Source organism: Nymphaea colorata, chromosome 14 (genome assembly GCF_008831285.2).
Source record: "Nymphaea colorata isolate Beijing-Zhang1983 chromosome 14, ASM883128v2, whole genome shotgun sequence".
NCBI classification, from domain to species: Eukaryota; Viridiplantae; Streptophyta; class Magnoliopsida; order Nymphaeales; family Nymphaeaceae; genus Nymphaea; species Nymphaea colorata.
The window spans coordinates 12,340,293-12,577,093 of record NC_045151.1 but is presented as its reverse complement, the minus strand read 5'-3'; the positions used below and the strand labels follow the sequence as shown (position 1 = coordinate 12,577,093).

The 236,801-nt window shown below is 38.7% G+C and overlaps 9 protein-coding genes and 3 non-coding genes across 27 annotated transcripts; 6 read left to right on the top strand and 6 right to left on the bottom strand.

The window, feature by feature from the left end:
• Window positions 1-2,134: 2,134 nt before the first annotated feature.
• Window positions 2,135-14,506, bottom strand: LOC116267703 (uncharacterized). Of its 9 annotated transcripts, none has more exons than XR_007572048.1 (9): window positions 13,590-14,506; window positions 12,378-12,491; window positions 11,852-11,930; window positions 7,746-7,826; window positions 6,088-6,321; window positions 5,852-5,967; window positions 3,206-3,284; window positions 3,009-3,085; window positions 2,135-2,189 (listed from the first exon to the last, which is right to left on the bottom strand). XR_007572048.1 is itself a non-coding variant. In XM_050075211.1 (5 exons), the coding sequence occupies exons 1-2, from the start codon at window positions 14,347-14,349 to the stop codon at window positions 12,484-12,486; spliced, it is 768 nt and encodes a 255-aa protein (XP_049931168.1). In that variant the 5' UTR covers window positions 14,350-14,506; the 3' UTR covers window positions 2,149-2,189; window positions 3,009-3,085; window positions 11,852-11,930; window positions 12,378-12,483. The 9 variants fall into 9 exon arrangements, 4 of the variants coding, with proteins under 4 accessions (XP_049931168.1, XP_049931167.1, XP_031505430.1 ...); XR_007572047.1 differs by lacking the exon at window positions 2,135-2,189 and having other exon boundaries at window positions 2,405-3,085; window positions 6,088-6,150; window positions 6,276-6,321; XR_007572046.1 differs by lacking the exon at window positions 2,135-2,189 and having other exon boundaries at window positions 2,405-3,085.
• Window positions 7,204-42,201, top strand: LOC116267588 (peptidyl-prolyl cis-trans isomerase CYP59-like). Of its 3 annotated transcripts, none has more exons than XM_031649413.2 (14): window positions 28,232-28,754; window positions 30,781-30,885; window positions 31,179-31,296; window positions 32,625-32,675; window positions 32,776-32,867; window positions 32,959-33,058; window positions 33,787-33,906; window positions 34,011-34,088; window positions 34,256-34,350; window positions 34,442-34,497; window positions 35,953-35,993; window positions 39,125-39,227; window positions 40,912-41,044; window positions 41,116-42,201. In XM_031649413.2, the coding sequence occupies exons 1-14, from the start codon at window positions 28,657-28,659 to the stop codon at window positions 41,822-41,824; spliced, it is 1,899 nt and encodes a 632-aa protein (XP_031505273.1). In that variant the 5' UTR covers window positions 28,232-28,656; the 3' UTR covers window positions 41,825-42,201. The 3 variants fall into 3 exon arrangements, with proteins under 3 accessions (XP_049931166.1, XP_031505273.1, XP_031505274.1); XM_031649414.2 differs by having other exon boundaries at window positions 28,234-28,754; window positions 34,304-34,350; XM_050075209.1 differs by lacking the exons at window positions 28,232-28,754; window positions 30,781-30,885 and adding an exon at window positions 7,204-7,382.
• A 2,101-nt stretch (window positions 42,202-44,302) lies between these two features.
• On the bottom strand, window positions 44,303-95,104 carry LOC116267690 (membralin-like protein At1g60995). Of its 2 annotated transcripts, XM_031649555.2 has the most exons (15): window positions 94,403-95,104; window positions 91,762-91,824; window positions 88,481-88,903; window positions 88,031-88,112; window positions 75,467-75,528; window positions 51,271-51,365; window positions 50,201-50,280; window positions 49,717-49,764; window positions 49,096-49,179; window positions 47,068-47,184; window positions 46,825-46,910; window positions 46,642-46,748; window positions 46,450-46,541; window positions 45,668-45,744; window positions 44,303-45,077 (listed from the first exon to the last, which is right to left on the bottom strand). In XM_031649555.2, exons 1-15 carry the CDS (start codon window positions 94,565-94,567, stop codon window positions 44,595-44,597), a joined length of 2,064 nt encoding a protein of 687 aa, XP_031505415.1. In that variant the 5' UTR covers window positions 94,568-95,104; the 3' UTR covers window positions 44,303-44,594. The 2 variants fall into 2 exon arrangements, with proteins under 2 accessions (XP_031505415.1, XP_031505416.1); XM_031649556.2 differs by lacking the exon at window positions 49,717-49,764 and having other exon boundaries at window positions 94,403-95,102.
• Window positions 95,105-101,477: 6,373 nt separating this feature from the next.
• On the top strand, window positions 101,478-101,549 carry TRNAW-CCA (transfer RNA tryptophan (anticodon CCA)). Its single transcript has one exon. It is a non-coding gene; the product is annotated as a tRNA-Trp (tRNA).
• A 1,059-nt stretch (window positions 101,550-102,608) lies between these two features.
• TRNAW-CCA (transfer RNA tryptophan (anticodon CCA)) lies at window positions 102,609-102,680 on the top strand. The gene has a single exon. It is a non-coding gene; the product is annotated as a tRNA-Trp (tRNA).
• A 324-nt stretch (window positions 102,681-103,004) lies between these two features.
• On the bottom strand, window positions 103,005-103,077 carry TRNAF-GAA (transfer RNA phenylalanine (anticodon GAA)). The gene has a single exon. It is a non-coding gene; the product is annotated as a tRNA-Phe (tRNA).
• A 651-nt stretch (window positions 103,078-103,728) lies between these two features.
• Window positions 103,729-109,240, top strand: LOC116267455 (uncharacterized). The gene is made up of 4 exons (XM_031649185.2): window positions 103,729-103,971; window positions 104,944-105,133; window positions 107,954-108,142; window positions 108,348-109,240. The coding sequence occupies exons 1-4, from the start codon at window positions 103,811-103,813 to the stop codon at window positions 108,852-108,854; spliced, it is 1,047 nt and encodes a 348-aa protein (XP_031505045.1). The 5' UTR covers window positions 103,729-103,810; the 3' UTR covers window positions 108,855-109,240.
• Window positions 109,241-112,744: 3,504 nt separating this feature from the next.
• Window positions 112,745-118,154, top strand: LOC116267454 (acetylornithine aminotransferase, mitochondrial). The gene is made up of 3 exons (XM_031649184.2): window positions 112,745-113,855; window positions 116,037-116,471; window positions 117,414-118,154. Exons 1-3 carry the CDS (start codon window positions 113,415-113,417, stop codon window positions 117,951-117,953), a joined length of 1,416 nt encoding a protein of 471 aa, XP_031505044.1. The 5' UTR covers window positions 112,745-113,414; the 3' UTR covers window positions 117,954-118,154.
• A 3,277-nt stretch (window positions 118,155-121,431) lies between these two features.
• On the top strand, window positions 121,432-178,887 carry LOC116267614 (putative lipase C4A8.10). 5 transcript variants are annotated; one of them, XR_007572045.1, is made up of 12 exons: window positions 121,432-121,594; window positions 121,738-121,966; window positions 122,382-122,449; window positions 128,721-128,791; window positions 130,909-130,995; window positions 142,368-142,637; window positions 154,153-154,316; window positions 154,399-154,454; window positions 154,575-154,627; window positions 154,725-154,871; window positions 172,465-172,562; window positions 178,649-178,664. XR_007572045.1 is itself a non-coding variant. In XM_031649456.2 (12 exons), the coding sequence occupies exons 1-12, from the start codon at window positions 121,525-121,527 to the stop codon at window positions 178,718-178,720; spliced, it is 1,359 nt and encodes a 452-aa protein (XP_031505316.1). In that variant the 5' UTR covers window positions 121,435-121,524; the 3' UTR covers window positions 178,721-178,887. The 5 variants fall into 5 exon arrangements, 4 of the variants coding, with proteins under 4 accessions (XP_031505318.1, XP_031505316.1, XP_031505317.1 ...); XM_031649456.2 differs by having other exon boundaries at window positions 121,435-121,594; window positions 154,725-154,845; window positions 178,649-178,887; XM_031649458.2 differs by having other exon boundaries at window positions 121,432-121,966; window positions 154,725-154,845; window positions 178,649-178,887.
• Window positions 178,888-200,796: 21,909 nt separating this feature from the next.
• On the bottom strand, window positions 200,797-204,226 carry LOC116267668 (4-hydroxyphenylpyruvate dioxygenase). The gene is made up of 2 exons (XM_031649535.2): window positions 202,965-204,226; window positions 200,797-201,221 (listed from the first exon to the last, which is right to left on the bottom strand). The coding sequence occupies exons 1-2, from the start codon at window positions 204,056-204,058 to the stop codon at window positions 201,035-201,037; spliced, it is 1,281 nt and encodes a 426-aa protein (XP_031505395.1). The 5' UTR covers window positions 204,059-204,226; the 3' UTR covers window positions 200,797-201,034.
• A 4,138-nt stretch (window positions 204,227-208,364) lies between these two features.
• On the bottom strand, window positions 208,365-209,054 carry LOC116267487 (protein PELPK1-like). Its single transcript, XM_031649216.1, has one exon. The coding sequence runs from the start codon at window positions 209,052-209,054 to the stop codon at window positions 208,365-208,367; it is 690 nt and encodes a 229-aa protein (XP_031505076.1).
• Window positions 209,055-218,379: 9,325 nt separating this feature from the next.
• LOC116267726 (protein PELPK1-like) lies at window positions 218,380-219,294 on the bottom strand. Its single transcript, XM_031649598.2, has one exon. It carries the CDS (start codon window positions 219,202-219,204, stop codon window positions 218,698-218,700), a length of 507 nt encoding a protein of 168 aa, XP_031505458.1. The 5' UTR covers window positions 219,205-219,294; the 3' UTR covers window positions 218,380-218,697.
• Window positions 219,295-236,801: the final 17,507 nt, after the last annotated feature.

Here is a 236,801-nt window from a genome sequence, read left to right as displayed (position 1 = left end):
TCATTCTCCTCTACCAGACTCACTCTACATCACCAACCACCTTAGCTGCCACTGCCACACTCTCAGCCTCATTGTTAAATCCAAAATCCTGGGCAACCTTTTTTCCCAAACGATGCATGGCTTGTTAAGTGCTAAAACACAAAAATAATGGACATGCCATTATGCTTACAATTCCGAGAGGAAATTTTGTGCAGTTCAATATCACATACTTCCTGCTAAATATTCATTCTACCCATGAAGAGAATGACGACAGGAAAAGTTCTTTATCTGGGCAGAAGATCGTGCATTTGTCCTTTTGACAAAACATTAAAACTTGAATATGGTCCACATGCAAACTAAGTCAAGATCCAACTGGATAGATGGGAAGATCAAATACTTCAAAGACGAAGGTTAATAGAGTTCCCAGTCAAGACTAGAACAGCAAAGGTCTTTAACCACAGCCAGAACCACGGTTATATATTTCAAACCACATACTCATGGCTAAAAATGATACGAGTTCGGATGTGGCAACTGTGGCTAAAACGTTTTAAGACCACGGTGCACAGAGAGAGAGAGAGAGAGAGAGAAAAAAGAGAAAGAGAATAGAGAGCATTCCTTCACAAATGCAATAATTTGTTTAACTCAAATACTGTTGACACAGTAAAAATACATCCACAACTATTTTTCTAGTCAATATTGATCACTATCAACTGGTCTTGACAAACTAATGGATTCTCCCTCAACCTCTGCACCTGCAGCCAATGGAACTATCCAGTTCTTCTCATTGTCTTTCGACTTTGAAATCCCTCAGATTGGCCTATCTTAATCGAGGGGAAGCTGCTCAACCTAACGAAAGCAAATGGGTATTGAAGATGCTAGCCTGGGTACGCATGTAGATGGACACAAATCTGAAAAGTTTGACTGATTTGAATGAGGATAAAGTGAACCCATCAACTGCAACTTGAAGCTCCCTTCTGGCAACCACATATGCCTGGTCAATGAAACAAGATACCTTGGTAGTATTTAGAACCATAAAAAAGTATGAAATTTCAATAGAAATCTAATGTCATTTCCATGGTTTCTTTGTGTTTCTAAAATCATAGATTCTGTATGTGTCTGAGGGAATCATTATAGATACAAAAACTTACTGTTGTTCTAGTGGAACCAGTTTTCCTGGCTGTGGCTATGTTTCAAACATTGTCTCAAAGAAAATATGACAATGGGAAAAGTATATCAGTTCTAACATAATTACGAGAAAAACGAAAGGCCTTGTCTGGCAAAATTATTTGGAAGAAGCTTACCATCCTTTTAAGGTTGAAGTATGCTATGTATCACAGCATGGAATGCTTCTATTGATGTCTGCAAAGTATGCAAGGGCATCTCCTTTTAGTCGATTCAGTGGCTCTCAAGTTTGAAGGCTTGTCTGAATCAATTCCGGTTTTGCCACTTTCAAAGACGAAGGACCTGGTCGAAACAACCTGATTTTCAAAGGGATCTAGTGCTTCAAAGCATATGATTCTGTCACATAGATAGCCAAAGTCTGCACACATAAAATGGAGAAAGAAAGAAAAACTGATTCAAATCAATAAAATTAAAGATCTAAATTTAGCAATGACTTCAAACATGTTTTCATCTTATTATGGTTCATCCCAAAAATAGAAAACTTGGACAGTCGTCTGATAATGCATTTAAGGCCCCTTGAAATGTCTGACACAATTTTACTTTCCTTCTCCATCATCTAAGTGATTCCTCACCTTTTTCCCGAAATTTCAGCAGACTTTATTATGTTCATCTTCATCATGATTCAGATAGGTGGGATCCACAAGAAAAACCCACTTTCTAGTGACCATTTCATTCAGCCCATGCCCTAGACATGATTACAAATTACAGAAGAAAACAGGAAGAGAAAAAGCTTCCATACCCTAAGAACAGCCATTGTTTTGCCACACTCCTTCTATAGTTCTATGCATGCACTTGCTACTTCTTTCTCTTTTATGTGAAGATGTTCCATCATGTACTCAATGGTGGAGCCATAAAATTTTGGGTGAGGGGCACAAATTCAAAAACTCTCATTCTTTAAGGGAACTAGCACTTAGAAATGAGCAAATACATGACAACACCAATTTTGAAATAAATAAACTTGAAGGGCTAGTATGGGGAACAACCCACACCTGCCTACATGTGGCCCTGATACTGGATCAGCATGTACTCTGCAATGACAATTTTTTCACATTTCATATGCTGAATTAGGAAAAGAACAAATGAATCTTAACTTCATGGTCTACCACAGAAAACCGGTTGTTTTAGAAGTAGTATAAAACAAAGGACTCACAAAAAGAAGTAAATGTCTATTTCTATTTTTACAGAACTATCAATTATATATGGGTCTAAACATTCAGATAACTCTGGCCCACATAGTGAACACACATGAAGGTAAAAAGAGATTAGCTTCTATTATTCTTCTTCATAATAATTTTAGGCCTGCATTAATGGACTAGAGTATATCATACCGTCATCCATCTCTATATCAGAGAGAACATTATTTCAAAAAATGAGAACACCAAAAGATCTTCTACTTCGATCTTTAGCTCCTAACAACGAAAATAACAAAGAGATTTTCCTTTTCATGAACCAAGAAATTTTTGCATATCATGTGGCTTCAAAAGATAAAGTACCTTGCATGGCCTCACAAAAATGTGTACATGGAATCACTTCTTACGATATTTTGGGATTTTGAAATACCAAGAGAAGTTGCTAAAGGGCTGCGACCCTTCTTTTTTTTCACAAGAACATGGCCACCTAGAAAACTGACTTGCCAGTGTTTCTTAATTTGTTTGTATAAGACTAAAGCTGATTCATTTCATAAGCCAAATAAGATGAAATTTTGCATGAAAAAGAGATGCAACATAAAAGCCTGTGCATGCATGGAAAACAAGTAGAGTGAAACAGGGAATATAGAGATCCTTTTGAGGAGACAAGTAAAAGCTGACAACATATAGAGAAATGGTCATGAACAGCAGGACACAGACCTCTGGAGTGCCACCATCAAGGACGATGACGTCAAATTAAGATGAGCTCCCCTCTTGCACCCACCAGTCCACCAGCACTGCCACATTCATATAATAGGTAAAGCAAGAGATAAGAAAATTGAACTCTCTGCAGTAAAATTGCACAAGGCAAGTAAAAAATATTTCAAATGGTTGAGCAGTTAACTAAAACCCATTACCTTTAATAGCAGGTTTATATATAAGTCAATCATCAAAGTGAGTTTTTCTTCATTTTCATTGAGCTGATACAATATCCACCTGAAAGGAATTAAGGATTTTAAAAGCTAAAATGCCACCTCAGAACGTGTACGTCATCCTTAGAACAGGAAAAAAGTAGTATATAGAGAGAAAAAGAGGAACACGACAAAATGAGGTGTCTCTGAGGTTTCGAAGTACATTGCCTGGACACCACTGCCTAAAGCGATTTGTTACACAGGAAGACAATAAAAGTGGAATTAGAACTAGAAATCCAAAGTAAATAATCACAGCAGATCAACATAACAGGTTCTTAAACTTCGCATAGTAGAATCAGTCTAGATCCAAGATCATTTCAAAAAACCAGGGAACAAAACACTGCAAAAATTGTTACCTATAAGCAGGTCATTAAGAATAAACTCTTCGACAAAGAAACGAGTACTTATGCCAATAAAAAGAGAGAAAAAATCCGAAAGTGACTGAAGCAACTAACTACATTATGGATCAACAAACTCGAAACCAGGATAGCATATGGTTATTTCACTCAATTACTTATGATTTTATACCTTTCATATTCTTGATGGATGTTATCAAAGAATTATCAATAGTATAGCTAATTATGCATGTTCTTTCTGTGATCAACAATCTAATTATACGTGTACTTTTCTTGTGCTTTAGTTTTTTGAATGCTTAATCGCAACTGCTTCCCTTGCAAGCTCCATCAGCATTATCTAGTGTCTGCAGTACCCTTCCCACCCACCATCTGTGCCAGATTTATATAACAGGTAAAGCAGGAGGCAAGAAAATTGAACTCTCTACAGTACCAGTGTACATGGCATGTAAGAACAATTTAAATGGCTAAGCAATTACTTAGAAGCTACTGTCCTGAATAGCAAGTTTTTATTTAAATCAAACACAAAAGTACCTTTTTCTTCATTTTCATTCGGATGATATAGCATCCACTGAAAAGAATTAGGGCTGTTAAAAGTAAAAATGCCACCTTAAAAGTTGTACATCATTGTTAGAACAGGAAGAAGAAGTGTACAAGGGATATGAAAGAGGAACAAGACAAGATGAGGTGCCTCTGAGCAATGTTATCCGTATCGTACGATACGAACATGTATCGTACAATATGTATCGTCCGTATCAACAAAAACGATACGATACGAGTTATACGCACGACGACCCCTTTTTTGCGTCTTTTTTTTTTAAAACCTACGCTCCTCTCTCTCTCTTCTATTGTTTCTAAACACTGCAAGAGACGTGGCAGGGAGATATTTTCTCCATTTGCATCAAGATTTGCCGGTGAAGAAGCTCTTTATTTCTTGTTGTGGGGAGTCTCGGGACGGTGGGAAGCTTGGAGAAAGAGGGTTTTTTGCTAAAAAATAACTCATTTTTGTCGTTGAATCGTTCATTTCTCTTATTTCCTACATTTATTTGTATGTTTTTACTTGTTTTGTGAAGATATAATGTCGTATCCTGCATGGCAGTGGTGTACAAGGGTGAATCCCAAAGATAGGTTAAGAGTTAAGTGAAATTATTGTAAGCAAATCATATCAGGATTTTTCTTGATTTTTTCTGATTTTTACTTGTTTTTTCGGATTTCGTTTTGAAATTATTATGATTTTTGGAATTTTTTATGATTTTTAATATTTTTTAAAAATTAAAAAATTAATTTTACGATACGTTATGATACATTTACGATACGTTACGATGCGGCATATAGGTCGGCCCGACCGATACGCGATACGCTACTCCAGTGATAACATTGCCTCTGAGGTTCCGAAGTATGTTGTCTGGACACGATTGCCTAAAGCAATTTGTTACAAAGGAAGAGAGTAAAAATGAAATTAGAGCTACATATCTAAAATAAAATAACAACAGCAGGTTAACATAATAGTGCTTAATCTTTGCAGCATAGAATCGGTTTTAGATCCACGAAAATTTCAAAAACCAGAAAATGAAATACCGCAAAAACTGTAACATACAAGAAAGTCAATAAGAATAAAGCGTTCTAGTCATGAATTGAGCCCGATTTGGCTCAACTTGTTGTACATCCCTACATAGGACCGTGTAGATGCACTGTGGCAGGTCTGCTATATTTTAATGTACTAATGTACTTTTAAATCCTATATAACGTGTGGTTAAAATTGACCTGATTTTCTGTGTATCCAAAATTTTGGGCATGGGCAACCTCTACAAGGACACCTCAACTGCCACCAGGCTCACCACTCAGAGAGCATGATTTGTTAAGTGCTAGAACATAAAAATAATGGACATGTCATTATGCTTACAATTCCAAGAGGAAATTTTGTGCAGTTCAATATCACATACTTCCCGGTAAATATTCATTCTGCCCATGAAGAGAATGACGACAGGAAAAGTTCTTTATCTGGGTAGAAGATGGTGCATTTGTCCTTTTGACAACGCATTAAAATTTGAACATGGTCCATGGCCATCTAGAAAACCGACTTGCCAATGTTTCTTAATTTGTTTGTGTAAGACTAAAGCTGAGGACAGGCATCCTTTCATAAGCCAAATAAGATGAAATTTTTCATTAAAAAGAAATGCGCCATAAAAGCTTGTGCATGCATGGGAAACAAACGAGTGAAACAGGGGATTAGACAAACTATAAACAACTGGTCATGGACAGCAGGACCCAGACGTCTGGAGTGCCACCATCAAGGCTGATGACGTCAAATTAAGATGACCTCTGCAGCCTCTTGCTCCCACAAGTCCACCAGCACTGCCACATTTATATAATAGGTAAACCAGGATGTAAGAAAATTGAACTCTCTGCAGTAACATTGCACAAGGCATGTAAAAAATATTTCAAATGGTTGAGCAATTAACTAAAAATTATTACCTTGAATAGTAGGTTTATATATAAGTCAATAATCAAAGTGAGTTTCTTTCCATTTTCATTGAGCTGATACAATATCCACCTGAAAGGAATTAGGGATTTTAAAAGTAAAAGTGCCACCTCAAAACATGTACATCATCCTTAGAACAGGAAAAAAGAAGTATATAGAGAGAAAAAAAAGGAACACAGACAAAATGAGGTGTCTCTGAGGTTCCAAAGTACATTGCCTGCACAACACTGTATAAAGCAATGTGTTACACAGGAAGGCAATAAAAGCGGAATTAGAACTAGAAATCTAAAGTAAACAACCACAGCAGATCAACATAGCTGTTTTATGCGCTTCAAAGAATAGGTTAACCAAAAATTGAAAAAAAAACTGCAAAAAAACCAGCCTTGTTAAAGAAAAACACATTTTAAACACATTTTCTCACATTTTCTGGTGTTTTTTCACATTTTTATAACTGGATTCTTATTTTCGTACTTTACTCATTTTACTTTTAGATTTGTTTTCCAAATTTTGAAATTTGCTGAGATTTTCCCCAGACTTTAAACTTTACCATACCTGAGAAAAACCTCACTGTATAATGATATTTATGACCATGCATAGACTTGTTGATGTTAGTGAAATTGCTTCTTTAGGAACAGGCAAACACATAAGCATTTCAAATGATCAAAGTATAAATTGTTTTTACCAAATTATGCATTAGAAAAAAGGCCCTTCATTCCTTGGAGCATGAAAATTCTGTTTCTGGGATAAGGGCTACCAGTCATTAGAATGCATTTACATGTCGTGCAGATGGGTGTGAAACCGTTGTGGAACAATGAGGCAATATGTTAACTTTTGGGGACTGTTAGATGGTAAAGTAGTTCTTTAAAATATGGAACTCATCCAATATCTACATTTCTCATGTTTTTTAAATGTAATCCTGTTTTCCTGAAATGCAATTTTCCTGTATGCCATCATTTTTTGCAATTGTTGCTGCATTACAGGGAGCAAGCACGTCTTTTATGCATAGATCCAGAAATGCTAATCTTTTATGGAAGTGCCTAGGTTTCATATCTGTTCTCAAAAATTCTAGAAGTTCCAGTTACTTAGTTTTGTCAGAATATTGGAAGTTTTTGTAACAATAGTTAATGAAGGACCCAATGATCCTTTTCACCAGAATTTTTAACTTCTCGTCTGCTCAACACAGGATCAAATACTACAATAGTTGCCTTTTCCATACAGTCCATAAGTATTTTACTGCTCAAACTGGTGATCCATCAGGAAAAGGCACTGGAGGTGATTCCATTTACAAGTAAGGAAAAATAACTGAATTTTCGTTTACGTCTGGCTAATCTAGATGGGAAGATATCTCTGAATCATTTTAATATATATCAGGCTTTTGGACTCTGACCATTGAAAAACCATTGCAACTGACTCAGTACCAAAATTGACATGAGTAACCACTTGTAGGCATAGACTAAAAACTATATATGTTTATTGACGTGAAGTTGATTTCACGTCACCTAGCTGAAAGAAAACTTCTCTTTCGCATGGATTGGTTGGGTTTAGCTATATGTTTGATCATTCCACATTTGATCTGCATGGGAAACAAACGAGTGAAACAGGGGATATAGACAAACTATAAACAACTGGTAATGGACAGCAGGACCCAGACCTCTGGAATGCCACCATCAAGGCTGATGACGTCAAATTAAGATGAGCTCTGCAGCCTCTAGCACCCACCAGTCCACCAGCACTGCCACATTCATATAATAGATAAAGCAGGAGGTAAGACAATTGAACTCTCTGCAGTGACATTGCACAAGGCATGTAAAAAATATTTCAAATGGTTGAGCAATTAACTAAAACCCATTACCTTTAATAGCAGGTTTATATATAAGTCAATCATCAAAGTGAGTTTTTCTTCATTTTCATTGAGCTGATACAATATCCACCTGAAAGGAATTAAGGATTTTAAAAGCTAAAATGCCACCTCAGAACGTGTACATCATCCTTAGAACAGGAAAAAAGAAGTATATAGAGAGAAAAAAGAGGAACACGACAAAATGAGGTGTCTCTGAGGTTTCGAAGTACATTGCCTGGACACCACTGCCTAAAGCAATTTGTTACACAGGAAGGCAATAAAAGTGGAATTAGAACTAGAAATCTAAAGTAAATAACCACAACAGATCAACGTAGCAGATTAATTTTGCAGATTAGAATCAGTTCTTGATCCAAGAAAATTTCAAAAACCAGAGGAGGAATCACTGCAAAAACTGTTACCTAAAAGCAGGCCATTAAGAATAAACTGCTCCACAGAGAAACAAGCGCTTATGCCAATAAAAAGAAAGAAAAAAAAGGCAGAAAGTGACTGAAGCAGCAAACTATATTATGGATCAACAAACACGAAACTAGGATGGCATCTGTGATGCAGTAAGCTCAGGATCCTGCTGATTTGCCGTAAAGCGACTAAATTTACCATCCACCAGAGCAACTTCTGTCTTTTGAACTTCAATCTGCTGCAAAGGCATCTAGCGGACTAGCACAACAGCATCAATCTTGACACAAATAATGGGCAGCCAACATCAAAAATAGTACCACAACCGGTCATATAACAAACTAAAAAAGGAACTAAGAGGATTTCCTACCTACACGAAAATGAAACTCATGCTGCTCCTATCCATGTGCGAAGAAAAGTAATGACAGACCAACATTGCCATAAAATTTGCCTAAAACCAGAGGAAATTGAACCAGTTGCATCACGTTAAAACCATAAAAAGAAATCGAGCAATTGACGTGTGGAATGAACTTGGCTTATGAAATCAGATAAGGACACTTTATTCAAAATGAAATCACATTGACCGTTGATGTGGTTGATGTGATTTTGCACGTTTAGCTACAACATATTTTTTTCTTTTTCTGTTCTGTTTCCTGCAATTGCACTGCCTCTATATTCTTTTCACCTTTTGCACTACCTCCAATACTCTGCCTTTTTTTTTTCAGTTTTTCTTCTGTTTCTTCTACTGGTAAATATGGTTAGTTCATCTCAATTACTTATGATTTTTATAGTTTCTTTTATAACTTTCGTATTCCTGATCGATGTTAGGAAAGAATTATAAATAGTATAGCTAACATGTATGTTCTTTCTGTGATTTTCTTAAAGTCAAGCGTGTCCTTTCTTGTCTTTTTTTTTTTTGAATGCTTAATCAAAACTGATTCCCGGCAAACTCCATCAGCATTATGTGGTGTCTGCAGTACCCTTCCCAACTTCCATCTAGCCAATATTGGCATGCTATTGGTACAGGTAGCTAGTCCTTATACCTGTGGAACCAGGCTTTTTTTTTTTCATTTGTCAAGTAATGGTGAAATTCCATGAACCAAACAACACACCTACAGCTCTTTATTTGATCATAAAAGAATGATTTACAAAATGTGGGGAAAACCACAGGAGATACAACATGAGGACCTCTAGACAGAAATACTGCGGCAACCAAAACATATGCACACTAAAGAATGAGAAATGAATGTGAGACCCAAAAAATTTGAAAAAGGCACAGCCACCAAGAACTTGAGGAACTAACTGGTTTGACCATTATGCTTCAGGAGAAGAGGGGCGACAGGATGAGGGCACCTTCGAACGCGTCCATCTCCAAACTGTCAAGACCGTCGTTCCAGCTGAATGAGGGTGGTGGCGATGAAAGGAGAGCGTCAATTGATGGCGAGGGCGGTGGAGGCAAGCTGGATGAATCGAAAAAACTGCTGCAACTCCCAGAACCATAGAGGCTTGAGTGCACCGACTGCTGTTCTTCCACCATCGATTGGCCAAGGGACGAGTCCGGAAATCAGGTCTGCATCAATCTCGACACAAGTAATGAGGTCAACCAAGCAGATCAACATAGCTATTTTATGCGCTTCAAAAAATAGGTCACCCAAAATTCGAAAAAAAGACTGCAAAAAAACCTGCCTTGTTAAAGAAAAACACATTTTTTCGCATTTTCTGGCATTTTTTCACATTTTTATTAATGGATTCTTATTTTCGTATTTTACTCATTTTACTTTTTGATTTGTTTTCTAAATTCTTGAAATTTTCCGAGATTTTCCCTTGACTTTAAACTTTACTATACCTAAGAAAAACCTTGCTGTATAATGATATTTATGATGACGCATAGACTTGTTGATGTTAGTGAAATTGCTTATTTAGATAGAAGCAAACACATAAGCATTTCAAATGATCAAACTATAAATGGTTTTTACCAAATTATGCATTAGAAAAAAGGCCCTTCATTCCTTGTAGCATGCAAATTCTGTTTCTGGGATAAGGGCTACCAGTGATTTATGTCTGTGGGTTTGGCAACCCCGTACTCTGTTTGGGTCCAGTTTTGCAAGTAGACCTTTCTGTAATTCAGGTGCAGCAATAATCATGGTAACATGCATGGTATAGTTATATCAAGAATCCTGCATGTAGTGTTTGGTGTAAGTCAAAGTCAGTTAATCATTACACAGTTGTATTAGATAATGGAGACGGCCCATCAAGTTATGTTGAGTAGATAGCTCACAAACTTGAGACCAATTTGAAGTTTGATACCTAAGTACAGTACTTAGTAGATTTAGAGATAGATACTGAACTCCCTTTGAGAAGCTAAACTGCCTCCTATGGGGGCCTAAATTCTACGGTGTCATGTGAATGAGTCATTAGCTTGCATTTATATGTCGTGCAGATGGGTGTGGAACTGTTGTGGAACAATGAGGCAATATGTTAACTTTTGGGGACTTGTTAGATGGTAAAGTAGTTCTTTAAAATAGGGAGCTCATCCAATATCTACATTTCTCATGTTTTTTAAATGTAATCCTGTTTTCCTGAAATGCAATTTTACTATATGCCATCTTTTTTTACAATTGCTGCTGCATTACAGGGTGCAAGCACATCCTTTTACATCCAGAAATCCCATCTTTTCTAGAAGTTCCTAGGTTTCATATCAGTTCTCAAAAACTCTAGAAGTTCCAGTTACTTAGTTTTGTCAGAATATTAGAAGTTTTTGTAACAATAGTTAATGAAGGACCCAATGATCCTTTTCACCAGAATTTTTAACTTCTGGTCTGCTCAACACAGGATCAAATGCTACAATAGTTGCCTTTTCCATACAGTCCAGAAGGATTTTACTGCTCAAACTGGTGATCCATCAGGAAAAGGCACTGGAGGTGATTCCATTTACAAGGAAGGAAAAATATATGAATTTTCGTTTAAGTCTGGCTAATCTGGAAGGGAAGATATCTCTGAATCATTTTAATATATATCAGGCTTTTGGACTCTGACCATTGAAAAACCATTGCAACTGACTCGGTACCAAAATTGACATGACTAACCACTTGTACGCATAGGCTAAAAGCTATATATGTTTATTGCTGTGATGTTGATTTCACATCAGCTTCCTGAAAGAAAACTTCTCTCTTTCGCATGGATTGGTTGGGTTTAGCTATATGTTTGATCATTCCACATTTGATCTGCATGGGAAACAAACGAGTGAAACAGGGGATATAGACAAACTATAAACAACTGGTAATGGACAGCAGGACCCAGACCTCTGGAATGCCACCATCAAGGCTGATGACGTCAAATTAAGATGAGCTCTGCAGCCTCTAGCACCCACCAGTCCACCAGCATTGCCACATTCATATAATAGATAAAGCAGGAGGTAAGACAATTGAACTCTCTGCAGTGACATTGCACAAGGCATGTAAAAAATATTTCAAATGGTTGAGCAATTAACAAAAACCCATTACCTTTAATAGCAGGTTTATATATAAGTCAATCATCAAAGTGAGTTTTTCTTCATTTTCATTGAGCTGATACAATATCCACCTGAAAGGAATTAAGGATTTTAAAAGCTAAAATGCCACCTCAGAACGTGTACATCATCCTTAGAACAGGAAAAAAGAAGTATATAGAGAGAAAATTGGAACATGACAAAATGAGGTGTCTCTGAGGTTTCGAAGTACATTGCCTGGACACCACTGCCTAAAGCGATTTGTTACAAAGGAAGACAATAAAAGTGGAATTAGAACTAGAAATCTGAAGTAAATAACCACAACAGATCAACATAGCAGATTATTTTTGCAGATTAAAATCAGTTTTAGATTCCAGAAAAATTAAAAAACCAGAGGAGGAAACACTGCAAAAACTGTTACCTAAAAGCAGGCCATTAAGAATAAACTGCTCCACAGAGAAACGAGAACTTATCCCAATAAAAAGAGAGAAAAAAACGCAGAAAGTGACGAAAGCAGCTAACTATATAATGGATCAACAAACCCGAAGCTAGGATGGCATCTGTGACGCAGTAAGCTCAGGATCCTGCTGACTTGCTGTAAAGCAACTAAATTTACCATCCACCAGAGCAAGTTCTGTCTTTTGAACTTCAACCAGCTGCAAAGGCATCTAGCATCAATCTCGACACAAGTAATGAGCAGCCAACATGAAAAATAGTACCATAACTGGTCATGTAACAAACTAAAAAAGGAACTAAGAGGATTTCCTACATACACGAAAATGAAACTCATGCTGCTCCTATCCACGTGCAAAGAAAAGTAATGACAGACCAACATTGCCATAAAATTTGCCTAAAACCAGAGGAAATTGAACCAATAGCATCACGTTAAAACCATAAAAAGAAATCGAGCAATTGACTTGTGGAATGAACTTGGCTTATGAAATCAGATAAGGACACTTTATTCAAAATGAAATCACATTGACGTCCAATTTTTGTTGATGTGGTTGATGTGATTTTGCACGTTTAGCTACAACATATTTTTTTCTTTTTCTGTTCTGCTTCCTGCAATTGCACTGCCTCCATATTCTTTTCACCTTTTGCACTACCTCCAATACTCTGCCATTTTTTGTCCAGTTTTTCTTCTGTTTCTTCTACTGGTAAATATGGTTAGTTCATCTCAATTACTTATGATTTTTTATACCTTCCGCATTCGAGATCTATGTTACGGAAAAATTATCAATAGTATAGCTAATATGCATGTTCTTTGTGTGATTTTCTTAAAGTCAACCGTCTACTTTTCTTGTGCTTTTGTTTTTTTGAATGCTTAATCGAAACTGCTTCCCGGCCAACCCCATCAGCATTATCTAGCGTCTGCAGGACCCTTCCCAACTTCCATCTAGCCAATATTGGCATGCAATTGGTACTGGTAGCTAGTCATTATACCTGTGGAACAAGGCTCTTTTTTTTTTCATTTGTCAAGTAATGGTGAAATTCCACGAAGCGAACAACATACCTACAGCTCTTTATTTGATCATAAAAGAATGATTTACAAAATGTGGGGAAAACCACAGGAGATACAACATGAGGACCTCTAGACAGAAATACTTCGGCAACCAAAACATGTGCACACAAAAGAATGAGAAATGAATGTGAGACCAAAAAAATTTTAAAAAGGCACAGCCACCAAGAACTTGAGGATCTAACTGGTTTGACCATTATGCTTCAGGAGAAGAGGGGCGACAGGATGAGGGCACCTTCGAACTCGTCCATCTCCAAACTATCAAGACCGTCGTTCCAGCCGAATGACGGTGGTGGCGATGAAAGGAGAGCGTCAATCGATGGCGGTGGAGGCAAGCTGGAGGAATCGAAAAAACTGCTGCAACTCACAGAACCATAGAGGGTTGAGTCCACCGACTGCTGTTCTTCCACCATCGATTGGCCAAGGGACGAGTCCGGAAGAGGTGTCTCTGCCTTGTCCTTGCTCTGCATCTGCAGCCCCACCTCTTGCTCACCTTCTACCACGCAATTTGAGGATGATCCAAAATCGTAGCTGCCCGCATCAGAGAAACTAACGACGGCACCATGCAGCGATTCCAACGATTCCCACAAGTCATTTCCGCCCACTGATTGTGGGAGGCCGGTGCCACTGTTCTGCTCTGAAATCGATTTTGATTCCACCACTGATGGTCTTGTCTTCAGTGGTTGCGAACGAGTAGCTGTGATGGTGCGGGATGGTGCTCGCAGTCCCACCTCTTGCTCACAGTATTGCTGCATGACGGAGAATAGTTGCCTGTGTCCATCATCTCCTTCTTGATCGTCCGCAGGTGGAGGGTAGGAGAATGTAAAAGCATTCCCTGCTTCGCTAGCGAAGCAGACAATGCCGATGGTTGCGCCTGTGAGACAGCCGAGCTCTTGGGCCTTCTTGAAAAGGCCCTTTCTTCTATTGGAGAAGGTGACATGGCGCTTCCTTTGATCGGAGATGAATCCCATGCTAATCTTCCGCCTTCCCACCATCCTTCTTCTTCTTCTTCTTCCGATTTCTCAAAGGCCGCCGGTTGAAGTGGGGAGAGAGAGAGGGAATTCTTGGTTTTCTGCTGTAATCCAACTTAGCGATCGCTCTTTCTAACTGATGGTTTGCCCGCGTAAAGAAGAGAGGGAGTGCTTCCCTCCCTTTTTCTTCTGAACGGATACTTGACAACCGGCGTTGCAAAATTCTGTTTTAAAGATTTTGAAATTATGGTGTCTAAGAGAGGCCTGGGACATCGATAACAAATTCTTTCACGAGTTTTAATTTCAAATTTCTAAACTGATCACGGAAGAAGGTGAGTTTCTAAATATGGAGGAGATTTTTGGCGCTCTCCGCTAATACGTAATTGCTGGTATATCCCTGGCCCTAATTTTTTTCTTTTTTTTTTATTTTACAAAATGTATTGGATACTTTAAATTGATTTAAAAATAAAAATATATAAATATATCGTATCGAATATATATATATATATATATATAGGATCAAGATTAACCTAGTGAAGCGCTCCCCTTAGTAACTTGCAAGTTGTTGTTTCAAGTTGCAAATTAAATTGAATGCTTGGTGTATTAAAAAAAATGAATATCTTTTTCAAAAAATAATGTTTTTAGCCACCTCAATTTTGAGCAGATTTCCCACATAATGCTCCACACTTGTATCTTGTTTGTTATGCTTTTGTTGGGACGCCCGCCAGCTTCCTACTTACAAAGTTGCGGAACCTTTAGATGAAGCAAGGCCATTTACAATTGGCCAAGCTTTGCCACGTAAATTCAGAACAAAAATGACATGAGTTCACAGGATCAAGGGAAAAACTAAAAATGCTTAAAACGCCATATTTGCATATCAATTTTTTCGTAAGCATGAGATAAGAATTGTTACCAATAGTATTATTAGATCTGAAAAGAATATCACATAAATATTATTAAAAATACATTTAAAAACTATATTTTTGTCAAGTTGAATCAGTTCGACTTGATATGGATCCGGATTCAGGTCCATGTCCAACATGGCTCGAGCTCATTTTCCGAGCTTTTAACCGTGTTTGCTTGTCGCTGCAAACGGATTTATTGGGCAAGAATAAGATGCAGAGGATTTATCTCGAGAAAGAAGTTCACACAAACGGTCGACGCACTTTGTCTTTTCCTTCGGGTGAAGTAAAAAACGACTGTTGGTCGGGCTGATTAAACTGATATTCGAAAAAAAAAACTGCAAAATAACCTGGCTTGTTAAAAAAAAACACATTTTTTCACATTTTTTGGCATTTTTTTGCATTTTTTACTACTGGATTCTTATTTTAGTATTTTACTCATTTTACTTCTACATCTGTTTTCTAAATTTTTGGAATTTGCCAAGATTTTACCTAGACTTTATACTTTACTATACCTGAGAAAAACCTCCCTGTATAATGTTATTTATGACAATGGACAAACCTGTTGATGTTAGTGAAATTGCTTCTTTAGATAGAAGCAAACACATAAGTATTTCAAATGATCAAACTATGAATTGTTTTTACCAAATTATTCATTACAAAAAACGCCCTCCATTTCTTGGAGGAGCATGAAAATTCTGTTTCTGGGATAAGGGCTACCAGTGATTTATTTATGTGGGTTTGGCAAACCCGTACTGTGTTTGGGTCCAGTTTTGCAATTCCATTATGAGCTTTAATGGACCTGAAAGTAGACCTTTTTGTAAGTCAGATGCAGGAAGAAGCATAATAGCATGCATGTTTTAGTTATATCAAGAATCCTGCAATTGCCTTTTCCATACAGTCCAGAAGGATTTTACTGCTCAAACTGGTGATCCATCAGGAAAAGGCACTGGAGGTGATTCCATTTACAAGTAAGGAAAAACATCTGAATTTACGTTTAAGTTTGGCTAATCAGGAAGGGCAGATATCTCTGAATCTTTTTAATATGTATCAGGCTTTTGGAATCTGACCATTGAAAAACCATTGCAACTGGCTCAGTACCAAAAATTGACATGCGTAACCACTTATAGGCATAGGCTAGGAACTATAAATGTTTATGGATGCGAAGTTGATTTCACATCAGCTTGCTAAAAGAAAATTTCTCTCTTTCCATGGATTTATTGGGTTTAGCTGTATGTTTGATTATTCCATGTTTGATCTGCAGATTCCTTTATGGTGAACAAGCTCGACTTTTTTTGGTGATGAAATCCATCCTGGTTTAAAGCATTCCAAGAAAGGAACAGTTTCTATGGCAAGTGTTGGGGAAAGTCTCAATGCTTCTCAGGTCCTCTGATACCCGAATATTGGGCCCGAGCCCGAGTTTCGGGCCCGTCAGGTTGACCCAGCCCGATGCCCATCCCCTAGTCTCGCTCACCCTTCAAAGAGTGTAAAGTTGAATGGGCAACATGAAATTCGAAGCCTGGGAAGACCTTGTGGAGCCATTCAAGAGAAAATTTTGTGCAGTTCTTTTGTTTGATTCAAATATTGTTAACAGATAAAAATTACAATCACAGCAATTTTTCTAGTCAATATTGATCACTGATAAAGTGGACGTGACAATGTCCATGGATTTTAGAATGAATCCATGTCTTACCTCTTAATTTTTTAATAAACTGGCCTTGAAATGTCCATGAATTCAAACATTGTTATCACTGATCATTGGCAATGAATCTTGTTCTTCAATTTTAGAATGTCTTACCTCTTAATCATTGTCATGAATCTTTTTATATTCAGAAGGCAACAAACAATAGAATTTCTCTAACTACAACTAACGTTATATGCAGAGCTTGATTTTTTTTTTCTGCTCACATGCAAAAAACAGATTCGAATCAATGAAAATAAATATCTAAATGTAGGCATAACTTTGAACATGCTTTCATCTTATTATGGTTCATCCCATAAATAAAAAACTTTGGATAGTCTTCTGATAATGCATTTAAGGCCCCTTGAAATGTCTGACACAAATTTTCTTTCCTTCTCAGTCAACTAAGTGATTCCTCATCTTTTTCTCGAAATTTCAGCACAGAATTTGTTATGTTTATCATCATCATTTTTCAGATATGTGGGATTCCACAAGAAATGCTTAAATAATGTGAACATTGCTAACCTACTTGTAAATACTAATTTAGTACCAAACCATGCTTTAATTCTAGTGGCTTTCATAAAAAATGTAAGATATTAATATTTTACTATCAAAATTTTCATATAATAAGAATTGTTCATTTATTTTTGCTCTACCTCTTTTTTTTTTCCTCTCCTTCCCTCCTTGTTTTTGCCTCTCATCTTTAAATTTTTAATCATGCATGGAGCGCACACATGCACAGTAGTCTTCTTAACAGGACAACCAGGTGATCGTCCTTGCGTCTCTTTTTAGGAAGGAAAGCGTAGACCGCACAGGGTGTCTTCATAAAAAGACACCATTTTAATTTTAAGTAAATAGAAATTGTTAATTGTGTGTGTGCTAGTGTGTGTGTGTGTGTATATATATGTATGTATATATGTATCAAATCTTCGCTACACCTTCACCCATATCTTGGCCACACCCACACCCAATTGTTTTTGAAAAATTGCAGCACTGACACCTGCATTCCACACTTGCACCTATGTGACATATGTTGTAGTGGATGCAAATTGGACAAGTGATCCAAATTAGAGGCGATCTGTCTTTTGGTAATTGCATAGAAGAATGTCAATAGGGATTGAGACAGGAATTTTTCGTTGTAGGGGCTGAACTATACTTTTAAAGTTTTAACAGAGTTCGAAATATAGTTTTTCATAATTTTAATATAAGTTAAACTAAAATTTATATAATCAACACATAAATTTTTGAAATTTTAAAAATTTGAGGGGGGTGAGAAAATGTCTACATTGTTTTGGATCTAGATCAAGTTAGACCAAATCCATGGTATGTTTAAAGTGCTTTAAACGGTTAGGAATGTACATAAAGGCATGGATCAAGTCACATATTGCTCGGCTCTAGCTTGAATTGAGCTTTATGAGGTGAACTCAAGGCTCAACTTGGTAATCCGAGTCTGAGCTCGAGCTCGACTCGTTCAACTTGGTAATGAGTCTGAGCCTGAGCGAGCTCGGTAAACCGAGTCTAAGCTTAATTTTGACTTGTTTAAGCTTATGTCACTTTATTCATTTTTTTTCTTCAAATGAAAATGGAAACGATAAAACTTGGCTAGCTTGAGTGTTAATTCAAGCTTGGCTCGCTCGTGACAAGCTTACACGGCCAAGTTTGAGTTGAGCCCGAATTGGACATGGGTAACCTCTACATGGACACTTCACCTACCATCCGACTCACCACTCAGAGAGTATAAAGTTGAATGGCCGACATCAGCTTTGAAGCATGGGAATGAAAAGCTTTTTCTTTCTTGGATTCATGCTCCTCCGCCAGACTCACTCTACCATCACCAACCACCTTAGCTTCTACTGCCACACTCTCGGCCTCATTGCAAATCGCAAAATCCTAGGCAACCTTTTTTCCAAAACGATGCATGGCTTGTTGAGTGCAAGAACTAAAATAATGGACATGTCATTAAAATTTTGTGCAGTCCAATATCACATATTCCTGCTAAATATTCATTCTGCCCATGAAGAGAACTTTATCTGGGCAGAAGATGGTGGATTTGTCCTTTCGACAAACCATTACAACTTGAACATGGTCCATGGCCATCTAGAAAACCAACTTGCCAATGTTTCTTAATTTGTTTGTATAAGACTAAACCTGAGGACAGACATCCTTTCATAAGCAAAATAAGATGAAATTTTGCAGTAAAAAGAGATGCGTCATAAAAGATTGTGCATGCATGGGAAACAAACGAGTGAAACAGGGGACATAGGCAAACTATAAACAACTGGTCATGGACAGCAGGACCCAGACGTCTAGAGTGCCACCATCAAGGCTGATGACGTCAAATTAAGATGACCTCTGCACCCTCTTGCACCCACCAGTCCACCAGCACTGCCACATTCATATAAAAGGTAAAGCAGGAGGTAAGAAAATTGAACTCTCTGCAGTAACATTGCACAAGGCATGTAAAAAATATTTCAAATAGTTAAGCAATTAACTAGAAATTACTACCTTGAATAGCAGGTTTATATAGAAATCAATCATCAAAGTGAGTTTTTCTTCATTTTCATTGAGCTGATACAATATCCACCTGAAAAGAATTAAGGCTTTTAAAAGTAAAAATGCCACCTCAAAACATGTGCATCATCCTTAGAACTGGAAAAAAGAAGTGTATAGAGAGAAAAAGGAGGAACACGACAAAAGGAGGTGTTTCTGAGGTTCCGAAGTACATTGCCTGGACACCACTGCCTAAAGTGATTAGTTAGACAGGAAGGGAATAAAAGTGGAATTAGAACTAGAAATCCAAATTAAATAATCACTGCAGATCAACATAACAGGTACTTAAACTTTGCATAGTAGAATCAATTCTAGATCCAAGAAAATTTCAAAAACCAGGGACAAAACACTGCAAAAATTGTTACCTATAAGCAGGTCATTAAGAATAAACTGTTCGACAAAGAAACGAGCACTTATGCCAATAAAAAGAGAGAAAATATAAGAAAGTGACTGAAGCAACTAACTACATTATGGATCAACAAACTCAAAACTAGGATAGCATATGTGATGCAGTAATCTCATGATCCTGCTGACTTGCCATAAAGCGACTGAATTTACCATCCACCAGAGCAAGTTCTGTCTTTTGAGCCTGCTGCAAAGGCATCTAGCACAATAGCATCAAGCTCGACACAAGAAATGAGCACCTAACAGGAAAAAAGGTACCATAACCAGTTATTTAACAAGCTGCTCATTTCACCTTCTCGAGTATGCAGGAAATCCTCATAATTTCTTCATCTGGGCAGAAGATGGTGCATTTATCCTTTTGTGTTTGATAGAATATGTGTGCTCGATTTCCCACCCACCATCTGTGCCAGATTTATATAACAGGTAAAGCAGGAGGCAAGAAAATTGAACTCTCTACAGTACCAGTGTACATGAAATGTAAGAACATTTTAAATGGCTAAGAAACTAATTAGAAGCTACTATCCTGAATAGCATGTTTTTATTTAAATCAAACACAAAAGTGCCTTTTTCTACATTTTCATTTGGATGATATAGTATCCACTGAAGGGAATTAGGGCTATTAAAAGTAAAAATGCCACCTCAAAAGTTGTACATCATTGTCAGAACAGGAAAAAGAAGTGTACAAGGAATAAGAAAGAGGAACAAGACAAGATGAGGTGCCTATGAGGTTCCGAAGTACGTTGTCAGGACACAATTACCTAAAGTGATTTGTTACAAAGGAAGAGTATAAAAATGAAATTTTAACTACATATCTAAAAGAAAATAACAACAGCAGGTTAACATAATAGTACTTAATCTTTGCATAATAGAATCGGTTTTAGATCCAAGAAAATTTCAAAAACCAGAAAATGAAATACTGCAAAAACTGTAACATACAAGAAAGTCAATAAGATTAAAGCGTTCTAGTCATGAATTGAGCCCGATTTGGCTCAACTTGTTGTGCATCCCTACATAGGACCGTGTAGATGCACTGTGGCAGGTCTGTTATATTTTGCTATACTAATGTACTTTTAAATCCTATATAACGTGTGGTTAAAATTGACCTGCTTTTTTGTGTATCCAAAATTTTGGGCATGGGCAACCTCTACAAGGACACCTCAACTACCATCAGACTCACCACTCAGAGAGCATGATTTGTTAAGTGCTAAAACATAAAAATAATGGACATGTCATTATGCTTACAATTCCAAGAGGAAATTTTGTGCAGTCCAATATCACATATTCCTGCTAAATATTCATTCTGCCCATGAAGAGAATGACGACAGGAAAAGTTCTTTGTCTGGGCAGAAGATGGTGCATTTGTCCTTTCGACAAAGCATTACAACTTGAACATGGTCCATGGCCATCTAGAAAACCAACTTGCCAATGTTTCTTAATTTGTTTGTATAAGACTAAACCTGAGGACAGACATCCTTTCATAAGCAAAATAAGATGAAATTTTGCAATAAAAAGAGATGCGCCATAAAAGATTGTGCATGCATGGGAAACAAACGAGTGAAACAGGGGACATAGGCAAACTATAAACAACTGGTCATGGACAGCAGGACCCAGACGTCTAGAGTGCCACCATCAAGGCTGATGACGTCAAATTAAGATGACCTCTGCAGCCTCTTGCACCCACCAGTCCACCAGCACAGCCACATTCATATAATAGGTAAACCAGGATGTAAGAAAATTGAACTCTCTGCAGTAACATTGCGCAAGGCATGTAAAAAATATGTCAAATGGTTGAGCAATTAACTAGAAACTATTAACTTGAATAGCAGGTTTATATATAAGTCAATCATCAAAGAGTTTTTTTTCCATTTTCATTGAGCTGATACAATATCCACCTGAAAGGAATTAAGGACAATCATCAAAGAGTTTTTTTTCCATTTTCATTGAGCTGATACAATATCCACCTGAAAGGAATTAAGGATTTTAAAAGTAAAAATGCCACCTCAAAACATGTACATCATCCTTAGAACAGGAAAAAAGAAGTATATAGAGAGAAAAAAGAGGAACACGACAAAATGAGGTGTCTTCTGAGGTTCCCAAGTACATTGCCTGGACACCACTGCCTAAAGCGATTTGTTACACAGGAAGGGAATGAAAGTGAAATTAGAACAAGAAATCTAAAGTAAATAACCATAACAGATCAACATAGCAGGTACTCGATCTTTGCAGATTAGAATCAGTTCTAGATCCAAGAAAATTTCAAAAACCAGAGGAGGAAAAAGTGCAAAAACTGTTGCCTAAAAGCAGGCCATTAAGAATAAACTGTTCTACAGAGAAACGAGCTCTTATGCCAATAAAAAGAGAGAAAAAAAAAAACGTGGAAAATGACTGAAGCAGCTAACTATATTATGGATCAACAAGCTGGCAACTAGGTTGGCATCTGCCGTGCAGTAAGCTTATGATGCTGCTGACTTGCTGTAAAGCGACTAAATTTACCATCCACCAGAGCAAGTTCTGTCTTTTGAACTTCAATCTGCTGCAAAAGCATCTACCACAACAGCATCAATCTCGACACAGGTAGTGAAAAGCCAACATGAAAAAAAGTAACATAACTGGTCATATAAAAAACTAAAAAAGGAACTGAGAGGATTTCCTACCTACACGAAAATGAAACTCGTGCTGCTCCTATCCATGTGCGAAGAAAAATAATGACAGAACTACATTGCCATAAAATTTGCATAGAACAAAAGGAAATTGAACCAATAGCATCACGTTAAAACCATAAAAAGAAATCGAGCAACTAACGTGTGGAATGAACTTGGCTAATGAAATCAGATTAGGATACTTTATTCAAATTGAAATCAGATTGTCCTCCAATTTTCGCTGATGTGGTTGATGTGATTTTGCATTTTTCTATTTTCTGTCTAATTCTACTTCCTGCATTTGCACTGCCTCCATATTCTTTTCACCTTTGCACAGCCACCAATACTCCACCACTTTTTGCCCAGTTTTTCTTGTGTTTCTTCAACTGTTAAATATGATTTTATACCTTTCGTATTCCTGATCGATGTTAGGGAAGAATTATAAATAGTATAGCTAACATGTATGTTCTTTCTGTGATTTTCTTAAAGTCAAGCGTGTACTTTTCTTGTGTTTTTTCTTTTGAATGCTTAATCAAAACTGCTTGCCGGCAAACTCCATCAGCATTATCTGGTGTCTGCAGTACCCTTCCCAACTTCCATCTAGCCAATATTGGCATGCGATTGGTACTGGTAGCTAGTCATTATACCTGTGGAACCAGGCTTTTTTTTTTTTTCCATTTGTCAAGTAATGGTGAAATTCCATGAAGCAAACAACACACCTACAGCTCTTTATTTGATCATAAAAGAATGATTTACAAAATGTGGGGAAAACCACAGGAGATACAACATGAGGACCTCTAGACAGAAATACTTCGGCAACCAAAACATATGCACACAAAAGAATGAGAAATGAATGTGAGACCCAAAAAAATTGAAAAAGGCACAGCCATCAAGAACTTGAGGATCTAACTGGTTTGACCATTATGCTTCAGGAGAAGAGGGGCGACAGGATGAGGGCACCTTCGAACGTGTCCATCTCCAAACTGTCAAGACCGTCATTCCAGCCGAATGAGGGTGGTGGCGATGAAAGGAGAGCGTCAATCGATGGCGGTGGAGGCAAGCTGGAGGAATCGAAAAAACTGCTGCAACTCACAGAACCATAGAGGCTTGAGTCCACCGACTGCTGTTCTTCCACCATCGATTGGCCAAGGGACGAGTCCGGAAGAGGTGTTTCTGCCTTGTCCTTGCTCTGCATCTGCAGTCCCACCTCTTGCTCACCTTCAAACACGCAATTTGAAGATGATCCAAAATCGTAGCTGCCCAGATCAGAGAAACTTACACCGGCACCATGCAGCGATTCCAACGATGCCCACAAGTCATTTCCGCCCACTGACTGTGGGAGGCCGGTGCCACTGTTCTGCTCTGAAATCGATTTTGAATCCACCACTGATGGTCTTGTCTTCAGTGGTTGCGAACGAGTAGTTGTGATGGTGCGGGATGGTGCTCGCAGTCCCACCTCTTGCTCACAGTGTTGCTGCATGATGGAGAGTAGTTGCCGGTGTCCATCATCTCCTTCTTGGTCGTCGGCAGGTGGAGGGTAGGAGAATGTAAAAGCATTTCCTGCTTCGCTGAAGCAGACAATGCCGATGGTTGCGCCTGTGAGACAGCAGAGCTCTTGGGCCTTCTTGAAAAGGCCCTTCCTTCTCTTGGAGAAGGTCACATGGCGCCTCCTTTGATCGGAGATGAATCCCATGCTAATCTTCCGCCTTCCCACCATCCTTCTTCTTCTTCTTCTTCTTCCGATTTCTCAAAGGCCGCCGGTTGAAGTGGGGAGAGAGAGAGGGGATTCTTGGTTTTCTGCTGTAATCCAACTTAGCGATCGCTCTTTCTAAACTGATGGTTTGCCCGCGTAAAGAAGAGAGGGAGTGCTTCCCTCTCTTTTTCTTCTCAACGGATACTTGACAACCGGCGTGGCAAAATTCTGTTTTAACGATTTTGAAATTATGGTGTCTTAGAGAGAACAGGGACACCGACAACAAATTCTTTCACAAGTTTTAATTTCAAATTTCTAAACTGATCACGGAAGAAGGTGAGTTTCTAAATATGGAGGAGATTTTTGGTGCTCTCCGCTAATACGTAATTGCTGTAAATCCCTGGCCCTAATTTTTTTCATTTTTTTTAATTTTACAAAATGTATTGGATACTTTAAATTGATTTAAAAATAAAAATATATAAATATATCATATCGAGTTTATATAGGATCAAAATTAACCTAGTGAAGCGCTCCCCTTAGTAACTTGCAAGTTGTTGTTTCTAGTTGCAAATTAAATTAAATGCTTGCTGTATTAAAAAAATGAATATCTTTTCCAAAAAATAATGTTTTTAGCCACCTCAATTTTGAGCAGATTTCCCACATAATGCTCCACACTTGTATCTTGTATCTTGTTTGTTATGCTTTTGTTGGGACGCCCGCCAGCTTCCTACTTACAAAGTTCCCGAACCTTTAGATGAAGCAAGGCCATTTACAATTGGCCAAGCTTTGCCACATAAATTCAGAACAAAAATGACATGAGTTCAGAGGATCAAGGGAAAAACTAAAAATGCTTAAAAACGCCATATTTGCGTATCAATTTTTTTGTAAGCATGAGATAAGAATTGTTACCAATAGTATTATTAGATCTGAAAAGAATATCACATAAATATTATTAAAATTATATTTTTGTCAAGTTGAATCAGTTCGACTTGATATCGATCCGGATTCAGGTCCATGTCCAACATGGCTCGAGCTCAATTTTCTGAGCTTTCAATCGCGTTTGCTTGTTGCAGCAAACAGAGTTATCTCGAGAAAGAAGTTCACACAAACGGTCGACGCGCTTCGTCTTCTCCTTCCTCGCATCACTTGGCGCTCCTGTCCAGGGCGAAGAGAAAAACGACTGTTGGTCGGGCTGATCAAACTGAAATTCAAAAAAAAAAAAAACACTGCAAAATAACCTGGCTTGTTAAAGAAAAACACTGGCATTTTTTATTACTGGATTCTTATTTTAGTATTTTACTCATTTTACTTTTAGATATGTTTTTTGAAATTTGCTAAGATTTTACCTAGACTTTATACTTTACTATACTTGAGAAAAACCTCCCTGTATAATGTTATTTATGACAATGGATAAACCTGTTCATGTTAGTGAAATTGCTTCTTTAGATAGAAGCAAACACATAAGTATTTCAAATGATCAAAATATGAATTGGTTTTACCAAATTATTCATTACAAAAAACGCCCTCCATTTCTTGGAGGAGCATGAAAATTCTGTTTCTGGGATAAGGGCTACCGGTGATTTATGTCTGTGGGTTTGGCAAACCCGTACTGTGTTTGGGTCCAGTTTTGCAATTCCATTATGAGCTTTATGGACCTGAAAGTAGACCTTTCTGCAAGTCAGATGCAGCAAGAAGCATAATAGCATGCATGTTTTAGTTATATCAAGAATCCTGCACGTAGTGTTCGGTTGTATGTCAAAGTCAGTTAATCGTTATGGTACAGTTGTATTAGATAACGGAGAAGGCCCATCAAGTCATGTTGAGTAGATAGCTCACCAACCTTAGATCAATTTGAAGTTCGGCACCTAAGTCGGATACTAGATTTAGAGATAGATACTGAACTCCCTTTGAGAAGCTAAACTGCCTCCTATGGGGCCCTAAATTCTACGGTGTCATGTGAATGAGTCATTGGTTTGCATTTATATGTCATGCAGATGGGTGTGAAACTGTTGTGGAACAATGAGACAATATGTTAACTTTTGGGGATTTTTACATGGTAAAGTAGTTCTTTGCAATATGGAGTCCATCCAATATCTACATTTATCATGTCTTTTAAATGCAATCATGTTTTCCTGAAATGCATGCCGTCATTTTTTGCAATTACTGCTGCATGAAAGGGTGCAAGCACGTCTACAATGGTTGTCTTTTCCATACAATCTAAAAGGATTTTACTACTCAAACTGGTGATCCATCAGGAAAAGGCATTGGAGGTGATTCCATTTACAAGTAAGGAAAAATATCTGAATTTACGTTAAGTCTGGCTAATCTGAAAGGGTAGATATCTCTGAATCATTTTAATATGTATCAGGCTTTTGGAATCTGACCATTGAAAAACCATTGCAACTGGCTCAGTACCAAAATGGACAGGGCCAACTTTTTCCATATAAATTAAAAACAAAAATGACACGAGTCAAGAAGATCAAAAAGGAAAAAGTACAATACTTCAAACGCCACATTTGCGTATGACTTCTTATAAGCGTGAGATAAATAATTTATTACCAATAGTATTACTAGAAAATGTGAAAAGAACATTTATCAAAAAAGTAGCCTCTTGTACATTATTTCATTTGCACTATCGATATTTGTTGGTGTTCATATTTTAAAACCATATGTGATTGTAAATTCAATCTTACATACTAAAGAGTGTCTCAGACCACTTAAATCAGGGATAAAAGCCAGACCATCCTTTTAAAATATCTTAAATAAAATGTGAACATTGCTAACCTAATTGTAACTACTAATTTACTACAAACCATGCTTTAATTCTAGTGGCTGCTCCACGCTTGCAACTATGTAACATATGTTGTAGCGGATGCACATTGGACAAGTGATCCAAATTAGAGGTGATCTGTCTCTGCAGGAATTTTTCTTTGTAGGGGTAGAACCATGCTTTCATAATTTTAACCGGGGCCGAAATAAAATTTTTCATATTTTTAGTATAGGTTAAACTAAAATTTATAAAATTTACATGTAAATTGTTTGAAATTTTAAAAATTTGAGGGGGTGAGGAAATGTCTACTTGTTTTGGATAGTTCATGTTAGACCCAATCCCTGGTATGTTTAAAGTGTTTTAAAGGGTAGTGCTGCACACAAGCCGAGTCGAGCAAGCTCAAGCTCGACTCGACCTAACAAAATCGAGCTGAAACTTGATTCGTTTAACCTAACAAAATCGAGCATAACTTAGAGATCGCCCGCGTAAAGAAGAGAGGGAGTGCTTCCCTCTCTTTTTCTTCTCAACGGATAGTTGAGAACGGGCTTTGAAAAATTCTGTTTTAAAGATTTTGAAATTATGGTGTTTAAGAGAGGCCAGGGACATGGATAACAAATTCTTTCACGAGTTTAATTTCAGATTTCTAAACTGATCACGGAAGAAGTTGAGTACTTGAGTTTCAACATATGGAGATTTTTGGTGCTCTCCGCTAATACGTAATCACTGGTATATCTCTGGCCCTAATTTTTTCATTTTTAAATTTTACAAAATGAATTGGATACTTTAAATTGATTTAAAAATTAAAATATATAAATATATCATACCGAGTATATATATATATATATATAGGATCAAAATTAACCTAGTTAGGCGCTCCCCTTAGTTAGTTGCAAGTTGTTTTTTCAACTTGCAAACTAAATTAAATGCTTGGTGTGCTAAAAATGAATATCTTTTCGAAATAATGTTTTTAGCCAAGTTTTGCCACATAAATTCAGAAAGTTCACATGCTCAAGAGAAAAAATAAAACACTTAAAACGCCATATTTGCGTATAATTTTTTTTATAAGCGTGAGATAAGAATTTATTACCAGTAGTATTATTAGATCTGACAATAATATCATATAAGTATTAAAAATACAATTAAAAAATTAATAATAATATTTTTATCAAGTTGAATCAGTTCTACTTGATATTGATCCCGATTCAGGTCCAAGTCCAACCTGGCTCGAGCTCAATTTTCCGAGCTTTCATCCCGGCGGGCACCGGCTCGCTGTACAACCAAGTCTGGAACTGAAGCCGCATAAAGCTCGTCAGTCGTCCTCCGGCGCAACGGAAGAAAGCAAAGCATTTGTGCCTTTGTGGTCGTTGGCGTGGTAACAGGACTGTGCGTGTTCCGTCGTTCCCGCATTTGCTTCCCGCTGCAAACGGGCTTATTGGGCAAGAATAAGATACGGAGGATTTATCTCGAGAAGAGAAGTTCACACAGACGGTCGACGCGCTTCGTCTTTTCCTTCCTCGTGTCACTTGGCTCTCCTGTCCAGGCCAAAGAGGAAAGCGACTGTTGGTCCGCTGATCTGTATCGCCATAACGGGTCGAGGCGACCACCGAGAGGACGTGTACCCCTGCCCTAGCGCCTTTTGTTCCATAACAAACGGAAAGTGGAAGAAAAGAGGAATCGAGGAAGAAGGATAGATGTCGGTGCTGGTGGTGACGAGCTTGGGAGATATCGTTGTCGATCTGTTCACGGATCGCTGCCCTTTGACCACCAAGAACTTCCTCAAACTTTGCAAGTACTCACTCTTTCTCTCTCTATCTGGGTATCGTTATGCTCATGTGGGTTGTTGTTATTTTGATCTTCTTACTGAGGTTTGGAGGGGTGGGGGAAGAATGAACTCGATGACCATTATGTGTATATTAAGTTTTCAAATGTTTTGCTTTCATGCTCCAATCTCCAGCTTGTTTTTGAAGATGACTGATAACACTCCCGTCTCTACTACACTGATGCTGGGCGGGATGATGACTTAAGTTGCCTGGTTGAGCCATTCTTTTGCTTGAGGATGCCTTGTTACGCAAGACTCACTTTGTTTGCCCGACCTTGACGTTGTGGCCTCCTAGGTTGAGCACCATGAGTTTGAACTCCTAAACTTCTGTGCTCTTCCATGTGTTGACACCACAGAAGGTTGCTATCTACACAAGAGATCGTAAGTCCCACCTGCAAGATCAAGGTGTTGCCACTTGCTGGGTTGTGTTGTAGTTGGTCTTGGGGTCACCAAGTCATCACTTGATGAAGCTTGCTGGCTGCAAATATAAGTTCTCTAGAAAAAGTGGTTAAACATCTGTAATTGGAACTGTACTTTTAGATGTGCATCTTTAAGGTTGTGGATGAACTTGAAGATTTTGAACGGACAGGTGGTTAGACATTGGTTTCGTGGTCCATGGGAAAATCAGACAAAAGGAACTAAGGGTGGAACTGACTCCCATTGGAATAACAAGCTAGTATGAGCTTCGGAACTTCAAGATGGTGTTGGCCATGACCTAGACCCGTTGTCACATAAAACCCATTTGTTTATGCGCTTCAAAAAATAGGTCACTCGAAATTCAAGAAAAAAAAACTGAAAGAAAACCTGCCTTGTTAAAGAAAAACACATTTTAAACACATTTTTTTACATTTTCCGTTGTTTTTTCACATTTTTTATTACTGGATTCTTTTGTTCGTATTTTATTTACTTTTAAATTTGTTTTCTAAATTTTTGAAATTTGCTGAGATTTTTCCTAGACTTTAAACTTTACCATACCTGAGAAAAACCTCTCTGTATAATGATATCTATGACAATGCATAGACCTTTTTATGTTAGTGAAATTGCTTCTTTAGACAGAAGTAAACACATAAGTATTTCAAATGATCAAACTATGAATTGTTTTTACCAAATTATGCATTACAAAAAAGACCCTCCGTTCCTTGGAGCATGAAAATTCTGTTTCTGGGATAAGGGCTACCAGTGATTTATGTCTGTGGGTTTGGCAAACCCATACTCTGTTTGGGTCCAGTTTTGCAATTCCATTATGAGTTTTATGGACCTGAAAGTAGAACTTTCTGTAAGTCAGATGCAGCAAGAATCATAATAGCATGCATGTTATAGTTATATCAAGAATCCTGCATGTAGTGTTTGGTTGTAAGTGAAAGTCAGTTAATCGTCATGGTACAGTTGTATAAGATAATGGAGAAGGCCCATCAAGTCATGTTGAGTAGATAGCTCACAAGCCTAAGATCAATTTGAAGTTTGCTACCTAAGTAGGGCAATACATTTAGAGATAGATACTGAACTCCCTTTGAGAAGCTATAGTGCCTCCTATGGGGGCCTAAATTCTACGGTGTCATGTGAATGAGTCACTAGATTGCATTGATATGTCATGCAGATGGGTGTGAAACTATTGTGGAACAATGAGACAATATGTTATCTTTTGGGGACTTTTAGATGGTAAAGTAGTTCTTTGTAATAGGGAGCTCATCCAATATCTACATTTCTCATGTTTTTTTAAATGTAATCCTGTTTTCCTGAAATGCAATTTTACTGTATGCCATCATTTTTTTGCAATTGTTGCTGCATTACAGGGTGCAAGCACGTCTTTTACGCATAGATCCAGAAATGCTAATCTTTTCTGGAAGTTCCTAGGTTTCATATCAGTTCTCAAAAATTCTAGAAGTTCCAGTTACTTAGTTTTGTCAGAATATTGGAAGTTTTTGTAACAATAGTTAATGAAGGACCCAATGATCCTTTTCACCAGAATTTTTAACTTCTCGTCTGGTCAACGCAGGATCAAATACTACAATGGTTGCCTTTTCCACACAGTCCAGAAGGATTTTACTGCTCAAACTGGTGATCCATCAGGAAAAGGCACTGGAGGTGATTCCATTTACAAGTAAGGAAAAATATCTGAATTTTCGTTTAAGTCTGGCTAATCTGGAAGGGAAGATATCTCTGAAACATTTTAATATATATCAGGCTTTTGGACTCTGACCATTGAAAAACCAATGCAACTGGCTCTGTATCAAAATTGACATGAGTAACCACTTGTAGGCATAGGCTAGAAACTATGAATGTTTATTGATGTGAAGTTGATGTCACATCAGCTTGCTGAAAGAAAACTTCTCTCTTTCCCATGGATTGGTTGGGTTTAGCTGTATGTTTGATTATTCCACATTTGATCTGCAGATTCCTTTATGGTGAACAAGCTCGATTTTTTGGTGATGAAATTCATCCTGATTTAAAGCATTCCAAGAAAGGAACAGTTTCTATGGCAAGTGCTGGGGAAAATCTCAATGCTTCTCAGGTCTTCTGATTGTCCCTACGGATAATGTATTTTTGTTCCACTGGTGTATTAATGTTAATGTGTGGTCAGCATCTGTATGAATAATTAGATGTGGTTTAGCCTGGTGGCATTCTTCTTTCTACTGAATGGGCTTCCTATGTTGGGATAAATTGCCTTGACTTTCATTTGTTGTGCTCCTGTAAATGGACTTTTTGTTGATCCACCATTTGCTTTAAACATATCAATAGCCTTTTATGTATGCACAAACAAAATGATGTCATGCTGGCTCAATGTCAGTAAAGAACCTAAATACTTGATGTACAGTCTACGAAAAATTCCTTTGGGACCCACATGGCAGCCATTATATTCACTTTTGTTGTCTTCTGTTGCATTTCTCATATATCTAGTTGACATCTCCATTTTTTTTTCTCTCATTATTCCCACAGCAATTCCTCATTAGGTGAACTACTACTTGGACAGTGGGGCCCTTCTTTGATTGTGTGTGCAGATAATGTTACGAGTCTTACGACCTTCTATTTATTTGAGGGAGTTGGAAAGGACTTGACACTAACATTCCATTAACTGCACAATCCTGGAACTTGAATTTTTCAACAAGAGGATATATGATAATAGGACAATGCAGTTAGTGCTTTTGGAACATGCTTCTGATGACGACTTGAGTCTATCTGGCTGGAAATAGAGTGATGCCATTGTTAAAAGAAAAATGGGAGGCGTTACACCTCTTTAAGTCAATTTTCTTGATGTAAAGGCCAATCAATTGGAAATATGTTGAAGGGTTATGAATTGCTTGGTCTTAAGTGATACAGATCCGGCAAAATTGCTGCCATACCCGGCTCAGCATGCAAACATGTGGACATGGACACAGCGACACAATTGGAATGGCTTTTGAAAAAACATATTATTTTTTGAACTTTACTTATTAATTTGAAGTTTTGCATGTTATTTTTTCATATTAATTATCTAAAATGTATTTTTTAACTGTTTTGCCTCACCTGTTACGTATTAGTTTTGCATATTTTTTGTGAAAGTTTGCACATACATATATATACATGTATCTATACTTTGTTGTATGCCTATAGCCATAAATTTTAAAATTTCTATGTCCACACCCGCTCCTCCATGCCCATACCAGTATCCATGTGAATTAGCTCCCTCCTTGATTGATTATACTAGCTGGAGCTGGCTACCTCTTGTCCACTAAACTAATAATTTCTGACGTGGTCGGTGCTGCTAATTTCTGAGGACCATAAATAACAAGTAATAGTTTGTGAAATAGTGCTAATCCTGCTTTTCTTCTTTTATTGACTTGGTAATCCTTCTATATGCAGTTCTATTTTACATTGCGTGATAACCTTGACTACCTTGATGGAAAGCACACTGTAAGTTTTCTTAATGATCACGTTTATGATTCTCTTTTTTTGTTTTCTGTGATCTTCATTGTTTCTAACACTTATATTCCTGCTGGTTTGTTCTTTTCAGGTTTTTGGAGAAGTAGCAGAAGGTTTTGATACTTTGACAAGAATAAATGAGGCATTTGTTGATGAAAGCAGCAGGCCGTTCAAAAACATTCGGTTTGTTTTCATATTTTTTTTTATTCATGTGGATATTTTAAAGACTCTTTTCATGTATCTCTCTTGATTTTTGTTTCATTGTGGACAACAGAGTCAAACACACATATATACTGGATGACCCATTTGATGATCCTCCTCAGTTAGCTGAACTAATTCCTCAGGCCTCCCCCGAAGGGAAGCCTCCTGATGAGGTAAAGATCATATTGCTGAATTCAGCTAGTCTAGCACCTGGCGTAGTGTCGCTGTTGAAAATTCATGTTTCTAGAAGATCTTTGATCTGTTAGTGCAAGCGATTGCCTATATGCAATAGATGTCTTGTGACTTTCACTGGCTTTTCATGCATTTCTCTCGCAACTTAGGTCTTCAATATAGTTGTATGGTTAAGACATTGATCATAGTGTAAACTCATTGTGCAAAAGATGGATGGTACATTAGCATTGTGTAATGCACTATAGTGCCATTGCAGGCTTGCAGCAGCTCATGAAGTGCATGATCTAGAAAAGAGGTCAACTGGATGCACAAAGAGCAGAAGCTCAAATATCTCTTTCTCTTTCTTTTTTTTTTTTCTTTTGGAAATCATGTTATTTGAAAGACATTCTTTTTGTTGTTCTTGAGTTGCATGAAAAGTCATAATTTTCAACCAACTCGATTAAGCAAATATAAGTCCAAGCGACGAGGGTGTTGCTGCTGGCCAAGGAAAAAACATTGCCAAGACTTGTGAAGATTGGCTTTAATTCCCTTAGCAGGAGCTTGTTTCTTGCGGGCATAGGACACAGATGAAGCTTTCCTTGTATGTGATGTAATACCTGCTCGATAATAAAACTTACGAGTTATGAGTACTACTATGTCATATTACTTGTCTGCACTTCCTGAAGTTCTTGTATAGTAATTCATCCCTTTCTTGGACTGAGTATTACAGATTGATGATGTACGTCTAGAGGATGACTGGGTGCCTTTAGATGAGACAATGGACCCTGAACAGCTCGAGGAATCTATGCGTGAAAAGGAAGCTCATTCTCATGCAGTTGTCCTTGAAATGGTATGACTCAGATATTTGTGGATTCTGGCATAGTGAAAATCTTGTTCCTTTATTGCAAGGGGAAAGAAGCTGGAGATCTTGACGTTAGTTTGTAAACCTAACAGATAGGAGATATTCCTGATGCTGAAATAAAGCCCCCAGAAAATGTGTTGTTTGTCTGCAAACTTAACCCTGTTACACAAGTGAGTATAAAATTAGTTCACTCCAAGTTCTGTGTGTCTGATGTTCAGAAAGTTTGTGTTACATTTAGTGAAAATCGAAATTGTTGATACAATAGCATTATGGTCTGTGATGCTTTACATGATCAATCCCTTTTTTTTTGTTAGACCTCTGCTAGTTTTTTCTGCAGTTGAAGTTGAATACATACCTGTTTACAATTGAATATGGGAAACTGCAGGATGAGGATCTTGAGATTATCTTCTCGCGTTTTGGGAAAGTAACATCGTAAGTGCTGAATACAGATGAAATCTTCTGTTCTATCTGCTGAACCTATGCTTCCTATCCATTCACAACTTTGTGGTCATTCCCCATGCAGGGCTGACATAATCCGTGATTATAAAACTGGTGACAGCCTATGTTATGCTTTTATTGGTGAGTGTCATCTATAACGTGTTTAAACCAAGGTCCTCTTTATGGTAATCTAGTGCTGTTTTACATTTCAGTATATGTGTGTCTGGTCCTCGTTATAAACAGGAATCAGCTTGTTTATTTTTCACTGCTAGTCATGTTGATTTATGTGATATGGTATTTCTTGAAAACAATTAAGTGCCTTTTTGCCAAAGCCAGTCTATGTGCATCTTATTCTTTTGCAGCATAGACACATTCTCTCTCTCTCTATCTCTCTCCACATAGACATCTCTATTGGTCAAATAGATCTTTTAGCAGGCGGACCATCATGAATGTTTTCATGGTTTAGGCTTGTGAAAAATTGTTTAGAAATTTCATGAATTCAGTAGGCATCTCTCTCTCTCTCTTTCTCTCTCTCTCTCTCACACACACACACATTTATTGGTCAAACAGACAAGGATATAGTGTCGTACATCAGTGTTAAAGAATTTATGTGCATAACATGAAACAATTTGCTTATTGATAGAAGCAGACTCCGTCTGAAAAAATGCACTCACTATACCAGAATGTGTGGCCGTTTTAATTGCCTTTCACTGGGGCACATAATTCACCATCCATATCTAACTGATGGAATCCTGTTAAAGTCTAGTCTGTTGTTTAATCATAGTCAAAGGTGATGGTTCAAGACCCTAAGGACTAGTGGGGACTAGTTGATCTGACTTCTTCTAGTCGATTGACTATGGATGCATATGTTTGTATGGAAGTAAATACAGTGTACAAAGAATGCACATGCATATTATAGGTCAAGGATTAGTCAGCTGACCAATGACTGGGCTGTCTAATTAGCGAGTCTGGCAGACTAGTTGCTGTTTGAAGCACAAGTTGGTTAATAACCGACTCAACCAACTAGTCGGACTAGTCCACTAACTTGTCTAGGTTTCGAAGACTAAGTTATAGTCTTATAGATATGATATAAAACTTTAATTGTTGACATGATTGTACATTGAAATATCACATAATACATGGTGCATCATTTACCTTGGTTTAGCTGTTTAATTTTTTAATGTCTATGAGTCTGATTTGTCTACTCATGTGATGTTTGTAACAGCTATTGTTTTGCTAACTTAGTACTGACTAGATATTTGAACATTATCTAACCAGAAACTGCATATTGACTTGGTTGGTTTCTTTGATTTTTATTCCTCCCTTTTCTTGATTACTGAATATGGGCTTAAGAATCATATCATACTCTGTTTATCCCTGACCATACTTAAGTTTTTCTAAAAGAAAACTGTGTAAGAATATCTTCATGTCAATGTTTTGTCTTAATACCAGAACTCTGGTGAAAAGTCCACATGCCTGAGGTCTTTCATATTACCAATTGTATGTGGTGGAGCTTGTTGTTTTTCCCTTTTTTCTTTCTGAGTGCCTTCCAGCAACAATGCATATGTGAATGCCTGTGATTATGTATATTTGCAGAATTTGAAACTCAAGAGGCTTGTGAAGCTGCATATTTCAAGGTAAATTATTACGATCTTTAGTTACATTATGCTTAGGTTATTTGCCAAACACTACTTTCCTCTCTCTCTCTCTCTCTCTCTTCTGTTATTTGTGGTCATGTTGTCTAAAGACTGAAGGTGTAAAGCTTATTCTATATGTTAAAAGGCTGTTGAACTTTTCAACTTGGATTATGTTTTAATGTGTAAATGACAAGGAATGCTATTCTTGCTTGTGGACAAGAATGGGCCAAATAATGGATGGCAGCCATGGGTGTGAACCTTAGTTTACCAATTTAGTGTTGAGGATCACCACTAATAACACTAAAGTAGTGCAGCTTTCATGTATGCTTTTGCTTTGCATGGTAAATCCTGAGTACTAAACGGAAGTTGCAGCCCTTATACATGATATGCTTCCATGCACTGTGCATGCATGCTCATGGGAGACATGTTTCCTTTCGATATTCTTAGTTTCAGTCTTTGAGCAGGGCCCTTTTCTCCAGGTAAGAGATTTTCTTTTGTCTTCTTTAACCATTTTGTTGCCTATGACTAAGCTTGGGCATCGGGCTAGGCCACAGCTCGTAACTGCAGCCCAAGCTCGGCCCAACACCCGAAACCCAAGCTTGGGCCCGCCCCGGTTAACATAAAAAATATATTTATAAATATAAAATAATACATGAATATAATTAATCGTAATAAAATATATATCATAATATCATTATAAAAAATAAAAATAATATTAAAAAAACATATCGGGCCAAATTGGGCCCCATCGAGCCAGCCTGGGCCGCCCCGGTATGCTTTTTCCAGCCCGAACCTGGGTCCGATCGGGCTATGTACCCGGCCCGTTGCCCAGCCTTACCTATGACAAGGTTGACAAATGTAGGGATAGAAATAGAACAGGCCAAACCTGGCCTTAATTGGAGCCTGGCCCATTTAGTGAATATGGTTGCCAATTGTACTGCATTGTTTCAGCCTTTCAGGTCTTGTTAGGCCTAGCTTCTAGCATTTGGACTTGACACTCACCAACTGATCAACCAGGTAAAATCACGTTACTTCTGTGTAACCCTGGGCATATGTTAAAGGAAAACGATTTTGTAAACATAAATTTGTCCTGCCTACACAGATGTATCATTTATGCATTAAAATTGATATACAGCATGAAAGTTTTTAAGATTATAAAATGTGGTATTAAACTTGTTAAATTACAAAAAGCAATATCAAATCTGTTCACATGATGGATACAATACATTGATATATTTATAAGCTTAGTAACAGAATGATATATATAAAGAACTCATTGACTGGTTGAGTCGCTAGTATCACTTGAGTCAGGTGACTTTGCTGACTCTTTTTCTTTTCAAAATATTGGTTATGTCAAGACTTGGTTCTCAGGACAGAGCACAAGTCTTGTGGTGGCCATACTGTAAAATATTTACAATGGGGTCAGCGCCTCAGAGTCTAGCAATACTGATTTACATCTATAATATCAAAACATGCAAGATGTTGCTTTGAACCTGGTCTTATTAGGATTCAGAAAATGTTGAATGCTTGTTTTACCTGATACATGCAATATTGGAGATGGAACCGTTATTCAGTTAAATAAACTTTTGCACGACCACACATTCATCTTGCAATGGCATAAAATTAATCACAAACTTCCCCAGATTCCATCAACTGAGGGCAATATATTCAATCATCCAATAGTCATTATCTAAGAAATAATTCAAATAATTTGAGCAGTCCCTAACCAGACATGATTGCATTAGGCTCAGTATGGTAAAGCCTATTATGACAACTAAGATATTAGAAGCCAATATAAAGGGTCTTTCTTTGGAAGGTCAGGGGAGCAAGTCAAAAGGCATGGGATTTTCTCAGTGTTTAAAAACTCACTGAGTCAGCTTGTTGACTTCGGCTTAACTTGTCTCTCTACTGGGTCAACCCGTAGGGAGAGTTGTTCTTGTCCAAGACTCTGCATGACTCTGTCCGCAAGTCGGTTGACTCAGTGAGTTTCGTTGTCAACACAAGTGATGAGTAGTGTTAAACACAGCGGGTTGTGTTCAATGGCAGGATTGAAAAACAGAAAAGGAAAATGGCTTTATTGAAATACAGGGCTATATATGTATTACAAACCATCGGGTTTTGGTCTGTTTCACTTTCATCGATGCTCTGTTTCATCAGTGAGGTTTGAAAAATGAAAAACCCGCACCAGTCGTTGGCCATTACCTGTTGTAGCTGTCCGGAAACCACATTCCGGCAGCTGCACCTGCAGGAGTTGTGATTCCTGCAAGTTGTCAGTATCAACACGGAACCGATGTTTTTGAAGGTACTTCTTTTCTATTTCCTTGTTCCATCGTTTTTTCTTTTTTCTGATCATGTCACTGGCCATCTGACATCTGTCCACCTTTTTGGCATCTCTCTCTCTCTCTCTCTCATAGTACTTTCCCATCACTTGCTCTCTCTCTCTTTTCCAGCTCTCTCCTCTTCTTTCCGGGCAGTTTTTTGTTCTTTCCTTTGTTTTTCCTAAATGTGTTCTTCCTGTATTGGTGTGTTTAAATGTCATGAATGAACTTGATTTTTGTATGGCTGATTTTGTATGTTTACTATGGACCTATGGTGTGCTTATTCTATACCCATCATGATTTTTTATTATTGGTGTTCTGTAGTTGTTTGGGCAGTTTGACCGAATTAACATGGTTTTATATTGCAAAGAAATGTAAGTTATATTGTTATATACTTATATACTGTTTTTTTTTCTTTTAAAAGAAAATATTTATCAACACCCTGCCCAAGTCACAGAGTTGTCCAGCTGAGTCACAAGCCGAGAATGGAAGAGTCGAGTCCCGAGTCACTGCGTTTTACTACAATTTGTGCTTATGAAATAAGGGTGGACCTAAATTACTCTTCCAGCTTTCTGTAGATTGTTCTACTTAGTACAAAATGTTCCAGAGTTGAATGGCTGATAGTGTGAAAAAGGTCCTCCATCCCGAGAGTGCATTTGGTGTGGAATGTGGATTTTCTACATTCCCTGTTTACGATGCAATCTTGCTTCTACATTCCCTGTTTAAGTCCTTGTAAAAATTTAAATGTGCACTCATATGGCCTGTGTTGCTAGTCATTTTAGACACTTATTTTTAACTGTTTCGAGGCTGCAGATGGATAATGTCTTAATCGACGACAGAAGGATTCATGTTGATTTCAGCCAGAGTGTCTCTAAACTATGGAGGCAGTATAGACGTGGTGGAAAAAGGAGTGAAGGTGATAAATATTGGAACCCTTGCCTCACAGCATTGAGATTATGATTCAAAATTTATCATTTTCTGAACCTCCACCTTGCAATGTTTCCTCCTTATGCTGCATATTACCCGTTTTTATGCTCTTTTATTTTCATAATTCATATGCTTGAATTGAAGGATTTATATACCGTACCAGTTTTTTTCTCTAACTAATAGCAGTTTTGTTGTTTTGCTTGTAAAGTTGAAAACTCACAAATGAACTGGAAGTTGAAGAAAGTTGGACTAGATATGCTTCAGAAAGAAAAAATCACACGAAACTTTGTAAGAAATTATTTTAGAATGTGAATAGCGGCAGTTATAAATGAAATACTTCAGATGGCTGTTGATGTGATGCATTATCTGAAAAACCATCATGAATATAAATTGCAACTATGATGAGTTCTGTAGAGGTGTAAACAGAGAAGTTCCATGTTGTAGATGAATTTCCAATACTTCATGAACGATTGAGATATGTCAATCCTGTATGCAACCTGTTTTCCTTTATTATTATTTTTATATAAATAAAAAAAAATTCTTCTGCAATAATTCTGAATCATGATTTCCTGAATTTGAGGTAGTTCTTAAACACATTTCTCCTTGCAAAGGTGTTTACGTTATTTAGAGGAACTTTGTCTTAACAATATGTCCTCTCTCTCTCTCTCACACACACACACACACACGCACACACACTCACACACTCACGGCTGCAAGCTTTGCATTCACATCAGGAGTATAGCAATCTTACTGTACTAACATGTTGTTTGTCTAACATTTATAAATTGACAAAATGGTTTATAGCTCAAGTAGGAAGATGGTTTCAAACTGTAATGTCAAAAGATAGACTTTTCATAAGGATTGTTGCTTTGTGTTTACAAAATTTTTGCAATGTTGGTGTTGTTTGTGGTAATGGTGAGAATAAATGTCGTTGAAGTTGCATGAAAAAGAAATATTTTGGAATGAACCATCACGTCTCACCTAGTGCTTATGTAGCAGCATGTTTCGTAGTTCTGGGAGCATGGTACTAGACTGTGGAGATGAAACACATCAAGAGGTGAATGTTACATGCTGTTTGGCCTTTATGTGTGGATGTCCATCGGTTGCCAATATCTTGATTACTGATCCAAAACCGGATCCATTTAGTCAGATCTGGTAATGAATCCAAATCCTAATCAGACTAGGACTTGGTATGCAGTCTAGTTGACCAAATCTGAACCTGTCTGATACCCGATAAGGATGCAGCTCAATGATATGTAAGGTTCAGATCTTATCCCTGCTGCATATGGTTTTGCTTGCAAAAATTCAAGTCCAGATCCAAATGAGGAAGATCAGACACAGTTGAATCTGGTAAAAGTTGGATCAGCCTGGGTTTGAATTGTCTGCACCCCCATTATGGCCTATCCTGGTGTACCTTCTTGACTGAATAATGAAATTGACCTGCTGATAATTATTTGGGTACTTGTGAATCTGAATTTATTTTGTCATTGAATATGGATAGATCAGGGTTGCTTGGTCGACTTGAAAAATAGTTCCAGTAGCTTCGTTTGAAAACATCAATTTTAGTCTCTCAAGATTGGCGTACCGTTTTTATGTTGCGAGTTTTTTTATTTTTTTCACTGGAGAGACAAGTACACAAACATTTCTTTTCTAATTTGTACTTTTATCAATAGGTAAAGGCTGTTTCAAATGTGGTGCCATTGACCATTTTGCGAAGGACTGCACTGAGGGTTCAGGTAGCACACCAGCACCTCAAAAATATGTTCTAAAGGACAGCAACACACAGCGTGGGAATCAAACAAAAAGGCGAGTAATTTCTTATGTTCATGTGACAGTTTTGATTAACGTTGTGTTCACATGTGTGCTACTTTGTTCAGTTATGAGATGATCTTTGATGATGATGCTTTGGAAAGTGAGAAGCCACATGAGGCACGCCAAAGCGAGCAGAAGGCTAAAGGAAGCTCAGATAGAAGGAAGGAGGACAGGGCATCGGACCATATTGAAGATAGGATGGACCGACCTGTGACTGGACGCAGGCATAACAAGGATGATGTTGGTAGCCGTGAAAGCAGAGATGCCAGTAACCGAGGGAGTGATAGAGGCACCAGTCATGCTGCTAAAGCAGATGGAAGCCAAAGAGTCGGGGAATCTAGCAGATACAGCACAGAGAAGCATTCAGACAGGGAGCAAAAGAGGCTTGCTGACTACCACCATGATAGAACAGGGGATGGCAGAGATGGGAGGAATGGTAGGGAAGAAAGAAGATACCGCAATCATGAAGACCATGCACGTAGTCATGGCAGATACCATGACCACGATGAAGATAGAGCTCGGGATAGCGAGGGTCACAAGGAAGGAAGAGAGAAAGATGATGAAAGGAAAAGAAGTAGAGAAAGCAAACGTGGACTTGACAGGAGGGATGAAAATGATGACAGAAGTAGGAGAAGAGAAAACAGAGATCATAATCACGGCCAATATTATGATCGTGGTCAAGATGGTCGCCGTGAAAAAAATTATGATCGTCATTCAGATCGAAGGCAGCACTCTGACCAGGGCCATGGGGAAAAACGAAAAAGAGATGATTAAAGGTTCTTGGCTAGCAGTAAAAGTAGTTGTACACCCTTCTGAGCTGAGACCTTATAAATAGATAAATGGCAATTACTTTGATTGGTTGATCTTCCATGAAGGGGAAACAAGCTTTTTGTCTGCAATTGAAAAAGAAGACGTGACTCCTAGCTCCTTGTCCGATTCAGCAAACCAATATATTTTCTCGGCCATTGATTTTCCTTTTTTTCACTAAATTGTTGGTTGAAACTGCCAAAATTTTGAACGTATATCTGCCCTTGAGATGCATCTTTCTATGTTTTTTCCAAGTACATCTCGTTTGACCATATGAAGGACTTCTCTACAAGAATGTAGCGTCATAATGGAATCGGCAATGTATTTAAGTCGTTTTCTATCCACTTTTCTGTGTCTTCTGCTGAAGAGGCTGCCGTTACGCTACTCCCACTCGTTTCAGAACTCTTTCAATGATGACGAGGAACTTGCCTAAAATGTTGTAAACCCGGTCAGGAGTCGGCAACACCGCATTTTGATAATCATTTTCTCTATTTTCTTCGACATTGTGCGTATTGAATGTATTTTTACTCTATCATTATGTTGTCTTGTATCTTTCTTATATCTAGCATATCAAGTGCCACAGGTTTCTTGATCGTTCCTGGAGCGGTAACTGGATGCAGAAAAATATTCTTGATAAGCAATGCACTATACTGTTACTGTAATCACGTTGTTGAGCCATACAAAAAGCTGTCCAAATTATGAATATTAGCAGGATTTAATCTGCTTTCATTAGAAGAATTATCGAAACGAGTTTCATTGATTAAAAAATTGAATGGAAAATACGAACGTAACTACAGCCGCTGCAATGCAAAGCATCTTCAGCTGCCCCTCGCCAGAAGTTCTATTGTTAGCAACGCATGGCTGTAGCTCTCTTCACCCTTTACAGAGGCACCAACTTGAATCAGAATGAAAACAGGAGGTGGGCGGACGGCTATTTGAACCACCAACACAAGTGCAAATGCAGTGTGTCTATGTAACTGAGTCAACATTTTGAGCTCACCTTGACCTGCCCAAACCGCCAGGCTAGCCACTTCATTGGTCTTTCTTAAACCTTCATGGAATCAGTCTCATTTTGGGATTGGTTTTCCAACCTCTTTTTAATCTTTGTCTCATCAGTTTTCTTTTTCATTTGTAGTTTTCAGAACCATCTTCTTCACCTTAAAATTGCTGGATTGTATGGAGGGAAAGGAACCTGAAAGTCCAATCCTATTTTAGGACTGAGTCCAATCATTTCACACACACACAAGTCCAAACTGACTGGGTCCATTTTTGGGCCATTAGTCAAATGAGTTTAACCAAGCCTGCCCCGTCAACGAGCCGATCGAACTGGTTGCATTCCAGTGTCCAGCTTAGATGTAACCATCTTGCTTATGTTTCGATGGTGAGGCTCCATAATATACATTCTGAGAAGAGAAACAATTAAAAAAAGAAGCACTCAGCTCAAGCAGCCAAAAAGAATCTACAATTTTACAGGGCAAGAGTAAGAAATATTTTGCACGGGAAAGGGTACAAACTGGAGGAAATGGCAAGATTTGAAACAGTTCTTTATTTTTTTTGGCCTCCTCATTGATGAAAGGTATTTGAAACTCCTAATGGTTGTATGTTTCAATCCAGTGTTGTCGCTCAGAATCAGTAAGAGCTCATCTATATTAAAAAAGCTTCAAATTTATTTTCAGATCTCGACAATGAAATCCCGTGTAATCTCAATCCTGTTGTTGGTAGACAAGGACCAGTGCGAGTCCTCAAAGAGCTGCTGATGGAAAAAGCAGAAGATTGTAAAATTAATCTCTTGAAATATAAAATTATTGAAAAAGAAAATCATAATGGTTCATTTGTTATGCGACCTTTCCTCTTGCCTTTGTCTATGATCCACTTCTTATTTATGTTATAAATATTGGATGTAATAAATCAGAAACTTTCTTATAATTTTCCAAATTATGTTCGATGATTGATCTTAACCTACTTCCAAAATTTTGTTGAGTACCAGTTAACATCATGAATTATTCTTTACATTAGATTAAGAGCTTGATATGTTGAGGCTGAGAACTAGTGAAGATTTAGTTTGTAAACCCCGTATTTGTTCTTCCTTTTGCTATAAAAACTTGAGAAACTTACCAATTGATGATAATGATATGCTTTTCATAAGTCACTGATTTGCTGAAGTTATATATATATATATATATATATATATATATATATATATATATATATATATAAAGAGATTAAATTTTGGGGACGGTACACGTACAGTTTGCATTATATGAAAAGAGCAAGAATTATCAGATGTCTGGATGGCCCAACTTCCTAAATGTACTTTATCTTTCGACCGCACCTTGATGCTTCAAACTCTGGAATTTCCGCTGCCATCACCATCCAGCCGACAGTCCAGAAGCCAGCATATATTGATTCTTGAAAAAGAGAGAGAGAGAGAGAGAGAGAGAGAGAGAGAGGTAATTTAATATGATATAGACCGTCCGATAGCACGAGTATTACACAAGTATTCCTGATGTACAAAGGTGAAGATTCACTAGCCATTCCTTCAAACGTATTTTTATACATTTTGCATAAAATATACGTTTAGTACATCCAATGCAATCGTGTGATTAGCAAATGATACATTTACAGAAACTATTTTGCCTCTGTCATGTTTACATTTAACTCCATAATGGTTACAGAACCCCGATTACTGCATGTAGCCAGACAGAAAAAACACCCAGTACTACTTGCTTCTCTAACTTCAAAATCTTCTCCACCAAGAATTCTGAGGTGGTTGGTTGTTTTCTTGACCCCGAGGGGTTTGAGCATACGCCTGGCCCTGTTCTCTCATATCCCTGAACATGGAAAGGAAAGAGACTAGGCCATCGGATGAACCGCCACCCAAAGCCCACAATAGTAGTGAAGCAAACGAGTTTAAGGAGTTTGTGTTCTGAACGCTCTCCACTTGATTGCCAGATCCAAGGGGTTGCAAGAGAGGTCCTCCAGCGCCTTGGTTTTCTGCCGATGAACCATCTGCAGGATGTGCAACTTCTGCACCTGCAGCTGTCACTGTGTGCACATCTCCTGCATGCTGTGTTGCATGGTCAGTAGGAGGGCTTGGAGTTCTTGTATTTAATCTAGCGATGTGAAGTGTGGATGTGAGAATGGTAGATGACGTTATATGGACACCTCCCTGTTGTTGCAACTGCATTCGGTGTCTCATAAACCTCTGCAAAGCTGGCACCTGAAAAAAATATTCGAACTAATCTAGTTAGCAATATGCATCAGCTCTTCAGATAGAAAATCGTGTGGGCAGAATAAACAAGATCACCAGAAAAGAATAAACACCAAATAGATTGTGGGAAAAAAGGGGTAGGAAGTTCAAGCAGGGAAAGCAAGGTACTAGATCGTTCTTCATGGTTTTAAGCTGAATATCTCTGTTCCAAATTAAGAAACCCAAAATGAAAACAAAAATTGTACATAAAGTACTAAAACTTTTAAAGGACCTAAAATGCAATTGCTTCAATATTTTGTCTGGACTGCTTTTCAATAGATCCTGTCACCAGAAGGTCAAAAAATGTTCAAAATATGTCCCTTGTTGATGCATTTTAAATCTCCGATCATTCAAGGAAGAAAACAATCAAATTATGTCTTGTAAAAAAGGTGACTTCAAGCACCAGTTCCTCAATCAGAAGCTACAATTCCTGATTAACCAAGGAAAGACGCATGAGTTGAAGGTGAGTGTTCTCTCAAGACTGTGACATTTTCAGTTCCATCAGTAACCATTCTTGAGATATTTAATTTAAAATGCCCAACTAACACTGCACCCCTTACCTCAAATCGGTTCCAAAAGTATAGAACCAAATGCTGCATAAATGCTGCCGTCGTTGCAAATGCCAAATAAGAAAAACCTGCTCATACATAAAGAGGGAAAATGTATTAGATGACAACATAAGAAGTTTTGCAGAAAAACAATTTTTTGTACTTTGGAAGAAGACTGAAGGAAGAAAGTAGCTTGTTTATCATATTTTGACAACCTATGTCGCATATATATATATATATATATATATATATATATATATATATATATATATATATATATATATATATATATATATATATATATATATATATATGTTGTGCCAAAATGGCAGGGTATATACATGTCCATATCGTGTCCATGCACCCAAGTTATTGAAATTGCTCTATGCCCAAATCCAAACTTGCACCCTATACCTGCATCCATGGGACATAGTCGTCAACCGTACATACCTAGATGGAGAAAACTAAGCCTTTTCGTTTAAATTTTTGTTTCTTCTATTTTCAAATATATTTAATCAAGGTGGGGTTCTTTCAAAATCCCCAGTTTTAACCCTTCTTCATTTCCCCCTTTTTCTGTTGAACAGGATTGCTGCCCAAGCTCTTTTATGAGATCTGCTACCTAGACCTGCCTGGCACTTTTAATTATGTAGGTGATTGCTCGTTCATTTATCTGTGCTCTAAGTAGAATTTTAATGACAAAAAATCTGTGTACAAGACAACCCTCACAAACTTGAGAATAAATGATGCACCCTCAACAAAAGAGAATTGAAGGGAGCACAAGCAAGCATTCATACCATAGGCATATGAGAAAAAATATATGTGAAACACCAAGAAGTAGAGGAGGAAGAAGCGGGGAAAGTACTGCATGGATATTGGAGTGCGAACACTGCAAAACAAAAAGGCAGACTCAGTAAAGAAGTTCAAATGGCAATGGATGAGTGTGAGTGTCTCTCTGTGTGTGTTAGGGGGGGAGAGAGAGAAAGCACCTGATCATGGTAAATAACTCGCACAACCAAACAAGAGTTAAGACCATGAAAGCAAGCAATTGATCATCATAGAATTCGAAGAGGAAAAACAGGATTCCTATCATAATCTGCATCCATCAAAACCCAATCAATAAGCAGCAGCCGGAAATTTCATGTCCTGAGGTTGTAAGGCGATTTGCTTACCGGCACAAATACAAGAGACTCAATAACATGAACAAAGATCAGTTGGAAAGTGGGAAGTCGATGCCGTGCATGATGCTGAAGCTGTACTGCAAAATGTAATCACCAGATAGCTTCATCAGCAATAGCAGATGACCAGTGAAAATAACTTAGTAAATAAGGACAGCAAAAGAAAAGAATTCACATAAGAAGAAGAAAAAACACAAAAGATGTCAATAAAATGAGTCACTGGTTATCAAAGCAAACCTGTAAACTTCAGCATGCGTGACTGTGTTTCTCTGAGAGTGAATGACACCGACATTGTTGTCGTGAAGAAAACAAATAGTGACATTATAAGCACCCCACATTTTGCTACAAGATAATCTGCAGGGAGAAAACTCAGGTAATTTGGATATATTTGAGCAAAGATTGAAGCACCGACCTTATAGAGTCTAGTTTTTGAATCAAAGAGAGAGAGACTTTGAAATTTTAGATACCCAAATATGAGAGATGCTAACATCCATTTTTTTCTTTTAGATCTTTCAGTGCAACCAAACACCAGTAATTTTGCACAACTTGAAATACTGGAACTAAAGTTCTGAATGTAGGACCTTACAAACGAATCCTTTTATATTTGCACTCAAAGTCAGCCAGTGAGTTTTCTTGACGTGTGTTACTCTCCTATCTCTTTTATGCATGTATAAACATTAGGCAATCATAATGTTCAGTATTCTGCTATGATGATGTCGATGCTAGGCTTCAGCATTGTCAAAATGACCAAAATATCCCTCGTGTCATTCTGTGACACCATTTTTTTTTACTGATATTAGGCTTGTTGCACTATGTTTCCAGATTATTTGGGATTATAGGTAATTCAGATGGTCAAGTGAAAGGGTTAACTTTTGAATGAACAACCATGACTAGAGAAACTTTAAGAATTAAGAGACTATCAAGAAAAGGGGATACCTTACTTATTAAGCTTGAAGTTTCAGAGTAAGAAGAGGTATTGACACCTTAAGGATGAAGCTTAAGTTGATAGGTTACCCAGTGAAATAAAAATAGGAAGATGTGAGGGAGAGTCAAGGGTATCAAGTAGAAATATGACTGGCATTGTAACTTCCCTTTTCCCCAGTTTGAAGACATATAGACATCTCAATGAAGAAACTTGAATTGATAGGCTTGCTACCAAAACAAAAATAGGAAGATGCAAGAGAAAGTCAAGGAATCAAGCAGAAACAAGAGGAACACTACAACTTCCCCTTTTCGCCCAGTTTTGGATGACATATATGTATTCACTATCCTCACACACTTAAATTGATGCATTTCTCACTGTAATAAAAAAAAGGAAGATGGGAGAGATAGTCACAGATACCAAGTATAATATGTGTAACACTGTAACTTTCATTTTTCCCCTAGTTTTTGAAGACATATAGGCATCTTACTGAAGGAGCTTAAATAATAGGTTTCTACTGGAATAAAAATAGGAAGATGTATAGACAGTCAAGGGTATCAAGTAGATATATGAGTACCATTGTAATCTCCCTTTCCCTTCGGTGTTGGAAGTTGTATACACATCTTAATAAAGAAACTTAAATTGCAAGGTTTCTCACTGAAATAAAAAAATGGAATATGTAAAGGTTATCAATTAGAAATATGTGTAGTAACTTCCCATCCCCCCTATAAATGAGAAGAGAATATGGAAATACATCTATCTAGAAAAGAAAGACAAAATTTGAACTTGCAACTAAAATTCTTACCAAGGGAAACTTCATTAATCATTGTCACAGACATCATTCTTGGGTTTTAAATGGCAAGGGTTTTCGCAGATATAATACGAAAAAAAAAAATTCTTAGGAAAATCTCGGCAAATTTCAGAAAAAAATTTAAAGAAATTAAAAATAAAATGTGAAAATAAAAATCTGGTAAGAAAAAAAATGTAAAAAAAAAAACAAGAATCAGAAAACAAATAATTTTAATTTTCTTTGAAAACATGTTTTTTCCTGTTTTCTCAAATTTTTTTTAATGCTGTTTTCACATTTTAAAAAAAAAATGTGTTTTTGGTGGCACTGTTGTTAGTTCACTAAGCTTAGAACTGGCACATATTTCACCAATGACCAATGCAAAATAGAATTATCATCCATAGAAAGCTATAGTTAGTAATTAAATGTACCAAGCAAATCAAAGACAAATATATCTCAAGTTTGTCCCCTTCATCAGGATCCGAGCATATGTGTGTGTGTGTGTGTGTGAGAGAGAGAGAGAGAGAGAGAGAGAGAGAGAAAGAGAGAGAGAGACCTTCGAATTTAGCAACAACTTCAGCTGAATCGTGAGAATAGCTGAGATCATAAAATTCTTTAGTTTGAAAGTTGTATAAATAACCTGCAAAAAAAGAAACACCACAGAAACGTTAATTTGGAAGTGCTGCCAGAAATACCACACAGAATTATGCAGGTCACAAAAAAGAAAATAAGTAAAAAAAGATAAAAGAATAAAATAAAACACTGGTTAGGTTATTTTCTGCTAGTCATAAACATGGAAGAAAATTTGGAATGAAATAGAAACTATTCATGCAGGGAGCAAAATCATGTCATGCTACTTCATGCATCATACCAGAAATACATAAATCACAAAATTACACAGCACGCTACATGATGCAGCTTCATTCTACACAACTAGCCTTTTATAAGGTCTAGAAGATATTTTACATGTTTTTATTAAGACTGGCACCACAATTTAGGTGAAAGCAGAATACAGAATCAATTCAAGCAACAAAAACTGAAACTTGAAGCAGAACATTCTGTAGCCAGTGAAAAAAAATGAGCAATTTTCGCATTTAAACCAATGTTGATAACGGTATTGGTCAATGGTCATGTAAGACATGCATGTTTCTCTGTGTATATAAAGAGGACAACCTACTCTTCTCAGGGGCTCTGCCACTTCTTTCAAGAGTTGCATCTTGTTGATCTGTAACGTAGTGGAGCATGTCACTAGCATGACAGACCTTAATTAAAGCCACTGAACAGAGTAAAGAATAAAAACAACTTTCCTCCAAAATGGCAACCACTTGAGAATACACTTGGAAAATTCCAATTCCACGATCTTGAATGTGCAGACACTGGTTGCGCCACTAGTTAATGGTGGTACCAGTAGCGCGTATTCTTATGATTAACTAGTTGCTACAAGACTAATTGGTCTGCAGTGGGTTCAGCTTTTGATGACCAGAGCAGCTGTTTCCGTTCACTATTATTCTATGAGTATCTTAACCTTTTTTCTCCTGAAATACAAATCCAACCTTTCTCTTGGAAAAAATGAAACTGAATGCCTAATAAGCAATGGCCTAAGCTTCTTTGCATGATAATCTGAACCGCTTTTCATAGCATGCTGGCAAAACTTTTCTTACCTTGGCCAGGAGCACTTAAGAGGCTATTCATCAAGATTGTGTCATACCCAACAAAGCTGTTGATGAGAAGCTGTTGCCATCTGCAAACAAGAATTTCAGAGGATAAATATATAGCAGGTTCACAAACATGAATAGTGGATCAGACTACAGAATCATGCTTTAGAACATAAGTTTCAGAACTAAAATGAAACTAAATTGTGCAGATCTAAAGGACGTGGACAAACAAAAGTGCTTCTAGTTTTTCCATGCAATCTAAACATTTCCCCAGGAGATGGTATAAATACTCAAAGCAGTCCGCTAGCAAACATGGACTGGTGTTGCCCACTCTATCTGCTTGTTTCATCTCATATAATGTGTATCTACATCATATTAAAAAAAAAATTATAATGAGATCAGATTTTTCTTTTCTGCTTTATTCTCCCTGTTGCTAAGATGGAAAAACTAGAAGTAACCTTCCAAAATGATCAAAAACAGTTACAGAAAAAGTATTTATGACAAGTATAAGGAATTTGATATCTTCAATCTTGACTCTCTCTGTCCGTTTCTTTTACACCATATATTAAGTTGTAGCACTTTTTTTCTGCCAGGATCCTAGAGTCTAGTTTACCATGTCAGCTAGCATTAGATTCATGTCCTTCAAAAAACTCATTTTACCTAAAAATGAAACTGATTGGGCCATTGCTATAAAAAAGGTATCAGGTTCTTCTAGTTGTTATTAGGGAAATTGCCAGGATGATAACATAAGCATGAGCATGCATGTGACATACACACGCTCATATATCATTAACAAGTAATCCTACTCACAGAGCTCATCAACAATCCTATATTTCAAGAGCAAAATATGTTTTTACCAACAATACCCTGTCTTTGTATTTGGGAAGGCATATATTTAATCTGTCCGTGGATGAGTACCTAAGAAATAAAAATGTCGTGCAAGAAGACAGGAAGGGAAAACTTTCAAAGAAATGCAGATGCGCAAAAAGGTATATGAAATTTTCCAACATCAAACGTATATAACAAGTCACGGTATCTAATCTTATCACTATAACTGCTTCAAAAAACTAGCAAACCTGTTCCCAAAGCAAGAATTCTGTGCAGATATGCTGACATTGACAGTACGTACATTATGCCTGGATTTTGCTCCTTCAGGAAGCATAAAATAACCCTGTGTAACACAAATGCATTGAGAGGAATGCACAGGGACACATAACAAGAATGTCAGCAAGAAAAACAGCGTAAGAAAAGAACAGCATGCATTCAGCATGTAATTAGTTTTTGAACACTAATCTAAATTAAGAGCAAGGATCATGTTCAATTGGAGGATAGAATAGCTTCATGATGTTGAAAGAACAACCAGTTAAACGATCCAATCAAATTGCAGCTAATTGAAGTAGAAACCCAAAATTGTTGAATTGTAAATTAAGAATAAACAAGTAGACAAACCAAGAGATAAAGAACTGTTCATTCATGGAAAATAAGTCCAACATTTTTTGTTTCAACAATTTTGTTCCTTAGTTAAAAATCAATTTCCTAAATCTATTCAGTTATTTCAAACTGATCGAGGGGATGAGCTTACATCCAATGACTTCATATGTCACCTTCAAAACAATGGAGTAGGGAGAACAGTGCCTTACCCGCATACCCCTCAACAAATGAAATTGTTGACGAAAACATCACATGTTGTTGAGAGTGCAGTAAATATGATACATGACAACAATCTCCCCAACTTTTTATGGACAGAAGCTTTTCAGATTAACGATGAATAGGATGCTAATGCCCACATTATACACCTTGTAGCAGTCATGCCAACTACCATGATTTATGTCTATGTACAGTGTTGCAGCGGTGAAATAAGAAGGTCTGTCGTGAGATGTGGAGAGAGCGAGAGAGAGAGGGAGATAGAGAGAGAGGCAGCCGTATGGCTAAACCAAAAAAGTTATCATTACGTTAACCCTAATCTCCCTTATAAAAGAGATTAGGGTAGAAAAGAGATTTACAAAATAAATCAATGAGAAACAACGAAAATATTAAAGAGATCTTATAACTCTTTAATATTACGAAGAGCCTCCTAAAACATAAAACTTTTCTAATTCAACACTCCCCCTCAAGCTGGAGCATACATATTAAACATGCTCAGCTTGTCACAACATCTAGAGAAATCACCAATAGGAAGAGCTTTGGTGAAGATATCTGCAGCTTGATCTTCTGAAGGAACATGAATAGTGGCAATGGTTCCTGCTTGAACGAGATCCCGAATGTAATGGCAATCCACTTCAATATGTTTAGTTCTTTCATGGAAAACTGGATTGTTTGCAATGTGTGTGGCTGCTTGATTGTCACAATACATCTTCATGGGAAGTGGAATCGACACACTTAGGCTGGATAGCATAGATCTAGCCCAAGTCATTTCTGCTGCTGTTTGAGCCATAGCTCTGTATTCAGATTCTGCACTAGATCTTGACACCACACCTTGTTTTTTGCTTCTTCACGATATAAGATTGCCTCCCACAAATACACAAAATCCTGTGGTAGATTTTCTGTCATCTACTGAGCCAGCATAGTCAGCATCACTATAGGCTTCCACTTCCGGAGTCTTGCCTTTCGTGAACAAAAGGCCTTTGCCAGGAGACGATTTCAGATATTTAACCACCATCAGGGCAGCATCCCAATGAACTTTCTTTGGTTTTTCCATAAATTGACTTAGTTTTCCCACTGCAAAACTAATGTCTGGTCTTGTCACAGTAACATAGAGTAGTTTTCCAATAAGGGATCTGTAAGATCGAGAATCCACTAATTCTGTTTGGTCATCATGAAGATGTATACGTGGATTCATAGGTAAATTAGCCGGTTTAGCTCCTAGCATCCCTGTGTCCTGCAATAAATCAAGAACATACTTCCGTTGAGAGAGAACAACACCCTCCCTATTTGCTAGCAACTTCTATTCCCAAGAAGTATCGTAGAGGACCAAGATCTTTCGTCACAAAGTGTTTTTGAAGAAACAACTTTGCATCAGAAATTTCTTGATCAGAGTCACCTGTCAGGATAATATCATCAACATAAACCACGAGAACGGTTATACCTCTGGAAGCCTTCTTGATAAACAAAGAATGATCAAGAGGGGATCTCACAAAGCTACACTTTGAGACTACCTCAGAAAACTTGTGAAACCACGCACGAGGACTCTGTTTGAGTCCATAAATAGCTTTCTTCAGCTTGCACACTTTGCCACACTCCCCCTGTCGTTCAAATCCCGGTGGTTGTTGCATATAGACAGTCTCATCGAGATCACCATACAAAAATGCGTTTTTGACATTCAGTTGATACATGTGCCAGTCATGGTGGACAGCCACGGAAATGATAAGACGAATGGTTCCCAACCGAGCAACTGGAGAGAAGGTCTCAAAGAAATCCACACCGTAGGTCTGCGCGTGTAGCCCTTAGCAACCAACCGAGCTTTGTATCGTTCCATAGAACCATCAGAATTATATTTCACTGTGAATACCCACTTTGAGCCAACAATATCACAACGAGGAGGAGGATCAACAAGTTCCCAAGTGCCTCTCTGCACTAAGGCATCCATCTCATCTTGCATAGCCCGTCTCCATTGGGTGTCTAATAAAGCCTGTTGGTGACACGTAGGAACTGTATGAGCAGCCAGAGCTTGAATGAACTGTTGCATATTTTTACCAACACCATCAGTAGACACAAAATGAGATATAGGATGTAAAGTACATTGTCGCTTGCCTTTGCGAAGAGCAATAGGTAAGTCTTGACAGGGATCAGAATGAGTAGGGCTATGCACTTCAGATGTACTTACCTCCTGAGAAACGGTTGGCAAAGGATTATGAGAAGGGTCCTGTCGACGTGTGTAGACCAGCGGAGGATCACGAAACTTGGACACAACAGAAGAAGGAGATTCAAAAGGGAACGACTCCAAAGGAATAGGAGGAATAGGCAGTGGGTCTGGTGACTGTGGCATCTCAGTAGATATAGGAGTGAGGCTATAATAAGGTTGAGACTCAAAGAATGTGACATCCGCACTGATATACTCTTTTTTAGTCAAGGGATCAAAGCATTTGTAGCCTTTATGGTTTCTGGAGTAGCCAATGAAAATACATTTAATGGCTTGGGCCCCCAATTTGTCACGTGTGGGTCTAAGAATGTGAACAAAGCATGTGCAACCAAATACTTTGGGAGCTACTGGAAACAAGGGTCTTTGTGGGTGCACAAGTTTAATGGGGACCTGGTTATCAATGGAGGATGAGGGTAAACGATTGGTCAAGTAGCAAGCAGTAAGAATAGCATCTCCCCAAAAATATGCAGGTAGATTAGTATGAAGCATAAGGGAACACGCCACATTTAAAAGTTGGCGATGTTTTCGCTCAACTATTCCATTTTGTTGGGAGGTATGGGGACATGTAAACTGAGGAGAAATGTCATTATCTGAGTAAAACTTCATTAAGGTAGATGCCTTGAACTCAAGAGCATTATCAGTGCGAATGTTTTTAACAAGAATACCAAACTGGGTCTTTATTTCAATAATAAGGTTTTTGAGAGTACATACGACTTCAGACCTTTCCTTCAAAAGGAATACCCAAGTGACTCGAGAATAATCATCTACAATAACAAGGAAATAACGAAATCTTGACCTACTAGCAACTCTGCTAGGACCCCACACATCAACATGAAGAAGATCAAATAGTCCACAACTAGACGGACTAAGACTCGATGAATAACTACTACGAGTGTGTTTGCCAAGTTGACAGGCTTCACACTGGAACGACTCTGGTAATGAAAGATGTGGAAGAAGATGACGAAACTTGGAGACAGATGGATGACCAAGTCTGAGATGCCACTGGAAAGAGGAGGACAACGATGTGATCGATGATGCTGCAATACCCACGGGATCCGACAGGAAGTAGATGCCCCCTTTCTCATAGCCTCCACCAATCGTCTTCCCAGTTTGCAAGTCCTGAAATGAACATAAACCAGAGTCAAACGTAACACGACAATGTAAATCATTAATCAATTGTCCAACAGATAACAAATTTGTGGGAAACTTAGGAGCATATAACACATTTGGAATAGTCATAGACTGAAAAATCTTGATATCTCCATAACCCATAATAGGTGACCATCTACCATCTGCAAGTCTCACATGACGTATCTGAGGTAATGAGTGTAGCACAGTAAACATAGAAGGTTTACTACAAAAGTGCCTCGATGCCCCTGAATCAATAATCCAAGTAGTACCTGTATCATATGAGATAGTGTCAACAGACATAGCGCTGTCACTCATAACTGTGGAGGCCGACGGCTGAGTAGATCTGTGTGCTAGAAAGTCCTCATACTCTGACTTATTGATACTCACAGTCACTGTCTCAGGCTGAGAAGAAGATAAATACCCATCTACCACTGATGACGCTGCTTGGGCCGATCCAATAGAAGACTGTAAAGAGTTAGTCCCCACCTTCGATGTAACATTTCTTCCTAAGGGTGGCGCTGCGGTAGGACGACCATGTTTATCCCAACATCTGTCTTCCAAATGACCTATTTTCCCACAATAGGTGCACTGAAATCTCCCCCGACCCACAGCCCATGCCTCTTCCCCTAAATAAACCACGTCCACGACCTCCTGAGGCTGCCAGGGCAGAGGCATGGATATCACTAGAGGGTGAAGAGAGGGTCACAGCAAGACGACTGAGTCTATTGTAGGCTTCAGCTAGGTCAGGGATTTCTGCTCCAGTCAACATCTGAGCCTTTGCTACTGCATATTCAGAGGAGAGACCCTGTACGAACTTCGCAACCATAGACTGTTCACCATGGGTCTTATAGCATGTTGGACATGAAGGACGCAATGCTTTAAGTCGTTCAGAGATGGACTTAAGGGAAGCGAAGTACTGAGCAAGACTTTGGTTACCCTGTTGCAGATTAAGTAGTTCCTCCTCTACCTGCAATATCTTGCTAACATTCTTGTCATTTGAGTAAGTTTGTTTCAAGAAATCCCACATTTGCTTGGCCGAGGTGTAGTATGCAATAGTTGATGCAATTTGAGGTTGCACACTATTCATGATCCATGACATGACAATATTATTATCTCCCTTCCATGAACCATATTTTCCACTATTTTCAACAGGTTCGTTTTCCTCTATAACATGCTCCTTCTGATGTCCAATCACAGACATCATAAACACACGAGACCAAATCTCATAGTTAGATCCATCTAACTTTACAGTAGAACCATAAGAAAATGGATTTCCTCCACTTTTAACCTCATGAGAAAAATCAGATTTATTAATTTCAGCCATTGCAAGTCTGCCCACAAATGATCACCCACCAAGCAAGCGGAAAAAATGTATATATAAATCAATAGCGACTGCAACTGATCAACAATAGCATAAGTCCAATCACCACATGGCAACGTTAGATGCAAACCACTATTCCACACGATAGACTGCTGTCCAACAGTCCCACAATAAATACGTTTCAGCAATACAAATAGAAGACCAAAAGCACCAGCAATACAAGTAGAAGACTGCTGTCCAAGAACCCCACGATGGAGAAAATCCAGAAATCCGACGCCAAAAAAGAACCACACTGCTTGCAATGGCTTTAGCAACCAACAACGTATCTACTTGCATCTAACGCTGCTGTACCACAGTTTTATTTTCTACGAATCATGAATAGCAACGAAAGCATTCAACATAAACTATCGCAGACTCCCACCCAGCTGCGAAAAAAAATATATATGTAGATACCCATAGCTGGAGTCTATTCACGCAGATTTCATAGCGTGAATAGACTCCTCCACACGGGTCAGCTGCTGGAAAACAGTCAGCTCAACCCAATCGTGTCGTGTGTAGTAGGAGAAGGAGACGGAAGAGGGAGAAGGGAAGGAGACGGTGGGAAGTCGACAGCCCGAAGAGGAGAAGTCGACAGCCTGATTCACGTCGCCAGCCTGATTTACGCCTCAGAAACGTCGACAACAGATTTTTTTTTTTTTGTTTCTCACGTCGCAAGCCTGATTCACGCCTGCTCTGATACCATGTTGCAGCGGTGAAATAAGAAGGTCTGTCGTGAGATGTGGAGAGAGCGAGAGAGATAGGGAGATAGAGAGAGAGGCAGCCGTATGGCTAAACCAAAAAAGTTATCATTACGTTAACCCTAATCTCCCTTATAAAAGAGATTAGGGTAGAAAAGAGATTTACAAAATAAATCAATGAGAAACAACGAAAATATTAAAGAGATCTTATAACTCTTTAATATTACGAAGAGCCTCCTAAAACATAAAACTTTTCTAATTCAACATACAGATTGGCCGAACCTAGCAAAATAAGATTCAGGACAAATCCTTAAACTGCAATTTTGTAGGCTATGCTGATGAATATAAAAGGTACTAATGTTATGATCTGGTGAGCTAGATAACGTGCATGTACTGCACCATGTGGCATATGTGCGTGTATATATTGCATCTCTACCCAGTCCAAAAAAGACGGTTTAAAAGACCAGAAAAACAAGTAAAAGAAAAGATTAGAAGAAAGGCCAAAAGGTACTTCCCAAGGAAATTTAAGAACAAAGCTCCTTACCTAAATAAGGAAAAACACGTAAGAAAATATGACTAAAAAAACGTAATTATAAAAATAAACTTTGTTGCATAGTATGTAATGAAAATGCCCACCTTGAAAGTAATTGCCCAAAATTATTAAATGCCTATACAAAAGAAGCAATATTAATAAACACGACAAAACAAGAATTAATTAACATTGATGAATATGTCAATGAAACAAAATCAATTTACTCAATTGTTTCCGTAGAAGATTACGATAATAAACAACCGAGTTATGAAGAAAATTATCTTTAATAAATGAATTTACAAAATCTAATGAAACAATACTAAGTGAGTTTGTCCAATTATACCATTGAGATGATGAGTTTTGACCGTCTACATGAATGGAAATTTAAAGAAGGCAGTTTAAGCATGTTGAGAAAACTTACTGGTTTGCATTTGAGGTTTTCTGTATTTTGGAATTTTAGTATTAGGTAACTTTCTGAATTTTAAAGTTTTGTTGGACTCTTTATGTAAAGGGTTAAACATAACCCAAATTATTATTTAAAGGAAAGGGAGCAGCCGTAACAGGGAATAAGCTCCTTACTCTCTTTCCTCATGTTTTCTTCTTCTCCCTCTTCTCTACCTCTCTAAACAAACTTTCTGAATTTTAAAGTTTTGTTGGATTCTTTGTGTAAAGGGTTAAACATAACCCTAATTATTATTTAAAGGAAAGGGAGCAGCCGTAACAGGGAATAAGCTCCTTACTCTCTTTCCTCATGTTTTCTTCTTCTCCCTCTTCTCTACCTCTCTAAACAACATGGTATCAGAGTGTGTTCCTTCTTGGGACTGATTTGCTTCCCTTCATCCCCATCTCCACTCCTTTTTTCATACCCATCGTCTTCCCATTCTTCTACTCTACTTACTGTTTTGAGCACAACAGTTGGGTCGTGTTTTTTGGGCTCGATCTAGGGTTTTCTCAAAAAAAATTCAAAACCCTAGATCGATGCCTTGTTGAAGTTGATGTGGCTGTAGTATAGTTAAGTGGTCTTTAAGATGGTTGGACGTCTAAATACATCACTCAAGCCGTATGAATGGTTGGACGTCTAAATACATCACTCAAGCCGTATGATTTACGTTTCTATTGAGGCTGTAGTTTACAAGTCTGCCAGAGGAGCAAAGATATATTGGTCTGGTATGATTTTTTTTTTTTTAAGTTGATGTTGTCGGCCAGATCTGGTAAATTTTCTTTAAGTACCCTGCTGCTGGACCAAATTTCCTTATACCTGCATGATAGTTGGTGCTGATTACTCAAGAACATTGCAAAACTGTATATCAGTTTTCAGTTCATTGGATTCCTAGTATTTGACGTCCATCATTTTTCTTGTCAATCTGTGGTGGCTGCTTGGTAGAAGAGGACTTTATTTGCGATACAGCAGAAGCTTAATCTGTCGTGCAGAGTTTTCTCATCCATTATTCTACAATCTGTTGTGTGTTGATAGTCTACAAATATATATTTTTTCCATGTGGTGAAAGTATTGCTGTAGCAGTGGGTCTGTAGTGGGGCTGCAGAAACGACTGCAGGGATATTCTTCCTTGTTGGAAATTAATTTGATATTTTATTAGTCAATATTTAGTCTATTGTGGACTTTCATATTCTGCTATTTTCGAGGTTTTATCATGACTGCCAATAAATCTTTACAATATGATAGAATTGAACCTGGAAATCAGCAATCAGGGTGTTGAGTACAAAGCCTTTTCAAATCCCTTCTCTTTTGGATCTACTATCAAACTTGATGGAACCAACTACGATGTATGGGCTAGAACCTTCATGTTGTCAGTCGTTGGACATGGGAAGAAATCTATATTGGAGGAAGATGAACCAGTTGAAAAGATTGGTAAATACGCACGGTGGGAGGAAGAAAACAACATAATCAGTGCTTGACTTATAATAGCACTCAGCCCCACATTGCTGCAGGGCTTTGTTATTATAATATAGCTAAAGATATATGGAATTCTCTCTGGTAGACGTACTCTCAAGACAAGAACATCAACAAAATTTTACAGGTTTAGCAAGAATTGTTACAAAAGCAGCAAAGTGACATGGATTTAACTGAATACTTTACAAAGCTGAAGTTCACTTATAAAAAAATGAATTCCTTAAAACCGCCCTGTAAGCATTGTCTCAAATCTCACATAAAGCAAATGATTGTTGTTAAATTTCTTGTTGGACTATTATCAGATTATTCTGCAGCCAAGACTCAAATGCTTACATGATCAGGTTTTCCTTTCTTAATGAGGCCTTTAACAAGCTAAACAGATTGGTTGTTACTCTTCCTCCATCCTCAAACAACTCACAACTATCTGCTCTTGCCTCATTAGGAGGAGGACGAAGTGGACTATACTCTTCCCTGTTAAGAAATAAGATCTCATATTGATATTGTAACTAGGTTTTTAGCTTAGGTATTTTACATTTTATTTTCTTTTACATTTTATTTTATTTTTTTTTCTTTTACATTTTTTTTTCTTTTTATTTTATTTTATTTTTTTTTCTTTTTGCCCTCCTCATTCTAGCCATTGGAGGTTCCAATGGCTCACAAAAAAGCCGTTGGAACTCCCAACGGCTAGAACCACTCTTCTTTAGCCTCTTCTTCTTTCTTGTCTCTTGTATATATATTCTAGCAATCTCTTGTATTATGTATGTTGTTTTTCACAGCCATTGAGCATTCTTTCAATAAGATTAATATCTTTTCAAGTGGCCTTCGTGCCTTTTTATATCATATTTTTCTTTAGTGACTATTATAGTCACATTTATATGGTATCAGAGCCATTGGGCTGCATGTTGGAGAGTTTTAGAAGCTGTTTTTTTGTTGTTTATGCTACTGGACTGTTGAAGAAAAATTTCAGACGAGGCTATTGCGGTTGATCGTCATTTCTTGAAGATCTTCTTGCTGCTGCTCACCAACTGTTTGGTGAAATTTCTAGAAGGACTTCCTCTTTGTTTCTCTTGGAGATTGTTACTTAAAATCTTGCTCTTATGGAGGACTCCAAAGTCTCGATCGAAAGAGGAAGTTATCATGCTTCGTACAAGCTTGATGGAACCAACTACACTCTATGGGTAAAATGCTTGGAAATGCATATCAAAGGGAAATATTTATGGGGCTTCATAAGAGGTACGTCTACCCCTCCATCTCTCAAATTGACCAAAATTGAAAATGGAGTTGAGAAAGACTTGAATGAAGTAGAGAGACAAAATGCCATAGATGAATACTATAAAAATTTAGATGATTGGGAAGCCAAAAACTCTAGAATTAAAGAATGAATTTACGGAAGTATAGAACCTAGAATTGCCCAAAATCTCATGTATTATGAAAGAGCAAGTGAAGTTTGGGAATATCTCAAGGGAATGTTTACCCAAAAAGATATGGCCCGAAAATATCTCTTGATTCAAAAAGCCCAAAGTATCAAGCAAGGTGAGAATAATGTTAGAAATTATTTTATGGAAATCTCTAGTGTATGGAATGAGTTGGATCAACTTACTCCCAAACTAGGATTGGATTGTAAGTGTCATGAGATTAGAAGAGAAGAAATCGATGAATTTAGGTTTTTTCAATTTCTTCAAGGTCTACGACCCGAATTTGAACAAATTAGGTCAAGCCTACTTTCTTTAGCCTCTCCTCCACCCATTCATGAACTTCTTACGAAGTTAAGCGGTGAAGAAACTAGAATGAAATTATCTAAAGAACTGAATAGTGCTCTTATTTCCAAACAAGAAGAAAAAAAAGTTTTAGTCGCTTCTAGACCCAGGAACAACATCAAATCCTTTAGACATCCTCACTTTAAAAACCAAAATAGAGGGGAATTTAAGGTTGTTTGCCACTTTTGTCACGAACCGGGTCACATTAGACCTAGTTGTCCAAAGTTGAACAACATGAAAGACAACCACGAAACTATGGAGGAAATTTTTTCAAATGAGGAGCTTCATATCCTCAAGGAGGGCAACACAACCATGGAAGTGGAACTTCATATTCACAAGGTGGGCAATACAACAATAGACAATTTGACCAAAGGAAGGTTGCAAATGTTGCAAATGAAGGATGCGATCTTTCATCAATCTCCACAACATTGAATCAAATCATGTCGGTGCTTCAACCTATGATCAAAGAGTCGAATCCCGGAGCACTAGCAACAACGGCATCCACCTCCAACCCTCCCGGTATGTTTCCTTGGCTTTTAGATTCCGGTGCATCTTTTCATATGACACCAAATATATCAACTTTGACCAATTTTGAACAAGCAAGAACAGAATCCAACGTAGTTACCGCCGATGGAACATCTTCGAATGTTAAGGGGATTGGGGATTTTGAAAAGGAATTTGGAAAACAAAAGTTCTTTATTCCAAAAGTTAGTTATGTTCCTAGACTTAATCTTAACTTACTTTCCGTATCTCAAATTTCAGATCTTGGTTTTGACATTGTTTTCTCATCAAATAAATGTTTGGTAAAGGATCACCAAACCAGGAGATTGATTGAGGAAGGTTTTAGAAAAAGAGACCTTTACTACATGGACAATTTATGTATCCCCAAGGAAAAGTTTTGTCACTATGTGAAAAATGTGGATATCAATGTTTGGCATCAAATATTAGGTCATCCAAACATTAGAAAATTGTCTATGATGAGTCCTACCAAGGACGTTTGTATTGAGAATTTCAAATGTAATGATTGTATACATGGAAAAATGAAATCCTTATCTTTTGGACAAAGAAGTTTCTTTGCCTCTTTTCCTTTTGAGCTTGTTCATTTCGATGTGTGGGACTCTCACATATGTCAAAAGGAGGGTTATCATATTATGTGATATTTGTTGATGATTTCACTAGAAATTGTTGGATATATTTCTTAAGATACAAATCTGAGGTTTTTGACATGTTCAAGAATTTTCACAACTTAGTTCAAACACAGTTTAATGCTAAATTAAAAATTCTAAGGACTGATTCTGGAGGAGAATACATTTCAAATGAGTTCAAAAGATATTTAGAAAACTATGGAATAGTCCATCAAAAATCTTGTTCAAGAACACCTCAACAAAATGGACTTTCTGAAAGAAAACATAGGCATATAATTGAAACAACTAGAACTCTTCTTATTGCCAAAAATGTGCCTAAAAACTTTTGGACAGAAATAGCTCTAGCCTCTGTATATCTCATAAATAGAATGTCTTCAAAAGCTTTAAATAATACAACCCCTTTTGAAAAATTATTCAAATATGAACCTGATTTCAAAAGGCTTCGTGTTTTTTGCTGCAAATGTTTTGTTCTTAATGACAAAGCTGATAAACTAAGTTCAAAAGTTATTGAGTGTGTTTTTATTGGTTATTCTGAAACACAAAAAGGCTATAAATGTTATGACCCAGTCAAAGACAATATCATAGTTTCAAGAAATGTAAAGTTTTGTGAAGATGAAAATAGATTCAAAACTTGTGGAGAATCACAACACAACAATGCAAAAGTTATTGAGTGTGTTTTTATTGGTTATTCTGAAACACAAAAAGGCTATAAATGTTATGACTCAGTCAAAGACAATATCATAGTTTCAAGAAATGTAAAGTTTTGTGAAGACGAAAATAGATTCAAAACTTGTGGAGAATCACAACACAACAATGACTATTCCTTTTATTTAAGTATCTCTCTCAATGTGATGATGAAATGCATGATGTTGATGATAGTAACACTGATGATAATGATAGTGGAGTAGTCAAAAATATAATCACATATCATAGAAGAAAGCGGCAACATGATGTTGGTTTAGGAGAACATCATGAGACTATTGATCTCCAACCAACTCCACAAAGTGAAGAAAACCTTAGAAGATCCACTAGAAATGTAAGACAACCCAATAGGTTTCTGTCATATGAGACTTTTACCCCAACTCATAGAGCTAGAATTAATGTCATTCACTCTCATTTTGAACCTTCTACTTTTAATGAAGCCTCCAAATATATTGAGTGGAAGAATGCCATGTTAGAAGAATTAGATGCCTTGAGAAAAGCCCAAACTTGGGAAATACAAGACTTACCTATAGGAAAAAAGACTATTGGATGCAAGTGGGTTTACAAGGTGAAGACTAGAAGTGATGGATCTCTAGAAAGATATAAGGCGAGGCTTGTTGCAAAAGGTTATACACAAGAGTATGGCATTGACTATGAGGAAACTTTTGCCCCTGTAGTTAGAATGACTACTGTTAGGACTCTTATTGTTTTAGCATCCATTAAAAACTGGAACATCTATCAAATGAAAATTAAAAATGCCTTTTTAAATGAAGATCTTATGGAAGAAGTTTATATGGAAGTACCACCTGGTTTGTCTATTTCACAAGGAAAAGTTCTTAGACTTAAGAAGACTCTTTATGGCCTCAAACAAGCTCCTAAAGCTTGGTTTGACCGTTTTAACTCTGTTATTTCTGATTATGGATTTCATTCATGTTTAACTGACTCTGCCTTGTTTGTTAAGAATACTAGTGCAGGTATCATAATCCTCCTACTGTATGTTGACGACATGATCATTCCAAGTAACAATAAGGAAGGTATTAAAGAATGTAAGAGATTACTATACAAAACTTTTGAAATAAAAGATTTAGGTTTGTCTAACATATTTCTTGGGTATTGAGGTTGCATATTCTACTAGAAGATATTTTTTGTCCCAAACTAAGTTTGCTGCAGAGATCATTGCTAAATCAGGCATAACAGATGATAAGGACATAGAAACTCCTGAAGCAGTAGGAAACAAAATGAAGATTGATGATGGAGTTCCTCTTACCAATCTCACTCCTTACTGACAACTTGTGGGCTCCTTAATGTATCTTAGCATCACTCGGCTTGATATTGCTCATGCAGTTCATACTGTGAGTCAATTTCAACATGCTCCATCAACCGTTCATATGGGAGCAGTTCTTCGTATCATTAGATACATTAAGGAAACAATAAATAAGAGAGTATTTATGTCTTCTTCTTCCTCCTTAAACTTGATTGCTTATACTGATGCTGATTGGGGAGGAGATCCAAATAATAGACACTCAACTACTGGTTTTTGTGTTTTTATAGGGGAATCACTCATCTCATGGAAGTGCAAGAAACAACAGAAAGTCTCCTTATCCTCTATTGAAGCTGAATATCGAGCCATGGCTATTACAACTATGGAAATTGTCTGGCTTCATCAAATGCTTCTTGATATGGGAACAAGAATTGAAGAACCCACTGATTTGTGATGCGACAACAAGAGTTCTATCTACATTGCCAAGAATCAAACATTCCATAAACGAACAAAACATATAGAGATGGATTGTCACTATGTTCGTGAAGAATTTTTGAAGAAGACTATCAAGCTCCCATATGTCTCCTCCGAGTTCCAACTGGCTGACTTCTTCACCAAACCTCTATGTTCTCTTAGATTCAACTTTCTTTTAGATAAACTTTCGGTGATAGCACCGTAAGTTTAAGGGGGTATTAAGAAATAAGATCTCATATTGATATTGTAACTAGGTTTTTAGCTTAGGTATTTTACATTTTATTTTCTTTTACATTTTATTTTATTTTTCTTTTCTTTTACATTTTATTTTATTTTATTTTATTTTCTTTTCTTTTCTTTTTGCCCTCCTCATTCTAGCCGTTGGAACTCCCAACGGCTAGAACCACTCTCCTTTAGCCTCTTCTTCTTTCTTGTCTCTTATATATATATATTTTAGCAATCTCTTGTATTATGTATGCTGTTTTTCACAGCCATTGAGCATTCTTTCAATAAGATTAATATCTTTTCGAGTGGCCTTCGTGCCTTTTTATATAATATTATTCTTTAGTGACTAATATAGTCACATTTATATTCCCGTGGTAGAGAAAGAGGCCGAGGTCCAAGAGGACGTGTAAGACTTCAATGCACATATTGTGGTTGTCTTGGTCACTTAGAGGATAGGTGCTGGAACAAAGTGGGTAAACCCAACTCATCCACATCCTCAACTGTGACATCCGCATCCACTTCTACTCCGAACACACAGTCTATCAATATTGTTCCTAAAGTGAAACCCACAATTGCTTCTGTAGATGCTACACCTCTTAATCTAAGTCCAACGAACTTGATTTAATTATGGAGCATCGATCAAATACTACACCTTCTACCACATCGGCATCCACATCTATCACAAATTCAGCATATTCTACAGGTAGAACTTCTTCTAATGGTTGTTGGATAATTGATTCTGCAACATCTAAACACTTTTGTGGAGATACTAGTATTTCAAACCTGCAGAAATTCAATCCCTCATAGCATGTTCGATTGGCAGATGGAAGGCTATCTCCGATAGAAGGGCATAGAGATGTTCATCTCTCTCCATCTTTGCATGTTCATGATGCGCTATATATTCCTGAATTCCCAAAGAATTTGTTATCTATAAGGAAACTAACTAAAGAAATGAATTGCCGAGTTATTTTTGACCCAGGTACTTGTGTATTTTAGGACCTATCGACTGGGAGGAAGATTGGTGGAGGCCATGAGAGAGATGGAATCTACTTCTTGGATACATCTGTTAAGGAGGCGTCATTCTTAGTTGATTCATCTTCAACTGCGTTCCAATGGCATCTCAAACTGAGTCATCCATCCTTCCCTAAACTTTGGCTGTAATGTCTTCAGATTTTTTCTACAACTTCTATCGAGTGTGAAGCTTGTCAACTGGGCAAGCATAGTCGTACTTCATTTCCATTGAGTCAAAGTCAGTCTAGCCAAAATCTATTTGATTTAGTTCATGTTGATGTTTGAGGGCCTAGTCGGATTCCAAGTGGTTGTTGTTTTGATATTATCTGTCCATTGTTGATTATTCCTCTTGTGTCACTTGGGTTTTTTTTATGAAAGACAGAACAGAAGCTCCTTGTATCTTGAAATCTTTTATATTGAAAATAAAAACTCAATTTAGTTTTTGTATCAAGGTTGTTTGCACTGACAATGCTCTCGAGTTCAAATCTATTTCTCTACTTGAATTCTATAAATCCCATGGTACTGTGCCACATTTTACCTTCCTCACACATCACAACAAAATGGTGTAGTTGAAAGAAAACATCGCCATTTGTTGGATGTAGCCCGCACGATCATGATTCATTCTCATATGCCTTTCAAATTTTGGGGAGATGCAATCCTGACCGCATGTTACCTAATAAATGAATGTCATCCTCTTCCATAGACAACAAGATTCCAATTCAAAACCTCTACCCAATGTCATCCTCTTCCATAGACAACAAGATTCCAAATCAAAATCTTTACCCAAACAGGGCCTTGTTTTCTTTGCCTCCATGTATATTTGAATGCACATGTTTTGTACATAAACTTGGACCTAATCGAGATAAACTAGATGCGCAAGCAAGTAAATGTGTATTTGTGGGATACTCTAGAAATAAAAAAGGGTATCGACGTCTTGATCCTATATCTAATCGAGAGTTTGTCAATGCTGATGTAACCTTACTCGAGTCTTCTCCATTCTTTCCTGCAAGCCCCTCATATCCACAGTCTGAGATGCCCCCTTTTGTTCCACTTCCAATTCCTCCAATTCCACTTGAGTCCTTTCCTTTTTTTATCATCACCCACATGTCCCAATCCCTCCATTCCACAGTTTAAAGATCTTCTTCTCACATATTCAAGAAGGAATCCATCGTCTAATGACCCTGCACCATCTTGCTCCCGAGAGGTAAGTAGTTCTGAATTACATAACGTGCCTGAGTGTTCCCTTGATGCATCTCATCCTAATGAACTACCAATTGCACTGCGTAAAGGAATCAAACAATGCACAATTCATCATCTTTTTAAATTTGTTAGTACAACTCATTTGAGAGATCATATGTGCAAATTTATTGATGCCTTGTCAGCTACTTCTGTTCCTATTTCACATGAACAAGTTATTTTGGACTCTAAACGGTACCAAGCAATGAAGAAGGAGATGGATTCTCTCATATCTTGCCACACTTGGGATCTTGTTGAACCTCCTTCTGGGATAGATATTGTTGGCTCGAAATGGGTATTTACTATCAAGTCTAACTCAGATGATACCGTTGAGCGATACAAGGCACGATTGGTAGCAAAAAGGTACACATAGACATATGGTATTGACTTCTTTGAAACTTTCTCTCCTGTGGCATGTCTGGGTACTATACGACTTATTATATCTGTTGCAGTTCATTATAGATGGAATATGTACCAACTCGATGTTAAAAATGTTTTTCTATATGGGGATCTATCTGAAGTAGTTTATATGCAACAACCTCCGGGCTTTGAGAAACAGGGAGAGTGTACCAAGGTATGTTTGTTAAGGAAGGCTATATATGATTTGAAACAGAGTCCCAGAGCATGGTTTCAGAAGTTGTGTCCAAGTTTGAGTTTCATAGATCTCCTTTAGATCATGCATTGTTCATAAAAAGGACCTCAAGAGGTATGGTTGTTATGGTGATATATGTGGATGACATTATTTTAATTGGTGACAGTGAACAAGAAATACAAGACATGAAGAAGTATCTCCAACAACACTTTGTTACTAAAGATCTTGGCTCTCTACGTTACTTTTTGGGGATAGAAGTAACAAGAAGTACAGAAGGTCTAGTCATTTCCCAAAGAAAATATGTTCTTGATGTGCTACAAGAGATAGGTATGACTGGAACTAAACCGACATTTATTCCTATGATTTCTCGTATTCACTTATATGATGATAAATCTAAACTTGTTCATAGCAAATCATATTGGTCTCTGATTGGAAAGCTACTATATATAACCATATTAGACATAATATATCCTTTGCTGTGGGAAAACTAAGCCAGTTTATGGATAAGCCAAGAAATGCCCATAGGGATTCAACTATGCTATTATTGAAATTTCTAAAAGGTTTCCCTGAAAAGGGTCTATTATTCAGAAGTTCTTCACTTCAGATAGAAGCTTATTCTGATGCAGATTATGCAGGCTCTATAGATAACAGAAAGTCCACTACGGGATTCTATATCTTTGTTGGTGGTAACTTAGTCTCTTGGAGAAGTAAAAAGCAAGTTGTTGTTGCTCGGTCAAGTGCAGAGTGAGAATGCCGAGTCATGGCCCAAACTGCCACTGAAATCACCTGGGTGAGAGCCATGCTAGAAGGTCTTGGAATTCAGAGAATTGCCTATAAAAATGCAATGTGATAACAAAGCGACTACTTATATAGCAATTAATCTGGTTTTCCACGAACAAACCAAGCATATCGAAGTTGATTATCATTACATTAGAGACTTAGTTCAATCAGAAATTATTTCTACTGAATATATTGCTTCAGAAGATCAAACTGCAGATATATTTACCAAAGCTCTTCCTAAATCTGATTTCATGAAATGTTGTAACAAGCTGAGCATGATAGACATCTATGCTCCGGCTTGAGGGGGAGTGTTGAGAAAACTTATTGGTTTGGACTTTGGCATTTGAGGTTTTCTGTATTTTAGAATTTTATAATTAAGTAACTTTCTGAATTTTAAAGTTTTGTTGGACTCTTTATGTAAAGGGTTAAACATAACCCCAATTTTAAAGGAAAGGGAGCAGCCGTAACAGGGAATAAGCTCCTTGCTCTCTTTCCTGCTCATGTTTTCTTCTTCTCCCTCTTCTCTACCTCTCTAAACAACAAAGCACACACTTTTCTTGCTCAAGATGTCCCAGTATGGACAATAGGTGGCGATGTCGTTTTTGTTTTGCAGAGATCTGCAGACTTTGTTTAAAGGTTCTTGAACCACATCTGGATTTAGAAAATCCAGAAAAAGAAAATAGAAACCATGAAAATTAGAAGAATCTAGTTTAGAAAAATAGATTCTGACGGTTAGAAAAGTATTGTGATGAAATTGAAGAATTTAAAACAAAAATTGAAACCCACGTTGAAGAATTACAAACAAAAGTAACAAAAAGATGTCAAAATACAATCCCCTTCTACTTCTGCATTAAGGAATCAATCAGACAACAAGTATAATAGAATTCCAAAATACTAATTCAGGACAAGAATCCCACCAACTTCTAGTTAAATGCAAACTTACTATAGGAGAATCCGTAATAGATGTGCAAGCTTTAATTGACACAAGGTGTACAAATACCGTCATTGAAAAATCATTAATAAATCCAAAATATATTAAACAAATGAGTGAGCCAATCATGGCAGAAACCATGTCAAGCGCGAAACATCAATATAACGGATATGCCCCTAAAGAATTAGTTACTATACAATTCTGAACTATTCGAGAAACTCTAACCAAAGTTTCCCAAGGCCCAACATTATATGTCAAACCCTTTGACATAAAAAATATCTATTGTATTATTGGCCTATCCTTTCTTATAGGATGCCATGAAGGTGTTGTAATTTCAAAACTTGGTCTCCAACTTTTACAGGACCCCATGTCTTATTCGGTTCCTTTTATTCTAATCCTTATCCCCATCCGCCAGCTACTCTCAGCCTGCCCGACAAGCGTGGTGGACCCCTTTCACAAAAGGCTAAAAAGAAAAAGAGTCACAAGGACCATAGTGATTACAAATAATTGCATGTCCTGTTCCTGGACAATGCAAACAAAATCCAAAGCCAAACTTTCCTAGAAGAGCAATATATAACAACCTTTATCGACTATGAAACCAAATATTTGTTGCCTACATATGAAGGCTTAACAGAAATTGACACAGAAAACAGCTATCAAAAACCACAATAGCTTCTAGATAATAAAAGGATTATCAACCTCTTGGAACAAATAGGAATCAATTCCCGTTATTCAAATCTTGATGATATGATATCAACACTCTCCACGTTATAAATAATTGGTGAAGATCCCCAAAAACATTGGGATAAAAACAAAGTAGTCTGCAAATTGGACATAATAAACACAAACCTTCAGATTAAAAACAGCTAATATTAAACACTCCCTGGAAGAAGAAAAAGAGACATATCAATGAACTTTTACAAAGGTAATACGAAAAAGCAGCAGTCCTCACAGATTTGCTTTTATAGTCAACAAACACTCTGAACAAGTTAGGGGAAAAACAAGAATGGTCACAAATTATAGAAGATCAAATGACAACACCAGGGATGATGGATACAATATCCCTGATAAAGATGTCTTGATCCAAAAAATCGAAGTTAAAAAATACTTCTCAAAATTCGATTGCAAAAGCGGATTTTCGTAGGTAAAAATGGTAGAAGAATCCATTGAATGGACGGCCTTCACCTGTCCACAGGGACATTTGGAATAGGTCGTCATGCCCTTTGGACTAAAAAACGCTCCAAGTGTATTCCAAGAATCCAAAGAAAAATGGATACTGCTCTACAAAGCTGCAGAGATTTCTCAATTGTTTATATTGACGATATTCTTGTTTCTCAAAAACCAAACAAGAACATGTCCAACATCTGCAACAAATATTCCAGACCTTCAAAGAACAAGGAATTATCATTTCCAAAAGTAAAAATGGAGCTTTTAAAAACCCATACAAAATTCCTTGGAACAGAAATAGGCAATGGCTACATTAGCCTCCAACCCCACATTGTGGAAAAAATCATTAAAGATTTTCCTAACAAAATTGAAGACAAAAAAAATGCTACAACAATTTCTAAGCATATTAAATTACTCTAGACCCTATATTACACAACTCCATAGCCTAATATCAAGATTATATGCCAAGTTAAGGCCAAAAGGAGTTTTTTTCTTCAATCACAAGGATCTTGAACAAGTCAAAAAGATAAAAACCTTGGTAGCACAATTAAAACCTTTACGTTAAACCTTAAGCTCAAACTATTTAGGAATCCAAACCGATGGATCTGCCTTAGGCTGAAGAGCCATGCTGTTATCCAAACCAACTAAATATGATCCTAAAACTATAGAAGAAATCTGTAGATATGCTTCAGGAAAGTTCTTGGAAAAAGGACAAATATCATCACTTGATATAGAATTACTTGCCATTTCTGATGCATTAAAAGCTTTTGAATTATTTATTTTACGAAAACAATTCACAATCAGAACTGATTGTGAAGCTATTGTTAAGTTCCATGCACAGCTTCATGAAACATGAAAAAGGTCATCGGCCAAAGGATGGTTGAATTTTCAGGACAGTGTCTTGGCATATTCAACCCAGGTAACTTTTGAACATACTAAAGGCAAAGATAACACTATTGCTGATATTCTTTCCAAGCTCCTGACAATCCAAGATGGCTAAACTAGCAGAAGACTCATCAAAAGCCATTGACATGGTCGTGGCATATGGAAGGGAACAGCAGAGGCTTCTTGTTGAATTCCTTGATAGGCACATCGAGCTTACAAACAAGCTGGACGAGGCCATGGAATAACTTCAATCAATAGAAAGCAAATGGGTGACTCTGGAAAAAACTGGAGTACTAACAACCCAAAAAACCCAAACTTCGAAAGAAGATGGGAAAAAACAAATACAAGAGGCCGGGACCTCACAAAGTCATATTACTGCAGCACAGTTCCTAACAAAACCAGTCACCAAACAAAAATCTTCTGACATAAATACTATACCAGAAGCAAGCCATGAATATTTCACTACCCTTAGGGAATTATTTACCCTGCCAATAGACAGGCCAAATGAAAAATACCTAACTGAGCATACAGGCGTTTATCCTCGCCTAACTTGTCTACAGAGGTGCCATCCTGAAATTGTTAAAAAATTGTTTCGGTTTGGGTCACTTGCCCTCCTATACCTATCTCCTACCTTGGAAGAAATTACTTTGTTGCCACCAGAAATAGGAAAAGCCGTAAAACAATTCATAACAGGGAACTCGGGATTTACAGCCGAGTTCATTATTTTCTTTAGGTTCCATTCAGCTGCCCCTGGACCTTGTCATTCTTCCAGACACACACATCTATGGAAGGAAAAAGGAAATATTCATCTTATTCAAATAGGTCTGGCGAGCAAAGACTTTCAATTAACTTTTGATATCTCCCAAAGCCCTCCAGCTATTGAAGATCTAAAGAAATTCATCCATTACAAACGCGCCTTAGGCATGAAGGTACTGGTTAGCACTACTCGGGCACAAACAGAAAAAGGCATTCGGTGGCACCATGCTTCTACCAACAGATGCGTTATCATAAGCTCACGCAAAAAAAAGGACCCCATAGCTCTGGAAAAACTCCAAGCATTCATCAATAAGCTTGGGCACCAGGCTGGGCCTCCGCCTAGTACCCAGAGTCGAGCCAAGGCCCAGAAAAAAGGAACCCGGGCCCGGGTTGGCCCGATAAGCCCAAGTGGGCCCGATAATGAGTTTTTAAAATTTTTTATTAATTTTCATATATATTTATAATATTTTATTATGATTAATTATATTTATATAATTTTTTATTTAAAACTATATTTTTAAATTTAATCAGGCCGAGGCTCGGGCTCGGGTTTTCCGAGTTGGGCCGAGCCCGGGCCGAGCCCAGGCCTGGGTTTTGGATGTCAGGCTGGCCCGAGCCCGACTCATTATCGGGCTAGGCTGGGCCAGCCCGGCTCAATGCCCAAGCTTATTCATCAACAAACTTGATCAAGGAGGATTAAGGGAACGATCCAGAAATAGACAAAGTCTATTGCCAGCTAGCAAAGCATCCAGCAGGAACATGTCACATCTGTGGTAGGAAAACATCTCCTGAAGGAGCAAAGGATGGATTAAAAACCTTCCTAGTCCCCAAAGCCAGCAGAGGACGTGGACCCCACACGCATGCAAAGCACAATCTACGTCCTATCTACAAGAGGGATCTGATTCCTCACCAGACGATATGTCAATGTAAGACCAAAAAATGCAGCATTCCTATCGAAGCGGCTTAGGCCTTACACCTTCACTCACTACCGCACCATGCGAAAAAGCTGAGGATAGGGCCAAAAGCCACTAAGTCACGTATTGCTATCTTGCCTAACAGCTGGCATGCACCACCAGCGAAGGTTTGTCATGTTGCAATCATGTAACCAAAACAGGACAACAACTGTCCACCCATAGTGGCCACATGTCCTTATCCCACTTCGGAAAGGATCTACCAGCGCCCATAAAAGGTCGGACGCCTCTAAGGAAGGGGCATAGTGAAAAACAACAAAACAGAACCAGAGAGATAGTTTGAAAATCTCTGTATTCCCCCATGTCCGAGCAATGGACTTAGCCAAAGGCTAAGAAGAAAACCTCTCCTCGAGAGGGTGTAAGTTCTCTTTTGAAATAAAAAGCAGACTCCAAACATGGTAAGCTTTTGTTTTCTTTTCATGTTTTTCTTGCTTAGGACCTTTTCTTTTCTTCCCGCTGCTTCAATCTATTCATTTGTCCTCCACACGTTTTGTTCCGAAGTGCTAAGGGTAAGTACCGCTCTAGGCTTGTTGTGCTGCTTAAGGGAAAGAACCCACAACACAGTTAGTACTTAGTAGGACTAAAACATGGAGAAGACCAATAGGCGAGGGAATCATAAGAAAAGTGTCAAACAAACAAGTAAGATAGGAATCGCAAAACAGCAGCAGGTTTGGTATCAAAGCCAGGTTTCGATCCTGGGACCTATGGGTTATGGGCCCACCATGCTTCATATATATATATATATATACATATATATATATATATATATATATATATATATCCAAAACGTGAAGCTCCAAGTCTGCCGATACTAGCATAACAAACAAATGGTGCAGCCTTCGCCTTGATGAGATGACCAATGAAGTATAGAGCCAACCACTCAATAACCACCACTGAGGTGACAAGTCAAACCGTAGAGCTAGTTACCTCGTAATTAATTTGATTTTAGTTAATCAACATGGACAAACTTAAACCAACTATCCCAACTAGTCTTTTTAGGGCCTCGACGGAACCCAAGTCCAATTTCAAGTTGCGACAACCAAGGATGTTAAGGAAAATGTCACTTGGTTGGCTATCTTATACCACAAATCTATGGATGTGATTCATATGCCCAAAACCTAGAAAACGAATCATACCTTTCATGACTCAATTGGATATCACAGACATCTAAAAATCACTGATCCGAACTTTCAACTTATAGAATCTGATTTGCACATCAAACAACATTATCTTTTTTCCAATGTTCTCTGGTATGTAAAATTGATGTATATCGTTAGATTTGCCAAAAACTACTCTGGAAACATAGTACACCATCTAATATTTGTAAAAGAAGTACTAAAATATGCAATCTAAAATCTCACAAATGAGATCTTAGACACTTATACATCCTACTTTTGAAATCAAAATATGTCTATCTAAAATATATATTAAAAGGGTATATGGGCGGAGCCAAAATGATCAACCATACACTTATTGCCTCCGAATAGAGCCAAATATTGGTTGTCAAACCCTTTTAAAAAAATGCAAATGAGCTTTCAACATCGCAACAAGAAACAGGGTTTGTTTGTCAGATTTACCATATTGGACACCACAACCCAGATCTGAAAAATGGTGGTCCTAATATCTAATTTGTGCCATTGGTTAATGATATGCATATTCCAACAGCTACATATAAATACAAAAACAAATAACATGTGTTAAAACATAGAAATAAACTAACTACCTTTTCTGCAAAAAAAATATTATAGGAACTGGCCATTTTTCACCAACACAGACGAACGAACAATGCAACTAGAAGAGGCTCATATTATTTATTTTAAGATCCATATTTTGCAACAGTTATGGTAGAATAGTAATTCTAACATAAGCATCAATATGAGAAAGTACCTTTTCAACTGAATACAAATAAGTTGGTTCAAATGTCTTGCTTCGATTTTCAAGCCATTGCACTGCAGAAAGTTATACCAGCCAAATTAACCAAAAAGTGCAAAATGATAACATTAAGCATGGGTGAAACAATAGCATCACATCTTTTTAATTGCTAAGAAGAAATGCCTTGAGGAAATTAGATAAAAAAACATGCCTCCTTGGCTCTGAAATGCACATATGATGCTGGAACTAGGAATGGATACATTTAGGTAATGTTTTTGGCTATGTCACATGGGTACTCCTAAATGGCTGCCGCACCCATGTTGATGTTGGCGCTTCTCCGACACAACACATCCAGTTCGGTCAGCCGAACCAGGTTAAAACTGACCGTTTTAAATGTGCACATAATTAAGCCATCTCTAATACAAAAAGTTTATATGTAAATATAGATAAATAAGGCTACAAAACAAATAACTATGTGACGAATACATATATACACACACATACATATACATCATCGCTGCACCCACACCCGCACCTAAATGTTTTAAAAAATTGCCACATCTGCACCTGCCTCCCCACCCCACTTATGTGACTTAGGTTTTTGGAACTCCGATTTTTCTGGCCAAACAATGTTTGACTGAATCTGATTCCATGTAGTTAAATTATCGAAATCCAAACTGTAGGTATGTGATGTGGAGGAGCCTAAGAAGCGTTTGCATCTATATAACATAGATAAGCCAAAATAGGTGCTGCACCTGAATTGACACAACACAAGTGCAGGTACAGGTTTGCACATGGACAATGTGCATTCCAAGCAGCTGCCTGCAAGCACCATACTTGTCCTTAAATGACCCTCGCCTGGCTCGCATCAAAGGTGAATCATCTGCAGTCAAACTGAAACGAGGACTAAAATTGTCCACATTTCAATTAATAAAGGAATTAGAAAAGAAAAACAGAAGTTCGATAAAACACCTTTGCCTCGATCTGCCTGGCCGTCTCTCACCTCTCTCCTCTCTCTCATGCCTCAGAAAACCTGCTTCACTAGCGACTAGTTAGCTCCTCCCCATCCCGCTAGATGCTTTCTTTAGTGGGAGCCTCTGCCTGACTACTACTATCTCTGGTTAACTCCCCTCCCCAGTGAGCCTGAACCCCCTTTGGCTCAATCAAACCCTTTGTCTCACCTCCTTCCTCCCTCTTAGTGTCAGACCTCAACATTCTTTTACTTTGTATCAGCTTCCTCTTCCAACAATGGCCAACAGTGATATGTGTCATAACTGGAAACAAGTAACGACAACATCTGACCCACAAGTTGTCAATCAACCTTTCCCAACTTCCAGTATTGGTCACCAGCGTTAAGTGGCAACCATCTCTCTCTCTCTCTCTCTCTCTCTTGCATTCGTGCTCCCACCGCAATGTCAGCATATTGGTATCAGCATTGACATCTCTTAACCACAGTCTATGATACACGGGTGTAACTGAAAGAGCAATGCACCTGTGTCGAGTGCAGTCATTGCACCCGAGACCCTGTCGATCCATTTTTGGATTTGATCAAAGTTGAACCATTTTCATTTTGGTCCAAAATTTACGTTTTTACTTTTAATTAGTCATCATGTACATACACGGCAAATAGGGGAGCCTTCAGTCGACTGTGTAACACGTCAAAAGTTTACTCATGTATCTAAAATTATGAAGAATCTTAGATGACTTATAAAAAGAGTTGTTAAGTGGTTGACTGTTCTGGTTTCTAGCCTTTTTCGGATTGAAACCAAAACTGCTTGGGGGTTGATTCGAATCCATCGAACCAAGAGCCCGAGTCTAGTGTGAAAGTGGATTGACTCGTAACAGTGGTGTCAGAGCCAATTCAACCCTCGACGCTGGGGTCCCACATGCACGAAAGCGTATGCCTTAAGGGAAGGGAGGGGGATTGTAACACCTCAAAAAATTTAGTCTTATATCTAAGATTGTGAGGAATCTTAAGGAACTTATAAAAGAAATTGTTAAGTGGTTAGTTATCATGGCTTTTTCAGAATGAAACCGAAACTGCTAGGGGGCGGGATGGGATCCGTCAAATTATGAGCCCAAGCCCGGTGTGAAAGTGGGTCGGGTAGTTACTGACTGCCTCCTCCTGCACTAGGATTTGAGTTTCTCACTCGTCAGTGGTGGAGACTTGCGATTTCTTGCATTCCGGCACCTTTCCCATTAAGCAGTGGTCATCTTCATGAGAAGCTACCACTTGCGGTGAAAGGTAGTTGTCTCTGACTAATGGCAGACCTGTTTTTTCTTCTTTTTTTTAGCAAACCTTAAATTTTCAGGCAGATTTCATCCTCTTTTTGGCGACAGGTATATGCATTCAGCATTCTTCTGTTTTCATCATTATTCCAGACACATGCGGATTTGCCAAATTTTGCAGCATCTTTTTTAACTTTGTTGTGTTTTTTTCTCTCTTATCTGCCGAATTTTTTGCAGCCGCTTATGTATTTTATTGTTCCTTTTATTACCTTTATTATTACATATGAAATCATAATTTTTTGTCTCGTCAGTTCAGAGTTTCTTTTATCTCTGTATTAGTTCAGATTCTGGTTCTGTATATCAAGTTTTAATATTGTATTAGATTGAGTGACTGAATGTTCTGTCTAATCATTTTGATCAGATTCTGTTTCTTTGAGCAGATTTCTGCATTGGCTGTTTTTCTGATCAGATTCTACTTCGTCTGAGTGGGTTTTACAGACTTAATATATATGTATATAATATATATATATATATATATATATATTTGTGTGTGTGTGTGTGTACATATATATATTTAATATGAATGTCCGTGTCCCCGTAGCCGTGATTTTTAAACTTGGTTCACACCCATACCTGGACCTGCACCCATATCCAAACCTGTACCCATGTTGCATAGTCCACAGTGACCTAATGGTAGCTTCAAAATGCCTTTAACATATTTGTTTTAGCATATACGCAACGTGTTTTATAAAATGCAATTTGTTAATAGAGCATATGATTAAGGGAGCAAACAATGGGTGAGGTTGTAGATGCAGACACTGGTGAAAAGCATTTTAAAAAAACTAGAGTCCAGGACAAAATATACATACATACATACAATATCAACAAGAAGATTTTAAGCAAACAAAGACCTAATGAACACATACTCTTCAAAAAGTTGAGTGCGGTTCGGGTGTGCCAAAAAATAAATTGTTATTTTTTTTATTGAATGTTCATAAATCATAGGTTGTCAATTGCTAGTTAGCTTTATTATTTGTGAACAATTATACATATATATGTATACATGTGTGTGTGTGTGTGTGTGTATATATGTACACTCTCACCTCACCACACCTGCATGAGTTAGACAAACACACATTCATTATTTCTATTCATTAAATATAAATTCCTAAAAAACCAAAAAATACCCAAAGAATGAGTCTGCCGAATCCCACACCTGCATTCAACTATGTCAACACAAGTGTGGAGCCCTTCCCAGAGTGACTATGTGACATAGCATATAACTTATGACTTTCGCCACTTTAGCTTTAATTTTGTGAACATGTTTTAGCTTTTGTACATTGTTCTACATAATGCTTTAGACTTTTAGCATTAAATATAAGGTGTCTTATTAATATAACATGCCTCACAATCTATAAAACATGGGTGCACCTGAAAAGGCCGCACACCCATGTCAATACGGGTCAACATGTGTGAGTACAGCCTGGACATAGCAGCTCTAATTTTCGTATTTTTTTATTATATATTTTTTTTTACCTTTTGCGTACATTTTTAGTTTTTTTTTTGTTCAGTAATATATTTTTTTATGTATATAAGCAATGAAGTTATGTGTTTATTTAGCTAAAATCTTATTATATACATATAAGTATACATAAAAATATATATGTACGATTGTGTCACCATACCCAAGTTTTTGAAAATTGCTCCACAGCCATACCTGTACCAGCACCTGCTTGGCACCTGTACCTATGTGACATAGCTCATAATTTGTTCTTGCTTTAGCTTCAATCTGTTTGCCATGAACCTGCTTTAGCTGACACAAAATATTTTTATTTTTACCATTGTGGAGGTATGCATATTGTAGAAACACGAAAAACAGGAAAAAAGAATACGATGAACACGATGTAACGTGGAAAAACCCTCAGGCCTCAACAAGAGGGAAAAAACCACGGATGAGGAGGAACTGGTGCCCACTAGCAACCAGACTCTCTCTCTCTCTTAAGATTTCATTCACACACTCAAAATTAGGGTTACAATCTTTAAGTAAGGCCCAACAAGGGCTACACGATGGATCGGGTATGGATCCGGACCCGGTCCCAAGACCCATCTAACATGCTTCAACACTCCCCCTCAAGTTGGGCATACATGTCAAACATGCCCAACTTAGATACATTTCTCTCGAACGAAGTCGAAGATAGAGTTTTCGTCAGAACATCAGCGGTTTGGTCTTCAGACTTCATGTAAGGTAAGATTAACTCTTTAGCATCAATCCTTTCACGAATGAAGTGACGATCAATCTCAACATGCTTTGTTCTGTCGTGTAATACAGGGTTGTTGGCTAAGTTGATTATAGACTTCTTGTCACATTACATCTTCATAGGTCCTTCAATCTCTATTCTGATATCAGTCAACAATATTTCCAGCCATAGTAACTCTAACACTCCCATAGCAACAGCTATATACTCTGCCTCTGCACTAGATCAAGAACACACATCCTATCTCTTGCTCCTCCAGACGACAAGGTTTCCTCCCAAATAGACACAGTACCTTGTGGTAGACCGTCTAGTATCAGCACAACCTGCCCAGTCTGCATCGAAATACCCCTCGACAGTCTCTTGTTTCACATACAAGAGTCTCTTGCCAGGATTTCTCTTCAAATAGCACAATATCCTGTCCACAGCCTTCAAGTGTGCATCAGTAGGTGCATGCATGAATTGACTCAGTATATTCACCGTAAAAGTGATATCTGATCTCGTGAGGGTAAGATAAATCAACTTTCCAACCAGACGTTGATATCTTCCCTTAGCTTCTTCACAGAGCAGCTCAACATCTCTAAGGCTCAACTTGTGTCCAGTATCAAGTGGAGTAGAAGCGGGTCTACACCCCAGTTTACCAATCTCCTCCAATAGATCTAATGTGTATTTCTTTTGTTTTAGCATAAGACCAGTACTAGATCTAGCAATCTCAATACCAAGAAAATACCTCAGTTTTCCAATATCCTTGAGATCAAATTCAGCAGCCAGTAACACTTTTAACTTGATGATCTCATCCTCATCATCTCTTGTGACAATCATGTCATCCACATAGACAAGTAAAAGAGTGACCCTGCTCTCTTTTTTCTTCACAAATAGAGTCTGGTCTCCATTCCCTTGATTGTACCCATGATGTTGCATCACTCGTCTGAGTCGTTCGAACCATGCTCTGGGCGACTGTTTGAGGCCATAATAAGGTCTTTTTCAGCTTACAGCATTTCTCTGGTTCTTCATATCCTGGGGGCATACGCATATACACTTCTTATTCGAGATCACCATTGAGGAAAGCATTTTTAACATCGAGTTGGTACATCCTCCACTCTTCATCACAGCTAGGGACATAACAACTCTAACTGTCTTCATTTTCGCAACTGGAGCAAAAGTCTCCAAATAATCAATCCCATATTTTTTACTAAACCCCTTGGCCACAAGACGAGCTTTGTATCTTTCAACACTTTCATCTGGTTTGTACTTGATGTTATACACCCACTTGGATCCAACCAAGTGAGCCGCCTAAGGAATCATCACAACTTTCCATGTCATGTTTCTTCTCAAGGCTTCCATTTCTTCTTTCATAGCATCAGCCCACTTGGAATCACTTTGAGCTTCCGCAATGGTCCTGGGAATCACAACCAAAGAAAGAGAAGATACAAAACACTTGTAATCCTTGCTAAATCTAGAATAAGATACAAAATTACTAATCGGGTGTTGAGTACATGACCTGACACCCTTTCTCAGGGCAATGGGAAGTTCTTCATTTTCTTTTTCAACCCCATCTTGAGTCTTCAAGGTAGGACTTGGTTCATCCAGGGAAGGAATAGCATTGGGATTGGATGTAGACCTCGCACCACAAGTCACCTCCTCTGTCCGAGCACCCCGTCTAGAGTAGACCTGTCCAAACAAGTGATGACCTTCCTTCTCAGTTCCGGTGGAACACCCTTCCTCCTTCTTAGGCACATCAACAACTGTGAGAGGTTCCTCCTTCTCAGGCACATCAACAACTGCGATAGGTTCTTCTCTCTTGTAATCCAAAAAATATGTAAATTGAATTTCCTGACTCTGAGAATACTCTTTCCTAACCACAGACTTCTCCCCCTGAAGAGGATTCTCACAAAAGTGAGAGGCATGTTCCAAGAAGGTAACATCCCTTGTAACATAAACTCGACCAGTGGTAGGATCAAGACACCTATACCCTTTCCGAGTAGGAGAATACCCAACAAACACACATTTGATATCCCGGGGATCAAGTTTCTTAATATTGGGACTGTGATCATGAATAAAACACACACAACCAAAAACACGAGGGGGGAGAAGAAAAGGTTGACGACTTCCCGGAAGTAAAGAATGGGGAGTCCGACCATTCAGCACACAACTAGGCATGTAGTTGATGAGATACACACTAGTAAGAACTGCATCACCCCAATAATGTTTGGGAAGATTTCTCTGAAACAAAAGGGCCCTGGTGACATTAAGGAGCTGGCGATTCTTCCTCTCAGCCACCCCGTTTTGTGGGGGAGTATAACTGCAGGACGTCTCATGAACAATCCCCATTTTTCGAAGGAAATCCTCAACTGACTAACACATATACTCACGGGCATTATCCGACCGGAAGGTTTTAACAGTTCCACCATATTTAGTTTGCACAAGTAGAATGAAGGTCTCTATGATATGAGGTACCTCACTGCGATCTTTTAGCAAGTACACACATGTGGTTCTAGAGAAGTCATCAATAAAAGTGATAAAATATTAAAAACCTTGACGAGTATGAATTCCCGAAGGCCCCCACACATCCGAGTGAATCAAGGAAAAAACTTCATTAACACAACTAGTAGAAATAGGGTACGAAGCCCTCACATGTTTGGCAAACTGACATACATCACAGGAAATCATAGACAAATTCAAAGTGGAACACAAATCGGGAAACAACTGTTTCAAAATCCCAAAAGGTAAATGCCCAAGGCGTTCATGCCAATACAGGAAGGACTGACGACAATCTTCTCTTCTCTTCTCTTTTCTGACTTGTTGATCGCTGTCATAAGAGCCGTGGCTATGCGGATGAGAAGACGATATAAGCCATCAGACGCCAAACCAATCCCAATCCTCTTTCCTTTCACCAAGTCCTACAAAACACAACGATTTGCAGAAAAAAGGAGTTCACAATTCAGCTCTTTAGTAAGTTTACTAACTGACAAGAGATTTAAGGGAAGTTGAAGGACATGTAATGCTCCTCGCACATGAAATTTGTCCAACAAGGACAGACTCCCTTCTCCTACCACAGAGGTAGAGGAACCATCTGCGCGAGATACTCGTTCCCTTCCAGAAGACAACTTATACTTATGAAACAATTTAGGGTTACCCGTCATGTGGTGAGTAGCAACACTGTCAACAATCCATTCTCCCACACAAGAGTTACCTTTATCCCCTACAATGGCAAGAGCATGATTAACCTTTGTCTCATCTGATGCATCGACCTGATTGACATCGATCCGACCCAAATAAGCCCTCAGTTCACGAATCTATTCAGCAGAAATGGAGGCCTTTCCTCCACTAGATTTTGCCTCCTCAAACACAGTCGTCTTCCCATTAGAAGACCTCCCTTACCCTTCTTCTCTGGATGAAGATCCCAACAGAAATCCACAGTATGACCAGTCTTCTTGCAGTGAGTGCATCTACTAAGAGATCTAGTAGTACCTCCAGGACCACGACTAACAAGAGCAGATCTCTCATTATATGACATGAGATCCCTCTTTCCCCCAGTTGGCCTTCTCTGTTCTTCAGCTTCAACACGAGAGTACACATCTTCATACTCGACACTTCTTCTGAATTCAGAATCTGGCTTCTAACACCTTCAAACTCATCATTCAAACCAGCTAAAAAGAGGAACACCTTGTTTTCCCACTCTTTAGCTACATAACGCGTCTGATCTTGGGGACAGTTCCAAGTATCAACAGAATAATAGTCAACCTCCTCCCACTTGGCTTTCAAAGCCCCATAGTAATCTGCTACAGATAAGTTCCCTTGCCGAAGTCCATAGACATGCTTCATTAGTTGGTAAGTCCGGATAGCCTTTTTCTTCTGGCCATACATTTGCTTCAAAATCACTCACATGTCTCTTGCAATCTTCTTCCGAAGAATAAGGGGTTGAATATCAGCGAAAACAGAGTTGACAATCCAAGTTTTTACTTGATTATCCTCAAGAAACCAAGTATCCCACGCAACACTCGTCTCTACTGGTTCAGACTTTCTTCCATTCACATAAGCAATCCGACCGCGACCAGCAATCCCCATGGTGATAGCAGCAGACCACTGAAGATAGTTTTCTTTGGTTAGACGAATGGTAGTGACCTGAACCGGAACATTCTCAGTTCTATAAGCCCCAATTTCATTCTGATCAGTGTTGACGATCGACGAGGAAGAAGCAGACATAATTACAGACCAGCCCTACAAAGAGAACAAAAACAGTAGCAGCGAGCAGCGGCAGAAGAGCCCTGGCGACAGTAAAAAGAACACCGGCGACCACAAGATACACTGGTGGCAGGGAGTAGAACAAACTAGGAAGTGTCGGGCGATGGCGGGTAGCAGCGCCAGTGCCTGGGATGTCGGGAGGTCAAGCGACAGCAAACAGCAGCAGCGGAAGTGGCGATGTCGGGCAGAACGAAGTTGGATGCACAGACGACGCAGCAGAACCAACGACGCTGGACAGAGCAACATCAGGCGAGGGTAAGTACGACCACCGTCGTCGGGCGTCTGGCTGGAGCAGGAGGGCAGTGATCGCTCGAGGAAGATACTCTCACGGTGGACTTCGTCGAGCAGGAGACGTAGCGGCGCCGGAGGAGCAGAGGGCAGCGGCAGACACGGGCGACGCAGAGGGTCTCAGGCGATGCAGCCGGGCAGCGGCAGCAGCGAGTGATAAAAAGGTTAGGGTTGGAACTTCACGACCGCCAAAAATTTCCCAAACTCGTTGGCTCTGATACCATGTAGAAACACGAAAAACAGAAAAAATGAATACGATGAACACGATGTAACGTGGAAAAACCCTCAGGCCTCAACAAGAGGGAAAAAACCACGGATGAGGAGGAACTGGTGCCCACTAGCAACCAGACTCTCTCTCTCTCTTAAGATTTCATTCACACACTCAAAATTAGGGTTACAATCTTTAAGTAAGGCCCAACAAGGGCTACACGATGGATCGGGTATGGATCCGGACCCGGTCCCAAGACCCATCTAACATGCTTCAACACATGTTTAATGTGTTTTATAACTTTTATGATATAAGTTATAACTTGTTTTATTATATAATTTGTCTAATATCTAAGTTTATAACATGCATTATATATAATTTTTTTAATGGCTGTCTGTAAGCAATTTTATTATTATGTGAACATATATGTGTGTGTGTGTCTATATGTATATATATATGAGAGAGAGAGTGAACCATGACTCCATCGGTTATTTGTCAAATGGACAGCTGACTCATGCTGTCCATTTTTTTTATTTTTTATTCCCTCACATTCTCTCTCCCCCTCACTCCCAACCCGTCCTCCCCCCCCCCCCCCCCACCAACCCCAATTCCCTTCTCACCTTCAGCACCAGTGGCCGCCTCTCCCCTTCCTACTGCCTTATTTCTTTTAAGATAAGATGGGTGGAGTTTCCAACCCATCTTCCCTTAAAAGAGGAAGCAAACGAGTAGAGTTGGGGAAGGGGATGAAGTGGCCGCCGGTGGGACCACCGGGCCTCCCCCATTAAGACGAGGATTCGGCAGGCCCGCTGAACTCTGGGAATGGAACTGATGGCTGTCACTGTCGGTGGTGGTGGATCAACTTTGAACGAGAGGGAGGAATTGGGAAAGGGAAGAGAAAGGGAACGGAGAGAGGAACGCTTGAGGAGAGAGAGGTGAGAAAAAATAATAAAAAAAGAGACAAATGGGCAGCTTAAGGTCCGTCCGATCTAAAAAACGGAGTGCTCTGATCAGTTGTCCATTTGACAAACCAGTCATGGAGTCTCCCTCTCTCTCTCTTGCTCTATTATATATATATATATATATATATATATATATACATAGACACACATACACACAGACTAAATCTCCATGGTTGCACTCCTCACCCATGCTACAGAGTAACACCCATGTCAACACTTCCAACTTCAAGACATGGGTGTGCACTCCTCACACATATATCCAAGTCTCCACATCCAAGTTTCTTTAAATTGCTTCATACCCGTGGCAGCAAGAGCAACCATGTGATTTAGATCCCAAGCTTAGATGAGAAGAATGAGGCATATATCATAGCTATAAATCCTATTCTCGGGTTTTCAACCGAGAAGTTTTCTCATGTAATTTCTTCTTAGCAAAATGTGACACTTCAATAAAGATGGAAGTGTCATTGTTCAGCTGTATCCAACACCAAAACAGATATGCCTTGACACATGTGGGACATGCCATTTTCTGAACATGAAGTGTCAAAAAAACAGACATGCGTCTCACCCTTTTTCTCTTTTTTTTTTCCTTTTTCCTTTCCTTTCTTTTTTCCTCTTCCTTTTCAGTTAACCTCCCTATTTCAGCCCCACTGGCACCTCTATTCTTTCTCTCTCTTCCGTTTTAGAAGGACATCATCCTTTTCTCTTTTTTTTTTTCTTTGCAAATAAAGAGTTCATTTTTCTTTATAAAGATAGAGAGGAAGCTTTTAAAGGATGACCTTCTGGTTGTCCTTCAGCCTTCAGGGGTCTGTCCCTTCATCTTTTTCAAAAGACTATATGTTATTTTAACTACATTTCAAATTAACTAAACTAACCTTGACATAAAACATATATAAAAAGTTACAAATAAAGTTATTAAATAACTAATTGATTATATAACAGATTTTAGATGAATTTTTTTGTATAATTTTGTTATTTCTCTCTCTCTCTCTTTCTCTCGCTACATATATATATATATATATATATATATATATTCGTGTCCAAGTGCCTAATTTTTTAACGTATCCGACACTTGTACCCATGTCCAACACCGACACCCATATCTCTGTGTCCATACAACATAGCAGAGGAACATATACATATATATATATATATATATATATATATATATATATAAATTTGTGGATTTCAATCCTTTAGCCTCACACAGCACTGCATCGGGCAATGTGTTTAATCACACCTGCTTGTTGTATTGCATCGAGCAGCCTTGATTGGACAGAGCTCAAGATGGCCAGGGGATTTCAGCTCCTCCCTCTTTGTGTGTGTGTGTGTGTGAGTGTGTGTGTATCAATACAAATATACATAGAGAGAGAGAGAGAGGTATATGATCAAGGACAGTCTAAAAATTTACTTCCATACAGAATAACCTTAAGCTTTTTTCTTTATCCTTGTCATTCCATCCTTCTTCAATATGCATGCCTAACCATATATTAGGAACATGATATGTGGCATAAACATTTGAAGGCGAGCTAATGCTCACACGGTTGCCAATTGTGCAGAGGAAAGAATCTTTGCCTACTTTATGGTTCAAAAACTAGTGATCATTTCTTCTACTAATTTACTGGTAATTTGTCGAAGTAACTTTCACAGGGGGGACGTTGAAGCTGTTTCCAACAATTATACTGGGATACAGCATAGCATGATGCTTCTCCACCATTCACATTGGTTTCATAATATTTAAGGATGTACCATATACCTGTTTCAGAGATCGATTTCAGCATCTATTTTCTCCATCCCTCTCCAATCATATCATCACTTATTGCATATTAAGGCCGTTCTTAAACTTTCTTTACATTTTGTCTTCAAGCAACTGGGAATACTCAACAATCAAAGCATGGAACCCATTAGGGCGAACTTACGGTCGGATGAGGTTCACGTATGTTCAGCTTCAGTAAAATCACACATTCTTTTCACCATTTACATTCTCAGCCCTTAATCTTTTCAGCCCATAATTGCTCACTCCCATATTTCAAGTACAAAGTCCATGTTACAAACTTACATATTCTATTTTTTTCCTTAACAGCATCAGTGGTTCTCATTTGAGTCTATAACAAAGGAATTTGGTAACTATGATAAACCTAAAAAGACCCTGACAAGAGATGTAAAAAACAGCAGCCTCCCATGGAAACCTGCAAATTTCTTGGTCAGACCAAATATGCGGCTGACCATGTTACCACGTCATGTATAAAACAGGAACAGGGTCGTGCATGTATGCATGCACATGCGTACAGGTATGCATATGTTGATCCACAAGCACATTTTCTTTCACATGCACAACCAAGCAATGAAGTATTTTCCAAAAACATAAGAGACTGAATCAAAAAAACTTGGCACAAGATACCTATTAAGATATCAGGTCTTTTGAAGTGCAATGTACGAAACCATCTTGGAACATCCAGAAGCATCTTCCATTCAGCCTTTTTCTGTAAATCAAATATTAATTCTCAAAAACAGATGCTTATGTAATGGAAAGGTAACAACAGAATATCTTTGTGATGTTTTAAAGTCACAAATGCAATTGAATTAATAATTTCTATTATTAGAATTCCACATGAAACCATCATAGAACATGCAGAAGCATCTTCCGTTCAGCCATTTTCTGTAAATCAAATATTAATTCTCAAACACAGATATTTATATAGTGAAAACATAAAAACAGATTATTTACGTTGGTATTTAAGTCATAAATGTTTTTAGCTAATAGAAACAGCAGATAAATTTTTTATGTAATAGAAACAGGAAAAGAACTTGACTTCAAGCAATGGAAATGGGATTCACTCACGAAACTCACCCATAATTGATCAACGTTGATGCATATGTACTTTGTCTTTGTCCACAACGAAGAGCAATGCCCATGCCACTTCCTCCAAAAATGAATAACGGCAGCTCTAAATGACTCTTTTGGAGACATACCAACATGTGCAGCCTCTGGAATGACCTTCATTTCTGCCCCATCTGATAAGGACCTCGAACCACTACTGTCTGCTGCATTTTCGGTTTGTAGCTCAAAAACATCGTGCCTCCAAGACTTCAATAAGCCCTTACCCTTCCTAGCTCCTGCCCCAAGCCAACCTAGCCAAAATTTAGCCGATGAAGACATAAAACCACCTGTATCAACATCTAGAATCTGAAAATTGTCCATTGAACTTCGCTCAATATTGTCCCTTGGCGTGTCAGCATATGTTTTCTGGGACCATAATCCAGCACTTGTTATCTGCAGAAATCAATTGACGTTACATAAAATCCTTCCTTGACAATGCATGCATGTGCACACACAAATGCACAAAGACATAAAACCAGAAAACAGGAAAAATAGATAATGGACTTTTTTATAAATATCATGGACACCTATCTCACTCAAAACCAGCCTCCTAAGAGACGGATGCCATCTTAGAAAATAGATGGGAATCATCTCTACGAAGGCCCAAAATGAAGATTTGCTTGGTTTGCCTTCAAAATCTTGTTTATCTTTTAAATTTTTAATCATTATTTTGCACTTCCTCTAAGTTTCCCTTAAGAGGAATCTATTTTCCAAATATGAGACATGGCTGACTCTACATTACAACCAGATCTTAAAGCTGGTCCAGTCGAAGGAAGAGCCATGACTCTCCATGACCAGTTTAAAAACTAGAGCTCATCAGGGCTAAGTCCACAATTTTAAAGAGTGTTATGATTTTTAGAGTCACCTAAACAAAAATTGTTGGGACCAAGAATTTGTGAGAATGATAAAATCATGATTTACTCAAGGTGTCTGAATTTAGTTTTAGGAGACCCGCCCAATGCAAGAGCTCTTAAATTGTGAAGTCTTTTAAAGCAATTAAAATTATTCAAGGCAACTTCTATGCAATCATGATTTTAAGCTAATTATATGTCATTTGAAGACCTTCCAAAATAGGTATCCTCAATGGTTCAGTCAAGAAACAAGCAAAGAAAGTTTTTACATAAACCCGACAAAACTAAAAGTGTCGACCATGATTTTCTAATTAGGAATTCCAAAAGCCTCCCAAGATTTGACAAAAGCAAGAGATTACAAGATCTGCTATAGAAAGTCTTCATTAAACCCGGCTAAATGAAGGCACAAGAATCAAGATTGTGATTTTCACTCAAAAATTCAAAGTTTACATTTGGAAAAACAAGATTTTACAAGTTCAAGCATTCCCAAAATCATGAAACCAGATTTTGCAAAAAATCCAAAATCACAACTTTGGACCGCAACCTCAAAATCATGCCTTACAAAACTTTATAAGGTTGAGGTTATCTTCAAATTGTTCAGGGACTTATGAAAGCCACCCAAAAGTATTGAGATTCTCAACATCAACAAAACCTTAACAAAAGCTCATCTAGCCCATAAGCCTCAGAATAGGTTTAGACAAAACTAAAGTTTTACAAAAGAATAGAAAGTCTGTAAAGTCCAAGTCCATCTAAAAAAATGTGAAAATTTCACTATAATTTGGTAAAGCTCATGATGTTTTATTAAGAACCTCTAAAAAATTTTAAGTTTTTATGAAATTAAGAGATAAAACCCACTAGCAATCTTCCTAACAAGACTCACAACCATGGAGTCTCATAGTTGACCAAGAGATTTCAAATCCCTTTGCAAACAAGCATTTCAATTTTCCCTGGAGTCATGGTTCAAGTTTTCAAACCATTTCTCACAAGCCAAAGAATTATCCCTAGATAATTGGCCCATGATGCTCTACATCAAGAGTTAAATCTATGGGATGACCCCCACCTTAGATCTCGCTTTCCCTTTCGTTTAAGTCTCATGATGCAAAGAATGAGAGATCCAATTGAATGTGTTCTAGACAGGAGAAAGAGAAGCTTGAACACATACATATAAAATTTGCATACCATGCACGTGCACAGATACTTATGAAATGACACTTATGCACAATTCTTTAACGATTTATGGAGGACAATCCTAAGCTATATCTCTGGTCGAAGTCGTGGTATAGCAAAGTTTTGATCCCTTCTGAGATTCTAAAAGAATACACAGACCTCAACGATTTTAGCCAAGTGGTTTCCAAAGTTCAAACACACAATTTCCCAGCTTTTGATGTCAATTTCAAAAGCTAAGGCCGATCTCTTTTCTATAATTTTGACCAGTCAAAATTATTTTCAAGCTCTCTCTCTCTCAAAATCAAGATTACAAGCATTACCCGAAAGGCTTTTCATGAAATATTGATCAAGATCTTCCAATGAATTAAACCAAAAACCAAGCTTTTCTAGCATTGAATCCCACGACAAGTTGAAATTTGGTGAACATTTTGCCTTTGTAAAGTTGAGAATTATCAAAACTCTTAGGTTTGTGCCCAAAATCTTTCACATCAAATCCAAGTCTTAATAATCCCCAAGCTGCTTATTTGATCAAATCAAGTCTCCAAGTCAAAGTTAAATCAAGTTTCCAAATCAAAAATTAAATCAACTTTTCCAAGATCTAAACAAGCATATAGGATTTTCATAAAAGACAACTTCAATATTTGAGAAAGAGCTTAGTCCTTGGGCTGGTTACCCTCGATAAGGGCATCGGGAACAGCCAGACCTCATACCAACAGGCAGGTCCCTTTCTCAAGCACCAATTTGACTTCAAAAATAAAGCTTTTGCTCTACCAAAAATTTTGGATGCAAACACAACTCCAGGCTGAAGTCCTGTCAAGTTTATCAATGCTCTGCCCTAGCTCACTTTGAGAAACTTCTATCACTCTTTTGGCAGTAAAATTTCTTCAACTGAACCACAGCAGGTTTCATCAGAGGGAAAAACCAACTGAGCTTCATCATTAGTAATTTAGAACTGTGTACTCATAAAGCATCAATTAAATAAACCATTTCCAGTAATAATAGATCACCCTCCAGAGTTTCCAAATAGTCCTTGCAGGCTTGCAGATAGAGGAAGGCCTTTCAGCAAGGTCAGAATGTTCCTATCATGCAAGATTCTTTAATTAAATGAAAAATGGTATCAAAACCAAGCAGGGGATGAGCCAGTGGAATGCATTCCGAGTTGATCTAAACATGCCTATAAGGCAACATTAGTATACAAACTTAGAGGCAATAATTAGATGTCAATTAACTCACCTTAATCTGTACAAGATGTGCTTCTGTTATATCGCTTCCAGAGAATTCACTCGAGCAACCAGGCTACACAAGAACCATTAAAAAATATATACAAAATCAATTCATTAAAGGAGATAAGAGGTTGCAGCAAGATGGAAATAGTACAGGAAGCGCAAGAGACTACTTATGTGAGTACCAAATTTTTCCACAAACAAAAGTGTGATAAATTTATGGATAGAAGAGTCATATAGCAGGAAAATGAGCTGTTACTTGAAAATCAGCAGAAACTGGGGTACATGAAGATAAGCACTGGATGTCATAATCAGGAGATCCTAACACCTAACACTATCCAAAGTTGAAAAAGCAAACATTCACATCTTTTTGAATTTTATCAAAAAAAAAAAATGCAATATATCCATTCATCAAAATAAATTCCAAAGGTAACAACATGCCAAATAAAACATGTAGCATATGTTTCAAAAATTTTAAAATCTTGGTAAATACACAATATAAATGGGAAAGTTGTCTCTTTTATATTTCAGTAAAACTTTCAAAGATGTTAAATGTTGAAAACCACAGTCAGAAGTACTGTTCTTGGGTTTTCCACTAGCTTTCAAGGAACGTGAGGTTTATTTAGGGTATTATTTGGCAAATTTGTTTATCTTGGGAAATTCTCAAGGATTCAAAAAAATCAAAAACATGTATAGAATACAATATGAAATTTGAGGTTTTACTAATTTTTCTTACAAAGCATTGATAAAATTGAAAATAGTTATTAAAATGTTAAAACAAACCAAAAAAAAGTCAAAATATATTAAAATTTGGCCCTTTGAAAAAGAACTCATTTTATTGATATATCACAATAAATTACCTTTGTATTGTTCCATTTATTTTTGGCAATATTACCCCAACATTTTGAAAATATCGCTGATAACTGTGACAATGGTTTTGTGTAACACAGGGTGTGAAGTTTGGAAAACGAAGGATCTTTCTCCTTCTCCCCAAGAGGACCCCTCATCAGATATCTATGCCTTTTAGCTTGGTGCGATTTTGCTAGAATTTTTCATGGAAGAACTCACTTTCTGAACATATTTCTTGTGGAGAATATCACCAGTACAAGATTCATGATGATGATTTAGATTAACAAGATTCAAGTCTTGACAGCATGTGAATTTTCAGGCATTACAGTGAAAGATAAATAATCAGGTGAACTTCCATGACTTCCAACACCTATAAAGGATTCCTTTGCGCAAAAGGAGAAGAATAGTATCACCAACACAGAAAACTAAGAAGATGCCATCCTGATCTTTTATTTGTTGTGTGTGTGTGTGAGAGAGAGAGAGAGAGAGACAGACAGACAGACAGACAGACAGACAGAGCAATTTCTTTTCCTTAGATCTGTCTTTGTTCCATTGTTATTCTGATTTCTTGCAATGTCAAATTATATTGAATTATTCATACATGAAGCAGTGTGTCAGTATCACATCATACCATACCACACAATATGATGTATTGCAGACTCGCAGACGCCAGGCTGATACAGTTTTGTCATTTTGTGTTGTTAGGAAACAATTATTGGGTCATACAAATCCATATCAGTCAACAGAAAGATATGTCATAGACTCATATTGTAACATGAGTTGCATATTAATAATAAAATATTAGTTCTCTTGATGCCTAACTGTCTTATAGTAATGCACTCGTATGTTCAATTCAATTATTGATATGTTTTCCTTCTTTAAACTTTTTGGAGCCTTTTTATGTTTCCGACTTATTAGATGGACTGTAGAATATCAATCAGTATGTATGATGCGACTACACCAGCATCACTTGCCCTCGCAATACATTTCCCAGTGGCTTTTATAACATTGATCATTTGATATGGTGCGTGTACATATGTGCACTCACGCACATGCACATGCACAAAACACAAAGTATATACTGTATCGACATTTCATAAGTTTATGAAGTCCCTCATATTCAGGACCCTTACCAAAATTGAGGTTATGCACCTTATGTACTAAGAGTCTAAGATAATTCCAAGGTGGCAACATAGACAGCTAGACCCTTCAAACACACAGCTAGGCCCTTCAAACGCCACCAGGTAAGAAAAGTAACAGTACGCTTTTTTTACCTCGAAAAACAGAAGGCACTTTGAAGGGCTAAGCGGAAAAAGATTGCAACAAGAAGATTATTGAAAATCAAAGGCATAGCAGCATAAACTGACATTGAAGAATGAAATACTAGATACACTAAAGGCTTCAGGAATCTACACAAACACAACCACGCAATCAAGAACCCACTAACAGCTAATCGAAAAATGACAAGAGGCCAGCCAAGAAGTAGAAGAGTACAGGACTCCGTAAGGCACCTCAAAACGGCAACTTAATTACAAACATACTATACATGTGTCCAATTCCCCACTTGGTGCCACCACCAACACACAACCCACTAATAAAACAGGAACACTATGAACAATTCGTCACACCCACAATGAAATGATAAGTTGAAATATCCGTAGATACTGAAATTCAAAACCCAAAATACGAAATGAAGCGATTTGACCAGAAAAACTGGAAAACATAATCTGAAGAAACTACGCTATCAACAGTAGAACCAATTCATTCACAACTGGAAGCACAAGAGATTCTGAAAGACCAACCTGCGCGACGAAATTGGTGTGCATGACCACCAACAGGCAGAACAAGGCTATTGCAATGACAAGATAGGCATACTCCAACGCGGTCCTGATGCGAGGAGTAAGCAACTGCGACAGCATCCCGGACAGCCGAGCGTGGACGCGGAGGTACGTCTGCTCGGGGTCCATCTCCCCCTGCGGCCGCTCCGACACCCCAAGTTCTCCTCCCCAACGCAAACCAACACAGGCGGAATCCAATCCTTAACCAGAGAGAGAATAACGAGGGAAAGACAACCCCGCTAAGGAAAGCGAAGAAACGTGCGAAATCGGACGGAAAGACGGTGAGAAGATGTCGAGTTCTTCGGATTTACGAGTGGGAGGGTGAACGAAATCCTTCGCAATCTAGACGACGGGCACCGTGAATTGAAGGGGAAGGACGGAAAGTTAGTTCGAATTTTCCGGGAAATTCCTGGAATTTCTAGGTTTTGATTTCCCGTCCTTGGCATCCAGCGAGCATATCTCGACGACGCCACGAATGCGAATTTTTATCCTGTTCGCGGAGGTTTCTTCCCGTGCGAGAGAAGCTTATGTTCTCACGGTGGATCTCAAAAGATGATCGTCCGGACGCCTTTCCTCCGTCCGTAGTCCGAACCACCGAAATCAAGGTCCAATCAACCCACCCCCCCTTTCCGTTTCCTTGTATCCAAATTCAGCATTTCCTGTAGGTTCCAAGTACACACAGAATTTGCTTGAAGGAACGGAATGCGGAATATAGCTGGTCAAAGCAGGGGTCGTAGATGGTAACATTTTTGTTTGGATTCTGATGGGTTGGGTCCACTCACTCCTTCAAGTTGTGGATCGAAACCCTAAAAACAAAAACAAACAGAATCGAGGGAGGCCTTCAAACCTCTTCTGCCCACGCCACGATCTTTTAAAGTGCATTCTTTTTTCCTCCAGAGAAAAAAAAAATTATTTTGGCTATAAAGAGTATCTCTACCATTGGGAGTTTCAAAACACAACATTGGGGTGATCAATCTCATGTTGGAGTACTCTAATTAGGGGTAGGGATCAAGCTCCATTTCAATAAAAAAAAATTAATAAACATTTATATTATATAAATATAATATTTATACTTAAAAATGTATAAAAATATGATAAATATAATTATTATACTATAGATGTTATCTGGTTGAGTCTGACCAATTCGAGGCTTTATTTATGGCCGGGGTTTGGTAAGTATCCAAAAACCCGTCCGGTACGCGCCCCCAACAATGTAACAACATCTTCGAAAACATTCCAGCTAGATATTCGTGACTTGACCGCTTTTTAACAAGAGAATTCTAATAAAGGTCTTCCAACTCGAATAGTAACCTTTCCCCCCGCGCACATGATTCTTGCGTCCGCAAAACTAACTAAACCCAAAGGAACCAACTTTCGAATAACTTTAGGATTTAAGACAATTGGTTTGTCGACAGTTTTGCCCTTTGTTTTGTTCTCACCATGCCCCTTGTAAATGGTTGGATGGCATCAACTGAAGGACTCTCCACTTAAAGGCCAGACAGGAAATGAAAATTGAAATCTTTGCGCTTGTCATGGATTGAAGATCAAGCTACCAACTGAGAAGCTTCTAACAAGACTGAGTTCTTTGCTCATATTTATCTCATGATTTGTTTCTCATATTTACTTTTTGTATGTCCGGACATATATATATATATATTGTAACAATTCAAATCCAAAGAATCTTCATTGTTGACAGATAGTTAAGAAAATAAAAGCTGCCACTCACAAGAAATATAGTGACTTTTGCATTCAAAAGATATTCTATAAATCTATCGTCACACGAGATTTTTTTTTTTTTTTTGTGTTTCAATATACACTAATTTGGACGTCCTGACTGGGGCCTGATTGCGTCAGCCACACACACTCACGTCTGACACACCCCATTATTAATTTTAACACGTTTTGGGTCATTTTTCTACACCATACGTTGTGGATATAACTTCCACAAATAAAAAGTTAACAAATTCATTAAAAAAAAACTTTTTTTTTCACATGCGTCAATTCTAAGGCTTTACATGAAATTTACATTGTATATTGATTTCTAAAATTATTGTTATGAGAAATTGTTAAATCTCAACACGTTAGGTCATGGGGAAAAAAATCAGACCCTTTAATTTTTGGCTAAAAAATATTTTAAACAAAATAAAAACATCTTAATATGTTCATAAAAGCTAACTCGATATAAAACATGCTTTAATTTAAGTTGTTTGTACGAAAATGAGGATTTCTTCATGATCAAAATTTTGATGTTATATAGATTTGTTTATTATAAAAGTACAATAAAATTAAAAAAATGATTAACTTAATATATGTTTCTCTCCAACTTATTCTTAAGATCACATGTATAATTATGTGTAAGGTTAGATAAAAAAAACGAAACACTTCTATCGTTACATTTGTTTTTGTCTCTAACCCAGTGGTCTGAGACCTACCAATTACTCTTAATATTACGTAACAGTTCACGGACCTAGACCTAGCTTTATGATCAATTGAAAATTTGTTAATTATATGCTTAACGTTATATATATATATATATGTACGTTTCCACCCTTGTATGTAGAACAAAAAAGAAGCATGCATGACTTTTGTGCATTGGTCATCAAAGTTTTACAGCAGAACACAATAATACAGTTGTTTAATTAAAAAAAAAAATGTTAAAGAGTATATCTGGTCTCCCAAGATGTGCCTGTTTTCTAAAACCAATATCGATTCTCTATACTTCCAAAGAAGTGTGTGGCGAACTTGAAGCACTAGGATGAATGATCGTGAGTGCAGCTCCTATCATATTCGACTTGAAAAGCGTAACGAATGGTGGCAAAAATATATCTATGTAAGTTCGACGTCACCTCTACGTTTTGATCTTCGAGCTGTCGTATCTCCATTGAAGTGTTTTAATTGTATGATTTTAACAATATATTTCACATCTATCGGCATTTGTGCATGTGTGTGTTTCTGATTGGGCTGCTGCTGAGTTGATAAGAATATTTCCTCAGGAACAATCTTTTGCAACAGAATTATTGGGAGATAGTTTTCAAGGTGAAAGGCACAACCGGTAACGTCCTTTTCAAAGCTTGGCTCACTCTGTATATATGTAGCTGAAGAAAACTCTCTCTCCAATAATTCATCGAAATTAAATGGACTTAACTCGTTCATAAACTTTTAAGATTTGTCGGGCATAGCGTAATTGTGCAGTAAGGCGGTTAACACTTAAAAGGATTTGAGGTTTAACTTATGTGGTTGTTGTCACATTCTAGTATATTTTTCTAAGCTACAAAAGGTGGCAAGTGCGACACTTGAGTTAAATGATATACTGTAAGTGTATATAGGCACTGAAGGAATGCTAAACCCTAAAGGTATAAGGGTATAACCTCAGGAGTTTTATGTCGAAGGCGGTTTCCCTAAACATTAAAAAAAAAATCTTGAGATTTTCTTTAGCATGCAGTTTGCTGCTTGGGTGCGGTGTTACAAGCAGAACTGATAATCAATTAATTCATGTTGAAGCAGCTTCTTGATTTGATATTGTTTAATTAATCGTAAGTATATGTGGGTTTGGTTCATCACCAAGGGGGTTTGCACAATAGACAGAGCAGATGTTTGTAAGCAGCAAATTTTTATTTCAACTTTTTGTAGTGTTAACTCTCTATGTGACAAAAGGGGGTGACACCAATATATAAGTTCCGAAAATAGATCTAGTATCTTAAGGAGATGGGGGAAGGGTCGGGCTGGTTCTGAGTCAAACAATAAGATAAGATACCTCTCCTACTCACTCAAAGTTATGGGTTGGTTCATTCTCAACATGTGTAAATCAAGGCTTTAGGCCAATATAAGCTCAATAGGTGGATTGATTGCCTTAGGATTAGAATCTTCTTCTTCTTTTTCTTAATTCAAATCATTTACTAGCGGTATAGAAGAGTAAAATGTGGATCTTAACGTGGATCTAATTAAGTCCGATCTGTAATATCTTTGTTTTGACGGACCATGAATTCTAGTGTAGACCTTTTGCTATAACAACAAAAGCATGCCATGTGGGATCCATACATCTTTCCTGCATAATGATTCAAAACAGTTAAACAAGGGATAAAATAGCAGCAGAAAAAAAAAAAAAAAACTCCTCTGGTCACAAGCTGATGATCGTGGCAATTGATGACCGTGGTTATATAAAAGGAAAATGATGCCAATGGTGAAACGAAGGAGGTAGAAATTAGTGGCAGCAGATGGCGGCAGTGGTGAAGAGAAGATGATCGTATCTGCAGCTAGTAGTTGCAGAGGTGAGTGACGAACCTCATGCATGAAGGTGGCGTGATAGTAACCGTTAAGAGGCGCCGGGGAGACATGGCTGATGGAGGTGGAAGTAGAAATGAATGCATCAAAAAACTATATTATATCTGAAAACTTATAAATATCCACTTAATTTTATAAGATAATTTCCAAAACCCTTTCTTATAGACAAAAATCTAAACTGAATCTGATTGGATGTCATTTCTTACTCTGAATCCAATCTGAATTCTCAATAGAATGTCAAATTAAAGTTTATTGATATTTTATTTTTTATACGGATTTATTGACATCCCTACAAATGATAGGTCCTGAAATTTAGGGTTTATCAGTGATCCTCTTTACAACCATTTTTGTTATGTGCAAGCAACTCAGGCCCTCACCCCCAATCTGCTAGGTTCCCCTTCAACACATCTATGTAAGTCATCAAGGGAGCTTGCAAAGTTGCAGAGGCCTCAATGGAGGCAGCTTTCATGCATTCCAGTGTTTCCGCTAAGTGCATTACATCGTGCTCCTTCAAATTTTCCATCACCCTCAAGACATTTATGTTTTTCTCTTTTCCTCTATTAGGGAAAGGCAGCAACCTTCAAACAATAAAGATGGGCGATCGTGAAGGATCATGAAGATCATCACAACGGAGGATGTGGTAGCCTTAGAGGCGTAGCATAACTGGTTGGACTGGAAGACTGGTGGAAGTCTGATCGTTAGTTTGATTCTCGTGGGGTACTACTCCTATGGATTTTAATTGGTAGGTATGTGACATTTGGTTGACATATGTCATGTCTCCTACTTAAGTCTCAAAGCAGCCCTAAACCTCGAGAACATAAGGAAAAGAAGAGAGGCTTCGGCCTTTTCTAAGCACCCACACTCATTTGGATGTTGTGACCTCTCACACGTATACCTATGCATTGCATCAAGCTGCAGGTAGCGAGTTAGAGGATTTTAGTTTTTATATAATATATATAATGGTTAAATATCTGGAAAAATAAGAAATGACTGAAGAGGATGTTAATTTTAAGAGAAAAGAATGGATCTCTAAAAGAGAGGAAGATAAACATACAGGATACATTTATGGATGAGAGTTCTTTGTCGTAAAGATAACTGTAGCAATTACTTAACTGATTAGGGTGATAATTATGAGCTACAAACTGCTCAAACTGATCTGAGACCCATCGCATGGGTTTATGTTTCAAATACGTTCTGACGTCCGAGTCAAAGATATCTATATGCATGTCTTTGGCATTAATTATACTTATAGTAATGTCTCTTACAGAATCCTATATTTGGTTACTAATCAGATTCCACTTGTTTTAGTAATGTCTCTTACAGAATCCTATATTTGGTTACTAATCAGATTCCACTTGTTTTATGTTTTCCTTTGGCAATTGCATTCTCTGTGTTCCACCTTCACTACGTTACAATGAGGCGAGCTTGTTTGGATGACACCCTCATAAAAAACTGTTTTGAAAAAATCAATTTTGTGAAAAAACAGTTTTTTAATCATTTTCTTAATTGTGTATTTGGATGCCGCAACCAAAACTCTCATTTTTTTTTGTGTATGACTTGGGGGAAACGGACCAGGTTATTCAATCTCTTTCAGAAACCCAGGTTTTTGAATATATATTATATATATATATAACATCCCAAAAGGTGTTTTTGAGTGTCATTCAAGCACTACCTAAAGCTTTTTTTATATGACGTCATATGAGTACCTTGAAAAGGATTGGACCTAAAAATCTTACCATCCATCTTTTTCCTTTTTTCTGTGGCATATCCACTAAACAACATCCAACTTCCGGGTGAGCGAGAGGTATTAATCTCAAAACAAGAACAAAAAGACTGCCTTCACATGAAGGTTGATGATCGCTAAGGAAAAACAAGGCCTAGATGGGGTAAACAGATCTCGAAGATGGTAACCATTAGATAATTAAGAAGCTTGGTTGAGATCAATCATCAATGGCAGGTGATAGATTCTTCTCACATGTCCGCTAATCTAAAATATTCTTAAATAATGTTCATTACAAAGCATGTTTAAGATGCCAGCCACACTGATGTGTTGTATCTGTTCATCTGTGCCTCCTAATACATATATAAACACTTTCATATTGTAAGTTGCTATTTATGATATTATATATATATATATATATATATATTAACGAGGAAGTTCCGCATGCAGAGCCAGCAATTTGCACATTGGTGAAACAAATAAAAACTATTCAATAAGTTAATATTTGATCATAACTTATGGCACCCTGGAAATTGTTGTAAAACTAAAATATTTCGGGTGAGTCAGATGGTTATTCCATCATTCGGGCAAGAGCCGAAGACTCCATCTCCAGAGTTGCGACAGTATCAAGCGGTGACCTTGCACGTAAGAGCTACCGCCTTACACATAGCTGCTGGATTTTAAACTAAGGACATGGCTCTAAGGCTCTAGCCTGCCCGTTTCTGTTATGGCCCTGGAGGCCATGAAGCCCAAACTTTCGCAAGTAACTTCTTCCACCCTCTTCGGTTCCACTTACGTTGAAGATTTGAAAAAGGGTGTGACTACTATGTGGATCGTATGATCGTATCAGCCCTCACCGCAATGATTCAGAAGGATTTGAGTATCGACCGCGACGGGGCTAAATTAGGCCGTATGGAATGCGTCCAACATTTGAATTATCTGCTCATTTTCTATTATTTTGTGGGGGAGAATCTGACACGCAGTGTAGGTGGTTGGGAGAGCTGCTTTCTTTGTTTAAAGTGGCCTTGCTTTTCAACCGGATCCGTGGCGCAATGGTAGCGCGTCTGACTCCAGATCAGAAGGTTGCGTGTTCGATTCACGTCGGGTTCAAAACCCCGATCCGTTTGATCCGTATCATTTTTTTCCTTTTTGTTTCATTGTTACGAAGTGCATTCACAATTCACATCCTTATTAAAATCAATTTTTTTTTATGCTGTGTAAATGACATGATTGAAATACTTTTGATGTTTACTTAGAGAAAATGACTTTCAACATAAAACCCCGGGAGCCATATCTTAATGCTTTGGTTCTGATCTTCTTTGGGGCCTTGATAGATTTACACTACATCACATCTTTTAAATGAGATGTTGTGCTTGCCATTGTTTGCAGCATAAATGAATAACACACCTGAACTTGTTGACAAAAAGATTCAAACGAAAGTTGAGTATGAGCTGCCTTGCCAATTTGTTGCAATAATTATTGAAGGGAAAATCTTCTTTTCTTTTATATATATATATATATATATATATATATATATATATATATATATATATATAGTTCCGCTGGTGGCCCAAACCTTATTGAATTTTTGCTTTTTAATATGTTGATAAAACAAGTAACAGAGCACCTCTGGGCAAAAGCCAGCGAAAGGACAGCTTTGCTCGAACGTCCATCCACCATAGAAGGTTTTTGACCCATTTTCTTTTACTTCTTATATATGTATACATATGTATAAACTAAAGCCTCCGCCCATGATGCCTGCGCTTACTATCACCACTAACGATGGGGTTCGGTGCCCTTATCTGCCGCCACGGGTACTGCTTGCTCAGATGATAGGTCCAACAACTGCGAGTGAATCTAATTGGAGGATTGAGAGACTTGTGATATATATATTGGAGTTTTACGGTGTCAGGCGAACGACAAGCTCTCTGAATCTGGTCAAACTTTGTTTGGATTAGAAATTATAAAATAGGAAGAAAAAAATGTTTACAGCCTTTGGTAGGGCCGGCCTGGATGCAAACTAAGGCAAACACGCTACCCATTTGCAGCCACTCATTCTGGGGACACTGGCTGTATGATTTGAGTATCCTTCCCTCAATGCAAATCAAGGAGAAGCAAGAGCACTTTCGGCATTGTTCTTATAAATTAATTTGCTAGACAATTTCATCCGGATCCGTGGCGCAATGGTAGCGCGTCTGACTCCAGATCAGAAGGTTGCGTGTTCGATTCACGTCGGGTTCAAAGCCCCGATTCATTAGATCCATATCCCTTTTTTTTTTTTTTTTTTGATGCCTTGATACGTTTCGGTTTCCCTGTTTTATTTCGTGAACGATCCTTTTTTGTAATAAAAATCGGCCTCAGATACGGACAGATGCAAATCCTCTGTTTTAGCTCAGTGGACACGTTCCACCGCCCTAGCTAGAGTGGTGGCATTTAAAAAAGGATCTTTTGTCAACTTTTTGCAGCCATCAACGGAAATAAGTGACAAATTATTAACTTTCAGGAAGTTCATATAAAATGAAAAGGACGAGATTGTTGAGGAAAATATTTAAAAAATAGCAGATGTGCGGTGAGCGTGGATCGAACACGCGACCTTCAGATCTTCAGTCTGACGCTCTCCCAACTGAGCTATCCCCGCTGGATGAACTTTCGTCTTTCAAGCATTATATAAAAAAACAACCAAAAAACTTTACAACGTCCCGCGTCCTAATAAGTTCTGTCACTCGTTGTTCAGCAGTTCACGTTTTCATATTTATTTCATCGTGAATTACTTTTTGGTTCCTTTCGTCCAAAGAAAGAGGTCTGAATGCGATTCGGGCTATGAACGTGGTGGAGGTAATATTCATCTTATATTTTATACCAAATAAAATTGCCAAATGGATTTTGGATCCCGATAACTGTTCCATTCATCTACAAGTTTAGATCCACTCCACTAATCCCAGACGGGTTTGAACCCCAATCAACTATCAATAAGTAGAGATGGAAAGTTAGTAAAACTTTCAGATTTGAAAGCCACAGATTTTCCCTCCTATTTTTAATCTGACCATTTGAATCATGGATTTCATCATAAATCTTTTGCCATATCAGCAAAAATCAAATTCATATCAAATCTACGCATTTGAAATCTGAAGTAATCAAACGCCACCTTAAGATTTTGGAACTTTCTCGTGTCCGTCTGCTTGGAAAGAGTGAATATCTCACTCGGGTTAAAACTTAAAGCGTCGTTTTTGGTCCGGATAACGTTTATTTAATCGGGATGACCGATAGGATCAGGATGCGGTGCTCCGTTCATCCATCCATCCAATTCTGATGCATCCCCTCCACGCGATTTGAATTTGCGATAGGTATTCCTGCAATTATTGGCAAAGCGAATGGTTAAAACACACACACACTCTCTCTCTCTCATCGCTCGCTTTGACGACGCAGACAGGAAGACCCTATTTCGACGGATTCTCATCTCTCTTTCGATATCTCTGTCTCTGTGTCTCTCTCTAGAATCTTTCGGTTCGCCATCGATTAACCACAGCCCCAGGTGCTTTTCTTCTGCTATCGACTTCCTTTTTCGTTGATTTTTTGTTAATCGATCTCTTTTTAATCATTGGAACATCGGTTAAATAGACAACTTTTCGAGATTTGATAGCCATTTTTGGCCGTTTAATTCCTCTGTTGCTGATATGTGTCAGTCGTAGCGGTTTTATCGTCACTTCTTGATGATATCTTGAATTCCTGTTCTCTTTCGACGAAACGTCCTTATATCGTAATAGAATTCGTGCTTAATTTTTTTTTCCTAGATTACTTTGTGCCTTAGAGCTTGGGGATTCTACCAGTGTCATTTCTTAGCTCAGCATAGGGTGTGAGTGCATGTTTTCTTAGGTGTTCTTGATTGATAACTCTTGTTGCCCAATTGATTGTTGAGCTACTAGTGTTGCTTTCTTATTGTATTTATTAAAAATACATCATCTATTGCCCTTTGCATTTTGTTACCGTAATGTTCCGAAGGATCCTTTACATTTTAAATTTCTTTGCTACGCCATCAAGTTACGGATCTGCAGCGTGTTCTATTGATTATAACTTCTTGCATAACTTGAGTTTTTTGCGAACTTGTTGAATAGGTGTATATTGTTTTTCTTTATTATCTGTAGTTATTGGACTAAGTCATGTTTGCTTTTATAAATTTAAGAGAGAATATCTGCAATTAGAGATAAACAGATGCAGTTTTTGGTTGACCTTTTGTTCACGTTAATGGCATATACTATGGTTGCCTATCAAATTTTGAGTGTTTTGAAATTGTAGTTGTTGCTGTGATTTTTTTGTGAATTTCTCGAGAACAGAACAGACTCCAGGTGAAGAGTTTTTAGATGTTAAATTATAATTCTTGCATTTATTGAAGATGTGGTCATGTAGTCGGCTGGATTCGGCCGTCAAGGTTTCTTGAAAACAATAAAATTGTGGGTTCGCTGTGTTGGTCTGCCTTTGTCTGACATTCTTTTTGAGATTTTGGCAGAGAGAGCTCAGCTATGTTGACGACTGAGGAAAAGATCCAGAAAGGGCATCAGATGTATAGAGAAGGCAGACATTCTGAGGCTCTAGTGTTTTACACGCAAGCGCTGACTATGGCCAAGATCAAGGCACAAAAAATTGCGCTCCACAGCAATAGAGCCGCTTGCTATCTGAAATTACATGAATTCAAAAAGGTGCATTTCTGTTTTTCTCTCTTATGCAATTCTTTCTCCAGTTCAATTCACAATGGAACATGGGATATTAATTTCACTTTCATTTTTTATACTTTTTCGTTCAATAGTTTCTTATCCTTTACTTGCCGATAGCTTTCTTTGGTAAAATGATCAATAATCTACCACTCTCATGCTAGTTATCTGGCAAAAAGTTGTACTGAAAACAAAACGAATGTTGACAATTTCCAATAGCAGTAACCTTTTCCAGCTTACATCTTCAATATGGTTTATCTATTTCAAGTTTAAAATTTGAGTACATGCATGAACTATGAACTTAGCTGTCTGGCAAGTTTGAGATGATGAGTGCCTCTTCAATATGCTTTGGCTATTTAGACACATGCACGAAATATTAAGTTGTCTAATTGCCTAACAGGTTTGAGACGAGTGGCTCTTCTATATGTTTTATCCATTTAGGCCCATACATCAAATATCAACTTGTTTAACTGCCTGTAGAGACTAGTGATCTAGATGGTCAATTTGTCACCTTTCTATTCTGGGTTTGTCTGAGCCAAAATCAAATTTTCTGCTTTTCATGAGAAGTGGTACTAGGACCTCCACTGACCTGCCTGGCCCTAATAAAGAAAACAAGGTTGCTGTTAATACAGTGGTACTTTGCATTTCTTTTCTAGGTGTTCCTTGCTGAAATTTGAATTTTGTATCTAACTAGCAGGAAATTTTTCCAGAATTTGTGGTAATTTCTCAATTCGCTTATCCAAATTAAAGAACTAGATCACATGGATGTGGATGTCAAAAAGGGGATCGTGCTGATTGGTTTGGTACAACACAAGGACTGTAGTGATGCATATGCAAACACATATATAATAACATCCTTAACTTAAAGCTATAGAGAAATTTAATGACAGCGGTAACTGTGTCCATCATCTGTCTTACTCTTTCCTGTGTTTGAAAGAAAAGCCATATGCTATAGATGCATCAATCTGCAACATCTGGTTGCACCAATAAAATGCCATAGACATGTTTGGGTTTCTGGTAAATTGAGAATATGTGCTAACTGAGATATGTAAAGAAATAGTTTTAAGTTGTATTTTTCATCTGTTCATGCACTTGAACATTAGTTTGAAATGCACATAAAGATTTTTTAAGTGATCTATCCACACCTTTGGAACTAGATGCCATTTTGAGATCTTAAAATGATTTGTCGTACATCTACTTACTGATATCTAAAGTTGTGGTCAATGCATCCTTCATAAGGATGGTACATGCATGTGGCTGGGTTGATGGATCATCTGATCCAGTAGACTGCCATTCGAATGATATTCAGTCCCATAAATATGATGTGAACACTTTGTTTAAACATTAATATGTTTTCTTTTTTCCATAATGCAGAAAGTGTTGACATAGAGTTTAGTCGAAATACGACAATCAACTAAAATGTTTACAATTCAATGTTAGATGAGGCTGGATCGAATAAATGGAGCTTGTCACAAATGTTGTTACTATTGTCAATAAATTGTAGATGGGCCTGATCCCTTTGTTGATCAAAAGGGGTTTCGAGGAATCAGGACTAACAAATGCAAGATCTTTCCAGTTCTCACCAACATATCAGATGGCAGGAAAGAAATCCGTCGGTGTTTCCTGATGGGGTACGTTTCAGTGGTGGGATATTGCTCTTGGAGATACAGAAAATGTAATAAGAAAGTATTGTAGAAGCCTAAGTGTTCATGTATTTGCATCTGATAACCTCTACCGTTTATTTTCTTTACCAAAAGAGTTGTCTAATTACAAAACTACTAGGTTCATGCCGCTTCATTTACATTTCCCTTTGTTAATTAAGTTGTTTTCAACGTTTACCAGGTTTCACAAGAGCAAGGTTTGAAAAAAAAAAACGACTGAAATTTCTCATAAGATGCTTATTTTGTGCATTCTTATGTTGACAAAATATCATGCTCAAACAGATCGGTGCATCCAAGGAAACAATCAAACAGATTCGAGAAACAAGTAATAATATCATTAAATTATATATATATATATATATTTTAAAAGTTGGTTGCTTCTTTTGCATTGACATCCACTCTTTCTTTCGATAATTTCCATTGTCGACATTCGTTTCAATCAGAACATAGTGTTACTAGTTGATGTTTCTTTTTCATATTGACAGATTTCTTTTCAGGAAATTTTGCTTGAGATTATGTTCATGTTTTGCGTTTCATGTTCTCAATTGTACATGCACAAGTGAATTGTGTGCATGTGTGTGAGAAAGAGAGAGAGAGAGAGCTCATCTCCTATTATATTGTACTAATATCATATATCTGCAGTGTCCATTCCTGTATTCAGTCCATGTGCCATTGTGACATGGCTAGTTAAATTTCTATCTTGTTTTCTTTCATCTATGTGTGTTAATATTTGTGACTTTTCTGTCACTATAAGCTCAGGATCTTTTGTTTTAGAAACTGAGAATTTGTTGGGATGTTGCCAGACTAGGAAATCACTTTCTTCATCTAGTTGCTTAAGTGTACTTTTTATCGTGGTGGTTTTAGCATGTGGGAAGTTTTAAAGCCCATTTTTATGGATTTTATTTTTGCCAGACTGGGAAAACACTTTCTTGCTCTTAACTTCTCAAACATACTTTGTGTCTTGGTGGTTTTAGCATGGGACAAATTTAGCCCTTTAAGGCCTAACTGCTGGAGACTGTTTCATGCTAACCACGTTACTCTCAACCTTTTCCTACTTGTCATATGACCTGTATATGACTCCTTTCTATTTGTATTTCTTCTGTTTGCATTAAAGTTGTTTATTTTAGTAACATAGATGCTATGTTAGGCAGCTGAAGAATGTACTTCTGTGCTTGAGCTTGATCGGAAGCATACTGGTGCATTGATGCTACGTGCTCAGACATTGGTGACCATGAAAGAGTATCATTCAGCTCTGTTTGATGTCAGTAGGCTGATAGAGTTGAATCCTTCTTCTGATGCTTACCGTGATCTGGAAGCCCGGCTTAAGACACAACTGGTATGTTTATGACCTCCAGACACAATATTTGAAGCAAGTACAGCTAGTTGCAGACGTCATTAATTAATGTGTAAGCACAACTTGGGACAGTAAAATGCAACTATATTTCAATTGTAGCTGCTAAAAGTGAATTAATAATAACTTTCTGCGACATATATGTTCGCTTGCTATCATTTGATTTGGATTCAAAATTGTTTTGATGAAGTCTCTACCCCCGATACCTGAATCAGACGAAGAAGAGTCTGAAGAGGAGAAAGAAGAGCTGACAAGATCTGAATCAACGGCAGCACCAGTTACTTCTGACTTGGCGGCACCAGATACTAAGGAAGTGGATCACTTGGCTGCAGCACCAGATACTAAGGAAGTGGATCACTTGGCTGCAGCACCAGATACTAAGGAAGTGGATCACTTCGCTGCAGCACCAGATACTAAGGCGGTGGATCACTTGGCTGCAGCACCAGTTATTAAAGCAGTGGATCATAAAACAGAATCTACCAGCTCCAAGGAGCAGCTGAAAGACTCAGAAATGCCAATCCCCACATCCCATCCCACAGGCTGGGAAGCCATCCCAAAACCAAAAGGGCACTCAGGTCTGGACTACTCTCGGTGGGACCAAGTAGAAGATGGTTCAAGTGATGAGGATGATGATGAAGATTCTCAACCGCAGTACAGATTCCGTGTCAGAACTGTTGGAGTAAGACCTGTCAGGTGATGATAAACATATTGTCGCAGATTGTGGGTGGAACTTGGAAGCTGTCCAAACATTTGATGGATGGGGCCAAGGAAGAGAAATTGGCAGAATTATCATGTCCAAAATCATGGCGGACGAGTCTGTCGGGTCCACCAGCACTTTTCTCTGTGATTCTTGTTCTCCCAATTCCTGTTCTGAAGCTGTGGATGTTGACAACCCTGTAACTTCTGTAGATTGGCTTAATCTTGAGTATGGATAAATGGTTGGGTTGTGAGGAAGAAGAAATGGCCAGCCCTCTCCAAGACGGGAAGTGTATATTTGATATCAGTACCTGTAAAATGATTGTCAATCGGCTAGCGTTATTATTGATGATAATTAATAAAAATTTGGATATCTATTGATCTTTACCTTTTGGGCGTGAAAAATCTCTTAGAAGCTCTCTGTTTGAACCATCGTCAGTGTGGTTCATATTTTCGAAACATGCATCTTCATTTGGCTTAAAAAAACTAATGGAAAATTGGCAAGTTTTGTTTTGTAAAGAGAAGCCTTCAATTATTTTGGTGGGTTTTGGCTCAAGAGACGGCACACTCTCACTCACACACTTAGAAAACATGCATGCACACAAATACGCAGACATGCAAAGGATGCTGCAGATATGCAGCTTTGCATTTTAAATCTACTTTTAGTGAGCTAACGAACATGCTCGAGTTATCTAAAACCTACATTTAACTGCTTCTATTGTGTAATATGTGCCTTTATTCAAGGTGGCTAAATGTAAATTATCCAAACATGAGCTTGTTTTACTTATTTCTTCAAAGAATACGTTTCATGAGAATATTACTAGGTCTTAATTATGCAAGAAATGAACTTCTTGATAGTTTACTATCTAAATTTCCTATTTTAAATAAATCAATTGTTTTTCTCGCTCTTCCAAGATACCATGGAAACAAAAATGGCTCAGAAGAAGTCATATTTGAACTTAACTTTACAAATATGTAATGTTAGATACCTTTATGAAAATCATTAAAAGTTTTACCATTCCGAATGCCTTATATGGGGGCCAATATTATTTTACGAAAATTTTAAGTGACCATGGAACTTCTTTTAGTAAATGATATTTTATTTTCAATATTTGCTGCTGGTTGGTACAACTACAATACATGGGCACTCGTGTAGCCCTTGTACCTGAATTGCACTGGGCTTCAGACTGATATCGCATCATGTGGCACAAAGACGCCAGTTCTCATTGCTGATACATTCAGTAAATTTAAAAATATATATATTAAAAAATCTTTCTTTTTTCTTTTGTATGTTCTTTTCAGGTCATTGATTTTTTTTTTTTTGAAAAAGTTAGTCTGATTTTTATGCTGATTAGTCTCCTGTTAAAGGCTACCGCTGGTTTGCTGAGATATTCTATAAATAAATAAAAAAATATTTCTCCTTTATATGTTCTGTGAAAGATAATCAGTTGATGTCTGAATCTGATTCAACTTTTCTTAATCAGACGCAGTTCAGTTGGATATCCAATCCGAATTAGATTTTTAGACATCCCTAGATTTCAAGGCATTTTTTTTTCCTCAATGAGTCAGTCATACATATCCAAACAAGCTTTTGTCACGATATGCATAGGTATGTCAATAATTCTGATTTGAATTTGATGTCCAACCCAGCCACTTTAAGAAAATCATATGTGGACAAAAATTTAATATTCGATTAAAAGTCAGTATTTGAGTTTAAGAAATGATATCTGATCGGATTCATATTTAAGTAAATATTAAATTGAATTTGGATTTACTTTTACATAAATATCCTATATCTATTGTTCATACATTTTGAAAATTGTGTATGACATATTATCATGAGGTTTGGATTCTCTTTAAAAATTGAATTTGGATTCAGATGTGAACCAAGTTGGATTCATCTTGGATCTTGGATTGTGAATTCGGATGGACATATGATGCAAATTTTTTTCTTTGTTCGTATTTGAATTCAAATATATGAACATTCGAGAAAACGAATATGATAAAGACTATGGCTGGTTCAAACCAATCTGCTGACGTCCCTAGATATCCAAGTTAAGATAAGACGACAAATTTCAATTAGCGAATCTTCCGTAATAGGAACAGTAGACCATTGCATGCGCGCTTAATAAATCCAAAGGAACGACATGCTGAGCAGGACTCCATAATAAGTCTCTCCCCAGTGTTCAAGCGGGACCTCATTCTCACAATTTTTATTTTCTCAAAACTTTTCATGTTGGAGCTTCAATGTATAAATTTAAAAAAAAATGTTGTGTGGTAAAAAAATTACAAGTAACTATTTTAGTTTGCAAATACTGCATACACACGCGCTGATCAATGTTCATAAAACATTCAAAATACTTTTAAAAGGATAGTTTGCCCTTAATAAAAGAAAGCAAATACTTTTGAATAAAGGGGTTTTTCACAATCCAAATTAATGAAGTCTATGTTATGCAAACGAGGAACTAGGTATAATTTCTCAAATTTAAATTAGTTATCTACAAATAAATAGAAAATGCTATCCATAACTTCCCATCAATAAAGAAGTTGGTAGGTGAGAAGGTGACAAAAGGTAGGTGCCACTAGGAGCATTAGGTGTCGTGCACATAACACGGGCAGGGCTAAAACCAAACCCTTATTGTGCGCCCAATTGAGTGTCGATTAGGGCTGAGCATCGGGGTGGGTCGATCCAAATGGCCAGGTGACTGACTGCCAGGCCCTTGCCCAGCCCAATAACAGTTGAGCGGGTTCGAGCCTGAGGCCTACCAGGCACCACGCCAAACTCACTGCTAGGTGCCACGTATCCGATCCGACTCAAAAGTAATATAATTTTTTTTGAAAAAAAAAAAAAGTAAATAAAAGGTGCCTACTATGAGGCTTCTTTAAAATTTTTAAGGGTCAAAAAGAAGGAAATGGAGTACTGCCTTCTCATAGGAATGTTTATCCATTCCACTCTAAATGTCTTTTATCATTCTTTAACCGAAAGAGCTCTTGAATCATTGTTGAAGAGAGATGTTTAGGGAACGATTATAAAAGTGAGTGGGCTGAAGCACTTGTACCCAGTGAAACTACAATTAAAATTTTAAAAAGCCATTTGTTTCCTTATCGGCCCCATTATATCGGCCCAAGCCCAAGTTCTTTTGGGACTGAGTATAGAAAGCCGCCATGTCAACCTTTAGCATATAAACCACTTCATGCCACTTAAAGCGGCCAATTAGTTGTGTTATTTTAGAGTTGATGGGCCTTGCACACGAGTATGTATGAAAATTTTCCTGTTTTTTAAAAGGTAATCTTTGGCAGTTAATATGAATTATAGTTTATTACTAACCTAAATTTCGGATGAGCGAGAGGTTCATCTCTACCATCCAGAGTGAAGCTTGAAGGTGCTCTCATTCTTCTGTCTTTGGGGTCTTGAGCTGAATCAACACCGATAACAACAGTGCGCACCCTTTAAATTGAATGTTGTGTCCTATCAACTTAAGAGACAGGAGTATAGCACCCATCAAAATAGAATTAAAACCTACCTTCCTACATACTCTAAACCGATCAGCTATGTTATGCTTTTATTGCGAACTTTAGTTGAGTTGATTAGGTAATATAATTTTTATTTAAGTGTGATCTCTCAATATAAATAATAAAAGTTACCCATCTTTTTAATTGACTAGGAGAAACTTTTATATGTCTTTAACACTTTCTAAATGTCATTGCTAAATCATTCATGTAAATTTCAAATTCTTTCATATAGCATTAAGTTTCTTTTATTTAACCGCCATTTTAGTTGTTATTTTAGCAAACAAATCTCTTTGCATTTATTCATATTCAGTGATGGCCTGCGTTTGCCGATTCTTTACAAGTTGTAGAACTTACTTCACTTGACAGTCGTAAAAGTAAGTAGCATGTAATGCCCATAGAAAGGAATTTCTGATTGCCTCGAAGGATGCAGCGTCATCTTCAAACGGGAGATAGATTTTCGCAACGTTACCTAGAAAGTTTTTATTCCATTTCAGAAAGCTTCAAGATTTTTTGTCAGTCAGAGATTTGTGTCCACCATGTTTGAACGAAGAACCACTTTCTTTCTCACCAACCGGCGGCGAAGGCGAAGGTTTATCTCTCCCACTTGACTAAGAACGACATTTCTTTATCTCTCTTGCCCCTTCGCAGTTGCCTGCGTCTCTTTCTCGCATAAGCAAGCATCTGCTAATCTCTTCCTTGTTCCATCCATTGACAAGAAAGTGTTGCCTTTTTTCTTTTGGATACCTTCAATCTCCCAATATTCAAAGAGCTTGTTCTGCAAGAGAATTTTTCTTCAGCGTTTTAATCATTGGCTACCACAAGTGACGTTTTTTGTGGAAATCCCCTAGTGTTTGTACTTTTCCTGTTCGTCCCATTTACCTTCCGTCGTCAAACTCCAATTCATCGAGATAAGTTGGGCTTCCTAGCTATTTTTCTGTCTATATATCGATCAACGAAAGGAAAAAGTTCGTTGTCCTCGGCTGGAGTTGCAATTTCTCTCCGAGGAAGCCTTTACTCAGGTTGAAGTCTGAGGTGGGGTTGAGAAAAAATGGCGTCTTTCCATGCTGTGCTCAACAATTCGGTGGTTCTGGACCGATCGAACCTATTTAAGCTTGAGAAGTCCAATCGGATTCGTGGCGCAACCCTTCGATCTCCGAGTTCAGTTAGAGTGTTCGCTTCAATTTCTTCGGAGCTTCGAAAGGAAGCGCTTGAGAATGGGGCAGGAACGGGGATGGGTTTTGCTGACAGCAAAGAGGTGATAGAGGCGGAAGCGAAGGTTCTTGTGAGGTCGTATGCAAGACCCAACATGGTACTCACGAAGGGGAAGGGATGCAAATTGTATGATATGGAAGGGAAGGAATACTTGGATCTGACGTCCGGAATCGCGGTGAATTCTCTTGGGCATGGAGATCCTGATTGGGTGAAAGCCGTAACCGAACAAGCCAATACTCTTACTCACGTCAGCAATGCGTATTACTCGATTCCACAGGTAATCCGTGGAAGCTAAGGACCATTCCTTCTTCTTCTTCTTCTTCTTCTTCTTCCTTTAGCTATCTATCTTATTTTTGATTCGGTGAAATTGCTTTTTAGAGGGCCAACATTTTGCATTTGATGTGCACGTTTATGATTTGTACCTGCATTTACGTGCGTCATGAGTCCAGTATCTTGCATCTAGCGATGCTTGTCTGGAAATTAAGGCTGAGATTATTGTGCGTCGTCCTTGTGCTTCTCTGTTAAGCCATGCATGTATTCTGAAATAAAAAAGTTTGTATAGTATGCGCCTCATGTGGCTCTTTTGAGTCTATTTATATTAAGTCATTTCTTTTCCGAACTCAGTTGGAAGCAAACTTGACTGACCTTTTTGAAGAGATACGTGCAGGGAACCCCCCTAGTCCCACTTCCTGAAAAAAATCTTGAATGTTTGTAGATGGTTCGAGGACCATATACAACATATGCGAGACTAGCAACCACAGTCATGACATGCATAGTGCTGCGAAAAAACATTAGCTTGTTCATGGAAACTTAAAGATCTTCTAGGCCTTCTGTGTTACTAAGCTAAAAACTTTTAAGTTTAACCCAGCATGTGTTCTGATGCTAATTTGGATCTTCCAGTATCAACCACCATTACTTGATTTGATGAAGGAAGAAGGTTGAATTACTAATTCCTTCATCATAATTTTTTTTATATCAAAGAAAATGTAGACCAAAGCTGCTGAGTTTATTCAAGTTTGAGACCTTAGAAAAAGCAACGAGCAACAAAATTGCAATTAAGATTTTTGAGTTTTAGCTAAATTTCATGTGGAGATCTCAGAGCTAGCAGTAAACTAAGTCACATGGATACTGGTAGAGGTATGGGTAGGACACGACAATTTTAAAAATTGTGGACACAAGGACATGACAAAGTAGACATACACATATATATGTGTGTGCGAAATTCCGCAAAAAAATGAAAAGTCAAAACTGCCGTGTCCAAGTGTGTCGTTGTACCCATGCCGGCATGGATACAATAGCTGTTTAGCCATATCCACGTGACATGTAGTAAACGTAAACCTGTCACTTATATTGTTTACAAGATGTGAGTTGTTAAGTATCTAAAGAAAAAAGTGGGGCTAACTATGAACTCGGGGAGGAGTTTCATGTAGAAGCCTCCAGTCTCTTGACCTTATGAATATCTTTTTGCTCTACTGAATTTGATATTTCCTAAGCATTAATTTCAAGATTATTGAGCTCACTTCCTGGTGAACAAATTTTTTCAGGAACCATGTTCGGTTAGTAAGAGAATTCATTTCTCTTGAAATTACATCTTTACACTTTATAGGTCATTTCATCTTTCATTATTTTCCATTCAAGGATGCACTGACCACCCAGTTGCTTTAAGTAGTCATGGTTCCCTCACCATTAGCCATGGTTTGCCATATGTGAAGAGTTTTCTTCAGCCACAGTTATTTTAGTAACCACGGCTTCTAAAAGTATTTAAACTTTAGAGAGTTAAGGAGTTATTATTAGAAGAAACTCTATTTGGCAAATTTTAATACTATTTGTCACACCTAACTGCTAATGCCTTTTGAACTCACTAAGCATGTCCACCTTGTCATCTTCATTATTATTGTGATACTTGCATTTGAATGTATTTGTTCCACTGACCTCATGTTCCAAATTGCCAACATTTAAAATTTGAGTAGAGCATCATATTCTCCTTCTTCATCACTGTCTACAACTGCAATGTTGTGCGAATCTTGCTAGATGTCAAGCTTGAACAATAAAATTTATATGGTGCAAATGAAATACTTGGAAACAATTAGAGGCAATTGCTGGAGAGCACTACATGGAGAAAGTTCTCCAATAAAGAGTAGGCAACTATTTTAGCAGGACATATGGCATGACAATGAACATAGCAAAATGAATACACTTTCTTTCTTATGATTATTATTATTCATTTCTGGCTTCCATGCTTGGTTTTGATCTTACACATTGCTGCTAGAAATGTTTTAAGGAAACATTGTACATCAATGAAGCTGTAATTTGACACTTAGATCACTTGAAAGGTTTTACAATCGGGTTTTGAATACCTATAATTTATGCAGGAACTGTTTGGTTTTAAGATTAGTCTTTCTATCTGTGCAACCTCTATTCATCCTAGTGGTTCACATGCTTTGATTTTGAGTTACAGGTTAAGCTCGCAAATGCTCTCGTAGAGTCTTCCTTTGCAGATCGTGTCTTCTTTTCCAATTCAGGGACTGAGGCAAATGAAGCAGCTATAAAATTTTCAAGGAAATTTCAAAGATACTCAAAACCTGATGAGCCTAACCCTGCCACTGAATTCATTACCTTCACAAACAGCTTCCATGGAAGAACAATGGGGGCCCTTGCTTTGACAAGCAAAGATCACTATAGGAACCCCTTTCAACCAGTCATGCCTGGAGCAACTTTTATTGAGTATGGGAACATAGAAGCAGCAAGGAATGCCATTCAAGCTGGAAAAACTGCAGCAGTGTTTGTGGAACCTATCCAAGGTGAAGGTGGGATACATAGCGCCACAAAAGAGTTTTTGGAGTCACTTAGGAGTGCTTGTGATGATTCTGGTGCACTTTTGGTCTTTGATGAGGTATGCTGTTCAATGAATTGTAGATTAGTAATAAGGCAGAACTGTTGGAGTCACTTCTTGTTTCCTTCTTCGTGTGGGATTTACTTTTTTTAATTGTTCTGAGGTTTGTTTCCTTGTGCCACACAATGCTGCTCTTTTCTGGTCTGGCATATTCCAGGCAGAACCAAAGTAGATCTGTAGATGGTGACCTAAACCAGTTTCAAGTATTCTGTTTCTAGTTGCTAGTTATCTATAGTTTCACAGGCCCATTTTCGTCTTTCTGTAGCCCACCGTTAAAATTTTGAAGATTATGGTTTCATTCCTTGAGTAAGGTTTAAAGTTCAACACCTTTTCTTAAGAACAAAACAATAGGAGGGTTTTTTAGAAACGTATGGTTACCTAAGGATTTGTATACTGAAGTAACTAGAACAAGGTGATGATAAATATGCACTTCTCCAATTGGTGAGCCTGGGACTTCAAAAACTTGGTGAGGTTTCCCTGGTCACTTGGAAAATCATAAATGCCCTATGTATTGAAATGAGTTTTCTTTTACTGTTGGAAAGAAGATATATCAGAACAATACAAGCAAGCAGATGCTGGAAGTAGAATAAACTCATAAAGGGCACAAGTCAATATTAACATGATTTGGTCAGATGGAACTCATGGAATTTCAAACATGGCCATCTTTAATCCTATGCCCTTCTTACTCTCTTTATATCCTTCCTTTAGTTCATAGTTGTGTTAGCATCCTATTTAATCTTGTCCCCGGGTAGCTGAAGTTGCGTTCTCGAACATGATCTGGCCTTTGAAATGCCTTGAAGAAAATTCTAATTCATGTTTCTCAATAATGTATAGCTAGGGCACATGTGCTTGTAGTACTAGCAAGCTTTTGTTATGAAACGACAATGCATTCGAGATTGTGATCTGAAGCAGCCATATAAGTACATTTCACAATTTTTTCAGGTGCAATGTGGACTGGGTCGAACAGGATTTCTTTGGGCACACGAGGCATTTGGTGTGAAGCCAGACATCATGACACTAGCTAAGCCTCTTGCTGGAGGTTTACCCATAGGTGTTGTTCTGGTCACAGATAGAGTGGCAGCTGCAATCAATCCTGGAGACCATGGCAGTACTTTTGCTGGTGGGCCTTTGGTTTGCAATGCGGCCCTTGCTGTACTTAATAAGATCAGGAACCCTAGTTTCCTTGCTAGTGTCTCTAGGAAAGGCGAGTATTTGAAAGATTTGTTAGTTCAGCATCTGGGGAAGAACAAGCATGTAAAGGAAGTTCGTGGTGTCGGGCTAATAATAGGTATTGAATTAGATGTTTCTGCTTCTCCACTAGTAGATGCCTGCCGAGATGCAGGGCTTCTGGTCTTGACTGCAGGAAAAGGCAATGTTGTTCGAATTGTACCACCGTTGGTGATAACTGAGACCGAACTAGAGAAGGCTGTCGAGATTTTGTCAAATTGCTTTCCTGTTTTAGATAATGCAGATTCAAACTGAATGCCGTCGGACTAGTCTCTGACTTTGTAATGGCTTATTGCTAAACAGGGCATTGTCATGCATTTTGTTTCAATCTACTTGTGTATCATTTATTTCTTGCTTGTTCAATTTTGGACACCCATTTGTAAGTTGTAACCGATCCTTGAAAGGGACTGAAGTGCTTCTTGAAATAAAGAATCAAACGAAGCACCGGTTGTTGTTTGTTTCTGTTCAACAGAAAGCAGTATTAGTTCTTGGGATGCTGCTATGATGCTCTCGTTAGGTATATAGGGTTTTGCCGGTGTGTTTGAATAGAGAGATGGAATGTCTTGAACTAAAAACTCAATTTTTAAGCGCCGTTGCACCCATGATATCTTGGGACATGATGATCCCCTGTCACAGGCTGGGCTTTATGGGACGGGATTCAATCAGGTCTTCAAGGCTTGGTGAAAGGACAGACATTTGTTTATTCAACTTTTCAATAAATTTTCTTATATATTTATTTGTAATAATTTTTTTAATAGCGAGATATCGAAGTTTTGTTTGAAAAGATCTGTTAAGATATTTATTTTATTTTTAAAATAAATATAAAAAACATGTAAAACTTAATTAAAATACAAGAATATTTTAAAGTATATAAGCATAATTAAAAGTTGATGCAACACGAGAACAGACAATGACTGCCATGCAAGTTCAAGTGAAACAACACGAGAAAGCATCTTCTTCGTCTCTTCCTCAAAAGGTGAGCTCCTTTTCCTCAACATCATAGTTGCAGAATGGGCGCGAAGGTGGCAGTTTTAAATCTCATTGTACGCAAGGGGCTATGCTCCCCACCTTTTCAATTAACAAAAGTGAAATTTATAAGCAGCAAAAAGAACATGCACAACATCAAGAAATAAATTGAATGTAGTAAAACATTCTGTCAAAGAAAAAAATACAAAAGCTTATAGAGTAGTGACCACAGAAAACAATGAAAAAATAAAAAACTTGAGGGCATTTAGATGATACCCTAAAAAAAACTTGGTTTTGTGAAAACACAATTTTAGCAGTTCTTGAAACCCAATTTATATGTTTAAATGACAAAGCAAAACTATGTTTTCATTTTTTGAATGTAGGCTTTTGTTTGGATGACAAAAATGAGACTTTAAGGGCGTATGTAAAAGCCGACGTCACATTGTGGCGATTACACTGCCGTTAATACACAACAACAAACATGCACTTCCATGAAAAGTAACTGCGCAAATGAAATTCTGTCATAACAAGATAATAAAAGTCTCCTGGGCATCAAACTTAGATCAAAGCAATAGAGCAGTTTCCTGGACATTACAACTATGTGAAACCGTGAAGCGATTCACTGGAGCTTGCAGTCCAAAACAGTAACACTTTTGGGATAGGTTAAGATGGAACCCAAAAGTATTCTAGTCTTCGTCTTTAGATGAAAATACAAAGGCCATTAGTGATTCCATCTTCTCCAAATCTCTCCCATCACTAGAGCTGCACATGAGCCAAGTCCAGCAAGGCTTCGATCGAAATCGAGTCGATCACTATAGAGCACGCTTGAGCTCGACTCAACAATACAGCAACGATCTCAAGTTCGAGTCACTTAACTTGTTTAATTCATTTATGTTAACTTAATCTATCTCGTTTCTTTTAGCTCGTTAACTGGTTTCCTCTAATTAATTCAATTATAAGCAACCATCTAACAGGAAATTCGAAAAAAAAAGAATGCACATATTTGGTATCCAAATATCACCTAAAACAAAACTTAGCAACAGAAAACCGCTCAGTCAAGCCGCACCTGAACCGAAACGAGTTTAAACAAGTTGAGTTCTTACAACTCAAACTTTCATTTAGTATTTTGAACATGAACCTAAACTCGAGCTCGATTCATTTATGAGCGAATTGTAGTCAAGCCCAACTCATTGTGCAGCCCTACCTACCATTGTGCTTCTAAACCGTGAATCGTCGAAGCCCTTCCTTGAAAGGATTTGGCAAGACAAGGAATGTCTACTAGAAGAAGGGAATAAAGTAGAAGCCAAGAAAAATATACTTGTTATGATGAATTCTTGAGCACAAGGAGACAAGACCAATACACAAATATTTTCAGGTAGCTGAACTATAATTGAGCATGTCTAGATTTAAATTCTGGTTCAGCTCAGATCTTATTCAGAGTTAACCACTTTATTCAGACTTTCAAAAGAATCATTTTTAAAGAAGTGGATTTTTCACAATGACTGTAATAAATCACAACAGATTAAAGCATGTTCTTAATGAGTTAACTCTAATACCTGGATGGAGAATACTATGCCATTCCAGCAGAGTAACTAATGAGTCATAACAGGTTTTGGATTTGAATTTTGATGTGGTCTCAACAAAAGCGTAGGCAAACACTATCTTAGCAAGTTCACCATTTTACTGTCCTTAAAACTTTGTTCTTCTCTAAAGTTTTCCTCCACGAGCTTACCAAAGAACCTTAATCTTTAAAAGAGAGAAGGGGGACCCCCGAGCAGACAAAGCCTTTCTTTTTCCCCCTTACCGGTTGAGTCCAAGGCTACTTTGGGACTTACATGAGGAGCATAACACCCATCAGCTAAGCATTCACTTACCTTTTATATTGTAGGGAAGTAGTGCCTATGGAAATCACACTGACAACTGACCTTTTACTGCTCTACCAGTCTGATCAATTATGCTATACGAGCTTCAAATAAGGAGTACATTCATTTCACAAATAAACATACACAATAAGTCAACTAAGAATTAGCAGTCCATCAAACAGTTACAAGTAAAACAAGCACCGATGTATATGAAGGAAAGTATTTTCTATGATCCCAAGAGAACAAAGAACAGAAGCATGTTCCCCAGGCAAGAGCAAGCAAACGACAAGCCACAGTCCATGCCCTAGCCCACTATCCTAAATTTCTCTATTAGTTCTCCAAAGTTGAGAAAATATGTACCAGCAAGGTAAAAAAACAATAAAATAGAAAGAATATCTCAATAGGTGCCTTATTAAACAAATCAACAAGAAAAATAAAGCACGTTTAACTAAGAACTTTCTTGAGAAAAGAAGCATTCAAAAAGCTTTAGTTCTCATGACAGCTCCAACTCCATACAGGGTGAATCCTCAAACTCTAAGGTAACATTCCAAAAACAGAAAGAGCATGTACACTTGTTTGTGCTTGCTTTGGATAGAAGCATATGGACACAGACCGTAAGAACCCAACATTTAATGTTCCTGAATCCACATTTTTTAGATTTAAATTCCGAGGGGGTAGGGCTGAACGGGTATAATTGTGAGTACAAATATATAGAAAAACGAGGGTAAAATCGTGATTTCATATTTCAACGGGTTTTTTTTTTAAATTTCAATAGGTTTATTGGGAAGGGCAAGATTGTCCGCAGCCGAGAGAGCTTGGTTAGTGGGTTCAACCGTTCAATTTCTGTAATTCGTATAGCACACTATACGTGGCATCAGTTGGGGTCCTTTGGATTCGGTAGTGTCTGGGGACCATGAGTGTTGACTGTTGCTTTGTTCACAGCCCAGTTTCGGTATCAAGTCCTCAACCTTCTTATTTGACGGCGGCAGCACCTTCCGATGCACTTCAATCCTCTCAACGGCGACTACGCACGTGAAACCAGGAGGGGGGAGAAAATCGAGCACCATGGTAACAGCCTTTGGTTGTTCATCAGAAAAGAAATATCTGCATCACCATTAACTCCACCGAAGATCACACTAACTACCACCGTCTCTCTCTCTCTCTCTCTCTCTCTCTCTCTCTCTCGGTTGCATCGCATGATCACGTTGAAGTTCGTCTTTCCGACGACCAATATTTCTACTACAATTTCGCGGAAAGGAACATGGCGTGTTTCAGCCTGGGTCTGCAGAAGATGAGTTGCTTCAAGAATCAGCATCAGGAGAAGGCAAAAGGGCGCGATCTCGTCGTCCAGTCTGCCGATGGTGGAGAGGACATCCTGGACGCAGCCTCCGCTTCGACGGCGAAGCACCTTGTCGTTATGGTCAATGGCCTCGTTGGGAGGTGGATTATGATCCTTTCACCTTCTTCTTTATTTCTGCTTACTCTTGTTCACTTTTTGTCTCTCTACCTTGATTGATTCTTCTTGATCTGTTTTGCCTTTAAATATTGGCTCGAGATGTGGTTGATGGGCAAGTTCATGGTTGTCCAATTAAGGAATCGGGAATGGTTTCTGCCATTCTATTGACGTTATGGCTTATCATATGGTCGTGACAATTAAGTCCGTTGATTTGCTTTTACAATGCTGTTTGGTTTGTTTCAGAAAAATTCGCAGTCTGCTAACTAAAGTTACTGCTTAGGGAATTGGTTATAAAAATGAAGCCCATGAACATCGGTATCATAAAAAACGGGACCTGTCTATGTGCTCCGCGGTGAAGCTTTTTATACTTACTCTAGGTTTTTTCCCTTCATGATCTAGTGCTGAAGATTGGACGTTTGCTGCTGATCAATTTGTGAAGAAGTTTCCTGATAAAGTAATTGTACACCGTAAGTGCCTTTCCTTGTTTAGTTTGAAAAATTTTCTGCTCTGTGACAAAATATACCTTGCACTTTAGTATATCATAACCAATGATCCATTCTTGCAAGGGATTGAACTTCCTTATCTATCAGTTCAATAAAGCCATTTCAGGAATGTTTTCTAGTTTACGTTGTTCTTGAGTGACGTTTGGTGCAACCTTACTTGTCTTTCTCTATCAATTTTTTATGGGCTGTTGGATGTTGAGAGGATTTGGAAGTTCATACCTTTTACTGGACAGATGAGAAATTCAATCTATCAGCACCGACTAATACAGATGGACTCTTGATGCATCCACCCTATAACTACATCGGGACCACAACCTTGGGCAGACCAAGGGCTGCCTGGGATCTCACACTGCACACAGATCCTTTCATTCTCATGCACCCACAAGTTTTTTTGGGGGTCACAACAGTTGCCCCACCCTTTATTCCCTACTTGATCCTCTACTGCACCAATAGGCCAGGTAGACCCACCTTATTGGAGCATTTCATACTTGCCCTGCTACCCTGCGATTTGGGGCAAGGTACATGCCCATGCAATTTGGCCAGAGATCCTGGCCACCATCCTTCCTTATCCAAGTTGCCTTGATGAGCTACTTGCCTATCCATGATTAATTTTTTTCCTTTCTAATTTGCTTTGATTACCTTCCTTCTTGTATATGCCTTTAAGCCTGTAAAATGGCTGTAAAGTCAAGAAAATAAAGATAAATGTTGGCAATAATGTCAACAAAATAAAACTCAAGAACTGAATGAAAAATTGTATAACTATTTCAAGGAATGTCTGAAAGAAGCTTGCAAAGATATGAAACTGTTAAAATAGTAGTTGTATTGTACATACTAAGTGTATTTTAATTAATTACATATATATATGTTTGTATATACTTTCAGATATATATATATATATATATATATATATATATATATATATATATATATATATATATATATAAATAGTGACCCATTGTCACAAAAAACGTGTGTGGGTATTATACGGTGAGGAATTTCTCTGGTATAATACGGCAAAGTTGTATATCTCGGAAAAATCTCGGTGAATTTTAAAAAAATTTAAAATATTTAATAAATCTTGAAAATAATAATACAAATATGAAAAAACGCAAAAAAAATGTGTATTATATGCTTTTTTTTTTTGCATTATTTAAAAAAACGCGTTCTTTTCACGTTTTATACGGCTGACTTGTTTTTCACATTTTATACGCATTTTTTTTAGAATAAAACGTGTTTTCTGTGACAATGTGATAATCTATCTGAATGTGTTTTGGTCTTGCATAACATGTATGATTGCTAGTAATGTAGTTAATACTTAATACTCTTGTTCTCACAACACAACTTCAATGGTGAACTTAAACTTATGCCCATTGATGTGATTTTTGCATAAAATACATTTAAAATTGGTTATGCATTATAAAACAATTGAGAGTTACTCATCCCCCACAAACTTCCTTAACTGATTGATGCATTTTTCTATAGAATACAGTTTAAATGGTCTAAGCATTGTAAAACCATTGAGAGTCACAAATCCCAAAAAAATTCCTTAAATTTCACAAAGTGATTAGCAAGGGTCAATGCCATAGGGAACAGGGTCAAGTGTAGTAAATCCACATGCTTAAATCCAACTTTGTTAATTGAAACTGAGTTATCAAACACAGAATGATACCATTGCATCATTGAACACTCAAATCAAAGAGCCCAACCGTACCAAAATCAGTCTAAAGTCTAAACAAAAGAAAATTCTAATGAATCAAGCCCAAGAACTTCAAACTCAATGTCTTCTCAAATACTTCTCAAACATTTCTTGAACTCAATATCTTCCGAAACGTAGCCTGAAACCAATCATGTATTGTTCATCCTAGAAGCTTTGTGAAAACTATTTCTCTTGGTTAGTCTCATAAAAACTAGAAAACAGTAAAAATGCTCATGGGCATTGCCGACTTGAAATTCTGTCAAATAATTCCACCACAACAGTGCCAAGACCTGATACTCCATACAAGAATTTACAAAAATTCTCTTGCATCCGAAAGGTTAATGCTAACATTTCACAAAATTCACTAAAATCAAAGGTTCTGATTACAAGGGATGCTCACCACAGTCTCAAATACTCTCTTTTGAGATAAAGGAGTAGGGGGCCTTATTAATTTCCTCATTGGGGTCAATCTACATCTCTTTCTCATTAAGACCATGAAAATCAATCTACTTGTTGGAGTGATGAATGCATAACACTTCATGTTTGACATATTGCATTTTCGTATAAATTTGAAGTTTAATCAACATTTACTTAGGCAATTGGACACAAATAAGGGCCTTGAGATTTGTCATTCTGATTTCCCATTACTTTTTCAAAGTAAATAAGCTAAGACAAGCCTTAGTCCTAGGTTTGGTTATCTTCACTAAAGGCATTGGGAACAACTAACTTCGTATCAAGATGATGGGCCATATCACCTAAACTTCACATCTTAATAAATGGAGGCAAGCTTCTTTTTTTTTTTTAAGTTTTCAAACAATTGAAAAAGCTCCTTGAAGTGCAGGATTTTCTCTCAAAAATCTCTTGTAGGTCCTTTGGCTCCAACCAACAATTAAATTGAACACACATATTTTCACTATGTTGTTTAGTGACCTTGTGATGCTTAGTCTTTTATTCTTTGCATATATTTTGTATTTCATAATACTCTTGGTTTTCTCCAATCCCTGCAAATATGTTTTTTCATTCTAGTTGCTTGCCTAAGCCAAAAAGTTAGGATGGTTGTTTCTCTCCTAGGCATTGTATGTATTTGTGTGTATGTGTAAGTGAGATAAAATTCAGTCTCAAAGGTGCAATATATGTTTCTATTCCTTCTATTCGATTAGTGATTTTATATGTGAAACTTGAGGAACCTTAGATACATAGGTTTCAACTTATCAACTTATCATTGTGTCGTTCTATGCGCAATCAGTGAACTTTGTGATTGATATCAATATTTTGTCTTTTATTACATTTTTCATTTCAATTGTTGAGCTTATTTGCATCCACTCTTTTTTTCTCTTGTGTTTTGTTTATTTTTTATTCTCCTATCTTTCCCGTCTTTTTTTCCTCTCCTCTCTTTCCTCCCCCATTTTATTTAATAAAACTTTAAATTCTGTATGAGATTAAGGTAATCTTGATAAAATAAAGTTTAAATATAGATAAATAAAATTACTTATATATATATATATATGCTCCTATCTTTCCCATCTTTTTTTCCTCTTCTCTCTTTCCTCCCCCCATTTTATTTAATAAAACTTTAAATTCTGTATGAGATTAAGGTAATCTTGATAAAATAAAGTTTAAATATAGATAAATAAAATTACTTATATATATATGACCTCGCCCCATCCACGCCCGCACTTATTTTTTTTGGAAAATTGCCACATCCGCACCCGCACCCTGCACCCTGCACCCATGTGCAATAGCTCATAAGAACTATCTGATTCATTGTGATAGGCACGGTTGAGAGAAAAATAATGAGAAAAAAGTGTAAACTTAATATTAGACGATGAGAACACCATCACCTTTTTCTCCTTGCTTTTCTCTTAACCATCCATCACGATGGATCAAACAGCTCTCATGAGTGAGTCAGGTGATATATATATATATATATATATATTGATTCAGTCCTACCAGATGCTGGATGTTGCTGTAGCCTGTATGGCTAAAATTTTAAAATTGATCGCTAAAAGATTGCACTACATTTGCATTAGTGAAGGTTTAAAGTGTGTCAGCATTATGGTTGTTTTAGTGACGATTTATGGTCCTTTTTAGTGACAAATTTTTAAGTGTTTAACCATTCGGCACCTATCTAGCATCTGGCAGCGTTAACTTTTCCTATATATATATATATACATATATATGTATATATATATATATGTTCATGACACCTGCACTTAAAGGTTTTTTTAAGAAATGTTGCACATGCACATGCACCTGCACCTGCACTCTGTAACTATGTGACATGAATTCTTTTATAAAGATTGTTCAAAATTCATAATGGTACCGAAAATAATTTTAAAATGTACTGAATAATGATTCTATAATAAAACTACTCAGTAAAGCTGATCAATGACCAAAATAATGCATTGGATGTGATCTATAGGTTATTTAACAAGTAAACACGAATCCTGTCTTGAATCTATCTATGCCATTGAAACAAGTCAAATTATATCTTTTAGCATGAGAGAACAAAAAATAAAAGCTTATCTTAGGAATAAGCCATCAGTTAAGCTAAGTAAAACGCTTGGTTCAGAGCCTAGTATTGAGTGTAGCTGTAACACCTAGGCAGAGGGTGATAGCTCATAGGAATAGATCTATGCTTCACATTCTGCTTCATTATTGATCTTGCATTGCTGAAAAGATTTCCTCATAGGCTTTTATGATTTTATCAAAGAAAAATGCTTAGCCACCAGTCAGGAACCCTTTTGGTCATCCAATCAATGCTTTTGGCCTTGTAGTGAATCATGCTTCTGACTTGTTGGATGATCTACTTCAAATAATGCCAAATCATCCACCAAGAACAGACCAGAAACCTCAGGATTCTTTGCTGAGAATTTCAATGTCAAATACAGCCAAGTGAACTCAACTAAAATTTTTTAATTGTCCGCTGTTCCAATCAGAAATTATTGTCACGTTAAGAAAACTAAAATAGAATCTGCAGTAGATCCAAAAGTGCTCTGGGTTTACTAATTCTTGATTTAACAGCGTCTCTAAAATAAAAATAACTGTGAATTTCCTTCTTACATGAATTCAGTCTGTAGGTATCAGAATGATAAAAAGAACTACTCTCATTGCCAGATCTGACACTGGTTGCAGAAAGATAGGATGAGCCATTGATTGAAAAACATGATATTCATCCCTGATCATTCTCACAGGCACTCCAACAAGAGAAGGGGACACACCATTCGCTGCCTTGTTTTCTATGTCAACCTCCTTCAACACAACAAACTTTGGCATTTTATTTTCAAACCGAGAAAATGGTGCTGACCCATGGACACTTTTATTTGGGTAATGCACCTGTGTCAAACACTGCCTAGTACATGTGTGGCTCCAATATGGCTTGGAGACAGTTGAATGTGCTTGGGCAGCAATGCACCCATGTTTTTTTTTTTCCTCAAATTGGACCAATTCAAATCTGACTAATTCTACTCTTGTTCAGAAGGTACTTTTTTAGAACGATCTTGGTTGATCAGTTTAAAGTTATAGTATTTGTCTAGTGGATTGAAACTTCCGTAGTTTTATCATTATATGATTTTTGATATTTCACTATTGTTTGGAAACTTGTTGTAGCTCCGAAATGTGAGGAATGAGGATCTCAGTTCAATTGAATGCACTACCTTAGTGATTAGCAATTACTAACAGCGAACTAGCAACCTTTTTTTTATATATAGTTGTCTTAACTGTGTCTTAATGATTATTCTTTGTCAACTTCATTTGCATTCAATGCAGCTAAATATGTCTTTACACACACTCGGACAAATTTTTGCACACAAGATTTTTTGAAATCACACTGCATCCACTTCACAACTGCATCTGCACTCATGTGACATAGACTATGGCCTTGCAGTTGGAAGAACTAAAGAGCCTTAGGGTCTTTTGCAAAAGAAATCCTTAAAAATTTATGTTTCTATTGGTTTTTCCCAATGCAGAATTTTAAATCCTCAAACTTACCACCTTTGAATGTGCAACCATTACCTGAGTTTGCGCCTTTCATGGTCACGTTAGGTTGGGCACAACTTTTATGAGAAGAGGTTTAAACTTCATATGCAAGCCTGTCTGTAGTGGGTTAAGTAACCAACTTGTTGGTTACTGTGCTTATTGTTCCCCAGTAGTTGAACGATCATGAAGGCTGCATAGGTGAGGTCAAGAGCGAGAAGCCATGGGGTCCATAGAGCTGCTTCTCCTAGAATTTATGATTTTGGTTTTTGACTTCTATTGCTGTATGACTAATTTCATCTATTTTACTGTTATATTTTTGCTTTTTACTTTCTGTGAAAAAAGCTTGTAGATTTGCTAAACCAGGCTTTGTTGTTTTTTAAATTTAGTTATCTTCTTTGTTATATGCATCTCTACTTGTCTAAAAGGAGGTTGTGGGAAGATATAAGGACATGTGTGTGTGGTAGATGATTCACTCAATTGTATCTTTATTTTTCTAATTACTCCATGCATGCTAATGCTCCAACCTATTATATTGATTTGATTCTTTGGATGTTATGGTAGGTAGTAAATCGAATCATTCAAGATTGACATTTGATGGTGTTGACAAGATGGGCGAGAGGCTAGCTAAAGAGGTAGATGTATATGGAGACATATTATCATTTTGGTCTGTGAACCGAAGTTTTGCACTCTCCTTGACATAAAATTCATTCTTCCTCCTTTTTGATTTGCAATGCATAATTAGCTTCAAGCACTTCAAAGTGCAACAACCCAATTTTCTAGACTATTTATTTTGGGTATAGCAAGAGAAACACCTGAAGCTGTTACAGCTAAACAAACCAAATCTCACCTTGACACATTAGTAAAGTCAGAATTTACATCTCTTTTACAAAAAATAAATGAAAGCAAACATAGCTTCATAAATTCGAAAGACTAATTATGATAATGAGGAGGTTTATATGTCTTCACATGGTTTCCTGGCTTGGAAACTGCCAAAACACTATCATTCGTCTCTTTGACGTGCATGAGTCTCTTTTCTACTTTTCTTCCATAATCAATTCAGTTAGAGCCTCATTTATAGTGGGTACAGTCGATCTATGCAGGAGAGAAGTTCTAACAATGTCAAAGTCAGTTCTTATCCCCATAAGAAAAACATAAAATTTGTCTTCTTGGATTTGTCATGAGAATCTCTGAACTTTGGCTCAAAAATAGAGAGTTGATCCCATAATTGAGAAAACTCAGCATAATATTCTTTTACTGATTTGTCACCTTGCTGAAATTTCGAAATTTTGACTTGAATGTTCCATTTATGAGCCACATCCTTCATGGCATGTGTCTTTTTAAAAAATCCCATGCTTGATTAGCCAAGTCAAATTTAGCTAATTGAGTACTAACAGAAATATCAACACTTTTAAGCAATCAAGACATTACTTTATGGTGATTTGTCCTCCATTGCTTCCACTTTTTATCAAAATTTTTAACAGCCTTATCTTTTTCTGCTCCTTCCAATGCCGTTGTCTTTCCATCAATAATTTTAGTAAGACTAAACATGGGTTCTATTTCAGATCTATCTATGTAGCCCCATAAACTTTTTCTTCCTATATGATGCTTCATAGTTGATGCCCATGTGACGTAATTTGTAGGAGTAAGCTTGAGGAAAGGTTGAAGAGAGAGGTACTCCTTTTCTTCCATTCTTACAAGAAAAAGAAATACTCTAGAGACCAGCAAAGGTGAGGCTTACGGCAGTCAACAAGAATATATTTCTTTAAGAGAAGCAGGTAGCCTGACATTCAGCAGTATGCAAGGAGAAACTCTTCCATAGGAACAGCAGCAACGTTGAATATTATTGAAATTTGAGAGATCCCATACATACGACTGCTAGAATGGAAGATAATCAGCCAAAAAAGACGTCAGTTGGCTTGATCAAGTGATGAACAGCACCCAGTTCCGAGAAAAACTCCAGCAGGACTGACCTCCAACTTGGTTATCAGCTGGAAGCTTCAAAACCCAGCTCTCACACAAAGCCTAGCTGTGATACCATGTGAACAAACCATAAATCTCTCTCACTGCTCACAATACTTGTCACACCTCAACCTTTTGACCCTCGAACAAATTTTTTTTTTTCTAAACATAAAGCATTGAGGTGCGACTACACAACAATTCAAAAAGGAAGGAGCTATGTCATTCGAAACAATGGGGCAATTTTCATTTATATAACAGTTTCAATTCATACGAAATCACATCTATGTGTATGACAAAAATGCCCCAATCCACAACTTTGATGCATAACACAAATAAGACCTCAAAGATACCAAACCATGACGCCCCGACACTATCAAAGACCCAAAACCTTCCCAGTAGGATGTGAGTGAAGCCATCTGATCAACCTGCTGCCCCGGGTCCGCCAAAACCTGAAAAAGGAAACAACTGCATGGCAACAAGCCAGGAAAATTCCAAACCCTCTTAGGCAGGGTTCAAATATGAGAACAATCATAAAAACAATCTATCATCATGTCGTGTTAGGGCGTAGTAGTCGGATCATTTACCAAGAAGGCTCATCACATATACCACGACATGTAAAGGCCATTCAATGGCCACGATAACACAATCTTAATTCATATGCAAGACATGCATAAACATACCATTCTCATTCACTTCATTCACATGCACATCATTCACATACATTTCATTCATATACTTTTCATTTTCATTAACTTCAGTGAATTGACAGTTCCTGTGGGTGCAAACACAGGCACGTGCACACCGCAGGCGGCCTTCAATCGAGAGACAACCCACGTGGTGGCCCAGAACAGTATGGATCCATTCACCCGCTGCAGCGGTAGAGCACTCATCCATGGGTGTGTGAATTCCAAGGAGAGATACTGTCACACCCCGACCTTTTGACACTCAAAACATTTTTTTTTTCTAAACATAAAGCATCGATGTGCGACTACTCAACAATTCAAAAGTGAAGGAGCCATGCCATTCAAAATAATGGGGCGAACTTTCATTTATGTAATCATTTCAATTCATACAAAATCACATCTATGTATGACAAAAATGCCCCAAACTGTATAATTGATGCCTAACAAAAATAAGACATCAATAAAACCAAAATAAGACGAGCCGGCACTACAAAAGACACATCCTAAAACCTTCCTAGTAAGACGTGAGTGAAGCCATCTGCTCAACCTGCTGCCCCTGGTCCACCAAACCTGAAAAAGAAAACAACTGAAGGCTTAGCTTTCGCAGTATGGCAACAAGCCAGGACAATACCAAACCCTCTTAGGTAGGGCTCAAAAAAAAGAACAAACATCAAGATCATCCATCATCATGTCGTATCAGGGCATGACACGTAAAAGCCACTCAATGGCCACAGTAACTAACTTTCAAATCACATGCAAGGCATGCTTAAACATTTCACTTGCATTTATAACCACAACGATCACATGCATCTCAATCACGTACAATCAATCATATACAATACATTTTCATTAACTTCAGTATATTAACAGTTCCTGTGGGTGCAACACAGGCACGTGCACACCGCGGGCGGCCTACAGCCGAGAGACAACCCCCGTGGTGGCCCAGAACAATATGGATCCATTTCACCCGCTGCAGCAGTAGAGCACTCGTCCATGGATGTGTGAAGTCCAAGGAGAGATACTCAGCCTTCCCGAGGACACCCAGGTTGGGAAGGCGGGAGCCCAACGCTCCAAGCACAACACACAACAGAACCCTGGGGCCTTGCACCGCCTACGCTCCGAACAGGCGAGACCAGTGGCAAAAGCGGGACGTCTCCCAAACACATAGCCACATCCCACTGACCTCTTATCTCTTATTCATTCATTCTCATGAGGTTGATGCACTTCACGAGTGCACCTACACCTCCAATTGCCTCCACACGAGGTTTACACATAACAATAACAATCATAGCTAGCCATCATACAATACGGGTACGACTACCCTCCAATTCCATTATTTGCATCATTGCCCGCAACAATGTGTATGCAACAGAACAAAACATTCACATCATTCATCATATCAATCACATCTTCAAAAACTTAGCCAAACCACAGAGAGTAGTCTCGATCTGTGATTGGCTCGTAGCTGTCCTATGCAATTATCATTCTAGGATGCTTTCTAATGCACAATTGGGGTCGAGGAGACACTCGACTCGATACCCCGCCTCATCTGTCCTAAACAGTTATCAATTCTAGCATGCACATGCAAATGCGTAACATTTTCAAAACAAACTTCTCATAGTCTTTCCAAAACAATTCATATCATATATCAAAACATCTACATGCATACATACATTCATTCACTAAACAGTCAATCAATTGCATCACAATCCTAGGATCCCACGACCCTAGGAATACACATTCATACATTTGCCCCAGGCAGGGATTTGCCTGGAATGCTGCCTGTAGAAACACAAAGCGGAAGAAGAGAAAGGAAAACAAACACAGGATTTACGTGGAAAACCTCAGAACGAGGTGAAAAACCACGGGGAAGCTCTAACCTAGGGGCAAAACCGCAACCCTAGGAGAAAGAAATCTTAATTCACTTAATCAACAATTACAATAAGTGATTAGAATAAAAGAGGGAGGAAGAGAGACCCGTCTAGGGGACCGAGCCTGTCCTCGGTTCTCGCGCCCATGGGTACCGGGTCCATATCCAGACCCGGTTCCCTATTACACGGTATTCTAACACTCCCCCTCAAGCTTGGCATACATGTCAAACATGCCAAGCTTGCTAACATTCTTTTCAAGTTGAGATGTACATAAGGCTTTAGTTAGAACATCTGCAATTTGATCTTCAGACTTCATATAAGGAAGAATCAACTCCTTTGAATCTATGCGCTCCCGTATGAAGTGGCGATCTATCTCCACATGTTTGGTTTTGTCATGCAAGACGGGATTATTTGCCAGGTTAATCGCAGACTTATTGTCACAATACATTTTCATCTTCTCTTCAATTTCAATTCCAATATCTGCTAGAAGAATCTTTAGCTATAACATCTCTGTAACCCCCATAGCAACAACCCTGTATTCAGCCTCAGCACTGGATCTAGAACAGACCTCCTGCCTTTTACTCCTCCATACCACCAGGTTTCCCCCTAGAAAGATGCAGTACCCTGTGGTAGACCTTCTGGTATCCGTGCAACCATCCCAATCGGCGTCAGAGTATCCTTCAATATTAAGTTTGTCCTGCCGTGTATACAGTAACCCTTTACCTGGGTTATTCTTCAGGTACCCCAACACTCTTTCTGCACTCTTCCAGTGACAATTAGTAGGAGCATGCATAAACTGACTCAACACATTTACAGCATAAGTAATATCAGGGCAAGTAAGAGTAAGATAAATAAGCTTACCAACCAGCCTTTGATACCGTCATTTTCCTTCCTCATCCAGGATGTTACCAGTTTTGATACTTATCTTTGTACCTGACTCCATTGGAGTTAGAAAGGGCCTGCATCCCAGTTTACCTGTCTCTTTCAGGAGGTCCAGAGTGTACTTACTTTGGCTCATAAGAAGCCCTGTCTTTGATCGAGCAATCTCTATTCCCAGAAAGTACCTTAATTTTCCCAGATCTTTAAGGTCAAATTCAACAGCTAACCTCTCCTTCATCTTCCTTTTCTCTTCTTCATCATCACCTGTGACAATCATATCATCAACATACACAAGAAGAATGCTCACCAGGCCACTTCTCTGCTCAATGAACAGGGTATGATCACCATTTCTTTGTTTGTACCCATTTGTCTTCATTACCACCCTCAGTCTTTTAAACCATGCTCTAGGGGACTGCTTCAGGCCGTACAGGGCCTTCTTGAGATGACAGCATTTTCCACTTTGAGCATATCTGGGAGGCATGCTCATATAGACCTCCTCCTCTAGATGGCCGTTCAAGAAGGCGTTCTTGACATCAAGCTGGTCCATGCCCCACTTCTTTTGCACTGCAAGTGCCAAAATGACCTTCACAGTCTTCAGTTTTGCAACAGGAGCAAAGGTTTCAAGATAGTCAATTCCGTATTTTTGGCTGAACCCCTTTGCAAACAGACGAGCTTTATACTGTTCCACAGTGCCATCAGGTTTATACTTCACACTAAACACCCACTTGGAACCAACTAAGTGAGTTCCCTTGGGAATATCGACCACTTCCCAAGTGTTGTTCTTTGCCAAGGCACCCATCTCCTCTGTCATAGCCTGTAGCCATTTAGGATCCTCTCTAGCATCTTCCACACACCTGAGAATCACAGACATAGACAGAGTGGTAATAAAGCATTTGTATTCTTTACTGAGTTTTGAATATGAGACAAATCTCTGAATAGGGTGAGAAGTACATGACCTGGTCCCCTTGCGCAGGGCTATGGGAAGCTCTTCATTCATTGGACTTGGTTCATTCAGGGAACTCATAGGATTGGGATTGGTTACATCAACAGTCTCAACCACATCTTTCTCCTTTCTAGTGTAAACCTGCCCAAACAAATGATCACGGGATGTGGGCTGATCATCCACAGGGCCCCCTTCCACATGACTGTCTTTATCATCTCTAACTGTATCTTCCACACTATGACTAAGTTTGTAGTCCAAGAAGTCAGTAAACTGAATAAGCTGATTTGGAGAATACTCTTCCACACTGTCCCCTATACACTCCCCCTGAAGAGAATTCACAGGAAAATATGCCTCATGTTCATGAACGGTAACATCTCGGGAGACATAGATTTTGGAGGTAGTAGGATCAATAAATTTATATCCCTTCTGAGTGGAGGAATACCCCAAGAAGACAGCTTTGACAGACCGAGGGTCAAGTTTCTTGATGGTGGGACTATGGTTATAAACAAAGCAAACACATCCGAACACCCGAGGAGTAAGAGGCCAGGGGTTATGAGTGGGACTGAGCACAAAGTAAGGAGTACGGCTATTCAACACACAAGTGGGCATACGGTTGATGAGGTGGGCACTAGTGAGGAGAGCATCGCCCCAGTAGCGCTTAGGAACGTGTCTGTGGAACATAATAGCTCGGGTGACATCTAATAAATGGCGATTTTTACGTTCGGCCACGCCATTTTGAGGAGGAGTATAACTACAGGACGTCTCATGAACAATACCCTTGCCCCGCAGGAAGTCATCCAGGGATTGGGAGACATACTCCCTGACATTATCAGTACGGAAAATCTGAACAGAGGTCTGAAATTGATTTTCGACAAAGGCAACAAAATTTTTGACAACGACAGGAACCTCACTGCGTTCTTTCAATAAGTACACGAACGTACAATGGGAGTAGTCATCAATCAGAGTCATAAAGTAATGGAAACCACGACAAGTGGGTACTCCCGAAGGACCCCAAACATCATAGTGAACCAAAGCAAAAGGACGAGTGGTTTTATTGATAGAAATAGGGTACGAAGCTCTAACATGCTTAGCAAACTGACACACGTCACATGTGAAGGAGTCCATGGAAACAGAAGTAAACAACATAGGAAACAACTTCTTAATCAACTGGAATGGGAGATGTCCAAGGCGCTCGTGCCATCTCATAATGTTAGACCTGTCCTCCACGCCCGTCAACTGTCTGCTAGTGGCTGAGATGAGAGTAGAGGCAACCTATACGGGCAGTCTGTAGAGGCCATCAATAACCGAACCAATCCCAATCTTCTTTCCCGTCACCAAGTCCTGCAGGGTACAATGATCAGCAGAGAAAATTAGATTACAATTGAGTTCTTTGGTGATACTACTGACAGATAACAAATTCATAGGAATATTGGGAATATAAAGAGCATTATGCAGAAGATATTTATTTAATAAGAACAAACTCCCTTTTCCACCCACAGAGATCGAGGACCCATTAGCCATAGATACGCGTTGCTGCCCTGAAGACAATTTGTACTCTTGAAACATCTTAGGGTTCCCTGTCATATGATGAGTAGCTCCACTGTCAACTACCCAATCACCAAGTAAGGGATTACCTTGATCACCTGTGGCAACAAGAGCTTGGGCTAACTGAGCTCCCTCAGACGTGGAGGCTTCCTCCTTAGTAGTAGATAACCGGCTGATGTAAGCTTGTAATTCCTTGATTTGGTCAGAGGAAAGCTTTAGTTTTTCAACACTGGGAGAGCTAGTATCAGGCACAGGAGGACCCCGCCTACCAGAGGGAGGACGACCATGGGTGAGCCTCTTCTCAGGATGAAGATCCCAACAAAAATCAACTGAGTGTCCCAACTTGTTACAGTGACTGCAACGCCGAATAGGACGCTGCCCAGTCCCTAGAGCACGACTAACAAAAGCAGAGGGTGAACTACCATGACTAGAGTCAATATGCATCACTTGACGGCGTTGTTCCTCAGATTCCACCCGGGCATACACCTCCTCAATTCCAAGGGCCTCGTCACAGTTGAGAATTTGACTCCTAATGGATTCAAACTCATCACGCAGACCTCCCAGAAAAATAAAAGTGCGGTCCATCCATTCTTTCTGCTAGTACAATTCATGATCAGAACCACAATTCCAGTCATCATTTACATGATAATCCGGTTCCTCCCATTTAGTCTTCAGGGCTGCATAGAAGGATGCCACAGACAAGTCACCCTGTTTAAGAGAATAGATGTTGCGTTTAATCTGGTATGTACGCAGGACTCTCTTTTTACGGCCATACATCCTCGCAAGCACAGTCCACATGTCATATGAGGTCAACTTTCGCACAATAAGGGGCTGAATATAAGCAGAAACAGAACTAATAATCCAAACCTTAACTTGACTATCTTCCAACGCCCAAGTCGCCTATCCAGGATCAGTTTTACTAGGCGCAGGTTGCTCCCCAGTGATATAGGGCAGACGACCGCGACTAGTGATCCCAATTTCAAGCGCAGCAGACCAAGAGAGATAATTGTCTTTATTCAGCCGAATAGAGGTGACTTGAACAGGCAAATTTTCGCTCTTGGTATTGTTGCCCATGTCAAAGGTAACATCGGTCTTGGAGGTCATCTCTTCAGCCATAACGACCACAAAAAAAATCCAACAGTCAGAGAATACCAGAAAAACGCAGGAGGAGGACCCGGGCACTGTGGCACTTTGCCTACAATGGAGGACGGGCAGCGGGATTTCCGGCAAGCAGGCACAGGGCGGGGAACAGGCCAGGCGACGGTGGGAGGCGTCGAACAACGAGCGGCGTCGGCGGACCCAGGCGACGTCAGGCGGTGTCAAACCGACGGACGGTGGCGGCGCACTCCAGGCAACGGCGGTCGGCGGTGGGACGGCGTGCTGCGTCGGAGGCGGGACTTAGGGCGACGTCGGAGATAGAACTCCAGCAAGGTCAGACTTAGGGTTCCAAAAAAAAAAACCCTAAATCACACACGAACGAAGAAGCCAAACAGCACGAACCTAGCTCTGATACCATGTAGAAATACGAAGCGGAAGAAGAGAAAAGAAAACAAACACAGGATTTACGTGGAAAACCTCAGAACGAGGTGAAAAACCACGGGGAAGCTCTAACCTAGGGGCAAAACCGCAACCCTAGGAGAGAGAAATCTTAATTCACTTAATCAACAATTACAACAAGTGATTAGAATAAAAGAGGGAGGAAGAGAGACCTGCCTAGGGAACTGAGCCCGTCCTCGGTTCCTGCGCCCATGGGTACCGGGTCCATATCCAGACCCGGTTCCCTATTACACGGTATTCTAACACTGCCATACCTGTGGCGCGCTCACAAACTCTTCAAAATGCCTCAAGCTTCGAATCCGGTAGCTCAAGGTCGACGGGACGTGCCCGGTGTTCCTAGACATAAAAAAAATATAAGATTCCTACTAGATACCCAAACAATTCAAACAACTACAAAACAACATCATTGAGGCACGTGTCATCGCCTTAAGAGGGTGTCGACGGGTAGTGTCGACCTACAAACTCTCCAATAGGTCACTTCCCAACTTCTTGCCGTGCCAACAGATGTCAAAACTCAATGCTTCGCCCAATCCCTCACAACACATTTCTCATTTGCTTTCTGTAGTCTAGGCATCAACTCCATAGTCACACCCAACTTACGTATGCTTTCCCTATTTAACTCCAAGATGCACTCATTCACAAAAAACGTGTGCCACGTGCTCCCTAAGAACACAATCTCTACTATGCTTCCCTATTGCTTCAAAAATCAACTCATCATGCTTAAATGATCATTATAGGCATGAATCAACACTTCTCCATCATAATCCTAAACTTCTCCAAAAACAAAATCGTTAACATGCGTCCCAAATCATCAATTCTAAACTCTAACATGCTCAAACAATAATTATACATGCTCTAATAGATAATATTCAATAATCTCAGCTCAAAAAGGCCTTGCTCACCCCAATCTAAGTGTTCAAACTGCTGTGACGCCTCCAACAGCCTCCTCAAGTTTTCAGTCAAGTGCCACCGCCAAAAATCGCTTGCTGCCTTCACCACTAATGCCCTCACTTCACTGGTATGAGGAGAAAAACGTCCCCAAGCTGCAATTCCAAACCCAAAGACCACAAGAGAGTCAAAAAAAGAAAAAACAGCCCTAAGGAAGGTAAAAGAGGACCTTCCGCAGTGAATAATTGGTCCCGTAGAAGATGAGGGACACTCCGAGTGAGGGAGAATCGGCGGGAAGGAGAGAGGGCATGACTGAGGGCTGCCGATAGTGAAAAACCGACAGGAAGAGGGTTCGGGCAAATGAGAGAAACAGGTTGAGGGGAGGAAAAATCGAGCAGGGAGAAGGAGGCGAGAGAAGAAGGGAGGAGGGCTCGAGCAAGGAGGAGAGGGACAGCGTGAGGAAGGAGAGAGCGCTGCAGAGAGGGAAGGATGCGCATGAGAGAAAGGGAAAGGTAGGCAGAGAGGGCGAAAGAGGGAGCTTACCCGCGTGCTGCCGCCGTCGCCGCCGCTGCCATCGTTGCCAACGCTGCCGCCTTCTTCTTCTTTGCTGAGTTCCAGTCATGGGTAAGGGAGAGACGAAGAGGGGAAACGAGGGAGAAGGGAAAGCGAGGGAGGAGAGGCGGAGTCAGTCTCCTTACGCATGTGTGGGGTTCGGGTCTGTGTCTGGACCCTGACCAGACCCGTCCTGCAATAAACCGAGTATTACAAATACTCAGCCTTCCCTAGGACACCCAGGTTGGGAAGGCGGGAGCCCAACGCTCCAAGCACATCACACAACAGTACCTTGGGGCCTTGCACCGCCTGTGCTCCAAACAGGCGAGACCAGTGGCGAAGGCGGGACAACTCCCAAACACATAGCCACATCCCACTGGCCTCTCATTTCTTATTCTTTCATTATTATCATTTTAATAGCACATTCACAAAATAATTGGCTAGCTCATGAGGTTGGTACACTTCACGAGTGCACCCACACCTCCAATTGCCTCCACACGAGGGCCATACATATCATTACATTCTTAGCTAGCCGTCACACTGTACGGGTACAACTACCCTCCAATTCATTCATTTGCATTCATTGCCCGCGGCAATGCATATGCAACAAATCACAACATTCATATTCATAAGCACTTACGTCTTTCAAAACTTTGCCAAATCCCGGAGAGTAGTCTCAATCCGTGATGGCTCGTAGCTGTCCTATGCAATTACCATTCTATGATGCTCTTTAATGCACAATCGGGGTCGAGGAGACACTCGACTCGATACCCCACCCCATCTGTCCTAAACAATTATCAATTCTAACATGCACATGCAAATGCGTAACAATTTTCAAAACGAGCTTTTCTTTCCAAAACAAAACTTGTCACATGACAAACCATTCACAAAATGACTGGCTAGCTCATGAGGTTGGATCACTTCACAAGTGCACCCACACCTTCAATTGTCTCCACACGAGGGCTATACATAACATTAATAGTCTTAGCTAGCCGTCATAACAATACGAGTACAACTACCCTTCAATTCATTCAATTGCATCATTGCCCATGACAATGCATATGCAACAAATCACAACATTCACAATCACACACATCAGTCACATCTTCCAAAACTTAGCCGAACCATGAAGAGTAGTCTCGATCCGTGATTGGCTCGTAGCTGTCCTTGGCAATTATCATTTTATGATGATTTCTAATGCACGATTTGGGGTCGAGGAGACACTTGACTGGATACCCCACCTCATCTGTCCTAAGCAGTTATCAATTCTAGCATGCACATGTAATGCATAACATTTTCAAAACAAGCTTCTAATAGCTTTTCAAAACAAATTTTATCATGAATCAAATCATTTGCATGCATACATACATTCACTTACAAAACAATCATTCAGTCACATCGCAATCCTAGGATCCCACGATCCTAGGAACACACATTCACACGTTGGCCCCAGGCAGGGATTTGCCTGGAATGCCGCCATTCCTGTTGCGTGTTCACTAAACACCTTGAACTACAACCCACGTTGCTCAAGGCCTACTTGACGTGCCCGGTGTACCTGCAAACATAATCAAATGATAAGTTCTCTACTTGTTTTGCTTTCCAATTTATACAAATATGAAAATACAATCATTGAGGCATGTCATCGCCTCAAGAGGGTGTCGACGAGTAATGTCGACCCCCAAAGCCCTCCAATAGGCCAATCCCCAACTCCTAGAGGTTGTCAATAAATGATTTAAGCTCCGCGCTTACGATTGAACCAATCACTACTATGTTTCTCCCTTGCTTCCGTAGTTGAGGCATCTTCCCCGCAATTAAGATTCTCAACATACAACGCATATGTACATCAATAGAAGCATATTTCCCAAGCTCGTTAAAACGGTTCTAAACCTTCACCACAACATCACAATCTCTACCATGCTTCCCTCTTGCTTCGAAAATCAACACCTCAAGCTTAAAAGATCATTATAGACATGAATCATCGCTTCTCTAACTTAATCCTAAACTTTCCCCAAAAAGCAAAGTCGCTAACATGCATCGTAAAATCACCAATACTTAATTCTACCATGCTCAAACAATATTTATACGTGCTCCAACAAAAAATATACAACAATGTAGGCTCGATTAGGCCTTGCTCACCCCAATTAAAGAGTCTGAACTGCTGCAGTCCTCCCGGCAGCCACCTCACGAGTTCGAGAGGTCCTCAAACGGCTAAAATCCCTCAATGCCACCACCACCAACGCAGTCTAGTCGCTGTTATGAGGGGAAAGAACACGTCCCCAAGCTGACATCCGATCAAACAACAATAATATAGTGAAATAATCAGTGAGGAAGAGTGCTCGGTTGGGGAAAAAGGGAAAAACAATCAGAAAATGGGGAGCGAGCTTGAGTAGAGGGCGTGTGGGCAGGAGGAGGGTGCGGGTAGTGTGAGAGGAAGAGGGGCACAACACGGGAGAGGGAAAGGGCGTGGGCAGAGGGTGCCGACGGAGAGGGGAGAGGCTGCGTAGGAGGGAGGAGGAGAAGGAAGAGGAAGGAAGAGGAAGAAAGCAAAGAGGGTTCGCGAGGGCTTACCCGAGCGCCGCCGCCGCCGTCCACCTCTGTCGTCACTGTCCTTCTTCCACTGCCTGCTTCTTTGTCACAAGGATCGGTGAGAGATGAGAGAACGAAGAAGAGGGAGGTTATGCGGAAGGCAAGGGAGAAGAGATGGAGAGGAGGAGAAAGCTAGCGTCGGGCTCCTCTTCACGCCTGGAGTTCGGGTCCGGGTCCGGGTCTGGACCCGCTCCAGTCCAACCTGACTTAACAAAAAAAGAACGAGCGTTACAATACTTGCTTAGAACAGCAATTTACTTAATAACAAAGTCTTACAAATCAGCTCACCCAAGGAGCATAACTAAATGAAAGGAATTACACTATTTCCCCCTTATCAATTACAGATTTCTAACAATGCCATCCCCTTTCCTATTTCCTTTAGTAACCTAACATCCTAATTTCTTTCGGAAACCTAGCTTCCTAATTGTTTTAGGAATATAGCTTCCTAATTGTTTTAGGAATATAGCTTCCTAATTTCTTTAGCAAACCTAGCTTGCTTTTGCTTTGTTAACTTAGCTTCTAAGTTGTTTTAGGAGCTTAATTTCTATAGGGGTCCCCCTTCTTTCCTTTATAGTAAGCATTTGTTTTTCACAAAAGATTACTAATACTTGTTTTTCTTAAATAAGTGATTCGTTATTTTATAAATTTGTAAACAACTATGGGAATTCATGCGAGCCTTAAGCAATGCATAGCATCTCCATACATGGCAGAAATCTTTTCTCTAGCTTCTGGTTCTTGCTGGCAGGTAAAATTGGTCATTGAGCGTAGGCATGGACTGCAGAAGGTCTCTTTTATTGCTCATTCACTTGGAGGTCTGATTGCAAGATATGCTGTTGGAAAGCTTTATGTGCCTCTTCTTAATGAGAAACCTCCCACTGTGAATGGCAATTGTTCAGAAAATAACGTGTCATTGCAACCTCAGAATAAGCACCAAGGAAGTACCATTGCAGGACTCGAGCCAATGAATTTTATAACTTTCGCAACACCTCATCTGGGTTCAAAGGGAAATAAACAAGTATGTCCACCACCTGATGCATATTGATCAACTGCTGGAACATGTCAATTTATGGATAGAACTTTTCTGTGACAAAATATGGACGTGAAGTGAGCATGTTGATGTCACAAAATAAATACTCAACTGCCCCTGCAGTTTTAGTATTTTTCTTTTTACCTTGCTCTCCTGACAAATAGCTTTGTGCAACATTTTTTTTTTCCAAATGGCAATCCTTTAGCAAAAAACATGGTAGCATGAAAGTAAATATTGGAAATAGATCTGTCTAACATAACTGCTTTTATCATTTCTGGTCAGTGACTTATCTAATTAGGTGAATAAAACCTGCAACATAATTGATGTTCCTGCTGTGTAAGAGAAAGCAGTTAAAGTATAAGCTTTTCAGTCTGGTTCTGTACGTGTTCCCGTTTAATATTGCATTTCCTTTTCCTTTTCTGCAAGAACATTTACTGTTTGTCAAAATGCACAGTGCTTTGTTAATCTGGCATTGGTTTATTATTTTGGTGCTTTCATTTTACTAAAATGGAAGAACAGTCATACCTTTCCTCTTTCAGTTTGTTGTATAACTGTGGTGTTGCGGTTGCAAAATCTAGTTATGGAATCATGTTGTACATGGTTGGTCTAGCTTCAGGAATTCAAACTGTCCTATCTCAGATGCAAAATATTGTGCATGGTTGCTTGATTTGCCTGTTTGTCTTCTTTCTTGTTCTTCAGGAGACAAGTCTCTCTCTCTCTCTGTGTCTCTCTCTCTCACACACACACATATATAGATATATATATTTATAGGAAAATGGTTAGCTACCAGACCGTCTTATGCTAGACTTGATTGAAATTGTCTGGGCGCTTTGATTCTAAGGAGTTCCAACGGTGGAGATTAAGTTGAAACAATGAAATCCAATTATATTTTCACGAGACCTATGTCACATGGGTACGGGTACGGGTGCCGGTACTGGTACGGGTACAGACCATTTTAAAAAAACTTGGGTACGGGGGTACGGCCGTACACACACACACACATATATGTCAAAAAATGCAGAAAAATATATTTGCACATATCTATATCAAAAATTACAGACAAACAGAATAACATATCATCATATTCAAAAATCATAATGCAAAATACATTCAAAATAGATGAATCCTCTCATGAAACGATATATCACAGGCTCACAACAATAACTAGGGAAGACGCAGTTAACAGGGATCATGTAGTGCAAAATCATATGCAATAAAAATGTATTGTTGGCAAATTTGTATTGTATAATACAATACAAATTTGCCAACATTAATATCTACAATTCTACATGCAGCACTCATGCAGTACAACGGCATGAGTGCAGCACTCAGTTTACATGCCCTGCCGGCAAATCCAATCCACATTCAACAATATTCTAAGACAGTGAAGAATGAAAAGAAGGCCTCTATTATCTGAATCTCTGGCTTACCAGGAAGAAAAGAACATCAAGTTTATTATGAAAACACACAAACAAGCTGCAAATCACATTGACACATGCAAATAAACACACAAAACACATGAGGAAGCGGCTGGGCTATAGGTTTCACCAAAGGGGGGCGAGAAAACCCATCACCCGGAAAACAAAGAGAGAGAGATTTGAAACCCTCTCGGGTAGAGAAAGGGCGAGCCAGAGGGAGGGGTGATGGGTTTTCACTTTCAGGCGGTGAGCTTTCTGCACACACAACCCGTCGCCGGCGGCGAAGGCAGGGGCGGAGCAGATGAAAATGAAAACAAAAAATGAAAAAAACATCACAGTCACCTCCTGCCGTCGCCGCTGTCGTCGCTGCTGCCGTCGCCCCTGTCGTCGCCATTCCCCCCTGGGTTCACCGCCCCTGCCGTCGCCTGTCGCCGCTGCTTCGTTGCCGGCCGGTGAAGGCAGGGGTGGAGCCGATGAAAATGAAAAGAAAAATGAAAGAAAAAAAATACCGTGAGAAAGAGGAACGAATGCTGTCGCTGGCCACCGCTGCCGTCGCCAGTCGCCGCGGCCGCTGCACACTCGCCGGAAATCATCGCCAGTCGAAGGCTCGAAGCTGCGGTCGCTCGGTGAGAGGTAAGAAAGAGTAAAGTCGAATGTTTTAAGGGTTTCGTTTCTTTTTTAACGTTAAAATGGGTTCAAAAGTTAAAATCAAATAATCGTTAAAAATAAAAAACGGACGGATTTGGACTCAGTCAAAGTTGACAGTATCCAAAAATGGACGGATACGACCTTCGGTACGTTGACCGTACCCGGTATGGTCAATGCCGCACCATCCCGTACCGGTGTCGTACCGGTACCGGACGGGTACTCCACCCTCCTAGCCGTACCCGTGTTACTTAGCACGAGACTTAAATACTCAATGGAAGAAACAAATTAGTTTCCTTAACTGAGATTTCTTGCTTTCTTTGAGGGGTATTTCAGTCTTTAAAAAAATACAACTAGGTTCTCATTTTTGTTTTCAACTTAATCTCCACTATATGATCTTAAAATCAGTGACACAGACAATTCCCATCAAGCTTGACATATTAAGGTCTGGTACCTACCTGTTTTCTTCTATATATATATATATATATATATATATGTCTGCAAGTACAAGTATTAATACATCTCACTTGACATAGTCACTTCAATTTCATTGAACAACAACATTGATAACTTGCAAAATTGTACACGTGTTGGAATTCGTTCTCCTATCTCTCTTTGGATGGTAGCATGACTCTCTATGGATTTGAATTTATGAAAATAATTAAGTATTTGTGTGCACAGTCAAGATCAGTAGTTCGAATTTCAATCTTAATGTCAAATTGAGATTTAGATCTGCACTTTATGTTACACCTTCTGATTTCAAACTAAATACTAGCTTGCAATAGCCAAAGCCTGCTGATTGCTTACAAGTTTTATGGAAACATTAACTAGATTTTCAGATTGTTGGGATTGTTTGATGATTTCAATTTTCAGTCCAACAAATAGACTTGAAATGGATCTCCATGTATCCAAAGTCCAAACATAAGCATCACAAGAACCCTTGCCAGGTGTGACCTAGGTAACAATGCAACTTTTTGAGTTTTAAAGAATTTGGAGGAGAAGATGTCAGAGAGAGCTCAATGCAATGTGAGAAACCAATCTGCAATGAATAGCTGGTTGATTGCCTCATTTTAAAATATGTCTATAAACTATTCAGGTACAGAAATACCTATCTTTTACAATGAACTAAAGCATGCTAATAAAGAATTTCAAAATACAAATAAAAACAACTATACACATTGGATTAGTACAGTTTGGATTTGGATCCAACTTGATAGGTAATATCTTTTCATTCTCCTCAAGTTGTATATAGATAGCTTTATACCATGGACAATCCGGGTTTGGAGCCTAATCCCGGCCCGACCTGGTAACACGCCAAATGTTACACCATTGGTGAAGAAATCTGCTAGCTGAAGTTCAGATGAAAAGCAGGCAATGCCAATGGCCTCTTTAGAAAGTCCTTTCTTACAAAATGATTGTCTATCTCAATGTCTTTGGTTCTTTCTTGGAATGTATGATTTCTGGCAATACAGATGCACTCTTGATATCATAATATAATTTAGATGGTTCTTCAATCCTAATTCCTATATTTTGTATGATGACTTTTCAACCAAATAATAATCTCCATAGATGTTGAAGCCACAACTTAATATTCAGTTTCAGTGGATGACAATGAATTCTTCTATTGTTTCTTGCATTTCCATGAAATTTGTAATGTATCTAAAAAAAATACAAAAGCAAGTGGTAGAGTGGGTTACTAGGATCACCTTCCTAGTTTGTGTTAGTGTAAGCAATCAATTCCAGAGGTAATGGAGAAGGTAAATCTGCTCCCTTGTTAAGAGTTCTCTTAAACTATTCAGATAACTGCTTCTATATAAATTGACGTGGGAGCATGCTGAACTGACTTGCTACATGAACTGCATCATAATGTGAGTCTGATGATGGATAAGTAAGACAGGGCTTCGATGGGCTGTCCATATGGTGTCGGATTTTGTAGAAGTTTACCATCATTAATCTTCATTTTCACAAAAAAGGCTTTAGGTGTCCCAACTATTTTGCCATTGGTTAACCCTAACCTAGTTGTAATGTGAGTTACAAACTTGATTTGGGACAATGAATGACTTAGAAGCTCTTTCATTTATCAACTGAAAAGGAAGAATATGGCTCTTGCATGACATATGCTCTCAAACACGATTCTTGAAGATGATGCTTCATAGTCAAATCCCACATGTTATAGTTTGAGGAGTTGACTTTATAGGGGACAATCACATTGTTTTTATTTCCCATGCTCAAGTGATGAAGAGAAACTTAGAGAGCGAAGATAGATGGCAAGATGTAAGATGACTAATGCTCGTTAAACTTGTTTCTCATATTATTGTTTACTTATGTACTTGCTACTTTAGTTGTTTTTCTTTAATTTTTTCATTACTTATCCATTTTACTATTTTAAACCTGAAAGCTTATGCTTCAATGCCTTGAGGCTTATACCTTGCCTCATGATAGGCTCAATGCCTCGCTTTGCCTCATCGTGTTTAGCAACATTGCTTCTTAGATCAACCTGGCTTGTAAAAATACAAGCCTTTGCAAATGATTTGAAATCAAAACTTCAAAGATACTCTTACCAAATATCAATCCACTCTAATGAATCTTAATACCTTGCTAGTCACATTCAAAATGGATATAATCATAGACCAAATAATAATACTAAAACTTGTTATATCCATAATAGTGCATGACAAGAGACATGCCTATTATAATGAATAAATCTCTTATTTATAGACAAGAGAGAACTAGCTATTGGGTCTGGCTGATGGTTAGAGGCCAAAAGACATTAATGCCCCTCAGACATTTCAGTTACTATAGAAATAAATTGAGAAATACAGAAAAAAGAAGAGAAAACTGTTTACACGAAAAAGATGCCAATATTTACATTAATATTCTATAAAAATATACCTATGTGATAGTGATACTATATAACCTATGCAACACGGGTACTTCTCCTACTGGTACCGTATCAGTACGATACTAGTACGAGTACCGATACATACTCGAGTACGTCCTGGGTACGGCGTTACCCGAGAACGTTTCCATCAATTTTCAGACTCGGTCAAAGTTGACCGAGTCCAAAATCGACCACAACGCATCCTCTATGATTTCACCCATAGCGACCAGTAGTGCTCACTGCTCAGGTGAACAGTAAGTGCAACTTCGATGACCTCCGTCTGTCGTTTTCTGGCACTTGATCGAGTATTCCGGTGAACAGTGACTTCTCTAGCGAAGGGTGATGCCTTTGCTGTGGTATTCAGATGTCATCTGCTTTTCCATCATTGATTTGGGTGTTTTTTTTTTCTCTGTCCAACGTTTAAGCTTCTTCCATCTCCGACAGCCTCATCCGTCGTCCAACAACCTTTCCCATCGACAGGTGGGTAAGTATTTTTCATCCTCAGTCGACTTCTTTATTTCTGCCACTTTCCCATTCTTCGATTTGGACTGCTTTGTTTGCAGTTCAGACACTGAAAACATGCCATTGTCGTCTAATTTGTGCGTTTTCTGGTCCGCTGGAGATAACCTGATTTGTGTGTTTTTCAGTCAACATTGTTGGAGCTGCATCACATAAGTGCGCATGTTGTGCACTTATGTGCAGTATCTATAAATTTATTTTGGATCATGATTTATGAACATGTTATTCTGTTTGTTTGAATTCCAATATATATATATATATATATGTGTGTGTGTGTGTGTGTGTTTGTACGGCTATATCCCCGCACCCAAGTTTTTTGAAAAGGGGCCGTACCCGCAGTCGTACCCATACCCGTACGTAGGTGACATAATATAACACACACTTATATATATATATATATATACACACACACACACACACACACACACACTGTCACGCCCCGACCTTTTTAACCCTCAAACTATTTTTTTTTTTTTTTTTTTTTTTTTAAAACATAAAGCATCGAGGTGTGACTACCAAACAATTCAAATTGACGATGAGCCAAGCAATTCAAAACAATGGGGCGAACTTTCATTAATATAACCATTTTGTTTCATACAAATTCACATCTATGTGCATGACCAAAATGCCCCAAAATCAATAACATTGATGCCTAACAAAAAGAAGACATCAATAAAACCAAAACATGACGCGCCGGCACTACAAACGACAATCCCAAAACCACCCCAGTAGGACGTGAGTGAAGCCATCCGCTCAACCTGTTGCCCCGGGTCCGCCAAAACCTGAAAAAGAAAACAACTGAAGGCTCAGCCTTCGCAGTATGGCAACAAGCCAGGAAAATGCCAAACCCTCTCAAGTAAGGCTCAATTAAAGGGACAAATATCAACCCATCTATCGTCATGTCGCGTCTGAGTGCGACACGTAAAAGCCACTTGATGGCCACACTAACACAACATCAGTCACATGCGAAGCATGCTTAAACATAACACTTGCATTCATATCAATCACATATACGTCAGTCACATGCATTCTGTCAAACACATTGCATTTTCATTAACTTTAGTGCATTAACAGTTCCTGTGGGTGCAACACAGGCACGTGCACACCGCGGGCGGCCTACAGCCGAGAGGCAACCCCCGTGGTGGCCCATAACAGTATGGATCCATTTCACCCGCTGCAGCGGTAGAGCACTCATCCCTGGATGTGTGAAGTCCAAGGTGAGATACTCAGCCTTCCCTAGGACACCCAGGTTGGGAAGGCAGGAGCCCAACGCTCCAAGCACAACACACAACAGAACCCTGGGGCCTTGCACCGCCTGCACTCTGACAGGCGAGACCAGTGGCAATCAAGGGGGACGTCTCCCAAACACATAGTCACATCCCACTGGCCTCTCATCTCTTAGTTATTCATTCTTATCATTATAGTTACACATTCACAAGATGACTGGCTAGCACACGAGGTTAGTACACTTCCCGAGTGCACCCACACCTCCGATTACCTCCACATGAGGTCTATACATACAATAACAGTCATTGCTAGCCGTCATACCATACGGGTACAACTACCCTCCAAAACATCCATTTGCATCATTGCCCATGGCAATGCATATGCAACAACATACACATTCATATCAATCATCACATCAATCCTCACATCAATCATGTCAATCACCTCTTCGAAAAACTTAGCCAATCCACAGAGAGTAGTCTCGATCTGCGGTTGGCTCGTAGCTGTCCTATGCAGTTATCATTCTATGATGCTTTCTAATGCATAATTGGGGTCGAGGAGACACTCGACTCGATACCCCACCTCATCTGTCCTAAACAGATATCAATTCTAGCATGCACATGCCAATGCGTAACATTTTTAAATCGAATGACTAATAATCTTTCTAACCCATTCATATCATGTAAGCAACATACACGTACTCAATCACAAAACAGTCAATCAATTAACATCACAATCCTAGGATCCCTTGATCCTAGGAGCACCCAATCACACAATTGCCCCAGGCAGGAATTTGCCTGGAATGTCGCCATACCTGTGGCGCGCTCACCAAATTCTTCAAAATGCCTCAAGCTTCGAACTCAAGGTCGACGGGATGAGCCCGGTGCACCTGCAAACATAAACAAGAATAAGGTTTCTACTAGATACCTACACCAATCAAACAAAAAAACGAACAGATACAAAAATAAAATCCTTGAGGCACGTGTCATCGCCTCAAGAGGGTATCGACAGGTAGTGTCGACCAACAAGCTCTCCAATAGGCCTCCTCCTTTACGTCTTGACGTCGCCTCGAATAATCAAAGCCTTCAACCATCAATCAAACCATCACTAATTCCTTTCTCAATAACGTTCTTTAAGTAAGGCATCAACCTCAAGTCACATCCCAAAACGCATATATCCCTAAATAACTTCATGATACACCTGTTTACCGAAGTCTGCGCTACACTCCCTAAGACGGTTCTAAATCTTCCCCACAACCTCACAATCTCTACCATGCTTCCCTAAAGCTTCGAAAATTAATCCATCATGCTAAAACGATCATTAAGTACATGAATCATCACTTTCCAACGCAAATCCTAAGTTTCCCCTAAAAACAAAATTACTAACATGCGTCCCAAAATCATCAATTCTAAGCTCTAGCATGCTCGAACCATAATTATACATGCTCTAAAAGATAAATACTCATCATTTTGAGCTTGATTAGGTATTGCTCACCCCAAAACAAGCATCCAAACTGCTACAACCCTTCAAGCAACCACTTCACACGTCCCATCAAGTGCCAATGCTCGAGATTGCTTGCTGTCGCTGCTCACTACACACCCTACTAGCAGGTAAGAGGGGAAAAACGTCCCCTAAACTGCAAACCAACCCCAAACGCCCAAAAAGTTTAACACAAACTCTGTTGCTAGGAAAGACCCACGGTAGTAGTGGGGGAAAAAAAACTTAAATAAACAAAGAAAAGGGACGCTGACAGAGAGGAGAGACAGAGAGAGGAAGGGTTCGGTCAAGGGGGAAAACGGCCGTGGGGTGAGAAGAGAGAGAAAGAGCAGGCGGGGGAGTGCGGGTGAGTGAGAAGAGGGTCGAGCGGTAGAGAACCAGCGGAAAGAGGGGAAAGAAAATGGCGAGAGAGAAGAAGAGGGGACGTGCGACAGAGAGCAAAACAAACAAAAGGGCATGAGTGGCAAAGCAAGAAAAATCGCACGAGAGAGAGAGGGTTTACCCAGCCGCCGCCGCTGCCACCTCCGTCGCTGTCGCCGTCGCCGTTCCAGCCACCACCACCCGACCGTCACTCTCCTCCCTCTGCGCTGCCACAGGAGACCACCAGAGACAACGAAGAAGGAAGGGAAAGGCGAGGGAGAAGGGCCTCGCGTCGGGCCCTTACGCGAGTGGGGGTCGGTTCCGGGTCTGGACCCTAGCTCGACCCGACCCGCCGAACCAACGAGCATTACACACACACACACACACACATAAATATCATGGGTTCAAACATAGAGATTTTTGCATGAAAAAGATGACAAGATTTACATTACATGAAAATGATCAAAATATTTACACACACATATATATACACACTTGTAGAGTGAGTGAACGATGACTCTGGTTATCTAGAGTCACCTAGCTATCTAACCAAGGCTGTCTATCTAAAGGAAATAGATGGTTGAGAGAGACTCAAAGAAAAAGGTATAAACTAATATTAGATGATGAAAATGCCCATCACCTTTTTTCTCCCTATTTTTCTCTTAACCGTTCATCTTATTAGATTGGACGGTGCAGATTAGATATCTGGTTGGCTCTAAAAAGCTAGTCACCATTCAATTTTCCATATATATATATATATAATCACTGCCACCCGATGCATAAGATCAGGTGGGCGTGATTAAACAAACTGCCCGATGTATTTGCATCAAGTGGTGTGTTGTAAGATGTTGGAGGATTTCTCCATCTAAATCTGGATGAAGAATATATATATATATATATATATATATATATATATATTGTAATTCTGCTTTATATTCATCTATGAATCAATCTTTCTGTCCCTTCTTGCGTTTCCCTGCTGACTGCTTCTTGAAAGCTTTTCATCCTCAACAAGACTTGCTGCACATCTCCTGCAGGTTTTGCTCCATTTTCTTCTTATGCTCTATATTGGTATTCTGTCCTTTATTTTCAAGTTTAAACCAGCAATAACCTTTATATTCCTCCTTTAGTTGCATAGATAGCAAGTAAGGATTGTTAGGTTTTGAATGTGCACGTCAATATACCCTTGCAAGAAGAAAAAAGGAGAAAAGGGAGGCCCAATCGTCACATCCTTGAATAACATGGACATTCCTCATCTTTTATCATGCACCTTAAGTAATTTAGCATTATTACCAGAAACATCCTTACATATGTCACATAGGTATAGGTATGGGCACGGGTACAAGTGTGTATATATATTTGTTGCATACTGTTAATGTTTCTTTCTTTATATCTTGATTTTTACTTGTTCAGTTGTTTATGACTTATGAGAAAGTTAGCCTTTATGATAGAAGTTTTATTTAGAAATTAGAAGTTATATTGAAGTTATTTAAAAATCAATATATAGAAATTTCTCATTAAGTCTCCTCATTAATAATTTAATACAGTCTTTATGTAGTGCATCTTAAGATGGGGTAATTGGGCTCTCTCTCTCTCTCTCTCTCTCCCCCCTTTATTATGCCTCTTTTTGGTTGATCTTCATTATTACAACATTAAATATACAATTAACCTTCATTATTACAGCACTAAATATACAGTTAATGTTCATTATTACAGTATCAAATGGTAGACATAACCATTAACCACAATATATACACGATAACAGAAAAAAAAAAACCCCTCAATTTTGGATGAAAAAAGTCTCGTCAACTTTGACCGAGTCTTAAAGTGGATGGGTACGGTCCTGGCTATGTTGAAGATCTCTGGTATGATTCTGACCATACCCAGCTGGGTACCAGTACCCATACCAGTACCATTGCGGGTCAGTACGAGTACTACTAGCATTACAAGTTTTTAATATGACACAGTATGACCCAACTTATTACATACTGTACACAATATAGGACCTGGATCTGATTAAAATCCGAAGTAGAAATTGATAACAATCCAATACTTAAGACTCTCCCTCAAATTGTACATGGCTTTGAATCATAGACAACTCATTCTTTAAATACTAGAACCGTTGTTTTGCTAGTCCTTTGGTATATAGATCAGCTTGATGCTCAGACCCAACTAATAACATAATGTACACAATATAGGACCTGGATCTGACTCAAATCCGAAGTAGAAATTGATAACAAACCAATCCTTAAGACCCTCCCTCAAATTGTACATGGCTTTGAAGTTTGAATCATAGACAACTTATTCTTTAAATACTTGGACCACTGTTTTGCTAATCCTTTGGTATATAGATCAACAACTTGATGCTCAGTTTGGATAGTGTGAGGTTAAATCTCTTTACCCTCAACTTTTTGTCTCAAAAAGTGTTGGTCTATGTCACACAGACTTTTCTAAAAACAGGCAGCACCTGCATGAGACAATGCTGACAATATTAATGGGTTTGCAGCTGTAGCTAAGGAACTTAGGAAAATGTATAAGCATAAAAAAACATTATAATCACAGTGCGTAACCTATACGTAGCAATATCAACATGAGAATGTCCACTATATATATATATATATATATATATATATATATATATATATATATAAGTATAAAATCTTATTTCATATAACTTTTCTGTATTTCTCTTAATTTACGGAAGGTTTTCTGATTGTTTCATTAGGAAAAAAATATACCAAAATTTACTCTTATGATGCTTCAAGAAACGCGTAGGCAGTTTCCAGTGAGGACCTACATTAAAACGGTTTTGTTGATTGACAATAATTATTGTCTGAGCAATCATGACTGACCATCTCTGTCTGTCTGTCTGTCTGTGTCCCTTCTCTCTCTCATGTGTGTGCATTGGAAGAAAAACATGGTTCAGTCAATTGTCAATTATTCTGGATGTTTTCAGCTCCCATTCCTCTGTGGTTTTCCTTTTCTGGAGAAAAGGGCGTCTCAAACAGCTCACTGGATTGTTGGAAGGACAGGGAGGCATCTTTTCCTTACTGATAATGATGATGGACTGCCTCCGCTTCTCTTAAGAATGGTTGATGATTTTGATGATCTTCACTTCATGTAAGTACTGAGAAGTGTGGGCTGTCTTTCAAATGTATTGATGTTACATCATGTGGTCTCACAAGTATGCAACCTATTGCAGATCTGCCCTTCGTGCTTTCAAGCGTCGTGTAGCCTATGCAAATGCAAGCTTTGACTGTATCCTATAGATGCAAGTAATGTTGTTCATACATGAAAACTAAGGCCTTGATCCCCCTTTCTTGATCCCAAAAGGGAAAAAGAGCACCTTCATTTTCTGCTTCTTTGACCATTGTAAAGATATGGTAGGGTGGAGAACATCTTCAATTCGTCGTCAAGATGAACTTCCGAAGGTTTATTTGTTTGACCATTTTCTAAGAAATTCCCTTGAACAGTTGCTTTTGCTCTTGTCACTGTTTCATATTAATTATGATTTCTTGCTTTACTCAGATTAATCGCCATATTAAGAATGAAACATATCCACATATTGTGAACAGTGAAGTAGAGAAAGTGGAAAACCACAGTCCAAAGGCATCTTCAGCAATGGAAGGGCAAACAGTGGATGTTGAAGGTTTGGGCTAGTTTTTTAGTCTTCATGTACTTTCTCTCTCTCTCTCTCTCATATATATATATATATATATATATATATATATATATATATATATATATATATATATATATATATATATATATATATATATATATATATATATATATATATATATATATATATATATATATATATATATATATATATATATATATATATGAGTGAGCGGTGATTCTGACTATCTAGGGTCACTCGGCCATCTAACCAAAGACCGTTCATCTGATGTAGATGGATGGGTGAGAGAAAAACATAGAGAAAAAGGTGAGAATTAATACTAGATGACAAAAATGTCCATCACCTTTTTCTCTTTATTTTTAAATCTTAACCATCCATAATGAAAAAGGAAATGTGTGACTGGTTTTTGTTGGTCAAATGGTAAGGTACTATTATGAAATGTCAAAAGAAAACCTGAAAAAGAGCTCCTCTCTGTTATAGGTATCTCAGCTGCACATCTTTTCCGTCAAGTAATGGAGAGTTGGTTGGGCATGGTTGAGGACCTGGGAAAGACCCCAAGCTTTGAGTTTGGAGGCCACATTCCATAAGGGCTCAATATTCTTGAAAAAAAGGATGGGAAGTTAGAGAGGAGATCATCTAGAATCATTCGATGTAGGGCTGATGAGAGGAACATGTAGCCATCGAGATAGCAAAAAGAGAGAGAAAATGAAGGTCATCCAGACTTTGTTCATGAATGAGACCAAAGTTGTCAGAGAGAGGGTCTTGATGATCCTTTAATGCCAAAAAAAAAAGCATCGTTAACCAAGAGGTTGCTGCACCAGCTCACTGTTTTTATTTTTTTTATTTTTTTTGGTTGAGGGAGTGGGGGAAGGAGGGAGGGGGAAGAGAGAGACCTGTGTATCGCTGCCATCACCATTGCCAACCATCTTGGTGGATGACCAACATCAGTGACTCCTATAGAGGTAGAACATGAACAACAGAGTAATTCAAAAACCTGACCTCTCAGTTGAGGGTTTATAAATGGCAAGCTGCCCTGGTTTTAAGGTGTGTTTGTGGTTGAAAGTTGAAACCTAATAGAACTCAGTAATATTGAGTAATACTGGTGCTGAATGAAACAGTCCAAAATCAGGCAATCTTGAGCTGATTCAAACAGTTTAAATCAATCCAGAACCGAGCCCTCTAGGGTTTAGTCTCTTTCAGTTCAATGCTTGACTCTTGACCAAGTCTTTTGAGGTCCAAGTCAGCTCCTGTGATTCTCTAGTCGACTTACTGGATTTTTCAACTATCTAAACTATCCTTGTGCACAACCTGGCTATTCACCATGTTCACTGCAGGAAAGTGCATGTTAATAGATGAAACATAAGTGTAAAGTCATGTTTAACCCTAATTCTTGTGTATTACAGGACTTACAAACTGGGAAGATGATTGGTGGAGACGATGAGCAAGGGGGAGTCTACTTATTGTCGACACCTGTGGATTTCGCAGCTAATTTTGTGTCTCAAAAACCCACTCCGTATCAATGGCACCTGCGGTTGGGTCATTCTTCTCCATCTGCATCATATTCTTCCTAATATTTCTGTGTTTGAATCAGCTTGTGAACAGGGATAAACCCACCCAGTGAATAGGGTTGTTAGGAAGAAAAACTACTTTAAGATGCCATACATACTGCTTGTTACCTGATCAATCGTTTACCGTCCTCAACTATTAAAAATGAAATCCCATCCAGTGAATGTTTCCAAATCGACCTCTATTTCAGATTCCTCCAGAGGTATTTGGATGTACTTGTTTTGTTCATGTTCTTGGCCCAAACAGGGATAAACTTGCTGCTCAATCCATAAAATGTGTTTTCATTGGTTATCTTTCCCATCAAAAGGCTACAAGTGTTTTGATCTCTTAACTCAAGGAATTTATGAGTGTGGATGTTACATTCTTTGAATGTCAACTTTACTACGTCTCCACTTGTCCTCCTGAAAAGGTGCCACCCTCTGTTCCTCTTCCTATTCATCCCTTCCCATTGGAGTTGGTTCCCTCACTTTGAGTCTGTTTCTCCTTCCAATAGTTGCCTTAAGGATCCTCCACAAATTTATAATTTTTTATCCGTCGACATAAGGCTCCCACTGCTACTCCATCAATGTCTCCTCAGGAGGTAAGCTCTGATGAAAACCTGGATTAAGGCACTCATGGCTCTGATAGGCACTCATGGCTCTGATGGGGCTGATGGCCTTCCTATAGCTCTTCGCAAAGGAAAATGGCAGTGTACACTGCATCCTATCTCACATGTTGTGTGTACTGACCATGTGAGTACTAGCCTTAATCAATTCATTCATGTTGTGGCTGTTCATTCTATTTCTCCAAGTTATCAACAGAATAAACGATACAAGAAGAGATGGATGCATTGATGTCCAGAAACACATGGGAGCTGGTGGCTCTACCACCTAATGGTGATGTTGTCGGGTCTAAGTGGCTATTCACTATTAAGCATCATTTAGACAGGACTGTTGAGCGGCATAAGTGCGCTTAGTCGCAAAAGGGTTTACTAAAACATATGGAGTTGACTTCTTTGAGACCTTTTCCCCTATGGCCAGGCTTGGGACCGTTAGGCTTGTCATCTCTGTTGCCGTGTAGTGCGAATGGCTTATGTATCAACTTGATGTGAAAAATGCATTTTTTTATGGAGATCTATTTGAGATAGTTTATACCTTATATGCAACAACCACCTGACTTTGAAAGTCAGGAGGAGTGTTCGAAGGTATACCGCCTTAAAAAGGCTATCTATGGACTCAAACAGAATCCTCATGCTTGGTTTCATAAACTGTTTGAGGTTCTGCAAATGTGTGGATTTCAAAAGTCTCCATTGGATCATTCCCTTTTTATCAAAAAAATGGCTTCATGTATGGTTATTCTAGTTATGTATGTGGATGATATTATTCTTACAAGAGATAATGATTAGGATATTTTTGCTAAAAAAAGTTTATTCAACAATGACTTGTAACAAAAAATCTTGGTCAGTTGAGATACTTTTTGGGCATTGAGGTTGCTAAAAGGGATAATTCTATCTCAAAGGAAGTATGTGCTAGACTTATTACAGGAGACTGGGATGCTTGGAGCAAAAACTACTAATCTGCCTATGAATCCTCATCTACACCTACGTGAAGATTAATCTAAAGATGTAGACTCACAGTCATATGGATCCCTCATTGGGAAACTGTTATATGTCACTATCACTCTTCCAGACATAAGTTTTGTAGTGGGATGTCTGAGCCAATTTATGGAGAAACCGAAGAAAGTACATTGGGAAGAAGTCTTCCTCCTTGGCTTCTGTTTTCTGGCAAAGCTCTTTGATCGCGGAAATTTCTACCTTTAATGAAGATATTTCAGCAGACAAGGTTTCTATACTGGTTTTGATAGACTCTAGACTCTGAACTACTTCTTGGTTTTGGTTTACTGGATTTGACACTAGGTAAGCTAGGGTGTTGTTCTGTTTAACAATCTGAACTAGGATTCTAGCTAGGTCCGTAAAACGATCACTGGTTTGGGTAAATGCTAATGGAGACACAAAACAAACGCCGGGAGGGTCTATCTGTTCAGTAGCAGATACTGCTGCTCTAATGTTCGGGTTTGCAAGTAAGGTGAGAGGGATACGTTCCCGAGAGGACATACAGGAAATATGAACGCAATCTTGGGACGTCTGTCGTGGACTTACACTCTTCTGCCACTGCGTCTAGATCTCTTGCTCAGTCTTTCCGGATGTATACTCAGGTAAATAACTCTATCACTTCGATTGCATACATGAACTTAAAGAAACAAGGCTCTGATACCATAAGGAAAAAGGGGTACGTGCGGAATAAATTGCGGAAATAAGATAAAAATGGCCAGGAAAGGGAAGAGCTGAGGCGGTGCTCAGGACAACTTCACTAAATGAAACTGAAAACTTACAAAGACTCGAAGACTTGCTGAAATCTTGAAAGAGAGCAGGTAGCTGAGAGAACTTCTCGCTGCGATGCTCTACAAATGAAGCATACCTCTCTATTTATAGAAGAGGCAAGTAGTAACCGGTACTACAAGTCGTGTGACTGGTAGTATAGGTTAAAGCTTTGTACTACTAGTAGTACACTGGTTTTGGAAAACCATGGGCTGGTTTTCGTACCGCCGACGCAAAAAGACAAAAGTACAATAATTACTTCTGGTGACGTCATTGCATGCGTCACCTTTCAATTATTGGTCCTATGACGTCATTGCATGCGTCAGATTTGTGGTCCATGTTTTAGAGGCGTGTCCTTCGGTTCTTCTGGACAAACTCCCTGAAGTATCTCAGGAGATAAGTAAGCTCTGAATGTTGTTCCTCCATAATTGGTAGAACGTCATTCCAGTAATTGTCCTTTGCCGCGGATGACTTGCAGGCGTACACCTTTAATTCATGGATTTTAAAATAACCAGTTATTTCTGTTATGGCCTTAAGAGCCATTTGTTGTTCCAAGCAGCTTAGCTGGTTGCCTAAGGCTGCATGTTCATCAAGGCTCATTGGTCGAGCCGAGTCTATTGTTCTTTGTCCCAATTTGTAGAAGGGATGCCTCTTTCTGGCGATCTCTTCATACTTCGCAAGGATTCTAGGACTTGCATGCTGATTTTCTGCATGGCCTTCTGTGTTGAAGGGCGCTTTTCCCTTGTATCCTCCTGCCATTCCTATAAAAGAGAAGATAAATTGTTAAGTAAAACCTCATCCCTCTTTGGGATCTGCTCGTACTGGCACAGAACGTTGATCATTCTGGACAGCGTGTCTGCGAGGACATTTTCCTTCCCTTGAATGTGCTCAAAGGAAACTTCTAGACCCAGGCCTGTGATGAAATCAACAAAACTGATCCACCTAACCCTAGATGGTTTGTTGACCGCAGATTTGTTAAGGAACGAGATAATTGCTTGACAATCCGTTCTTATCAGCAGACTTTTGGACTCCAGGTAGTAAAGCTTTAGGCTCTCCAATGAATTCATCACCGCATAGATTTCTGCATCTATGGATGATTTGGGCGGCGAGAATTTGCCGCTGGCATAGGCACAAGGCCTTTCCGTGCTCCGAGGGTCATCTTTCATCAATTTCCATTTGATGACCCCTCCCCACCCTTCCATGCAACCGTCCGTTTCTAGGACCATTGCGCAATCCTTTGGGGGTATGGATAATGGAGGCAGGTTTTGAACCTGCTCTTCGATCTTCTGCACCAGTAACCAGTCTTGCTTGTTCATTCTCTTTTCACCAGTGGGGCTGGTTTTGCTATAGAGTGGTGCTAGTAATTTTCCCAAATTGGGAATGAAATGCCTGGCATAGTTGAGTATGCCAAGCCACGTCCTGAGACCTGTTTTGGTCTCAAGATCTGCATCCTTCTTTTCTAGGATCTTCTGGATGATGTTTGGTTGCAGATCAACCTCTCCTTTACCGATGATGGCACCTAGAAATTCGATGCTTGTTTGCCCAATTGCCATTTTGGTTGGGCTGAGGATGAGACCATTTTTCTGGCAGCGATCAAGCATCACCCTCAAGTGCTTGACGTGCGAGTCTTCGTCTTGCGAGAACACCAGGATGTCGTCAATGTATACTGCTATGAAATCCTCGGTCCCTTTGAAGACGTTGTCCATCTTCCGTTGAAAGATGGCTGGTGCATTCTTAAGCCCGAATGGCATGACGAGCCACTCGAATAATCCCTGTGGTACCCAGAATGCAGTGAGTGGTATCGACTCCTGATCCATCATTACTTGATGGAAACCACTCTTCAAGTCGAACTTGGAGTAGATCTTACTCCCTGCTACTTTCTTGATTATGGAGTTTATGCCTGGCAATGAGTACTGATCTTTTTCCTTATGGTATCAGAGCCTTGTTTCTTTAAGTTCCTGTATGCAATCGAAGTGATAGAGTTATTTACCTGAGTATACATCCGGAAAGACTGAGCAAGAGATCTAGACGCAGTGGCAGAAGAGTGTAAGTCCACGACAGACGTCCCAAGATTGCGTTCATATTTCCTGTATGTCCTCTCGGGAACGTATCCCTCTCACCTTACTTGCAAACCCGAACATTAGAGCGGCAGTATCTGCTACTGAACAGATAGACCCTCCCGGCGTTTGTTTTGTGTCTCCATTAGCATTTACCCAAACCAGTGATCGTTTTACTTCTTCCGTCTGGTAGATTTCTCGAGGACATGCTCCTGGGTATGACAGGAAGGCTTATGGAAGAGTTTGTTATCTCCCAGTCTAGCCCTTGTAGCGACTGTGTTGTCCTTCTTTGTCCAGGAATTGCTGTAACACCGTGGCTGGCTAGGTAGTCAGTCACATGGCTTATTTGATAAGAGAAAGCCATATTTGGGGTGTTTGACAGTCTGGCTATGAGTCCTCTGGTTACGATGAGGTTTGCCTCACCGTTCCTCCATCCTCCATATCCTCTTGTGCGGATGGATATTTGGAAATTACGATAAAAGTCCCCGATAGTCATTATAGTGTCTGGGACTATAAACGTAATTTGGGATCCCCTAGAGAGATCCACCTCCATGGTGGCAAATATTTGTCTGTCGTCTGGCCACCTTGTATCTCGGAACACCACTAAGGCTTGTGTTCCTTCGTCGTGCCGATGCAAGATCTGCAGTCTGACTGGTGCAGAAGATCAAAGAGCAGGTTCAAAACCTGCCTCCATTATCCATACCCCCAAAGGATTGCGCAATGGTCCTAGAAACGGACGGTTGCATGGAAGGGTGGGGAGGGGTCATCAAATGGAAATTGATGAAAGAGGACCCTCGGAGCACGGAAAGGCCTTGTGCCTATGCCAGCGGCAAATTCTCGCCGTCCAAATCATCCATAGATGCAGAAATCTATGCGGTGATGAATTCATTGGAGAGCCTAAAGCTTTACTACCTGGAGTCCAAAAGTCTGCTGATAAGAATGGATTGTCAAGCAATTATCTCGTTCTTTAACAAATCTGCGGTCAACAAACCATCTAGGGTTAGGTGGATCAGTTTTGTTGATTTCATCACAGGCCTGGGTCTAGAAGTTTCCTTTGAGCACATTCAAGGGAAGGAAAATGTCCTCGCAGACACGCTGTCCAGAATGATCAACGTCCTGTGCCAGTACGAGCAGATCCCAAAGAGGGAGGAGGTTTTACTTAACAATTTCTCTTCTCTTTTACAGGAATGGCAGGAGGATACAAGGGAAAAGCGCCCTTCAACACAGGAGGCCATGCAGAAAATCAGCATGCAAGTCCTAGAATCCTTGCGAAGTATGAAGAGATCGCCAGAAAGAGGCATCCCTTCTACAAATTGGGACAAAGAACAATAGACTCGGCTCGACCAATGAGCCTTGATGAACATGCAGCCTTAGGCAACCAGCTAAGCTGCTTGGAACAACAAATGGCTCTTAAGGCCATAACAGAAATAACTGGTTATTTTAAAATCCATGAATTAAAGGTGCAAGCCTGCAAGTCATCCGCGGCAATGGACAATTACTGGAATGACGTTCTACCAATTATGGAGGAACAACATTCAGAGTTTACTTATCTCCTGAGATACTTCAGGGAGTTTGTCCAGAAGAACCGAAGGACACGCCTCTAAAACATGGACCACAAATCTGACGCATGCAATGGCGTCATAGGACCAATAATTGAAAGGTGACGCATGCAATGACGTCACCAGAAGTAATTATTGTACTTTTGTCTTTTTGCGTCGGCGGTACGAAAACCAGCCCATGGTTTTCCGAAACCAGTGTACTACTAGTAGTACAAAGCTTTAACCTATACTACCAGTCACACGACTTGTAGTACCGGTTACTACTTGCCTCTTCTATAAATAGAGAGGTATGCTTCATTTGTAGAGCATCGCAGCGAGAAGTTCTCTCAGCTACCTGCTCTCTTTCAAGATTTCAGCAAGTCTTCGAGTCTTTGTAAGTTTTCAGTTTCATTTAGTGAAGTTGTCCTGAGCACCGCCTCAGCTCTTCCCTTTCCTGGCCATTTTTATCTTATTTCCGCAATTTATTCCGCACGTACCCCTTTTTCCTTATGGTATCAGAGCCTTGTTTCTTTAAGTTCCTGTATGCAATCGAAGTGATAGAGTTATTTACCTGAGTATACATCCGGAAAGACTGAGCAAGAGATCTAGACGCAGTGGCAGAAGAGTGTAAGTCCACGACAGACGTCCCAAGATTGCGTTCATATTTCCTGTATGTCCTCTCGAGAACGTATCCCTCGAACATTAGAGCGGCAGTATCTGCTACTGAACAGATAGACCCTCCCGGCGTTTGTTTTGTGTCTCCATTAGCATTTACCCAAACCAGTGATCGTTTTACGGACCTAGCTAGAATCCTAGTTCAGATTGTTAAACAGAACAACACCCTAGCTTACCTAGTGTCAAATCCAGTAAACCAAAACCAAGAAGTAGTTCAGAGTCTAGAGTCTATCAAAACCAGTATAGAAACCTTGTCTGCTGAAATATCTTAATTAAAGGTAGAAATTTCCGCGATCAAAGAGCTTTGCCAGAAAACAGAAGCCAAGGAGGAAGAACTTCAAAATTCTCTTGTTGGAGAAATCACCAAGAAGTTCAAGGACCTGTCCATTGGCAAGACAGTCCAAAAGAAAGGAAAGCTAAAGGTCTTCAAAGACCCATACGAGATCCTTGACAAGATCAAAAGGCAGCCTTCCTCATCCTAAAATGGCGGATCAACGACCAGCAGTGTCCACCGCTACCACAGCCTCAACCTCAACATCAACCACCGAATTTGAAGATCAGATTCGGGAGTACAACAGAGGCCAGCGCAGGCGTCATAACCTGCAGCGACTCACCAACAGGCTGTTACGACGACAGCCTCACGTCGAGGTACTGGAGCAGTATATCCAGCCTGACCAGAGACTTCAACAGTCTCTAAGAGATAGGGCCAACATGGTCCCGGCGGAGGTTCTATATGCAACAAGACGAGACTCTACAGTACACAGAGTCTACCAGCATCTGTCCGAAGAGGCAATTTCTTGCCTTGAGGAACAACAGATCGACAGGACCTTCATACAACCTAGCAGCTATCAGGAGCTGCAAAGAAGCGGATTCCGCTTCATTCACGTCGGCCTTGCACAAGTCAGACTGCAGATCTTGCATCGGCACGACGAAGGAACACAAGCCTTAGTGGTGTTCCGAGATACAAGGTGGCCAGACGACAGACAAATATTTGCCACCATGGAGGTGGATCTCTCTAGGGGATCCCAAATTACGTTTATAGTCCCAGACACTATAATGACTATCGGGGACTTTTATCGTAATTTCCAAATATCCATCCACACAAGAGGATATGGAGGATGGAGGAACGGTGAGGCAAACCTCATCGTAACCAGAGGACTCATAGCCAGACTGTCAAACACCCCAAATATGGCTTTCTCTTATCAAATAAGCCATGTGACTGACTACCTAGCCAGCCACGGTGTTACAGCAATTCCTGGACAAAGAAGGACAACACAGTCGCTACAAGGGCTAGACTGGGAGATAACAAACTCTTCCATAAGCCTTCCTGTCATACCCAGGAGCATGTCCTCGAGAAATCTACCAGACGGAAGAATGTCGGTACGATTTCTAAACTACGAGCTTGACCTCAGCCATGAGGAAGAAGAGGAACAACTGCATACAATTGCAGTCCTCTTTGGAGAAGAAGAAGAAGAAGAAGAAGAAGACGATGAGCTTGAATACCTCGCGTCCTGGGGAGAAAAAGCCCCAATATATGATGATTATGATGCCGAAGACGGAGGAAAAGATTTTGAAAATCCCTTCGCAGAAAAATTATTCGCAATAGAAGAAGACGAGCTAGACTATCCTTCCTTCCAAAAGGTCAAGGAAACAGCATTCGCGGCATCATCCGCGTCTTCTATCTACAACCCAGCATCAGGCGATACCAGGATGAATATCCCTGGTTATCCACCAGCTCTAGGAGATACACCACCGATCAAACCAGAGTTCCTAGAAGCAAGTGGAGTGAAGAACGCCCGATTCAAGAAAGGCGTTTTCAACGAAAATTGGGATCTTCCATCTGCCAAAGTATCCCAAGGAGCCATGTTCGTCATTCCGGCGCAGCTCGGAATGTTTCAAGACGTATTCATGCGTTGGGCATCAATCACCAGAAATCTCTGCTCAGAGAGAGATTTCACAGATGTCCAGGAGAAGGCAGACTTCATCGAGAATCTGCTCGGTGAAGATGAAAAACTAATGTGGGTCACATGGAGGATGTCGTATCCAAACGAGTACAGCACCATGCTCGCCTCCGGAGAAGGACGTGAAGGTACCAACAATATTCTTTCGCAGATCCGTTTGGTATTTTCATTAGAAGACCCAGCACAAGGCACGACCGGAATCCAAGATCAGGCCTATAGAGATCTGGAAAAATTATCGTGCCCCAGCATGAAAAACATAACACAGTTCATGAACGATTATTGGCATCTTGCTGCCAAATCTGGAAGGGCGTGGGCCAACGCCGAACTATCTGAAAAATACTGGCTGAAACTTCCTGGAGAACTCGGAATCAAAATCAAACAGGAGTTCGATGCCAGAAATCCAAATGCAAAGGTGGGCCTGATGGCAAGAATACTGTTCACCCACCAATTTCTAGAAGCGCGCTGCAAGGAGGCAGCACTAAACCGCTCCCTGAAGGACTATTCTTACTGTTCCCAGATCCCAATTACGGGATACTATGGGAAGACAAACCCAGGGAAGTCTAGATTCGGGTACAAAAAATCCCGAACCTACAAAGGCAAGCCGCAAGCGAGCCATGCTCGTATAGAGAAAAGAAAACATTTATTGCGTGAAAAACGCTGTAAGTGTTATTTATGCGGAGATGAAGGGCACTTCGCAAGAGAGTGTCCAAACGAAAAGAGAAGCGTCCGACGTACTGCGATCTTCGAAGGAATAGATCTACCGGACGGCTATGATATCGTCTCAGTTGACGAAGGAGACGATCTAAGTGATGCTATTTACTCGGTATCAGAAGGAGAAGATGACGACACGGAACAGCAGCTGAAGGCTTTGTCCCTTTTCGTCATAACAGCTGAAGAGTTCGATGGCATCCAACGGCTTGGTCACAACAAACCAGGCTGGAGACCCTCGGTCATGCTACCACGCACACAAATGATATGTGCACATGACTGGGTCCTACATGGTGAAGTCCAAGACCCCACATGTTCCTGCTGTAGGAGGACCACCATGCAAAGAGCACGCATTCACTGCTCTTTATGTATAGTGGTAGTCTGCAACTTATGTGGACCCCACTATTTCGACAAGGAGGTACCAGTAGCCCCCTTCAGGGCTATATCATCACATGGGCCAAGAGAAACGAGAACCTTCATCAAAGCCCAACAAAGGTATCTCGAATGGTGCAACGATGAACGCACCAGGCTAACCCAGCGGCTACAACAATATGAAGATATACAGCTGGAGGCAGATCTCAAGTTAGATCTGGAGGAGCTTGCAAAGTGCAAGGTACCAGTTACCCGCAAGCCCCTAACAACAGGCCTAAGAGTAAAGGGTTGTGGTTCAAAAGGGTTCAACTTCTGAAGTTGAGGCTTTCAATGATGCTGACTATGCCAGCTCAGTAGAAGATAGAAAGTCTACTATAGGATTCTGCATCTTTGTGGTAGGCAATCTTATATCTTGAAGAAGCAAAAAACAGAATATAGTGGCTAGGTCTAGTGATGAATCCGAATATAAGGCTATGACCCAAACTGCTACAAAAATGACTTGGGTTCTGTCTATGCTTACAAATTTGGGGATCTCTATCACACTTCCAATGAAGATGTATTGTGATAACAAGGCTGACACATTCATAGCTAACAATCCTGTATCCCACAAGAGAACAAAGAATATCGAGATGGATTTTCAGTTCATTAGGGATTTGGTGCAAGAAAGAGTTATATCTACAATGCATGTTTCATCCGAGAACCAGGCAGCAGACCTACTCACCAAGGCACTACCTATTGGCGAGTTTATGAGAGCTTATGACAAGCTGAGCATGATTGACATCTGTAGAAACACGAACCACAAAGAGAGAGTAGAGAACGAACACACAATATACGTGGAAAACCTCAGCAAGAGGTGAAAAACCACGGGGAAGCTCTGACCTAGGGGCTCACCGCAACCCTAGGAGAGAGAAAATTTTATTTCACTTCATTCAACACTTAAACATAAGTGACAATATAAAGAGGGAGAGAGGAGAAGCCGCCTAGGGTACCGAGCCCGCCTCGGTACCTGCGCCCCATAGAACCGGGTCCAGATATGGACCCGGTTCCCACAACAGCATATTCTAACACTCCCCCTCAAGCTTGGCATACATGTCAAACATGCCAAACTTGCTAACATTCTTTTCGAATGAAGAAGTACAAAGCCCTTTAGTTAGGACGTCTGCAATTTGATCTTCAGACTTCATATATGGCAGAATCAGCTCCTTTGAGTCAATGCGTTCTCGGATAAAATGACGGTCAATCTCCACATGTTTGGTCCTGTCATGTAGAACTGGATTATTGGCAAGATTAATCGCAGACTTGTTGTCACAGTACATCTTCATTTTATCTCCCAGTTCCACACCGATATCAGTCAAAAGAATCTTCAGCCACAGCATCTCTGTAACCCCCATTGCAACAGCCCTGTACTCAGCCTCAGCACTAGACCTCGAACATACTTCTTGCCTCTTACTTCTCCAAACAACTAGGTTACCTCCAAGAAAGATACAATACCCTGTAGTGGACCTCCTTGTGTCAGTGCAACCTGCCCAATCTGCATCTGAGTAGCCCTCAATAGTAAGTTTGTCTTGTAGAGTATACAGCAGTCCTTTTCCTGGGTCATTCTTTAGATATCCCAACACTCTTTCTGCACTCTTCCAGTGACAATCCGTGGGAGCATGCATAAATTGACTTAGCACATTTACCGCATACGTGATATCAGGGCGAGTTAGAGTAAGATAGATAAGCTTACCGACTAGCCTCTGATATCGCCCTTTTCCTTCCTCATCCAGAATAGTGCCCGTCTTGATACTTATCTTAGTCCCCGACTCCATAGGAGTAAGATAGGGCCTACAACCAAGTTTACCTGTCTCCTTTAGTAAGTCAAGAGTGTACTTCCTTTGATTCATAACCAGCCCTGTCTCTGATCGGACAATCTCTATCCCCAGAAAGTATCTCAGCTTACCCAGATCCTTGAGGTCGAATTCTTTAGCTAATCTCTCCTTCATCTTTCTGTTTTCTTCTTCATCACTGCCAGTGACAATCATATCATCAACGTAGACAAGGAGAAGACTCACCAGACCATCTCTCTGCTTTATGAATAGGGTATGATCTCCATTTCCTTGCTTGTACCCAGTAGACTTCATAACGATCCTAAGTCTCTCAAACCAAGCTCTAGGCGACTGCTTCAAGCCATACAAAGCTTTCTTGAGGTGACAACATTTTCCCTCTTGAACATACCCGAAAGGCATGCTCATATAGACTTCTTCCTCCAGATGGCCGTTCAAGAACGCATTTTTAACATCAAGCTGGTCCATGCGCCACTTCCTGTGCACAACAAGAGCAAGAATAACCCTCACGGTCTTCAACTTTGCAACAGGGGCAAATGTCTCAAGATAGTCGATCCCATACTTCTGGCTGAACCCCTTTGCAACCAGACGAGCTTTATATCGATCTACAGTGCCATCAGGTTTGTACTTCACGTTGTAAACCCACTTAGAGCCAACTAAGTGTGTCCCTTTAGGAATATCAACAACTTCCCATGTTTTGTTCTTAGCTAACGCACCCATCTCCTCCGTCATAGCATGTAACCACTTGGGATCATCCTTAGCATCATCCACCGACCTGGGAATAACAACTTTGGATAAGGTTGTGATAAAACATTTGTAATTTGTACTGAGCTTAGCATAAGAAACAAATCTCTGAATAGGGTGAGAAGTACATTACCTGGTGCCTTTGCGCAAAGCAATGGGGAGCTCTTCATTCGATGGACTTGGGTCATCCGGGGAGATCACAGGATTGGGATTGGTTCTATCCTCATCACCAACATCTTCCACTATAGCTTTCTCCTTTCTGACATAAACCTGGCCAAACAAGTGATCTCGGGCAATAGTGGGCTGAGCATCCACCGTGACCCCTTCCATATGACTGCCCTTCTCATTACTGACCGTGACCGTATCAATTACACTGAGACTAACCTTGTAATCCAAAAACTCCATAAACTGAATCAGCTGATTAGAGGAATACTCTTCCCCTTTGTTCCCAAGACACTCCCCCTGAAGAGGATTCACCGGAAAATACGACTCATGTTCATGAAATGTGACATCCCTCGAAACATACACTTTGGAAGTAGTGGGATCCACACATTTATACCCCTTCTGAGTGGAAGAGTACCCCAAGAAAACTCCTTTAATAGACCGGGGATCAAGTTTTTTGAGAGTAGGGCTATGATTATGCACAAAACAACTGCACCCAAAGACACGAGGAGTAAGAGGCCACGGATTCTGAGTGGGCCACAGGGTAGAATAAGGAGACTGACCATCCAACACCCTAGTAGGCATACGGTTAATGAGATGTGCACTAGTGAGAAGTGCATCACCCCAATACCGCTTCGGGACATGACGTTGGAACATAATGGCCCGGGTAACATTCAATAGATGACAATTTTTACGTTCAGCTATACCATTTTGAGGTGGGGTATAGCTACAAGAGGTTTCATGAACAATACCCTTGCCTTTCAAGAATTCATCAAGGGATTGGGAGACATATTCCCTTGCATTATCCGTACGGAAAGCTTGAACAGTAGTATGAAATTGAGTCTCAACAAAGGCAACAAAGTTTTTCACAACTGCTGGAACCTCACTACGTTCTCGCAACAAGTACACGAACGTACATCTAGAGTAATCATCAATAAGCGTCAAAAAATAGTGACAACCACCACACGTGGGTACTCCAGAAGGACCCCAAACATCGGAATGAACTAAGGCAAACGGATGAGTGGTTTTATTCAATGAAATAGGGTACGAAGCCCTGACATGTTTAGCCAATTGACACACTTCACAAGCGAAGGAGTCAATGGAGATAGAAGCAAACAAATGAGGAAACAACTTCTTTATTAACTGGAAGGGGAGATGTCCAAGACGCTCGTGCCATCGCAGAACAGTAGATCTATCGTTCACACCAGACAAGTGACCACTCGTGGCAGAAATCAACGCTGAAGCAACTTGTACCGGCAGCCTGTAGAGCCCATCAGTAACCGAACCAATCCCAATCTTCTTCCCCGTCACCAAGTCCTGCAGGGAACAGTGATCAGCAGAGAAAATCAGATTACAGTTTAATTCTTTAGTAATACTGCTGACAGAGAGTAAGTTCACAGGAATATTTGGAACATGCAGGGCATTGTGGAGACGGTATTTGTTCAACAGGGACAAGCTCCCTTTCCCAGCCACAAAGATAGAAGACCCATCTGCCATAGACACGCGTTGCTTGCCAGAGGAAAGTTGATATTCTTGAAAGAGTTTAGAGTCCCCTGTCATGTGGTGAGTGGCTCCACTATCAACAATCCAATCACCAAGAGGAGGGTTACCTTGATCAGTCGAGGCAACGAGGGCTTGGGTTAGCTGAGCCCCTTCAGACGTGGAGGACTCCTCAGGGGTAGTAGATAGGCGGCTGATGTACGCCTGCAGCTCCTTGAGTTGAGCAGGGGACAGCTTGGACTTTGCACCACTAGAAGAATTACTCTGACTGGAATCAGACACAGAAGGGCTACGCTTGCCAGAGGGAGGACGACCTCTGACCAGTCTCTTCTCGGGATGAAGATCCCAACAGAAATCCACCGAATGCCCCAACTTGTTGCAATGAGTGCAATGCCGGGCAGGACGCTGCCCAGTCCCTGAGGCACGGCTGACAAAGGCAGAAGGGCCATGACCGGTGTCAAGATGCATCACCTGGCGACGTTGTTCTTCAGACTCAACACGAGCATATACTTCCTCTATCCCCGGAATCTCATCACCATTAAGAATCTGGCTACGAATAGACTCAAATTCATCCCGCAGGCCTCCCAGAAACAGAAACGTACGGTCCATCCATTCCTTTTCCCAGTAGAGAGAATGATCTGAACCGCACTTCCACTCATCAGTCACATGATAATCTAGCTCCTCCCATTTGGTCTTCAGGGCAGCATAGAAGGCAGCAACGGACAAATCACCCTGTGTCAAGGAGTAAATACTGCGTTTAATCTGATAAGTGCGCAGATGTCTCTTCTTGCGACCATACATCTTTGCAAGCACAGTCCACATATCAAAAGAGGTCGGCTTCCGCAGAATGAGGGGCTGGATATCAGAGGACACGGAGCTGATAATCCACACCTTCACTTTGCTGTCCTCCAACGCCCACGTCGCCCATTGAGGATCAGATTTGATGGGCACAGGTTTGTCGCTAGTGATGTAAGAGAGACGCCCACGGCTAGTAATCCCAATCTCGAGAGCGGCAGACCAAGATAGGTAATTGTCCTTGGTCAGACGGATGGAGGTGACCTGGATCGGCACGTTCTCAGTCTTGGAGGCGTTGCCCGCGTCAAGAACGGCATCTTTTTGAGTCCCCATCGCTTCTGCCATCACAAACAAGCACACAGCAACAAGAGGCACAGCGGCGGGAATGAGGCAGCGGCGACGGGTATGAGGCAGCGGCGGCGGGAATGAGGCAGAGGCGACGGAAGGCAGGCGACGGCGCAACACAGAGGCCACCCACGGTGGCAGAAACCAAGAACGGGCCGAACGGAGGACTGCGGAGGCGCAACAGAGGACGGCGGCGGCAGAGCAGGGCGACGTCACAAGGGCAGCAGCTGCGCCGGAACTTCAACGGCGTCCGGCGACGAGAAAACTTGACGATCATCGGGAAAGAAACGCTTCTCCAACTTCGCTGGCTCTGATACCATGTAGAAACACGAACCACAAAGAGAGAGTAGAGAACGAACACACAATATACGTGGAAAACCTCAGCAAGAGGTGAAAAACCACGGGGAAGCTCTGACCTAGGGGCTCACCGCAACCCTAGGAGAGAGAAAATTTTATTTCACTTCATTCAACACTTAAACATAAGTGACAATATAAAGAGGGAGAGAGGAGAAGCCGCCTAGGGTACCGAGCCCGCCTCGGTACCTGCGCCCCATAGAACCGGGTCCAGATATGGACCCGGTTCCCACAACAGCATATTCTAACAACATCTATGCTCTCGCTTGAGGAGGTGTTAAAATATTAGTTGATGGGTTAGGTAGCTTTTTGGAATTTTAAGAAATTCCATATGACTGTTATCTTTTATATTTCTTGAGGACCTGCATAATATTTTTTTTTTATTGTGCCTCCCCCAATCTCTTTTAATTAGAGACTAGGGTTAATGGAATAGTACGATTTCTCTCACCATCTCTCTCTCTCTCTCTCTCTCTCTCTCCCTCTTCTCTTCTCCTTTGCCTCACGTAACATATACAAATTATTCAATGGAATTGGGCATTTTTTTGTTAATCTGCAAATATTCGTTTCTAGTTTTCTGCAAAAGAATATTGACCTTACAATTTAAGATTATGTTTCTTGGCTTCCTGGCATTTGAAAGTATTTGACCATTGCTTCATCTGTACACAGAGAAGATGATTAGAGGTCTAACTCAGGTACCCTGGGAACGTGTGGATGTCAGTTTCCACCGAAGCAGACAAAGATACATTGCACATAATGCAATTCAGGTACACCCCTTTTGTTGTATACTTAAAATTTATACCAGTTTTTTTGCTATATATTTACTTCAAAAGTAAAATTCTGTCATATTTTAATTATACTTGTTTCAACTTTTTCTGAATATTTTGTTGCAGAAATTGTTTGTCTTTTCCTACCTCCATGAACATTTGCCAACCCAGTGTTAAGTTATGGTTTAGGTCAAGTCAGACCCAACCCACAAGTTGGACCCGACCCATAGCATATGGTCGGTGGCAAACTTGTAATATTTATTGTTCTTTTGTGTATTTTATTTGTAACAGTTAAATGTAATTAGTTTAAGTAGTGACAAGGGGCGGGTGCTTACCCTAAGGCCCTCGTTTTTCTTCTCTCTCCTTTCTCGTGCAGACTTATTCTCTTCTCTTCCTCTTGTGTCTTCTTTGAGACTCCATCTGGTGGTGATTTATCAAAATCTTACATGGTATCAGAGCAGGTTTTTCCAATGAGAATGTCTGGTAAGAGTTTCTGATTTATGCCCTAATCTTTCTCATTGCTGCCCTAGTTCCTAAAACTGTCGTGAGAATTTTCTGCCCTAATGTCCAAGGTCGTCTGCCCTAATTCCAAGGCCTATCATGCCCTAATTTCTAAAATCGTCTGCCCTAGTTCCTATAACTGTCGTGAGAGTTTCCAATTTCTGCCCCATCCTTGCACATATAGCCTCAAAGCCCAAATATGGATCAAAACTGCAACTCAACTATCTTGTCGTCTTTCTCTCTCAACTCATCTCACAAAAACTGAACTATACCAACTACTTAACATGGAAACATCAAATAGTTCCTTTTATTAACAACACCACACCTACGCCACTGGAGTGGATCATGCGGGAAGTGAAGAATGCTGCAGGGCAAGTTTAGGAAACCATCGCAGAAACCAATCCTGAATGAGACGTGGATGACTCATGATCAGTCTCTTGTTGCATACATTACCTCCATGCTATTAGCTGGTGGGTGTTGATGACGACCTTTAAGCACTTGAGTTATGGAATGTACTCGCTACTACATATTCTCAAATATCAGAAGCGAGATTTCTGCAACTCCGGAGGCAGTTTCAAGATATCAAGTGAGGAACACGATCAGTTTTGGAGTACATGCATGAAATGAAAAATGTCAGCGATCAACTTGCCATCATAGGACATCCAGTCAGTGACAATGACAATGTACAACAAGCTCTGAGTGGAGTGGAGTCAGATTTTGATGTTTCCTGCATTGCTTTAGAGGTGTTGCTTATTCTTCCTTCTTTTGAAGACTTGAAAGCAAAATTGATTCAGCATGAGACAAGACTTGCCTCCTTCTAGCGGTGACAATGTATTGGTCACTAGCACCCACGACTTGCAAGGAAGTAGTCCTAGAGTTTGGAACTCACTGGCAGAGACGACAAGAGGTATTCTTCCTACACCGAACATAAGTGCATAGACAAATGCACAGAGAAGTAGGTATTTATTGCAATAAGAGAGGCCATGTGAAGTCAGAATGTTAACATAACCCTCAAAATAAAGGAAAACAGGTTAGGCGTGAAAATAATGCAGCAGGGCCACCTATGTCGAACACAATACCAGCACAAAACATTCCTCTTGATGTGCGGCAGATCTTAGTGACAGCTTTGTCCAAAGTCAATCTTAAGCAAAATGAGAAAGGATTATGGCATGTGGATTTTGGTGCTGCAGCCCACGTGATTGATGATGCAGGTAAGTTTTCTCGTGCTCTTCCTTATTTAGCTAAAAGCTCAGTTATCACTTGATGGTTCCCATCACAAAATATCTCATATTGGAAATGCACATGTATCCATGGCTCATTCTTCCCTACCTTTAGAAAATGTTCTTGTCGTTCCAGATGTTAAGAAAAATATTATTTCCGTGTCAAAGCTTATTGATGATACTCATTATTCTACTGAGTTTGCACTATCTTATGTTTATGTCAAGGATGCTCGAACCAAGAACATTCACTGTGGGTGTTCACAAAGGAGATTTGTACGTTTGAAGAAGCTCCAAAAGTGTCCAAGCCATGTGTTTCACATTCATCTTTTCCCAATCAGAGTGAAGTCAATCTAACACAATATGATAAGCCATTCATTTGGCATGATCATTTAGCACATTGTAGTCGGTCTTTCATTCAAAATCTTAATGTAGACGAACTATTACATAAGTCTAGTCTGAGTCATGTTAATGAGTCTAGCATGTGCACAAGCTGTCATATTTGTAAGAGCCATGCCTTACCTTTTTAGTCAATAAATAGGCGAGCTTCGAAGTTATTTGATGCCATATACTTTGATGTTTGGGGGCCTGCTCCTATTTTTTCTTCCTCCGAGAGAAAATATTATGTTATTTTTATTGATATGAAAAGCAAATCAGAGGTTTTTCGTTTGTTCACTCAATTCCATGCCTTCGTCCAAAACAAATACTCTTGTAATATTGTGCATTTCCAATGTGATGGTGGGGGCGAGTTCATTTCCAATGAATTCACTGAGTATTTACTAAATCATGGGATCACTAGACAAATTTTCTGCCCTCACACACCACAGCATAATAGTATTGCTGATAGAAAGCATACACACATAGTTGAAAGTGCATTAAGTATGATGCGTAACACAGATATGCCCATGAATCTATGGATTGAAGCTTTTCATACTGTTGTTCATGTCATTAATCGACTGCCATTGTCTCTACTTGAAGGAATCTTCATTCTTTATTTTACATCAAGAACAACCAAATTATGATGAAGTAGCGTGTTTTGGATGTGTCTGTTATGTCCATGTTGATGTTTCCTTGAGAAATAAGTTTCAAGACAGGTTTGTGGGTTATGCAGAAAACTATAAGGGTTATAGATGTTACAATCTGAAGACTGGATGCGTGCAACATTCAATGTAAGGGATAATATATATGATCCATGGCTGAATGCTGAAATATTAGGCCAAGGAGCTGATGCATGCCACACACACAATGACATGATTATTGGTGAATTCAAGGCAGCCTCAGATGCTCAGATGGACTGCACGCCTCTATCTCGCAGACGGACAACACATCTTCACCAAATCGTTGTTCAGGAATGGTATATACTCGACGATAAGTTACAACAACCGCTCCAGAAACCATCATTGTTTGCCCACGTAGATTAGAACATGTGCGACACCCTATTGATAGGTGGGTAAGTTATGATAATCTGTCTTCAGATTTTCAGTTTTTTATGACAAAATTGAGCAAAAATGTGGAGCCAAAATGTTATGAACACGCATGCAAGAGAAAATATTGGATTGAGGCCATGAATGAAGAAATTGCTGCTTTAAATGAATGTCAAATTTGGGAGATTGTTCCTCGTCCAGATGATAAAAATGCAGTGGGTTTAAAATGGGTTTACAAACTCAAATGTAAACCCGATGGAAGTGTTGATAGATATAAGGCTCGTCTTGTGGCCAAATGCTTCACCCAACAATACGGGAAGATTATGATGAGACTTTCAGTCCACTTATCAAGATGGGAATGATCCTGATTATTATTTCTCTTGCAATCTCACATGGATGGACTTTATATTAGTTGGATGCTAAGTCATAGTAGTACGTGGGGGAGCCCACGTATCCATACCGGCGTACCCGTACCGGGACTGGGTACGTTTGGATTGGTTCCGGGTTGGAACTGATCCAAACCACAAAAAAAACATTGTCTTGGTTTGTTTATGTTTTTTTTTTTGTGATATTATACGTAGGAACTATGAAAGGAACATTGTCTTAATGATGTCATGATATCAATTTTGTTTTTTTTGAATTAAAAATATATAATTATTGCCGTACCGCCGTACCAAGATTGGTGAAAATGTTGTACCCGAAACTGCTTCCCCATCCTCATACCAGCACCCATACCCGTACCTATGTGGCATAGGTTGGATGTTGAAAATGCTTTTCTCTATGGTTTTCTAAAAGAAGAAATGTACATGGAACAACACCTAGGTTATGCTACCAATGATCCAACTCAATGCGTGTGTAAGTTACAAAAATCGTTATATGGGCTTATGCAAGCGTCTCGCTCATGGTTCAATATATTTTCTCTCCCTGTCCAGCAGGCTGGTTTCTCAAAAGTTCACTTGATTCCTTATGCATATATTATACAGGTGAAATTACAACTTGGCTACTGATATATGTAGATGACATAGTTCTTACTGGAAATTCTCCATGTGATATATCTCACGTTAAGGAAGTGTTGAAGCAACAATTCAAGATGAAGGATGTTGGGAAACTCCAATATTTTTTGGGTGTCAAGCTTGATAGAAAGGATGATATGTTGACTCTTACGCAACACAAATATACTCTTCATATATTGGACAGAGCAGGTATGACAAATTGCAAGCCCATTAATACTCCTAGTGTTCTCAACACAAAATTGAGTGCCTTTGATGGGAGTGATTCATACTCAAACCCTAGTTTTGTCGGAGTATAGTTGGCATGTTGCAATATCTCACCTTTACACGCCCAAACATAGTATATGCAGTGAATCAAGTCTCTCAGTTTATGCATGCTACCACATAAGGACATGTGGATGCTATTAAACGTATTTGGCGCTATCTTAAGGCTACTCTTGGGGATGAACTCGTCTACACAAGGACGTCAACTCTTTTGAATGGATATACTATGTTCACTTATACTGATGTAGATTCAGCGGCCGACCCAGATGATAGATGGCAATTTCAGGTTATTGTATCTTCCTTAACTCTAATCTTGTTTGCTGGAGCAGCAGAAAACAACGTGCAGTTGCCAGATCAAACACTGAGGCATAATATAGGGCCATGGCTGCCGGCGCAGTTGAAGCTTCATGGTTGCGTCATCTTCTTGGGGAACTCTCCCTTCCCATTGCTCGGTCATCTCTACCAAAGTGCCATCAAAATTGCTTTCAATCCTATCTTGCATAATCGCACTAAGCATACAGAGATTGATCAACATTTCATTCGTCAGAAGGTTGAGGAGAGCCAAATTGTTCCTAATTATATATCTACGTCTCAACAAGTGGCTGATCTATTTACCAAAAGCCTTACAACATCATTTCTGGGAATTAAAAAACAAGTTGTACATGATCAAACCTCATGCACAACTTGAGGGAGGCTGTTAAGTTATGATTTGGGTCAAGTCAGACCCGACCCACAAGTCTGACCCGACCCATAGCACATGGGTGGTGGCAAACTTGTAATATTTATTGTTCTTTTGTGTATTTTATTTGTAACAGTTAAGCGTAATTAGTTTAAGTAATGACAAGGGGCGGGTGCTTACCCTAAGGCCCTCGTTTTTCTTCTCTCTCCTTTCTCGTGCAGACTTATTCTCTTCTCTTCCTCTCGTGTCTTCTTTGAGACTCCATCTGGTGGTGATTTATCAAAATCTTGCACCAAGCATGTGTCTTATAGCAATATTCTTGTCATAGAGAACAAATGCCTGTTGACTCTAGTAGTTGCTTCTAAGAGAATAGTATGATTTCAAACGCAGCACAGTGACAACTTCAAGGTTTGCTAGGCATAGATTAGATAAGAAGATAACTAGAGAATGGGGAGATTATAAAACATTCTAGAGGTAATTGAAGTAGGATAAAAATCTCTGTTCTTGGAACTTGTGATGAAATAATTGAGCATACAAAGAGGAACCAAAGGCAAGTAGATATTATGAAGATAATAGCAAAGAAAGTAGATGGCAAGTAGATCACTGAAATAATTGTTTGCGAATGTAAGGATGTCTTATGTGCATTGTTAGGATATGTGTAACCAGAGTTAGATCTCACAAGGAAGAAAGAAAATGATGGAGAAATATGGGAGATTACAGTCTTTCACACTCCAACAATAACTGCATGACCTAATCGTCAACATTGTATACTCTGTTTAATACAAAATTTAGGGGACAGTTAATCATGAAAATAATTATGTCCTCATTATCATGATCACCGGATGAAATATGATGATCGTTTATGAAGTTTTGCCTTAGTTGAATGCCAGTATTTGTAAAAGAAACATGAAAAAGCTGTAGTATCCATTTATTGATGCATTTACATTTACTTAGTTGTTGATTGTTATCTTCTGTTCAAAATGGTGCGCAGGTGAAGCGTTACTGGATGAAATCAGGTGGGGCAGATGTTGTATACCATATGATTGACAATTTTTTGGTGTAAATTTTCCTTTCATGTTTAAACATACACATGATGTACCACAAAGTAAATTTTTTCACATGAGAATGTTACCTTTCATTTTTGTAAAATTATCTAATTTCTAGCAGCAGGATTAATATACCCCATTTCAATGCGAATCAACCGATTCTGGTTGATTTGTTTCTTGATTATTTCTGTTATCTAATTTCTAGCAGCAGAATTAATACACCCCTTTTCAATTGAAATCAACTGCTTCTGGTTGATTTTTTTTCTTGATTATTTCTGTTCAAAAAATCAAGTTATGGATATAATGTCAAAGAATGAAATAAGTTCATCCCATTTGATATTTATGCTTTTACTCTAACAATGTCAGTCCAATATTTTCTTTATACGAGTTATAGGTGCCTCTTGAACAATGCTTTTCCACTAGGTGTTCAAATCTTCAGATACAAGTATGGAGAGGTAACATGCATGTACCTGTACATAAATTATATATTTTTTAATGTTAATCTTTCTGATGAGCACTTCCGTTGCTCATTCTGCTGTAAATGCTGGACATGGTGTTGTTGTTGAAAAACATGACCTTGTTAGAATTATATGGAGTTTTTTGTGTAAGTACATTTTCCTATGCTTATATGTACATCATATATCTTGACTTTGCAATTTTGCTAGTTAGATGTATGGTTTGTATATGTAAATATATATAGTGTACATAGGTTTTTATATGTATTTTTTCTATTTTCTATTTGTATTTTTCTAACTTTTTCTGCTCAGCTGTTTTTTTTTTTTTTTGGTTTTTCTTGGGCTTTAAGTACCCTTTTATTGTTCCTTGTCTTTCTTTATATATTAAGGACTGTTGTTCCATGTAGGTTCAAGCTTTTTAGCCTGTTTTGTATTTGTTTCCAGCAGCAATATACTATGTTTCTTGTAAGAGCTTTTTATTGTGTTGTTGATGGTCTCGTGGGGTACTTGCAAGAGAAATTTCTGTTTGATCAATTAGTGAGTTTGTTGTAGCTCTGGTTTATAGACCTTTCGTAAGGACATTTTGTTGAACAATGATGAGATTTATATCTCTGTTTTTCTGTTTGTCATTATATAATTTGATAGTTTGGATTGGTTTAATGGTAAAAGTTCTCATGCCTTAGCATAGGAATGCATTTTAATACTGTGGGTAGCTCCCCCCGCAAACTCATAAAGCAGGACTAAATATGTACATTCCTCAGCAGCACATTAAACTTTCCCAACCTTTTAATTGATTCTTTTCTTCTCAATTGGACCCATTTACTTTTATATTTTAAGTACATGAACTTGCATTTGCCATTCACATACGATTTTGTGCTGGCAAAAAGGAAAGGGTACTGTAGAATACCCTGCAGTATGGAGGTATAGCTGAAAGAATCTGAACTAAATAAACATCCTTTTGGCCCACATTTGATGTTGAATATATTGCTTACAAGTTGCACTTTTCTTTCCTTTTATACCACTTTTTAAGATATTAGGGGTGTTTACTTTAGTCTAACGGATTTGTGTCTCGAATATTTTTGAGTCACACTCTATGAACAGATCACTTTAGTCTTTTCTGGGATGTACAAATCCTAGCCACTTTTTATTGTAAACTTAATTGTGCACATGTTGTTGATTATATTGTGTGACAGAAGCTTTGAAAGGTTACATGTATCTAACAGACAAGGTACTGATTACTATCCAATCTTAGGCCTATAAAATTCTCTCTGAATATCGCTGTTTATCTGACAGGTTTCTTCCACTTGGTTTTTCTGAAAATGGCTAAGTTTTGTGCCTTGGTGAGCATACTGCTTCAGAATTCACCCGAGCTAACATGACTATTCTGAAGCAATAGAGGTCAACCTGTACTTTGCTCAACCCAGTGAATGACCCGGCATTTGCCCGAAGTCTATGAAGTCAATGTTGCACATAGTTTCTGCTCGTTGTTTTCTCTTGTGTGTGTGACATGCATATTTTATATGATTTTCATGTAACATCCACATGATCAGTTTGTGCATGAGACATGCGTTCCTTTCATGACCGGTAGTTCTAGTAATGCAATTTATCAAGTGAATAGTTTCCACTACATTACATTCATGTCCAAGATAATGCATTCCCAATCAACAGCTGTGAGGTTTGGAGCCCTGTCGTGAGATGTGGAGAGAGAGAGAGATAGAGAGAGTAGCAGCCTTGAGGCTAGAGAAAGGAACGTACTTCATTCACTAACCCTAATCTCTATTATAAAGAGATTAGGGTAGAAAGGAGATTTACATATTACACTAAACAGAAATAAAGAAAATATTAAAGAGATCTTGTAACTCTTTAATATTACAAAGAGCCACCTAGAAACATAAACTCTTCTAATTCAACACTCCCCCTCAAGCTGGAGCATACATATTAAACATGCTCAACTTGTTACAACATCTAGAAAAATCACCAATAGGGAGAGCTTTGGTGAAGATATCTGCAGCTTGATCTTCTGAAGGAACATGAATAGTGGCAATGACTCCATCTTGAACGAGATCTCGAATGTAATGGCAGTCCACTTCAATATGTTTCGTTCTCTCATGGAAAACCGGATTTTTTGCAATGTATGTGGCTGCTCGATTGTCACAATACATCTTCATGGGAAGCAGAATCGACACACTTAGGCTAGATAGCATGGATCTTGCCCAAGTCAGTTCTGTTGCAGTTTGAGTCATAGCTCTGTATTCGGATTCTGCACTAGATCTTGACACTACACCTTGTTTTTTTGCTTCTCCACGATATAAGGTTGCCTCCCACAAATACACAGAATCTTGTAGTAGATTTCCTGTCTTCGACTGAATATGTAAAATGGTGAGATGAAGTCCGTCCATCTATCTTTTTGTCTTAGATCATCATGTCTAGTTCATTGTCTTCGACTGAATATGTAAAATGGTGGGATGAAGTCTGTCCATCTATCTTTTTGTCCTAGATCATCATGTCTAGTTCATTGTGGTCAACCAAATCTAATTTTGTCAAGTTTGTTGAGTTTTGTCAAGTCTTGTTAATCTCATCTTTCTTTCTATATGCAATCAAAATTTATCATTTTGTCCTTGTACAAATGATCTTTCATCAATTCAAATCCTAACATTTTCAATTTTTCTTCTTGCAAGGTGAACATCTGCTTTATGATCGAGACCAGAAGCCAATAAAGGAGAATAATTGAAATGGAGTTAGAGCAAACTTTTATGGGAGACAAGGGAGAAGAATCCTCCTTAGAAACACCTCTCAGGATAGAAGCAAATGATCCAGAATTTGAAGAATACAAAAAATTTCGGAATACATGATTATGTTCAATGAAGAACAAGCCCAGACAGAGAGGGTCAAAAAAAAGGAAAGAAAACAAAGAAATATTCGTCGAGTAGTTCCGACAATTCTGAATACACTAAGACAAAATCCAGTAGTGAAGAAGAATCAAAGACTTCCAAGAAAAGAAGAAGGGAGAATCATGGAAAACAAAAATTCAGGAAGTTGAATGCAGTTCAACTCAAAGCCAAGAACAAAAGGAATTTCACCTGCGAAGATTTCTATGAAAATTTTGAAAATGACAAGCATATAAAAAACTTGCCTAAGAAATTTATCAAATTTGATGGCCATGGAGACCCAAAGGCACATTTGGCTATGTTCTTTGCAGAATGCTATAAATTTCGCCACGATGTCGAAACTGCACCAACGATCACCACACTATGTTATTTGAAATAGAGGCCAGGTGAGAAGGTCAGAGACTTTATTAAAAGATGGAGGTCTTCTTACAACAAGATGAGAGACCCAATCTCCCAATCCCATGCATTGGGACTGATAGTCAACAATTTAACACAACCACTGAAGAGCCTTATTTTCAATGCTCCAATCAAGTCTTTCATTGATCTTACCAAGAGAGTAGAATGCATCGAAGCAGGAATTGAAAATGGAGCTTTTGATGCCGTCATCCCGGTAAGGGTTAGAGAAGATACAAAGAAGAATAGCTAGAGAAGATACAAAGAAGAATAGTAGAAGTCAAAATGCTCTGGCCAACATCATAACCAACGCTGCCACCTTCAAGAAAAAAAAGTAAGAATATCCCAAAAATAAAGGGGTAACAAACAAAGCTAGTAGCAGTAGCAGCGGTACTAAAAACAAACATCTTGGATAGGGATACGATAGAAAATTCACTCAATTACAACAGAGTTGTGAAGAAGTCATGCACATGTTGATTGAAAGAGGCACTCTGTCTCTCCCTAAAGTTTTCAACCCCCTACCAATATTGTGCAAGATGCGGTCGACAAAGAGGTCAACAAAGAAATCATCAAGGAGGTCAATGAACAACCAGAAATCCTCAAAAACCCTTTTCCTATGCATGGAAAAGGAACAGTTTCAATGGTCAGGTTTTCAACAAATCATCAAATCGTGGTGGCAAACAAAAGGGATAAAGCATCCCTCGATTTCTTTGAGTTACTCTCCAAACATGATAAAGGATCTGTCAATGCACAAACTGGGTCGGGCAAACAAGACAGTCGGACAGAGATCGATCAAAAGTCACAAATATGAGATCATGAACTTTTGGAATCCATTTTCAAGGAATTAGATCCCTTACCTCAAGTTAAGAAGGAAGGATTTAGCCCTAATAGGTGGAATGAATGAGCTTTTGACTATATGAAAATGGTCCGATCATATTTTTTGATAAAGATCTACCAATTGGAGGCGCATCACATAATGATGCCTTACACATAGTGGTAGAAACTAGGGGTACCAGAGTTTCTCATGTTATAATCGATGGTGGAGCGAGCCTGAATATTTGTCCACAGCAGACAGCTTGTACATTAGGCATAAGGCAAGTCGACTATACTCCATCAATTTTCATCCATGGATATGATGGAACAGGACAACCTTGCATAGGATGTATATGTTTGGATCTGAATATCTCTTATACGTATCATCGGGTTTTTTTCATGTTGTAGATATATAACCATCATTTCAATTTGTTGCTTGGCAGATTATAGATCCATGCTACCAATGCGGTTCTTTCCACTCTACATCAGTGCGTTAAGTGGACTCACAACAGGAATACTATAATGATCTATGCAGAGGACATGCAAAATCGTCTTGTGCATCCAATGATTCCAGTACCAACATATACAATCGAGTACCTAGTATTCGAGACTGCAGAGAAGAAGAGATATCTCAAAGTCTTTGCAAATTGGCATTCATAAGCCAAAGAAGCAAATGTGGGTGAGAAATAATACGAAGTCTGAAACAAGCTACAAAAGTCATCCATTGTTCAAAAATTTCTGTCAGAATGAGAAAGGATGGACCTGCTCATGCACCATGGCTACCAACCATTCACTCGCCTTGGCAAATATGAAAATAAAATCTTGAAACCAATTACGACAACGAGGAACTCAAGCCTTGGGATGTCAAAGTTATGGAAAAGTGGATGCCGAGGAAGAATTCAAGCTAGTACCTTTTGTCAAGAGCACCACCAAAGGCAGATGTTCACCATAAATATGAATCAATAAATCCACTATCATTTTGTCATCTAGTCATCGTTTTGTCATTTTGTCGTCATTGTACTCTAATAGACCAAGTGTCTTTTTTTTGTAATACCTTCAAATATGCAATGACATATGCAATTTACTTCCATATAAAATGTCTCAAATCTCATCTAACCTCTTTATAATCTTTAGGATGACACCTGAGGATCAAACATCAAAAGCCTTCAAGGAGATAATCCAGAACTCACTGAGACAAAATGTCCAGAGTTCATCCAAATAAGAAAGCAAGATCAACCGTCACCTTTGATTAATGATCCGATTGAGGAAATTAACATTGGCACAGAAGAGAATCCAAAGATTTTACAAATTGAAACAAGTCTCTCAGCAGAAGAAAGAAAAGAGTTGATAGACTTCCTCAAAGAGCATCAAGAAGCTTTTGCATGGACTTATAAGGACATACCAGGACTTGATATAAAATTAGTAGAGCATCGACTACCATTGAAACTAGAATGCAAGTCAATCAAACAAAAGTTGAGGAAACTAGTCCCTCGTCTTGAGGGGCATGTTAAGGAAGGCCTAGAAGATCTACTAAAGGCAGAGTTCATCCGAACAATCGACTATCTTGAATGGTTAACAAACATCATGGTAGTTCTAAAGAAAAATGGTAAAATTTGACTCTGCATCGATTTCAGAGATTTGAATAATGCCACACCAAAGGACGACTTTCCACTTCCAAACATCGACTTATTGGTAGACAGTATCGTAGGCCATGCTATGTTCTTCTTTATGGATGAATATTCTGGCTATAACCAAATTAAGCTGGCTATTCAAGACCATCATTTACAACCCCATAGGGTACTTTTTGCTATACTGTAATGCCATTTGGTTTGAACAACGCTGGGGCAACATAGCAAAGGGCTATGGTAGTTATTTTCATGATCAGATCCATCGAATCATGGATGCATATGTGGATAATCTATTAATTAAGTAAAAAACAAGGAAAAATCATATCAACATTCTCTCTCAAGTTTTTGACAGACTCTTGCAATATAAGCTTAGGTTGAATAAAAAAAAATGTGTATTTGGTGTGGAATCTTGTAAACTTTTGGGATTTATAGATAGCAAAAAGAAAATTGAGATGGATCCCTCCAAAGCAAAGGCGATCATTGAAATGTCACCGCCAACAAATCTTAAGGAGCTACGCAGCTTGCAAGGCAGAATTAAGTCAATCAGAAGGTTTATATCTAATCTTGCCATGAGATGTGAACCCTTCAACCATTATTGTGGAAAGGAGTCAAGTTTGAATGAGGACATGAATGTCAAGCCTCATTCGAAAAGATCAAGAAGTGTCTTCTTTGTCCACCAATTTTAAAACCCCCAATTCTGGAGAAACCTTACTTCTTTACATCATAGTTAACAATTCAACCTGTGGTGGATTTTTTGGCTCAATATGAAGAAGGATGTCGAATAGAACATGCCATTTATTACATCAGCAAGACATTTGTGCAGTATGAAAAGAATTACTCCCACATGAAAAAAACTTGCTTAGCCTTGGTATGCATGTGTCAAAAATTGAGGCACTATCTATTGTCTTACGATGTTAAAATTTTATCCAAACTCAATCCACTTAAATATATCCTTAAGCAACCATTTCTAACTGGAAGGATAGCAAAGTTGCAGGTTTTGTTGATGCAATATGATTTGGAATATGTGTCACATAAATCAATCAACGGTCAAGCCATCACAGATCAATTGACAGATTTTCCTCTATCTGAAGAAATTAGAACAAACGATGATTTTTCAGATGAGCAAATTCTAACGACCGAACCAGAGCCAATTTGGGAGATGCATTTTAACGGATCCAAAAGTACGGTTGGGGCAGGCATTGAGATACTTTTCATTACACCAGAAAAGGAAATGATTCCTTACTCCCTCAAATTGAATTTCTCCTGCATGCATAATATGGTAGAATACGAGGCCTTGATCCAAGGAATCAAAATGCTTTTCAAATTTAAAGTGCAAGGAGTTTGTATTTTTTAGAGATTCCCTTTTAGTTGTCAGTCAGGTCAATGGAGATTAGCAAATCAAAGATAAAAAATTGATCCCATATCAAGAGTTAGCAACTTTCCTCTTAAAACAATTCGAGGAGTATCCGCTCTTGCATGCAAAAGAGAATTTAACCCGATTGCAGACGGTTTGGCCAGTTTAGGTTCTACCATCACCTTCAAACCTGGAGAATCTATAAAATCTTTTAAAGTCGGAAGACTCGAAAAACCATCTTTTGTCATATCAGAACATGTGTTACAAGTAGAAAGCAGAGAAACACCATGGTATCAGAACATCAAAGATTTTCTCCAGGCATGAACACTTCCACCTGAAATGTCTCAAAAAGAGTAAAGAACTCTGAGACACATGTCTTCAAGATATTTCATTTTAGCCGACATCCTATACAGAAGATGATTCAGCACAAAATATGCTATATGTGTGGATACAAATGAAACATTAGAAGTCATTCAAGAAGTTCACGAAGGAATTTGCGGGAGACATGTAGGGTATCATACCCTCATCAAGCAGATAGTCAAAGTAGGGTACTATTGGCCTACAATGTAGAAAGACTGTCACAAATTTGTCAAGAAATGTATCAAATGTCAGTTGCATGCAACATCAATTCATGCTTCAACAGCATACCTTCAGTCGATCATTTCACCTTGGCCGTTCTCTATGTGGGCCTTTGACGTGGTCAGTCCAATCAATCCACCTGCATCAAGTAGACACATGCATTTTCTTGCAGCTATAGATTATTTCACCAAATCGGTCGAAACAATTACTTTAAAAATAGTCGAAGCACGACATGTAGTGTCCTTCATTCACAAAAACCTTTTGTGTAGATTTGGAATCCTGCACGATATCGTTTCTGACAATGGTACTCATTTTAAAAATGAGAAAGTGTGTAATCTCTGTCACAAACACAAAATACAACATCACTTCTCTGACCCATATTACTCTCAAGGTAATGGTCAGGCAAAGCAACCAACAAGGTTTTGATTCGTGTCTTAGAAATGACTGAAACCGGTCGAGATTGGCACGAGAAAATGCACAATGCACTTTGGGCATATCGAACCACAATTCAAACACCTACCAATGCTACACCAGCATGATTAGTATATAGAACGGAAATTGTCCTTCCATTACATGTCCAAAAACTAGCAATGAAATTTGCTGCACTCATTGAACTCCTAATTAGCAAGTATAAAAAAAAGAGACTTACTCAATTAGACCTCTTAGACGAGAAAAGACTACAAGCGCCGCTGAAGTCTATCGCAAGAGAGTTGCTCGACATTATGCCAAATCGGTCATTGAAAGAAAATTTTAGGTAAATGATCTTGTACTAAGATCTATAGTTCCACTCAGGAGTAGACCCAAAGGAAAATAGGCGTCGAACTGAGAAGGACCATATGTCGTCAAAGAGGTTCTACCTCACAATTCTTATCGGCTGATTGACACTGATGGGGTCGAAATCCCTGATCCAATTAATGCTTTGCATCTCAAAAAATTCTATACTTAAATTTGTAATTCAAAAATTTCAAAACAATTGTGCTTTAATAAGCACATTCTTGACAATTTTCAAACCAAGGGGCATAGTATCCTTTAGAGAAAGTTTCGAAAATGTTTCAAAATTTTCCAAAATTTTCAAACTCAACCCACATCTTGAGAACAACAACAAGGGCATTGGCTTGAATTAGGCAAGAAATTCCAATGAAATTGAGGGATCAATGTATAGAAATTAATGTTGGGCCCGACAATTGGACATTTGTGAAGGTCTAGCATGAGATGCCGTAAGAAAAAAACCCTTGTGACCTAAAAGACCTTGGCAAGATGCTAGAAAAAGCTATCAAGCAAAATGAGTTGATCGATAAGCTCAGGGTGAGTGTAGTTGTTCCTTTAGTTCAAAGCTCTGCAGGCGCGGGTGGGCATATGACCTATGCTTACACTGTGAAGCTGAAAAGCAATCCATGAATATTTTACTTATATTAAGTCTCTTAAAGCCTTCTGAATTCGAGTAAGTCCGAGGAGTATTTTACACTTGGTACCCTAAGGCCAACTGGTCTGAGAGTTACCGGCCCAAAGCTCGCTACAAGGGTTCAAAAGAAAGCCCGATAGACTTGATATTGCACAAAGCAATATCAACAAAACCACCAAAAGGGTAGAACTCCGTAGTAGCTTTTGGGGTGGTGAAGAATTTCCCCCAAGAGTGAAGGGTAGCTCAAAAAGAAAATCAAAATTCAAACGATAAAGTCAAAAGGCGAAAGGCTAAGCAAAAGAGAGAGAGAGAGAGAGAGAGAGAGAGAGAGAGAGAGAGAGAGAGAGAGAGAGAGCACTTGTCAATGGCTAAAATGGCATCAAGGGCTAAGTTCTCCAAGCATCGAATGCAAAAACTTTCACAATTGTGAAGTTTTTCAACCAACATTAATTCCTCTACAAAGTCTCCTGTGAGATAGAGGAAAATCTTCTTATTTCAGGTCTATGCCTCGCATTTCCTCTCAAGTGAGGATGGTTCACCATTGTTTGAAAAGTAGATTTTCCAAACAATTTGTAAAAATTTGGTGCGTAAATCTTTGCTATTAAGCAAATTCTTCAACTTGCTTAACAACAAAGAAGGGCATCTGTTAGCACCCCAAATTTTTCCACATAAGAACTGAAGCGATATCAAAATACAAAAGAAACTACGAAAAATTGCAATTTCAAAGCCAATTTCGAATCTAAAGAACAATTTAGATTCAAATCATGAATTTAACCCATGACACGAATCCCAATGCAAGATTACGAGTCCAAACTATGTCCAAATTAGGATTTGACATCCAAATCCAATTACAAATGTCATTTGAAATCCATATCCAATTGAAAAATTCAAATTTTGATTCAAATCCAAAAATTTGATCTAATTTGGTTTAGAATGTTATGTGAGACCCACATGGGGGCCCACCCAGCCCGGGTGGTCAAGAGCTACCTCAGGGGTCACACACCCCATTTAAAAAAATATATATATATTCTTCTCTCAATTGAATGAGAAAAATCATTTTCAAGAAACAATGAATAAGGGTTCATAGGAAAAGAGAGACATTAATTTCTCTCTCTCTCTCCCTTACTTAAAGAAAAATCAAATTCCAAAGAAGCAATAAGTGTTAGAATTAAACTCACCTAACCTACTTAATGCAAGTAGGTTTGACCCAGGTGCACCCAAATGTGATGTCAATTTCAGCTAGGTTCAGTCAACATGGGCTCAACTCAGTCAAAAGAGTAGGTCTGTCTCGCGACCCAATCAATGGACGAAAATAGACTTTGACCGAATCAAATCCACTTTGACTAAGCTTAGTCCAAGTATAATTTAGCTCAATTAAGAACTTTCTTAGCTCAAATTCATCAAATTACCTCAAAAAAAGTCAAACCATTCGCAAATGAGCTTTGACTTTAGTCAATTGGTCGAAATTGACCAATCTGGATAATTTTATCCTTCTATGATTAAATTGAGGTTACAGAACCTAAATTGGTTTATGAAAGACAAATATACATTTGGATTTGTCAAATACATAAATCAAATACTAAATTAAAATTCAATATTTCAAACCAAAGTTTGATTCAGTTGAAATCCATCTTTAATCAAGTTATGGATGAAATTTTGAAGTTTTCATCAAGTTGCTGCAGCCAAGGAGCTAGGAGGGAGAAGCCAAGGAGGAGAAAGAAGATTCGTCCAAGTCTTTCTTTCCCCCTCTCTCGTCGTTTTCTTCTTCATTTCCCTTATTCTCTCTATTGAGTTTGCTAAGTAGGGTTGCTTAAGTGAGTCATTCTTCTTCTTCTTGCTTTGCTAAGCTCGATCCAAGCTTAGATTCTTGCTTAGGATTGCTTGATTTAGAAAACAAGTGAACAAGAAGATCAAACATCAACCGCAAGGTAGGTGATTTTAACTCATTTCTCATATACTTTAGCTTTTTGTTGGTTCATTTTAATTTCAGCAATTTGTGGGAGGAGTTTATTTTCAATTATTTTATAGCTGGGAATGATGTCCAGTTAAGAAAAACCTACGATTGAATGTACATGTTAACGCATAATGCATGCATGAGTCGGTTTTTCTAAAAGAGGAACCATGAATCAAATTTTTGAAAGGGTCCCAAAGCCATGTCCCTTTCAAAACAACAAGCTTAAAACCATTTTAAACTCTCTACCATGAAAGAATCCCATGGTGAAAGAGTGATTTTGCTACAACATATATGATGAAAATGCCTATTAGGGATGCATGCATTCTTATGAATGTGATCCACCTTCACATGGCAAAATTATGGATGAATTAACTTGAGCATTGTTTTGTTTTCCTTTTCATTTGAAGTCATTTGGATTCATGTATTTCAATTTAATTGGTCAAGGGTGGAAGAGGAGATTAGAAACAAGTTTTCAATCTTCTTACATAAAAGAACTCAGCTATGAATCGTCATGATTCATGAGTTATGCGGTTCCTTGATTAAATTCCATTTTAATGAGTAGGATATATATATATATATATATATATATATATATATATATATATATATATATATTGTTACATGAAATCTCTTGTTAAAAATCATTTTCCTCTTTTAAAATCAAGTTAGAACACGTTTCCAAATTGGTTTCTAAAAAAGGAGATCATTTTGTTGATTTTCAAAGTACAAGGCTATGAAGTCACTTTCATTTCATTTTAAAATTTGTTTAATTTCAGCAATCCATACGTAAAATATATGAAAATGGCTGAAATTAGACCAAAGAAATTAGCTCAAGAATGTCAAATGTTACATATTTGAGATGTCAATTTTCAGCCACAAATTGGCTATGCTTTGAGAAACAATAAAAAAAAAATTAAACTTATTCAATCGACATCTTAAAATATTTTTATGGATTGTAGTTCTCATTCATAAGTTTTCAGATTTGCATGGGACTAATCCATCTCCTCAAATGATAAAAAAGTTTCATTTTCATTTCTTCAATAAGGAGACCAACTATCCTAAAATTGTCTAAAGAAGTTGATGATTTCATTGGTATGAAATTTGAAATTTGAATAGGTTTGAAAGACTTATCATTTCTATCTAAGAAACAAGCTCTCTATTGAAATCAATGACGACAATTTTCAATTATTTAAATCAGTCCAAAATTGATTTTTTTTTTAAGATATAAGTGAACGTCATCCACGTCTCTCATCTATTTCAAAAATTGATTTTGGCATCATTTGTATATATTTTTCATCATTTTGATAATTTTATGTTAAGTCTCAAGTTTATGGACTGCATCTCTAATTCATGTCCTTAATAATATAATAAGCACATTTAGAGAAAGTCCTACATTTTAATTAAAATCAATATTTATGTGTAGATTGTATAACATGTAATTACAATAAATGGATTTTGAAAGATTATGAGAGAGTGAACAATGAACGTTTCATATGAATGAATTTTGAGAGATTATGAGAGAGAGAAGGATGAATGTCTCATATAGTTTCCCTTTTAATTCCATGCATTCACTTTCACTTAAAATCAATATCACCACATGCACATTCTCAAGAAGTTAAGTGATTCAAATTTGAGTTGCAAAAAATGACCAAGTCATATTGCAACAAGAATTTGTAAACTTCACTTAACTTCCAAAGAAAACATGAGCAATGCATTCATAATCTTAGTCAAAATGTGTTTAGAAAACAATACGTTTTTCTAACAATTTGGAACTTATGTTCCATCAAAAGAATGAACTCTACCTAACCAAATCACATGATTTGGAAAAAGAAGAATTCAAAATTAATTTTGTTTGCTAAGAAAATTTAGTTTTTTTTCCAAAAGTTGATCATAAGACAATCACAATTTCAACTCATGAATAATCTTGAGTTCACAATTAAAGAAGTCAATTTTAATATTTAAAATCCCCAAGAATTGTGGATTTCAAATCAAATGGCACCAAAACAAAAGTTTTTAAATCAACTTGAAAACCTTTTAATCTTCAAATTCATTTTCAAAATAAGTTCAAATCACTTATTCAAAATGAATTTTGGTTCTTGATTCCAAAACCTCAATGCACAAGCATATAGGATTTGTATCAATAACTCGATCCAAATGATTCTTAATCCTTGGTCCAATTACCCCTCTTAAAGGCGTCAGGAACAGTTGGGCCTCGTACGAATGGGCAGATCCATTTCTCTTAAAATTTTTTCCTCAAAACCTTAATTTTGAAAGAATTTTGCTGATTCTCATTTCGATGCCCTTTGAAAAAGGGGTGGGTTGCGAACAATTTGAATATGGAAGGACAACAAATATCACAATATTATTGGATACAAAAAGCAAACATGATAACATATATTGGAATCAATGTAAACATGATATGATATTTTTCTCACATATCCAAACAAGTCAATTTAGATTTGAATTTATATATGCTAGTTATTTTTGATAAAATTTCATGTACTAGAACTTATTGTACAACAAATCTTCAAATAAAAATATTTCATAACTTTCATAATGTTTAAGAGTGTTACCCTACAACTGCAGGCGAAAGGTAAACATGATGATATATTGGATTCAATGTAGGTGCAGATATTTAGAGCCAATGCTCCAAACAAGTTAATATAGATCTAAATCTATCATGAACCGAGCACAATGCTATATGGATCTCACCATGTCTAAGAGTGTTGATTTACATCTCTTAGCATACCAATATACAATAATATAATCATTCCTTTTAACTAGGATAAACAAACAGTAATATAATCTTTATCCCGAGAATATTCTTTCATAAGGAGCAAAAAAAAATTCATCTTATAGCATTCTAGTGCTACTCACATTGAAAATGTACAACTTGCAAAACCATTAGATCTGAAAATCAATGCATATCATAATATGTTTAGATCCAATATAAAGAAGATATAGATCTTGAACAAGTCAAATCAGATCATGCTCCAAAAGAGTGCAGCGTTTATTGTGAGATCCAAATTCAACAGTTAATTGGATATATGAAACAAAGTTTTAGTCATATCTAATATCAGCATGGATCCAAAATGACTATGAATATCCGTAAAGTAAGTATAATAACATATATTTGAACCAACATAAACAGGATATGGATTTTTAACCAATATCCAAACCAATTGAGATCTGAATTTGTCATGATCTCAATCGAATACAAATATGGATCTAAATAATGATTCGATCCAAAGCAAAAATTCAGATGGTTATTTAGATTCAGATCATACCAATGTGGATCCAAACACAATGATGTCATCAATAGAATTGTTATGTATTTAAACAAATAAAGAGGATCCAAATTCAAATCCAATAAGAACGTGTTTCAACATAATATCCATATCCAAATATGTTTTTAGTTAGTGTAGAAACACTAGGTTTATACCGCCATTAGGTCATGCATGCACAAAATAAAAATTGCATAAGCATACATACATGTTGCTAACCATTTTTCGGTTTTGACCAGTTCTGATGTACATTGTATATTTGTTGCTCCTGCAAATTTCTTCATGGTTTTAACTTTGATTTGTGTTGATCTTGACCACTTGCACATTTTATAGTCTCATTATGAATCCATTGCAATAGACAAGGCCGAACACTTTGTACTACATGCCTCTCCCATCCATGCCTTGAAATAATATTAGGACCACAATTCTTTTAAATAGCATTCTCCATGTTACATTCATTTGATGTCATGTGGTGGGAACCCTTGCATTGGGTTACAATTGAGCATCAATAGAATGTTCCATGTTGAGAGCTGCAAAGGCTTTATGGAATATCATAGCACTTCCTTGTAGTTTTTGAATTGGCATATCATAACACTGCCATTGAGCATCAATAAATTTGCAAACGACTGGTTGATTTGAAGAGCCATTGTGTCTTTCCATTTCCTTGAGTCTTCTAATAGTTGTTGAAGTTATTATGGAATATCATAGCACTTCCTTGTAGTTTTTGAATTGGCATATCATAACACTGCCATTGAGCATCAATAAATTTGCAAACGACTGGTTGATTTGAAGAGCCATTGTGTCTTTCCATTTCCTTGAGTCTTCTAATAGTTATTGAAGTTATTATGGAATATCATAGCACTTCCTTGTAGTTTTTGAATTGGCATATCATAACACTGCCATTGACCATCAATAAATTTGCAAACGACTGGTTGATTTGAAGAGCCATTGTGTCTTTCCATTTCCTTGAGTCTTCTAATAGTTGTTGAAGTTGTTCTGTGTGAGTCCCTTGCCAAGGCCATAGGAAAAGTTTCCACAACCACACCCTCATTGAGCAATGAATGTTGTGGAGTTCTCAACTTGCTAGACAGTCCTTTGGTTTTATGTAGTAGATGTCTCTCATGATTCAAGGTCAAGTCATAAATCTAAACAAATGAATGGAAAGTTTTCATGGTGGAGATAGGGGTTAGGAAGCTTTCATATTTAACAGACAACCGATTAAGTATATGTTGAACAAGATATTGATCAATCACAATTTCATCAACAACATAGGAAGTCTGCTAAGATTTTAACATGGTTCAAGTAATCCACCATAGACTTATTATCTTTCTAAATATCTTCAAAATCCTTCTTAAGTTAAAGTATATGCATATTGGACTGAGAAGGAAAGGACTTCTCTAATGACAACCAAACACCACAGATTGTAGGAGTTTGAACAATTGACAAGAACCAATTCAGTGAGCATGACCTTTATCCAGCTTATGTCAAGCTGCACGGATTTGCTTCCATGATAGAAAATCAGGACTGTACTTTAATATTAAGAATTTGTGTGCACCTTTTGCAACCCAAGTGATAAATGTTCAAATATCTCTTGATCACTTGCACATTTTATAGTCTTTTGCCAAAAATGCTCCTACACATGTATGCATATTAAGCAATAATACAAGAAATAGGTGGGACTTTTCCTTTACACGTCTTCCTTGGCTATTTGTTGTTTCCTGAATTTCTACATGGTATCAGAAAAAAGAAAAGGCCTAGTTTGTTTCTAATGAGATAGATTATTATTCAACATACCTCGACTTCTATTCAATAGCTACATTGACAAAGATAGCAGACTCACTGACATTTGATGCAGCATGAAATTCCTTTTTCATCATAGTCCAAGGGAAATGCTTGTCTCCCATCACCGCATTGAGCACAACTACATAACCTTAAATCAGGCCATGAGTATGGTCCTCTACTAAAAGCAGATTGGGGTTCATAGATGGGTCAGTCACTTAATCAGCAAAGAACACAACCAACCATTGCCAATTAATTTTGCTGAATAAGTTGATTCTTTATGGTTATTGCAGGAAATTAAATAAAGGCAATAAGCACAAAAAAGATAATTACCTAATCAATTGAGCCACCAAAAAAATACTTCCCAAATGAAGTAAAATTCCTTGTAGACGTAGAAGTTACAAAGCAGTTCTGTATACCAATTATAGATCAACCAAAATCCATCACAAAAATATTTATGTCATGCAATAGGAATGTGCCCTCTAATACACACACACACACACACATAACTCTATTAGTCGGGCCAAGATGTTGGAGCCTTTAAATGTGTTAGATCAAATTTTATCTATCACTGATTAACCTACTTAATCATAAACAACTTAAGAAGGTGATACTCATCCTATATGCATGTAATCTCTTGCAAATATTCTATGCCTGTTTTCCTTTTTAAAATGATAATAATTTCAATGGTTTTCTGAAGTAACATTCATTTAATGCACCTGAAGCAAAATTGTAAAATTTCCCATGGTTTTTCGAACGGTCTTTTTTAACAAGTTATGGTGGACAGAGGTTAAGTATTCTGTTTCTTAGTTCCCAATTTGAAGAGGAAATATTTGTTTAATCCAAAGCAATGTGCCATATCCTACATTCTCTTGATTGTGTTGATGTAGCCTCTAAGTGTTAGATCATGCAAAATATGCTTAGAATTATTCGTCTATCATGTCGCATATTTGATCATTGTTTTCTTGGTTGATGTTCACATTAACAAGGAACTGTCAAATATTCTTAGTGAATGGATGTAATCTTGTTTTCAATATTTGTATCACAGTGAAGTGGATTGCAACTTAGGTTTTAACATCTGACTTTAGTGCTAGATCATCTCAACAAGCACGGACTATAGTTTTCAATTATTCTCTTATTCACATCAATCAAACCTGCTAAGATTACTTTGTTCTTCTTTAGTGGCATAAGTCTCAGCTGCCATGGGTGGCAATGACTTCCTTTAACCAAGAATGCAGATATTTTTTCCCTTGTACTTTATTATCATATTATCATATTAAAGTATATATATATATATGTATATATATATGTATATATATATATATCATATTTTGTACTTTATTATTTGTTCAATGCAATAAAATATATTTCTTAACTAATATGTCTAGTTTTTTCAGTTGAAATTAAAAGGTGAGCATTGAAGATGAAATGTCGAACTTGAATACAAAAGGGCACGTAGTCTTTACTTTTTTAGCTTTATTTTATTACTTTTTAATTGAATATAGGAATTTTTATAAACATAACTTTTTCTTTTTTCCTAGAAAGAGCATGAAATATGTGAGAAGTGTTGGGGATTTTATCAACTTTGCCATGGCAAACACTATGGTGGTTTAGAGAAAGCTTAGGTGCCCATGTAAAAAAGGCAACAACTGTTTATTTCAATTGATAAGGGCTGTTATGGATCACATGATGTGTATTAGCTTTTGTCCGAAATTACATACATTGGCATTATAATAGGGAGTTAGTATTGCCAACATAATAAAAATATAGAAGGTAATGAAGATAACATGGATAAATTGATTAGAGATGCATTTGAAATACATCTAGAAGATGTAGCTCATGAAGGTGCAAATGACGACATGAAAGATTAATGTGTAGATGATGACATGGAAGATTAAGGAAAACATGGTAATGAATATGTAAAGTTGCTAGTTGATGCTAAAGAAGAGAACTATATCCTCAATGTGAAAAATTCTCAAAATTGTCTTTCATTATTCGGTTATTTCACATAAAGTGTTTACTTGGATACAGTAATAAATCATTTGATATGTTGTTGGAGTTATTGCAAGAAGCAATTCTGGTTGATGTGCAAATACCGAAATCATTTTATGAAACGAAAAAAATTGTTAGAGTAGTGTGACCTATGAGAAGATAAATGCATGCTTTCAAAATTGTTTGGAAAAACGAGGATCATGGTGCTTCAGATAGAGATGAGATACAAAACGAGAAAATCAAATCAGAACTCAAAAAATTCCTGCCAAAACAATGCACCACTTTCCATTAATACTAAGGCCTTAAAGAATGTTTCTTTCTTCAAAATCTGCTTAGAAAAGGAGATGATGTGATAAATGATGTATTAACAATGATTTGCTAAGAAATCCTACTGATTCATTAACATGAATATCTTCAGCCGCAATGTTAGACATAGTTTGGCAAGCGACAATTTCAACCCTTTATGTACTTTGAGTACATGATATAGTATCTAGTTAGTCATCATTATTATATACAATTTATCATCATGAATGCATATGAAATAGCTATACATGAATTTCTCTTCGTCAATTTTAGGATCAAATTTTTCAAGAGAAAAGATTGATGTGTATTTGCAGCTACTAGCTGATAATTAAAATTGTTCTACGATTTTGGCATAGATACCTATGATGCAAGCAAAAAATAGTATTTTCAAATGTGTGCAGCTTTATTGAAGGCCATAAATGGTTTTCCTACTTATGGAGACTTATCAGGATGGAGTATGAAAGGAAATTTGGCATGCCCTGTATACCAAAAAGATACAAATTCTCGTCGTTTAAGAAATAATAGTAAAGAATGCTATATGGGTCATTGATGATTTTTGCATGCACATTATACATATAGATTGGACAGATGTTCAATTTATGGCACTGATGAACTAAGAAGTGCTCTTATACTTTTTTTTTTTGGAATTAATGTATTACATGGGGTGGAACATGAATCGTGGTTACAATATATATATATATAAAATTCTCGTGCTTTCGATACTGCAAGATTGATCCAAAAACAAAAATTCAATGTGTGGATCAGCAAACATGGTGAATCAATAGGAGAAAAGACAAAAAAACTTAGTTTATTTATTCGTACATTGGCATGGAATCCAATTACGCTACTTACCTACCATGTATGGAAAGGCTTACCTCGAATATGCAAGGATAATGTGTGGAATCATGTTTTGGTAATGATACGTTCTCATTTTTGCTTTGATTAAGTTTAGTACAATGTGTATTAACAATTAAACTTTGTTGTATTGCAGGAAAAATATGAAAGCCCCAAAGTTAAGGAAAAGTGGGTAATGAAACAATATGCAACATTGTGGAGGTCCTAGAGTTGCAGTTTGAGGAAAGTTCACATACAACATAAATCAATGGATAATTATATCAGGAATAGCAAAGTCACAATTCCTGAAGATCAATGGAAGAGCTTGATTCAGTACTTTGAAGCCAGAAAATCAAAAGCAATCGTGCTTATATATATATATATATATATATATATATATATATATATATATATATATATATATATATATATATATATATATATATATATATATATATATATAATATTGTTGTATTACGCAACTATAACAGATTTTACTTAGTTTGCCTTGTTGTACTCCATTACTGTTTCTAACTTTAACTCTTTATTATAAAAGCAAAATGAAAAAAAAAAAAAACAGAACCAGGCAATGTACAAGACTCCTCATGCCATGGGTACGAAAAGTTTTGTTTGAGTTCGAAAAGAAAATGTAATCATATTAACCAAAATGTTATTCATTATCAATTTCCACTTATTTTCTGCAGGTTAGAGAGGGTGAGAGCCATTCCGAGCTGTAGTTTTCATTATGATGCGAATGAGTAGAAGAAGAGAGTATAATTGAAAATTGAAATGAGGTATAAAGCAATAAATGAAGTAATTGTAAGTCATAATATCTCATTATTATCAACAAAGATGTTAATTGAAAATTATTAAGTTCATATGCATTTGAAATTCTACACTGATTTATAAGCTCAACTTAATGAAACAATGTCTCAACTACCTGAAGGCGTAACAAATGACCCAACTCCAACTAATGATTTCTCGCTTGTGATGGAGCCAAACAAAATTGCATGATTGCGTACTTATGGAATGAGGATAAAGCCATTACAATTTTTTATCCAACTGCTAGTCGAAGTAAATTGATGGTGCAAAATGTGATATTATGTAGAGAATTGGAAGATCTACGCAATAAGATGCATGAAGTAAAAACCAACCACGTTAACCAAATGTGCAAATTAGAGGCTAAGCAAGTTGAAAAGATACATGAATTGGAAGCTACACATGCTGAAAAGATACATGAACTATAATGTACTGCTGAGAAATTGAACAAGTTACAAGTCCAAGTCAAGATGTTGAAGACAATGTCAAAAAAAGAAGCGGCAAATATTCAACGAAATATCTTAGTTTAGTTAAGTTTGTGGTTTAGTACATATGTTTATGATTTGTTAAGGCTGACATAACTCGTTTCTTGTTCTTCTTTTTGTAGGTTTGAAGATGGCATAAAATGCCACATGGAACTCTGCTGAGAAAAATTTTTGTAAAAATAGTTTGATGTTAATTGATTTGAATTTACATGTTGATTGAGATATAAGAACGTTCTTTGGAAATACATTTAATTTTTGTATTGCATTAAAAACATTAATGAATAATAAAATAACATCAAGTAAACAACTTGTTCAAATGGGTCTTCGGATAACTTTGAAACTGCACCAATAATAAATGATGCATGAAAGAACATTAAAATATTTATTAATATTGAAGCAATGATAAAGAATGTAAAAAAAAAGGACACAGGCTTAGTCCCGTACCTCACGTCCACATGGGTTTAGTCCGCTACCCCGTGTCTTTGAGGCTACGCTTGGTGCACTGACTGCATCGGATGAAAATCTCCAGTCTATAAAAAAGGGAACCGTCCCCCTGCCTGCCTTGAATGGTGAGTTTATATATATATATATAAAAGTTAGATAATCTAAGAAGCTATGCTTAAGCATCAATCCAAGTACCCAATTAAGCCCGTCAGTCGATAATGTTTGTCTTGATTGGGCTAGATTATTTTTGTTTAATAACAATATATATTTTATTATTAAAAATATATTTTATATTTTAAAATTTTAATTTATATTAAAAAAAATATATATTTTTTAATTTTAATCGTGCCGAGCTTTTGGGACATCCAGTCAGGCCAGTTTACTGCCCGCCCCACTGCTCAGTGCTCACGGACGGGGCACTGCCTATTTATTTTTTAAAAGGATTTATTCTTTAAAAGGAGAACATGGGATGTCCGGACCGCCCATATCAGTAGAGCAATCTGCAATCTCTGTGTGTGGCATGTGCTCATATCAGTCAGTCGAGCAAAACGCGCGGTATATGTGTGGAAGAGAGAGAAAGAGATTTATTTAAGAAAACTGGCCCAAAGATGGCCAGACAGCCCGATTGCATCGGTTGGCCACACAAAAAGAAAATCACTACCAACAATTAGAATGAAGAGAATGAAGGGGACAGAAGGATCCGTTTTAATAGAAAGAAAATTTGGAGATGAACATTCTACATATGAGTTTGGGAGAACAGAATATTCAATGAACACCACCTAATCGTCACAATCACCATTAGCAACAACCCACCAACCCTTATCCACGCGTTCAATTCAAGCGGACAAGTCCCGCACGCATCGTTCTACAGATCACAACCTCATGTTGGTGTACACGTATACGTGAGTCCTCCTTTCTTCTAAGATTAGGCATCTGCCGCAATCTGCGTCTTGTTGCATTCTAGAGTCTTCTCATACTCCTCAATCGACTTGAAGAGCTCGGAGAAGTTGCCCTTACCAAAACCTCCACATCCTCCTTTCTGGTACTCCTTCCCTTGCTCATCCTTCATCATGCAACCCACCCTCTGGATGATCTCCAAGAAGATGGTAGGCCTGGAACCCCATTGAAATCACATAAATGAGATTAAACATGAAAAATAAGTCGACTAGAGCCGATGAATAGAACCAACTACTGTTGTTATCTGTATCAACATCGGAAATGCAGCTAGAAAAGAAAGAACATCTTGTTTAGGGGAGGGGCCAATGACATAGATAGTGATGAGGTTGAAAGCTAACAGCCAAACCATCTTTTCCACTGAAAAAGGGAAATAGTTTTGTCAGATATGGGTACATATATAAAAGCTTTACAACTGATTTCTGCTGTATTACAAAAGGTGGTTTACCAGTTGTGGCCTCCCGGCGGTTTTACTTTGAGGAACAGCTCCTCAAAGTAGATAGACTGCTTTTGGTAGAAGAGGCGACGAATGAAGATGCTGACAGCAAAAGAAGGACTTGCAGAAAAATGGTCCATGGAATCATCTTGGATGACAATTCATAGAATTCCCAGCAAAGGGGCTGAATAGGGAGCTGGCTTTTTAGGTTCTTTAGAATAAAGACTTAATCTATGCAAGGATAAGGACGTGAACAAAGATTTGAATGAGCCCAGGGAAAACAGGACACACTAACTCTGAAGAGAACAGCACAAAAAGATGCCTTGATTCCATGAAACTTCCAATTGCGGCTGCTCATTTGACAGCAGCACACCACGACGCCAACTCCTTTTGGGTCTGACGCCAGTTTGAAATTGAATGGCAGTTTGACATCACCAACTCTCCTGCTTTCTGCTCTTTAGTTGCAAGATCATCCTCCCCAAGAGGGTCCCTTTGTTCCACTTCACACATTTTGCTATTACCGTTCAGTGGGGAGAATCACATATTTTCTGAACCGAAGCATAACAAATTGAAAAAACTAATGATTGAGACTTAATGCTTCAATCTTCTTAACTTTATGATTAGCTCTTCAATCACCTAAAACACGATCATTTCATGGCTATTGGAAAACAGTAAAATCAAACGGTTCTACTTTCAATCTTAACATTTCCAATCATAAAACCAAGTTGAGGATCCGAATAGTTCAGCGACAAGAACACTTAACATGAATATGATTCCCAAAAAAGAAAATCGAGGAAGGAGACAGTAAAGAATTTAGTTCAACTGACGCCAAGGAACCAAATGGGGATTGGAGGTGCGTGTGAAGATTCAAGACCTTCAAGGGCGCAAAAGTAAAACAACACAACTGAACCTGGTCTTGTTTTCTTCCCCACTCAAGTAACAACAACCCAAAAAAAAACAAAGACAAACAGAGCGCAACGTGTAGGTTGTTCCATCTCATGAACAGCTCCCTCATCTTCCTTGTTCTGCAAAGGCATAATACTTTAGCCATCTAAAGAAACCCGTGACCTTTTGAAAAGGCGTTTCCTCAAAGCAAATAATTCAAATCCAAATGCATTATAAAATTTTCTGTAGAAACTAATCCAAATGTTCTGCCGTGTATGCTTTTTCAAGTTCTAAAGAAGAAAACAAGGAGCTCCACTTTCGAAAGCTCGTCAGTCCTCAGGAATTATACAAAGTTTACACATTTTGCCCTGTAATAATGTAAACATTGCACCTTCGTTCTTTTCTGATTCTAAACACTATCCTCAACTGATCGCAACTTTTCTCTTGTTCCTTGTCGAACCAATATGGGTAACAAGTTACCAATTAAAGGCGGAGGAGCTCCAAATTGCAAAAACGACTTAGATAAGAAGCACCAGAAGGGAATAAACAAGAGAAGAGGATGGGATAAAGGACATTATACCTGTCACCAATGGGTTTGGTGAAAATCTGGAGCAGGACTCCCTGGTCATCCCGATCCACGAGTATGCCCAACTCCTCGCACTCCTGGATCTCCTGATCCGAGAGGACGTCGCCGACCCGGTTCTTAAGGTTCCGGTAGTACGTCGGAGGCGCCGGCGGCATGAACTCGAAGCCGCCGATGAAGCTCCGCTTCCTCATCTCCCTCAGCGTCCGGAATATGTCGGAGCTGCCGATTGCCAGGTGCTGCAGACCCGCACCTTCGTTGTGCTCCAGGTAGGTCTGGATCTGGGACCGCCGCTTCGTCCCGAAAACCGGTTCGTTCATCGGCAAGAGGACCGTCTCCTCGTTGTTGGCCAGCACCATCGAGTTGAGTCCGCTCTCCGCCGTGCCGACGTCCTCCGCCGTGAACTCCGCGAATTCGTGGAACCCCGTGAACCCCGCCACGTACCGCACCGCCTCGACCAGGTTCGGGACGTTCCCGACGGCGTGGTCCAGCCGGTTCAGCCCGTAGTCCAGCCGCACCTCGGGTTCGAACGCCTCGTACCCGGGCAGAAACGGCCCCGTGAAATCCGGTTCCGTGCTGACGAACCGGAGGACCACGTCTCCGTAGAGCTCCACCTCCGACACGGTAGCGCCGCCGATGTCCGCCGGCGGGGACGCCGAGCGTGCGCCGGCTGCCACGGACGCTGCGTAGGCGTGAGCGGCGTCGTCTACGAGGAGCCCGACGGCGCGAACGCCGAGGCCGTGGGAAGCGAGGAAGCGGTTAGCGGCGGCGGCGGAGAAGGAAGGGAGCGGGCAGGGGGAAGCGGCGTCGGCAGAGATGGTGGGGGAGTAAGGCGCGGTGAAGGCGAAAACGAGGTCGCCGGAACGAAGGACGGTGGAGGCAAAGAATGGGTTGCCGGTGGAGAGGTCGGAGCGGGCGATAGGGCTCATGCCGAGTCCCCAGGAGAAGCGGGCGGCGGTGGTGGATGTGTCGCCGCACCAGAACTCGACATGGTGGAACCGCTTGACGGCGAACCGGTCAGACCGGGGGTTCGTCCGGACGAAGTTCTTGAAGCCCACAAGCTTGAACTCCTTCCCGTCGCCGATGGCCATGACTTCCCTCTCCTGTCTGCGTCTCCCCTTCTCCTCTTCTCTTCTCCTCTTCGTCTTCGTGTCTGTGAATGCCTTTACTACTCTGTCTCTCCGTTTTGGAAGATCGTTGGTGGCGATGGGAGCTGTGGCGTACACGTGGCAGTCTAATCCACGGGTGGTAGCCGTCGCGTTTCACGAACTACGCATAAACGTGGAAACTAAAACCGGATACGCTGCTCCCTATTTTACCTAAAAACCTAAAAACCGAATCGTGCCAGTCATTGCTCTCGAAATATCTTCGATTTAATTCTTAAAAATAAGACGTCAGTTGTTCCAAGGAAATAAATAGCTCTGGCGGATTTCGAAGGCGTTGAAAGAGCCATTATAATTTGAAGCTAACCGAGGTTTCAAACGACGGGTGTCGGTAAAAATTATTACCGAGGCCAAGCTTTTTATTGTTTAAAATTAAAAACAACGTTCAGCAGACGTCAGTAATAGCTTATTTTTTGAGCGTCAATGGTAGCTTATTTAACTACATTTTCGATGCCTTGGGGAACATATTTGACATCGACTCACTCACATTCTCTTTAGCGACAATCTTTCTAAACATCAATTAATTTTTTTACCGATGTTGCTTTCTCTTGGTTATACTCTTGCATTATACATACATTGTACGTTAAACCACATAAAAATCTCATCACATAATGTAACGGCAGAAAGATAAGGGCTTAGGTTTTAGTTTAAATAATGGGGTTATCCTTGCTCACTCGAAAATATTTTTAAACATTTAACTTCAAATATTTAAAAAAACTACATTCAACCGATTCGTCTGCTTTTCACCCGAGTCGGATCTTGGTTTTGAGAAAATGAAAAGGTCCCCAAAGGCTTGAACTGTCATCGCCACGATCTCAAACTGACAATACAAAATCTTGCCAACGCCAATCGGCTATCCCACGATAACAATTTTCTTGGCCCATTAATATACAGATATAATGTTCTAGGGTGCAGTCTTTTGTTGGTTTCGCAAGTAGTACAGTCGTTTGGGGCTGTTTGGGACAAATAGTCCTTCGAGATTGTTTGGGACTAGTAACAATTTTATACATGTGCCTTAAAATCATCAAAAACTTTTTAAAGTATTCAATGAATCTAACTAATTTTGAGTTTGATGAGTAACATAGGGAAATGTCTAAGAATTGTAACAGTTAAGAATAGTAACAAAATGTCACTGTTTCATGCATTTGCCTTCAGAATTGGGTAAGTTCATGGAACAATTTAAAAATGTATCATGAATTTGCCTCAATTTTTATAAGAGAGAATCGAGAAAAGAATGCAAGAGAAAAAGAGGGAGGCACGAGCACGTTCCGCCAAGCAGCCACGGAACACTATGGAATGCATAATACTTTTATTTCACTCCTCCTTCTATTTGACATTCCGACGTCAAACATTTGCTTCATTTTTCCGAAGACAGAAGGCCTCTTTCCTGCGCAATCAAAAGTCTTTACAGTTATTATTCCCAAACAATCCCTCGGGTCAACACTTAAACTGCACTATTGTCCCAAAAAATCAGGACATTGACACCCAAATCTTTCTTAATATTTAGGGATGTGAAAAATGACTGGTGTTTGAGTAGTATTTTAGGAAATACCAATAACAAATACGTTTTCCATTTCGGAATCAAATACTGGTGCTGTAATAATTGGTAACTGATAGTGTTGATGTCCTATTAATTGTCATAGACAAGAGAGCAGTTGATATAAGAAGCCAATATTAATTGTCATGATGATAGACAAGAGAGCAGTTCGATATAAGAAGCCAATAGTTTGTCTAGCCACTCCCCCCTCTTCATCCTTTTGAAAAGCTGGTTAGGTGCAGACATGCACCATACCATACACAGCTTTTAAGAAAAGACCAAGTGGCAGAGATAGAAAATTTTGATTGAAGGGTACTAACCGATCTCTCGCTTAGGAGAACGAGTGACTACAGGGCACTGACTCAGGTCTGGTGTGGGCACCACATGCGGCTAGATTTACGTCCAGCTTAATCACAATACAAGATTTCAGGGGCTGGCATGGGCAGTGGCCCACGCCAGTCACACAATAGCTCCGCTACTGCCTTCGGCCCACTTGTGTTGGGCCCTAATCCATGTTTGGGGGTTCTTGGCATGCACAAGAATCTGAACAATGCATTGGTGCACAGGCCTGTGCATATAACTAGGTTTGATCTTCTTGTAATTATGTACACGACTATATACAGCTATTTACATGAGACTCAACGGATTTAAACTGGGCGAGAGTTATCTTACTTGGTAGATAATGTTCTTATCTAATTAGCATATATTTTAACGTTGATTTAGAAACAAAAATAAATGAAAAAAGACTATATTTTAGCAATTAGGGTAGGCAAAATTTCAGGAAAAAGGTAAACTAATATTTCAAAGAACATTTGACAATAACAGCTTTTTATCCTTATACATCTCATGCCACATAGGGTCTTAGTGTAGCTAGTCGTGTAGTTGTGGAAAGACGGTTTGTTGGCATATCTAGTTGGGTTGGTGTGTTGTGCACGTAGAGAGTTTTTGGCCAGTTCTATTTGGTTCTCTCTCTCTCTCTCTCTCTCACGCACACACACACTTAAGAAAAACAAAGTCTCTAAATCTCTCTCTCTCTCTCTCTCACGCACACACACACACTTAAGAAAAGCAAAGTCTCTAAATTAAAGTTTTGGGTGAACAAATTAAGACCAAATGTGTAAAAAAAAAAAACAACAAAGAAAAACGCAGAAATGTGTATGCATGGATTAAATTGCCTAGATTTAAATTAAGCATTCAAGTACATCTATACCAACACGGATGCCCACCCAATTCATGACGATAAGTGTTAATATAAATTAATATATTTCCTCTGAAAAGTGTTTGCTTGCATGCTTTCCTTCTCCTTCTTTATTCTGAGTCTGAGGTGTATCGTCGTCTGAGCTTGTATCCATCTCAAGGCACTAAACCTTAGACGTGGGAACCCTTGAAGGCGCGACCAATGTTGTCTCCATTGGCCTGAGTTAGCCCAATCGAATCAAATTAATTAGCGACAAACCATTTGATTCATTGGTTGATACCGAGGTGTCATGTGTTACCCATTGTTTAATTAAATGTCATTCTTTGAACTATTTTAAGCTCGTATAATCTTTGAATTGTTTTTTAAATTTAATTATTTCCAAAGAAAAAATATGGTAATATTAATTCATATCGCCTATTTACAATTTTTAATTCTTAAAATTTTTAATTTAATTTTATCAAAAAGTAAATACAATGATTTTTTTTATCTATTCACAATCGAATCAGTCGAAATGGTGAATCAAATCAACAGTCAGCAAGGTTTAATTTATTTTTCAAATTTTTATGACACTGGTATGGACGGCCACTTGTGGCCTTGAGGCAAGACCCTGTTAGATTTTTTATTACTTTGCTTAAAAAAGAAAAATTCTGGTTTAACCAATGACCTTTTATATATATATATATATATATATATATATATAGTAGTGGTAAAAGAAAGCTCCAGAATAGTAAATGTGGAACAACTAACAAGCTAGTTAAACTAGGGATTGTAGTTCAACACTCATTATAACCCATTTTATATTCGTCTCTCCCTCAGCGGTGTTGCAAGTTGCCACAATGCTATAGATGTAGGGGTGGAGACAGGTGTAGTCATGATATGGGTAATTGTGCAAACATACAAACTTCAAAAAATAATTATTTTTATATTGATATAACAGCATATTTTTTTCTCTTTTACATTTGGATGCCCTCTAAACATTTCAAATTTATTATTAGTGTTTTTAATAAAAAATTTCTGACTCCACCCTCAAATATGACATCTAGGTATTATCGAATGGCAGGGCTACGTTTGGCTCAGGGTGGGCAACCTAAAAATTGCAGACTGATTTCAATTCTTCTGCAGGATTGGAGAGTTATGCAGTTGAATAAAGTTTCAATTCCAGACTGACCTAAAGCTGCTTGCGGAGAAAAGTAAGCAGCAGAACATAACAGAGAAGGTGATCGTGACTGCGAAGTTGGGATGGCCATTGAAAAGCTTGTTGTGAACAGGCGCAAAATCAATTATTTCATAATAAAAAGCATCCGGATACAAGCAACTGCTACCAATCATAAAACTCACTCAATTACAAATGCCAAATGACGTGGCACAGCAGTATATATAAGCTATCGTATGCGGGCAGCGTCGCATTATCGCATACGCACATAAAAGGCAAGAGCACACGAGCCTCTAAAATGAAGGCAAATGTCCATGCTAAGCGCGGCCAGTCTGGAATGGCGTGATCAAGGGGAAGTGGGCTTGTAAGGAACTGCGGGAAATTCAGGTAAAGTTGGCTTGGGAAAAGCTGGGAAATCATGGGGCAACTCAGGAAGAGTAGGCTCAGGCAGATGAACCTCCGGAAGTTCATGAGGGAGAGTTGGCTTGGGGATCTCCGGGAATTTTGGCAGCTCCGGAAGATGATCAAATGGGTTGGGGATTTCCGGGAACTTCATCTCAGGCAGATCATGGTCTTCAGTTAGCTTGGGAAAAGCTGGGAACGCATGGGGAAACTCAGGAAGAGTAGGCTCAGGCAGATGAACCTCCGGAAGTTCATGAGGGAGAGTTGGCTTGGGGATCTCCGGGAATTTTGGCAGCTCCGGAAGATGATCAAATGGGTTGGGGATTTCCGGGAACTTCATCTCAGGCAGATCATGACCTTCAGTTAGCTTGGGGAACTCTGGGAATTTGAGCTCCGGAAGCTTGGGGATCTCCGGGAATTTAGGCTCAGGCAGAGTTGGGAATTCAGGTAGCTTGGGCAAGGTTGGTATTGTTGGGAAAGGGTGTTGATCATGTGGGTTCACCTCCTCTGGTGCCTTGGTGGTCTCATCAGCTTCCAACAGATAGCGACCACCCAAACATACATGACTGCTTAGCATTGAAAGAGAGAGAAAGAGAGCTAAGATGGCACTGCGGCCATGATCAGAAGAAGCCATAGATGCTGAAGAATGAAAATGACTCTGAGCTGATCTGTATGTGAGATACTAAGCTGTAGTGACTGCGAGTAGGATGTGCAGTTGGAGCTCGGTATTTATAGAACAAAACTTCGACGGGCAGCATGTTCAGATGCTATGTACTTGATTTGAGGTTTTGAAACTGGTTGCAGGGTTGGCCATCCTTCCCACTGGTCATTGCTTTATCTGTACGATAGAGTTTGCTGTAGATGTCTAATATCATTAGGTAGTCCAACCACTCACCAAGACACGTAGAATTATATACCTCAAACAGTTGAGTAGTACTCAAATCACATTATAATCAAATGGGTCGACGGCCTGTGACATATACTTCGTATGAGTTCAATCTCTGTAAGGAATATGCAATTGTATAATCGAGGACAACTGACGAAATCTAAATTAGATTATATTGATTTCACCAAAACAATAAGTATTGAAAATTAACTCCTGGTCCTGTATTTTGAAATTTCCTTAAGACTTGAATTACTGAGAGTTGGATGACTGGTACTACCTCGTTACGTACTTGGACTTACCTGCATATCAAAACTAATATAAACAAGTAAATTCATGGGGTCGAAGAAATAAAAGATCATAAATTTATGATGGTCCTGAACCCCTTCTACCACCTACACTCTAAGCAGGCCGAAGAACCATTCTTGGTTCAAGTGTTCAAAACATTAAGGTGTGTAAACAAATAACAATCTTCATAAAACTTTAAGCAATTGTAGCACACCCAAACACTGGAAGTGTTTTTTTTTTTTTCAAAATAAAAACCATTAATATAATTTTTTCTTTCATTTATACTAATGTGAACATATGGTCAAAAACCCATTTTTTGTGCTCGTTAAGCATTCTTTGTAAGCAATATATGAGTTTTTGGGTCTGTATGTATACTATGTTCATAAATCACAATTCATTTACATTAAAAGGCATAAAAAATAAGCAATATCATTAGCCAAAAGTCATGTTTTATTCATATTTCAGACTTATGGTCGTTTTCAGAGATGAGTCTTAGAAAAGAGCTCATGATTTAACTCAACAATAATATGAGATTAAACATTATGTTCGCAAGAAAACTAGAAGAGTTAATTTTTTTAGAGTGTTGTGAAGATGTCAAGAAGCAGACGTCCAATTACATTGAAAAATCCCTTAAAAACAATTTTCGAAATTTTTTTTATTAAACAATGGTCGATTTGGACATAACCCCTCTTAGCAGAATTTTGACAGAATTGAATATTTATTTGAAATTCAATATCAAAATTAACTATAATGTTTTAGCCTTTGTAAATTCTTCTCTAACAACTTAAATATATCAAGAAGAAATGCTGGAAAACCCAACGTCATTTGAGTATGTGATGAGTTATTAAAAATTTAGCCATCACTATTCAAAATAGAGCAAAAATTACAGTACGAAATTTCATCTCTATTGTAAACCCTATAAATCAATAATCAAAACTCCAATAGCCAAAATTTTGAGGAGAACATGCATCAAGTTGTTAGCTTTCAATTTTAATAGGTTTCATTAAAATTCTAACTTATAAATTTGGATAAATAAATTTGTTACCAAATAAGAAAGCATAATTTACTCGGATTTAAAACTAAGGTCTATTTTGAAAATTTTTTACAAACAAACCATAAATCAATTTTTAGTAGGGCTGGACATCGGGCCCGAAACTCAGGCCCGGGCTAGGCCCGATATTCGGGTATCGGGCCCAACCCTGCCCAGTACATTAATTTTTTTAATTATAAAATAATTTTTAATATAAGTTATATTTTAAAATATATATTATTAAATTTAAAAAATAAATAAAAAATATTTTTTTAATATTATGGGCCTGGGTAGGGCTCTGCCGGGCTGAGACAGGCCAACCCATCGGGCCTAGACCCATTTACGGGCGAGGTATCGGCCCCCGCCAGCGGCCCGGCACCCACCTCTAATTTTTAGGAAAAACATACCTTAAACTCTTGCTTAAACACAATGGACACAATGAGCAATCATTCAGCTTAGTCTTTCTTCACTATCCATCATCAAACACTTATTTTAAAGTCATACGCCCATTCAAACATAATTAGCAATACTATAAAATAATCAAACAATCTGGTTTAACATGCAGTCTTGTTTAAGTACCAATACAGGTTAGCTGCCTTAGCTTAGGTTTTCCGGTGAATCTAACTCTAAATTACTTTTTGGAAAACTTATACAAATTCATCTTGGCGAATTCACAATTTGTTTATAAATAAAACCTAATGCTCTTAAAGAAGTACCAGGAACTTAAGCTAAATCCGTAATGGTTGGGTACCAGACAAATTTTGAGTAGAAATACTGCATCCAAGTAAAAGAAGGACCTCAAATTTCACTTAATCAACAAGAACATGATAAGGTGAGAAGGTGTGCCAAGACCTCCCTTTAAAGGCCTTGCCCAAGGTGAGAGTAATCAAAATAAAAGCCCTCTAAGCCTACCACTCTAATGCATTCATTTGGAAGTTAAAGATAAGCAATAGTCACTTTGAAAATTTAAAAGGGCATCTAATTTTTAAAGGTCTAAAACACTACTAAGCATTTATTTCATTCTCTATCAAATATATCTGAATAGATTATATAATATAAATTTCATATATAGACATGAGAAGGAGCAATTTAAGTCATTATCGTTTCAAATTAATAATGATATGTTTTTCCTTAACTCTTTTCCATTAAGCCCACTTTCTCTACACATTAAGCATAACTGATTATTTGGAGCATCATAAATTAGCATTTCATGGTAACCACCCACTAATAAGAATAATGGAGTCTTAAACGGGAATAATTCTCACTTTTTTGGAGTAATACTTAAATTTCAGGGATGTCGGTTCTTTCATATGTAAATGTTTTAGGATATTAAAAATGGATTTTGACAAAAACTATTAATTACACCTTTGCCACTATATTTTGTTCAAACTCAAATCCTTTTATTTCAAATCTTACTATGTCATTTTGGATCCAAATTTGATATCTAAAATGTAATGTAGACTCCAAAATATAATAAACCTATGAATTAAAATTTTTCATAAAAAAATTCAAGGTCGATACTGTTTAGCTTAAGTGGGTGCTTCAATGACTTTTTTGAGGAGCTTGTAAAACAAGTTGTATCTTTAATTTGGTCAAATACATCAACGTATTTCAAAAACATGGCTCCTATAAGTTAGTGAGCTAAGAACTTTATCCATGTTCCTCTTCTAGTGTCTATCCATCCATTTGGCATTACAGAACAATTATATTTCTTGCAATGTTCTTTATATATTTAACAAACTCTTCTGTTCGGGCAACTTCTTGCAAGTGAAGATGCAAAATGAGACTTGATGTTCAGTGCAAGAGCATATGACTGGTAAACTGTAAGAGTGATCGTAAATGATGTCAACTCTAATTTTTTTTATTTGTGAAAAAGAAAAATCATCAATACACATTTGCCATACTTAATGTCGTATCATTTATAGTGTAGACTCTAATATAATTGTTAGGCCCGCACAACAAGGTAAAGCTATGAAACAAAGACCCCTTCAACTTTATTACCTGAGCAAGAAATCAACACAACCAAAGCCTTTCAGTAGTATGAGATTTGGCAACCTACCATTGACTTAGTAAGAGAAAAACCAAAAAATGCAAAATAGTTTGGTATTCCTAGTTTGGTCTATAAAGATGTTTATCTAAATCACAAATTAATGAGATATTGAAAAAATTAGGATTTTAATGACCAAATTAGAAATTTAGAAGTTTATTAACCAGAATATTTTTCCATAGCAAGGTATATGGTTGTTCTTCCTATGACTATGTGGACAGTTTTACTATGAGTGCTGTTCGTGATTCTCACACATCTCTTGCTTCATGAGGCTTAGCATAGCTGGTTGGATAGGTAGGCAGACATACGGTTTGTCAAGGGTGCGCAAAGGTCCACGTTTAAATAAAATAGAAAAGAAGCGGCACAAATGAGTATGCATGGACTAAATATGCTGGATTTAATTAATTAAGCATTCAAGTAGATCTATACTAACACAGATACTTATCCAATTCATGAAGTGTTCATATCAATTGCTTGCTTTCTTTCTCCTTCTTTATTCTAAGTCCAAGGTAGCTGTATCGTCGTATCCATCTAAGGCACAAAATCTGAGACGTGGGAACCCTTGAAGGCGTGGTCCAATGTTGTCTCGATTGGCCTGAATTAGCCCAATTGAATCAAGTAATATTTAGGGCCAAACCCACTGGTTGATAACGAGGTGTTGAGTGTTATCCATTGTTTAAATGTGTCATTCTTTGAAATATTTTAAGGTCTATTGTTTAAGTGTGTCATTCTTTGAAATATTTTAATGTCTATTGTTTAAGTTGTCATTCTTTGAAATATTTTAAGGTCTCATAATTTTTGAAACCTTTTTTTAATTAAATTCAATTTTCTAAGAATAAAGATGGTAATATTCATTAATATTACCCACACTATTTATCAATTTCTAACTACTTTTTGAATTTAATTTTTTTTCAAAAAATGAATGTCAATATTCATCTATTCACAACCGAATGAGCTGAAATGATGAATCAAATCAACAGCCTGCAAGATTCAATTTGTTTTTCAAATTTCTATGACACTGGCATGGACGGTCACTTGTGGCCATGAGGCAAGAACCAGTTAGATTTTCCATTGTATTTCTTAAAAAGAAAACAATTCTGGTTGAACTTTAACCAAAGACCTTACCAAGATATATAGCAGTAAAAGAAAGGTCCAGAGTAGCAAATTTGGAACAAGATACTCAGACTAGGTATTTGTAGTTTAATATTCATTATAACCCACGTACCTTACCTTCAGCTCTCCGCCAGCGGTGTAATAAGTTGTTAAGATACTATTTCGAAGATGCAGGCATAACATTGTGTGGGCAACTGTTCATAGTTACATAAAATACTTATTTTTATATTGATACATCATAGTAATTTTTTCATTTACATATTAATGCCCCTTAAAAATTTAACATTTATTATTAGTGCCTTTAAACAAAAATTTCTTGCTCTGCCCTTATCAATATGGCAAGCAGTTTGCATTAACCAGTGGCGGATCCATAAGGGGGTTGGTGCAATAGTTGAGACAGAGGCCAGTAGGCAGTAGGTGGGTGGTTCTTATTTCAAATCTCGTGACATCAATCATCTGTGTTGTAAAGAAGGGGGCCACCGACGTATAAGCTAAAGTACGGTAGAAGCGGCACTTCAATACACCAAAACCAAACCCTATACCTTAGAGGAAATAAGAAGTTGAGAGAAAGCTTTGTCCCTCCAACCACGATCAACAGCGTAGGGCAATGTTTGCTTGCTCAGGGTGGGCTAATTTCAGAATGCTTTATCACTACAGGATTGACGATCTTGGGTGCTTCGTTTTTGTGAAAGCGAAAAAAAGTCAAACGCCAAGTGACCAAAGACAATTTCAACTAACATTGACGTGATGCATGCTCTTTATGCCAAAGTTAGGGAGGACGTCCTCTCACTTCTCCTTGCTCTGCTCTAGCGAGAAAGGTTGGTGGAGTCAAAAGATTTTTTCAAAAGAGAGGGTTGCTATATAATTGGTAAAAATTCATGGGCACAAAATAAAATTTTTTAGAACATTTAGAAGTAAATTATTAAATTTTCAAAAAGTTGAGGGGCGCCCCCTGCCTACGATCTCATCCCATCTGCCCATAGACAACATGTACATAAATCGAACTGACAATATAAAAATTTTGCCAACGCCAATCGGTTATTTTCATGAGGAACCAAGGTGGCAAGCGGAATCGACGCTGGCTGGTACAAAAATTTTCGTGTGCCAACACAGTTAATGTTGACGCCCATATTTAAATAAAAAAAAACTTTTTGTAAAGACAAAATAAGAAATTGAAAAAAATGGAAAGACATTTCCTTTTTAATAATTCCAAAAATCTTTCCGTTTTTTCATTTGGCTTATGTATGTTGCGTGCGCTCACACACAACTCTGTCTAAAGCGGAATGCCTCCATTTATAGAAATGACTGCGACTTGTAACTTGTGTGTTAATCAGTGGGACGCTCTAGCCCCAATTAAGGTATGTATAATTAAGCCTGAGCACTGGATCGAGCGGTCGTCAGATACCTATACCTAGGCTTGACTTCGGCCTGAGCCTTATCGAGCCCGGTACTATAACAGGCCGTGCTCAGGCTTTAAACACTGCCCGCAGAGGGCCCGAGAAGCCCGACGTCCATCAAGACCAATTTTTATTTTTTATTAGGTTAGGGTCGCACCACGTTTCAACTTCATTTTCGATTGAACGAACGTAGCTGCATAGTGTCGAAGGCTCGAAGATCCTGCCCAAAATCTACACTGACAGGTATAACTAGTTGTACCCATTAACCGCGGTCATCAGCATATCAGTAGGCAACGCGGTCGCTGTGGCAGCAATCGATGTGTTGGTGGCGGGAAGAAAGGGAGGAGGAGGTGCACCTGCAAGGAAAAGCACAGGCTGGAGAAGAATTAGAGGGAAACCGAGAGAGGCAGCCTGCAACAAGAAGAGCAGAGAGGATTTAGGAGGGAGCAATTGGGAGGGAGGGAGGGAGACGAAAGTTATAGCGGCGGAGAGAAAGAGAGATTGAGAGTGAGGGAGTCTCAGCAAAAAGGAGATGTAGGTGGGAGAGAGCAGTAAAAACGGGCCGGGCCTTAGGCTGGCCTCATAGTATTGCCAGGCTTAGATTTGAACATTTTTATTTGGTGGGGTCGCCCGACCCGGCCTCATGCCCAGCCCAATAGAGGTTTGGTTTAATAATATATAGATATAACATGCATGAAAATCAAACTGACAATGTATAATTTTGCCAAGCAACCGATACTGTAATCCTCCATAAAGAACGTAAACAGCAAATGTCTGTTACAAGAGTGAGCAGGACACCTGGCGTGCAGTGCTTTGGTTGGTTCACAAGTAGTATCCTTTGGGGTTGTTGGGGAACAAAATACTTATATGCATCAGCTCCAAAAAATAAGTAGATTCATAGAACGTTTTTTAAAGTATATAATGAATTTAGCTCATTTTCAAGTTTGATGAGTAACATAAGGAGCTGTTTAGGTAATAGGATGTTATGCTCCGGGGCAAGTCCATGGAACTTCAAAGAGAAAGAACAAGGGAGAGATAGAAGGAGAAAGAATGCAACAGGAGTCATTCCACCAAGCAGTCATGGAACGCTGTGGAACATATAATACTTTTATACTCTTCTTCCCCATATTGGGCGTTTGATTGTTACATGTTCAACGTTTGCTTCGTTTTTTCATCAACAGAATGCCTCTGTTCCATTTCGATGTGTTGCTGTGCAATCAAACAGCTTTTAAGGGGAACCGAACTAAAGGTTTTAAATTTTGACTAAGGCCAAAATAACATGTTTCAAAATTTTTGTATAAAACAAGTGAAATTTTCTAAAAATTTACATGATTTTTTTTTTAGGTGGGGCAAGGGCTCCGCTCCTGAAATCAAATACTGCTGGTATTGTAATAGTTGGTTACTGATAATGTTGCTGTCATATTAATTGTTGACAGTTCAATGATCACAAGAGAACACTTCATTATAAGAAGCCAAAAGTTTTATAAGAAGCCAAAAGTTGCTCGCCACTCGCCCCACTATATTTTTGTAGCTGTGTGCGCGACTACATACACCTACTTACATATATACATGTATGTATTTGTAGAGAGAGAGAGAGAAAGCCAATGGGTTTAAATTGCACGAGAGTTATCTGAATTACTAGATATACGTTCTTAGCTAATTAACTGATATTTTAGAGCTGATTTAAAAATAAAAAAATATTCTTGTCAGCCATTGGGGTAGAATAAAAAAATATTCCCAAGAACATTTGACGATAAGAACTTTTTGTCATTGTATATCTTTTGTTCCATGGTTTAACATAGCTGGTGGGGTAGGTGAGCACACAAATTACCATGAATGTTTGGCCTTTAGGGGCAAGTTGGCTCTCTCTCTCCCCTCTTTTTCTTTCTTGGACTTTAGAAAACAAAAACGAAAAGGCATTTAAATTGCCTTTATTTACCTTAAGCATTCAAGTAGATCTGTACCAACACAGATGTCCATCCAATTCATGCAGATAAGTGTTCAAATAAATTAATATGTTTCCTCTGAAAAGCTTTTACTTGCTTGCTGTCTTTCTGCCTCTTTATTCTGAGTCTGAGGTAGCTGCATAGTCGTATGACTCGTATCCATCTTACGGCATTAAATCTTGAGACATTGGAACCCTTGAAGGCGTCGACCAATGTCGCCTCAATTGGCCTGAATTGGCCCAATCGAATCAAATCAATTAGCAACAAACCCATTTAATTAATTGGTTGATACCCAGGTGTCATGTGTTTCCCATTGTTTAACTGTGTCATTCTTTGAAAGATTTTATGTTTTCTAAATTTATTTATTTTTTAACAATAAACATGGTAATATTAATTAGTATCACCTACTCACAATTTATTAAATTTCTAACTATTGTTTGAATTTATTTTTTTAAAATAAATCTCATATTTTTTTTTATCCATTCGCAATCAAATCAGCTAAAATGTTGAATCAAATCAACAGCCTGCAAGATTCAACTGATTTTTCAAATTTTTATGACAATGGCTTGGACATCCACTTGTGGCCTTGAGCAAGAACCAGTTAGATTTTCTATTGCTTCTGTTAAAAAAAGAAATTTCAGGTTGAACTCCAACCAAAGGCCTTACCAAGATATAGCTGTAAAAGAAAGCTCTAGAGTGAAACTGGTAAGGTGCACATCATTATCCACAAAAATTTGTGCACAAATATGTGTAATAACCAAAGTACCCATGAATATAAAAAAAGAAAGCCTTTTAAAGGACAAAAAGAGTAATAAAAAAGTTAAAAATTTAAAATGTACATTTCTTTATATATATATATATATTTTTTGTAAATACTCTAACCCCCTTCCTTTTTCTTTCTATGTGTATTTGTTCTTGCACCACCAGATGCATGCAACTCCGTCTTGCTCCCGAATACTAAATTTGGATCAAGCTAGCTAGACTAGGGATTGTAGTTTAACGCAGCATTATAACCCACTGCTACGATATATTAGCTTGGTATTGAATTATTGATCAGTGGCGGGGGCAAGTTTGGCTCAGGGTGGGCAACCTAAATTTCGAATGTTTTTCTCCCTCTTGCAGGGTTGGAGAGGCATGTACTTGAATAAAGCTTAATATGTGGAACGTATGATCTGAAGCTGTTTGACGAGACGAGTGAGAAGCAGAGCAAAGCAGAGCCGAGAGAGCAATCGTGACTGCAAAGTTGGGATCGACATTAACGAAAAGCTGTTGTGAACAGGGGCAATATTATTCCAGAATAAAAGCATCCGGATACAAGTCAACTGCTACCAATCATATAAATTACTTAATCACAAATGCCAAATGATTTGACATAGCAGTAAATATATAAGCTCTCTGATGTGGGCAACCTCGCTTACGTACACAAAAGGCAAGAACACACCGAGCCTCCAAAACGAAGGATAAGTGTCCAAGCTAGTCCAAGCTAAGCGTGGCCAGTTTGGAATACTGCAACTGCAGCTGGTAGCGTTCTGGTAAATGGGCTGCAGTAGCATCCTACATATACGTGACGTGATCATGGTGAAGTGGGCTTGTAAGGAACTGCGGGAAATTCAGGTAGAGTTGGCTTGGGAAAAGCTGGGAAATCATGGGGCAACTCAGGAAGAGTAGGCTCAGGCAGATGAACTTCCGGAAGTTCATGAGGGAGAGTCGGCTTGGGGATCTCCGAGAATTTTGGCAGCTCCGGAAGATGATGATCAAACGGGTTGGGGATTTCCGGGAACTTCATCTCAGGCAGATCATGACCTTCAGTTAGCTTGGGGAACTCTGGGAATTTGAGCTCCGGAAGCTTGGGGATCTCCGGGAATTTAGGCTCAGGCAGAGTTGGGAATTCAGGTAGCTTGGGCAAGGTTGGTATTGTTGGGAAAGGGTGTTGATCATGTGGGTTCACCTCCTCTGGTGCCTTGGTGGTCTCATCAGCTTCCAACAGATAGCGACCACCCAAACATACATGACTGCTTAGCATTGATAGAGCGAGAAGGAGATTTAAGATGGCACAAGGGCCACGACCAGAAGAACCCATAGGTGCTGAAGAATGAAGATGACTCTGAGCTAATCTGTATGTGAAATACTAAGCTGTGGTGACTACGAGTAGGATTTGCAGATGGAGCTCGAAATTTATAGAATAAACTTCGATGGGCAGCATGTTCCAATGCTATGTACTTGATTTGAGGTTTTGAAAATGGTTGCAGGGTTGGCCATCCTTCCCACTGGCCATTGCTTTATCTGCACGACAGAGTTTGCTGTGGAGGTCTAATATCATGAGGCAGTCCAACCACTCACCAAGACATGTAGACTTATATACAACAAACATTTGAGTGGCGCTCGATCACATTCTGGTCAAATGCGTCGACGGCCTCTGACATATACTGCTCATGATCTCCATCCCGGTAAGGAATATGCAATTGTATACTCCAGGACAGCTGACGAAATCACTGACGAAATCATACTATGTCGATTCCACCAAAACAAATGATATGAAATAACTAATATTAAATGGTCCTGTATTTTGAAATTTCCTTCAGACTTGATTCCAATGGGAGTTGGATGACTAGTACTCTCTGGTTACGTACTTGCACGTGTATATATATATATATATATATATATATATATATATATATATATATATATATATATATATATAAACTAATGAAAATAAGGAAGTTGCTCCATTGTAAAAGGTGCACTCTATTGCTAAAACCCTGTTGTCAAACAACTGCTGTCGTCTCTATTGCTAAAACCCTGTTGTCAAACAACTGCTGTCGTCAATAGTCTCTTTGTGATTGTTTTTAGCAACACAAAGAAGAAAACCATCTGTCTTGATTGTTTTTAGCAACACAAAGAAGAAAACCATCGGGCGACATATGGTGTCCGGCTGATTTCAATTCCTCAAGCAAAGCTCGTCTTTTTTTAATTGGTGATTGTTCTTGCAGTTTACTTCAAGTAAAAAACTAAGAAAGCTTGGGAATATGATTATATGAGTTCAAGCTGGAGCTCTATGTGTAAACCCATTTTTCCTCTCTGATACAGGCTGATATGTAACCATTTGAATCTAAACTTTTCAATTTAACCCATTTTTGTATCTTGCATTTACTTTCCAACCTATTCCAGACTACTACTGAGTACTATCAGCTTTAAGCACTCAAAGTAAATTCCAAACTCTGTTCCAAGTTACACAAAAATAGATTTCCCATATCCATTTTCTTCTGTGTTCTAGGGTGATGCCGACAAGTTATGGCCATCTTTTTTCTTCGTTAAATATTGTGTACTTGAAGTTCTTTTTGTATCAATTTTAACCTGACACTATGTTCTGTATTCCAAATTATTTCGCTTCTTTGTACGAAGTTTCATAAATTATGATAACATATATACATAAGGCATAAATCATGTTGCTAGTTACATTTGTTTTTTTAATCTAAACGAATTTATGAAAACAATGAAGAGTATTTAACTTCAGTACTTGTTCAAATGTGCTCTAGTTACGTTCACAACTAGAAGCACTACACTTGCTTCCACTTTCATTTTCGTTGAGCCATATTTTGCATTCATCTAGTTGTACATCATTTACTAACGTGTACAATTGAGCCAGAATCAGATGGGTTATTTGTACGTTGGATTTTTGTTTGAATTCTCGGTTATGCACATATTGGAATTTTATGTTTCAGACCTGATCTGAACATTCAGAAATTGGATTAGATTGGGAATCCAAATTCAAGTTCTGTTTTTTTTTCCAGATCTGAAGAAGAAGTTATGGATCATTTTGGGTCAAAATCAAGATATCCTTTGACCTAGATCCGTTTTGGTTGACATTTCGATGTGGATTTTATATTCAAGAATTTGAATTTTGGAGTAAGGCGAAATGCAACCAATCTATTTTGATTTCCAATTTTGATCCAGAACCTAACCTGAGTCTCTAACTTAGATCCAATAAAGTGTTATGGATCAAATTGGGGTCTATATCCAGAATGTTTATACTCATACCCGCTTCCATCTAAACTGGATTTCAGTTCACGATCCAGTCAAGTTTATTTGTCAGATCCAAATAAAGAATTAAGGATCAAATATGTGTCGGAATCTCTTTCTCTTGCGACTCAGGTCCATTTGGTTTAAAACGGGTGTAGAATAAAGATGTTGGAAGAGGATTTAAATCAAGTTAATCTCTGATCATGGGTTGTGAGAACCACATCAGGATCTAAATGGTGGTGACCAGATCCAATAAAGGCAATATGGATCGGTCTTCAGGTTTTTTGGGATACAGATCATGGATTTACAATTGGGATCCATTTAGTTAAAAGATTGAATCCTTGATCCATAACTTAGTTTAGATATATTATTGAGACTTCACATGGAGCATTAAGATTGAAGTTGGACTGTTCAGGTCTTGATTAAAGCTTGAACTAAATTGATCCAATAAAGTAAAATGGATAATGGTTGGGCATTGTGCGGTCTGAATCTACCCCGGATTCATTTAAGGGCCAGATCTCATAATATGTCTGGATAAAGGTTCTCCTAGACCCATCAGCAATCTAGATCCAATAAGGGATAATGGATCAGATTTGGGTCTGAATTCATTTTTTTGTTCTTGGCATCTATATCCATTTGGTGAAAAATCAAGGATGTTGGATTCTTGCATGTGGTTCGATGTTTGTTTTTTTATCCAGCTATCCACCATTTTTTGAACCCATGTTCGAATATGTTTAGGGTCCATTCAGTTTAATCGAAGCGCCGGCTGTAGAAGTTCCAACACACGAGTTCAATGTCAAGAGAGACCTCTTCCGGCATTTCCGAATGGCGTGGCCGGGAACTATCCTACTGTGACATAACAAATAACCTCTTCGAGAATATTTCATTTTTATTTTAATGATGTAAGAAATCCCAAATTAGAATTTGAAACTCTTCCTTCAACTACTTGATTTTGCTTTCCCCATCCTCATAATCACTTGTAATAATCATATCATCTACATAAAACCACAAAATCACAATGGCATCAGTTAAAATCTTTACAAAGAGAGAAATATCAAAGTAACATGGTCTGAACCTATGTCTAATCATGGTCTTATGATATCTGCTTGATAAATGAGTCATTTTTGTTAGAGCAATCAACGTTATTAGATACATGTGCATCAAGGTGTGATGTGCACACATCGTTACACAAATAGTAAAATGCCTCAGTAAGTAAATGCGAGGCATATTTGACTTGGTGCACATGCCTTATGAGGTGATGCACACACACCATGATGATGCACATTTGGTACGTTCTGCGTGCACACTAAGTGAGTTCTGAAAATGGCCGCTTCTCAGTGGGGAAAAGTTTCCTGACATTAAAAAAATGCTAGGAGAAGACTTTTTGAGTACAACCCACTCTATAGAAAAGGGTTTCAACTTGCAAAAGGAGTTTTCTATTTCCATATGTTTTGAGATATCATTAACGTACCCCCGCTCTCCTGCCGACAACAATGACAAATTGGCTGGTAACCACTATTGCTGGTTCTCTAATATACCATGTGCTTTTTGGTTCATCCATATTGTATTAGACATCTAAATTTGATATTATGTAGCATGAAATTTAATTTAAGGAACAAGACCTGTCAACTTGATTTCATCTATTATTGGGTATCTGCTCGTAATTCTTATATAATAAACTATTTTATTTCTCATTTCATAAGTTTTATAATCAAGATTTTCTTTTTTGATGCATGCATACGAGCTAACAAAGGAAAAAACAAAAGGCTGTGGACCTCTGGTTTTTCAATTTTCATGAAATCCTATTGTACTTTAAAGAAACGTGTTTTTTTTTTCTTAGGTTTTTCAAGTTAGATATCATACCTCTATAGTTAGTTTCAATTTAAAGAAAAATATACATAGGTTGTTTTTCATATAATTCAGTTTTTCAAATCATTTTTACCTTATTTTATTTTTATTTTTTTTATATTGTTTAATATATTATATATTTCAAAATTTTGAACCTGATTCTTATGCATCACATCGCCACATGGTGCATTGCCTTGCCTCACAAATTCAATAAACCACTTCCAGTCAATGCACTTAACAACATTGGAAGCAATTGCTATAAGAGTTCTAATTGATGTCATTCAAACTATGGATATAAAGACCTCTTCATAAACTATCTTGCGTTCCTATAAATAAACCTTGGCAACTAGTCTAACTTTGTGTCTTTGTAAAGTCCTTGACTTTTAATTTTCATTTTAAAACCCATCTATAGCCTATGCTTTTCTTTCCTTCACGTAAAGACATGATTTCCATGTTCTCTATAATAAAGTTCAAGCATAGAAAATATAAGTCACTCATGATTTAACTTGGTTCGGAGTATTGTTCTCCTACATCCACGACAATCCTCTCTCACCTTCTCTCACTAGGTGAGGTTCCATTATTATATATAGGAGATGTTACATCAAGCCAATCTTGGAAAGATATCTTTCATTTGGTTTACAAATTAATTTATTATGCATTGGGATTTAATTCCCTTGGCAGGTTTGACAATTTTCCTTTTCTTCTTGTTGTAATCAAGGGATCGTTGATTTCCATTCTCCTTAACTTTCTTTCCTTTTTCATGAGCACGATTTTGTCTTTGTGATGCGTTTCTAGAATCAGCTCCAGATTGGGCACTCGTTTGATCTGATATGATAACATCTCCCCTCAAACTCCATGGTCCTGAACGAACATTGAGTTTGAAATGTCCTCAAACAAAGACATCTGTGGGTAGAACTTTGGTGAGAGGATCCACAAATTGATGAGAGACGAGAATGTGTCTTACAGAGAGTTGTCTACAGGCAATAAGATCTCAAACAAAGTGTACATCTAGTTCAATATGTTTATTTTTCTGATAAAGAACCGGATTCACCATCATATAGATGGTACTAATGTTGTCGCACCAATGAATTAATGGTTCTAAAAGAGAGATGCCCATATCTTGTAACAAGTATTTAAGCCAAAGGACCTCTACAATAGTGTTGGCGATTGCTTGGTACTCAGCTTTAGTGGAGGATCGAAAGACAGTGGGTTGTTTCTTCGAACTCCAAGAAATCAAATTCCGGCAAGGAAGACAGCATAGGCCCCAGTGTTTTTGCGGTCGTCTGGACATCCAGCCCAGTCTGCATCAGAGTAAACATGTAGGTGAGTTGACGAGTTTTGGTTGAGGAGAAGGCCATGGTGGATGGTGGCTTTAACATAGCTTAATATGCGTTTTACAGCATTCCAGTTTTCAGTCGTAGGAGTGTGCATGAATTGACACATTTTATTGACTACATAGGATATATCAAAGGCCTGGGCATCGGGCCGGGCCACCGACGGGCCAGCCCGGCCCGGCCCGGCCCGGGCCGGGCCCAGGCCCGATAGGGCGGCCCGACAGTCCCTTCCTCTCTGGTTCCCTCTCCGCCTCCGTCCCCCTCTCCCTCTCTCCCTCTCCCTTGCTGACCCTTCTTCGCGACCCGTTCTCAGTCCCTCTCTGGTTCCCTCTCCGCTCCCGGCTCCCCCATTGGTTCCCTCTTTCCCTCTCTGCTCCCGATTCCCCCTCACTGGTTCCCCCTTTCCCTCTCTGCTCCCGATTCCCCCTCTGTTCCCTCTTTCCCTCTCTGCTCCCGATTCCCCCTCTCCCTCTCTGGTTCCCCCTTTCCCTCTCTCCTCCCGATTCCCCCTCTCCCTCTCCCTCTCTGGTTCCCCCTTTACCTCTCTGCTCCCCCTTTCCCTCTACCTCTCCCTCTCTTCGTTCATCGCCGGTGGGTAGATCCGGATGGAAGCAGATGGCGCAGGAGGCCCCTCTGCCTCCAGCGGAGCTCGCGGCAGGGATCTTTGACATCTCGGACAGGGAGTTGCTCAGAAAGGTGTCGATCTCGCCAGGCGACGCCGCCTCTCGTCGGGCACAGAGATTTGAATGGGGAATCGAGCCAGGCGTCGACGATCCCTTGGGCCAGCTCCAGTGAAGTGAACATTCCGCTGAGGGCAAGCACGTATGGAGACGCCGACGCCGGTGCCACAAGCGAGGATGCCGTGGGTCTCTGTGCCGTCGTTGCCGGAGGAGTGGGCGAGGCTGGCGCGGCGGAATCGCCGAAGAAGGAGGCGGGCCGGGCCGGGCCTGACTTTTGGTGGCCAGGCCCGATACCCGGCCCGGCCCGGCCCGATGCCCACCCCTAATATATCAGGCCTAGTGATTGCGAGATATTGAAGGGCCCCGACAGTTTGATGATAAAGAGTGGCATCTCAAAAGGGTGTTCCAACCTTTGTCAATTAGGAATTTGCCGGTAAGGGCATAGAGATAGGCTTGGCACTAGTCATATTTGTCCAAGTCAAAATGTCAATAATATACTTTTGTTCTAAGAGAGACAATCCTTCTGATGTTGGAATGGCCTGAATACCCAAGAAATAATGTAAATGGCCGAGATCTTTGAGAGAGAATGCGATACTGAGACGATGAATCAATTTAGTAACAGTGATTAGGATATAAAGATCATAACCTGATTTGTAGTTAAAATGAACAACGAGTTGTCAACATGAGACATTTTAAAACCCATATGTAGTAGTGATTGACTGAGGCTGTGATACCAGGCTCTTGGAGCTTGCTTCACTCCATAGAGTGCTTTATGAAGTTTGCACATATAACCTGGGTGACGTTGATCTTCAAATCCCAGAGGCTGAGCCATATATGAGTCTTTAGTAAGATCCCCATGAAGAAACACATTATTAACATCGAGCTGCTTTATAGGCCAACAAAGAGAAGTAGCAAGTGATAAAACCATGCGAACAGTAGCTGGCTTTACAATAGGGCTGAATGTTTCAAAGTAGTCAATGCCTTCAATTTGATCATAGCCTTTGGCAACCAGTCGAGCTTTGTATCATTCCAAAGTTTCATCAGCTTTACGTTTAATCTTGAAGATCCATTTGCACACGATAATGGTAAAAGTCCGGTCAGGTGGAACAAGAGTCCACATTCCATTTTGATGAAGGGCTTGCATCTTTTTTGCCATAGCCTCTTGCCAATGGGCTGTCTTGAGGGCTTGATCATAAGTTCTTGGTTCCTGATCGGATTAATATTGGGTGACAAGAGAAGTGGGAAGTGGGTAGACTGTTGAAAAAGAGAATTTTGGTCTTCTCGTGCCATATTGGGAGTGGGTGATCATGCTATAGCTTTAAAGAGGGGGCAAGGCTGTAGGTGGAGGGACAACTGACTCGTCGAGTAGAAGATGTGTACCAGGAGTGGTATTTGGGTCACGTGTAGGGCTGCGTTGAGATGATGGTGGTAGCTTATTTGAGATAGAGTTGGTCATGGGAGGTATCATAGGTAAAAAAAGGGGTATTGGTGTGGTGGTACGATGAATATCATGGAGTTGATTTGGTTGTTCGAGAAATGGAAAGTTTGACTCATTAAACACAACGTGTCGGCTGATAATGATTTTGGAATTTTAGAGTTTGCAGCCTAGATAACCCTTGTGAACATTTGAGTGTCCAAGAAAGGCGTGTTTGGAGGACTCAGGTTGAAGCTTGTGATGGCGATAAGACAACAAGTTTGGGTAGACGGCACAACCAAACACTCGTAGGAAGTTATATTTGGAGGTATTTTGTGTAAAACTTTTAATGGAGACTTGCTTTTGAGACCTGTTGTAGGAATGCATAAGTCCAGAATTTCATTGAAACACCTCCATGTTTAAGAAGAGAGAGGCCTGTTTCAACAAGGGTGCGATGTTTCCTTTCAACTGTGCCATTCTGCTCGTGTGTATGAGGACATGAAATTTTTCTTTCGATACCATGATTTTGAAAGAACTTGTTAAGAGCTGCATGCTCACCACCACTGTTAGAGTGAAAACATTTAATTTTTGCATCAAATATATTTTCGACTTTCACCTTGAATGCTTTAAAAACCTTTTCAACATTTAAATCCATGTATACTTCGAGTATTCATCTATAAAGGAGACATAGCATCGATATTTGTCGTTGCTAATCATGGGCGTTGAACCCCATATATCCGAGTAAACCACTTCAAGTGGTTCAGTGACTTTGTGATCATATTAAGTAAATGGAAGAACATGTGATTTTCTAGATCGACAAGCATCACAACATTGTTGTTTTCAAAACAAAATGAACATTATTCAAGGCAATGTGTCCAAGTCTAGCGTGCCATCTACGAATGTTGTCTGTTCTCCATAGAGTGCCACCTTTTCATTTTGTTGTTCATTGCTTTCTGGTTGTGGGAGTTGGAAACGATAGAGGCCATTGTCACTCTTTCCTTGTAGGATTAATAACCTTGTACGCTGGTCCTTCAGCATACAAAGATAGGCAGAAAATTCAAATACAACTTGATTATCCTTGCAACATTTATCTACAGATAACAAATTATGAACCATCTTAAGAGCATGAAGAATATCACATGAAGAATATCACGCAGAGCAACAATAGATTTAGGAAGATGAAAGAGAGATGACCCAATGTTTTTAATATACACACCAAATCCATCCCCAACTTTAACGATGTCGTTGCCTTCATAAGGTTCATGAATTGTCATCAATCCAAGAGAATTGGTGATGTGATGAGTCGCTTCTATGTCAGGGATCCAATTTGCATCATCTACCATATGAGGAATGGAGTGATATACTTAAGTATTTGAGGATGATGACACGTTCGAGTTGGTAGTTGTTGCTCCGGTGTTATCTTTCCTTGGTATTTTAAAGCAGTTCTTGGCACTATGACCCATTTTATCACAAAACTGACAAGTAATATGATTTCTTCCACTGTAATCAGATCTGCCACGTCCGAAATTAGACTTGTTTCAGCCTCGACCATAGCCCCTTTGGAGCATTGAGGACTGTCTTTTGTCAAAATTTTCCCTAACTGCTGAATATGGTTGCGTATAATGAGCAGCAGAGGCAAATGTTTCATGCTCAAGATCTTGTTCTTTAAGTTACGTCTCTTGTGTGAGAAGAAGGTCGTACAAATCACTAAGAGATATCGGATCTACACGAGTGGTCAGAAATGTATTAAAGGCTGAGTATTCTCGAGGAAGTCCTCTCAGAATATGCATAATTAAACCTTCCTCTTCTACTGGTTTTGAAGCAACGACGAGTTGGTGAGTCAACAACTTGGCTTTTATAAAAATAGTCATCCTTAGTTAAGTTCCCTTTTCGAAGTCCTTGCAGTTGTTCCCTGAGTTACATGATTCTTGAGCGAGAATGGGCAACATAGGATCTTTTAAGAGCAGTCCATACTTTATATGACGTTTTAAGCTGAACAACTTGTGCAAGTACCATTTCAGACAGTGAAGAAATAATACAACTTAAGAGAAGTTAGTCTTGTTTTATCCACGTTACATATTCAAGGTTAATGGATTGGAATTTTTCATCACTATTGGTGATATATTGATTTGGACAAGGTTTAGAGCCGTCAATAAACCCAAGCAAATCATATGAATACAGAAGAGGTAGGAATTGAGATTCCCATAATAGAAAGTTGTTCGTAGTCAATTTCATGTTCAAATATTGTTGTAGAGTGGTTGGTGTAGGCAATAAAGTAAGAGTAGTACCTTGCAATGGCGTTCCTGTTAGATCTGCGTTTGACACCATGGTGAACCAAGAAGATGAGGATGCTGACTAATAAAAAACGAGCACCCACCGAAGGACTTAGTATCAATATCAATATCATATTCAAGCCACTAGAACGGGTAGAAGATGAACTTGGGGAGACAACGATGAGATCACACGCCAATACAAAATCGCAGCAGGGTGACACCGATTTCCAGTCGATCAAGCTCCAACGCAAGTGAATGCACAAACAACCCAATCAAGTTCAATCAATTTCAGAAGGTTTGAATGACAACAAGGGTCAAAATGATCTACCAGAAGGACGTCGAATCCCAATTCTTAAATAGAAATGGGGAAACTGGGGATTCGGTTTCAGCCACCGCAAGAAGTTTTACAACAACAGTCGGTTGTTCAAAAATTCATATCTCCTCAATGTCTGCTCCAAAAATTCTGAAATTCCGCAGGGAGAATCCTCAGATGCAGACGATTCTAATGAGCCTTGCTCGACCCCTATCGTCGCCGGAGCTGACAACGCCCGACAAATTTTGCGACCTGTTTCCGGCGGATGTATGCTCTGATACCATAATAAAATTCAAGCATAGAAAATGTAAGTCACTCACGATTGAACGTGGTTCAGAGTATTGTTCTACACCCACGACGATCCTCTCTCACCTTCTGTCCCTAGGTAAGGTTCCATTATTATAGATAAGAGATGTCACATCAAGCCAATCTTGGAAAGATATCCTTCCTTTGGTTTACAAATTGATTGATTCATGCATTGGAATTTAATTCCCTTTCCAGGTTTGACAGTTTTCCTTTTCTTGTTGCTGGAATCAAGGGATCGTTGATTTCCATTCTCCTTAACTTTCTTTCCTTTTTCATGAGCACAATTTTGTCTTTGTGATGCGTTTCCAAAATCAGCTCCAAATTGGGTGCTCATTTGATCTGATATGCTAACACTATTTTTTTTGAAGTTTTCAATTCAGTATTTATAACTTTGATCAATTGAGGACTTTGGATTGCTTCATCATGAATATTTATCTCATCAAAGGAATAAAGGGCTGCTAATATATTCCTACATTTAAAAATAAAATATTCATATGAAACAAATATTTGAAGAGGTTGAATTTTCTACACAATCAAAAAATTGTACACAAAAATTTAATATCCAAACCCGTCTTTCACTGCAGGAGGATAGTCTTCACTTGGCTTCATTCAAAAACCTGCAAAAGTTTACCAAACCATAAATCAATGACCAGATAATGGATAAAAAAAATACCCAAAAAAAAAAGGTAGCAAATATACTGACATTGACATTGCCAAACTATCATGATTGTTGACAGGTATAGTTCCATTGTGTTTGAGCAAAATAGACCGAAGGTGTGAACCTGTAGTCATGTGCATTAATAACTGGAAGATTAGATTATCAGTTGTGCATGGCATCTACCATACATGAAGTATTATCATACTGCAATTTATTTTCAACAAAGTAATCAAAGGACATGAGAATAAAGGATAAACTATCTGGGGCTTCGGCCTTCTCTTCCATTTACCTGAAAGAGAAGAAAAGGAGCAGAAGACCTTAGAGGTGAATGCGGTTTTCCCGACAGTAGACTGCGGTTGAGGGTTTCTTCATAGTGAGGTCCGGCCGCCGTGTTCCCGACGGCCATGGCAGGAGCAGAAGACCTTACAGGTGAGGGTGTATCAGCTACAGCTGGAGAGAATGTTAGGAAAGCCCAAATGGGTACAGAATCGCTGATTATAGATGGACAAGGGAATTTGGGGCCATTGCAGCATGAGATGATGGAGATGGAATCTGAGAAAGACCTGGCCTGTTTGGCGGGTGGCATTTCAATGTACGGGGGACCACCAAGCTCTAGCACAGGAGCTGGACCATCGTGGGCCCAAATTGTTGACGACTTAGATGAACCCCTGATGCAAGGAATCCTAGAGGCGGAAATTCATAATGATGATGAAGTCCCTTGTGTGCGTTTTTCTCTAGAGGCGATGTAGCAAATGAGTGCTCCCTACCATTATGCAGCTGTGGCCGGCCTCCTCGGGAGTTCTTCCCGGTCTGGAATGGATTATAGCTATATTTTCGAAGCCCTACGGAAACAGTGGACAATGGTTCGGAGGCCAAGGTTTTCTGTCATAGGGAATGGCCGCTTCCTAATAAGGGTGGACAGCGAAGAAGAGATCTGTTCAGTGCTCTCTAAAAGGGCATGGAAAGTGGGGTCTCGAACATTGGTTTCTAGTCGATGGGCCCCAGGGCAGGAGATGAAAATCACTGAGGAGCAAACAGTCCTGCTTTGGATTCGCCTGCCAGGCTTGCCTGTTATTCTCTGGAATGAATACTCATATCAGTCCATGGCCAAAAGCATCAATGGAGTTTTTGTGGCGTCAGATCAAAGCACAACCAAGAGGGAAAAGTTAGGTTTTGCGATGATCCAACTTGAAGTTCCTGTGATGTTCTACCCAAGACCATCGATCACACTGGACTTGGGGGAAGGGTGAATCATTAAACAAGAAATTGTTTACGAATCTCGGATCATCTACTGTGTTAGATGCGGTGCTCTCACGCATCTTGCTGCTAACTGTAGACAGAAGGTGGATACTAATGATAGTGTCTACCCTCAGCAGTCTCCTTCTGTCAAAGGTGGATGGGGGGACAACATCCCTTCACAGGCTCACAGAACACCTCAGGCCACGAGCAGGGAACATAAGGAGCCAGTGGCGACCTCTCCCCAAGCCTCTAGCCAGACCAAAGCAACTGATCAGCGCAGGACGATACAGAGCGATGACATTGTGGCTAACCTAGTCAAGAAGAAACCTCTGCAACAGAAGCCTGAAGGACAAGATTCAGAGTCCCACCCCCTGGTGGAACCCAGCCATGGCACCTCAGGTACTTGTCCAATACCTCTAGCTTCTAATCCGTTCCCCAAGATCAGTGGTGCCAACGACAAGGAGTGGATAAATGGTGCAGATTTTCCTCCTGGTTTCTCATTCGTAGCAGGGGCTGAAACAAACAAAGGCGTGTGTGTAGGGATGGAAAGTACTAACCAGCCTCTAATTAGCCAGAGCCAGCCTAGAAGGGGGCGAGGCCGACCACCAAACAAAGTTAAGAACATTCTGGAAATAAAAGGTGGAAGGTAGCGAAAGCTAGGGGTGGGGAAAAGCCCATCAATGGAGGAGCAGGATGGCTGGACATTGGTTTGCCGAAAGAAAAGAAAGGCAAAAGTAGGAATTGGAGACGAGACTCCGAATTGGGGTAGGGAGAAAGGAAACGAAGGTCTTTTGAATGTGGAAGTAGCGATGAACGAAACAGAGGGTCCCCAAGAGGGGACAAGCATGAAATGAAAATTGTGATTTGGAATGTGCGGGGGGCTGCAGGGGCAGCGGCTCAGAGAGACATCGTCTCCCTACTTAATGATGTGAAGCCTGACGTTGTTTTCCTCCTTGACACCCTTGTTAAGGAGACCATCATTAGAAGTATTGCTCTACGTACAGGTTTTGAGGGTATTGTTTGTAACCAACAGCAAGTTGAAGGGATAGTGAGGATCGCTTGTTTCTGGTGTATGGGCAGACTCTCTGCAGTTCAGTGCCAAGCCTCTCGATGGTGGATTGAGTTAGCTTTCAACATTGGGGACTACATTAGCCCGGTTAAGGTATTTGGTGTTTATCTTCCCAATAATCTTACACTTAGAAGTAACTGCTATTGTCTTTTAAAGAATGAAATTAACAAGAATCTGTGTCCTGTTATCGTGATGGGTGATTGCAATGCGATGAGATCCCAGGGCGACAAAACTGGTAGGGCTCTGAATAATCAATCTTGTAGACTCTTCAATGAATTCATCTATGATAGCAATTTGCAAGAGATAAAGAGCACGCCAAACGCATTCACGTGGTCCAATCGTAGACATGGAGATTAATGCATTCTTTGCAAAATTGATTGGTGCTTCATCAACCACTGGTGCTAATAACCTTCCGGTCGCTTATTTCCTTGAACATAGAGCTCGCCCATCTTCAGACCACAAGGCTTTGGTTTTGGAGTTGAGAGATCAAAGACCTCAAGAGAAAAGGAAAAGACGATTTAGGTTTTTTAAGCCATGGCTCAACGATAATAGGGGGAAAGAGATTATGAACGAGGCTTGGGCCACAATCCATTATGGATGTCCCATGCTGAGAGTTTTGGGTAAGCTGACAGCAGTCAAGAAGAGGCTCAGTAGATGGAATAGAGAGGAATTTGGCAGGTGAAGTCTTTGCAAGCTAAACTAGAGGAAGCCCAAGTAGCTATCGATCAAGGCAATCTGTCTGCCACAGTGGAAGAATCTATCATCCGCCAAGAGCTTAATGGTGTCATGCTTTTAGAAGAAATCATGTGGAGAAATAAGTCTAAGGTGCGATGGCTCAAAGAAGGAGATAGCAATACAAAATATTTCCAAGCTGTTGTCAGCAATCGTATTAAGAAGAACAAGATTGAAATTTTGGAAGTCAATGGGCACAAGCATGAAGCCATGGAGGAGATGATGGAGGCAGCTAGCTCTTTCTTTGATGCGTTCATGAACGAAGATGGTGCGACCGGGGATATTATGGAGGGTATTGCTTATGGTAAGATGGTTTCTAGCGAGGAGAATGCTACACTCCTCAGTCCAGTCACCATGGAGGAAGTCAAAAAGGCGGTCTTTGGTCTAGATGAGGACAGCGCCGCAGGTCCTGATGGTTTTGCGAATGATTTTTATCAAATTATGTGGCCTACCATCCAGCACCATATCCACCTAGCTATCAGTAACTTTTTCAATTGTGGGAAGTTCGTCAAAAGCATCAATCGTACCAACTTAATGCTCATTCCCAAGTTTTGCGGGGCCACTCGAATTGAGGACTTTCGGCCTATTGCTCTTTTTAACAACCTTTACAAAAATCATCTCTAAAGTCATGGTTAATCATCAAGATCTCCAAAATGCCACACTCTTTGCCTAACATCCACTCTCTCTTATTTGCAGATGACGTTTTGCTTTTCTGCAGAGCTACTCGCAGATCTCTATCCGAAATTGCCTCTTTCCTTGGTCAACTGGAGAGATGCACATGCCTTAAGATTAATGGGAGGAAATCATCCATTTTCATGTTTGGAGTCAGCGATAGCAAAGCCATCCTCCTGTCCTCTATATTGGAATGGAAAACTGATAAGCTTCCCTCCAAGTATCTTGGTCTGCCTCTTTTTGTTGGCAAAATGAAGGAGGATCATTGTACTGATCTTCTTGGCAGACTTGAAAAAAAAATGGCAGCATGGCAAACTAATTTCCTCTCCTTTGCAGGGCGCTTGTGCCTAGTCAAACATAATCTCACGATTTCGGGGGTCTACTGGATGCAAGGCTTTAGATTGCCAAAAAAAACTCTGATCACTATCGAAAGGAAAATGGCGCACTTCCTTTGGGCTCACAATAGTGCCTCTAGGGCCATCCATCTAATTGCTTGGAAAGATTTGTGTAAGCCTAAGGAGGAGGGTGGTGTAGGACTTCGGGCCCTTGTGGAGTGGAACGCAGCTCTCATGGCTACTAGATGTTGCAAAATTTTAGAGGGCAATTCTTTGTTAGCTTTGTGGTTTCGAATGCGGTATCTCAGGAATATTAGGAGCTTCTGGTCTGCTAAGAAGCCATGGAAAGGGTCTTGGGCATGGGTCAGCCTTGGCTGGGGATGGATACTGATAGAAAATCTCGTTTTTTGGAAAGCTGGCAACGGGAAAATGATCAGATTCTGGGTGGATGATTGGAGTCATGGTATCCTCTTACATAGAGTTCAAGGAGAACTCTATGAGAAGGTCAAGCACGATCGTCACCTCTCTCTGATGGAAGCCATTAACGACTACAGAATTGATGAGAATTCTTTCTCCTTCTTGCTGAATGTTATCAGAGATACTCATCTCTCTGACGGGGATGACAGATTGGTTTTCAAAACTAATGCTAACCAAGAAATCACTAGCTCACTTGTTTGGAACATGGTGAGAAGCAAAGGAAACAAGGAGACTTGGAAGAAGCTGGTTTGGGATGCTAATGTCCCGGCGCACGCCAACTGGTTTGTTTACTTAGCCTCCAAACATCGGCTGCTGACTACTGACCGTTTGAAGCATATGGGTCTGCCCCTAGTTAATAGATGCTTTCTTTGTAAATCTGAGGAAGAGAGTAATCATCATATTTTATTTTCCTGCCGAGTGGCCAGGAATGTGTGGAGCTGGGCAGTGAGTAAATTCAATCGAATGAGACCCCCTTGGAGGAACATTAATGAGGAGCTTAAATACTGGTACGAGGTTAAGTTTCCACATAGATGGATCAGTAAGTATTGGTGTGTTATGTTCCATATTGTAGTATGACAACTCTGGTGGACTCGCAACCTGCCCATGATAATTGGCAGCATCCATCCCTTCGTAGCATTACGAATAGGATTTGGAAGATAGGTCAGAGGGTGGCTGAGGCAAATTTTTCACATGAGGAAGACTGGCAACTGATCCAACTTTGGTGGTCCACTGGTTTGTTTTGTAGTAAAAGAGAAGAAATACATGAGGATGATCATACTCTTCAAATTGTACATAGTAGAATTAAATCAAGGCTAATGGTGGCTGCAGTATGGTGGGACAGGGATGCTGGAGGTTACAAGTCGGCCAGTAGAATGGCCCACAGTGGGGGGGACACTACTGAAATGCACCTACTGGAGTTTTGGTTAGGTAACATGATGAACAGCTCAGGACGCCTCACAATCATATCCTCTAACAACGACTGGAAACGTAGAATGCGAACCATGATTGAAGGGCGCAGAACCATTCCAACAAGATGGGACCTTTTCAGAAAGTGTTATGATAGAATCAATGTACATGAACACCTTCCTTCAGTGGATGCAGGTCAGCAACTCTTGTTGTATGGCCAGCACGATGGACATGACGATGGCGGGTAATTTCTGCATGTTTTTTTGTTTGCCTATTTGCAGATGGGCATGAATACTTCTTCTCGCTTAACCATAGGCTTTTTCGCTAAGATGTTCTTGGTCTTGCGTTTTGAGGGGTGAGGGTTTTTGCTCCATGTGTTTTTTGTTTCCTGCTGATGCTTTGCATCCCCTGTTCTTTTTTCCTTGTAAATATTATTTTTTGGCAATAAAGGTGGGGAGCCTACCTCCCAGCAATCCACTATTGGAAAGGACAAACTATCTACATACATTGGAAAAACGTGACTTTGTTTGATAATCAAACAGCAAACATGACTTAATTAATTTGATAGTCAAGAATGGTAGGAAGCTTAATTGAGTATCTTAATCATTCACATGCTTCACATTTTATCTTCCTCATTGCTAAGCTGACTCCTAGACTTGAATAGGAAAATCACTTCCCTACGTCAGAATATGGAAGAAAATCACTTATCCAGTTGGATAGGTGGGCAGACAGTAGATTCGTCACCAGTTTGATTAATGTGGGTGTTAGACCTTTAGGGGCAAGTTGTGTGCCTCTCTCTTGTATAAAAAAAAATCTGTGGAAGTTAGGGTGAACGAAGATCAAAGTTTAAAGAAAGTAGAAAAGAAAAGGCACAAATGTGTATGCATGGACAAACTTGCCTAGATTTAGATTAAGCGTTCATATAAATTAATGTGCTTACTTTGAAAGTGTTTCCTTGCTTGCTTTCTTTGTCCTTCTTTATTCTAAGTCCAAGGTAGCTGTATCATCGTATCTAGCTTAAGGCACGAAATCTTAGACGTGGGAACCGTGGGCCAATATTGTCTCAATTGGCCTGAATTAGCCCAATCAAATCAAATTAATTAGCAACAAACGCATTTGATATATTGGCTGATAAATTATAACAAGGTGTCGAGTTGTTTCAGTGCATCATTCTTTGAAATGTTTTAAGGTTTTACAATTTTTGAAATGTTTTTAAAATTTAATTATTTTTTTCAAAGAATAAGCACGGTAATATTAATTAATATTACCTGCCCACTATTTACTAAGTTGTAATTTTTTTCTTAATTTATTTTCTTAAAAAAATAAAGGTCATATTATTTTAATCTACTCACAGTCGAATTAGCTGAAACGTTACGAGATTCAATTTGTTTTTCAAATTTT

Excerpts from the sequence above, each read along its gene's own strand:
- LOC116267703 (XM_050075211.1), bottom strand. The coding sequence starts at position 14,349 with ATGGTGGGAAGGCGGAAGATTAGCATGGGATTCATCTCCGATCAAAGG.
- LOC116267454 (XM_031649184.2), top strand. The coding sequence starts at position 113,415 with ATGGCGTCTTTCCATGCTGTGCTCAACAATTCGGTGGTTCTGGACCGA. Across the intron at positions 113,856-116,036 it reads CGTATTACTCGATTCCACAG|GTTAAGCTCGCAAATGCTCT; the intron begins GTAATCCGTGGA and ends TTTGAGTTACAG. Across the intron at positions 116,472-117,413 it reads CACTTTTGGTCTTTGATGAG|GTGCAATGTGGACTGGGTCG; the intron begins GTATGCTGTTCA and ends CAATTTTTTCAG.
- LOC116267588 (XM_031649413.2), top strand. The coding sequence starts at position 28,657 with ATGTCGGTGCTGGTGGTGACGAGCTTGGGAGATATCGTTGTCGATCTG. Across the intron at positions 32,676-32,775 it reads ACCTTGATGGAAAGCACACT|GTTTTTGGAGAAGTAGCAGA; the intron begins GTAAGTTTTCTT and ends TGTTCTTTTCAG. Across the intron at positions 34,351-34,441 it reads CGTTTTGGGAAAGTAACATC|GGCTGACATAATCCGTGATT; the intron begins GTAAGTGCTGAA and ends TTCCCCATGCAG.
- LOC116267455 (XM_031649185.2), top strand. The coding sequence starts at position 103,811 with ATGGTTAAAACACACACACACTCTCTCTCTCTCATCGCTCGCTTTGAC. Across the intron at positions 105,134-107,953 it reads AATTACATGAATTCAAAAAG|GCAGCTGAAGAATGTACTTC; the intron begins GTGCATTTCTGT and ends ATGCTATGTTAG. Across the intron at positions 108,143-108,347 it reads CCCGGCTTAAGACACAACTG|TCTCTACCCCCGATACCTGA; the intron begins GTATGTTTATGA and ends GTTTTGATGAAG.
- LOC116267668 (XM_031649535.2), bottom strand. The coding sequence starts at position 204,058 with ATGGCCATCGGCGACGGGAAGGAGTTCAAGCTTGTGGGCTTCAAGAAC. Across the intron at positions 201,222-202,964 it reads ACCAAACCCATTGGTGACAG|GCCTACCATCTTCTTGGAGA; the intron begins GTATAATGTCCT and ends ATGGGGTTCCAG.
- LOC116267487 (XM_031649216.1), bottom strand. The coding sequence starts at position 209,054 with ATGGCTTCTTCTGATCATGGCCGCAGTGCCATCTTAGCTCTCTTTCTC.
- LOC116267614 (XM_031649456.2), top strand. The coding sequence starts at position 121,525 with ATGCACTTCAATCCTCTCAACGGCGACTACGCACGTGAAACCAGGAGG. Across the intron at positions 128,792-130,908 it reads GCGAGAGGCTAGCTAAAGAG|GCACGTGCACACCGCAGGCG; the intron begins GTAGATGTATAT and ends GTGCAAACACAG. Across the intron at positions 172,563-178,648 it reads TTGCACATAATGCAATTCAG|GTGAAGCGTTACTGGATGAA; the intron begins GTACACCCCTTT and ends AATGGTGCGCAG.
- LOC116267726 (XM_031649598.2), bottom strand. The coding sequence starts at position 219,204 with ATGGGTTCTTCTGGTCGTGGCCCTTGTGCCATCTTAAATCTCCTTCTC.
- LOC116267690 (XM_031649555.2), bottom strand. The coding sequence starts at position 94,567 with ATGGACCCCGAGCAGACGTACCTCCGCGTCCACGCTCGGCTGTCCGGG. Across the intron at positions 91,825-94,402 it reads ACACCAATTTCGTCGCGCAG|CCTGGTTGCTCGAGTGAATT; the intron begins GTTGGTCTTTCA and ends GTTCTTGTGTAG. Across the intron at positions 45,078-45,667 it reads ACTTTTGGAACCGATTTGAG|GTGCCAGCTTTGCAGAGGTT; the intron begins GTAAGGGGTGCA and ends TATTTTTTTCAG.